This window comes from Cynocephalus volans, chromosome 1 (genome assembly GCF_027409185.1).
Source record: "Cynocephalus volans isolate mCynVol1 chromosome 1, mCynVol1.pri, whole genome shotgun sequence".
Taxonomy (NCBI): domain Eukaryota; kingdom Metazoa; phylum Chordata; class Mammalia; order Dermoptera; family Cynocephalidae; genus Cynocephalus; species Cynocephalus volans.
Genome location: NC_084460.1, coordinates 291,534,190 through 291,777,982, shown reverse-complemented (window position 1 = coordinate 291,777,982; position 243,793 = coordinate 291,534,190). Strand labels below are relative to the sequence as shown.

The window sequence follows — 243,793 nt, the reverse complement described above, 5'->3', positions numbered from 1 at the left end:
GGCCGGGCGGAGCTGCGCAGAGCTCTCGCGGGCGCCAGGACAGCCGGCGCGCGGCCGTGCCCACCAGTTGCCGGCAGCAGAGCGCCGCGCCGCCGCCCGCCTGCAGCCCCGGCGCCCACCGGCTCATCCCGCCGACACCGACCCCAGATGTAAAGCGGGGCCGCAGCCCCTCGCCCCCCTGGCGCGATCGACAGAGTCTCGCCAGCGTCTCCTCTGCCAACCCCCGCGGCTGGAAGATGTGGCAGCCGGCCACGGAGCGCCTGCAGGTAAGCGGAGGCCGGGGGGCCAGCCTGGAGGAGGAGGTGCACGGGCCGGACGAGCGGAGGGGCTGCCTCTGCCCACTTGCGGAGCTTTGCCCAAAACGATGTTGGAAGACGCGTTGATGGGAACGTGACGCTGCGGGTTTAATCCGGAGCCTGGCTCCCGGCGCAGGGCAGGGGGTGATGGAACTGACCCGAGGCTTCGGGCGTTACAACTTTTGGCTCGGGGGTATTCGTGTGCGTGTTGCTATATGTAACGTTGCTCTTTCTGACCAGCAATTTTAAATTGCATTCCACGGACACAATTTACTGGTCTGGGGTTAGGGTTTTTGAATCCAGATTTTTTTTTTTTTTTTCCTTTTTGTCTCCAAGAAAGACAGAGCAAATGATTTGTGAAAGCATCCATTTGCCAATCTAATTTGGAAATATCAAGCTAGGTTTGGCTCGGTCATGGTATGCTACTTATTTTATTTTTCACTATTCATTGGCTCTCTGCCTTCATCTCCCCTGAACCCAAGCCCCTCCAGATATTTGAAAATAAAAAGTTAAGTTTAGCCGGGAATAGCTACATCCTTGGTCATCTCATCAAAAAGTTTTTCACAGCTGTCTCCTGAAATGCCAAACTGCCCTTGATTTGGATTCTGAAGCTAGGGAGTTGGGGAGGGGTCAAAGTGAGAAAGAGGGGCGTTTTTGGAAAGGAGCTCATTCGGTGACACATTGGGCCTTGGGATAGGCCTGGCTTCAAGGTTTGATGACTGCCTTTCGCTTGCAAATATTCTCAAGAGGGATAGCAGCTATTCTACCACATAAAATCTACAGAATCCTGCAGTTAAACTTTTGGCAGGCTCAGAGCCACATTGTTTCATAGTAACTTTGAAGAAGTGTTTAAGTGGTAAAATACAGCACCGTCAGAGACTGAGCATATCTCAAGACTTAGGACAGTGGGGTCAGGATCCCTGGCTGGCTTGGGCGGTTTCTTAATGAACATTCAAAACCCAGGCACTGACAATCCCTTAGATGCTGGGAGAGGCTAACCTTTGCCTAGGAGTCCTCATACTGGGAACCCCTGCAGAGGGCATTGCATTTAGCAGAAACAGATGCCCTGCAGCTCCTTCCCAAGTCTTCCTGGGCTGTGATTTGTGGGGAGTGTGTTCACTTTAACAGAGCTCTGAGATACCGGGCCAATTCCCCAGGGGGATCTCGAACAGAATAAACAAGAAAATCGGCCTTTAGACTTGGAGAAGGGGAGGTAGGTGACCAGCCTCCTAACCCCTGCTTGTCTTATCAACATCGAATATCAACATCAGGCTCAGAATGATTGGCAGAAGGTGATGTAAACGTACGAGTACTTTGGCAGTGGCACCAGAAGCCATTGGTGCACTTGAATTTCTCTTTCAGGCATGAATTCTATTCCAAAGGAGCAGAAAGATTGCCAGGAGGTGGCAGGTTCCCCACCCTAGTGCAGAAAGTAGCTCTTGGAAGTCTTTAGAAAAATGTGGCCAGAGTTCTGTGAGGTGGCTTTTATGGTCTGGTGATTTGTGCCTCTGAAGAGTTTGTAGATTTTTGTCTATTGAAATGATCCCTACCGGCCTGTTTCACTTAGGGAATCCTGTATGCTCCAGAGCACATGATCCTTGGCAGGGAAGCGTTCTGGCTCGCGTTCCCCATGGAGATTGTTCCTTGCTAGAAATGTCTCCTTGCTCCTCTGTGAAATGTGCACGTGTGCATTTTGGCGCTAGTCTGGTTTATTATAATTTGCATTTACAGTGCGTTTATTTTACTTCAAGGTGTCATGTTGAAAGAGCCTGGGTTTAAGGCTTTGGAAATCTCAGGTAAGCAGGGCTTGTTACTGACTAAGATCCAATCACTGTGGGAATTTTCACCTTCATGCTCCCCAAATTTAAATTAGTCAGTGAACCTAGTTCTCTTTTAAAAGTACATCTCAAGCCTTGAGATTATAAAAGTGAACCAAATGGGGAAAAAGCTTCTTCTCAAATAGTGGCTTTTCCTGAAAACACACAATCTGTATGTTTCTTTTTGTTTCTGGGGGAGTGAACTGTGGAGGGTGAGGTGGTGAGTGAACTGTTTGTAATAATATTTTATTTGCGTTCTTTGTGGTTATCTTTGTCATGGTCTCTGTTTTGCTGTCTGGGATTATTTCTTCCCCTTTTTGCCCTCAAGGCACCACTGTATAGAGACGTTGTTTCCTGCTCGTCAGTGAGTGGGATGCTTTACCACTTCCAGATTCCGTGGCCATGAGGATAGCAGTGGAAATTGTGTCGGTGAGCCTGCTCTTCAACAATGACTAAGCCCCGCTCTCCTTTCACATATCTTTTAAATCTTCTCATACAACCTCGTTAATTTTTTCTCATTAATTTTTAATGCAAGCTTGCTAACTTAGATGAACTGGAGTGAGGAAGATGCTTCAAGGCAGTGTCCCCAGAGCTTCCTGATCGGACTAGGAGTCAGTTGTGTAAATACCTAGAAACTAGTGAGGTGAAGGAAGTAAAGAACGACATCCTTTCTTAATTGGTTTTATTAGTACCTATCAGATGACACTGATTCCAGAGGTCTGTGGCCATGGGGGAGTGTGGCAGAACTTTGCTTGGGCCAGGCAGTTACCCTTTCTTGCTCAGGAAATGGCATCTTTGATTGGGTTTGAGCATTGTTGTCCTTCCCACTTCTAGGCCAAAAATAAAATGATGCTGATATTTTCTGATTTGAGGTTTAGCTCTTTGACCCAAATCCAGCGCAGGCGAAGGGACCTGTTGCCCCGAGCCCGCCTGAGCTGGGTAATTTCTCATTCAGTCGCACGAGCCGCGGCAAGTGCATCTGCTCCCTTGAATGTTAAAATGTGTGTTGCATCCCACCCAAGCCCTCGCTGGGAGCTTCTGCCACCAGAAATATAATAGCAGCAAAAGGGATATGAAGATTTAAATTACCACCCCAACTTTTAAAAATGAATACATATGAATTATTCTCTTTTCACCTTCACTTCTGCACAGAGGACTTTTTTCTTGGAAGGACTCGGGAGAGTTATACATTTTTAAAGAAGCAGGTTTGAAACAGGCTCTTTTCAGAAGAGGAAAGGGGACTTTTCAGCAGAAAAAGGTGCTAAGTAGTGTTTTTTTTTTTTTTTCTTTGATAGAGATGAAATTACTTCTGGTCTTGATATTTTAAAATTTGCCTGGGTTTCCTGATGGCTTCATTATAGTGCTGGGTGAATCCCTTAGAAGTGACAGATCCATCTATGCAGGAGTGTGGACTGGCTTAGCCGTAAGGAACGTGTCCCCAGAGCACATGTCTAGAGAGCTACCAGATGTATTTTCTGGAGGTCAGGAAAAGAGGAGGACAGAGGAAATATGAATCAAGACTGAGTTCGAAATAAAGGAGGCCAGCTCATCCTTGTCTGTGGCACAGTTCTTACGAGGATGGAGTGAACTGTGATAGTCGGCACGTAGGGGAAGCAAGCTCTAGCAAACCGTAATTGTAGAGTGTATGTGTAACCGTCTTCTCAGGAGGCGTTCTGTAAAGGTTTCTGTTTAATCATTTGCCTGCCTTCCCTGAGGTTACCATTTCTCTGTGGCAGATCCAGAAAACGCAGAGCTTCCTATCCTTGCATCTGGATTTTGGTTTCCTAGCCTGGATTCTTTTTCTCCCCCAACATTTCCTCTTCACTGTCATTGGGCCCAACAGCTGTGTCAGCACCGCCAAAAGAGGGTGACATGGAGAAGGTAGGGGGAAAACCAGATCCTGAAGAAACTTTCTTTTGGTCTCTTGTTAAACGTTTGGCTGACGAAGAGGTTGAAAATTTTAACTACACAATATTTGGGATTTTAGGAGGGAAGAGTCCTTTTCCCCCAGATGTGGCTTCTCCTTGTCATGTCTGCCAGATCTCGTCTTGACCTGGAGTGTGGATTGTTCTAGACTTATTTCTCTTATTATTCTACTTTTCTCCCGAGCAGTGAGACTGAAGGACCCTCTGAAATGTCAGCTGGAGACATTGGACCTGGCCGTCAAACAAAGAGAAAGCTTTGGCAAATCTGACACTTTTTCAGACAGACCAAATTGACAAAAGGATCACAGAACAAGGGCGGGAAGATGACCAGCAACAGCCTTCTTTTATGGAAGCATGCACTGTGTGTGTGGCCCTGTGCTAAGGAGTTCTATTGGAATTATTTAACTCATATGCATCCCATACCCACTTTTATCCCCATTTTGTAGAGAAAGAAACTGAAGGTCAGAGAGTTAAAATGATTTGGCCACGGGCAGGCAGCTAGAAACAAACCAAGCAGAGTTTGAACCAGGCGGTTTGACTCCAAAACTTATTTCTTAACCAATTGACTGTAGTGCAGAAGAATAAGCAAAGCATGGTGCTGTCTATACACACATTGGTGGGTGCTGCTGTTATAAATGAATAGAATTAGAGTAATGGCTGTCTTGTGGGCTCCAAGGGGCTGCTGTCATACGTCTTGTTAAAGCGGTGTGGTTGCCTGTGTTGACCAAGGGCTCCCCTGTTTTTGGTGGCCCAAATCTCTGGCGGAAATAAGCTGTTTTGTCATACTTAAGTTAAAATTCCCAAGTGCCATCGAAGGACCTCTTCAACTGGAGCACGTGGCATCTATCCAAACTAGAAACCTTGAAAGCTGATAATCAGGCCTGATCATATGCAGTCATTCGAAGTTTAGACAAAAAAATGGGGGGGAAGGAAAGGAGGAGGTTGGAGAGTTCCAGAGCAGTTGCTTAGAAATAAGCAGCAGCTACTTTTACAGAGGCACTTTCCTCATAAATGGATTCTAGATTTTGCTGTTCTTTTCATACCTTGTAATTGAGAAAGTACAAAGCAATGGACCTGATTGTTTATAAAGAAAAATTAATTTGAGACCTTAGTCTCTCCAGAGGTAAAATACTATCTTACGTCATTAGGTCTCTCTCCAAGTTTGTCAGCAAAGTCTCTACCAAGCGATTTGCAAAATGCTAGCCTTCGAAAAATTCCCTGCCCCTTGGTTACCTATTGCCTAAGATCTATTTCATGTTGACTCTGCTGGGTTATCTTCCAGTGTTAGGCAATTTGTGCATTTTGTTTGATGTTGCAGATTAGTTCCATCCACCCTCCCCTCCACACTGACTGCGTTCTACCATGTGAATTAGCCCTGGAAGAGAGAGGCTCCGAGGAGTCAGCTGCACAGCCCCAGTGCTGCTGGGGATCAGGCTGCCTTCTGCAGGGATGTTTTACTCTGTGAATAGCAGCAGTTCAGGGTTTCTTAGTGGTCAGCAAATAAGACTAGTCCAGAAACACTCAATGATGCGGTGTGTTTCTCTCATCCCCCATGGGCACAAATCTAAATGGAGGCTTTATATGAGTAGAGCAAGATGAAATATTTGAGATATTTGTCCAAAGACCTCCTTAAAATCTAGTGGCATTTGTCTACTATCATTCTGTGTTAACTTAAAAAATATGTTTTGATACAAATTTAGCTGCTAAACAGTGATGAAGCATCAGAGTATTCACCAGGTCCAGCTCCTCAGCCCCCAAACTGGAAATGGAAGGTGTCGGGGAAAAGGCAAAGATTTGTTTTGTGACTTTGGCATATGTCAATGCTTTCAGTGTCTCAGTGAGCTCTTCCACTTAGCGCTGATGCCACATGGGTCTCTCATCTTGCTGAGGTCTTTGGTCCCATGCCTGATGGCCCAGGACTCCTCTGCCCTCTTCTGTTTCTACTGAAGTCTTACTTTGATAAGGGAGATTCTGGTAATGACCTTATTAGCCAGGTTGTTTCCTGACTCAAGAATCATTTGGCTAAAAAAATAACTAAAAAAATGGTGAATGTCTCTTTATAAATAATTTTGACTCATTTGCTTACTAGCAATGTTTGAGTTTAGTTTTGTAACTTCTGTGAGCTTTGCTTTCTGTCTGTAAATGGAGAGATCTACTTTGCAGAGATTTTGGTCACTTTAGGAACAGAGTGCTAAGCTCATGTCCAAGCTCCTGTGTTCTCTCCCATCAATCATTACTGTACATCTACTAGGTCCCAAGCACCATGCTGGATGTGGATGGATGGGTGGGGGAAGTTCTTAAGAAGGAAGACATAGTTGTAAACTTAGAGGACTCACAGTCTTGTCCCTTATTGTTCAAAGTGGGGCTAAATAGTTGTACATCTCTTGGTGTACAACTTCCAGTGCTTCTGTTCACAATGAAGATCCCTGGCTAGTTTGTCTTGATAAGCCAGAGCCAGTGTGTTAATGGCTGGCTCAATCTCTGCTCTTTCCTCACTTGAGGAAGCTTCTTTCACTCTTGATTTATAGGAAGGTGTGAGCCACTGAATGCAGTTACCTTTACAACTGGGGGTGCAGGTAATGGTGTTTAGTTTTATGTCAGTCTCATAAGCATAAATGATAGTGGGTGTGGGAGGTGTGGAGTGAGCTGGGCAGGGGCTTAGGGATCACTTGGGTTCCTGTTTTGGAAGGGCCTGGCTATGACCATCCTGGAAATGGGCCTGTGTTGAGAGCACATCTTTAGTTTTTGCCAGGTGATGGTCTGAAGGTCGGGATGAAGTATTAGCCTTTTCATGTTACAAATGTATTGAGGGAAGTCATGCTGAAACTGACTTCAAGGAAGTCCTGTGTATACCCTTGGGTTGAGAGTCCATAGCTTCAGAAGAAATTTTAAGTTAGTTAAGTCATTCTAAAAGCCACTGAATAGACGATTGCTCCCAGTTATCCACAGCTGGAACGCTACATAGTCTGGCAAGTGTGCTCATTGACTTTGGTGCCCAAAGAAGGTGGCTGTATTAGCCCATTTCTATTGCTTATAACAAAATACACAGAACTGGGTGATTTATAAAGAAAATGAAATTTACATTTCATTTGCTTACAGCTTCAGAGGCTAGGAAGTCCAAAGGCCAGGGAACATATCTGGTGAAGGCTTTCTTTGGTGGTGACTTCAGTGATGGCAGGGTGTCACAATGCGAAATGGCAGAGCAGAGAGAACAGAGACTAACCTCCTCATTCACTCTCTTTTTAAAGCCCTCCAAGCAATGCCCATGACCACCATTTATCATCCATTCACTATGACATGGTCCTATAATCTAATTACCTCTTCAAGGCTCCACCTTTCAATGACCATAATAGGATTTCCCACCCTCAACAGTTACAGTGGGGATTAAGTTTTGGGGGGGGGGGGACATTCAACCCAAGGCAGCTGCAGCGGGAAGGGTACGGTGGTCACAATCTCAGGAGCAACATTTCCTTACATTCCAGCAGTGCTGACTAGTGGGCTCTCATTGACCAGAGGTTTTATGAGTGATCTTTACTTTTTTAGCTGGATTTACCTCCAGGTATGGAGAAAATCAGGAAATATTAGCTGCCGTTCATTGCAGCCCTGCATTCCTAGTCCTAGCAGTAGCGTAGTAATGACATTAGCGGGCAACATTTACTTAGCACTTACTGTGTCCCTGGCACTTAGTTGTTCTCCCAACAGCCCTCCAAGGCAGAGCTGGGGTTCACAGAGCTGGGGTTCACATCCAGCAGACTGGCTCTCGGGTCCATACTCCAAAGCATTGTGCCTCTTGTGTCATATAGCAAACATTTTGCTTCGTATGGAAAACATATTTAATCCTTGAGAAGATTCTAAGGGACAGAGATTTTGTTTTTTCATTTTTGTGGATGACGTAATGGATACCCAGAGAATACAGGTAACTTTTGCTTCAGTCCATTAACTACCATTAGCCCTTCTACCTTTTTCTGTGCTGACAAAGCCCTAACTTGATCAGGCAGCCGATGGTTATGCCTTGATCTCAGGGTGAGTGGTCTACCCAGCCGTGATAATCTTGGTCTAAGGATTGGCAGAGACCACTTTCCAGCTACCGGGATATAAGAGGCTATCTACTGTGGGGGGGGGGCAGGGGCGGAGGTTACCTCCATGAATAACAAATGAAGCTTCTTGTGGAAATAGCCTTTTCCGCACTTTCTCCCTTCTTCCTCTCCAGGGCATAGATGTGATGTTTGGCATTGCAGCAGCCATATTGTGGTTCTGAAGCAACACACGCTAAGGCTAAAAACCAGTCTGCTTTGGGGGCTTGAGTTATAAGATGGAAGGACATCCCCTTCTGTTCGTTTAAGCCTATGCATTAGTTGGGAGTTTTATTACTTGTACCTTTGGCATTTATAACTGACACAGCTACTAAGGGACCAAAATTAAGATTCAGTCCCAGCTCTCTATATCTTACTTATTGTTGTGGGTTGAATTGCATCCCCACAAAAGATATGCTGAAGTCTTACCCTCTGGTACCTGTGAATATCACCTTATTTGGAAATAAGGTTTCTGCAGAAGTAATCAAGTTATGATGAGGTCATACTGAATTACAGTGAAACCTAGATCCAGTGACTGGTGTCTGTATAAGGAGAGATTTGAAGACACAGACAGACACAGAGAAGGTCCTGTGAAAACAGAGGCAGAGAGTGGAGTTATGCTGCCACAAGCCAAGGAATGCCAAGGATTGCCGACAACCACCGAGAAGACTCAAGGAGGCGTTCTTCCTGAGAGCCTCTGCACCGAGCCTGGCCCCGACAGCATCTTGATTTTGGACTTCTAGCCTGCAAGACTGTGAACGAATAAATTCCTGTTGTTTTAAGCTACCCAGTTTGTGGTAATTTGTTGCAACAGCCCTAGGAAATGAATGCACTAATGGAACCAAATTGCCTTTTGACTGTTTGGCCACTCTACTTCTAGTGGTCTAAGTATTCCGACTTTCATATGCTGGGACAAAAAGGATGTGTCTGTATGGAGCACTCTTTTTATACTGAGTGTGAATTTATTGACTGCGGATTTGAAAAAAATGAAAACAGAGAAAAATGAAACTGTTGTTCTTTCCTTCTTCCGTTCCTTTTGGTAACATCCTAGAAGGTGGCAGCAAACCCTGAGTGTGACATGTGCTGTGTTGCTAGGGGAGGGCTCTGGAAAGTGTGGGAAATGTGCTTCAAGACTGAAGATCACTGAGGTCCACCTTAAAGTGACTATTTCACATCCCAGCCCATAAGTTTAATTTTAAAAGTGATACTTTTCCAGACATGCTGAGACAAAGGGAAGCCTGGGATTTAGGATTTTGTTTTCAGACAATCCAGATTGTCAGTGACCTGTAGGGTTTCTGGGCAGCAGGCCTCTGTGACTTGCCTCTTCCTGACTAGGAAGCATGTAGGTTGACTCAAGAGTGTACTTCAGATTGACCTTCAGGACACCCTCATGGTACGTCTGGTTGATTGTTTTGTATCTGGTTTGGCACTTTGTTTTGTTTTTGGTTTTCACTTGGTAACTGTATAAATTATTTTAATGAAGAACCTATTCCTATTCTGGAACTCACTTGTAAGACAAAAAATAAATGTCGTTAGGAGTCATAAGCCTTGCTTTCCTGGGCAAGCTCGTCTTTTGGGTACAGCAGCCAAGATACACAGATGCTTCCCAACCTTATGAGACGAGGCGAAGGACTATGTTACTGCAGAGTTGCTCTTTAAATTTCCATTTCTTAGAGGGAAGGCTCATTCCAGGTTTAAAATGCGTTTTTGCTTTTCATTCTCTTCTTCAGAAGGGAATCTTGTCTGTGTGCATGGGAACAAGGGGAGCGGAGAGTTACCAGAAGAAGGGACTCCTTAATTGTCACCCTCCCCCGAGACTAGAGCCCTCATGATCCTTTCATGACAAGCCCTTCCTCACAGTTTCTTTGTAGTTGTGGATCTGAGGATAAACACACAGATTCCATGGCCCCTTCTGCCCACACATGCTTTGATCGGAATGGGCCAGCTTTTCCTCAGGTGTGAGCACCATCCTGGTGCACAAGCCACTTATGATGTGGGACAGAGGCAACTGCTGTTGTTTGGTTTCTAAGTCTTCTGAGGTTGTTTCCTAGGAACGGAGCTGGGGACTGTGGCACCTGGTACTGATGGTAGCGATTTTGCTTTTGGGCTTAAATTCTTGGTAGCTTAGTTTCTGAGGGCTGCTGTATCATAGTACCACAAACTGGGTGGATTAAGTAACAGAAATTTATTATGTCATAGTTATGGAGGCTCGAAGTCTGAAATCAGGGTGTTGGCAAGGTTGGTTCCTTCTGACGGCTGTGAGGGAGAATCCACGCTCCATCCTAGCTCTTGGTGGTTTCCCCGCAAGTTTTGGCATTTCTTGGCTTGTGGCACTGTAACTCCAGTCTTCACAGGACACTCTACCTGTGTGAGTGTCTGTGTCCGAGTTTCCCCTTTTATAAAGACATGAATCATGTTGGACTAGGGGACCAACCTACTCCAGTACAACCTCTACAACCTCATCTTAACTAATTACATGTGCAGTGACCCCTATTGCCAAAGTAGTGGAGAATTTCTTTTTTGGGGGTATCTGTCATGTACCAATATACTTCTCCCATCAAAAAAAAAGAAGCAATGAGAATTTTTATTTTTTCCAAGTGGCAGTACAGATGCAGAATGGATTTTGCATCTGCTCTATGTTGTGGCTACTATGTTATACTTGATTGTAAAAAATTGCAAAATAATATCTGCATAGGGCAACAAATCAGTTTAGAAGTGTGTAAAGAAATAAACAATCTTACCCTCCTCCTGTTCCAAATTCTACCAATGAAGGAAGCCCATATGACCTACCTGGTAGTTATTTTTCCTCAACTTTCCCCAGGCTTTTGCAAACATATACAGAAGCTCCTTAATTTACAGTGGGGTTACATCCCAATAAACCCATCATAAGTCAAAAATATCATGAGTTAAAAATGCATTTAATATCCTGATTAACTCATCATAAAGTCAAAAAATTTTAAGTCAAACCATCATAAGTTGGGGGTGGTCTATACAAATATGAAAACAAATATTTAGGTTATCCTCATGTATTTCAATAATATTAATCATAGTATGTATATATATATATATATATATATATATATATATATGCATGCTGAGGTTTGAATATTTGAATGTGTCCCCTAAAGTTTATGTGCTGGAAACATAATCCCCAATACATCAGTGTCAGGAGTTGGGGCCTAATAAGAAGGGATTACGTCATGAGGTCTCTGCCTTCATGAATGGATTAATGTCATTATCTCAGGAGTGCGTTTGTTGTAAAAGTGAGTCCAGTGCTCTCTCTTGCCCTTTTGTCTTTCTGCTGTGGGATGGTGCAGTAAGAAAGCCCTTGCCAGATGCCAGCACCTTGATATTGGACTTCTCAGCTTCCAGAACTGGGAGACAAATAAACTTTTATTGTTTATAAATTACCCAATCGCAGGTATTCTGTTATAGCAGCTGAAAATGGACTATATAACTCTGCAACTTTTTTTTTTTTTCCACTTTAGAGTGTTTTATGGGCATCTTTTCAGGTCAATACACATAGCACCAACTCATTCCTTTAGTACCTGCATAGAATTTTATGGTGGAGCTAGACTGTAATTTATTTAATCATTCCTCTATGTGGTAGTATTTGGGTTGTGTCCATGTTCTTATATGTTCTCCCCCTGTAAATAATATTGTTACCAATGCTTTTGCGTATCCTAGGATACTTGTGCTTCTATTTCTTTAGACCAAAATGCCAAAATTGGAAGGGCCGAGTCAAAGAGTATGTATGTTTTAAATTTTAGCCTTTATTGAGAGTTCTGCTTTTTGATCAGAAGTTTATGTGATTTTGATAAAGGAGTCAAGAAGATAGTTAACTGGTATCTTAGGCTGCTGGGGCTGCCATAATAAAATACCATAGACTGGCTGGCTTAAACAATAGAAATTAGTTTCTCACAGTTTTGTAGGCTGGAAGTCCAAGATCAAGGCACTGTCAGATCCAGTGTCTGGTAAGGGATAGTTGCCTCGATCATAGAAATTGTGCCTTCTTCCTGTATCCTCACATAATGAAAGGGGTGGACGACTTGTGTTGGGCCTGCTTTATGAGGGCACTAATCCCGTTTATGAGGGCTCCACCCATATGACATAATCACCTCCCCAAAGCCTCCACCGCCTGATAGCATCACTTTAGGGGTTAGGATTTCAACATATGAATTTGGGCGAGGGTGGATGTAAACATTTGGATCATAGCAACTGGAGAAAAGAGAATAGAATTTTCAGTATATGATGCTGGAACAATTGGATATCCTTATGCACAACACCAGCAACAGCATCAACCACATACCCAAATTCTTCAATCTATACCTCATACTGTGTACAAAAAATTAATTCAAAATGGATCATAGACCTAAATGTATAAAACTTAAAGAAAAAAACATCAGAAAATCTTTGTGATGTCATGTACATCTAGGTAAACATTACTACAATCAAGGTAGTGGAAAAAAAGAGAGACAGCAAACACAGCCATTGCATCCAAAAGTTTCTTTGGGTTGGGCAGCAAATTTCTTGGAATAATGAGAAAAACACAATCAACAAAGAAAAAAATTGGATTTCACCAAAATTAAAAATTTCTGCTCTTTAGAAGATATTGATAAGTGAATGAAAAGATAAGACAGACTGGGAGAAGATACTTGCAAATCATATATGTAATAAAGGACTTGGATCCAGGATAAATAAAGAAACTGATGAAACTCAATAATAAAACAATAAACCACCCAATTTAAAAAAAAATGGGCAAATTACTTGAACAAATAAGATATGTGGATGGCAAATAAGCACACGAATAGATGTTCGATATGCAAATTAGGCTACAATGAGATATCATTACACAATTATTAGAATAGGTGAAATTAAAAAACATGTGACCAAAGCAAGTGTAGGTGATGATGTGAAGGAACTGGAACTCTCATACACTGCTGGTGAGAAGGTAAAACTTCCTAATGCAGAGCAGTAGTTGCCTGAGGATGGGATGGGGAAAAGGGATTAGAAAGGGGCTTGAGGAAAGTTTTGGGTTGATGGGTATGATAAACATCTTGATTATGATAATGGCTTTGTGGGTTTATACATAGGTCAAATTGTGCAGTCTGTTATGTGTCAACCATACCTATATAAAGCCATTTAAAAATGCATATGTCAAATACTCATTGACTTTAGTTTTAAAATGTTTTTCCCCTCAAGGAGGAACATTTGAGACATTCAATTCAACTTCCTTTAAAGTCAAGGTCAAGGAATATATGACTTTGATAGCTATGTGAAGAGACCATGCAGCATACTGTCCAATCTAGGGTCCTGTTGAGGTGATGAAGACACTGTTGATAATGAACTGGAACAGCAGCCATAAACCAAGAGGATGTGTGGTCGTCCTAAGAACAACAAGTAAAATGCTAAACTTCCATCCCTAACTCTATTCGCTTTGGGGATGAAAGAAAGAAATGGAATAGGTTGAGGGGAGGGACAGCAGATGGGCAGGCACGCCAGGAGGAGGGGACAGTGGGAAGTCGAGGGCTAAGAGGAAGAAATGGAAGGGGCAGGAAGTCTCACAGCATTTAGCATGGTCCCTGGCACATACGTGTGCTCCACAGAAGTTAGTTGTGTGTTCAATGCAGCTGTTGGCTATTAATATATCATTACTTTGAGTGACATTATCACACCTGCTCAGGTGCTGAATGTGCTGGTGGATTATCTGGCTCTATTGGCAAACCAATGTCCTTCAGATGAAGAATCTGAACATTTTCAGGGATAACAAAAGCAGATCCAAAACCACAGTGCTGGGCAGTTTGGGGGAAATAGGAGATGATGAGACTATTTCTTTAGGTTACAGATCAGGCCACCCGTAGCCCATACAGACTGTTGAGTAGTGGAAAGACCCTGGGGTTTTTCATCAGGCACCCATGGATACAAATCTTGGCTGCTATACTTATTAGGGATTACCTCTGATTTGTATTTTGTATTTGTGTTTTCTTGACTTGAAAACAGGGATAATAACATTTAGCTCCTGGTTATTGTGATTGTTAACTGAGATATAGACCACAAAGAGCTGAGCATGCTATCTGCTACATCATGGGGAGTCAGTAAATACTAAGTTCTTTCCCTACTTCAGATCCAAACATAAACTAGGAATAAAAGCACAGAACTTTAGAGCCAAGTGGATGACACAAGTGTGGTGTTTCCCAAAGTGTGTTCCACGGATCATGGGTTTAACAAGTGGCTCGTACGAGTCTTGCCACAAAAGGTTAAGTCTTTACGTAATTTGGGGAAGTTTTAGGTGAAACAAAGTGAGTCTGGTTACTTAGTGCAGGGCTTCTGGTAGCCTTGAAGATGCCATTGTCCCATGGGTTTCCAAGTGAGGGGAGAAGATGGTCCTAGCCCCTTTGTAATGGAGCATTCCACAGTGCGGGGCACTTCAGTACAGAGCATGAGCTCCTGCAAGTTGACAAACTGTGGGTCTGAGGTTTGGCTCTAGCTTGCAGAAATGTTTCCTTTGGCTCCTTCAGTGTGTTTAAAAACTTTGCAAATTAGTTTCCAGGACTTAAAAGTTAGAGGAATTTATAAGGAAATCTGGACTCCTCCATTCTTTCAAAAAATGGGAGGGTCAGACCATAGAGGGCCTGGATTTGCCTATAGTGACCCCTGAGCAGCTGCTGTTCCATTTTGATGGGATGTGGCCTCCAGCTTGTTCCAGGCCTTACTTGGCATGTTTCACTGACTTACAAAGCCTGCTGGGCCCTGGGGGTACTTGAGTTGGGGACCCTAATCTAGTTCAGCTCTTTCATTTGTCTGACATGAGAACTCAATCCCAAATTTATCTAGGATTGCAAGCAGAACTAGATCCTTGGTCTCCTGACTCTTAAAGACCAACGTGATTACTAATTTTTAAACTAATATCATTGATTTAGCACATTTATTCCTCTCCAAGCCCAACTGTGGTAACTCACCTTCAGCTGCCCAGATGATGATGGCTCCCTGCCGTCTTTTGGGAGCTGTGTGTTGGGGTTTGTGTGATTGCAGTGGATAGATGGGGTGGGCCTTTCTTTTTAGGGAAAACACACAGGAGCTAGAAGCGTTGCTGCTCATCCTATTTTCTAATCTAGAGCACACGTGGGGGCTTCCAGGCAGAAGTGGGAGGCTTCTTCTACTTTTAACTAAGTACAGATCACTGTTTTTTGCATATCCCACAGCAAGCAACTGAAACCTCTTATTGTTATGATATTGGCTCATTTTGGAGATTTTTACTGCCATACATTGGGACAGATTGCTTCCAAAAAGGGGGAAATTTAGAGGGTAGAAAATAGTTTTTAATTGAGTGGATTTCAATGTTTTCCTCACAGATTATCAGCCCATGAAGAACCATTCAAATGCCGTTTCAGAAAGTGCCAACTGAAAGGCCTCCATAATGGCAGCAATGTCTTTCTATTTAGAGAATCCCTGTTTCCACCAGAAAACACTCAAAAGCACTTTGTAGGCATTTTCTGGTCATCCTGGGAGCAGATCTGCTGCCACTCTCACCCATCTTCCCAGGTGTGTCACCGTTTACTTAATGCTACCCATTTCCTCCAGTTATGGGATTCTGATGAGGTTTAGCATTCCAAGTACTTGGAATTAACCCACACAGAGGCTTGAGCTATAGGACAATGAGCTGGACCTCGCCCTCAGGACATGCACTTGGCTCATGAAAGCACAGACGCTGTGTGCTTCCTGGTTTCCGAGGTTTCCATCTTCCATCCCAGTTGGACGAGGCTACTACAGGCTGCAAAGTGTTGCTGACTGCTCCACTTGAAACCCTTGCAGGAAGAGGTATGGATAACTGTTCCAAAAATGAATGCACACTCGAATCAGACCCAGATTTAGGTCTGACTGTGCGTCTCTGTCATACATTCTAATCTTTTTTCCTATAGTATCTTTTAAAACCAGAAATTCATCTGAAATAGTTTCTGCTGCACAAACTTATTGCTACAGTAGCAAAAAAGGGAAGGGATGTGGTCGCTCATGGTATACAAAAGTCCTAAGAACCTACAAACTCAGAAAATACAAATCTACATTAGATCCCTTTATAGCTCTGAAAAGATTGGCTTTTGCTGGTTAGGGGAAAAAATATCACAGGCTTTTAAAGTACTTTTCAATAAAAGATTGAAAAAAATGAAAAGTTAAAATAAGGTCAAAATAACCCCCCTGAAACACCAGGGATTTAGTTGTACTTGAAAGCTCGACTAAGATTATAACCAAGGTTATAACCAAGCCTTAAACTTTTAGCTCCGAGCTTCCTACAGCCCAAGGAAGAAGAGAAACAAGAGTTAGCCCTCTTTACCCAGTGGAACAGTGTACATCAGCTCATTTGGAGCCCCAAACATTCTCCTAACTTGAAGACCCTGGAATTTATTATGTGGTCCTTTATATGGGACATCGTAACCCAGACTATTGGGTAATAGCATTAGTTGTAGTTTTTGCCAAAGTTGTGTCTCCAAGTTAAAAAAATAAACAATTCAATAGGAATGCTAAGACTGTTTATGTAGAAGTACCAGTGTATGGACATCTGTGTATCTGTGTTCTTTTCTGCTCAGCTTCATTCCCCATCTTCTGGTAACAGCACCTGTTTTTGCTTTGGGGAACTATTCACTTCAGTAGGGAGACTCCATCCATTTTGGGGGGGGTGTCTATTAATCAGTGTGCCATCCTTTAGCTATGGAGTCATGTGTTCCCTAAACTAGATTGATTGGACATTTTCTTCCAGGAGTTGGAATCCTGAGCAGGGTGACAAAAAGGCTGAAATAGCCGGAGCTGCTAATTCTGGCGCCCATCTTCTGAACATAGTCTGTAGTTCTGCTGCAGAGACCCTGAGAGCTGCTCTGTTCCTCTCCTTTCTGATCTTGGTCCTTCCACCCTCCCTTCAATCCAGTGTCACTCTAATAACTTTTTTTTATTTAAGTGAGCCAGAGTTGGTTTCTATTGCTTACAACCACAAAACTCCAATATACTGGCAGGATTTTCCTTGAACCGATTGATATTCCATCTTCAATTTCTGTTTCACAAAAGGTGATGTGTGGAGCAGATCATTCGTATAGGAAAGTGAAGGAGCCATGCTTGGAAGCTCTCAATGATACCAGAAACCCGTGGATGTGCATAGCTTGCATGTGGGTACTCTCTCCTTGTAAAAACTGTACATGGCTAACTGGGGGATGAAGAAAGCATGTGATTTCCCCCCGGCCTGGAATTTTTCTTACATGCATACTCTTACTTTTTAAAGTGACTTTGAGCAAAGACAATCCTAATTATTCCATAGTCCTGCCCCACAGCTTCCATGTTGTGGCCCATCTTTGGGGAAAGATTTTTGTCCTCATTGTTTCTAAGGGTGTAGCCCTGCTATTGGCATCTGCTATAAATCTTAAGGTTTTTATAATTTGGATGGCACTCTCACTTTCCTGCCAAATCTCCGCTCTGAAAAAGCAGAGTGTCATTTTAAGTAATGATGCTTTTACTGAATCCAAAGCAAATGAAGTAATTTTGGTACACATTATAAAATGAATCCTTCTTATCTCTGAGTCTGGAGTGGAAATGGTATCAGGGACGCATACAGCTATTTTGGCCAAAATAGCCAAAAAGACCCAGTCTCAGGCTGTCTGAGTTTTGTTTCTTAAGAAACAGTTGTAGTTGTTGGTTAAAAATGTGAATGACTCCATAAGTTCACTCTAGGACAATGTGGATTCTTTAGCCCAGAAATTTAAATACTTCCAACTTTGGCAGTTTTGACCTTCTGGGTATAGAATATAGTTCCCTAGTCTATGAGACCTGCTTTGCTACTTTGATTTAACACGAGGCAGAAATCTTCAAAACAAAGCTCTCTGGATCCATGAAAGTTCATCTGGCACCAGTTAGCTTGGCATCCCCTGCCCCTTCCCCACCCACCCCCTTGTCTTTTCTCTAGGAGCTTGATGCTTTGTAGAAAATGAATGGCTTTGCAAAAGTGCAAATTCAGGGGAAGTGTTGTACAACCAAAGAACATTCAAATTAGTATTCCCCTTGTAGGAATCCTCTTGAGGAAATTATATTTAAATACTCAGGTATAGCGTACAGCCAGTGTCTGTTTTAGGAAGTTGACAGACTCTCTGAATGATATAGCTCGGTGGTTTTCTCGAAGTCAGTCAGTCTAGGGAATGAAGAACATAGAGTTTAAAAACAACCTGCTAATTTATGTTTCCTTTTCCCTGCAGTGTTAATGATAAATAGTACAGGCTCAGTACTAATTCTTCTATTTCTTCACCCAGAGAATTGGGGTGAAGAATTGTAGTTTAATGCTCTTGTCGAACGGGGGCTGACTCACAAGGTGTGTGTTTGCTGTGAACTGCAGGGATGTGTGCTGGAAGGTGGGAGCAGGGTAAGCATTCAGTGAACACTTGGAGGGAGTCTTTTGGAAATACAAAGTAATTTGCATGGAGGGGGATCCCAGCTTTGCAGGTAGGGTGGAATTGCTCTGTGATTTGGGACCAGATCTGTGTTTTCTCCCTTTTTGTTTTTGACTCCCTTTCTTACTTCTCTCCTGCTCTTTCTCTGCAATTAATGATGCTCTTTCCATTTTTGTATTTCTTTGAACTCTCTTGCTAACTATTGAGCCTTTTAGATTTTTTTAAAAAATAGTTTTCCCAAGATGCCATCACCACCTCTTCTTTCTCCCATCTTCCTTTGTCAGCGGCTATAAGCTCTTGGTAGGCTGGAATTCAGAACTGAATTGGACAAAAATAAATTTGGCTGTTATTTCAAAGCCATTGCTTTTTTTTTCATTTCCTTTCTTCTACTTTTCTTTCTTTCTTTCTTTCTTTCTTTCTTTCTTTCTTTCTTTCTTTCTTTCTTTCTTTCTTTCTTTCTTTCTTTCTTTCTTTCTTTCCTTCCTTCCTTCCTTCCTTCCTTCCTTCCTTCCTTCCTTCCTTCCTTCCTTCCTTCTTTCTTTCTTTCTTTCATTCTTTTTTTTTGGCTTTTGGTTAAGAGGGCCTTGTCTTTGTATTAGATGGTCATCTAAACTCATTTCTTGGGTTATAGATGAAGGTAACAAATGGATTCATTTTGATCCAAAGACTGCAATAAATTGATATATTGTTGATTTCTTGTAAAATGCATTGAAAGTCTATCTTAGGACTTAGCAGATGCCTGCTTTTCTTAAGTTAAGGAACTAATGCTATTTATCTTTTTTATTTCAATTATTGGTCCTTAAATAGGAAATTTAACTTTGATTGAAGTGGTTAATGCCTACTGTTAAATAAGAATATGTGTGATAAAGCAAATTATTTGTTATCTCTTGCATTTCTTCTGCATCTCAGACTCAGGAGAATTTTTATGTAGCATAATAGTTTCATAACTGTTAACATTTTTTAAAGTTTTCACATTATAACTATAAGCAGAAGCCTGCTTCAGAAATTTAAAACTAGATTAAGAAGGCAAAGTCATGGCCATGTTAGAGCTCACATCCTTGGGGGTCTGGGTAGAATACCGACAGTGGAATAGACTCAATTAAAATGCTATTATTACTGATTAATAATTTTTGATCAATGGATCTTATAACTTAAGGGGCTCATAGAATTATTTCAAGGCATTTACTTACCTTCTGTGCATAATGTATTTCCTATAGGCCAAAAAAATATACCTTGCAAATATGTCAACTACTTTTCAAATCCTGAGTGCTTTATTAAAATAAAAATTTATTTTAAATAATTATTTATTCATGGTGGCTTTTGGACTTCATGCATGTTTTCAATCAGTGAGCACCAAAGTGCTAAGTGTAGGTGAGCAACTTTCAATTTAAAAAGGATAGTGACACTTGAAAGAGTTGGACGCTATCTATGTAATTGATGCAGATTACAGTGGGGTAAAGATACATTGACTTTGGTTGAGATTTGTTGCAGTGCTTTTCCTTATATGTTCATTTCTTACAGGCTTTTACTTTCAACAAATGTTTACTGACCTTTTGTTTTTGGGTGAGGAGCCAAACTAAGTTCTAAAGATAGGTTTAAAGAAGTGGCCCCCGTGCTCAAGAAGGTTTCAGTCTGTTAAATATGAAGTAGATTGTTGTTATTATGAAGGAAAGTTCCATCCTAAGACACTGTAGAGGGCAAAGATGAGGACTTTTCATAAACATTCCCTTTTCCTTAGGAAAACGAAAGCTTTCTCGCAAGTACTACCCAGGAGGATCCTAACATCTCAGCAGTGAGAACTATGGCTTGTGGCCATATATTTGCTTGGGACAGCAAATATTTTAACTGGACACGTTTTTGCCCCCAATCGAATCAGAGGTCCATTAGTAAGGACAATGGGAAAAATGACGGGTTAATGCACCACCTCTACCACAGGCGTTCAATTTAAAGTAACTGCAGATGTGGAAGGTGCAGTATCCCCAGATTCTGAGAATTTCTTTGTCTTAGGACCTTTGTGCTTTTTTCCTGTGTTTTGGTGCAATAACATTGAAATTAACACAGTCCTTTGATTTGAACCTCAGTTGATACTGGGTCTGATATGATATCAGTTGGTTTTCCAGCCCATCTTTAAATAAAAGCATTTTGTCAAATTGCGTGTGTTGAAAATTTCCAAAGGTACTAAGAAAGGAAGACATTTTCTGTGATTAAAAAAACATTACCTCTGAGTGCTCAGAAGTTTAGAATTTTTATGTTTGTTTGGACAGATGCTGTTTGGCTACTTTTTTGTTTGGGAAAATGCCATTTAGTTTTTATCTCTTGTCCTTTTCTTTTCTCTTTCTGCAGTCTTTTGCACACTGGATGCGAGCAGTTTGTATGGAATAGGGCCAAGTGAATTAAAATGTTACTGACTAGGTGGAACCCTTTTTCTGTTTTTGTTTTTTGTCAGCTGGCCGGTAGAAGGATTGAACCCGGGACCTTGGTGTCATCAGGACCACACTCTAACCAACTGAGCTAACTGGCTAGCCCTAGGTGGAACATTTTTTTCCTCCCATTTCTGTAGTTAGTGTTTGTAAGGAAGTATCTTTATCAGATGCTGAGGAGTTGCTTTGATGCTTTGGTTCAAGCTCATATACCATCGCCTTCTCTCTCTCCAGCCTTCTGTGCACTCCAGGCTGTTTTCCATGCTTGTCTGTTTTGATGCTTGATGCCTTTGCAAATGTTGCTTTCTTAGTTTGAAATATCCTTTTCCATCATCTGCCTGTCTTGCCTTAGGGATTATATTCCTTTCATAGCAGATGAAACTGTCCCTCTTTTGCCAGAGTCTTTCCTGATCTCCAACTGCAATGAGTCAACCCTTTCTGCTGAGTATCCACAGTTTGTTCTTCTGTCTCAGTTATACCACTGAACTTATTCTGGTTTTAATTTTTATTAGAATTATTTGTGGACTTCCATTTCCTAAAAGCCTCTACGCCCTAGAGGATGGGGGTTGGGTCTTCGTTCATCATTGTCTGCTCATTCACCTGGTATAATCCTTGGACTATGAGGCTGGGGACACAATGTGTCCTCAATCAATGTATTTACTTTTATGACGCTTCAGTAAACTAATGATATTTTATAATTTATTATTTGCCATCTCTCTTAATTTCTGCTGAAGGAAAGGTGACATGAAGAATGGCATGCCATTGGAAATCAATGAGGATGCTGAGTGGAGTTTGACTTGTATTGAGAGAAAGAGAGACTTTTCTTTGCATTTATCTTTAGAGCCAGCTGTTAATGGGGGAAGCACACTATTTTAATGGGGAAGCACACTATTCTATGTGTCTATATTAAACTCTTTGGAATGTGTCTTGGATTTTTTTGACATTTAAGTCAAAACATGGTACATTGCATCTATCTCATACCCAAGTTATTGTCTACTAACTATTATGGACATTATCTTTGTTATATTTCATTTCAGAAATGCAAGCGATGTCAACAGTTGAAGCTATTCATAATAAATGACAATTAATTGAAAATATAAAATGTAGACTCTGTCTTGTTTAGAGTTACATCTGTCTCCTGGTTGGCTTTTAGACTGGGGAGAAATCTTTAGGGTGCTTTTCCTTGTGTATGATAAAATGAGCTACAGTTGAGTATCATCAAGAATCCTGGAGGTCTCCAGCATTACTAAAGACGTTATTTGTTGTTCTAGAAAGCAAGGAAGAGCTCAGAAAAAAAAAGTTATTTCAAAAAGACACAGGAGCCAGCTTGGCTTGGATTGGTCAAATATGTTTCACGTTATGCCTCAAAATAAATAACAACTGTTGTGTATTATAGCCCATTGAATAGAATAAGAATGTATGAGTTCATACTAATATAAACTGATTTAAATAAACAAATAAATGGTGAGAAAGGAAAGCTCTTCCCTACAGTGGAATGTTAACTAATAAATAAAGCAGGAGCGATTGTTAACAAATCACCATTTTGCAATCCTCCTAGTGATAACTGATCCAGCAAGAGTCATTAGAGAATACTAAAACTAGTGGGTGAATGTTTGATGTGGAACAGGTTATCTTGATAATCTCAAAGTCTTTACCCACAAATTGTCAGTCAGAAAAGGGAAAGTAGTAACTTTCCAGTGGAGAAGTCAGGCGGGCATCACCTTAGACAAATAATGAAAGTTAGCATTACCCACACCAGGGCACGCTCCTGCCATGATGCCCTGCGAGGGATCACTCCTATGGTATTTCTGTCCCAGGAGCATATCTTCTACAAGATAGCCAGCCTGTACTCCTCAGAAATACCAATGCCACGAATGACAAAGAAAAGCTGAGAAATTGTTCCAGATTCAATAGACATGACAACTAAATCCAGTGCATGATCTTGAATTGGATCCCTGATCAGGAAAACAGTTTCTATAAAGGACTTTGTTGAGATGGTTGGTGACATATAATTTTACTATGGCTATGCAAGAGAATGTTCTTGTTCTTAGGAAATGTATACTGAAGTACTTAGGGGTCTGGGGGGAATGATGTCTGTATCTTACTCTCAAATGCATGTGAGGGAAGAGGGGGGAAGGGAGGAGAAAGGGAAGGAAAGAAAAAAGAGGAAAAGAGAGAGAGAGGAGGAGGAGGAGGAAAGGAGGGAGACAGTGAATGAATGAGGATAAAGTATATTATAAAGCAAATGTGGTGACGTGTTGATGGGTGATAGATCTTACAAAGCTGTGAGTATTCTTGCTATATTTTGGCAAGTATGAAATTATTTCGAAATAAAACGTTAAACAAACGTTAAATAAAATGTTAAATAAAACGTTAAAGAGCACACGTATACATGCTCACAAACATTGCTTTTAATTGTTTTGGGGAGCAGTGGTCACTCAACTGTCTGTGCATCAGGGCAGTTCCTTACTGAGCACCCAGCACTGAGCCCAGTGCTTGGCAAAAGGAGGTGGTTCCTAAATATATGTTTGATGGTTGCATGGACCCTGGAGCCTTGACTTCCCTTGAGCCATGAATATTTATCTTCCCACAATTGCCCATGCTAATTGTAAAGAAATATTTTGCTATTTCCAAGTTCCCTGGCAGCTAGTTATGGTTATAGAACAAGTTAGTTGTAGCCAGTGGGATGTAAGCAAAGGGACTTCAAAGGGAGGGGGGCGGCTTCTCTGCCCGTTTCGTCCTCTATTCTGGCAGGAAGACAAATGTGATGGCTGAAGTTTGAGAGGCCCTCCTAGACCATGTGGGGGTGCCATGTGCTGAGAGTGGGAGAATGGAAAGATGGGCATTAGGGTGCCTGATACCCCGGAGCTGCTTACCCCCGAGTGCATTTATGTGAGCGAGGGGTAAACAGCCATCTTCTTCAGACTATTATTGTGTTTGTTCTTTCATTCGCCGCTGAAGCTAATCCTCAGCGACACACTGTACTTTCTAAAAATCATCACTATTGAATTTTCATTCTTCGGTCGAGCTTTGATCCAGCTGTCCGGTATACACGTTCACTATAGAAATTCTCTGACTTTTTTTTTTGTTGTTGTTGTTTGTTTTCCTCTTTCTGTTTTCCCTGAGAAGAATTTTTCTCATTGTGATGCAGATTCTGTTTCGGTCCTTGAGTTGGTGGGTCAGTATCTGTGCCTTGGGGTGTTTTCAAGGCTGAGGACACCCTCCTATTTCCCCTGTCATAGCAAACCTTCTCCATTTTGCAAATTGCTAATTTGGTCTGAAAAGATTGTGAAAACTGGCTTTCTTAGGAGATTTCTTGTCCTGACCGACCCAGCTGGAGGCCGGATGTGCAGAGGTAAGCACTTGGAATAATCAGAAAATAGGAAATTTTAACTATTTCCAGTTGCCAGAAACATTTTGCTTCAGTTGAAGGATTCTGAGCTGGTTTTTAAAGTGCTCGTTCTGCCTGTTGAGTTTTGTTTAGCAAATCTTTGTACTTTTTGGAATCCACTCATGTTTTTACTTGTTCAGCGGACGGTTCTTCTTTGAAACTATTTACTGCCACTAAGGTTTGCGGCACAGTCAGTTCCACAGATAATAAATGGGTGTGTGTGCCCACAGCACAGCATAAATAGAATAACTGACTTCCAGCTTGTTTATTGTTAGACTAGTACGTAAGCAACGGGCCTTAACTCCTCAATTACATGAATGTGTATTTCTGTGTAATGAAATACAGGAACTCGAAATTGGGTCTTGCAGAGATATCACATGGTATCCTGTTATTTCCTTAAAGTATTTATTTTTCAAATACTACATGAATGAACATTTTCTTTTTGCATAATTTCCATAGTAATGCTATTTCATGGCCTGAATACAGGCAACTCTGTAGTTTGAAGCATGATTTCCTTCTGGTCGACTGGCTGTATTGGTCCCCTAGCTAATATGAATTTGAAATAATTGATAATTACTTAAATATAAAGGACTGTATTTGGAACTGCCATAGGTGAGGTCTTTCAGCACTTTAAACTCCATCTAGTCTAGATAGGCATCAATGATTGCTATGATATGCACATTTTATTTTTATTCCCACATAAAAAGAGAACAAATAACTTTTATTTGTCCAGGGTCAGTAAAGAAGTTCCCATCACAATTTGGTCAGCAAAAATAAAACAACCCAAACACCAAAGACAACCAATAATCAAATAAACAAAAATCAAAATGTAGAGGGATACAGGATAAAACATGACTAAAATATTCCCCTGGCCTAAGAGAGCTTGGGAGAATGGGAGCGGGGTGGGACGAGGAATCAGGAAATTTTCATGGCAGTTTCAGACCCACTAGTCAGTCTTATTATGACTTTGGGCAAGTTACACAAACTTCTGAGCCTCAGTTTCCCCATTCAGTAAAATGAATCTAATAATATCTACTCCACGGAGTTCTTCTGAATGTAAAATGAGATCATGTATATATTAAAGTGTTTTATAAACTGTAAAATATGTTCAAGTATATTTTAGTATATTTTAGCAGTCAGCTAATTAAAGGGTCTGCCTTCCCTTTCATTTAAGACCTCCAGTGCTGATTTTCCTGGTAAGCAGCCCTGTAATTTCCACTCTAGGTAATAGTAATGTGTTAAGAATTTGTCAGAATTTTTCTGTAATTTGCAAAAATCTATTCTGATGAGAAAGAGCAGCATCTTCATGCCTTCAGGATTGTTGCTGCCATTTGTGAAAGCTCATGAGAGGGAAAGTACGCAAAGTAAACAAGCTGCCTTTCCCCCTTGACCTTGGGAATGAGAGGAATGAAGTACTTGAGAGTGTATCGGCAACTGTGTCTTTTACTAGGAGGTGTGGGGTGTTACAAGAAGCATCATTTTCATCTTGGCGCTGTTTGAAATAGAGAGGCATGTGTCCAAGAGACAAGCTTTAAGACGTCGTGTGTTCCAAAGGGAGCACAGAGAAAGTGGATGCAAGAGACTTAGTCATGCAGAAGAGTTTTGCACAACAGGTGGGCTTTTAAGGGTGTTGTCAAGGAGAAGATGCAAATGCCTTAACTGGTTTGGACAGCTCTTTTAAGTGTAAAGGAAAACCTGCCTACTGGTGGAGATGGTCTTTCTTAACAAGACAGACCTACGCGTGGGGTTTTGATCTCAGGCAAATGAAAAGTAACATTTCCTTTATGTGACTTGAGGCTTTTGCTTATGGAGCTTTGAAATTGTCCAGGATGGTGTCCCTATTTCTCTGAGCACCAAAGTGGCTGATGCCATGGCAGATCTCATCCTTAATAGTCACCCTCAACACTGCCAGAAGCAATGCATCCGTTGGGGAGGATTTTGTAGGAAGCATCAGATGGAAATTCAGAGAGCAAAGTCTAGCACGAGGCTTCCGTGAGGAAGTGAGAATGGAAGTGTGCACAGTTTTACTTTTAAAAAAACAGGGAATTGCTTTTGCAGATTAGACAATAAGTGGAGATTGTGGGGATAAATGAGATATTTTGCATTTTTAATAAATGCATTATTTGAGAAATGAAAAGTACAACCCGAAAGGAGAAGAAGATAACTGGTCTTCTTATGAGAGGTTACGTAGTTTTGATTGAGTTAAAATGAAGAAAAATGAAAGGATTTTGAAGGATTGAATCCCTCTTTATCTTTTTTAATGAGGTGATCTGCAGAGCTGAAATTTCAGAGAAGAGGGTCATGAATATTTGTTGATGAAAACAGTCACGCTTGGTAACTTTGAGGGGATGTCCTACAGGCAGACTTGATTCTCAATTCTAGTTTTCACAGCTGGTTGCAGTTGTTTGGATGACAATAAGAGTCAGGGATACTTGGTTATGTATTTCGGAAAAATAATGCTAGACTGCTTAAAAGTTTGACTGGAAAAAGGCTACTGGGGATGGGGTTCTTTTGCACTGTGCTGAATACTTGTTGAAGGGTCCTGGTTCCTCTGTCTTGCATTAAAACCCCAAGTCTCATGGAAATAGCGGTTAAATGAAATTGTACTAATTTTCTGTTAAGAACTAAAAAGTAACATATTTTGTTTATGCAATGCTGGTTTTTGCTTTATTCTTATGTTTGTATTAGAAACGAGTAATTTAGTCCCAGAGAAAGTACATGTGGGGCTTTCTGCCAAGACCCAATCAATGCCAAACATGAATTTTGTGATTAAAGTATCCAATATTAATCTTTGCTTGACAAAAACCAAGTCAGGATGATTTTTTAAAACTTTAGATGATGTGAAGAGAAACCACTATAACCAAAATGTACGAGCTAGGAAAAGCCGAGAGTTACTAAATTGGGCTTTGGCCAGTGTAGACATGACATTGATCTTGTAAAAATACAAGATTTTCATTCCTCTGGGTATTGGAGGAATGCAGATAAAGATGATTGGAAATAATACTGAGCCTTCTTTTTTCTTGTTTTCTTTGATTATTTCCCTTGGGTGGTGGGATTTGCTGTGAGGCAAACATTTTGTTCCATTCTTGTTTTTCATCTCTGGGCTTTAATATTCAAATATCACATATCTATAGAATGTTAGCTACAGAAATAAAAAAAAAAGGTGATATTTATTTATTAATTCAAGAAATGTTTCTCGAGCACCTCCTGTGAGCCAGATATTATCCTGGGCATTGTCCTTGTCTTCTGGGAGCTCACAGTCTCGAGGATGTGATGGACACATACATGTAATTACGGTACAGTGCAATCAGTGCTGTGATAAAAACACAGAGGGGGAGTTATCAACTCTGTCCTGGGTGGGAATCCTTCATAGAGGAGAAGATGTAAGCTATTCAAGGATGAATAGGCATTTGCTAGGTAGAGAAGATTACCCTGGCATAGGGAAGAACTGTGCAGCCTTGTGAACTCGCACTTGTCCAGACAAGAGTGTGCACACCACTCGAGGCTGGAGGGTAGGAGAAGGACTTGCGTGAAAGAATGTGGAGGCTGAAATATAACTGAGCACAATTTGAAAGGGTCTTCTATGGGATATTGCCTAGCATAGACTTCCTCTTTGTGGCATTGGGAAACCTCTGGTGGCTTATAGGATACAAAGGACTCAGACATATTGGTTTTAGGAAGATCATTCTGGTAGTGTGTAGAAAATGTGCTAAAAGCAGGGAAACTACTTAGGAGGCTGTTGGCAATGGAGCAGGCAAAAGGGGAGGAAGAGATCATTTAAAGCATCTGGGGCTTAGGAGGCGAAAGAGGTTTTGAGTGAGAGTTAAGAGGCAGGATGGATTGACAGCAGGTTAGGGAGGAGAGGAAATGTAGAGGAGGATATTGAAGTTCCTAGTGGGCAGAGTGGAACTGGATGCCACATATGGAGTCCGCCAGGTTTTGTAGTAGGAGCAGATTTCAGGTGGGAGTGGGATAGGGTGGGTGCAGAATCATGGGTTTTACTTTCAGACCTGTAACTGACTGTTTCAGCTTGTGGGCATGCAGTTCTCGTAGTTACGATTCTTGTAGATTATGCTGAGTCATAGCAAGTGAAGTGAGTTTTGATTTTAGCTGGCCTCTAATTAGACAGAACAGGAAAACTATGCTTTAGTTATTGGATTAAATATTTTCCCACCTTATGATCTAAAGGTGGAGGTCTTTATAAATAATTATTTACTGAGCTCTGTACCTGGTATTGTGCTTAAGAGGTACCTGTTGTTACAAGTATTTTACAGGGGAGAAAACAAATGCTTATACAGGTTAACAAATTTGCCAAAAGTGGTAAAGATGGGATCAACTCAGGTCTGCATCATATGTAAGCATATTGTTATATTTGATTGTTGGAAAAGGATAACTTTTGTAGGAAAAGAGCTGAAAAATAAAAAAGATTCTATTTTAACTGCAGCATATAAGTTGTAATGTATTTTGGTTCTTATATGGTCATTTAGATTGGACATTAAGACTTTTCTGCCCATATAAGGAAGATAAAGCTTGCTTTGTGCATGATATGATTTTTATATTATTTAAGTACTTACCAGCTTTTCAGAAAAAGATGTAGTTTGAGTATCTTTCAGAATTACAATGGGAAAATTGGATACCTGGAAAACTTATGCTCACATAAAGAATGCTTTTTTATTCTGTTTTATTTGTGCAACACTCAGATTTCCTGTGGCTAGGTAAATAGTATTTTTTAGTCTTTTCTGGGTAAAATAAGTTTTTCTCTTGGACTAAGGGCACAATTGAACAGATGCTTCTTCCCAAAGTGTAAAATCCAAGCCTCCACGAGTTAAAAGTGATCAGTCAGTAACTTAACTGCTTTTTAAAACACAAATCAGCAGTCCCGTTTTCACAGAATGACAACAGAATTCAGAGTCCTAAAATGTTTTATCTACCATAGTCAATGTAAAATAAAAAATTCCGGCAGGAAAATCAATCACAAAGACAAGAGTGAAAGGAGTCAATAAAATAGACCCTAAGAAGACACAGATGTTAGAATAGCAAAGACTTTAAAAGCAGCTGCTACAAATATATCCAAGGAACTAAAACTTTGTCATAAGGAGTGAACAAATGGACAATCTCAATAGAAGAATGGAAACTCTATACAGAAGAACCAAATGGAAACTCTATAATTGAAAAAAAAAATTAAAATGGAAAATTTTGCTCTATGGGCTTACTAGCAGATTGGAGAAGGGAGAAGAAAGGGCCAGTGAACTTGAAAATGGATCAATAGAAATTAATCCAGTTGAAGAATATAGAAGAAAAAAAAATGGAGAAAATTTAACAGAGCCTCAGCAAATTGTGGGACACATTGAGCAGTTTAAAATATATATGATTATGATCCAAGAAAGGGACAGAAAAGACTGGCCCAGGAAACAATATTTCCACAAATAATGGATAAAACATTTAAAAATTTGGATAAAAAATGGATAAACATTTTAAATTTTTTCCAAATTTGGTCAAAATATTAGCTTACAATTTCAAGAATCTCAATAAACCCCAAGAGGAAGAAACTCAAAGAAAACTACACTCAGGCAAATTATAGTCCAAATGCTGAAAATCAGAATAATGAGGAAATCAGGAAAACAGCCAGAGGAAAACAATTCATTATATGTCGGAGAGCAATGAAATGATTGATCACTAACTGGTCAGAAATGATGAGAGCAGGAGACAATGACAGTGACCTCTTTTAAATGCTGAAAGAAAAGAATTTGTCATCTCTGAACTCTCTGTTCAGGGGAGATACACCAGGTACGTGAGAACAGGATTTTCTGCTTGTTTTGGAAGCCTCTGAATTAAAGTTGAGTGGGTTTCTGTACTGTATGACATCTCAGTAATTAAGAAGTTCTAAGAAAATATCACATTCACAAATTTCCAAGGTTTTTTGACCATAAATAATTTATTCACGGAATGTCTCAGGGAATTAGTTTTATTTGTAAAACACTTCTTGAAATACTAACTCAGAAATGGAATTTGATATTATTTATTCTTCATTTTTATTTTTATGATATCTCCAGGATGAAGTGATTTTGGAAAGTAATCAGCAGTATGTATGTTTGTGGGTATAATAACGGAAGTGTGAGTTTTACCTACACTGCCTTTTCTTTCTTCTAATAATACACTTTTGGAGTTGAATAGCTTTGGGTTATTGCCAGATGAAATATTTTCCAGGAGGGTTAAATTGTTCAGTCTTGCTTTGTTAGACTGTTTAGATATAGATGAAAATAGAACTCCCCCCTAGAGTTTTTAATGCATATTTTATGACTATAATAGTGCCAGGAATATAGATTGAGTTGGAGTACAATAAAATCTTTATCTTTTTTGTCTCTGTCTTATGAGTGTTTACGCATGTATTCTTCTGTGTAGTTTAAACATGAAGTGCTGCAAACGATTGCTACAGAAACCGAGTTGTAAACGTCGTTTTTGAACTCCATTGTAAATGACCTCAGCCATCTAATTAAAATACAATTTCAACTTCCTGAAATAATTCAGTGAAAGATTAAGTGATTTAAATTTCACTGCTTCTGAACGACATGACCTTCTCTTTGAGCATATTGGAAAATGAAGCCTAAGAGATCATCATTCAAAAGATTTGCTTGAATCTGTTAGCTATCCTCAGCTCCAATTCCTAAATCCAGCCGTAGCTCCCTAGAAGTCTAACATATTTCCTTTCTAAGGCTTAGTTTGAACTCTCTGCATCGAGGTGCCCATTGCATTGGCTCTCACTGACAGAGGAGGTTTTGCTTTGTCTTCTTGCTTATGGCTATGAAGGACATAGTGACATTGGTCTCTCTCTCTTGCTCATTTTCTCCAGGAATTTTTGAGTCTCAGTCTCTTTTCCCTCTAAACCAAAGACTACACACTTGGACAGCAGTGGTACTCTATTGGTGGTCCCCAGATCTTCAGCATCAGTCACATGGAAACTGTTAGACATGCAAATTATTAGCGCCTCCCATCAACTAAATCTGAAGCTCTGGAGTGGGGCCGGGCAATCTGTGCTTTAACGAGCTTTCCCAGAGATTCTGAGGCTTGACGAAGTTTGAGACCCACTGCCCTATGGTAAGAAAAAGTTTTGAATAGTTTTTCTAGCCTGTTGATTATTCAACAACAAAAGGTAAAGCAGAATCTCAGAGTTCTTGGTGGTGGTGGCACTGGATGAGCCACTTTTCAAGTTAAGTGAAGTATTTTAAGTAATAATAATAACAACAATTAGTAGTAATAATAAAGAAGTAATAGAGCCTGAGAGTTCCTGAACAGTCTTCTGTGGGTCAAGCCCTTTGCATGCCTTATCTCCATTAATTCTTCACAATATTCCTGAGGTCAGTACCCATGTCATTGCTGTTTTACAGTGAGAAAACAGTTTTAGGGAAGAAGTTGGCCGAGGTCAAGTTGTTTAGTAGTGGAGCCAGGATTATGATGCTGGTTTGACTGCTGCTAGCACCAACGCTACAACCTACTTGGTAGTGCTGTCTGAGACTTCAGACAATGCCTATCTCCTTCGGTTCCTGCTCATGTCTCCCCTGTGAGGCCAGAGACATATTTATTTCTTTTTAAAAATGCAAGAAGTGGAGCCAACGTTCATGTTTTTGCAGATAAGCTCCTGTCTTTCTTCCTCATTTGTGGCTTATCCCCCCTTCGAAATTAATATCCAAAGCTACCTTGATTAAGTAGAGTGAATATTATAGTTTATTCTCTGTACAAACAAATAATTATGGCTTCTTTTCTTTCAAAAATTTATCTCATCTGGGAGTAATGGATTCACTGACCTTTTATCTTTGTTTGGGCTCTGGCTTGTGGTTTTTGAAGCTTTCCAAGATCAACTGTGCGATGATGTGGTTTGGCATTTTAAACAGCTAATACAGTATCAAGTTGGATGATTTTGAAAGCAATTAATGCTTGAATGAAGTCCTTATCCTACTAAGTTATGCCCACCGCCCCTTTAAAAATGTTATTGGATGATTAGAGGAAGTCTTTCAAATTCCATTCACGATAATGTAGGGATTTATTTTCCCTCCAAGATATTTTTGTTTTCTTGACCAACAAAGAAATGTAATGTTTTAAAGAAGTAAGGCAAACTATATTAAATGGAGAGAGAGGGGATCTCTAAATTTAAATTTAATGTGATCATATTTTAACATAAAAGTGAAAACTTAAAGTAACCTTCAAAGTTACTAATTAGTTTGATGCCAGCCCCACCTTTCCCACCATGTAGATTCCATTTAGTAGGGGAGACTAAAAGAAGGACATTAATTAAAATCGGAATGATTAATTTCATTATGTGTAAGTCAGTATAAATTAATTCCAGTGTCAGTATAAATTAACTCCAGTGTTAGTAATTCCATAGACTTCCTTTCCATGGTTTGCTTCAATAATGGAAAAATTTGTCAGATATTCCTAAAGATTCAGAAAAGCACTTGTAGTGTGTATGTCAGGGGATGAAGGGCATAAAAATATAAAGTTACTTAAGAAATGTCACTTGTAGTCCAAATTCTTATTTATGTTAGAGTAGCCTTCCATTTTAAGCCAAATATCTCTTTAGAATGATAAAAGTTTATCCTCATCTTTCTCTGTACTTATGTCTTTCTCTTTTCTCTTTCATATCACATACAGTTGGAGACAAATTATCAGCTTCATACTTGACTGAAATTCAGAATTTTCTTTTTTCTATTGCACAAAGTGGGTTATTGAAAGTCATTGCTCTATCTCCCATCAAAACAATATGCTGTCCAGAGAATAATGTTTGTTAGGTTGGTTTGGTATGGCAGTATTTTTAGAAGGCACTCTTAAGTGAATGAAAATGGTGAAAGGAGGTGTTCATATAATATTTGTTTGCTTTCCTTCTTTTCCACCCATGTAATTTAGAACTGTAGTGCTCTTTTTGTGTATGGACTACCTCTTTCTGCAACATGTACAAGTGTGGGTGACAATATTTTTTTCCTAAGTCTTTTAACCAAGTCACAGAATGAGTAAAAGTTTGGTTTGGGTTTCTGTTATTATTCTCTGGATACAAAAAAATTCTCAAATTTCCAAAGTGGATAATATTCTTGGTTACACATGACCCACTATGTAGTTCTATTGATTTTAATTTCTTTATGTTGGGGTGAGATTTTACAATATTTCAAAACCACTTAGGTTATTTTCAGAGGTTAACATTTGTGTGTGTGTGTGTGTTTGTGTGTGTGTGTGTGTGTGTGTGTGTGTATGTGCAAAAGGCCACGCAGTAAGTGTTTAAGGCTTTGTGGGACGTACTACTCTGATGTAATACGAAACAGCCATAGGCAGTACATGAGCAAATCGGTGTGGCTGTATTTGAATAAAACTCTATTTATAAACACAGCGGTTGGCTGATTGGCACGGGCTGTAGTTTGCCAACCCTGTTCTGTATTAATAGCTTTGGGTTTATGTGTCCTCTATAACCAGCCTTCTCTATTTCAGCCTACTGGCCTATTCCTTCCACCTGAAGAGGATCATGTGCTTTCTTCTTCCCTGTCTTTGCTCAAGGTGTGCTTTCCACCTTAGCACACTTTCTTATCTGTTCTCTCTCTCTCTCTGCTGTTCATTGGCGGTTCCTTTGCAGGATGGGAAGGTGACCTGGGCAGCAGCCTTTTTTCCTTACTGATTACCAAGGTTTATCCAGGATGTCTGACTGTTCAGACTGGATGTCTTCTTCCTTTACCATCCCAGGAAGGTCCCTCCTGAGGTTGCACCCCTGGTAAGAAAGGGTGACCTTCTCAGGTAAAGGAGCCTCTTTCTGAATTAAGGGGCGAAGCAGTGGCTTTGTTCCCTGCTACAATATGGTTTATGGGAGAACTGTATCCATGAAGCTCTGATTGGAAATGGCCTCCCTGGCCCCTCTGAACCCCCTAGAAGTTTTTTGACCTGCCGTCATGATGTGCCTCCTGCTTCCCCCTCCTCTTCCTTCTGTTGCTTGCTTTTCTTTGGGGCGAGTTTATGTTAGGGAGACCTCTGTTCTTAGAAGAGGGCCACTTTCTTTTTCTTTTTTCTTTTTGTGGTGGCTGGCTGATATGGAGATCCAAACCCTTGACCTTGGTGTCATCAGCACCGTGCTCTTCCAAGTGAGCTAACTGGCCAGGCCTTTGAAAGTTCATACCTGTATTGACCCCATAGCTCACTGTCTAAGTAAAACATGGTTTTCTCAAAAGCTGATGACCATTGCTAATATGACCAGAGAGTAAGTCATTTGTAGATGCGGATGGTCATCTGGTCTCAACAGGTCATCTTCACGGTGATTTGTTGCTGCCAGTTCTCATGGAGTCTTGCTCCAAGATAGTATTTATACCCTTTTCTCCAAAATACAGGCTTCGGTTTTCCACTCCATTGAAGAATTGCGGAAGAAGAAATGTCTTCATGTATTCTGCCAGCTTTGCCACAAGTGGCTTCTGTGTCCAGCTGGCTATGAGTCCCTTTTCCCTCTTCCCTCAAGATGTATGGAGGCCATGATGGTGACTCTCTTTTCACAGAGGTCATTTTGGCTTTTGCCTCCTTGCTTCAAACTGGATGCCTATTAGCAAGTTTCCTTGAACGATTTCAATCTCTCCTCTCTCCAGCCCATCCCTTTGAAGTAGCTAATAGGACCACAGTGTCACTGCGTGCCTGCACCCCCTGCGCAAGAACATTGATGATACTTGTCAGTTATTTCAATTGGGAAGGAAAAGGACAATGCCAGTATTCCAGTGGCCAATCCAAGGATTAATTTCAGCATTTGTAGAAAGAAGTGTTTAAACGTCAGGAAAAATCAGTGAAAAGAAATCTTAAATTTCAAATAAAAAAAAAAAAGACAAAACATTTGTCTTGCTGCTGTTGGTTTTACTAGTGCAGTCCCTGCACCCGCCCCCCCCCCACGTGTCTCTCTGGAAGCCACCTCCTTCTGACGTCTCGGTCAGCAGACTTCAGGCCCTTCCTGATGTTTTGCTCCCTTGAGTGTAATTTTCAGGACCACGGCCTCTGGGCAGCTCCTCTGAGGCTCCAGTAGAGGAGTGGCAGTTCTGATTGATTTCTCCCTGAACTCGGTCTCGCTTTTGCTTTTCTCTGGTGGAGAGATCCACCGGTTCTGAGAGCTTCTTTTGCCAAGGTGTCAAGCTTTTGGTGGTGAAGGGTCTGGGTAGAGAGATGCATCTGTAGGAACTGAGTGGTAGGAAGAAGTAGAGCTCAGAGTGAGGGTGTTGAGGATGGGACAGAGGAGGAAAGACTGGAGAGGGCCAAGAAGCTGCTGATCAGAGCACGAAACAACAGAATTACAGCTGGCATTTCAATACACAAAATAAAACGTGATAGACTGGATTACCAGGATGCAGAAAACTGGACATGCAGCTGCTAATGATGTCAGAATAACAGTTCATATTTATGGGGGAGTGTTATCTGTCAGGCACCATGCTAGATGCTCTAAATACCCAATCTGTTGCAATAATAGTGGCCTTTTAGATTAGGTCTTTATTTGGTGGTAACACAGCCATAAGAAACTCCAGGCTTGCCTACCTGGCCCTGTTAGCTTTCTAGTCCATTGAAGAGATGAACGCATACCTGCAGTAGGAGAAACGGCCTCCCACAACTGTTTTCACCCTAATACTTGAAACTTGAGAATGTTACATGCACTAGTTCCCTCTTGCTGCTGTGATAAATGATCACAAATATAGTGGCTTAAGACAACACATATTTCTTATCTTACTGATCTGGAAGTCAGGAGTCCAAAATGGGCCTCATTAGGCTCTAATCAGGATGTTGGGAGGGCCGTGTACCTTCCAGAGGCTGTAGGGGAGACATCGTTCTCTTGTGTTCTCCAGCTCTCAGAGGATGCCCACATTCCTTGGCACATGGCCCCTTCCTGTATTCCAAGGTGGTCAAGCCTTTCCCCTATGGCTTCCCTGACACTGCTGACTCTTCTTCCTCCCTCTTCCACATTTAAAGGACCCTTGGATTACATTGGGACCACCTGGATAATCCAGGGTCATCTCTTTATTTAAAGGGATTAACGATCTTAATTGCCCAGTTATGGATCCTATACATGAGGTCTAGCCAGTTTCTTTTTTGTGTTTCTTTTGGGGCCCTCCAAGGTTTTATGTTCTTGCTGTATTCTCTGCCTTCATTACTTTTCTCACCTCCACGTCTCTTTATTTTCCAGGGTTAAAGTCAAGTCATATCTTTTCCATGAAGCTCTGCCATGTCTGGCAGATATGCTGATTTCTCTCCACAGCTTTTATAATCTTCAACATATGGTGTTCAACTTATTTATTAAGCATCATACATTATTTTCTGTGTATTTCCTGAACAAGTCTTAACCTTCCAAGGTATGTGCTTCTTGAAAGTAAGGACATTTTTGTGGATCTTCCAGCACAATGCACTGTAGTTGGTAATCAATAAATGTTTGCTGATTGACTGACTAAAAGTGATTCTAGAAAAATAAATGAGACATATGCGGGGTAGCACGCTGGCTACTTTGAGACCCTCCATTTCTGTACGTCTTTTTTTCATCTTGGTCTCCATCTCTGTCACCCCAAAACTCACCCTGGGCCATATGTCTGGATCTATCAGGTGGCTCAGAATCCCTTCTGATAACATCCAGCTGGCCTTTGCCTTCTGAAAGTTCCCCTGTTACAAAATTTACTCTCATCCTGTCTCTTTCCTGGCACATCTAGAATTTCTCATTCCAGCTTTGAATGAGTAATCTGATTAGAATAATTCATATTGTATTATGAAACACAGACAATTTTAATCGTTCTAGTCTTTTGTAACAAAAATCTTATCTTAAGAAATGAAACTGAGGAATGGTGGTTTATAAAGAAATCCACCAGTTTCTTCTCTTGCCCTTCCTGATAATAAGAGTATCTTAGTCCTTTCCATCTGAGCAGTTACAGCTCAGCTTTATTGAAAAATGGAGCACACATTGGTTTCAGTGGCCCTATTATGATATTGAGAAGCAGACTTGAGAAACCTCTCCTCCGATCGCAAATCAAAGTGATTTTCTGTGGCTTGAGCTTGCACTTTATATTTCACATACTTTTTTTCAGCAGTTTTTTTCCCCTATAAATGTGAGTTATACACACGTATACACATACACGTAAAAATATACATGCTCAAACTTATGTTTTTGGTGGTGTGGAGATGGGTGAAGTTGGATAAGGGAGCGGAACACTGGGAGGCACTGCCTTCCTACCTTCTAAATTCCATCTCTAGGTAACGACTGGGGAGTGCTACAGTCTTAAAGTGTTCACTCCAAATTGTAGGTGTTGAAACTTTATGGCCAATGTGATGGTTTTAAGAGGTGGGTCCTTTAAGAGGTGATTGGGTCATCAAGACTCCTTCCTTGTGAGTGGAATGAAGGTATTTATAAAAGAAGCTTCACGCAGCATCTGGCCTGCTTGCCCTTCCTCCTACCAATGTGAGGACACAACACTCCTCCCCTCCCGAGGATGCAGCCCTCACCAGACAATCAAACCTGCCAGTGCCTTGATCTTTGACTTCCCAGCCTCCAGAAGTGTGAGAAAATAAATTTCTATTCTTTATAAATTACCCAGTCTGTGGTGTTTTGTGATAGCAGCACAAACAGGCTAAGACAAGGAAGTCAAAGAAGAGGTGTGGGGAGATGGCCTGACACATGGAATATTGAGACACATCAGTGGTGACATGCATGATCACAGCCTGATTATGGGAGGGGACTGACCAAAGTTCGGGGACGCCGCCATAATTGAGAGAATGCTGCTCCAAATTAGCGTCCCAGTTGGCCCCAAAGTCACATGCATTTGGGTTTATTTTTGGCCTTGCTACTTTGTCTGTGTAGTGACCATGGGCAGGTCTCTCAGGGCACCTGAGCTTCATTATTTTCTTCTGTAAAATGGGGCTGATTATACTTGCCTTGAAGGATTAGAGGGTGTACAGGGTAAATAACTGATTCCTGGTAGATATTAAGTAAGTGGGAGACATTGTTTCTGTGTGACTTAGTCATGGGATGGTTGATGTGACATAATCCTATGATGATATATTCCCAGGATGACTTCATGCACAGAGAGATCGACTTCAAGGAGGACAGGGACATCTCATTGTGAAAATTACCTGGTTGAATTCCCCTTAGACCAAAGAGATGGCATGGGTTTGGGTTCACTGGGTTAGGGGCCGTGTGCCTTACCTGAGCCGGAGTGAGTCTGATCATGGGTTGGTCTCATTGGGAGCATTGGCTGCTGTGGGCCGTGAGAGTTTGTGGAGGTCTCAGTGACCCTCTACTCCAGTCTCCAGCTGGACAGAGGACGGCTAAGGTGTGGATGTGTGGTATGTTGTTCCTGACCCTCAGTGGTTGGGCTGGAACACCAGTTGGAGTGAGAACTCAGCAGTATTGCTGGGCAGGCCTCCTTGTCAACAAGGTAGGAGGAGTTTACCGATTTCCTTGACTGTCTAATGAGGAAGCAATTGAAGAGACTTTTCTGTTTAATAAACATTGCTAGGTGTTACGTGAAACAAAGAAATCAAGAGAAATGAGTACTATGTTTTATATACTTATAGACTATATTTTATATTGTGTATATGTATACACACTCAACACATACACAAATATATGCACTTTATAAAAATAATATACGTGTGTGTGTGTAAAATATAATCCTTTGGAAATTATGGTGTGCTGTATTTTGAAAACTAGATTGTGATTTGATATGAAAAATGAAAAAACTAACAGTTTTTCATCGCCAGTAACTCAGACAGACCTTCACAAGCAGATATTACAAAAGCCCCAAAGGCAGCAATAAATTCCTCTTGTTGATTTAAATCCCATTAGTATCCAAGCTTGTGAAACAAATGTTGAAATTGTATAGCTGACAAACCAGATGACTGAAGGGAGCTTATACCAAAGGGGCTTGTAGAAGTTGTTCAGAGAAAAACTTCCAATGTAAAAGAGATCAACAAGCTTTGGATCCTTGTGGTGTTTAATCTGCTTGTTCAGTAAGGGCCAAGAAGGGTTTGTATTGCAAAACGCAGGACTTAATGAAAGGATCTCAGTACTTTAAGACCCTAGTGGTCTCTGCTTCACTGACCAAAGTTCATTATTCTAGTCTGTCTGCTTCCCTTCCTGTCTCTCCCTCCTTTTTTCTTTCTTTCTGATGGTGGAGTACAATATGGTACCTGCTTGTGGCACTGAATTACAGTTCTAAACATAAACTTTAATTTATGCATGAATAATCTAAAAAAACTTTTTGGCAATATATTAGAAATGATGACTCTTTTAGATTGGCACCCTTTCCCAGGCCAAGGTTAAACATTGCAATTAGAGAAGAGTATAAGCAATGAATTAAAGTGTCAGAAAAATACCTAACTGGGGCAGTTGTTTTATTTCATAAAGTCTTAGCAGAACTTTCTCCCGGCATGCCTTCTGTCTTTACAAAAGTCTTAATATGTACCATATGTGTGAATAGAAGAGCTAAATAAAACTTCATAGATCACCTGAGTCAAGTTATTGAATAAAACATCTGCTTTAAGCCAAGTTCAAATGTCCTCTTTGTAGAATCTTCATGTCATGATGTAGGGTATATGAAGCAAAGAGGGCTTCTTACTTTTGAAAATTTGAAGGTGAAACCTCACTCTGCCAGGAAAGAAGCACTTTGGGAGAAGGCAGGTGCTAGATAAGGGACACCCATCTGAAAGCCTGTGGATAGCCTACATTTGAGTTGTCTGTGTGGTGGAACATTTTGATATGAGGAAAACACTTAACAATTTATTTATCACCATAAAGTGTGAGTGTAATATTGCTTTTAAACTTTCCCTTTGTTTGGGACAATGCAGGAACATCCAATCACTTTGCAAGTAGGGGTAAAAATAAATATGACCCACAGCTTCTTGACATGCAGTGCTGTGTGAAGTCTAGGAGGCCCTGGTGGTTTCAAAGTCGGCTTGCTGGCAGCGCTATGAGATAAGGTAGTGCTGCTAGAGAGGGCATGTGCTCCAGAGCAACTGGCAGGTTTTACTGCTGGTCAGTCATAACCTTAGTGATGGCCCTAGGCTATCCTAGATGACATTGGGACTAGGTCAAAAAGGGAGCTCAGCAGAGCATGTCTCCATTATTCCATTTTGATGAGACTCCAAGCCACTGCCCTCCAGGGTGCTGGTGTTTCTCTGAGATAAGGTGTATTTCTCACACCAAGCAATGTAAAGGACCAACAAGGTGTATGTTCTCTCCTCAAGGAGAATTGTATTTTTTCACAGGCTTCAAAACTCCTGTTTTACTTAAGTTAAAGGTATTTTTTTAATGGTGAGATTTCAGACTCCAACAAATGATACTTCTTCAGATAAAGTGAACTTTTTATTAACCTCTAAGATCATTTCAGGAAAGCACCTACCAACATGGTTTTAACAGATACCTTTTAGTTTAAGTCTGGAAGAGTGCAAAATTCTCTATCTATATATATGTTTCTGTATGTTTATCAATTGCACATGTGTATACACAAAAGGAGTATGTGACCATTAAAGATTATTTTAAAGCAAAAAATGTACCCACACACTTATACTCAATGATATTTGTTGAAACTCTTCAGCATATTGTGTACGATCTATAATTTCTCATCATGCTTTTAAAAATACAAATTTATATATTTTCAAGATATGTATATATATATGCACACACACATATATATTTACATGCACATATTAAATAGTAAGTGTAAAGTTCAATAAATCAAATTCTTTTGTAATTTTCTTATCTGCTTATATATATATGTTAGCCTTGATATGAAAGAAAATAAATATTAGTAGTTGGCTTGTTCTGGACCTAATGATTGAAAGACCTGGATTATTGTAGATTGTAGAATGTTTAATTTACAGAACCTCCCCATTGTGGATTAACAATTGTAACAGCAATATGACTGCACCTAATAGAAGCCCTTTTAATAGTTGCTTAGACAAATAGGGATATGATTCTTCATGTAACAGGAAGTGTAAAGATGAGTAATTGCTGGTATTAGTTTTGTTAGTTCCTCAAATATGCCATCAAAATTGCAGGTTCTTTCTGTCTTTTTATTCCATCGAATTTGGTGTATTGACGTCCATCCTTGTGCGTTTGCCTTTTGGTTGCAAGGTGGCTGCTGCAGCTCTTGTCAGAATATTTATGCTCAAGAATGAAGAAGGAGCAAGATGAAATATCTTTACAAGGGAAATAAATGTTTTCCCAGATGTCCCCAGAAGAGTGCTATTGGCTAGAGTTGTATTGCGACCTACCTGGCCTATTTAGCATTTCCAGCCTCTGCTACCTTTACCTAAGGTAAAGGGGAATGGATCATTGCTGCCACTGACAAGGTCTGTAACTTTGCTAAATTGTGATTGCTGCTACTGATCTTCCATCAGTGAAAATGTAGATGTGCATACAATGAAGTTCTTTGTCCCACTGCCATCCAATAGAACTGCTGTGGTGATGCAAATGGTTAATAATCTGCACTGTTCAGTATGGTAGCTACTGGCCACATGTGGCAACTGAGCACCTAATATGTGGCTATTGTGACCCAAGAACTGATATTTTAGTTGTGTTTGACTTTAACGAATTTAAATTTAAATAGTCGTATGTGGCAAGGCTAGCAACTATCATACTGGGCAACACAAGCTTGACCATTTATTTAAATTATTTTGGTGACCAAGGTTAATATTTGGGAGGTCAAGTTTTGTTTTTATAAAAAATACAAATTTCAAAATGGTTATATCTTCTTGTATACGTCTTTCTTTTGCATTTGTTTTTGCCTTATGAAGTCAACCCAAAGATCAGTTTCTCTGCCCAAGCACAGATTTCTTTGTATTTTGTTTGTTTATTTTTGGTGGCTGGCCAGTTGGGGATCAGAACCCTTGACCTTGGTGTTACAAGGTGGTGCTATAACCAACTGAGCTAACGGGCCAGCCCTAGCAAAGGTTTCTTTGAAAGAAAATTTCTACTCTGGAGATTGCTCTTTTATGTTAAGAAGATATGACACCACTTCAAATTAAAAAAAAAATTCTAAATATGCCATTTTCTTCTAACGTACTATTTCAGTGTTATTGCAGTGACAGGGGAACAAAATGATCCATAAAGGAAGTCATTCTAAAAGTTTACCTCCTTGCTGTCTGCTGCTGTATAAACCATAAATGCATTTTCCCTAATAAAATGGTCCCAACCTCTGAAATGTATGAGTTTATTTTGGATTTAATTTTGTTCTTGGCAAGTTTCATGAGAAAGAAGTATCAGAGAAGACCAGGGAGCTTTCATTACTGTGAGTCCTCCCAGGCTCTGATTTCCTTGTACACTTGGGTGTTGGTGAACATTCTGGCAGTGCTCTTTGGCCCAAAGCTCTGACGGAATGAACATGGCCAAGCTGGAAGAGTTCAGATCTCAAATATGCTAATAAGAAACATCACTGGAGCTTGGAGGTCTATCTAGCATCTTGGGTGGTGTCACGTGGGTTTGGGAGGCATCATCTCGTGCTAAGTTTTGTCAGGAGATACCACATAAACAAATCAGTTCATCTTCCAAATTAGAATGTGTCCTTTGCATTATGTGATATTCAGAATGAAAGAAATGGTATTCTGTAATGGGAAATACCTTTAAAAGCACCTGTTATACTACTTCTAGAAAGCTGAGAAGTGTCAGAAGTGCTTACTGTTTGACCGGACCACAGACCTAGGATGTGCCATTCCACCTAAGTATTAGACCTATAGGACTTGAAGAACTGTGAGGAGTTGGCTCATCAATTAAAATAAGAACTAAGATTCACATCAGCATCTGGAAACAGATGGCATACTCTAAGGATCGACCAAAGTGATTTTAAGAAGAGGCTATTTACAGAAGTGTGGGCAGGGTTAGGGGAACCAATAGGAGATAATGAAGCTCCATAAACCAGCATCAGTGGGAAGCTCTTATAACCTCTAGTCCTGAAAGGGGCCCAGTAGAGCCTTGGCCTTGGAAGAGAGGCTGTCAAATAGGAACTATGTCTCTGGGTGCAGGAGAATCACCCCTGCAACAGGTCTGACCCTGGACGAAGGGTGGGAGAATAAATGATATCTTTGCATCTTTCTCTAGTTGCTCCTTTTTGCTTCTCTTGTCTTTCATTGCCTGGCACCTCTAAGAAACCTGAAGGCAAATGAAGAACATGACCCACAGAGGGTGGCAAATAGCTCTTGAAGTCCACGAGAACAAGCAACACTGTAATGTATCCAGTGCTGCTTGTGCACACAGGCTGCTAAACACTTCTACACACCTGTAGCTAATTCCATCCTCCCTATGATCTCCATTTTACTAATGAGGAGATTGAAGCTCAGGGAAGTTATGCAAATTTCACCAAATCTTGCAGCTGGCTAATGACCAAGTCTGTAGTCTGAAATGTTGTCAGACTCCTGTGTCCACGCCCTTAACTTCTATGCTGTGAGAAGGATGTGGAGGTATATCCCAAGTTGAAGGAATGTGGAAACCAAACCTTATGGTAAAGAGCATGATCATAATAATGGGAAAAACATCCCTGCCTTGCATTTCACAGACATCATCCACTTGAGTCTTACAATATTCTTGGGAGTTAAAGTAGTTGGGCATTATATATTATACTCACTTTACTGATGAAAAATAGCAAAGGTTGAGGCCGAATGACTTGCCATGAAACAATATCTTAGGGCTGGCATTTGAATATAAGTTTTGTAATTCTGGATTTTTTGGCGAGTCAAGTAGATCACATTGCTAATTAGAAAATGCTGGCCACAGGACAGTTTAATTAAATGAAGCCCAAACCCCAAATTAAATAGAAAACAAAAACCATGTTATATTAATACTCTGCTTAAATATAGGTCTGTATCTTACCTTATGGATCACTAGTTTTCATTTTGCCTGTTTTGAAAAGCCCACAGACGGTGATGGTCTACTATAAAAGAAGTGGATAAATAATGCATGAATCAGAAACAAGAGGAAGGAAAATGTTTGAATAAATGTGTAGCAATTTCTAAAAAAAGTTTATTTAAAATTCATATGATATACCAAATACTGAAATTAATTCCATATAAGCTGCAGAGTTAGATATGAATGATTAAATTATGGAAAGACAACCAGCAGATCATGTGAGGGATGTGGCTGGCATTGTGGGTCTTCTGCTTACTGGGTGCCAGGGACAGCGAAGGGGCTTAAAATGTGTTTTCTTATCTAAGGGAAACCAGAGCCTTCTGCTGGAGGTTACTCCCACCTCACAGATGAGGAAACAGAGCCCCAGAAACCTGCCTATTGCCCCATGGAAGACACAGGGGCAGCCTAGGAGGAGTCTCTACTGTTCTGACTGCAGAATCTGAACAGCTAACTTCTGTGGGGTCTTTGGATCATTTCCATCCTGACTGTTAGAACAAGGTGAAGGAAAAAATGGAAAAAATGAGCAGTTTCTTTTGCAGAAGATTTGTTAGAGCACCATAAAATGAACAATAGCAAAACTGAAAGCAAATAGTAAGCAGACTGGGAAAGATAGTCAAAGGGTTAAATTTTCTAACAAATATTTTATGTTGCATAAAAACCGTCATGTTGATAAATGAACAAGGAATGTGAATAAACATTAGAATATCCTTAGTAAACACATTTGAAAAAAATAAGCTTATAAATAATAAAATAAATGCAAATTTAAAATAATAATGAGGTAGCATTTTACATGTGTCAGATGAATAATAGATTTTCTGTTTGTTTTTTAGGCCAAGGCTAGAGAAATTATAAGGTCCTTGGTGTGGTGTCAGTGGAATTTGTACGGCCTCTTTGGAAAAGCAATTTGGCAGCAATTATAACAAATCATAAAATTTCCACACACTTTGACCCAGCAATCCCTCTCCTGGGAATTTATCCTGAGGCAATTATTAAAAAGACAACAAAAGCCATGTGTAAGAAAATGTTCACTGCAGTAATATTTATAATAGTAAAAAATTGGAAGCCGCCTAAGTGTCCCATAACAGGGAAGTGATTCAGTAAATTGTGGGTCTAAGTATTAAGGTTCTCCAGAGAAACAGAACCAACAGGGTGTGTGTGTGTGTGTGTGTGTGTGTGTGTGTGTGTGTGTGTGTGTGTGTGTGTGTGTGTGTGTGTGTGTGTGTGTGTGTGTGTGTGTGTGTGTGTGTGATTTCTTAAAGGAATTGGCTTATGTGATTATGGAGGCTAAGAAGTTCAGATCTAGGAGATCTGATGATTAGTACAGTGTCCTAGTTCGAGGTCAGGAGAAGACTGATACCCCAGCTCAAAGGCAGTCAGATAGAGAGAATAATTCTTTTTTACTCAACCTTGTATTCTCTTCAGGTCTTCAACAGATTAGATGAGCCCCACCCACACTGAGGAGGGCAATCTGCTTTACTCAGTTTACTTACTCAAATGTTAATCTTATCCAGAAACACTGCCATAGACACACCCAGAAATAATGTTTAACCAGATATCTGGGTACCCTGTGGCCCAGTCAAGTTGACACATAAAATTAACCATCATGGTCTCTATGTCCATCAAATTAATTATGAAAGTCATATAGTGATATAAGAATACTAATGATATTAATTGAAAAAAATATTTATATTGTGCCTTTAATTGCAAAAGGTTCACATATGGATTAACATTAAGAGTATGTGCAGAAAAATAAATTAATGTATATAACAGGATGGGCAGGTTAATTAGTAGCTCATCTTAGACCTGTGAGCACATGGGATGTTTGTGGCAGGTGGTTCAGGGTAAGTGGAATTCTGGGTGTGGGAGGGGAGCGTCCTGAAATTATGCTGAACAGGTAAGTTGGAGCCAAGTGGGGAAAAGTTTCAGATATTGTCCTAAAGAGTTGAACTTTTTTCTAAGAGGTGTTGAAAAGCCATTGAAAATATCGTAACTAAATTTATGTGTGGGGAATTCTGGCAGCACTGAGGGTTTCAGAGCGCGGAGGAGCATTTAGGAGACCTTTCTGATGGTCCGGGCAGGAGGTGGTGAGAGCCTCAATGAGGCATGGCACTGTGGGGTTGTAGGGGAGGGGAGAGATCTGAGAGGAAGGTATGAGGCAGAATCCCAGCATTTGCCAAATGCTCAGATGTGGGAATGTGGGAGAGGGAGGAGAAAAAGAGGACTGCTGCTGCCTTAGCTGAAGGGGGGTGCTGTTAAGAGGAATGAGAGAGAGGCAAGATGCTGGGCTGCATTCTGAACGTGCTGGGACCAGGTCGTTATGCAGCATCCTGTATTTGTTCCATAAGGCATTTGGAATATGAGTCTTGTCCTTGGGATAGAGGGAGTGGTGGTGGAACTTGAGCATGTCGGCTTGTGGGCATAGTTGAAATTAGAAGAGTGAAGGATGTCCAGGAAAAGAGCATCTCAGGAGAAAAGAAGACGGCTGAGGACAGAACCCTAGGAAAGCCCAAGGCTTAGCGATGGAAAGAGGCATTGATGAAGTAGTTGGGGAAGGAGCAGTTGGAGATAGATGCGGAAATAGAATAAGGAGAGGATTTCAAGAAAGAGGGAGAGGACAGAGGAGCTGACCAGGGCTGCAGATCTAGAAGGCTGAAGTCCCATAGGAAGCCTCTGGTCGGGCCACTGTACCTTGGATGGTATAGGTTACAGAGGGGCATGGAGTGGGGACAGAAGGGGGCACAAAAACCACAGACTGTGGAGTGAGATGGTTCACAGAGGTGATGAGGTAGATACATGCGATACATGGCCCTAAAGTGCTCAGCACTTGCTGAGGCTCAAAGATAGGGTGACCAGCTGTGTCACTTTGTCTGAGAGGGAGGGCGTTCCCTCTGTGGAACTTTCATTGCCCAAATCAGGAAATTCCTGGGAAAAACAGGACAAGTTGGTCATCTACTCAAAAATGTGCAAGCTGTACTATGTATATTTAAGAGAGGTTAAACTGGATGAGGACACGAGGTGGACGTACATGATACAGTTAGACAGTGATACCAGGAGCAAGCTATGTCGAGCTGCCAGTTTAGTGGAACAGAGAGTTTGGGAATATTTTTGAAAATATTTTTGGTTGAAGCAATCTGGTGAAGTTTTGGGAAAAATAAGCTGAATTTAAAAAAACGCTAGCTAAAAAAAATCAAGACAAAGTAACACAATAAAACCATAGTAAAGCACTGGTGTAAACATTGACAGTTTTAAGCTAAATAGCTTCCTTACTGAGTTTTCCAATTACTATTTTATTTATTTAGTCTTAATTTGACACCAAGGGGAATGAAAACGTGTAACAACACCTCATTATTTTGCACTGGTGAGGAGGCAGAGTGCTATTTGGTAAGAGAAAACACTGAGTTTAAAGACATGCAATGCTAACAGACTCTTGGTCCTAGAAAAGACCCAAGTCCTGTAGTGTAGCCAGTTGAACTTATGGAGTCACCTCCCTGTTTGCCAGGATAGGCCCTGACTGCTACCATCTCCTGGGTGTTAGAGTTCCCCTGCCCTGGTCTGGCTTCCTGGCCAGGCTCCCAACCGCATTGCCTATGGGTTCGCTGGAGGACATGAGCTGCTGGAGCCTGGCATCCAACCCATGTGGGCCTGGGGCCAATTTCTGGCTTTCTGTGACTCATTTTTCTTATCAGTTGTTCAATCCTTTTGTGAGAATTGAAAACTATGTGCTTGAAGCAAGGATACCCTCTGTCTGGGGCTCTCACCTGGCTTCTTGCCACTTGCTAGTTCTGGACAAATCATCCAACATTTCTGTGGCTCCATTTTCTTTGTTAAAGAGGTTCATCGTGCCATGGGGTTTAAAGTCAATCATGTATATAGAATGCTTAGCACGGTGTCTGTCCCACATTTTTATTATTATTAGTTCTGCTCCAATCACTTATTGTGATGTGACCTTAGATAAGTCTCTTGCCCTCTGTTTTAGTTTGTTTCTGTTGCTTATAATAAATAGAATACCTGAAACTGGGTAATTTATAAAGAAATTAAATTTATTTTTTACAGTTTTGGAGGCTGGGAAGTCCATGGTCCAGCTGGCACATCTGGTGAGGGTGTTCTTCTGGGTGAGAACTCTGCACAGCAACACAGGGTGGCACATGGTGAGAGAAAAGGGCTGAGCAAGAGAACAACTTTCTCACGGGCCCTCCTTGTAAATCCATCAGAACCACACCCATTACTACATGAATGGATCGATCCATTCACCAGGGCACAGTCCTCACAATCTAATCACCTTTTAAAGGCCCCACCTTTCAAATACCATAATCAGATTTTCTACCCTCTTAGCACTGTTATAATGCAGGCCAAATTTCCAGTACATGAACTTTTGGGGGTCGCATTTAACCCATGCATTTAAACACCATTTAACACCCTGCATTTCTTTATCTACAAAAAGAGGGCTTGAACTAGATGATGTCTAGGGTCTTGTTCAGTTTTTGAAGACTGCATTTTCTCTACCATTGACTGAACCTTGGGCTGAAGATTAATAAATGTGTATTAATATGGTGGTTTGAGAGACTGACTTCAGGAGAAGGTTTAGTTGAGAAAGAAAGACTTTAAGAAGGACTACAAGGGAGGGAGTGTGGGTCAAGACGAGTTAGTCCGATTCTATGCAGATCCATTTAGAGAGTTTCTGTTGAACAAATCAATAAACTGAGCACAATTTGAGCTCTTTTGCCTGCATTCTTGCTACCCGTGTTTATGTTTTTTTACTGTAGTTCCTTTTTTGTCACTCCTGGGTATGGCTTGTGCCTTTGAACCTCAGCCATCCGTCCACTCCTTCCTTCTTCTTTGAATTCCAGGGCTCCAAACCTGGCATCTGCGTACGGAATCTGCTGCCAGTCTGGGCTCCTCCACTTTCTCCCTAATCTGGGACATCCTGCCTGTCTGCTTACTTGTCCTCTAACATCTGTCTGCGCCAGCCTGCCTTCGGGTCACATTTCTGCCCTCAGGTAGTTGCCGTTCCTTATTGTGGCCTCTACCCTGCCCCATTCTATCACTGCCTAAGCTTCAGCTTGGTTCCATTGTCGATTTCTGCAGTATGTGCAGCAAGAATGGCCCCCTGTGATTACAGCTTGTACAACTTGACAGTGAATGAACTTGGGAGGAATGGGAACATAAAGAAATAAAACAAGTGAGGATTTTTAGTGATCTTTCTTTTATATATTTCTTTTATTTATTTATTTTTGCCCAAGAAACAAAATTGTGGAGAAGTTTATTTCAAGTGACAAGAATTTAATGAGAGAATCAGTGCGAGTCTGTGTCATGAACTTTAGTATTAATTCGTGTTGAATCATTTGTTTTTCATGCACCGGCTGTATTCCAGGCACTGTCTCAGGCCTCTTGTGGCCACTGAAAAGAACTTAGTATTTTAGTGGAGCAGAAAAATAATAATCACTTCATAAAAATAAAGGGCTATTACAGAGATATGTACACAAATTTTGGGTGCACCAATTTTCTGGAGTGAGGCTTGGAGAATATTCTCAGGGGGAGTGACCTTTAGGCTGAATCTTAAAGGGCACTTTAAGCAGAGAAAACAACATAGTGAAAGACTTGGAGGAACAAAAGGCATGTTTAGAGCATGGACTGGTATGGGGTGGCTGGAGGGCATATAAGGAGAAGTGTGAGAAGAAGCTGGAAAAATAAAGCTGGGACCATGTTTAGTCATATTTTGGAATGTTGTGATAATCAGATTGGTGGTGATAGGGAATTATTGCAATATTTGAATGAATTAAGTCTAAATTAATGAGTTTTTACTATGAGGAGCTTGGCAAATAACTATTGGTAGTTTCAGTATTATTTCAAGCTTTTGGAGATCTTACTTCTAAGACAAGTAATCCTGGTGCCTTTTTACAAGTTACCAGCAATATATTGACCTTCTCCAACCAGGCTGGCACTGGGCTGGGTCTCATGTTTTCTTTTCTTTTTTTTTTTGTCTTTTTGTGACCAGCCGTACCACACTCAGCCAGTGAGTGCACCGGCCGTCCTTATATAGGATCTGAACCCGCGGCGGGAGCACTGCTGTGCTCCCAGCGCTGCACTCTCCCGAGTGCGCCACGGGGTCGGCCCCCTGGGTCTCATGTTTTCTTTGCAGCCTCCCTATCTTCAAGTAAAGTCACCTCCACCCCCACCCCCACCCCCACCCCCTGCATCCTCATTCTCTTAAACCAAGCAAGAATTAACTAATCTTCTTCATTTCAGAGCCAGGGCCAAGGAGAGGCTTTGAATCTATCATTTCTGACTATATTTCTTCTCGATGCTGTTTTCTCTCCAGAAAGGCAATCTCATTAATTAAGGCAAAATAAGCAAAGCAAATACTAAACAGCTGAGCATCATATTTTCAAAGACTTATAAGCCTCATCAGCATAAAGTAAATTAAATTTGGAGCTTACCTAGTGCACACATTCATTTCGATGGAGTGTTTCACATTCTGCTTACTGTCTGGATAGAGTCCTCCAGACTCATCCCAGAGCTCCATGGGTCGTCCTGTAGATCCTGGACAAAAATAGTCTTTTTCCTGCATAGGCTGCTCCAGCAGAGATGCTAATGGAATGTAAAGGACACCTATGGCTGAGCTGGAATATGGATCTCTGAGCCATGGCTAGAAAGTGGTTTTATCTATTTATCTGTTTAAAAGTTGCATGTGTTTGTACTTGAGATCTACACATTTTACTCTATGTAAATTATATTCCAATAAAAATTCTAAGTAAAAAAGAAAAAGTTGTCTATTTACTTAAAAAATCTTCCCTCTCCATTACCTTTTTTTTTAAAAAATGAGAGCTCCAAAATGCCCTTTCAGGAGGGGACTTTGAAAAATGAGAGACAAAGACAATTACAGTATCATTTGTGGCTTTTTGGATCAGTTACTTCTCCTTTCTTTGTATCAGTTTCCTCATTTGAAAAGTGGCATGCCAGCTTCCTGGTTTTATTTCTGGGTTTTGTTTCTGGTTTAGTTCTTCCTCATATGGGAAAAAAAATTTAATAAATACTTGATAAAAAACAGCGTAAGATGCCAACGGCACCAGAGTTAGTTTTTACTTTTAAAGAATGGGACAACTTGAGGATTACCCATACTTTAAAGAAAAAGATTAAAATCTAAGGCCTTAATCTACCAACTCTTTAATTCATAGCACCTCCATCATTTTTCTGATCTTTTCTCTGTGATGTGTGGTCATTGAGATGCTGGTCATTTTGGTGGTAGTAGATCCTTCTTTCTTTGAGTCCCTGTCTCTGTCGCTTTCTCACTGCATCCTTTTGGGAGAGAAAATCAGAACACAAGAGGCATGGCGATGCTCGACGTCAGATGAAGCAAACCAGCAGGCAGCATCATGCTCTGGACTGGGAGGAGAAACCTTCTAAAGAATATGAGGTTGTTATATCTTCTCCCCCCCCCCCCCGGTTTGTGTGTGTGTGTGTGTGTGTGTGTGTGTGTGTGTGTGTGTGTGTGAATTTATATATTAATTTTTAGCTCCCTCCAATAAGTGAGAAGATATAACAACCACAATTATTTGAAGTTGATACGACAAGCAAACAGAAAGGACATTGTTGGGGGGGAGGGGAGGAGGGAGAAGGGAGGGAGGTTTTGGTGATGGGGAGCAATAATCAACTACAATGTATATCGACAAAATAAAATTAAAAATAAATAAATAAATAAATAAAAAAAAAATAAAAAAAATAAAAAAATAAAAATAATAAAAAAAAGAATATGAGGGTTCACTTCTCCAACACAGCTGCCAATGCACATGGCCCCGAGCATGTTAAGGGGGACCACATGGCAGGCATCCTATTTGCTGTCAGGCAATTTTAAAATCCATTTTTGTGTTTTGTTCTTCTGCTGCCTAGGATTCTGTGATTAAGGTCACAAGGCCAAGTTGTAAAGGCTTCCCTTTTAAGAGTCTTTCTTCTTATAGTCAAGTGTCTGGCTGTCAAGACTCAAAAGATATGGGTCACTGAAGGGGACATCCTTTTCCACAGGAAAAATGATCTTGTGCTGGCCTCTTCTGGGTACTCAGTCATTTCCAAACCATGTTCTGCAGGGGTGATTCAGGTGTCTCACAGATGATTTTGATTTGGATTATATTTTTTAAAGCATCTCTTTCATTACTTTGAAACGGTAAGAACAAGGCAGTGCAAGTGGTTGACTGTGTTATGGATTACATTTCGACAGGTTGGTGAACTGCCAGCACATTAGTTAGAGACCATGGGTTTATGTTTAGCTTGTTTATTTATTTTCTGATTTTATAATAAACTTTCTCCTGGTATATCTGTGCCCATATTTGAACTTATGGTAAAATGAGTTCCTGATTAGAAGTTGGCTGTACTCAGTTTGTTTTTGAATTTAAGTCTGTGCCTGTCTACATACATAACCTTTCCATGGGAATACCCCACCAAAGCATGTCTGAGCGCTGAATTGAGTGCTGGGAAGGCACAGGTGCACCTACATGGTGCACGCTCTGCTCCTGGTCAAGTGGCTTTTCAAGAATAAAGAAGCATATTTGATAAAATGAATATTTAAAACTTTAAGGCAGAATTACCCTAAACACCAGCAAAAGATAAATGACACATTGGGAAAAATGTATGGCAAAATCTTTGACTGAGAAAGGGTCTTTTTTGTTAGTATGCAAAGCGCTTTCACAATCAATATGAAAAAGACAAGCAATCCAGGAAAAAAATGGGAAAAAGACTCAGGTAAATAGGATCACAGAAAGAAAGTATACATTTCCAATAAACATGCAAAAAGATGTTCAGCCGCATTCAGTTAATGAATTGTAAAATGTAACAATACTGAGTCTTTTCTTTCACCCACACAACTCAACTATCAGACAGATAGATAGCAATTAAAAAATAAGATAGAGCCCAGAGCTGTTGGACAAGGGATAATGGGCACTTTCCTACATCGTTGTTATTTGTAGGAGTGTAAATTGCTGCAGTCCTTTTGGAGGGTTTGGGTGATGTGTGAAGAAAAAAAGGCACACTCATTTGACACAACAGATTCCTTTCTGTAACTTTATTTCCATAGTTGCTCAAGATATGTGTACTTTTCTACAGTATTTGTAATAGTAATACACCCAAACTGATAGAAAAAAACTAAATATTCACATATGATTAGTGAAATTGTGGTACCCTGATTTAATGTGGCACTATAGAGCCTAAGGAAAAAAGAGAAAAAAAAAAGTTCAATATATATATATATAAAGTTCACAAAAATGTTAAGTATAAGAAAAAAGCTGTAAAATCTTCCTATGCTTATAAATGCATTGAAAATTTCTGGAAAGAGTGGCAAAACAAAAACAAAACAAACCAAGAACAAAAACCGTGCTGATAGTGGTTGACTCTGGGGTTTGACACTGAGATTTAGGGCATCAAGAGGGTCTTTTATATTTTACTATATACTCTTCTATGTTAATTCAATTTCCTTTTTTACAATGAGCAGGTAGATCTTTAGTGATAAAACTAATTAATAAAAAGTCTTCTATTCTTTCTCAATCATTCTTTAATAATGCCCTAATCCTTCCCCATAATTGATTCTAGAATTCTGTTTTTTAAAATCTAAATGCTTGTAGATTTGTTATTAATTGACCAAGGCTTCAATAGCCTTAGGATGTACTTCTTAAGAAGTAAGTACATTTTGACAGACTTGCCCTGACAGCTCACTGGAGTCTGGGCAGTAGGATAGGTCAGGGTGTAAGAATACTGAGCTTATTCCAATTGGAGAATTCTGTGCTCCAAGTTCTTAGTCAAGAACAATGGTTATAAAAATGGGCTTCCAGGTCAAATGACTTGGGTTTGAATCTTTTTTCTACCCCTTGCTAGAATTATTGCCATTGGGCAGGTTACTTAGCCTCTTTCAGCCTCTTTCCACATCTGTATAATGGGGCTATTAATAATACCAACTGCACAGAATTGTATGAATGAAAAGTCATACTACTTATAAAACACTTGGAAGGGAGTCTGGAAATAGTCCTAATTACATCAGATGTTATTACTCTTTCATTTTATGATTATCGACGTGTCTACCTCACCTGTATGTTTCAGTTTCCTTACCTATAATTGAAGAGAGTTGGACAAGAAAAAGTGGAAAATTTCTTTCCAGTTCAAAATGTAATGACTTAATACCTGTATTTTTAGCATACTCTGTATTAAATCCTACATAGTTTAAGATTGTGTATAGTTGTTTGTGGTGTTCACTAGTAAACTTACTGGCTTGGTGTTTTTTCTTTGTTTGTTTTAAAATCAAGCATTCTTGGCTAGCTTAAATGAAGACAACACATTACATGATTTTTGTTTTCTTTTTCATTGACAAAAATTATATATGTCATTACCTAATCAGTGTCATGTACTTGCTGTACTGAGGACCGAGAATAGAAGGAAGATACAATGTTTACCCTTGAGAGGCATAGGGGTATATGACTTGTAGAATTTTGAGGAAGGGGTTGCCCATAAAATATACTGTGTTGGCCAACATGTTGTTGACTTAGAAAGTGGTTGGAAGAATTGTGAGCAATTTGTTATTCTTGCAAGGGACTCTGGATAAGATGTGAAAATTTCTCTTCTCTGAGTCAACACTTTCTCTACATTCCTAAATTCTGAGTTCTGCCTTTGTATTTGGCTCAAATCTTCTGAATTTAATTTTTCTAATTGAAAAAAGCCAACCATGATGCAGATGGATGGTGCAGACAGACATATCCCATGAGAGAAATGGCATTCGAAATGACCAGAGAGCCTGGTGCAGTTAATGAGGGTTATGGTTGGATGGTGTATCAGGTGCAGAGTGGGAAGGAATGCCGTCCTCATGTGCTGGGCCCCAAGCTCCACTTGTTTATCTTACTTAATTCTCATAGATATCCCGAAAGTTGGACATTTTATCCATGAAGAATGGAGGCTTGGCATAGGGGGTGGGGGGTGGAAGGGCAGGTGCACAGAGCCAGGATGGGAGCTCAGGTCTGACTTACTCCTTAACTCATACGATTTTTCTCTCTCCCTGTAGTCTCCTTGGTTAACTTTGTTTTATTTCATCAACCAGAGAGTATATCCTTCATCCCCTCTCCTGGTATCATTAATTTGTGTTGTTAGTTACAAAGGGGATTAGATTTGGGACTGAGTTTGGCACAAGAGCTCAGGGTCATGGGGTGGGAGGAGTGTTGAGAGTGGGCACTTCATGGTGGGTCAGCTGAGATGCACGGGAGAGGAGAAGGGCTGGGGTCTGGGGTTAGATGTCCTTTGTTCTGGTTCTGTCTCTTCTGCTTGCCTTGCTGTGCTTTGGGGTAAGTGACTAATCCTCAGTTTTCTCCTATGTAAAATGGGAATGATATTACCTGTTTGGTAGGGTTTGTGTGAAAAATAAATAAGGAAAGCCTGTACAGCACTTAGCGTCGTTTCTGACTGAGTACCTGTGTCCCCACCCCACTTTATAAACCTTCAGGTGGCAGGGATGACCATGAAGTCCAGCCCTTGAAAAAGAAACTTTTGTGGCCTATTCCTATTAGCATGTTTACAGGGATATCTTAGCATGAAAATAGCAGTCTAAAGTAGGATGTTGGAAATGGCATTCTCCAACGTTAGCCCCCCTTTTCAGCTCTAGGTAGAACATAGAGAGCGACTTCAGACTTGTCTTCATTTCTTAGTGACGTTCCCATAGGAGTTTTCTCTTACCACTGTACAGGAAATCGGCTTTGTTTCTCTTCACAGAAGAGGGGAAAATAAAGAAATGATACATGTGACAGCTATAACATCTCTCTGTATGGATTAGTACTTAATCTCTAGGTGAGCTTCAAAAAGTTATACTTTGAAAGGGAATTATAAATTTCTCCAGAAGAAACTTTTGAACACCTGATTCAAGGGCACTGGGGACAATTCTATTTTATTATAGAAAAAAAGAAATCAAATAGGTAGAACCCTAAACCAGGTGTTTTTTCTTTGCCCCCACCCCCCCAAAAAATTCAAATACCAAGAAAAAGAGACTATAATCACGACCTGACTTTAAAAACAAACCGATTGGGTGTGGAGTTGTTATACATTAAACTAGTCCTATACTTTCTATATTTGTAAATCTGTAAAATTAGAATTATATGTGTGAAACTGTAAAATTAAACCTTAGGGTTAACTTCTTATTTATTGGAGAAACTTGCATTTGTTTTCAGAAATGTGTTCAATCTCAAGTTGTGTAAGAAATTCAGTTAACTAGAACACGTAATTTTGTTAAAATTTGGATTAACCCAAAATGTGCTGATAGTGCCAAACATTTTGCCACATGTTGCTCTTGGACGGTATGTGAGAAGCTGCATTGTGATGCTCTCTTTCTTGGAAAGTAACTTTTCTGGCAACCTCATTCATCCAGAACACAACCAAGGCCTGGCCAGCAGTAGGTAAGAAAGTCCTCAGGGACTCAAACAGCTGCTGCAAAGCCCATGCACAATATTTTCTGGAAGAGATAGAGCTCACAAATGTTTATTGATTTATAAGAGTACTTCAAAAAGTTCATGGAAAAATAGAATTAAAAGATAATATGAATCTTTCCAGGAGCTTTTTGAAGTACACTCATATAATGTGGTACTTTTTGGCTTAGGGACAGAGAGTCATACATTTTTTCTCAGTAGCTTATGAGAGTATTTCTATTTAAGCCCAGTGTCATAATTTATGTTCACATGGGTAATTAACACGGTCAATGCAAGCAAAATTTTTCTCATATACTCTGTTTAAGAAAGCCCCAAGTAGGCATATAAAGAGTTTTCATGCACCACAATCAACTATAGATTTGGCATTTGCAAAGATCACCTTTGTATTTAGACCACTGTGCCCAGAACAGTTTATGTCCATAAATGTTGAATGAACAGATAAGTGAAGAAGAGAGGAAATATAGACATTAGATTATGCAGAACAACCCATTCCTCAGTGACTTTCATAAACAAGGTGTTACTGTAACTTTGAATCTAGCAAATCCTCCTTGCTCAACTCTGATTTATGGATAACTTATTTTCCCCAAATCAGCCTCTCATATGTGTTTGCACATTTTTGGGGGGCATAATCTCTTTTATATAATCATTTCACTGCCCCCTCCCTCCCCCGGTCTGTCTTCTTCTTCTAGTCGCTCTGTCCTTAAGGAAAGAATACAACATTGCCACAATAAATATTTCTTCATTATAAGGCAGCTTTATTTGGAAAGAGGTTTCAGAAAATACTACTTAATGCCATTTTCAGCAATAGCTGTCTTTAGCCACAGAAAGCTTGATTAATTTTTAATTAAAGTATACTTAATTAAATCCTATTGGCTGAAAGTAATGGAAAAAGCGATTAACCCTCCTTAACTGTTTTTGCCAAGATTTCACCAGGCTTTCACTGAGCTCTTAGGTGTCCCCCTGGAGGGGACTGCTGCTGCTGGCAGACATAAGGGCTGTCTGGAGGGATGGACCTTATTTCCTGAACTGCCGAGGTTCGCCACTGGCTTCTAGCACCATATTGGCACATGGCATTCTTTCTCTTTTCTAACAAAATATCTGCACATAAAGAAGCAAAGTTATAAGACAAAAAGTTATATTCTTTATACTTCATCTTTACCTATGTAGCAAAAGATGTTGAGAAAAGTGTCTTGAAATCTTCTGACTTCTCCCCTCTAGGTTAGTTTTTTTTTTTTCTTTCCAATCTAGAATGTACCCACTCCCTTCCCTTTTCCATATTTTAAAAGTTTTTTTTTTTTTTAAGTGGAGTTATTGCCTTAATGATACTAAGGTTTTTCAGAGGTCATGTCAAGTGGAAGAAAGAGCAATAAATAAAAATATAGTGAAGGGAACTGCTATGGGTTAAACATGTCCCCGAAAAGTTCGTGTGTTGGAAACTTGATCTTGTTGTTAAGAGGATGGAAAATCTGATTATGATATTTGAAAGGTGGGGCCTTTGAGAGGTGATTGGATCATGAAGAATGAGTTATCCTGGACTGGTGGCTTTTTAAGGAGCACATGAGACAGCTCTTGCCATTCTTGTCATGCAATACTCTGTATCACTATGGGACCCTGTAGAGAGTTCCCACCCAGAAGGCGGCCTTCACCGGATGCGCTCACTGGACTGTGGACTTCCCAGCCTCCAAAACTGTAAGAAATAAATTTCATTTCTCTATAAATTACTCAGTTTCAGGTATTCTGTCATAAATAACAGAAAGAGACTAATATAGTGACTTTATAAAAAGTGATCATCTTGTTCTTGGTAGATATTTTGTGGTTTAGAAAAAAAAGTGATTATGTGGGAGGATTTTCAGACTGTTTGTTCATTTTCCCCTGTAACATTTCCTTGATAGACCTTTCATGATAATCTGCTAATCAATCCAATCCTAAGTACCTGAATTCTGAATGCTCTGGAAGATAATTTGTGCCCTTGAGCATTTGACAGATAAAAACTAATCTAAAAAAGCATGGAGGACGTATTGTAATCAGAATTGAAGATAAACTTGTATAATAGAGAAAAATGAATAGCATTCCACTCACATTTGAAGGAAGGGCTTTTCATGGATGATGAAGGATCACTATTTTTCAAAGCCAATGATTACAGATCCTAGAAACAGTTATAAGTCAGGTTAGGTAGCAGTAATTAATAAGCTGTAAAATATAAAATGGGGAAAACACTATAGGTGTTTGTTTTTTTAAGTCACAATCCAGAGCTGTGTTCCTGGACAGTTGGGGAGAGTTCCTGGACAGTCTCTTCCATGTGGTGATTCAGGGGCCCAGGCTTCCTCCCCATTGTGGTTTCACTACTTCTGTGGTCTCATGGTTGCTTAGATCTGACAGACACAATTAAAAGACAGCAAGAAGAGTCATAGCTGCTTCCTTAAAGTCTTTTCTCACAAGAGGCACATATTCTTTCTGTTCATCTTCCATTGTCTAGAACTCAGTCATTACTTCTTACCTAATTCTAAGGAAGGTGGAGAGATGTGGTCCAGCTGAGTGCCCAGGAAGGAGGGGAAACAGATTGTGGGGACCAACCAGCATCCCTGACACAGAAACTATCTAGGTGGGTGCATTGGGTTGAAAGTACCCCCAAAACTCAATTCCCACTGTGACTGGTGAGGGTGGGAAATCATATTATGGTAATTGAAAGGTGGGGTCTTGAAGAGGTGATTGGATTGCAGGACCATGCCATAGTGAAAGGATTAAAAATGGTGGTCAAGGGCATGGTTTGGAGGGCTTTCAAAGGAGAGTGAATGAGGCAGTTAGTCTCTCTGCTCTCTCTGTTTCCACCATCTTGTAATGTGAGGGGTCACTGCCACCACCACCACTTGCATTCCTTGGACTGTCGATTTCCAAGCTTTAGAAACTGTAAGCAATAAATTTCGTTTTATTTATAAATCACCCAGTTCCAGGTATTTCATTATACACAGCAGAAATGTATTAATACAGTGGGGTTTGCAAGTGGTTGGCTAGGAAGCCAGTTGCCTTGCAAGTATATTTACTTTGGCCAGCACAGTGCTTATAGAATTTTTATTTAAAAATACAGATTCTGAAGTTACATCTCAGACCTGTTGTATGAGAATTCCTAGGTGGCAGGCAGAGGAATCGATATGTTTATCAATTGATTGTTATAGGTTGGTATACGTCTGATAATCTGCGCCTGAGAACCACTGAACTAAGCAATTTGCCTAAGGATGAAAAGCCAATAAATAGTTGAACAAAGATTCAGACCCAGCTGCGTCTTTCATACCAGACTGAGCTCATTCTACTAGAGCTAGGGTTACACTGGGTAGTAATCAAAGACAGCAAGAGAAGAAACTCATATTTGTTGAGGACCTGTTGTGCTAAAGTACATTTCATATGTTCTTGTTTCATGCTGTGCTAATGACTGTGAAGTGGGTATTTTCTATTTCCATTTTACAGATCAGGATACTGAAGCTGAGAGAAGTTCAGTCTCATGCTTCTGGCCCCGTGGTTTCATTTAATGTAAGGATAGAATACGACTCAAATCCAGGTCATCAGTAGGGTGCTTTCCACCCACACCAATGTTATACCAGTATTATTCTCGATTTCTGTGCTTCCAACTTTCCTCTAAATGAAGCATCATGTACAACTTGGCATTCAACTTTATATTTATTGATTAAATGAATAATTGTATTAGTAGTAGTGAAGGTAAAATTGAACAGAAGAAGAGGCTTCTATTTCATGACTCTAAAGAGCCAAGATATTGGTCCAAGGAGAGCAGTATCCACATCGCTTTGGAGCTTGATAGAAACATCAAATATTAGGTACCACACCAGACCTGGGGAAACTGACCTGGAATCTGCACTTTTAACAAAGTCCCCGGGTGATTCCTGTACAAGTAAAGTTTGAGAATCACTGTTCTACCCAACAGTATAAATGAGGAAATGAATAAATAGGCTCACAGTGTTGTCCCTGCCAATGCAAATGTATGAAGTGCTGGTTGACAGAGTACAAGCCCGGGGTTCAGTCCAGCAGATGGTTTGCAGGTAGAACTAGGGGTACCAGTGTAAAAAAAAAAATGTTTGAGTTGGTCACTTTTGTAGAGTTGTCAGTTTATTTATTTAACATATGATGTCTGTCAGGGTTAAAGAGCTAGAATTGGGTCTATTTAGCTTAGAACATAAAAACATGCAGCAGAGTACTACTTATGTATGGGAGCTTATCCAATGCTTTTTGATTATGAAGAGGTTTGTTCAGAATTTATAAACTGAATTTAAGGGACTTGTTAAGTTACAGAGTCTATTTAACTGAAATAAGTTTCTTATGCCCTGATTATTGCTTCTCTGTCAATCATACACCTTTCCAGATAACTCTTAGGCAGAATATAATGAATATCTAAATGCTGACAAACCATACTAGCCATTGGTCTGAGTTGCTAAGATCTTTGGTATGTTTTTGTACTTCTACAAGAATTTTGTTTGTTTTTTTCCTTAAGTGATAATTATTGATTTGCTTTTAGGAGGAATGTTCCCAGAGTGTGGCCTGAAGGTAGATCTGAGCAATAAAAATCACCTTGGCAAGTAGTTTTGTATATACTTATATTTTTTGGTCTGAGTAAGAAAAATCTACATTTCAGCCAAAGCACACAGGATCTATTTCTGCATCAGCCAGATAATGAGACGGTAATTGGTGTGTAAGCCACTCATTCTCCAAGTTTTCTCACGGGGCATAATTTGTCTCTTATTTGTCAGGGATGGGTTCTGGGAAACAACGCTCCCATTCATGATGGGCAGAGCAAATGTACTAAAACATTATCATAGCTGGGATTAATGGTCCACTATGGATTTATGTCAAGAATGTTAATGATTTGTTTATGAATAAGTGGGCCTGTCGCATGGTGAAACAGTAGCCTGCAGAATTGCTGAATGGACAGTTTGCTTGCAGAGGATTCTTGCAGGAAATAAATACTCTTGCCAGGCCTTTTGCATCTCTTAAGTAGCTACTGTGAATTGACTCTGGGATTTGAAATGGTGGCATTTACCTCACTAAATTCTGTGCTCACTATTGCTGATCTTGTAACTCTAAATTCTGTTGATATAATATGGAGAAAGAATATCTTTTTAGGATTGAATATAATTTGTTTTTATTAAAGATTGTGGGGAAATAATAATTTAATTAAATCTCTCATTGAACAAATTCCCCACTACCTCCACCCACCAGATTATGTGTTCTTTTGTGAAGTGCATATTAATTTGTGGAAGACATGAATTTGCAGTAGATTTTAATTGGCAAATAAAAAAGGTAATTATTGCCAAGTAGAGTCTAGGAAATGGAGAAACAAATCAAGATTATGTAATGATTTGTAAACATGCACACACAGATAGGTGTAAAATATATGTGTGTGTGCATGTATGGTATGTATGTGTGATTGTGTGTGTGTCTGTGCATAGCTTGGAGGTGTAAATGTTCAGAATGCAATTTAATGATGTGTATTTTAGCTACTTTTTAAATATTTGCCTTTTCAGGAATGATGATCTTGGCTTTCTCTTAAGAAGAAATTTAAAGTTAAATGTTATTCTATTCATGTAAAAAAAGATTAATTTTTTTTTCCACTTTGGGGTAGAATTAGTATAAGTCAAGTTTTTCTTGAATTTTATCCAAAGGATCTTAATAACTTAAGTACCAAGGTCACTTTGTGTAAAGTTCTAGTTGTAATCTGAGTAGTTTCACACCATAAAATCTGACCTAGAGGATAGTAACCTCTAGGTTCAAAAATAACCAGAAAAAATGTATATTTGTTTAATAAAAATGACATCTGCATTTACTGGTTGGAGACCATCTATAACGATTCATTCACTTGGTCCTTACAGAAGTCCTGGCTTTTCTGTGGTTACAAAGCCACAGAGTTAAGCTTTTACTCAGGACCATTTGGGTACGGGTCCCAGGTTCATTCTCCTGTACAGTATACCACAGGATCAAAGCCTGCATGGCCTTGCCCCACATGTCCCTCTTCCCCTGTCTTAACTGCCATCATGATCGTCGAGGCAGGTGGACAAATTTATCGAATGCTGTCAAAACAAAATAGTAGGCATGGATGGCTTTCTAAGGATCAGAGAACTCCTTGACAGGATGTGAAAATCTTGTATGAATATTGTGCTTCTTGGGTTTTATCTGATTCTTCAAGGGGTTCGTGATTCCTGTAAAGATCATTTTACCATATACCAAATTGTTAACTCAGTGCATGTCTAATCACACTGGAGTGGATCAACATCTGTTTTGTCATCATCATCATTTTATGTACAGAAAACGTAATTCTGAAGTTCAGACACTGATGTTCCTAAGTACTTATTTAAAAGTTCTCATTTCTCAGTGGTCACACTCTGTATAAACTATTTCCCACACCTAGCTGGTGGCCCTGGCAATAAGCAACTAGTATATAGACTTGACCTCTTCCAGCTGTTCTAAAGGTCATCAGCTTTAGCAGAGACTGAGTGCAGACATAGTATGGATGGATCAGGGCTTTTCCAGAATTGAGAGAAACAAGTATGGTATGTCATACTTTCAACTGGATTAAATTCCATTTTAAGGAGAGAACAGGACTGAGGCCACCAGAGGTGGGAAAGGTGGAGGGGGAGGAGGGTTAGTGAGAAACTGGTAAAGGGCCACAAAAAATGATGACATCGTGTAATGGTGAATATAGTTATTATCCTGATTTGAGCATCACATATCAGACATAGGAATTGATATTCAAAGCTGTACCCCACAGATATGTACAATCAATTATGTTTCAATTAAAAAACTCCATTTTAATACTTTAAGGGACCAATTATATTAGATTTTATTGGTCTAATAAGTCTGATTAGGTCTAATGATCTAAATATTAGACCATTACAATAAGGTCCAGTTATCATTAAGAAAAAAGTTAGATGTGGAATAGAGTTGTCAGCAGAGGCCGATTAAAATTCAATCTGAAGAGTATATGTTGAGCACCTACCATGCACAGGCATTAGTCTCCATGCACAGGGAGAGGAAGATGTACTAAGCCGGAGCCAGATGCTCAAGGAGCTGGGTATGTCCACCTGTGCATAGATTGGGATCATCTTACACCTATGTGCATGACTCCTTCATATTCTACTGCTCACATCTCCCTTCAGTGTTGACAGAATAAATATTTCAATGTAAGAGCACTTTATTAGAAATGCTAGAGTAGTTATACTTTCTATAGTACAGAATGTATGTATAGTTAGGTAATTTATTTTTCTTATATTCATATATTTGGCTTAAGGATTTCTTTGCTATATGCCTCCATAGATGTGATTCTACTAAGTTGGAGTCTGCAAATTAGAGCTGAAAACCCATCTCACTATCTTGCAGCCCCACTTTTCTATATGAGGAATTTCTTTACCTGGGGTCTATCAGCCTCAAGGGCACTAGATCTCAAGTACCGGTGTTCATTAGACTCACCAGGAGCTTTTGTTAAAAATGGAGATGGCTTTTTCCCAGTCAAGAATCTTCTGTAACCAGCACCCCAGAGGATATGACATAGAATAGGCTCTGTATATGGCCTTTATGGAGGGATAACCAGAGACCCCTGAATCTGTTCCCTAAATTTAGATTGTGTTCATTTTCTGGGGACAGGATCCATAGTTTTATTTACATTCCTAAATGGGCTTGAAATCCAAAGAGTTTGTGAACCATTGTTCTTGTGGATGGAATGAAGGACATTAATTGTAACCATATGCCTGTTACTCTTTGAGCTTGGGAGGTACACGGATTGAATTCTCAGACAGTATGATGAAGTCATATTGCTATTGGAACACTATTAGAGTAAACCATTTTTCTCTCAAACTGATAAAAGTACTGCTTTTGAAATACCATGTTCTGTACTTTGACAATACTACTGAAAACTGATAATAATGGGTCATGACCAGGAGACTTATATAGACAGATTAGGCTTATAATATAGATGGAGAGGTACATTACTTATTCCTGACCTGAGCCAGGTGTGGTGGTATCTGCAGACCTCTTATGAACAGAACAGGCAACAGGAAGACCTTTTCAGAAAATTATTCATCCCAGCCTAATACTCATGGAAGTTTTGAGCTCAGGCCAAACCTCTCATCTGCCATCCATGTTCATAGGAATGGAAAGGTTAGAAAGCATGGATAGCCCAGGGCAGACATGGTGCCAGCATAGATGAAATCATCATGTTATCAAAGTACTTTACTTGAATTTCAAGAAAAAAATCTTTGAGTTTCAAAGACAGAAGTAAATAAAAAGCAAACTGATGCCAGCCCTGGCTGTGTAGCTTCATCAGTTCTCTAAAACTTTCTGGTAATGAAGACTTTTTGCAAAGTAGTGATAAAACCTTATGTTCTTCAGACGTGTTCTTATGCTTCCAGACGATCAAATGAGTAGGTAGTTTTCTTCAGGGATTAGGTGTGCTTTTCTCTTTAGGAAATGTTTGACAGTTATTCCCCAGAATTGTCAGGGTTCTCTCTGTGAGTGAAGAAACAAATAATTTAAGTACTAGCTTCATTTCTATTTCTCTTCACGTACTAGCAGGTGGCAGAGAGAGATCTCAGGCCTAAAAATATTGTGGGAGCTGCAGTAATATGGCTTTGGCTGGTTGAGACAGGAAAATTTTTCATCTTCACATCCAGAAAAAGATGCCATTGAAGCGGAAGTGAATATGGTTGATCATAAGGGAAATGCACATAAAAACTACGGTGAGATACCACCTCACACCTATTAGGGTGCTACTATCAGAAAACAGAAAATAAGTGTTGGTGAGGATGTGGAGGATTTGGAACCCTTGTTCACTGTTGGTAGAAATGTAAAATGGTGCAGTCACTGTGGAAAACAGTATGGTGGCTCCTCAAAAAAGTAAAAATGGAATTATCATACGATCCAGCAATTCCACCTCAGTATATACCCAAAAGGACTGAAAGTGGGGTCTCAGATATTTGTACATCCATGTTCATAGCAGTATTATTCACAATAGTTAAAATGTGGGTGCAACCCAGGAGCCCATTGAGGGATGGATAGATAATTGACATGTGACATTTCCATACAATGGAACATGATTCAGCCTTAAAGAGGAAGGAAATTCTGATACCTGCTATAACATGGATAAACCTTGAGGAAATTATGCTGAGTGAAATAACCCAGACACAAAAGAGGAAATACTGTACGATTCCATTCTTACAAGTTCTTACAGAGGTCAAAAGCATAGACACAGAAAGTAGAATGGTGGTTGCCAGGGGCTGGGGAGAGAGAGAAAAGGAGAGTTGTTGTTTAATGAGTTTCAGTTTGAGGAGATGAAGGGTTATGGAGATGGGTGGTAGTGACGGTCACACAAGAATATGAAGGTACTTAGTACCACTGAGCTGTACGCTTAAAAATGGTGAAGGTGGTAGATTTAATGTTATTTGTATTTTGCCATAATAAAACATCTGGAAAAAAAGGCAGGTGATTTAAAGGTGTTTTCACATAGTTTTAAAAACATCTTGCCTGGCTGGTTCTGTATCTCGTGGGCCAAAGACCCCTCTTATGTGAGAAGACTGAATGCAGAGACTCAGGGCAGGCGGGGTCCGCCAGTGGAGATGTCTCAGTGCACATGTAACATAGGGAAATGGTCACTGCATTTATTTAACATTCATTCAGGGCCAGGGTTCTCCCATGCACAGTAGAGGTCAAAACCAGATCCATTTCTCCTTGTTTTTTTTTTTGGGGGGGGGCGTTTAAAAATTAATATTTTATTTATCTATCTATCTATCTATCTATCTATCTATCTATCTATCTATCTATCTATCTATCTATCTATTTATTTATTTAAATTTTATTTTACTTCTCAACATACATTGTAGTTGATTTTCATGCCCCTTTACCTGTTCCTCTCCACCCCATCCCTTTCCCCCCACGTCATATCTGTTCACTTGATTTAAAAAGTTCGAGGAATTACTATGATTGTTGTGTCTTCTTCCCCCCCCAACCCTTTATTTGTTTTTGTGTTTATTTATTTATTAATTTATTTTTAGCTCACACAAGTAAGTGAGAACATGTGGTATTTCTCTTTCTGTGCCTGACTTGTTTCACTTGATTTAATTTTCTCAAAGTCCATCTGTGTTGTTGTGAATGATGGTCTTTTGTTCTTTTTTATAGCAGAGTAGTACTGTATTGTGTAGATTTCACCTTTCAATACCATGAAAATCTCCTACTATGAAAATACCACTATTCTCAAAACAAAAACAAAGGAAAATAACACCAAGCCTACTTCAATTACAAAAGTAGAATATTAGGACAAAAAGAAATCCTTAACCTGGGAGGACTATCAGGTTAAAAAGCAAGGAGATGTGGTATATGTCTTTCATAATTTCATAAAAGAGGCAGACTGATGTGCATACCTGAGAAGGAACTATAAATCTCAGACGGCCATGGCCTCCCTTCTCACTGGACACAGGATGAGTTGGTGAAGCAACATAATTACCACTTTGCTAAATAGTCTCACAAATGAACCAAATTCCCTTCTCTAAGTTCTCCTAGTTCTGGAATCTGTGCCTCCTCTCAGAATAAGGAAAAACTGACATGAGTTTCCAGTTGACCTCCTCACAGTGTGGATGTAAAATATAATTATTAAAAATTAGTAAAATTATTAAAAATATATGTATACACACGCACACATATATATACTATATGCAGGAACATTTTATTATTTGATTTCAAATTTAATTTTTTTATATGATGTGTGTTTCATTACATAGACAAGCTCTGATTTGTAGAATTCTGAAATACTGTTGGAATACTGTTGGAATTAATTGGCTTTTACTAAAAAATATTGTAGTTTTTACACTTTTTTTAAGTTAGAAATTTCTCATTTGTCTTAAAAAAATATATTCCATGGGATATTAAGCAGCTCCCTTTAAACTTAGTCACAAAGATAGTTTATAGATTTCATAAATCCCAAGCTTCCTTGCTTAAGGGAGTATACACTAATTAACCTCAGTTTCACTTTTTCTAATTATCTGTGTCCTTGTTATTTGAAAAAAAAAATGATTTTATTGTTTATTATAGTCAACTGCAACAATGCACATTTATTAAAAGTCTGCCATGAGCCAGGCACTGTTCTAGGTACCAGAACCATGGTACCAGTGCAATTATGGTGGCGAGTGAGAGAGTTTCTTCTCTCCAGGGGCTGATATTCCCACGCTGGGAGACATTCAATAAACATGCCAACAGAAAATGAAAATGTAATATAATATAGTATAATAATAGTACATCATATCAGGTAGCGCTGGTAAAAGATAAAATGAGGTTATGTGACACTTGGAGGGCTGCTTTAGCTCATGGAGAGCAGGAAGACCTCTCTGAGAAGGTGCTCAGAGAGGTATGTTGGGAGGTATGTTGCATGCAGAAGGAAAAGCACCTGCAAGGGCCTTAAATTGGGGACAAGCTTGGTCACAATGTCTAGAATATTGTGAGAGAACAGGACAGAGGAGGAAAGTGAGGTCCGAAAAGTAATCAGGAGTTAGGTCTTAGCCATGGTAGGGAGTTTGGAATTTTATCCCGTGAGTGATGGAAAGCTGGTTGTGGGCCTCACACAGAATTGGTATTATATCACCTGCTCTATCAGAAAGAGCGTGTCTGACTATTGTTTTGGAGGATGGATTGTAGTGAACAAGAGTGGAGGCAGGGAGGCCAGTCCTGAGGCTGTTGCACTAAGCCTGGAGGACAGATTGTGGCTATTGCAAAGGAGATCGTGAGCAGTGGTTGGAGTTGAGGTGTTCTGAATATGGGAAAGATTCCAGGGAACAGATGGGGACATATTTTTTAGAGGAAACGTTGTGCATTCTATATTGCCATATTAATTTTGAGATTATAATTCAGGCACCTAATTAAAGATATGAAGAAGGTTAGTGTATCTACAAATCTAAATCACAGGGGAGAGGTCTCATCTAAGCCTACGTGCATGAGAGTTATTGGAATATATCTGGGATTTAAAGCCCTGGAACAGAATGAGATTACCCAGAAGAGAGTGCTGGCAGAAAAGAGAGCTCCTTTGCTGGGTTCTCCTTTACTAGACCTTGAAACGTTGTATTATCATATCAACTGCTGCTGAGGACAGATGTTGAGAATAGATTATTGCCTGAAACATTGTGAATGTTTGAAAGCTATTTATGTTGCATACCTAAATCCCTATTAAAGTATGAAAACTTTGTGCAAAATTCTTATGTGTTTTATTTTGTATCTTCCTAGTACAATAGGAAAGCTAATAATTTTGGAGAAGATTTTGTGTGTATAGTTTCCAGGAAATATTTGTTTGAAGAGCTGAGATTGCTTTCTGAATGTGCCAATACTTTATAGCCTCTGGTTACTTTAAATCTGAAAGCTATCAGCATTTATATTTGTAATTGGTTGGATTTACACCAAAAACTCAGAAAAATTTCATTTTAGTTCTTCATTGCTGTCACTACTTTATAACCCTGGGTTTTGAGCCAGAATACTAGATGTTAGATTGCTTGAGTTTTTCAGAACATTGTCTTTTGTTTTTTAATAAAAGAATGAAATGCATTTGAAATGGTTGTAACACAGTCATAAAAGGAAAAACATGATGATCCAATAAATATCAACATTTCATTATTTGAAGGATTAAAAAATGTACAGCCTAGGCAAGGCTTTGGTGTCTTCATCCCCCTGTGCTGTGAATCTCAGAAATAAAAATAAGATGGATTATATTAGCTGTCTTCTGTTAGGGTTTAGTAAGAAATTTTTATGTATCATGGTATGAACTTGTAATTGTTTACCACCCAATATATGTTTTATACTAAACATGCATTGTTTCTATAATTTTAATTATGTTACATTTGAAATGTGTGATGGAAAATTTTGTTTTATCTTCACCTTAAAAAGATATGATACAATTACATGAGATAGGTAGAGAATAACTGTGAATTACTACTGTTTAGTGGTGCTATATATCAATACATATATGTGTGTGTGTATGTACATGTGGTATATGTGTATGTGTTTATATATATATGTATTATGCATGTGTTGTGTGTGCATATGTATATACATGTGTATTATATATATATATATATATATATTTGTGTGTGTGTGTATGTATATAAAGCATAAACCAAAGAACCAAAAACAAATGGCTTTACAATGGGGGAAGGAAGGGACAGGGTAGAAGGGTAGAGCAAACAGGGACAGGAGCTAGAATTTTCTAAATATAGGAAAATTTTGTGGAACCATATAAATGTTTTACATTAAAAATAAAATTAAGCAAAATATAATATGTAATCTTTAAAACTGAAAGCAAAATTTAAACAATGAAGGTAACTCTATAGTAAGCTGATGATTTAACCTCATAAAAAATAATTGTTTCAAATAACTGTAAAATATGTATTGTCCATCATTACTAACATAACCTAAAAACAAAGAAAAAATTTTGTTAGTGTGTCTTAAACTGTTTTTAGTAATCATTTGAATCTAGCAAAATTTTTTTAAAGTAATGATATTGTCATTGTTATTCTGAGCTTATTTTGTGTGTGTGTTCGTGTGTGTGTATGGGTATATATGTGCTATATATACGTGTATATGTGTTTACTACACAAGGGTACTTCAAAAGGTTCATGGAAAAACAGAGTTGAAAGATGAGAATCGAAAGATTATATGACTCTTTCCAGGAACTTTAAAAAATATCCTCTATATGTTTATGCACGTATTTATAATACATATGAATAATCATTGTTTTATTCTAATATATCTTATTATGCAATATCCTATCTTCTCTTGCTCATTTGCTTTATCCTGTGTGTACAAACAATTACTCACACACATGTCTATGGTCAAACCACCCCAAACGTGCCCCATCTTGTCCAATCGCTCTCACACACTAACAGATATATGAGGGGCCTTCACACAATTCATGGAAATGTTCGTATTATCTTTTTTTTTTTTTTCAAAGATGACCAGTAATGGGACCTTAGCCCTTGACTTGGTGTTGTCAGCACCACGCTCTCCCAAGTGAGCTAACCAGCCATCCCTATATAGGGATCCGAACCCATGGCCTTGGTGTTATCAGCACCACACTCTCCCAAGTGAGCCACAGGCCAGCCCTCATATTATCTTTTAATTCCATTTTTTCATGAACTTTTAAAAGTGCCCTTGTATAGTAATATATGTATTATATTCCATTACATATATTTCATATATTTATAAAATAAAACATAGTGATTAAGTTAATGTCATTAAGGAACTGAGATTTTAGTAAATATAAAACCCAGGATTAAATGAAAATCCTGTAATCCTGAATTTAAATTGGAAATATCTCTGTGTTTAATGTAATCCTATTGTCATTTTCTTTCAATCCACATTCTCCTTATTTTTTAAATTTTATTTCTTAGAGGTGATATTATCTTATATACTACTGAACTTGCAAAATGGTTTTCTAAAATTTCTTCAGGTTCCTATAGTAAACAATATGTGAAAGCTTGCTTCTTCATTTAAATCTTTAGAATGACATTCTGTTTCTCTTGTTGTAGAATATTTTCTGAAGGCTCTGTGTTGGTTTCTTCTTCCTCTTCTTATTTTCTTTATTTCTTATGTGCCTTTTTTCCCCCCTCTTCTGACATTGAGATTAACCTAGCGATCTTGGAAATATTTTTTGAAAGCTCAGAAGGTTCAATATACTGTTGGAGTAGCTGTGGGTCAGCTCTAAGTCCAGAACAACAAATTAAATTTAATTCCCTCCTAGAATTTTCATTAGGTTTTCTGAACCATAACTTGGTGGCAAGGGACTGGAGATTATTCTTGTTTCACGTGGAAGTAATAAGTCTTCTTTGACAATGTCTTTCCATTATGCGACTTTAATACCTCTTCACAATATTGCTTTCCCTCTTGGGAAGCCATTTTTAAAATAACATATGGCTGCCCTTTCATGTTGTGAAACCAGTGTTTAATTTGGCTAGGAGCAAATTGTACTTGATATCAATTTTACTTGTTTTTCTTTCTAGAAAAAACTACTCTGACAAGTCATTATCCAATAAGAGTGCAGTATAATTTTATTAAGTACATAATATTTATTACATATCAATTTTTTATACACACACATGCATGTGCACACACACTAACACACATGACACAAGAATTAAAGAAAAAAAAATCAGCCCTCTTTTGTAACACCCCAGGGACTTGGCTCGCAATATCATCATCTGTGTTTATGTGTGGTCTGTGTGGCTGAAAATTCATTGCTACTTCTCTCATGGGGAGTTGGAGTCTAATTTTACTCCTATTGAATCTGGGCTGACTTCAGTGGCTTGACTAACAGGATGTGGCAGAAGTGACTTTCTGAGACTTCTCAGGTTGGTCAGAAAAAGTTTTGTAGCAGCTTCCACCCAGGACTTTTGGATCATGTTCTCTGGGAGCTCTGGGTCACCATGACAGAAGTCTGACCACCGTGAGACCACACTGGAGAAGTCGTGGGCAAGTGGTCTGGTCCAGAGTCTCACTTAAACACAGCCCTCTAGCCATTCCTGGGAAGGCACCAGACCTGTGGATGAAGCTGTCTCAACCAGCCTGTCTACAAGCTGAATATCGCTGAGCGATCCTAGTTGAGCAAAAGAATCACCCAGCTGAGCCCTGCCCCAAATCCTGATCCACCAAATCATGAAATATTGTAAGACAGGATGCTGTTTTGAGTCACTAAAATATGGAGTAATTTGTTATGCAGTAAGAGATAATTGGGATAGCATATGTACACTGATATCCTAAGTGCGGTTTGAATGTGATGACTAAAGAGCATATTGAGAAAGCAGCATGGGATTAAGAGCTGGGAGATTTTTCATTAGTTTTGTGTGTAATAACCTGTGTGGCTGTGAGCAAATTACTCTACTACTCTAAACTTATTTTTTCAGTTATAAAATAAAATAGTTGACCTAACTAATAATGATAACAACAATAAGAATAATAAACCTCAATGCAATAAAAGCAAACATTTATTAAATGCAATTGTGCCAGGTGCTGAACTGTGTTTTAATGCATTCTCTAATTCAGTCACTACACAAACCCTGTAAATTATAGGTGTTATTGTGATTATTGCCAGTTTACAGATAGGGAAACAGGCTTAGAGAGATCAGGAACCTACTCAGGTATAAGATACTTTTGTTGTTAACCTCTAGTCTTCTATTATTCTACGTCTACGATTCTTCAAATTATTGCTTGTGAATTAAGATTTCCTATTTGTGACAGCTCAATAATAATTCCTTTTTTACTGTACCAAAAGAAATTTCATAGTTTTAAGGTAAGACAAAACCAGTTACATAAAAAGACCACAAGAGTCTTCAGTATGATTTATCCCAATACTCTTGCCTTATTGAGACAGAAAGAATGAGAAATGGCAAAAGGTTCTTCAGCTGGTTTTCAGTCAGGTGGTGGGGAAGTCACACTAGAAGGTGTAGAGCACCTTGCAAATGAAAACCTGCTCATGATAACATTTGACACATATTCCAAAGAAATGGACCTTGGTAGAGAGGATAAAAAAGTACTCCATGGACAATTGTTGAACTGTCTTGTGTATTAAGAGAATTATGTATTCATTTTAATTATTAATAGGACATAAATTACCCCATATTTTCTGTATTTTATTGTTTTTCTTTTTTATGCCCCCTATTTTTTATAATAATTTTATCCCATTTATACTTGTAGTTACATAATGTGTTTACTTTCATCAAAAGCAAGAAAGAAGGAAGAAAGGAAGGAAGGAAGGAAAAAAGATGAAACGCATCAGGAAATCCACTAATATTCATTGGGTGCCTTTAATTTGTGCTCGCGTATATGCTATGCCAGGTTTAAGTTTTTAAGCACGTAACATTTAAATTTTTTAGACTGATTTGGTTTTTCCAGGTCACATGGCTAGTTGGAGGAGGAACTGGATTTTGAATCCATTTTCTAACCCAGTTTGTGATATACAATATGCCTCACTATCTCATAAGCCTGCTCTTTAGTTGAAGAGATTTATATTGCTTAAATTCGACTCACCAATTCTTTTAAAAATTTTAATCCTATTTAAGAGTGCTGATTCACATATTGCATATCATTCCCTGGTGCTTTGGACTTATTAATTTTGGTTGAAGTATTAAGAGTGTCTAAACATAAGCGCATGAATGAATTTGCTGAGTGGATTGAAAAACACCCCTAAGCCTTTTAGGCCTTAGTGGCAGGGTGTGTATTAGCTATTGAACTCAAATTTATTCATGGTGGAGATCTGTTGGAGGCACCGACGGATGTATCATGTCGTATTATTTATTGGGAATCATGTTGGCTATGGAGCTGGGCTCTGTCCTGTGCCTGACAGAGGAACTGGCTGTATGAGAATTTCATTCCATGCTCTTGAGAGAGGATGTTTGCACCCTGAGAAGCTCCTTCTGCTCAGAGAACTGGGCCGTGCAGCTGAGTTGCTGGCTGTCTTCTGATTTCTGTAAACAGTTTCCTCTAGCCAAGTTGTTCTCTACTAAAGGCAATTTGCCTTTCCCCCAGGAGTCATTTGACAATGTCTGGAGACAACTAGGAAATTTAACTGTCATGTAATGGGTAAAGGTCAGGAATGCTGCTAAATACCCACCAACACCAGGGCAGCCCCCACAACAAAGAATTATGTGACCCAAATATTAGTAGTGCCAAGACTGAGAAACCCAACTCTGGTAATTTCACTGCTTATTTTATTTTATTAATTTTATATTATTGCCTCCCAAGGATCCTTTTTAGATATCTTTTCCCTAGAAACACCCTTCCGAATGAAATTTTAACATACAATTTTATATAATGGTTTATGTGCTGTAGTTCCATCTGTGCTTTACACATAAAAAGATTAAGAATTTTTCCTCACCACCAAGAACTAGTTTTTGCCCCCTTGGGGGTGATGTGGCCCCCGTTGAGATTCTGTGTAGCAGTGAATCACCTTGGGAAGTGAGAGGCTTGTGAATGACCCATTCGGTGATAAATTGTTGAATGAGAAAACAACAACCAGAGAAACCCAAAAAGAGGCGATATACCAGGAAATTAATGCAAATGCTTGGAAGCAAAGTGTCTGCGCCATGCAGTATCAACAGTCAACCATGAGTGGCAGACAGGCAAATAAAACAGACCCTCACTTACTCTTCCTCTGCCTCTCTCAAAAGGCAACCTGCCCCTCGACCCTCACCACCAATTCCCCTCCACAGAGAAAATCTACAGACAGGAACTTGGTGTTCATATCCCTTCTTTACGTGCCCATGTGCACTGTAGTTGGTTAATGAGCGACCGTCTCTGTTTCCTTTCATTCATTCCAGCAGTACTTAGTGACACCTGTTACATGTCTGGCCATGTGCCAAATGCTGGGGAAACCACTTGGACATACAGACATGGTCCTGTTCCTTCTGCCGCCTGCAGTGTAGCCCAGTGCTGGTCCAACTCTATCATTGGCATAATGCAGTTGCCAGTGTTTTCATACCTTATACCATCTCCACAATTCTTATGTAACTGATCACTGAAATATTTACTCTCTGTTGTCATTACACTGACACACCTTATTAAGTAATAGGTTTCATTAAAAGGAAATATTTATGTCATTGCCTTACATAGGGAATCAATGTCACTTGCCATAACTAGAGGAAATGATAAGAAATAAATACAGTGGGAAATAGTCCATCAGCTATTATTGCTTTCCAAGGGCTCTGAGCTTGGAGCCAGTACCCAGTGTGCTAAAAAGGAAGATAAGTGTGTAAGAAAGATGTTCAAAGCATACTGGCATCAAATGGAGACTTTTGATTGTTTTAGTCCATTTTGTGTTGCTATAACAGAAATACCTGAGACTGGGTAATTTATAAAGGAAAGAGGTTTATTTGGCTTATGAATCTGGGACAGCTGTGTCTGGCACGGGCCTCAGGCTGCTTCTACTCATGGCGGAAAAGTGGCAGCAGCCAGTGGGTACAAGCAGATCACATGGCAAGAGGAAGCAAGAGAGAGAAGGTGCCAGGGTTTAAGCAACGAGCTCTCGCGGGAACTAACAGAGCAAGAACTCACCCATTAAACCCCCTTCTCCCAGGGAGAGCTTTAATCCATTCATGAAGGATCCACCCCCATGACTCAATCAGTTTCCAACACTGCCACATTGGGGATCAAATTTCCAGATGAGTTTTGGACGGGACAGCACATCCAAACTCCATCACTGATATTATCAGTTTGAAAGGGAATTCAAGTGGGAATAGCTTTCTCACTACTTAGGGGAGATGAATATATATAATTCTATATCCATGTTACTGCCTGAAGTCATCTCATGTGACCCCCTAGGGCTCTCCCACGTTTTGTAGAACACTGGTCAGGTTGAGGTTAATTAACTTTGTGCCCATCCCTCGTCTGCCCATTGACTGTCCTGCCGCATGCATTACCAACAATCAACTATGAGCCACGTGAGCTTTCTGATTTCCCTTTGTGTTCCTAGTGCCAAGCACCATGCCTGACATAGAGCAGTGGTTCACTGCTTATCTATCACTTGCATGATCGAATGAAGATCTGTCCTCCTTGACTGTGCATGGCCCCAGGTAGTACAGAGGTCGTGTTTGTGTGAATGCAGGTGGGTTGCAGCTCCATGGGTGCATGCTTGGTGAGCAGAGGGTCGAGTGGGATTCAGTCTCCACCTGCCCTTGGCTGAGGGGCACTCCTGCAAGAACAACCTACGCAACCACATCCAGCTGCTCTGTGGGATGGTAAATGAGATACGTCTTAATAGCTAATCTGAAGACTTTCGCAGGTTCTTCTCATTATGTAGAAGCAATCTGAGAAGCTCTGTGTTTTCAGGTATGCATTAGATGTATTCTCTTTATCCTGAGGAGCACTTAAGGAGTAGTTACCAGTAATTCTCATTGAGAAAAATTTAATATAGAAGAAAAATAGACTTTACAGAAATATTTAAAATCATGCTTACCAAAGACAAAGGAAATTTAAGGAGCAATTATTTCATGTAATCATCTCTTGCTGTAGGGTAAGAATATAAAAGTCAATATTTCTTTAACAAAACAGTGTTCTGAGTGATTTTACCTTCCTTCCTTCTGTCTTTCCTTTAATCTTCCCTTCCTCCCTTCCCTTCTCTTCCCAACTCTTCCTATTTCTCCTTTCCCCCTTTCTTTCCTCCCCTCCCTTCCCTTTTCATTCTCTCTCTTCCCATTTCCTTTCTCTTTTTTCAGGGGAGAAGTAACTCCATCCCAGAGTCTCAAACATGCAAGTGTTTTCCTTATGGGTCATGGCACTGTTAGACCATAGCTGACCACCAGGGAATAAATGGAAGCCAGTCGTGCACAGTCAGAGCAGGAAGGGTTCAGAATCATCTCTTCTAATGTCTCTATGTTAACGATGAGGAAACCTAGAGAGAACAAGTGACTTACCTCAGTCACACTGCTTGTGTGGTTGTAATGCATATTTCGTAGTATGTTATTTGTGCCACGTATCAGGATTGATGAGGTAACTATGGCTTAAAAGCCAGTAGGAATAGATAGGAATAGGAATGTGAAGGATAAAACTATTCCTGATGATGGAATGAATGTCGCAGTCGTTCAGCAAATCTTTTTTGAACCATTTCTATGGAGTGATGGGGGAAAGAACTGATTAGAGTGGCTTTAAGAGAAGGGGGATTGAGGGGAACTGGAGAAGAGGGTAAAGAAACTAGAAAACTGAGTTTTGTTCTGGGGGGATGAGAGAAATGGGAAAACAGATTTTGGGGGGGATTGGAGGGGTGGGTTCAAGAGAAGACATTTTTTTAAGCTGGGGGAAATTATAGCATGTGATTTGCTATGGAAATGATCATGTAGAGAGGGGAACAAATGAAGTGAGGGGTGAAGAGTTTCTGGTGAAGTGTCCTTGAGTAGATGGAGTGCAGTGATCAGTGTGCAAGTGGACCAATTGGCCATCCTAGGAGTACAGGTGGGCATATGCAGAAACACGAGGCCAGGCAGAGTCTCAGAGGACAGATGCTGGGGATGTGAGCTTAGAAAGGCTCTCTTCTGTGTGCATCAATTTTCTCAGAGAAATATGAAATGCATTAGTTTCTCAAGGCTGCCATAAAAAGGTATCACAAACTAGGTGGCTGCATTAGTCAGGGTTCTCCAGGGAAACAGAACCAATAGGGTACGTGTGTTTGTGTGTGTTTGTGTGTGTTTGTGTGTGTGTGTGTGAATTGGCTCTGCAATTATGGGGATGAGAAGTTCCAAAACCTACAGTTGGCAAGCTGGTGACCAAGAGAGCCAGTGATATAGTTCCAGTCTGAGTCCAAAGCCCTGAGAAGCAGGAGAGTTGATGGTATAAGTTCCAGTTCAAAAGCCAGCAAGCTCGAAACCAAAAAGAGCCAATGTTTCAGCTTGAGTCTGAAGTCAGCAAAGGACTGATGTACCAGCCCAAGGAGGTCAGGCAGGAGGAATTCCCTTTTACTTGATTGAGGGTCTGCCTTTCTGTTTTATCAGGACTTCAGCTGATTGGATGAGGCCCACCCACATTAGGAAGGCAATCTACTAAATCTACCAACTTAAATATGAATCTCACCCCAAAACACCCTCACAGACACACCCAGAATAATATTTTACCAAATATCTGGGCACCCTTTGGCCCAGTCAAGTCAGCACATAAAATCACCTATCACAATGGCTTAAAACAACAGAATTTTATTTTTTCACAATTCTGGAGGCTAAAAGTCCAAAATCTGGGTGTCAGCAGAGTTGATTTCCTCTGAGGGAGAATCTGTTCCATGCCTGTCCCCTTGCTTCTGGTGGTTGCTGGCAATCTGTGGCATTCCTCGGCTTGTAGACACATGTCTCCAGGCTCTGCCTTTGTTCTCATGTGGTGACTCCTCTGTGTGTCTGTGTCTAAATTTCCCTCTTCTCATAAGGACACCAGTCATTGGATTAGGGCCCACCCTAACCTCACCTTAACTTCATTACATCTGCAAAGACCTGATTTCCAAGGAAGGTCACATTTATAGGTTCCACTATTAGGACTTCAAACACATTGGGAGACACAATTCAACCCATCACAGGAAGCAAAATCCTCAGCTGAGAGTGAGAATGGGGAAGAGGAAAAGGTATGAGATAGTCATGTAGAGAGTGCATTAGGGAAGTGCAGTGAAAATGCTGAGCAGCCTGAACCGTGCACGTGGGGTTTGTGGTTGTGAACTGCACGTAAGAACAGCCAGCTTGGTGATGTGAATTTCCTTAGCCGTGTGCAGCTGTGTGCATGCATCCATGACTTCAGCAGAAAGCTGGTTTTCCCAGGGTTGCTTTTCCAAGGGAATTGATGAAATGGTCATTAAAAGTATATAAAAGGGAATTGTTATGATGCTTGACCTTGGAAATTAAGCCGCATAAGAAAGATTGAGAGGTCATGAGAGGGTGAGTCACAGGGAACAGGTGGTAGGTGAATGAGTTGGGGTCCCTGTCTGGTTGAAGATGGTGGGAGTCCAAGGCATTTATGGCAGTCAGCTGAAAAAATAGGAAATTGTGGTCAGAGAGATGGATGCTTAAACTGGAGCTGTGGACTAGCAGCCTCTAAGTTCCTAAGATTTTAAATAAATTTCCTAAAAAATCATTTGACCATTTTTCCAGGGAGCCTACTTTATTACTTTTTTAAAAAGTAGACTTTTTTTTTAGAGCAATTTTAAGTTCACAGACAAATTGAGTGGAAGGTACAGAGAGTTCCCGTGTACCCCCTACTCCTTTTCCCATCCTCATAGTCTGCCCCCTTATCAAAATCCCCCACCAGAGCAGTACATTTGTTATAACTGATGAACCTACATAGACACATCATTATCACTGAGTCCATAATTTACATTAATGTTCACTCTTGTTGTACATTCTATGGCTTTGGAAAAATTTATAATGTCATGCATTCCTCATTGTTGAATCATACTGACTGGTTTCACTTCTCTAAATGTCCTTTGTGCTCCACCTATTCATCTCTCTCCCTCCCCTAACCCCTGGCAATCACTGATCTTTTACTGACTCCATAGTTTTGCTTTTTTCCAGAATGCTGTAGAGTTGGAATCACACAGCATGCAGCCTTTTCAGATTGGCTTCTTTCACTTAGTAATATGCATTTAAGTTTCCCATTGTTACTTTTAACTATGCCATTCAATCTTCTTGCTGTAGGCACATTCAGAGGTTATTAATTTTCATTACAAACAAGTAATCTCTTCAGGTTGGTGATGCTTGCTGTGTTTCTTAAATCTTCATCACTTATGTGAGAGACATGTCCGGTAATTCTACAAAGAAAAATACTGCAGCATGTCATTTCTGAGCTGTTCTATTGCAGTTCAATGGTTCATTACTTCTAAATGTAAGATTAAGATGCTAACAATATTGTAGTTATAAACTTGAATCTTTTGATTATCAGTGGAGATGTCTTAGAAGAATATTTGGAGAAGAGGCATCCGTGTAACTTACTGGCTTCACTGTCATCTTTATTTATAAGGTGGTAACAAATCTGATTTCAAAAGATATTTACTGATGGATAGATTATGGTTGTCATACCCTTCGCTTAAGTTTTCACTGACTTCTCTTGGCCTACAGAATATAGTATTATCTTTTACTACGTGACCTGTGTTTTTTCCAGAAACAAATTTAGCTATTCACCTTTTCGTACTTCAGCCAAGCTAGACTACCTGCTGGTTCCCAAATACAGGTTTGCTTCCTGCCCCTGTGTTCTTTCTCCTCCTGGGGCCTCATCTGTTAGGATCGAGCTCTCATCTGGCCTTTAAGGATCTCTTCTTAATGAGACTTCCTTGTATTACTGTGATTCTCAAAAACTGCAATATCAGAATCACCTGCAGGGCTTGCTAGAAAGCAGATTGATTATGTGGCCCTATTTCCAGAGTTTCTGATTCCACAGGTCTGAGGTGGGATATGGAAACCTGCATTTCCAATGAGTTCCCAGGTGATGCTGATGCTGAGTCTGGAATCCACACTTTGAGAACCACTGTGCTAAAGGTTTGAAATCTTTTTCTTAGTAGCATTGACATTTTTGAGATTTTTTTTACCCCATAAAGCTTTATTCTGTCACAGTGTAAACATAATGTTGGCACACACTTATTAAGCAATATTTAGCAGATGCCTTCTATATGTACACAGGTTATGCACTTTAGATGGATTATTAAATTCCAACAAACTAGAATGTTTGTAACACTTGAAATTAAATTGAACGCAATTTAATCTTTGGTGAGTTAACAGGCACCTCTGTTCTATATATTGCCTAAGGTGTATCATTATAAATAACAATCATGTTTGGTACTCTAGAAAAAGTTAGGTCATTTGAACTTTTTGCAAAGACTGATAAAACAGATTTAAAAGACGAAGGAAGACTTCAGATTTGAAACATGTATACAAAGTGCATGTGGTTGTAATTATTGGCATTTATTAGAACTGCGAGAGATTTAGCCAGTCCCTTTGACCTGGCTCTTGTGTTTGGTACAGATTTTGGCTTGTGCTGAGTGGGGGAGTGTGTCCCACAAGAGGCCCTGTTGAGGACGAGAGGGGTGAGATGAATCTGGGCAGACTGGGCTGTTTATGAGCAAAGGTCTTTGTGGCCCAGGAGGGTCCAGCCTCTTGTTGCTTTGCGCTGCTCAGTACAGGGATAAATCCAGGACAAACAAATGACCTACACGCAGCTGCCTTTGCTTAAATCAGCTCAGCAGACTGTGTTCTCATACAGCCAGATAAAATCTGGCATTTACTTTGTATCTAGTGACCTTTGCTTTTAGGAAAATTTTTTAAAAAGCTAGAAATCTTGCATGATTGAGTTTTATGATAATATTGTATTAAAGGGAAAATAGAATTTCCAATAGGTTAGTAATGAGAATGGTTCAATTTTTTTTAAAGTGGATGCTATCATCTCTTTATAAATGGTATAAAAATTTAAGGGTGTCTTTTACTTAAAACTTCCTTTTGAGTAGTTTTTGTCCCCCCAACTTCTCTTTCTTTCTTAGTTTTTCCTCCTCATCAGCTCATTTTAACCTTTGTCTTTAGAGTTCTGAATGTGAAGCATTTTCCTAACGAGGCCAGAGGGACCCAGACTGCTGCTGTGTCTTACATAGAAGGGAATAGAAGTGAATAGGCAACATTTGCTCAAGACTCGCTGGGGGCCCATCGAAGCCATTGGGGACCCCATTCTTTGGATGGTTTCCCTCCTTTTGGCCTTGGCTTATGGGGAAACCCAAGACTTGGAAATCTTTTCGGTATAAATAGAGGCAGCACTGAGCTCTGGGGTGGAAGGATTTGCTGATGGTCTTGGGACCAAGTAGGGAGTGAAATGTTTACCCTCTTTTCAAACACATACAAACCGGAGTGATGATCAGTGAATAAGAAAGCAGTTACAGGGATCATATACAATTTCCTTCGACTGGGTTTTCACGTCTGACTTTTTCAGAGAGGATCTCGCTTTGGGTTGGGACTTTATTCTAGATGGTGCCTCAGCCTCAGCCTGAGTTTGACATGGCACTTTGTGTGGTCAATGCATGTGTACATCTGTCCCCCTGTGACTCACACTCAATGGCTCCTTGAGACCACAAGAGATCTTTCCCTTCTCTGAATGTTTGGAGCATGCAGAGCCTTGACTACATAGTCTGGTTCTATATATTTGACACTGAAATAGCAAAGGTTAATTTCAATTTAGGTAATTTAAAATGTCTTTATAAATAATAAAATACATCTAATGGAATATAACTAATAAACAGACACAATAAAAGAATAGACAATCAACAAAATAATTACTGTCTATATTTTTTTCTTTAAAAAAACTGTAAAAAGGTATATACTTGAGGCAATAATGAAATGGAAGTTGTGGTCTTCCCCTCAGGGCTCTCCACTCATTTCTATCTTTTTCCCTTAGCTTTTGATTAAATAAAAATGCGTTAGTGGAGAGATTTGGTCAAAATAATTAGTTGACTCTTTTGATTAAGTGGATATGTAGTTTAAGAAAGAAGGAGGAATAAAAACACAGCCCTGGTCTCTGACTTGGGCCTCTAAGTGGATGCTGGGACTGCGATGGGTGCCCTGGGAGGAGGGGAATGTTCATAGGGAGGGACCCTGGAGACGACAGTTTCAAGCATTTTGACTTTGAGCTGTGTGCATGGGGGCTAAGTTAGCTGACCTCCCTGTTCCTCAGTTTTGGCCTCTGCACAGTGGGTTTAATTGTAGTTTCCACTTCAGAGGGTTTGTCATGAGCATTTCCTGAGCCATTACACCTAAAATAGCACCGGAGACACAGCTCAGTCACTGTCAGCCAAAAGAATGGTGAGGAAGAGGATGTCAGATGTCAGAGGTTTAATTGGGCAGTTGTTCCCCCAGCCTGTCTGATTAGCATTTTTCATGGTATCCTTTCCTTATCAGAAGTCAAAACCAACAATCTGCAGAATTCACATGTCGGCGCAGCCTTATAAATCCAAGGTCATGGGTTCAGATCCCCATACCAACCAACTGCAAAAAAAAAAAAAAAAAAAAAAAAAAGAAAAGAAAAGAATTCACCTGTCAATAAATAGAATACTAGTGAAAATAGGTCACTTGGTGAGATGAGAGAGGTAAAAAGAAGAAATGTTGAAATCAGTGCAATGAGGAGGAGAAGAAAAGAGATGTGATGAAGAACTGAGAGATTGATAACAGAGAATAACAAAGACAAAACCAAAGAAAGAAAAGAAGAAAGTAACAGTAACAGTCCTGTTACTGTTGTATCATTCATGAATGATATTCGTGAATATCATTAATCATGTCGCACTGCAATTGTGACCGACTGCGGAGCTCTCGCCTGGTGCTAATGCCTGTGCAGTGTGGGGGTGTTAATTGCTTCCGTCTGCAGATGAGCAAACTGGGGCTTGGGAGGTTAAGTGAAGGTCATTAATCTAGAAAGAGGTGGAACCAAGATTCAAATTCAGGCTCCCTGGCTGTTGTGGAAGAAGAAAACCTTCTTAAATTCATTCTTGACTGGTGGATTCTTTCTGGCCCACAATAGGTTTTTTTTTGCTTCCTTTTGTTAATTGCATGATTAAGGAGAAAGCACATGAAAATGTCTGTTAAATGAAATATTTGAGTGCTTATACAGTGCCTTTCTCTTTCCCTGGTAGGGTTGAATAAAACATTAATGGCAACAGACGGCACAGGAGATGTAGACCTCCATCAAGAACTGTTGAAATCAGACATGACTAATCTGCAGGTTGCATGGTATAGGAAAAGATTGTGTATTGTTAAGTATCATCAGCACTATCAGCGTCAACTGGAGTTTTCAAAACTTGCCAGAATGTAGGCTTTTGAATTTAGGGGCCTGGTTACCTAACAGGAACAGCATATAGCACAAGTTGTCCCGGGAATACATGCCGAATCCAAGAACTGAAAATCATATGCCCCCAGGGCAAGGTCAGCCCGGTGTGTGACTATGAGCTTCAGCGCTGAGCCAAAGGAAACCAATTAATATATGCTTGGATGCAAACTTAAGGTTTGTTTACGAAGTCCATTCACTGGTGGGGAGTCAAGTTTCTGTATCCTCCTTGTTTGTAATTTAATTTTCTAATTGTGTCTTTTTTAAAAAAAGGTTGTAGGAACCTTTGGACTGAACTGCAGAAATCCAGATTTTATGAGCATGTTGAATGCACTAAGGAAACATAAAATTGTTCTGAATATACATACTAAAAATGCCCTTTTTGAATTTGTAGCTTTGATAGATGTTACTTTTTGGAGTAAGTGCAGGCAGCCAGTTGACCTGGAAGGGACATAGACACCTCCTCTTGAGGTAGGAATATAAAGCAAGTTGCAGTCGTCTTTAATCTCCTAGAGACCAAATCAGACTATTTGCTTTGCCTCTAAGTTGTTCACTCTCATATCCTTTGGCATTTCTCATGGTGACTCTTCATCTGTATGCCCTTTCTACTTTTTAGAAACTTCGTGCATTTTCAATGGAAGCAGATATTGGTTCTTGGGTGAGGGTGAAAAAAAATTTGAACATCACAATGGAAATATCTAAATCATAGGTCATAAACAGATACACAGTGTATCTATGGTATTAAAATTTCATGGGTGGGGAATGCCACTGTAGTGGGGGGTGGTGGTGGAGAAGGTCTGAAAAGGCTCCTTGGTGGGTGATAATGTAAAAAAGTTTGAGAAACACTGCCTTACTGCCGGACCGAGATCTGTTGTCCTCTCTTCCGTAACAGTGATCCCAACCCAATCCCAGCGGTTGAACTTAATTCCCTTTTGATGCACTTATAGCCTTTTCTTTCATCCATCTGCAATGCATTTAAGCTAGTTATATGATGCTTCTCTCTCTTTCTGCCTTACCTGTGAGCCCCTTAGGTGCATATATCACACACCTATGGAATGCCTGTTGTCATATTTAGTGAATTGAGTTAAAATGGACTAAGGGAAAATTAGGTTTTGTCTTAGTTTGGTGTCTTCCACAAATAGACCCTGAGATAAGGAATTAAAAGCAAGTAGCCTTTTGTGCAGTGCAGGAAACACTGGTGGACATCTGGGACGTGGGACAGAGAAGGGGAGGGAGCTGTTGAAGGGGGTGCGCTCAAGCCAGCTGCCAGGAGTGAAGTGGTGGAGCTGAATCCATAGGAAAATTCTCCGGAATGGAAACAACACAGAACAAACGACTCCCATAACTCAAAGTTAAACCACTTGCAGGGCCAGGGAGCTGAGGTATTGATGCTCTAACTCTGTCATTCATTCATTCACCGAGGACTCCAGGGATGGTAGTTCCATGGCACTTCTCTTCTGTGGCTTTGGAAGAAGCTTCCATGCAAAGAGAAGCAGGTACTGATGGTGGAAGCCATTGGGGCACACAGAAGGAAGGCCTGGAGGCTAAGGGCATGGCACCAATAGCATCTGCTCTAGGCTTCCTTAGCACTTTAAGACTAAAATAGCAGAAAGGTCTTCGCTTGAAATGGGGTAGATCTTACTTTCTCGATGTCAGTATCCCTGGTTGAAGTTCAGCTCCATGAAGACAGGAAACATTCCTGTCTCATTCAACACTGCATACCCAGCAGAGTGCCTGACTCAGTGAATAGAGGATTAACGAATAGTTGAAGGAATAAACCTGCACTAGGATTTACAAGGTGTGTCCTGTATTGTGTTCCAGTTCCAGGGAGATTAGAGCAGGTAAGACACAAGATGCTAATGCAATCTGATAAGTGTCAGGTGCTGTTTGCCTTCATGAACTCTTAGAAAACAAACAGCCTGACCACAAGGTAGAGTTCTTCCTGGTGGTAGCCTGAGCTGCTTATTGAACCTTTGGCATTTTTGTGACTGTACAGCTTAGAGTCAAATTCAGGTCCACTGAATTCAGGCAGGCCGAGGCCAGGTCCTGCCCTTTTACAGTGGTATCTAGTCCTGAGGCGCTTCAAATTATGTTGGGTTCAGGTGCAGTGAAAACAAATAATGTTGATTGGCGGTGGCCAGTGAAATGTCCGTGTTCAGGTGAGCTTGCAACCACGGACAGCCCACATGGTAGGTACCTTTCCTTTTTGTTGTGGCCTGAATTGTCCTCCCAGCCCCCCAAAATATGTTGAAGTCATTGTCCCCTCAGAATGTGCTCTTATTGGAAATTGCGTCAGAGTCTTTACAGAGGTAATCAAGTTAAAATGAGATCATTAGTGTGGGTCCTAATCCAATAGGGCTGGTGTCCTTATAAGAGAAGAGGACACGTTGTGTACACAGACGTGCACAAAGAGAAATAAAGTGAAGACACACAGGGAGAAGATGGCCATGTAACTGGAAGGATAGGGCTGCAAGCCAAGGGATGCAGTAGTGGCTGCAGACAACAGAGACTAAAAGTAGGAAGGAAGACATCTCCCCTAGACCCATTAGAGAGAGCACAGCCCTACTGAGAACTTGGTTTTGGACTTCAAGCTTCTAGAACCATGAGACAATAAATCTGTTGTTTCAGACCATCCAGTTTTTGGTATTTTGTTATAGCAGCTCTAGGAATATAACTCACTTTCCTTCCTTCCCTCCCTTCCTTCCTCTCTCTTTCTTTTCTTTCGTTTTTTTTTTTACCAAAGATTTTTCCAAATAGTTGTCCTGTCTTTCCCTCCCTCCTTCTTACTTTTTGCTTTCTGTCTAATACATGCTTCATTGACTAATATTTCTTACTTGCCTGTGGGTTCCCTCCGTTAGGAAAGACATTTCACTCTTAAACCATTTGGAGGAAGGCAGAGAGGCTTTTCTTCAGATATTGGGATCTAATGTCAACAAAATATTCGAGTTGCTGTCTCTAGATGTGAACAATTTTTACTCATTTTAATTTTTTAAATCTCTTCTAAAAATGACATGCTTAGCAAATAAACTCTCTGTCCTCTGTAGCTGACTTTGCAGCAGAGTGTTCTTTACTGAACTCTTATCACAGTGAACTCTGGCTCGCCAAAGCTCTGGTGTGTCACCTTCCTGACCACTTGAAACCCAGGGACAACATTATTTTTAGTTTCCTGTCAACCTGCGAAGATGATGTTTAATCCTGCATCAACCAAAATATAGCCCATAGAGGAATTTTGTCTAGCAAAAGTGAAGTGAAAACAAAACTAAATGTGCATGGATGTAAATATATGTGTGTTTATAACACGTATGTGCTATGTTCTGAAGAGCAGGGTGTTCACTGAAACCATAAAGCCAAGCATGTCAAATTGGAAGATGAAGGTGCCCTGGGGGTTATACTTGAGGACTAAATGAAGTCCCTTGAGGAAATATAAGGAACAGTCCTTGGAATCTTAAACTCATAACATTTGGTCTGGTTTCCAAATCTTACATTGTTTTGTCTGACTTCTTCCATTCTTTTAAAAGTGTGTTTACTTGGTTTTGTTTTTATTCTCAATGCTATGCCCTCAGTTATTACTTTGGAGGAAGATGAGCACTCGGGGCTGTTTTTTGCAGTGCACTTGCTTTGGACAGGTTTTCAAAGGCTGCCTATGTTTCATGGAGCACGTGCGTACATGTGTGTATCAAAGAATGACATGGGTGGGCAGCTGCTTCATCTGTGCCTCATCTGCTGTTTAATTACAGATAAGTTACATTAAACTTTACATAAAATAAAAACACATTAGCTTTTTTAATGGTAGAAAATGCAAATTAGTGAAAAAAACAGAGTACAGGAAGAGAAAAAAATAACATGCAATTCGAGACAACTTGGAAATGGCTACTGCTAAGTCTTTTATATATGCTTCCAGACACTTTTAAACGATTGTCTTTATGTAAATGGCAAAGAATAGGGAGGCAAAAGAATAAAGATTGTGTGTGTACATGTGCCAGTTACTGTCCTAGGTATTTAATGTACGTTATGGGGAGAAATGTTGCAGGATGTTAGAGAATCTGGGCTTTGACATCAGAATGTCTCAGAATGAATCTGCCCTGCTGTTTTCAGAGTATTATTGGAAGGTAAATGAGATCATCCTTATAAAGTGCCTGGCACTGTGTGAGAGGTGTGGATTTCTCTCTCTCTTTCTCTCGCGCTCTCTCTCTCTCTCTCTCTCACACACACACATGCACACTTTTATATCAGTTTTGCGGGAAAGATACTGGCCCTGTTTTATGATGAGGAAACCGAGGCTCAGAAAGTATACACAACTTGCCAAAGTTAAAATATTTAGACACATGATTGAACGGTTGTCAGGTATCTGGTGTCTGGGATTCTGGGCGTGGTTGTCTTTGAAGCCTGTGGCTCTGGATGACCTTGGATTCATTACTTCTCTTTTCTGGGCTTCCGTTTTTTCATCTGTGAAATGAGGAAGTTGGTCTATATCATCTGAAAGGTTTCTCTTATTCTTAATATTCTGTAACTCTGAGCAATTTCTTCTACAGGAGTTGCAGGCATTTATTTGTCAGGGAGGTGTCTGAGAAGAGAGATGGGAAGCTGGCCACAACCAGAGAGGAGTCAGCATCCATGAAGATGTAAATATCTGAGTTGGAAAGAGACAAGGTTTGGTGGAAAGGGCCTTTGGAAGTGGTAGGTAAGGCTAATGAATACTTCAGAACATTTTATTTGTATCTTCCAAACACAAAGCTTTCCTCAATGAATTTAGTCATAAACTGATTAAAAATGTGAATTTTAATACTGGTATCTGTTTAGGATGTAGAAAGTTATGGAGAGCATCACTTTCATCTCACCAATAAGAAAAATCCAAATAACTTACAAACTCATAACTTTGCTTGCACCCATCAAAGATATGGGGTCATAGTATATCCAACTAGCCTAGAATACATAAAAAACAGCCCTCCAAAAAGAGATTACTTATGAATTCTGGCTCACCTGTGGCAGAACATGGAAGTACCATAGCTTGCAATACAAGAGGGTAATAAAAATTCTAAAATTATTATCAAATTTTTAGAGGTCAATTGTGGGCTAGCATGAGAGTGTAGAGCCCCTGGGAGTGAGATACTCAAGGAGAGTTTACATCAACTCATAGGCTCTTCTAGAGACACCACCACTGGGGCTCAGGAGAGAGATTGGGAGCCAGAATAGATACCAGAGCAAACGTCTTTTGATGGTATAGTCTGGAGGATGAGTTTGATTGCCATGAGCAAAGCCCTACCTGGACTCTTCTTCCATAAGGAGCAGACTTCACAGCTGGGGCAAGGTGGCAAATCCTATTGCTCATAGGTGAAGATCCATTGAAACTTGTGGAGGGGAAAAGAAAATAAATCTGGGGTAGAGGCAGGAAATCACCCTGGATCCAGAGTATTGGAAGTCCTCTACAGCTGGGGCACAGTCAGGATCACTGAGAAAGCTCCATTTCCAAGACTAAAGGACACACGGCCTGCCTAAGACTGAGGTAGAACGAGAGAAGGAACTCTTCTCTGCTCCCTCTCCCTACAGCTCCAGGCTAAAAAGTACGTGGTACCAAGCAATTGCAGTCAGCCTTTGGGGACAAAGCAGGAGTGAGAAGAGAGACCCTCACTGAGTCACAGGTGTACAGAGAGTCCTGAAAGCTGATGGTGGAACAGGAATATTAAGATACTAGGAATATTGAGGCAATATTGAAATATTACCTCTCAGCAAACCTGACCCCATCCTAACGATGAGCTAATGCTAGCAGAATTGAAGCCTGTGCCACAACAATAAAATCTAAACAGCCCAATTCTAGACTGATTGACTTGATACCCACACTAACCTGAGCAGCAGAAGAAAAGAGGTCATTTTCATGAACAAACGCCATTTACCTAAGACTCTACTGCACATGATGCCCAGCATTCAATCCAAATATAACACACACACACACACACACACACACACACAAATCCGTTGTGAAGAGACAAAGCCATTAACAAAACCAGTCTCAGAGTTGATTCAGATATGGAATTTAAAATAGTGCTGGTTAATATTATGAACACTATAGTGGAAAAAGTGGAAAGCATGCATGAACATATGGAAATTTCAGCAGAGAGATAAAAACTATAAGAAACAAACAGAGATGAAGAAGGCTTTTAATGAGAAATTACTCAATCTGCAACTCAAAGAGAAAAAAGAGTCTATGAAAATGGGACAGAACATGCAAGATCTGTGGGACAGTTCCAAGTGGTATAACATACATGTAATTGAAATTCCAGAAGAAGAGAGAGAAAATGGGGTAAAAGAAAGTAAGAAAAAGTAAACAAATTAAAAGGAAAAAAATTTTTCAGAGACAGAAGTAGATTAGAGTTTACCAGAAGTGTGGAGGAAGGGGTAATGAGGGCTAATTGCTTAATGGGTACAGAGTTTATGGTTAGGAAGATGAGAGCGTTTTAGAAATAAATAGAGGTAGTGGTTACACAACATTGTGAATGTTATTAAGTCCACACAATTATATGTTTAAAAGTGCTTAAAATGGAAATTATTAGTTCATATGTTTTACCAGAATAAAAAATTTTAAAATAAAGTAAATAAATAAAATAAAACCAAAAACCAAAAGAAGAAGGGCTGAAGATTTTTCAAAAATAATGAAAGATATTAATCCACAGATTTACAGATTCAAGAGGCACAGAGAACACTAAACATGATAAATACTGAAAAAACCACAGAATTAGACTGATTTATTCAAACAGTTAAAAACTAAAAATAAAAAGTAAATCTTGAAGGCAGAGAGAAAACACCTGTTACATATGAACAAAGGTAAAAATTATGGCAGACTTCCTGTCAGAAACTAGAACATAACTTAGACTATAATGGACTAATATCTTTATGGGTGCTAAAATATGAACACAAGTTAAATCGAAACTTTGAAAAGGTATTGATTAAAAATGTACAAATGATACTTAACAGTAATTGAAATAAAACATTCAAAAAGTCAAGGGCTATTTTACACTTTTTAAACTTTTCATTTTGAAAATAGTGTAAAGGATTCCCAAGCTTCTCCAAATGATAACATTTTATATTATCACAGTATGATAACAAAAACCAGGAAAGTAATATTGCTAAAATACTATTATGTAATTTTCAGACCTTACTAGATTTTTTCAGTTGTCTCATTAGTGCCCTTTCTCTGGAGTAGACATCAATTCAAGATCATATACAGGTTGAGTAAACTTTATCCAAAATGCTTGTGACAAAGTATTTCAGATTTTGGAATTTTTCAGATTTTGGAATATTTACATTGTATTTACCAGTTGAGCATTCCAAATTAAAAAATTTGAAATCCAAAGTGCTCCTACAAGCATTTCCTTTGAGTGTTATGTGAGCACTCAATAAATTTTAGATTTTGGAGCATTTCAGGTTTCAGACTTTTGGATATGGGATGCTCAACTTGTGTTGTCATGTCTCTGTTGTCATGTCTCTGTAGTGTCCTTTAATCTGGCCAGTTTTTTTGTCATTCTCTGCCTTTTATGATGTTAACATTTTTGAAAAGTTCTGACCTGTTATTCTTTATAGTATCTATCAATTTGGGTTTGTCTGTATTTTCTAATGATTAAGTTCAGGTTATGCATTTTTGGCAAGAATATTATAGAAGTGGTGCTGTACCGTTCTCAGTGTATGTCTCAGTGCTGGAGATGGCATCTGGTCAAGGTGATATTTGCCTGGTTTTGCCAAAGTCAAGTTTTTATATGACTCTTTGTAAAGTATAGATCTTCTGGAGAGATTCTTTGAGACAATATAAATATCTTGATTCTTGATCATATTTAGCCCACTAATTTTAGTCTTAAACAATAATTCATGCCTGAAACAATATTACTGTTGTGTTTGTAAATGGCGACTTTAGATTTCTATTATTTCTTCTACATTTGTAAAGTGTAATTCTACTGTAAGAATGAACTTGTCTTCCTCCTACCTTCCTTCATTCCTTCCTTTCTTCAATTATATCAGTATTGCTCACTGATATTTTAATCCAGGGTTATATTCCATTTCAATTATTATTTATTATCATTACTCACGTTGTCTCATGTTGGTCATTGAGAGCTACTTAAGTTGCCTCCGCTGTTTGTTTGACATGTTCCCATCATTTTATGAGCACTTTTTTAGTTTCTGACTCAATAGATGTTTTAGGCTCATCTTGCACATTGCTTGCCCCAGCCCTAGAATTAGCCATTTATCCGAGGAGAAGGATACTGACTATTAATTTTACAGTGAGTCATATCAAAGTAAGAATTAGGTTCTACTGTCAGCATGGAGAGGTAAAATCCTGTATTGTCAAATTTTACGTAGGAATCTTTTGAGAAGGCACCATGGTATAGAACAGGGTTTGTTTCTTAGTGTGTTCATCTCAGCAACCTTTTCTTCTAGCATTGAGTAAAGGGCCATGTTCCATGAAACTTATTTTTTTTGTCTGAAAAATAACCTTAATGAGGTAAACTTGACATGAAATCAGCTATATATACTTAAAGTGCACAATTTGATGAGTTTGCATATTTGCATACGTTCATGAAACCATCACCAGAAAGTCTTCATCATGTACCTCACTCTCCCGCCTGCTTTCCCCATCTGTCCCCAGCAACTTCTGATCTGTTTTCAGTCACTATACATTGATGTATGTTTCATAGAATTTTGTATAAATGGAATCATACAGTCTGTTCTCTTTTTTGTTTGTGCTGTCAACATAATTGTTTCAGTCATGCTGTAGTGTGTGCCAATATTTATTTCTTTTTACTTTGTTGAGTAGCATGTCAATGTATGGATATACCACAGTCTGTTTATCTACTTATTTGATGAAGAACATTTGGATGATTTCTCATGTTTTTGCTCTAAAAAATATAGCAGCTATGAACATTTGTGTACAAGTTTCTTATGGACATATGCTTTCATTGCCAAGTTTCCAATGCTAGACTGGACAAAAACAACTGAGTTTTGTATGTTGAGCTTGTGTCCTTCAATGTTGCTAAATTCATTCACTAATTCTAGTAGCTTTTCCTAGATTATGTTGGATTGTATACATAGATAATCACATTGGATGTGAATAAAGACAGTTTTACTTCTTCCTTTCCAATATGGAGCCTTTTTATTTCTTTTGCTTGCCTTATTGCACTGGCTAAAACCTTTAGTACAATATTGAGTATGTGGAATACAGTGGTAATGTCATTGCCTGCCCACTGTAACATCTGTGTCAGTTCTGGGTAGGTTTAGATTAATTGGCTTATCTCTTTAAATGGGTTTCTCTTGCTTTTTTTGCATGCCTGGTGATTTTTGATTGGATGTCAGACATTTTGGGTTTTACCTTGTTGGGTGTTGGATATTTCTTTATTCCTACCAGTGTTCTTCAACTTTTTGTTGTTGTTGAATTTCGTTAAATTACTTGGAAGCAATTTGATCCTTTTGAATCTTCCTTTTAATATTTGCAAGTGGAACCATGGCAGCATTTAGTGTAGTCCTAATTATTCCCCACTACTGAGTCTAGACCTTCTTGAGTACCGTACCTAATGCTCTGTGACTCATGAGTTTTTCCAGTCTGGCTGGTGTGAATGAACAATGTAGCTGGAGCCCTGTGTGAGCACCTGCACTGTCATCTCTAATCCATTCTAGTGGTTCTTATCCAGCCTTGGTTAGTTTCCTTTTATACATATGCTGATCAGTACTCAGCTGAATATTTAAGGAGACATTTTGAGGTTTACAGAATTTTCTGTGTGTCAGTTCTCTGCTCTTCTTTGTTTTCCCAGTCTTTTATCTCTGTTTCCTTAGCTCAGGGAGTTTGCTGGGCCCTGCTTGTATGTCTCCTCCCTGCACTGCAGCCTGCAAACTCTGTCAAGGCAGTAAGCTGAGCAGTTGTACAGCTTACCTTGGTTGTTTTACATCTCTCAGGGATGAACGTCCTTCATTGCCTGATACCCAGTGCCTTATGACTGTTGTTTCATAATTTTTTTCAAGTATATATTCAGTTGTTTTAAGTAGGAAGGTCACTCTGGTGCCTGTTAATTTATCTCGTTTGAAAGTGAAAAATAAAAAAATATCGATCTTTAGCAGTTGAATCATATTCAGTGCAACAAGATACTCACACCACAAGGGGCATGTGGGAATAACTTAGAGAAGATCAGGTTCCTAAGTATTTATTCCTGATCTATACTGAGTGGAATGACAGACAGACATGTTAGCCTATTTATGTTATCGCTTCTCCCTGTCATTCACTTACTCACACTCTCCTAGTTGATTTTTTGTAATTTAAGGATAGGTATGATTGAATTCAGTTGTACTTGATTTTTTTCATGAGTATGTGAAATTTTTTGTTCTGTGCTCCCAGCATTTGTCATTTTACCTCAGGGGTTGCAAATTTTAATGCTTATAAAGGTCAACTGAGTAGTGTATAGGGTTGAATTTGGTAAGGCATGAAGTGACTATAAAAATAGCCATTGGTATTTAGTATAGAGGAATACTTGGCAGTGAGGGCCAGGGGAGACCATGGTCAATTTCAGAAGAAAGCCCCTAGGTCTGCAGGGGCAGGTGCGACAACCAGCTGGAGCTAATTGTTGCTGTGCGGAAATGCGGGTTGCTTTTGAGGCTCTTCTGATTTTTCAAAAGGAGTGGAAATACAGATTTTAATCATATATATCCCAATTTTTTAATACTGCTTCCAATTTTAATCATAAAGCACTCTGAATCAAATGAAACAAACCTTTGGGCTGATAGTTTGCTACCCATGTTTAATAATAAATTGTTTAACTTCTCACAATTAAAAATAGGAAAATAACTGTTTTCATATAGAAAAGTGGTTTAGAAGATGACAGAAACTACTTAAGCTAGGAATACAGCACATTTGTGAAGTACGTGGGTGTGTGTGGGGGCATGTGTGTGAGTGTATGAGTATGTATGTGTATTCCAGACTCCCCCGAGTGAGTGAGCTTTTCACACGCCTTGGGTGCTTTTGCATAGTCCCTGGGCTTGCAGTTAGTTTCGTGCCTCTCCCACATAATCTCTTGAGAAAATTTGTGATGTTAAAAAAAAATCTTCCATAATCAAAATTGCATGAATAAATATGGATGTGTGAACCTGAGTATTTTCAGTTAGTTTAATAATAGCCTTCTCTTTAATAAGTGTAGACAGCCTTTTAAATTTATGGATATAGGCCTTTAAAATTAAGTTGGGACTTCTTTTGAATAAGACAGTTAAGGATGATTTGCAGCAAGAAGGGAAATGCCAAATTGGTGTATGTCTTTCTTTTCTTAAAATACCAGATTGACATAAACTGCATAAAAAAATTAATTCTTGAAATCAAATGGTTCAATTTTGTGTATGACTGCTAGATTTTGGGAGATTACCCAGCCCTGTTTTACTTTAAAAAAGGATAAAAACAAGTGAACCCTTTGTATTCAAAATGTTTAAATAAAAGCTGAATTTCATTAAGTAAAATTTTATTTACTCACGCAATTACTCTTAATTGTATACAAATCATTTGCTGTTCATTTAACAGAAAATTTATTTTGCTTCTATGTTGCTTATTTTTGTGAAAGTGCTAGACTAAATATTTAAAATAAAAAACCTAAAAATTTACCTTAAAATGATAAGCAAAATATCATGTTAAAGGTTGCAGAAGAGTGTTATCATTGATTATTTTCTCATATTTGGTGCCTGAATATACCTTGTATTTGAAATAAATAGCATAACATGTGAGGAAACCACAAGTGAGTTCCATTAATTTTTACTACCCCCAAAGTAATAACATGAGACGTGATTACGAATGAAGTGTCAAAGCCCTACTGATTTTGTGCACTTGTACAAATTAACATTTGTTTGTAGTACTGAAGTTTTCCATTCATCTGATTTACCCACTTGTTCCTTGTAGTTCTCTTACAGTGAACATTTGCAATATTTTTGAAGCTCGATTAGGGCATTACTGAATCAGTAATTTGCAAGTTAAAACTGACCATTATATTCAGCCTTTAAAATGCAAAGGATGGACCAAAGATTAAGACCTTAATGGCTTTCCTTTAAATTGAGTCAGGATAGTGTTCCAGTTATCTTGTAAAAGAAAGAAGCAGGGTTTGCCTTCCAAAGATGCTTTATATTTTGGATATAGAATCAATACAAAGGTGAGATACATCCAACTTGAATTGGTAAAATATATAAATCCTTGCCTGCTAAACTGTTAGAGATTAATGTCTGAATAGGAGTCAGCAGCGCCAACTATAAAATTATACAGGGCACGGCGATTACCCCATCCGCATAATGGGGCTTGATTTAGAGGCTCTATTTTGGGATCACACATAAAGCACCAAATGCAGAAAGCCGAGCTTTGTTTAATTTGTCCAGGGCAGTGCCCTAATTTTCTACAATGCTATTCACTTCCCTTCTTTAAGAGTGAGAAACACATTTTCTTTATGAAACTTTGTGCATCTTGGATTTGGGAACAGTAGCTTTTCCAAGCTTCTCTATCTGATTTCTCATTTCCTGCCTTTTTATAATGCTACTGGATTATGTTAAGTTGCATTATCTTTATTGCTCTTGTTTGTCCATGCAAAATATAAGTGATCTTGTTTATGGCATGGCATACGTAGCATTTTAAAGTTGACAGATGAGAAAACTGAGGCTCAGGAAGTACAAGGCCTTCCTTCCTTCTGGCAGAACTGAGTACAGCATCTGAGTCATTGTTATCTAGTAAGAGCACCTGCCACCTGGATTAAATGTCACTGCATGTACACTATTTGACCATTTCTTCAGACTTGGAATTCCTCTCATTTTGGCAGTAGCTCAGAGAGCTTTATCTTAGACATGAATAACCTGGGGACTATGATACCTACTTTAACTTTTTAGTTGGTAGTTTATCATTAAGGCTCAGCCTGTTCAAGTAAGTACAAGATTCACTTTAAAAAAAAAAAAATATTACTAAGCATTTCTACAGTTAAAATTGATGAAGTTCTTTTAAAAGTTTTGTTATTAGCTCCATTTTATTTTCACGGATGATTTTTCATTACAAAATAATTTGTAATGCTGGACTCTCTCAATTGCAAGGATCAGGTTACCTAACTCAGCCTTGCCTAAGCAGAAAAGGGAATGTATTGGTTTATATTCTAGGTGCGTCCATGGGTAGATCTGAGACACAGCTGGATTTAAGAGCTCAGCAATGTCATGCTTGTGTCTCCCCATTTCTCAGCTTTCCTTGTCTGTGTGACATTACTCTCAGAATGACCTCGATGGGTGAGAAGGTCAGTCGCGGCTGTCTTCCCATCACCCCAGTCTAACAACCATATGTATTGATGTCCTGGAACAGTCTGTTCAACTCAGCCAATCTTGAGTTTCCTGTGAACCAGCGCTTTGGGCGGAGACATGAGGTACTCAGATGGTCATCCAGTGTCACATATTTTTTTTGCGCTACAATGTCAGGGGCAGGGAATTGTGACTGAAAACGTCATTCCACAAGGCAGTTTATAGTAGTGGAGAAGTTTCCCCAGAGAAGGGTGCAAAAGAGTGTTGTTATAAGAATGCTGTTATCACACTTCTACCACCAAAAATTTATAAGAGCAAATCAGTTACGTAAAATGTTAAAATGCCATAAAAAGGTGTATTATTGGAGACAATAATTCATCAAGTCATCCACATGCTTTCTCTCTTTTACCTTCCTCCTTTCACACTGGGCAAAAAAAAAGGGACAAAACCATTAATGGGAAAAAACATTTTTAAAGGCATCATTTTCTCTTTCACTTTCAAATATTGACTCAGCCTCTCTCTAGCTCTCCTAAACACCTTCTCACATGCATTTGCAGTTGTCATTTGACTTAACAGTTACCCCCAGCTGTGAGGAACCCTTTCCAGCAGAGACTAACGTTTTATTTCGGTTCCAGCTGTGCCTACCACAGTATGCGGCTGCACACGGGTGCTCGATAAAGGTGCGTGGATGAGTTGGCAGTGGATGCCCAGCACGTGCCCACCTGGCTGCAGAAGCAGGCTCCGAGGAGCTGGGGAGCTGCGACTGCATGACGCAGTGTGTTGGTGTTGGAATTTACACTCCCCTGTCATCCTATCTCCAATTTAAGCTTTTGTTTTGTTTTTCCTATTTGTTTATTTCTTTTACGTGGCTCCCCAGCCAAGTAATCAAGGGAGCAGTATGTGTGCCAGTTCATAAATTCCAATCTTTCTGTGTACTTAGTGATTGAATCGATAGCTGTGACATTTGGTCCTACAGTAATGACAGTGGGGACGAGAAGACAATCCTGGGCAGTGTGGTTGTCTCACCCTCCTGAGAGGAGGGCCCTTTCTGTTGTCATCTTCAGCAACTTAGTATGTCACAGAAGTCAGAGTGACATGATCAGTGGTTTCATGTACCTTTTGTAGACTCAGCAAGATGGCAGCAGAGGAGAACGTTGTCTCCCAATCTCAGCTTTCACTCTCAGTCATTCACGTTGCTCCTCCCAGATCTGTCTTCTCCCTTTGCAACTCCAAAGCCCACACCCCCATTGGACTGGACTCTATTACGAGCTAAGACAGAAACTTCCAGATTGATATGAAGATGTGCCCCTATTTTTTTTTTTTTTTAAATAAAAATCAATACTCTCTGGGAAATGTAAGGGCAAGTCTCCTTCCCATTTAAAAAAGTGTCACGGCTGACAACTTTGTCTTATAAAAGGTGGCTGTATCAATCAAGTTTCAACCAGAGAGACAGAACTAGTTGGAGATATATATTAGGAAATTTATTCAGGGAATTGGCTTATGCAATTGTGGAGGCTGTTTAGGTACGTCTGAAATCATAAAGCTGACTGTCAGCAAGGGTGGGCTGGAGCGCTTGGATGTGGGCTGACGCTGGTGTCCACAGGAAGAATATCTTCTTCAGGGAAGCCTAAACTCACCTTTTTTTTTTTTAAAAAAAATTTTATTTTGTCGATATACATTGTGGCTGATTATTGCTCCCCATCACCAAAACCTCCCTCCCTTCTCCCCCCCCAACAATGTCCTTTCTGTTTGCTTGTCGTATCAACTTCAAGTAATTGTGGTTGTTATATCTTCTTCCCCCCCCCCCGGTTTTGTGTGTGTGTGTGTGTGTGTGAATTTATATATTAATTTTTAGCTCCCACCAATAAGTGAGAACATGTGGTATTTCTCTTTCTGTGCCTGACCTGTTTCACTTAATATAATTCTCTCAAGGTCCATCCATGTTGTTGCAAATGGCAGTATTTCATTCGTTTTTATAGCTGAGTAGTATTCCATTGTGTAGATGTACCACATTTTCCGTATCCACTCATCTGATGATGGACATTTGGGCTGGTTCCAACTCTTGGCTATTGTAAAGAGTGCTGCGATGAACATTGGGGAACAGGTATACCTTCGACTTGATGATTTCCATTCCTCTGGGTATATTCCCAGCAGTGGGATAGCTGGGTCATATGGTAGATCTATCTGCAATTGTTTGAGGAACCTCCATACCATTTTCCGTAGAGGCTGCACCATTTTGCAGTCCCACCAACAGTGTATGAGAGTTCCTTTTTCTCCGCAGCCTCGCCAGCATTTATCGTTCAGCTAAGCTCACCTTTTTGAGGTCTGTGAGATGATTGAATCAAGACCACCCAGATTATCTAGGATAATCCCTCTTACTTCAAATCAATAGATTATGGACTTCAATCACATCTACAAAATACCTTTAAAGCAACCCCTAGATTAGCGTGAATGAATAACTGGGCATGGTAGCCTAGCCAAGTTGGTACACAAAACTGGCCATCAGAATGGGCTGGTTGGGGTTCCAGTAGACACTCTGTTGACATGTGAAATACAGGCTTTCCTTGCTATAAATTCCAAAACCTCTACTGCCTTTATACTGAATTGTGCAGAATTTTTAGAGGACTATTTTTGGCGATTTAGACTTAGGTGAATGTACTTGTGTATGTATGTTGTTATTTACTTTTTTCAGTCCTATGTTTGTTTCATAAAACATAGCAGGTCCAGAAAGGTCAATGAGATAGTCAGCAGGTGTAGTCTGTGAACCCTGATTTAGAGATCATTATTGTATGTTTGCAGTGCATGTTTTTCTTTCATTACATTCTATTTACTTTCATTACCTTCCACAAGTATTTGTCAGACCTCTGTGATGTGCCAGAAACTGTTCTAGGCACTTGGAATATTTCATTGAATAAGACAGTTTCTGCTCTATGGTGCTTATATTCTAGTGGAAGACAATAAAATAAAAAAAAAATTACTACATGATTTTATAGTGGTAATAAGTAGTGACAAGTGTTAAGAAGAATAAAGCGGGGGAAGGGAATAGACAGAGATGGATATATATGTGTGCAGAGCTAGCTACACGATTTGCAGTGCAAAATAATAATTTAGTGTTCCCTGTTCAAAAACCAGAAAAAAGTGCCATTAAAGGTACTAAAACATAAAACCTTTTCCTTTTTTCATGAATCTCTTTCTGGAAAAGTCTTTTTGTAAAAACAATGATTATTATTATTATTTGCTATTGAATGCTGTTCTGAGTAAAAAACAATTAAAATTTAGATTATTAGCATGAATTATATTGTGCACTGCCCACTTTAAATGCAAATGTAAGAGTAGAATGATTGAGATTGCACAATTAGCATTTCCTAGTTCGTACTGTATTTTGTTTTTATCAGAACAGTGAAATGCTGCACAAAACATGTTTTTATTTCACATCTTGATACATGCACATTCTACCCAGAATTCACGTTTGTCTTACTGATGAGTAAGAAAGGAGTGAAAGCAGAAGGAAGTGTGGTTGCTCTCCCTTTCTCTTTCCTTCTATGTCATCATTATCAGTGTAAGTGGTTGCCTAAAACAGGGAAGTAATACAAGTGGGAAAAGATATGGTAGGATTCCTTGATCATTTATGTTTCTTAGAAAACAACTGACTTCTTTCTGCATTGGAGGCAGTGCTGGTTCCTCAGTGTGGCCTCTTGGGCTGTGTGTGCCCCTGCTCACAGGCTGACCAGGCTCACCTCTAATCACTTTGACTTGCTGAGTTCCTCCGTGTCCTGGGTCCATCAGAATTCTGTGGTCATCACTAATGCTCTGTGCAAATGGGTGGCAAGGATGGGGGATGCTCATGTGTGTATTTCCTCTACTCTCCTATGTGTTCCACTGTCCCATCAGACTTCACTTACAAAACAGAAGTTCAAAGATAACATTATTAAGAGTGTCAAGATGGCAACATTAACCCAAGAGCATTAAACCAAGCATGGAGCCCTCCTGAGCATGGGGCCCTGTGTGATTGCACAGGGTACATGTCCATGAAATCAGGTGTGTGTGTGTGTGTGTGTGTGTGTGTGTGTGTGTGTGTGTGTGTGTATGCTCTTTTAGATAATATTGATAAGGATGTACTGTCTCATGAGGTGACATTTGATCAGTGTCCTCAAGAAAGCAAGGAAGCAAGGCAGGAGCAGCATGTTCAGAGGTCCCAAGGCACATGGGTCTTCGGTTTATACTCAGAAGAGTAAGGAGGCTACTGAGGTTGGATCCATAGCAAGAGCGGGAGGGGTGGGAGATGATATCACGGAGGCAGTAGGTCCCCGAATAATGCAGGCCTTGAAGGCTGAGGTGAGGACTTGGAATTTTTCTAGGAAGAGATGGGAAGCCTTGGGAGAGTTTGAGCAAGGGCATAGCATGCCATGGTTAGATTTTAGAAGGATCCCTCTGGCTGCTGTGTGGGATTCTCTGTATGGGGACAAGGTTGGAAGTGAAGAGCCAGTTTTGGAAACTGTTGTAACAGACCAAGCAAAGATGGAGCCTTGGACTGGGTGGTATGGATAGCAGTGATTAAATATGGCTAGATTCTGGGCATAGTTCATAACTAGTGCCAACAGGAGTTGCACAGAGAATGGTTTCTTGGGTAGCTGAATCAGCATGGATTACATCTCCAGGATTTCAACTGGATATAGCATCTTGGAAGAGCTTCTGAGAACATAAGACTCTGGGGGAAGTGACTCTACCACTAACCCATTTTTTCTTTTTTTTAAGCTCTGTGTAGGGATTGGCTGTCTTCCACAGTTTCATTTTAATAGCATCGTGACAGTTCCCCTCTCCTCCCAGACCTCGTCCATTGTACTAAATATCTCTTGGCCTCCCCTATTAAAACGGAATTAACAAAAGAAAGATTTTGCTACTGGGCTTGAGGTACAAGTGCACCCCATACAAACCCCAATGATTTAACTATATTTGACATATTTTTCTGCTTTTCAGCACTTTCAGACCATGTTGAAGTCTAAACTGAATGTCCTCACACTGAAAAAGGAACCCCTCCCAGCAGTCATCTTCCACGAGCCGGAGGCCATCGAGCTGTGCACAACCACACCCCTGATGAAGACAAGGACTCACAGCGGCTGCAAGGTAGGGGGCGTGTGGCCTGCAGGGCTGCTCTTGCAGGGACAGGCTGCAGGATGTGTGGCCTGGAGAAGCTTGTTTCCCAGTGGTACCATTTTAAGAATGAAATATAAAACAACAAAATAAGCTCATTGAGTGATGGTAGTAAGAATTCATATTCTGTTTTAGTTCTTTTAATGCTAAGCAGTCTTCATCATTTGGAAACACACGTTAAAGATGTAGGTTTTAGGTTGTGTGAATAAAATAGTCTTCTTGCTGTGTTTTCTGTAGCTCTGTGGAACTTCACAAGCAAAGTTTTATCCTTAGTGATAATTTCTCCCTGTGTACTTACAATCTGAATAAAACATATCTTAAAGAATAAGAAAAACAAAAAAGCCAAAAAGAAAAAATCAAGTTTTCCAGCAGTTGTACTCTCTGAGTCTTTTGGGGGTAGTTTTGCATTTTTGCCTGGCTTCAGCTTTCAAAATTTATACTAATATTCATGCCTCAGAATCCATAAAACATTTTAAAAAATTTATGCAAATGGTAATGCTGACATGGAAACAGAACTAGAAATGAAATATATAATTTTGGTAAGCTTTTGGATTCTTTCTCACATGATATTCTTTTTTTGCTTGAGTTGGTGAATATAGTAATTGATTTAGAGGTAACAAAGAAAATATGTTTTATGCATACTTTGTCATCAGAAATTTGTTTCGAGTAGTGAAAATGAGAAGCAAGGAAAACGCACGTTTGCTTGTGTGCTCTGTGCGTGGTCTTGTATAGGAACGCTCCTTTCCTCACTGCTTACTGCTAGGGCAGCGGTTCCTGCATAGCTGTGGTTGGGTTGGAGCCTACGACAGTCCTGGGGAATGGTGCTATGCACAGAACCTCACACATTTATTCAGCCCACACATACTTACTGGGTGCCCACTGTCTGCCAGGCGCTGGGTCACAACGTGAGCAAGACCCACTAGCATCTTTATGGAATTCAACTGCTGGTTGGGGTAAGGGGAGGAGAAAATATGGGTAAACAAGTAGAAGAATCTGTCAGGCAGAAAGAACAGGGTATGCTAATTCTCTGTGGTGGAAATGGTCTTGGCATGTTTTGGAATGGAAAAGAATGGGCCAGTGTGCCTGGGAAGCTGAGAAAGTTGTGGTGGGTGGTGGGGTCGGGCAGGGAAGAGCCTTGTGGTCATGGCAAGGAGGTTAGACTTTGTTTTAATTACGATGGGGAACTATTATCATTGGGATTTAGGCAAGTGAGTTCTAAGACTTCATTTTCAAATGTCTATTTTTTTTAAAGGAATTTATTTTTAATTTTTCATTTAATGTTTAGATAGAAAATGATTTTGTTAATGTAGAAATGAAGGAAAACATCACAAATTTAAATCAATTGATAAGGAGCAAATTTAATGCTCAAAGATTTACATCCTTAATGCAGAAAGAACTCTTAAAAATGAATTCGAGAAATCTAAGCAGAAATTTGGTGAATGACATGAGCAGATAAGTCACACACCCCGAAGAATCACACTAGTAAGAATATTATGGGATATTGTTGTGGGGGTGGGGGCGAGGGGCTGGCCCTTGGCTCTTGTCTCAGGACCCCTGGCAGCTGGCTCCATTGCTTGCCTGGTTCTGGACCATTATTTTTTAATTGAACATATTAATTGTACATATTTATGGGATGCAGAGTCCGATTTCAGTACGTATATGCAATTTGTGATGATCAAGTGAGGGTAATAAGCATATTCATCATTGCAAAACTTTATAATTTCTTTGATTTTCTCTCTTCTGGCCATTTGATAACATACAACAAATTACCGTTAATTATAGATGCCTAGCACTACTGTATACCATTGGAACTTATTTAAAAAGTGCTTTTATTTTTATGTATTTATTTATTTTAAAAAATGTAATTGAAACATAACTGATTATATATATTGGTGGGGTATAGAGTTGAATATCAAAACCTGTATACCATACATGATGATCAAATCAGGATAATTAGTATATTCATCTTTACAAAACATAATCATTCTTTGTGACCTTTAACTGGTAATATTGTTTTTTAAAAAATTTTTATTATTCTTTGAAATTACTTTCTAAATTGTAACATAGTTGATTATACATATTTATGGGGTACAGAGTTGACTGTCCGTATTTGTGTACAATATGTGATGATCAAATCAATATTATTAGCATGTTCATTGTTATAAATCGTAATTACTCTTTGTATCCCTTACCCAGTTTCTCCCTAACCCTCTCTCCCCTTCCATTTCGCAGCTCTGGTAACCACAGGCCTGTTCTCTCCTTCTGAAAGTTCAACATATTATTGTGGTCAGTCCTTCCTCCCTCCCCCCTCTCCTTCTCTCCCTTCCTTCCTTCCTTCCTTTTTCTCTTTCTTTCTTTCATTTATTCATTCATTCAAAAAGCACATTTAAATGGTGACTCTGGTAAGGTGAACTTCCAGCTTCCCAAGAGCAGCTGGAAGTGGCTTGGCCAGTGCCACTGGTTCACAGTCTACAGAATTGGCCTTAGGTCCATTGTGTTTAATACTTTTGATGAATTGATGATCTGAAGGAATTGTAAAAATACTCATTAAGTTTGAAAGTGATGTGAGATCCAATTCGTTTTACACCCTTTAGAAGTTTTACTGAAGTCATTTTGAATTCTGTTCCTATTAGGGAAGAAGGTACCTCAAAGCAAGATGAAGTCAGTAGGCACAGGTATTAAGAAGGGAATTTAGTTTGATAATGTCTACAGAGTACATTTAAAATGGAAAGGAAACAAATATACAGAATAAAAAGACCTGGCAGTCTAATTCAGATTTGAAAGAAATGTGTGTGTGTGTATGAGAGAGAGAGAAATATTTGCTAGGAGAATAAAAACCATCGTTTTTCTGAAAAGGAGTACAGGGTTCAAGATTCATGGACTAGTTCCTTCTGTGTACTGCCTTAGGTTGTGTTCACTTATTTTACTTCTAAAAGGATGTTGAAAAAAATAGTAGGAATGCAGAAGGGCATGCCAAGGAGGGTGAGGGTTGGGCTGGCGTCAGTCAGTGTGGCGAGCTAGACAACGGGAAATCAGCAGTGATTGCAGCTGGACACAGGGAAGAACTTCTGCGTTGAAGGTGGAAAACACATTCCACTGGGCTATAAAAAAATGTATGAACTCTCCATCCCTAGAAATCATGAAGAGGAGATTCCAGGCGTGGATAATCACTACCCTGGAGTCAGGGATCCGGGCCAACACCTCTTGAGGTCCTTTCCAGCTTTATTATTCTACCGAAGGAGGAAAACCTGCAACGTGTAATTCCCCAAATTGTATCCTATCAACTTTATCCGTTTAACTGTAAATGTGCTGGAGTTATATTCCTTAGTTCTCAAGGACAATATCACGTTTGTGTTCAGAGTCATATTCTTTTGTTAAAAAAAAAAGGTTTTCAAACGTTGAAATTTCTGTTTAAAATCCCCAGACCACCCCCATTTTTTTCCGATCATCTTCAAGAACAAAGTCCAGTGTTTCCTCTCTGATTTTTGCAAGGAGCTGAGCTCACAAGCTGCCAGCTGCAGAAGGGACTCTCTCTCGGGCCCAGGCCTACCAGGAATAATGAGCACAATGTAGCCCGGGCCCAGCTGCAGGGCTGGCTACGGGACACTGCATCGTTACACAGTGCTAGTTCTTTCTCCTAACAAAAAGATCTCAAGTTGTGCTTGTATAACTTTTGGTTTGCAGAGGGAAAGAGACAGGAGGAAGCAAAGGAGAGGGGGGTTTGGAAATGGGTTATGGTAAGCACCACTGAGACCCTGGCTCATGTCAGATTTCCCCTTTCCCTCTGATCTGTATTCTCCGTGGGTCCTGACGGGATTGTCCTGCCAGGCTATTCATGTTTCGGGCAGCTGGGTCTTTGTGTGTTCTCCTCTGTGGCTGCCTCTTTTTTTTTTCTGGAGTGGAGTTATTTAACTGCACAACCTACTGCATCCCATTAGGACTCTTGCTGGAGCTGTTTGGAGTATCAGTTGCTGTGTCGATTTTGCAGCAGCAATGATTGCTTGTCACACTTCTCTCCTCCTGCCTAGGAGAATCCTACATGGCTTCAGCTCGTGAGCAAACATTAATTGAGTTAACATTCATTGAAAGCCTACTGTGTGCATGGAATCATGGAGAAAGGAATCAAGATCAGTGTTGTGGGTGATACAACATATAGCCAGGTGGAAAGAAGAAGATAAGTGACCAAATAAATTGCAAGTGCTTCAGAAACGTGTGTGTGTCAGAATCCCTTGGTAGGCAAATCCTGGACCTTTCTCCCAGAGGTTTTGATTCAGGCACTCAGCTTAGTGGTGGGGAACAGGAGCCTGTACTATAAAATATGCCATGTAACCTACATGACAGTGGACCGTACTTGGAGCTTGAAGACCTGGACCACAGAGTGCTGTGTGGTAGGAGCAATGTAAGTGACATAAATGGACACATACCTTGGGATGTGGGGGATGGGGTGGAAATGCTATTTGGGGGCTGACTAGCCCTTGCATGGTAAGAATAACTGCGTCCCAAGTGTGCTGTGTGTGTGACACCTTCTCCTCCAGGGGGCACTGTTCTGTTTACATTGACTCACTTCTGGGCTCACTCACCAGAGTTCTCAAAGCCTTCCCAAGATAGTGATAATAATGATAATGATAATAAAAAATAGCAATATAAATACTAATTGTACAGAAATAGTGGTATTAAAGGGCAGATGCTTATTGATATATTAAGCACCGATCTATGCTCTTTTCATGGTATAGGGCCATTACATCCTCACGACAACTGAACAGTTTAAGTGCCTTGTGCAGCCCCTTTTCACAGATGAGCTAGTTGAGGCGTAGGTAGAAGTTCATCAGCCTGTCCCAGGAAACCCAGTGAGTAATTGGCAGAGCCTGGGTTTGAACACGGGCTGTCTGGGTTTGACTCCACAGTTTGTGCTTGCCCTAGCTAGACGCCACTGCCTCTCAGTAACTGCTGGGTGGTTTTTGTGTCTACCACAGATAGTTCTTGAAACTGGTTGGCCAGCTGTGCCATGTGATGTTGAGCACAGTGATTTCTTTTCTGCAGGCCTCGGTGTCTGCACCCTTCATTGGCTGGAACCAGGGTCAGTGGATCTCGCGTCTCTTTTATCCAAAGTCCAAGGCTCAAGTCCTTGCATAATTAGATTAGAATTTTCTTTTGTTTCTATTAAAAACCAGAAGGCATGTGGGAAGTGTACGAAAAGTATCATAGAATTTTACCCCAGGTATACCACTCAGATTTTCAGATTTGGTTAAAAAAAAGAAAAAGAAAAAGAAAGGAATAGTCTACAGTGAAAAGTTGTATGCCTTGTTTTAAAAAAAAGAAAAAAAATTATATACACTCACTAGTATATACTAGCCTATATCTAAAGTACTTCAATTGTTCACGGGAAGATTCACATTATCTTTTAATTCAATGTTTCGATGAACCTTTTGAAGAACCGTAGTATATAAAACAAACAAATCGTCCAGTGAGTTCCCGTATGGCCATGTGGATTCTGTGCAAACCCTTTCCACAGAGACCGTCTCCAGCTTCATGGTGCTTAGCGTTCTATAGCAATCTAGCATCAACGCTGTCCCAAATAAACTGATCCATAATTGGGGGGTTAGCACATCTTATAATGTATGTCTTTTATTTCAAATGTTTTTTAAAGTTTGTGATGGGTGGTAATTTCTGAGTGTGAGAATTTGCATAAGTTGCAGAAGGGAAGGGAATGAATGAGAAATACTTAGGGAAGATGTGGAGGAAAAGACGCAAGTAGAAGCAGTGTCATTGACACAGGTCTCCTGTTTGGGCTGGCATCTGTCTGCATTGGTTAGAGATTTACTGCTTGTCTCTCTCTACTGCACCTTCTCAGAAGAGCTGGGTGGGGCCAGGGTCCTGAGGTTGGTCTTAAGGAATGGCCTGAGGGGGCAGGGGTGCTTCTCTTGGCCATCAGGGCAACCTTGGGCATTGGTGCTGGACAGGGCTAATTAAGCATGTGATATTTCTTTCCACTTCCCTTTCTTCTCGTTCCCTCACTGCTCATGCTGAGGGTGTCCTTGTCTTCATTCTGCAGCGGTAAGTGTCCAACAGCCTCTGTCCCTTTACGGTGAGCCCCACCAGCACCTCATCTAGGTCTATTCAGGCACCGGAGGCCTGATATTCCCACGTCTTGCCTTCTCCTGAGTGAGGCACTTGGCTTGGCGTGGTGTGAAGTCCTGTGTGAGGGTTCAGCTTTCCTCTTCTCATTTGCGAGGGTGGAGTTTTACACATTCTGGTCTCACAAGGAAAATGGGTCCCAAAGGAGAGGAAAGCCTGAGATGGGCATACACCACACAAACCTACACATACAGACGTGCACCCACCTCTAATATTTCAGCACCAGGGAGAGAGAGGAATTATTGGAAAATGAACGTTATGAAAACCAGAAGAAGTTCCTCTTCCCCACCAACCACTTAGTCTACCCCCAGCTGTGTTCCTTTTTGCTCTAAGGAATTAGATTTAACATTAAAGCTTAACCTCTGGCCTAACGTCAAAGACTGTATACGCCCGTGTTTCTAAATTTGTAATGTTACTGACCACATTAGTCAACTTGTGGCCATTGAAAACTCTTGGGAGATCAGCAAAGACTCATTAGTAAAAAATGGTAAAACTATTTAAATGTGTAAAAAGGATGTTATAAAAGTTTTGCTCAATGGCACTGTGGAATACATGCAGGCCTTAAAAATTCTGTTGTAGAAATTATATTGATATGGAAAATGTTCATAGTGTGTGAAATGATTTATAAAGCTGATTGCAAAATGTTATTAGGATTCTATTTTTTAAAAATAATATAAAAATAATTATATGCAGACATTCGTCATAGAAGGCTGCACCAATATACACTAAAATATGAACAGAAGTAATCCCTGAATAATAAGATTATGGATAAAACTTCTGATTTTTCTTCGTTTTCGCTTATTTTCCTTTAAAAATGTTTCCCTGTTAAACAAACATTACTTTTTAAGTTAGTTTTTAAAAGTAATAATTTAAAAAATTTCTCTAGATATGATAGGTTTATCCAGAAAGATATCTGTGAGAGACTCCAATCTATTTACTTTATTTTTGTTTGTTTGTTTTTTTGGCTGCCCGGGGCAGTAATCAAACCCTGGAACTTGGTGTTATCAGCGTCATGCTCTAATCAACTGAGCTACCCAGAGACTCTATTCTAAATGGAGCATTTTGGAAAACAGCTCCCTTCAAGTCAATGACTTAGACATTTGTTTCTTCTCTGTGCCCAAATCAGGATTTCCATCATTTCAAGAAAAGTGACTTTTTCCATCTAATTTATGACTTGTCTGGTGTCAGATTTGTTGGTGTGCTCAGCCTAATAATTGTAGACCTACTCCAATGCATTTAAAAAAATGATGTACTGGTTTCCTGATGGCAAAATTAGTGGCTTAAAGCAACAGAAATTTATTCTCTCATCTGTCTAGAGGCCAGAAGTCCAAAATCAGCATCAATGGGTAGAAATCCAGGTGTCAGCAGGGCCACATACTGGGGGCTCTAGGCAGAATCTGTTCCTCACCTCTTCCAGCTGATGACAGCTGCAGGCATTCCTTGGCTTGTGGCCATGTCACTCCAAAGTGGCTTTCCTCTTCCCTATAAGGACACCTGTGATTGGATTTAGTGCCCACTGAATAATTCAGGATGATCTCCCCATTTCAACAGCCTTAACTTAATAAAATCTGCAAAAACTCTTTTTCCTTATAAGGTGACATTTAGAGGTTCCAGGGATTAGGACCTGATGTCTTCGGGTTGTCCATTTTTCTACTACAAATGGTGGGAAATTGTAGAAATGCAAGAATCTCCAAGCCAAGAAAAGCCATATAAAATGTTCACCGTTAATCAGTTATTTAGATTGTTTATTTTTTCGTGAGCCTAAGAAAATTCTTTTATTGGCATTCAGAAAGCTCCTAGAAAAAAATTATCAAGTCGAGGAAGATGAGTCTGTAGAAGGAGCATCTTACTCTTATGTTGAGCCAAATTTCTTTTATTTATTTTTTCATCAAGATTTCTGAAAAAGAAGAGATTCCTTAAAATTTCGTATGGAATATAGGTTTCTTACACAATGAGTATTTGTAGTATGTTATGTTCCAGCGTAATGGGCATTTTAAACAGTGTTTATTAAAAAAAAAATCACAACACTAAGACAGGGAATGTGAATAAATGCTTTTCTCCCCATTTCCCTTAAAGGTTTAAGTATAATTTAAAAAGTGATATGGAAGATATTATGAGTATAACGTGCATGTCTGAGAGAAGTTCCACAGTCATTTTCCCCTTACGGCTTCCTGTCTGGACGGTTTGTCTTTGAAACAATTCGTGGGCTTAGTTCTGAAAATTTAGCTTAATTATCTGAATTTAGGATTCATTTATTTAGAAGATATGTTAATTATTTTGCAGGTTTTCCTGGATTAATTCTGTAGGTAAAATATGGTTCCTCTGTGGTAGATGTTACATGTTAGGCAACCCACAGAAACACCCTCCAGAAAACCAATTAAGTTGGTAAAAACTCATTCATAATATGCTTATGGTTTCCAGCGAGATTGTACAATTTCTTAGAGACACTTAGAAGGTTACTATAACTCCAGAACAAAAATCTGGTTCAAATAAATAGCTTAAATATAAGATGTTACCTTTTAAAATACATTTCTAAGTTTATATACATATATATTTTCAGTTAAGCATTCTTTATGTCATTTTTTTGTGGGTTCTATTCACCTTTTACATTAGAGGCATCCATACTGAGGAAATCAAATGTTAGAGCAAGTCTACCTGCTACTGCAAGGGTAGTTTAATTTATTGTTTGTTAAATGGAAAATGGGCATTAAATAAGGAAACATTAGGTAATATCGACTGTGAATGTAATCTCATGTGAACCTGGAAGTAATGTAAGTGATTTTTTTCCCTTGAATTGTAAATTTTATCAAAGCAATACTTGCAGAGATAAAAACATCAAATAATAATGAAAAACTAAATGTAAAGTATATTTAGCTTTCTCTTTCACCCCTTCTGCACACCCCAGTCCTGCTTAAAGGGATAACCAAAATTATTTGAAAGTTTCTTCTCATGTTTACTTTCATATCTCCAAACACTAGCTTTCCCCCATTTCAGATCTCTTTTGACTTTCTATTTTGGTAGATGAGATTTAGGTCTATTATAATCCTACCCATTTTCTTTCCTCCACCTTCCTAGTATAGCTACTTCTGAAAGTTTCCTTAAGTTAATATCTATGTGATAACTAAAGGGCCCATCAGTGATCATGATTTTCATTTCCTTTCTTGTTTAATTTTAAAAATATAATTTTTAGAATCATATAGTTTTATATATACCTACACTTAATTTTCCTCAAATGCTCTGTCAGACTTGGTATATATGTGTCAATATTATCCAACTACTCAATCATATGAATAGTGTATTTTTCTTCGTCTCCGCTTGGGAATCTCTCCCCCAGAGTCCTTTGTTCTCCTGCTCCCGAGCAGACTTTGTCCAGGGCCAGCTGTGCTGCTGTAACTTGAGACTTCTTCCTGCTACTGTTGTGTGTTGTATACTCCTCTGTTCTTTCCTTTCTTTGGTTTACTCCTTAACGATGCTGGAGCACATCTCCAAGAAGCAAAGATTGTGTGCCTTGTATGTCTGAAGATTTCTTTTAAAAAAAATTTTAATTGACACATTGTAATTGTACATGCTTATGCAGTATAGTGTGATGTTTGTTACATATATGTTGTATAATGATGAGGTCAAGGTAGTTAATGTACCATCAACTCATGCATGTATCATTTCTTAGTGGTGAAAACATTCAAAAGCCTCTCTTCTAGCTATTATGTAATATACATAGTAACCGTTAACCATAGTCACCCTACTGTACTACAGAACACCAGAACTTATTCCTCCTATCTAATGGTAAATTTTTACCCCTTGGACAACCTCCCTCTGTTTCCCTCTTCCCCCTCCCCTCCACAGTCTCTGGTAACCACTGTTCTACTCTCTGTCTCTATAATATCAACTTTTTTTTAAAAAAAAGCCTTTTTATTCTACTTTCGCCTTTTTGAGAATTTATCTGTGTATAGACATATAGATTGGTAGTAACTTCTACTTACAATTGTGAAGGCATTGCCCATTGACTTCTGTTATCCCATGATACTTTCGAGGAATTGGATCCAATTTGATTCTGATACTAATGTCCCTTTATATGTGACCTTTCCCCTCACACTTTGGAAGCTTTTAGAATATTCTTTTCATTCTTGTGCTCTGAAATTTCTCTGAAATGGTTATGTTTTTGGTGTGGATTTTTCCTCCAGTTAATACAGTTGGATGGTTGTGGGTCTTTTCAATTTGGAAACTCTTGTTTCTTGATATTTTAGTCAACCTTACATAAAATCCTGACTTCCCCTGCTAATTTGCGAACCATTTGAGATATAAAGACACATGATACAGATAGATTAGGTCAAAATATTAGTTTTATAAAACTTGTTTTGAAAGTTGTGGCTTAGATGTGTAGATTCAGTGAGCTTACTAAAACTTCCAAATTTTTGTTGAAACCTCTGGTATGCTACAGTTCCTCTCCTATTCATTTTGTTCTTTTTGTTATTTCTTTAAGTTTTCCATTATGATCAGTTTATGATCAGTTTAGTGGGATTTGGGAAGGAGAGGAGATAAATATATAAAGTCAATTGGCCATCTTTATCCAGAAATCCTCTCTGAGTTGTTAAATACTCTCTAAATTACTAATTTTAGCCATTTGAACTTTCATTTTGTGCATATCTTTATCTAAAATGGAAGTAGTTATACTTAAGTTACTTTCAAGTTTAAAGAGATGTTTATAAAGTACTTTGGACTTTTTGCAGGAGCAGTGCTGTGCAAATAAAATACTGTCATTCAAATACAGCTCCCCGGTGGTTTGAGTGTTGAGGTCAATGAACTATAGACAAAACGGTGGCAAATAATGTATAGATGTTAAAGTGGCAGTACACAACTCATTCAAGGTCATAAAGTACTCTTACAAATGAACAGCAATTTCTTATTACATCTCGGGGTGTTTCAGCTTCTGACTACCCAGTATATAGAATATAAAAACCACTGTAACAGCAGGTGCAGATGTGTTCCTTGGTGTGCTTGGTGTTCATTTCTTAGTTTTTACTGAAAATTTTATACGTTCATTTCTTGGCAAGAGAAATGATGTCTGGGCTTCTGTGCATACTGAGCTCTGTAAATGAGACATTAGTCAGATTGGCATTTATGAGTCATCAGCCTTCTTCCTAAGCCAAATCCAGAAATTATAAAATAATTTACTCAGGAGGTAATGGGGATAAATGAAATTTATTGTTCTGGGAGCCAGGAAAGTTACCTTGTGAGCTAAAGTTCCTACTGAAATTAGTTTTTGCCTCCACATTGATTGATTAATGCATTCTCTTTAGAAATTGTTTTTGTGACAGTGATGGGTAGTGCTAGATTTCTCATATGTCACCACCTAGTATGCCTATAATATTTGTTAGGAGGAGAGGTGCCGTTCATTATCACAAAGACATTTCCTATTAGTCTATCCATGGGATGGTGCAAAGCACGTGTTTACTTTGCTTATCAGAGAGCCCACCAGTTCATTCACAGCACTGTGGTTGTGTGTAAAAGTCCCTTGTCCTCTGTTCTCTTTTCCTCATTCTCATTCCAAAGGTTTCCTAAAGTCTTTTTACTTTTTGGCCCTTCCTTGCAGTCCCTTCTCCCAAGGATCCTGGCCTATCGGAAGCATCTGGTTTGGGGGAAGGGGAAGCTATAGGGGAAAGGAGCTTCAGGGCCCTTAGTGTAAATCTTCTATAAGACAAACAACCCTTTATCTTAATGATAATAGAAAACTGTTTTCTATAGCAAAAACCTGATGCATTCAGAGTTATTACACCAATGGAATCTTGATCTTATTTCTCCTTCTTAGCAAGGGTCACCTCCCAAAAGAGGAAGAGCAGGGAGGGAGGTAAGTCATCCTGACACATGCATGCCAGAATCATTCTGAGAGAAAGTCAAAGCAGAGGAATATAGAGACCCATTAGGAAATAGAAAAAGTCAGTTTATTCACCCATGGTCACTAAAATCTACTACTAGGGACTCTACACATGTTTTCTTTCAATATGACACCCTTGAGCAAAATAAATTCTTACTACTAATAATTATAAACTTATTATATATAGATTAAATCTATGTACTAGTTATTAATATATTATCTATATTTTAAAACAAATTTCACATGGAAATTTTAGAAGAATGAGTTAAGTTGGAAATAAACAATATTGTACGTATACCTTGGTAACTGTGATGACTGCATCTTATAGTTACTTTAGGCAAGACTGTATAATAATAGTGGATGTAGAAGCAAATTCAAGTGGCTTTGGTAGTTTCAATATTGTTTGGCTGACTTCTTGTCAGATCTAACTGGATCATCAGTTTTTACCCCAGGAGGAGATATATTAGCTCCACTTTTCTTGTTGTCTGCTTGTGTGTGCATTCTTTGCACTATCTTAAGTCTGTCATTTATTTGTAGGAATCTCAGCTGGGTTTTGTTAACACGAGATTGTATAATCCATAAATCTGCTGAAATGGGCAAACGAGAACTGTAAGGCTCTGAGGGACCATGTGAAGGAGGTCCCCTGTCAGCTACTTGTCCATTGTGGAACTCTCAGCCTTTCTTAGGATACTCGTAGGCCTGTGCAGGACACTGATTATATGACAGATGGACTGGCTGAGGATGCCCCTGTCAATCTGTATATTAGGTGTTAAAGATGCTGAATTTATTTTATATTTTTGAAGATAAAAATAACTATAAATAGAAATGATAATATATTCTGTCCTCAATCTATACGATTCTGTGATTTACCTTCCGGGCTGTATGTAGATTACTTTGGAGATGAAGGCCCTGGTGTACTGTGCCGAGGATTCAGAGGCTGCTCCTTGGCTTTGCAGAAGAACATGCCAGGCTCATTCATTGATACCTGCTGTTGTTTTAGGAGGAGAAGGTGATGGGCAGTGCCAGATCTAGACCCAAATAGTCTCCTGGGCCCCCCGTGGTGGGTGAAAAAGCCTAAACCAGTCAGGCCAGGTGACATTCTGAACAGAGGGGTGGGAAGGTAGAGTTAGCATTTAGCTTTCTTCAGTTTGGGCCAATGCCCTGGTAGCACTGCTCCTCTTACTATATCATGGGAGAGAGAAGGAAAGAAATCGGAATCGCTTGTACGGGTGTTAAAGACATTAAAATGAAATGTGTCTCATGGGGCTTTGGCCAGGTCTGAGATTTATTGACAACTTGCAGCCAGTTATTATAGCCAAGATGGCTCATTAGCTAGGGCAGACTCCACATTTGTAGATCAAGGTGTCTTCGCAGGAAGAAGAGACTTTCTCAGTGCTGGGGTATTTAGACATAGCAGGGTTTTTTTGTTTGTTTGTTTTTGTTTTTTTCTTGTTTAGTAGTTCATAGCATGTGTTACTATGATTAGCACTGTCTGAAATATGGAAAATTCTAGATTCTGTGAGAGAAGCAAAATGTAGTTTTTCATCCTGTTTGGAGGATAAATAGATTCTTCACCTAGTTCATTAATTGTAGTGGTTTGTCCTTAGCTCCAGCATTTGACTCATTCATGACTATGCCAGCGCTCTGAAGAAGCTGGTATTTGGGACACTATAGCCAGTTTTCTTTCAGTGTGGCTAAAGATAGGCTAAGTGCCTTGACAGTGATTGTGAAGCAAGGTTAAGAATACAAGTTTCTCAGGGGAGTGTTTGGGGGAGGGAAGCTGTATTTCTTCCTTCCTTCCTTCTTTTCTTGCCCTTCCCTATCTCTTTTCTCTTTACTCCGCCTTTCCTTCAGTGGCTTTTCTCTCCCACCCTTTTCTTCCCCTCTGCTCTTTCTCCCCACTTCCCATTCCCTTTCCTGCTCTGACACTTTGTGTCACATCTGTGCAGCACAAGCATGGCCGGTCCCCGGATTTGATGGGCTTAGATCACTTGCTTTGCCCCAAACAAATCATGTCGGCCCAGGAGGTGGAATATTCTAGCCTGGGATGTTTCTCCTGTGGTCAGGCTGAGCATGGGCTAGCTTGCTCAGACCTCTGTGGACTCTTGAGGGGAAATCAGTTGTGTTGAGAATGTGGAGGGGGATGGAAACTGGGGAACAACAAAACACTGTCCTCAGCAAATAGCACCCTTGCTTAGCTGAGGAGGGAGCCCTGTGCACCTTATACACACTGAGATGCCCATGCAGAACATCAGACCTTAGGCCCCAGGTGTCGTGTTTCTTCTCCAGTCTTGGTTCATTGACCACCCAAGAGTCCAATGGGTATTCTAGTGAGTACCAAGAGGAAATGTGGGGATCTCTGCTAAAGGCTTTGGGACCCACATGGAAGAGTAGGCTTTTCGGTCAGATTTTGGTGACAGAGGAGAAAAACTGCATGAACCAAAGCTTAGTGCCATTTTTATAAGCACTGAGGTTTTTTAGATCACACTTTGTACCCCAGCTGCATGAACTTTTGCACCTGGTGACAAGAACATCATCGCTGCTTCATTCCTCCTTCCAAGGGTGCCGGAAAGAGAGTGGGGACTGCTCCCCTCCCTGATTTGATAATGGAGAAGGTAGGTCACCTGCTGTCAGTTGTCTGTCAGACTTCCAGGAACTTGTGTGTCTTTCTCTAGGAACATGGCTCCTCATTTCTGCTGGCCGAGGGTCCAGTGTCTTCTGCAGAGCAGTGTGAGGAGGATCCACACCGCCTTGTTCTCTTCTGGCTCTCTTTAGACACCTGCAGAAGCTCTGTCTCCGCCATGCAGGGAACAGTCGATGCGCTTACTTGTGCTCTGGCAAAGTCTCTCCCTGGCTTTATTCCAGTTTTTCGAGCAGAACAATGGAGAGTTCATCCAGCGCAGCCTGCAATGGCTTTGATGTGAATATATTCACAAATTAGCCAAGCAAAGTGTTTCATGTATAGAAAGCGTAGCTCTTAGTGCTGGTTTGTGGAGTACAAGCTACCTGCATGATTGAGGCAGATGCATTTGACATAAGTTCACCTATTCTCTCCGCTCCTGTGTAGAAGGGTCTGCTTGTCCTCATTGTTACTTTGTTTATTTCAGTCTTTCAGCAGCTGGAGATGGATTTACTTTACAGTGTATTGGTGCATTCAGGTCTGTTTTCATTTTTCTGCCTTGATTCAGGAAATATTATATTTAAACCATTACGTCTAATTGGAAGCATCACACTGGATTTAGTGTCCTTGATCTGAAATCTAGTTGGTATTAAAAGCTAGTCCTCTGGGAAGAGGTAAATGTCATCTTTACTGTGAGAAATTAACTTGAATATGTGTTATGGCAAAGAATGATAAAAGAATATGTGAGGATGTTTTATTTTCCATACTTAGGACCTCAAGTTCTTTTCATTAAAACACACATCACAATTAAGCTACTTATCCATACCAATATGCGTAGCATATCTGACAGAAATCATTCTATTCTCCCTGGTCTTTCGTTCCTGGGAGCCTCTCAGATGTGTTAAACAAAGTAGCTGTTTCTGAGGAATCAGAAAGGGTATTGCCTTGTACCATTTATTTTATTTGAAACTGATGACATATGTAGAGGTTTTGCGATTAACAAAAAAGGATCATGAACTTGATTTATTAAAGCTCTTAAATATATAAAAAATGTCAAAAAGTCCCTCATCTTCCCTTTGCATTTTTCCTTCACTGTGATGAGTAAAGCTTGGTAGTAGAAAATACCACTTGCCTTAAGGGAGTTGAATTTTTTTGCTGCCTGGACTTTAGTTTATGGCTCATTTCTCCAAGAGAAACATGTTTAGCACAAAGACATGTGGGAGGTGTTGGCACAGGACGTATGAACCTGCTGCTTGATGTTTTCCATCACTGCAGTTCTAATGACTGCTGTGTATCATTTTAGGTTAAAGGAGGGAACATTTGTCTGAATTTTCTCAGGGGTCAAATAGCACTAGTAGTTTCCTTTGTCAGTTTGTGTCCCTGGGGTTCTGGATAACAAGCCAATAGATTTAAGTCAAAGAAAGAGTGTGCCGATCTTTAATTGACTTTTTTAATGGAGGGTACACAGTCCATTATCCTTAATTTACATAAAAAGGCAGAAGAAGCTATTTTCAAATGTAGGTAATTTGTTTGGAGGGCATTAATATATAGCTCGGTCTTAAGAGAGAGGAATATTACATTTCTGAAATGATTCTCTTTATCTAGTACACATGAAATATCAGAAAACCCTATTGTCAAATTATCTATTGTTGCATTGAAAATTACCCCAGAATTGGTGGCTTAATGCGAGCAACATTTATTATCTCACAGTTTCTGTGGTTCAGCAATCTGAGCGCAGCTTGGGGTTTCTCCTGAGGTTGTCATCAAACTGTTGTCTGGAGCTGTGGTCTCACCTGAAAGCTTAACTGTGGGAGGTTCCACTTCTGAGCTCACTTAGGGGGTTGTTGGCAAGATTCAGCTCCTTACAGTTTGTTGAACTGATGGCTTCAGTCCCTTGCTGGCTGTCAGCCAGAGCTTTCCTCAGTCTCTTGCCACAAGAGCTTCCCCACAGGGCAACTCACAACACTACAGCTGGCCTCCATCCAAACAAGCAAGTGAGAGGGCAAGAGAGGGCAAGCAAGACAGAAAACAGAGTCTTTCTGTAACCTAAACTGGGGAGTGACATGTTAGAAGCAAGTCATAACGAGGTCCAGCCCATACTCAAGGGAAGAGTAAAAGGACATGGACTCCAGGAGGTGAGGGTTGCTGGGAGCCGTCTTAGAAACTGCCTCCTGCATTCAATGACCACATGTTTAGACCTCATTCCATTATTTAATCACCAAGCATAAACTGAGCATGTCGCTAGTAATCTGAGTTCTGCATTTCACATGATTGCCTTTTTCCCTTTTTAAAACATAGTCAGTCCTTAGCTCCAGGTCTTCCTTACTGTCCTGAGGTTCCTTCTTGACTTAATGGGATGCTTTTACGCCATGAACCACTCTCTACCCCTCTACCCCCAGTTCAGTGCTGTTTTCAATGACTGGACATGCTGGATTCTGCTCTTTCTGTTGCCCTAGGTTTTCCTGTAATTATATCCCAAGCATTTTGAATAGTGCTTTGTATCAGGTGCCACCCACAGAAGATGCCACCTGCTGTGGATTTGAATGTCCCCCCCAAATTTATTTATTTTTTCCTTTTTATTTTCAGCAGCTGGCTGGTGCAGGGATGGACCTCTGGATCTTGGTGTCCCCCCAGATTTACTGAAGCTTGACCTCCATTGTAACAGTGTTAAGAGGGTGGGAAATCCAATTATGGTATTCGAAAGATGGGGCCTTTAAGAGGTGGTTCGATCGTGAGGACTAGGCCCCCTTGAATGAATTAATCCATTTATGGAGTAAGGGTTAATGATTTGATGGGTTATCAAGGAGTGGTTCTAATGGCTTTATAAGGAGAGCAAGTGAGCACGTTAACTCTCTTGCTCATGACATTCTTGCCATATGACACCCCATATTGCCTCAGGGTTTGGTAGAGAGTACCTACCAGGATGAAGGCCCTCAAAGATGTGGCCCCTGGACTGTGGACTTCCCAGCCTCCAAAATTGAAAGAAATAAATTTTGCTTTCTTATAAATTACCCAGTTTCAGGTATTCTGTTATGAGCAAGAGAAAACGAACTAATACACTACCCTTTTCCTAAGATAGTATATTTGGGTATAAATTTGCAGACTACACAGTTCACATTCCAAAGCTATGAGGTACCATGGTTTTTCTGCAAATCATCCCCATCAGTGTTGGAGGGGAGGGGCCAGTGTATTTTCTGATTGACCAAACCCATTAGGAGCCACATTGATTGAACAGTCCTGTTCAAATCACAAGAAATAGATATCTGTTCTTATAACTAACTAGTCATTGCTGGAGACATTGGCTAGATTACTCTTTCTGTGTAACAAAGACAAAAAGTAGGCAATTGACAGGGGTGCTGACCCTTTGTGAGCCAGTGAAAGTTCTGTATGTGAGGTGTGTTGATTTGTCACTCATTCCAGTCTGCTTGCCATTTTGCTATGAGTATCAAGAGAAAAAAATGCGTTCTAAAGTTAGTCATGTATGAATAGAAGTATTTTATTTTTTCGTGATGTTCTTTCCCAGCCCCAAGGACCTAGCTTGTTAATTTGGTTGGTTACATCTCATCTGGCAGAAATGGGAGATTCAGGTTTTACTGTGTTCATGCAAAAGGTCATGGATGAAGGATTTAGAATTGGGTTTTCTGTGTCTTTACTTTGTTTTTTCTTCTGCTGAGAAAGAGTGCTTCCTTTGAGATGAGAGTCAGTCAGGTGGACAGTGGAGGGACTTTGCTCCTTTCCTTAGTGATTATGTGGGCGATGAGTCTAATTAACTCACTAGGCTAATATGTCTATAAGGCCATAGTCAAGGATTTTATCAAGCTAGTTAACTTAGAATTGTTCCCTGGCTACGGGTTCCTGAAGTTAGAAGGAAATTCTAATTCCACCTTTCAGTAGTTGCCTATGCTTGAGCAACTTAATCTTCTGAGTTTCTCTTACATCATCTGTAAATTGGGAATAATGCTCACCTGGCAAGGTTGTTGTGAAGACTAATATCGACAGGTAATGGGCACTCAATAAAATAGTAGCTGTTACTTTTCTCACTTCTATTGTGATTTATTTTTTAAATCCCCTCAACATCTCAAATGCTTTTTTAAAAGTGTCTTTTATTGTTTGTTTCATTCATGACTTTTCTTTTTACACGTGTCATAAAATTTACCATTTTAACCAATTTAAAGTGTCACTCCGTGGCATTCCCAGTGTTGTGTAAGTATCACCACTGTCTAGTTACAAATCACTCTCATCACCCTAAAAGGAAACCTCATCTCAATAAAGTGGTCACACCTCATTCCCTCCCTCCCCAGCCCATTGCAACCACTAATCTACTTTGTGTCTATGAATTTGCCTGTTCTGGATGTTTCATATAAATGGAATCATACAACACGTGGCCTTTTGTGTCTGGCTTTTTTTCACTTAGCATAATGTTTGCAAGGTTTCTCGCTTGTACTTTACTTAGCCATTTTGCCAATGTGTGGGAGTCACAGGAAGGATTGAGTGAATGGGGAAAGATAACTCAAAGTTTGGGCTGCCCAAATGGTGGGGAAGTGCAGTAGCACCTTTGTGGGAGGGCAAACCACATGGACCATGCAAAGCCTGAGAGAAAGGAAAAGTGGAAACCACTGTCAGCGAAGTTCATTTCTACAGCAGCTTTTAAGGAAACAAAACCCTCCTGCTCCTTCCCTGCCGTCCCCTCCTGCCTCCCCTGTGTCGTCCCCTCTTGCCTCCCCTGTGTCGTCCCCTCCCCCTTTCTTCCCCAGCCCCTCTTATTTTCTGCCTTCTCTCTCTCCTTTCCTTCTATTCTTTACTCCCCAGTTCATTTTTTCCCCTTGTTTCTTCCTTCTTTCTTTTGTTCCCCTTGTGTAAAGGCAGAACTAAAAATAGGTTAGTGCTCAGAATTTCTATTGGTGGGGATTTATCCAAAGGACATAGTAAAAATAATGTACATAAACCTTTGGGATCAAATAAAAAGTCCAATATAAAAGATGGGTTAAAAAATTTATGACGTGTTTTGGAAAGAATACTCTATAGTCATTTAATCACTTCATGAAGTATTTAATGACATAGGATATATTTAGAGATAAAAAGACCTTTTCACTAAATAGTACTACAATGTGGTTCTAAGATTTTGATAAATCAAATAGTATGGCACCTACTCTATATGCATCTTTATGCAGAAAAATTAAGGTGATAGACTTGGAATTATAATAGACAATTACTGGTGGCTTTTATTTTTCTTTGTGGTTTTTTAGCTTCAAAGTTTTCAACAGTGTACATGCATTAACTTTTGGGATCAGATAACGAGGGTAATAAACATTGTTACTGAGGTGTGCTAGCGGAACTGCGCAATCCCTGGCGTTGAAGCCACAGATCTGTGTTTAGTATAAAGGAAGGTCACTCATTGACTGATGGTTCTCAAATGAAATGATTCCCCACCCCCCCTTCCCCACAGACCATCTGGCAATATCTGGAGGAATTTTTGGTTGTCACACTGTGGAGATGTTACTGGTATCTAGGGCGTAGAGTCCAGGGATACTGCTAAACATTCTAAAATTCATAGGATGTATCTTCCTCCAGTAAAGAATTATCCAGCCCAAATGTTAATAATGCCGAGGTTGAGAAACCTGCTCATTGTCTAGTTTAAATGTTTTAAATTAGCTCAAAGGCTAATATCAATGGAAGAAGCCAAATCAATTGGATTGGCTTTAATGGGTACAGAGAATTAATTTACTTTCAGGTAACCTGTAACACTATGCTGACCTAATTATCTAAGGATTTCAGATGAAATCAAAGTAGCCTGTGTACTCTTACACCTGCTACTGCATTTTTTTTTTTTTTTTTTAAATCTGGGCTGTGTATCTCAAAGAGGAGAAGGCAGGCAATATATTTGAGGTTAGTATGTAGATACTAATTTAGGTAACAGAATTTCTTGGGAGGATTTAATAAAGGTAATTGCCATAGAGAGTACTCTAGTTATACAGAATATACAGAACCGAGGTTCTCACTGAGGGAATAGTGCCACCTACTGAATTGTGTTTGTGTTTTCTACAGGTTCTAATTTATGCAGGTTTATGCCTGCAGTGTTACTTTCAATTATTGATCTTGCAAGAACTTTAAACAATATTTAGTTATTATTGGATCAAGGTGTAATTAGAAACAGCTGTGAACAATTTGCATGCCATCTAGCTCCTGAAGTAGCAGACCAAATTGTTCTTGAAAATCTTGGATTGATTAATACAGATTGTGTCTGGCAGTTAACCCAAATTCATCTCCAGCTAGACTGTTATAATCCAGCCCCATTTTACCAAGATAACCAGAAAGATTAAAAATGCATTAAATACACCATTTCCAAATGTAACCAAGTTAAAAAAAAAATTAAAGCACATAGTGTTGGCTACAACAAAATTGTCAACATTTTATCCTTTTTCAGAAACTTCAGCTTTGCTCTGTAGTGTCTGTATATTTTTAAAGCACATTTAAAATTCTCTCATCTTTTGCCTACGTATTTTTAAAAATTTTCTACAGTACAGTGCATACATTAAGATATATCTATTTAATAATAACTACAGTTTTAGATAATTTTAAAAATCATTTTGAATTAAATATTGAATGTGATGGGTCAGACAATTTGTTTCCATGGTGAATCTGTTTATTGGGATTAAAGAGTTTGCCTCATAAAATTATATGCCTGTGTGTAATGTTAATTCATGCCCCTAATCAAACATTTAATTACATAATGAGCCTGGATTAATTTGTAACCTGAGTCTAAAAGCTAATTCATACAGAATTCAAAATGGTATGTATAAGAGAGAAACTAAGCATTTCTAACATATAAACTTTGTTTCAAGGTTTTAGCAATACATGCCAATAATAAACGTGAGGATTTATGACAGTTTTCAAGGCCAGAAAATCATACAGTGATAGTGACAGCAAAAGCTGGATTTTTCATGTTTGTTTATTTATACTGAGTCGTGCAGTTCGAAAGCCAATTTTATAATGTTGATTGTTCACTTGATTTCCCTGGAATTCCTCATCGCGTGAGCACAGAGGAGTTTGAAGTGGACCCCCTCTTTCTGGTGTCACACTTGGAATGTAGACAGTCATGTTCCTCGAAAGATCACTGGGGTCATGACCCTAAAATGCTCTATTTGTTTATTAATCCTTTGTCCTCTGAGATAAGTGCATCCTTCCTTCCCTGTAGCCAGTTTTAAGCCTTTTGTCTACCAGAAGTGAGCAGCATATGTACCTTTGAAAGGAGATGGTCCTACTAATTGCCATTAAGTAAATGAAAACAGGCCGCCATCTGGAGTCCCTGGAAACAAAGAAGTTAACATTCAAGGAGTGGGATCCCAGAACTCTACAGATTGTCAGTGGCTGCATTGCTCTCTTCTAAGATAGCTTAACCCTCCTCTGGAGAGGATTTGCTCCAAGACATGAGGATGATATTACTAGATCACAACGAACCTTCTCCCCACTCTCATGTCAGTGTCATTTGACAATGATTGATTTTGAGATAGATGTATATTTAGTACTTCTTTCAACCTAGACTGAGCCTTGTTGCCTTTTTCAGAAAACGTTGAGCACTTTTAAAAACTAATGTTGATTGGTTGATGTAGGGAAAATGGTCAGGGTTTCCTCAGGTGTTCGGAATCTTGCTGAGCATTTGATGTAAATATGTAACTGTGCACACGTGCCCAGGTGTTCCTTGGGTATTGGCTGTGGATGCGTGTGGGCACCCAGGTGTTCCTGGGTTGTCTGACTTGAGTATAAAGGATGAATGGCTCTAATCCACAAGGTCCCCCGCCCCTGGGATGCCGCGGGGAGGGGGCCACAGGAGGCCGCTACTGCTGTTGGAGGCTGTTGCTGCAAGCTGTTGCTGCCAGGGCCCCTGGGACACTCTGGGAGGCCACCGCCACTGCTGCTACTGCTGCTGCTGAGGAAGCTAAGGACCAAGCTCGTGGTCGTTTGCCAACGGCTCTGGGGATCTTTCCCAATTACCTAGCTTGCGACCTGCATGTGAGGGGTCTGGTGACCCAGCCTGGCATATGAGAGGTCTGTGACCCAGTTTGTATATGAGGGGTCTGTGATCGAATCTGTACAACAGGTTTGAAGGGTCGGTGGGCCCTAACCCTAGCAATACAGTTGACCTTTGTCATTTATTCAGAACTAGGTTGACTTCTGAGATCTTGGCTTTCAATTGCTGAGTGGGACTAACTAGTGAAATTCATGTCTGGTATGAATATTTCATGGTGACTTTTGGGAGAATGGACATTTTTGTCTGAACTATAAAATAAATTACTTCCAAAGTCTAGCTGAAATTATAATTTGTGTGTGCAAAGGGGGATTCTTTACCCTTTTCATGTGATTTTTTTCCCCCGTAGAACAGTACGGTATTTATTTAAAGTTTATTTATGCTCAGATGTTATGGACTGAATTGTGAGCTCTCAAAACTCATGTAGAAGTTCCAACCCCCAGAACTTCAGAATGTGACCTTATTTGGAAATAAGGTCATTACAGATGTAATTAATTGAGTTAAGGTGAGGCCATATTGCTGTAGGGGGAGCCCCTGATCAAATATGATGGGTGTCCTTATAAAAAGGAGAGATTGGGACACAGACATGCACACGGAGAATGACATGTGAAGGTTGGAGATAACACTACCACAAGCCAAGGAACTTCTAGAGGCCTGGAGCAGGTCCTTCTTTAACATGGCCTTGAACTTGCACTTACGGGCTTCAGAACTGTGAGACAATAAGCTTTATTATGGCAGACCCAGGAAACTAATGCAACAGACATGGCAAATGTTGCCATTTCTAGTTGAGTTCAGCTAACTTTTATGAGGGTCTGCTTTTTGCCAGAATCTGAGCTTCGCTGATGACACGTAATGAATGAAGCCCTCCAGGAACACAGTGTAGTGGGAGAGGTGGCCAGACATGGATTGGGACATTTGATATCCGTCCAAGTTCATAATCCCCATCTTCAAGCAGACGCCTGAAATTGCCTGACAAGCCTGCTGGTTTCCTGATCATCTCATTCAACCACCCTCCATGGTTCAGGTTCACATTAGCACTGTCCTCGTCCCTCACTCAACAAATGACTTGCATCTGCCTCTCATGGGAGAGTTCTTAAAAACGATGTTTTAAAAGACATGTTTTTTTCCTTACAAAACTGGGAACTTTCCCAAGTGCAGAATTTCCTTTTCTTGCCGTCAGTATCCTACAGGCACCGTGTGGCTCTGTGATTTTCGTCTCTCAGGGAAAGTTCCACCTGTGGTGGGGACATGAGGCCAAGAGGGAACTTGTGTGTCTGCAGCATTCCAGATGGCCTGAGGGCTGGACAGCTACTGAGATGACTCCTGACCATGCTCTTTGTGACACAGAGAGTTACTCAGAGCTGCAGCTCACTAGTTGCATTATTACCAAGGTTCCCGTGTAGTACGGGCAATGACTTTTAACACTGGTCTGTAAATGTGAACTCACATTTCCTGCATGATAAAGCTGGAGAGATGCAAGATGGCTAATGGCTACTTAAGAGCAACGTGTCCTTGAGCAATGTTTCCCTCTTTGTGTGACTGCTTCAGTTCCCGGGCGGAGCCGGCTTCTTTGCTGTAATTTGTGTGAGTGATGTTGCTGGTGGGTTGCCATGGTGACTCGAGCCCTCTAGGCAGCAGGACAGATTTTCAGGGTAACGAGTGTGAACACCACAACTCAGACGGTGAGCGCTGCTCGTCAGAGGAGCCACCCCCCTCGTGAGCTCGTGCAGTCACCGCTCAGGGTAAAATGAGCAGAGAGACGTCCCCTCTGGTTCCCTCTGCTCTTCTTAGGGACAAGACCATGACTAATTTGGGAGGAGAGAGACTAATAAATTGTTGCTAGAAATGTGCTTTGTAATAACACTTTTGCATAAACTATTCTGAGATAGTAATGAATAAACGCTTTCTAAGTAGCTGGGATTCAATTTAATTTAATTATCCAGAACCTAATATGTTATCCAGTTGTGGAGAACTGACAGGCAATGAAAGGAAAATTAAAACACTTATTACCAGGGTGACATTTAGGTTTTGGTGTGTAAAAAGTACCTGTGGTTGTCAATATGGAATTTTCAATAAATGAATTTCCTACAGAGCCATTACCCTAGTGGAAATAGTACAGTCACGGTGGGCTTTGGAGTCAGAGGATTTGGATTCAAGTCCCAGTTCTGTCTTTACCAAACTGTGCATCTCAGGGCAAATCACTCACCTTCTCTAAACCTCCATTCATTCATCTTTTTAAATTATGATATAAATACCTATTTTACAGGGTATTTGTAAGAATTAGAGATAATGAACATAAATATCCTGAGAAATAATAGACACTCAGTGCATAGTGGTTATTATTACTTAATTTTTAGCTTTTGTTTGTTTAGTTTTCAGCTTAAAAATAAATTGAAATGAAAATCTCACAGTTCTTACTGCAGCATTCGTGTAATATTTGTTAAATAGCTTGGGTTTTTCAAGTATTATCATCCTGGAGTTAGTCCGCCGTATTCACATAAGAAGATCCTTTGGCTTTGAACTTTTGTCTTTCTTTTTTGTTCTTATCAGAGGTTCTCTTTTTAGCAATTAAAATAATAAATAAATTCCTTTGCACATTTCAACTTGAAACAGTTGGAACTTTGTAGAGTGATACCAGCACCACAGAGCCTTTCCCTCATCACTGAAATGCAACAGCTAGTTAAAGGGAGAAAAAACAGTGCTGCCATTTGGACCAAGATTTAAAAATATCTTTTTATTTGAATTGTTAGAGGAAGTTAAAAGGGAATGTGTTTTCCTAAACTGGATTATGCTTGGAACAAGTGCCCTGTGATGAGGTCGCAAATGCCGAGTCACCTTTACTGCTTTCCTGGAAATACTCTTAGCAGTTGAGAGTAATTGAGGTTTGGGGGATTCGGTTACAAAAGTCTCAGTTTGTTTACCCATTTTTGGAGTCCTGAAAACACTTGTAACATTGATGTCCTGGGAGAATGAGAGACACAGACAGAGCCCCCGAATCTCACTCCATGAGGACACAGAGCTTCATCAGCACCAGCACATCTGAAGGAAGCAGGTGTCCTCAGAAAAAGATGAGCAACATGGTGGCTAGACATGGGGGAGCCAAAGGGCAGGTACTTAGCAGTTTTTTTCCCCCCGCCCTGTCTGGAAGATAGAGACAGACAGAAAGACCTACCGACAGACACTGTCTCTGGCATACAGTCATCTTCCAGCCAAACAGTAGGTTGGTTCATTATATTTTTTCATGATCTAGAACATGGGGATCAGTTGGGATCATGTGCTTTAGTCCCCCAGGGGACATTTAGCAATGTCTGGAGACAATTTTGGTCATCACGACTGGAAAAGTCTTAATGGCATCTATTGGGTAGATGCCAGGGATGCTGCTAAACAACTCTGCTGTATGGAACAGCCCTATGGCAAAAAATGATCTGGTTCAAAATGTCAGTAGTGCCAGGGTCGTGAAACTCTGGCCACTTGGTTTAGGAAAACTTACCATGTCCTTTTCTCTCACTCTCCTACTCAAAATATCACCCTCTGATGACTTATTTGGCATTTCAGACAGCTTGATTCAAGAAAGCGATGTCCTAGCTGGTGGCTGATAAGTTAGAGACCCTGTTGGAAATACACTGGCCATCTCACCCATTTACAAGTCTCTTAAAATTCAAGGCAATGCTGAATTTGGTCAGTTTTGGATTCCTGAAAAAAAAAAAAATGGAATAGGAATCATAATAAATGCAATTTCTATGCCCATTTCATAGAACAGAAAATGGACAGAGAGGTTATGTCCTAGCAAGCGAGGGAGCAAAGGAGTCACCAAATCTTTTCCCTTTCCCTTTTACACGCACATCTTCATCACATTTTCTAGTCTCCTTGGCTGGTGGTTGGGGCTGGGAGTAAGGTATTTCTAGTCTAAGCCTCTTTCCTAAATCATGTCTCTTCCCCAAGAAAAGAAGAGCAGAAGGAACCAAAACAGATGGTTCTCTTGCTCATTTTACCCTGTGCAGTGACTGTGTGAACTAGTCCAAGCCTGGCTCCTTAAATGCACAGATGATCTTCCACTCTTTCTCCCCCAGCAGGCATCCGAATAGAGAGGGCTGGCTCCAAGGACCCAGAGGAGGCTGGAGCCACAGACAGGAGGAGTCTGGGTTCTCAACTTGCTGCTTGGAGGAATGCTGCCTGACCAGGAAGCTTAACCTAGGCTGTTGCAGCAACAAAAAACGAACTTGCACTGTGTTAAGCCACTAAGATGCTGAGGTCATAGTTAAAGAAGTTAGTCTGCTCTGACTAATAACACAGTGAAATAGACAAGTGTAGACACGAGGGAACATAGCTTGTGGCTGTCTCTCTGGGATTACCTGGAGAAATTTACCTCAGCCAAATGTGCAAAGGTACAAAGAAATTTACAGAGTTAATGATGCTTTCTGAATACGCTGGCATTTATATTTGCATATACTCTCTTCCAAATCATGTTTAAGAATCAAAGTATACATTAATACCGTTTATCAGTATTTTACATGATGGAGGAAAGCCTATTTATGTCTGTCAATCATTTGGTCATTTCAGGTTCCTAAAATCCACTTGAAGATTCGTAAACGCTCACATTATCTCCTAAATGCTAAGTGTTGCGTATGAGTTTGGGATTTAGCTGAGAAATGTAGAATATACAGTTTTTGGGGAGTTTTTTTGTTTTTGTTTTTTGCCAAACCATTCCCAGTTGGTTGCACATCTCAGGAGCCAAAGCATATTACTTTCCAAGTTGTAATTTAAACTTGTTAAATTGCCTCCAGACCCATCTTTTTCATGTAGCACAATGGGGAAAATTCAGTGCTTTGGCTCCAAGTGCATTTCTCTTTTATTCCTTTCTCTTCAAAATCCTGCCTCCTTTGGGGCTGCATCATTATTATTTCATAGAAACTTTGGGCAGGAGCATCTGTTATGAAAACTTTTTGTTTTTTGTTTATTGAGAGATGTTTGCTGTTGCACCTGGCAGGTGGTATGGCTCCGAGAATCTTTCAAACTCGTGATGAAGTCACATTTTAAGATCTTTGTGGGATGGCTGTGAGGAGAAATTAGAATTTATAACTATGCAGAGAATTGACCTGGTAAAAGCATTAGAGGTGGATTATCCTTTATTGCTCCCTCAATAGCATCCAGAGAATGTGCCGTCCATGGTCATTTCAGAACCTAAGCAGGAACTTTGTTGCTGAGAAACAGAAGGTTTAAATTTTGCTCAGTGTTCTCAATTTTCTTCAATGAAGAAAGCTGTCAGTGGTACACCAGCTGTCCACATGAAGGCCAGGCTCCATAGTCAGACACTGCACATGGAAAAATGTACAGGGAGTATGCGTACCATGTATAGTAAACCCTCAATGTGCCATATTTTAAAAAATTAAGGAATGGGATGATTTTTAGCAAAACTGTGTATTCTCATTTTTTATATTTTCATGGATATGAGGCTCTGATGTATGTTTTAGGGCATGGGAGGGTAAGGAAAGAGGAAGCCTCTCATACACTTCAGTATAATAGAACTGTGTCCCGAGCAGTTTTTTCTTGGTGTTTTTTTTCATGTTCCAATAGGCAAGTTCAGCAATGTGGTGAGGCCAAATTGGATTTGGGTTGTTGGTTGCCTCAATAATTAATAGAGGAGAACTTTTAAGTGTCTTGAGGAAGAACTGGGACAAAAATGAAAGCAGGTTCTTTTTGTTGCCTGTATGAGTCAGGGTGAAATGTTATGGTACAGTAACAAACATCCCCAAATGTCAGTAACCAAAAACAGTGCAGGTTTATTCCTTACTCACACCACATACTCACTGCTGGAGGGCTCTGTTTCATGTCATCTTTAGTCTTGAGACCCGGGTTGCTGGAGGCTCCTTTAAATAGAATTTCACAAAATACAGTAATTTCACAGAATAAGGGGAAAAAGCATGGAGGACCATGCATGGGTTCAATGCTTTAATAAAAAAGAAACATACAGCAGTTTTGCTCAATTTTATTTGGCAGAGCAAGTCTTATACCCAAAGCTAACTTTAAAGAGTGAAGTGCAATCATCCTGAATACCAGAAATAGGACCTGGATGTTGATAAAGTGTGATAATATCTATCTCACTTTTCCATCTCAACAGACACGCACTCACACACATGCAGACATTTCGCCCTAAGCCCAAATATAAAATTGGCTTCCAGATGAAAATTAAGAAGTCTAATTAGGGATAGTTTTAGAACTGTAGCTCGAAATAGGAGCTGCACAATGAATGAGTTTCTTCTCCTGGCTCAGGAATCGTTAGTCAACATGTAGCGGAAAGGCAGTTAGGGGCCACTCGTCCACTCCAGATTCAGTTATCAACAGCACAATATAATCTCTGAACTGATAACATTTAAGTTAATCATCTTATTTTAAAAAATAAAGTGAATACATGTCAGACTAAATTTTGTTTTTCTTTTAATATCTTTTCTTTTTAAACAGCAGGTTGAATATTAGTGACAAATATGACCACAGATGTGGGACATATTCACTGAAGCTCATTTTCAAGGTCTGTTGAACAGACTGAAATAAAATATGAAGCTTGAGAAAAAGACTTTAAAAATTTAATTAGAATTAAAGGTGATGCTATCAGAATTTATTGCCACAGATGTAACCTCAATTCTTTCTTGTTTGTAATTTTACAATATTAAGGTAATGTCTTATCAGTGTTTTTTTTCTTTTTTGTTATAATTCTATTTATTTATTTACCCAAAATAAGTAAAATACCATTTTCCTTGAAGAAGTTAAAAGAAAACAACACAGTAATAAAATGGAGCCATCCCAGGTTGTGGGAAGCCAGGACAGATGGATAGATTTTGAGGAGGAAAATAGATTGGCTAGTATCCATCTAATGAAGTCACCAACAAAAACAATACTCTCGACTTCTCTTTTGAAACTCCTTGTTAAGCCAAAAAGAAAATAATAAAATGAACTCAGCATGATGCCTGAGGAGTAAACATTTCGTTCTGTTTTGTTTTTGCCTCAGGTTTTAATTTATCAAACACATACAGCGAAGATCTCTCATGCTACCTTGCAGTCTTGCTGTGTTTTAACATATAGCAGAGCCTAACAGAAGCTTGACCTGTCAAGGCAGCATTCCCTAAAGGAGATTCATTACCTGGCATTAGCCTGCTTTGTTCACTAGAATATTGAAGAAAATATTTGCAAGTTATAGTGCTGATAAGGGACTTGCAACCCGGATATATAAAGAAATCTTACAACTCAATAATAAAAAAGACAAATGATCTATTTAAAAAATGGGCAAAATATTTGAATAGACATTTCACCCAGGAAAATATACAAATAGTCAATAAGCACATGAAAAGAAGCTAAACATCATTAGTTTTTAGAAAATGCAAACCAAAACTAACATGAGATACCACTTCACATCTACTAGGATGGCTAGAATGAAAAGGACAGATAATAACTGTGTTGATGAGAATGTGGAGAAGGTGAAATTCTCAAACATGCTGGTGCAAATGTAAAATGGTACTGCCCCTTTGGAAAACACTTGGAAGTTCCTAAAAAAGTTAAACTAGAGTTATCATATCACCCAGTAATTCCACTCCTAGGAGTGGACAAATGAAAACATATGCTCACACAAAAACTTGTACACAAATGTTCACAGTTACAATATTCATAATAGCAAAAAAGTGCAAATGCCCCAAATATCCATCAACTGATAAACAAAATATGATATATCCCTAAAATGGAATGTTATTTGGCAATAAAGAAATGAAGCATGGATACATGCTACAGCATGGATGAACTTTGTAAACATCATGCTAAGTGAAAGAAGCCAGTTGCAAAAGATCACATAATGTATGATTCCACGTATATGAAATGTTCTGAATAGGCAAATCTATAGAGACAGATTAGTTTTTGCCTTAGGCAAGCTGTAGAACCAGGAAAGCAGGCAGTGTAGTTTGCAAGCCTGAGAACCAGGAGCTCCAAGGGCAGGATAGGATGGATGTCTGGGCTCAAGCACTTAGGCAGAAGGAGCAGGAAACCAACCTTCCTCTGCCTTTCTGTTGTTTTCAGGCCATAAACAGCTTGGAAGATGCCCACCCACACTGAGGAGGGACATTTGCTTTCCTTGGTCCACCAATTAAAATGCTAATTATTTCTAAAAACTCCCTCACAGACACACCCAGAAATAATGCTTAACCAGCTATCTGGTCTTCCTGTGGCCCAGTCAGGTTAACACAGAACATTAACCTACTTCATCCCATTAATTTAAGGTCATTGGCTTTTTTGGTATATGCTTTTCATTTGCCACCTTGCCTTGTTCCCAAGTGGCCTCTCTAGGTATGTTGCTAAACCGAAGGAGAAATTATAGCATTCTCTTAGGAAGTTAGTATGGCTTCCCTCTGTGATGAGCTTTAAATAACAAATAGATAACATGAGGTTAAACATTTGAATTATTTCCCCCCACTGCTCACTACTATTTTTGGTAACTAATCTTTAAAATATTTAAACTCTTCAGGCAGTGTCCTGATAAAGTAATACATTGTTCCTGTAGAGATGAAGGGTACAGAAGAAAGAACACAGACGTTGCTGGGGATCTCGGCCTTGCCATGTACTAACTATATCATTTTAGACAAATTTATTGATTTCTTTAAGCCATATTTTCCTGATTGTAAAAGAGAGAAGATAACACTTTACAGAGTAGTGAGAACTAAATGAGGTAATACATGTAAAATTACTCTGTTACAGAAGACTACATGCAGATAATGTCACAATGGCCAGAGCACACATTTTTACAGTAGTTTTATTTCTTTAGAAAATGACTGCATGAGTTCCTCAAGCTTCCTGTCCAATGGAATTCTTTAGTAGCTAAAACCCTAAAAATGATATTCCTTCTAGACTACAAAAGGCAGTTCAGGTAAAGAAAACGAATTATGTGCAAGAACTTAGAAGGCAACTTGAGAAATAAGCCTCCCCAATTGGAATTTTTTTGAGTAGGTAAGTGTGGTTTCCTAAAATTGGCTAAAACCCTATGTTCAAGACTCTTTGGCTCCTCAGATATACCAGATTTCTTTTCAGAATTATACTGGTCAAGATCTTGGGGTTTTACTCATTCAGAAAGATAGCACTTCATCGGCAAAGATCCTGCCCTTCCAAGCAGAATTGATGTATTTTGCTCTCTAGATATATTTTACTTAAAATCCTTTAATGTTTAATACTTTTCCCCAAGAACAATATGTTGACATTCTTTAATTAGCCAGCAAACACATCTGTGGTTTTTGACTCTTTTCTCATTTGTAGGAGGTGGATAGTGGTTTCTCTCCCCTGTTAACCTGTTCTTATTCCTCTTACAAAGCACAGTCATCGTAGTATCTCAAAATAGGGGATCAATAAGATCATCTTTTCCTTCATTGAAGAAGGATTGGGACATAGAGAACAATTCAGTGACTCATTCTTAGTCTCAGAGGTGATTTTTTTCTTTTCTCATAATACTAAGGACAACCTCGTGGTACTCTTCTGATGTTAGACATGAAGAGACCTTTGTTAAGCCTGGAGAAACGGAGAGTAATATTCCAGTGTCTCCCTAAAATAATATTGTTTATTACGACCAAACCTGAGTAGAGAAGACTTTCCAGATAAGCTACCACTTTGCTTTTTCTTTCATGAATCTGTGTCTACCTTGGGAAAACAGAAAGAGATGGATGGTTTGGATGCAGAGGGAAGCAGAAAAAGAAAAAGCTTGGAGCAGACAGGAGCCTCATCACCCTGGCTGCAGAGAAAGGAAAGATGGAGCACGGCGGGGCTGCACGGGAGACCTGGTGGGGGACTTTTGCAGTAATTCAGGCAGATGGTCATTGAGTCAAGCAATTGTGTTGTCCTTGACTGAAGGTGGCATTGGGGAAGAGGTATGATACATCTGAAGTAGACCATGGAGGCAGACTTGACTGCAGGTGAGGCCCGAGGGGGAGGAAGATTTAGGTGGTAACTCCCCAGATTAGGGCAGGGGTGACTGGTATTCTGGCATGATTTTATTCTCTGATGATGACTAGAAGAACAAGTGTTTTGTTTATTCCCTTGTGGGGGGTGGTAATACAAGAGTTATCTTTTGGGATTACTGAGTTTCATATTTTGGCCACCAAAGTAGAGACATCAATCTTGGGGTGGGAGCAGCAAGGTAGAAGGCAGCATCTAGAGATCTGGAGGAGAACCTCACAGAAGAAACTGATAAGAAGCAACTCGGGTGGAAGGCAGAATCAGGGCAGTGTGCTGTTGTGGAAGGCAATTCGAGATGTCTTGTGAATGCTGCTGAGGATGTGGGAGGCAGCGGTCCCCTTAGGACAGTGGACAACACACTTCAAACCGGGTGAAACACCAAGTCTCAGGATCTGATTTTGCCCTGATAACTCAATGTCTCATTATTAAGCAATGTGGAATTGCCCCTACTCAATATCTTTAATGATTAAAATGATTTATTTTTTTTTGGAATTTTACTTGGAAGCCGGTTGGAAGGTAGAATGAAACACGTGGAGCAATTAAAAATGAACTCAGTTGACTCACTTCTGGATTTTGGGACAGCAGAAACCCATGTCATAACTTTGAGTAAATGCTCTTTCTGGATTGTTAAGTTCATGGCTTTACAACATAAAGTATTGGAAATCACTTTTCCAGTGTACCTAGGTGATGTGGCGTGTCTTGTGTGTCATTACTGTGAACCACTGTTCCCATGGTTTCCCTGTAGACTTTTGAGTCGTGGCTGCACATAGGGCAGCGTCTAAAGAATGAGGCTCAGGTGAAAGAGGTTAAAAACACAGATTAGGAAACAATACTACGCGAAGGATTCAAACCATGAATTTCTTCTTAAGGTTTGCTTCAAAATATGTAGTTTACAGCAAATTTTTGAAAATGCTCAAATTTCTGTTGGTGTTATTGAACCTCCTGTAATTATTATTTTGGTTCTAAACACCTGAATGAGGAATATAGCTGCTTGTTTTGGTGGATTGGTCGAGTTCTTCATGTAAAAGAGCAGCCTAAAATAAGAAACTTAATTCTCAGTTGGATGTAAATTCTAGGTATTCTATTATTCTTCCAAAAAAAAAAAAAAATCTCTCAATAATAACACATAAAAAATGACCTAGAAGTAACCAAATTTTACCATTCAAGTTAAATTAAGTCTACCATTGACTTAAAGTTAAGATACTTGGTTTTTATAGACCCAACAAAAGTGTATGGAAAATTCATTGTGCAAGTTTCTGGAGATTCATAAGACAAAGGTCTTGGTTTCAGGGAGCGCATAGTTGAGTGAGGGAAGACAAGAGGATATAAATAACTATTAAACAAGGAGGTGATATATATTACAAAGACATGTTTTAGGAACTCAGAGGAGAAGTGTAGCATGTGTGAGAGAGGCTCCACAGAATATATAACAGTGTGAACTGAGTCATGTCGAAGTCAATGTGAAAAGTGAAGACTCAGGGGAAGAGGTCATTTGGAACTTACCATGAAGCTGCACTTAGCGTAATGGAGGGAGACAAATTGTCAAAGTAGAGAGAACCCAGATTGCGAAGGACCAGCATGCCAAGCTAAGAAGCTGCTGAAGAACTTCAAGCAGTTGGTTGTTAGTTGTTAGGTAATTCATGCATCATGGGAGATCTTCTCTGGCAAGGGTTAAGGTGGGGAGCAGGGCTGGAGGAAGGGGGACTGGTTAGGATACTATTACAGTAGTCCAGGTGCAGTGCAAGAGAAAACTAGCACTGAAAAGATAGATGCACCTTTCAGGTGGAACACGAGCTTAAACCATGTTTGAAATGTGCTCGGAGGCTTTCCTGCTTAAAAGAACTCTCACACGGGGTCTGGTGAGAATTCAGATATCAGCATTACGTTATTGAATACATGTAACGTAGGAGGACATAGATCCTCGGTATGTGGCTCACCAGTATAGAGAGAATCTTCCAAGACCAAAGGCAGAGTGAAAATATTGTTCATGTTATGAGGCCAAATTAACTGATTCCAGGGAGGAGGGGGTCTTCAGTAGCTGTGGCAAACATGAGCTGATTTAAGTGTTCCCTTGTTCCCCGTCTGTTGTGAGAAAGGCAGAATGGCTCATTTTTCTTAAAATCATTTTAGAAATGCTTTTCCCCCTCTACTTAAGGGAAGCATTTCTAGATGCAAAGTTCATTGATATAACTGAGTATGTTGTTAGAGAGGGTTAGAAGTTTTGGTCATGTACTTTAATGTTAGGGGAAGTTACCTGGCAAAGTAATCCTTGCAAGCATTTTCTTATTTTCTTGTTAGCAGGGAAACTAGGAAAATGGGAAATAGAATAAAAACTTAAAAAAAAAATTTGCCTGTCTATGGCAAAGTTTTGTTTAGTTTTGTTTTGCATTTAAGGAAATAACAATAGTAATGACAAAGCATATATGTGGACAAATGTGAACTGAGAGCTTTGTATGGATGAAATAGTTTTAGCATTGAAATAATAGATGAGATGTTCTAATATGGCCAGTGGACATTCTTGAATTAGCTATCACATGCTGTACAGTTGTGCCGTGTGCTAATTTACTGTCACATAGCTCTAAACGTTTTATGACATTTACTTATCTTTTCCCTCAATCCCAGCAGTTCAGACGTGATGTACATCTTTGAAACTCTTGGCCATCTTTTGTCTTTTCTTGCTAAACTGACTAGAATTTTATCTTTGACATTCTGAGACAATTTTTTAAAGATTGGTTCCAAATTACTTCCTATTGCCTTCATTCTTACTTTGATGTCATTTAACTTATCTTGCCATCAGGATGTGAGGTTCACTGCTGCCCTTGGACTGGCTGTTTTAAATCTACTTCTTGATCAATACATTATTTATTAAAAGGCTTAAAAGGATTTAAAATAAGTCCATTAAAATTTTTAAGGTCTCATTTTTGAATGTTGTTTTTATTGTTTCAGTGACACTGAAACAATAAAAACAAATGGAGTAGAATGAAAAAGATCCAAATGGAGCAGAATGAAAAAGATAAAGAAAGGAATTCGTTTTCTATTACTTAAATTGGGGTATCGGGATTCAAAAGTGGCCCTGTGTGAATTCCTTTGCCTTAATCCCATATCTTTCCCCCATCTTTCTGTGTTTTTTAAAAGGCAGATTTCAGATAAATATACAACATTTTAATTGTAGCTTTCTGGGTCAGAAAGTGTCACTACATCACCGTATGTTTTTATGATTTAATTTCTGGGACATAAGGATTCCTGTCTACTCTGCTGTCTGTGGTGTAATGGAGATGTCTGGGATATTCCTCCATATTCTTATTTGAAACCTCTTTGCACCTGAACCCCACCTAGGTCAATGTCTGCCCCTGCTCTTGCATCTGCTGCTTCTCCAGCTTTCCTTGAGGTCTTGGGCTCCTTCCTGACTGTCCAGGTGGGTCACAGTCTGGGAGACCCGCGCAGTAAGGGGCACACAGGGGCATGCAGAAGAGGAGACGTATCATGCATGAACTACCCGTCCCCACTGGCCCCTGACCACTTCTCACATCCCAGCCAAGGACCAGACCATTCCTAAAATGTCATGGACTAAAGCATCTTAATTTTTTTTTTCAGTTCCCTGTGAAAGTAAACAAAATATAATACTTATGAAATTTTTTTAGAAAGTTGAAAGTTCAACCCTTATAGAAGCAATCAATCCTATTATACCTCATGTTTAATATTATTATATATTATCACATTATATGTAATTACAGTATTATATAACCATTTTCATCCAGAGATTTAGGGTTTTTTTATTTCTCCCATACAGTTAATAATTTTTTCCTCTATTGTCATCTATGATATTAAAACAGGTCTATGCAACTTTTTGATTTCAGATCTTACAGCTCTTTCTGACGTGCAGTCTCTGCCCCTGTGAGAATGTCTTCCTGCCGCTAACCCCTGAGAACTGCTCTTTGGCTCTGCCTCCCATTTTTCTGGGAAGCCTCTCTTCCTCCTGCACTTAATCCTGCCTCCCCCCCACCCCCGATACAGCGCCTTCCTGCTAGAGAGGACTCTCGTCCTCAAACTGCTGCTTGGGCAGGATGTCCCTTATCCTTACCTCTCCCGTTTTGGTTTCTCTAGCTCATCTCTCCCAGCAGTGTTGGGCTGTAGTCACTTCCACTCCTAACTCTGCCCCAGGATCTCTCTCCCAGAGAAGCCCTGATCCACCTCCATGGCCAGGAAGGTGCTTAGGTGAGGAACAAGGATACAAAGCATATAAAACCAAAAGGTCTTGTTAATGCTGTTGCCAAGCCTTTCAGTCTCCCTGTCTAGGGTGCTGCTGTGTTTCAAAGGTGCCTGGGTCTGAGGCTGTCTGCCAGTTGAGGGTCCAGGCATCTGCCCAGCTGGTGAGGCAAACACTCGCAGGTCCTCTCAGCAGACACGAGCAGGTGGAGTGACTCCTCCAGTTACTGAGCAACTAATTAGAGTCCTCTTTAATATGCTATGTGTGATGAGGTGGAACTTCTTAAAGCAGCCTGGATATTTACAGGAAAAAGTGTGTTTCATAACGTGGGACAGCTGCAGTGACTGAATCTGCTCTTTGCTGGTGCACTGCAGCCCTGGCTGGACACCGTGTGCAGCTGCTGTTTATTCACCAGACACAGATCTGTTGGGTTTGCTTTTCCTGTCCTTTAACTTATCCAGTTCTCCAGGCTTTGCCAGGTGTAGTACATTTCAGGTGTTGCATCTGCTTCCTTTGGATGAGTGTGTTCTAATTAAAGATATAAAATACAGGTATGCCAAATAATCATAACAAAAATTAGACAGTATTTCAGTTTTCTTTTCACGAGGATTGCTCCACTAGCCCACCCTCAGCACTGGTGGCGATTTTGGGGGTGATATTGATAAAGGTCCTAAATCATCCATCTCCTCTCGCCTCGTGCATTTGCAAGGCTGCGGGTGGGAGGTAATGATGCAGTTAGTGTCTGTGGAGAGGCCCACATGGGATTCACCACCACAGCCTTCAATGCATTCACATGCTGACTAGTATGTGGCTGATACACATAAGCTTTTCTACTTCCCTAATTGACTGGAAAATTTCATGTTATTTTTCTGACTCCTTGCCATGAACACACAAATGCACACTGTATTAGAGCTCAGGCGTTTCTGTAGCCTGAAGTGATTGAGTTCACACATACCCCAAAAGGCCCTTAGTGCCTTATCTTGAGGAAGGTTCAAAGAATTTCCTCAAATAGGTGATTTGGCTGCCAAATTACCACCATGGTTTTCATGATGATTTTTCAGAAGAAAATATTTTGAAGGATTTCAATCCACTGTCTGCATTTATTGCTGTGTAATCACCAAGATCTACAAGTCTTGGTGTTAGGGAGCTTCCTGTCATATCATTTCATTGCTAGAGCTATTAGTGCATTGAATTAATCATGTGATACAACCTAAACATTGCCTATATTTTATACCTTGTTGTCATAATATCTAATTGATTGAATGTATTTTGCCTTTTATGAGTGTCCTAACTTTTGTTAATATTATATTGAGAATACTCACAGCTGCATTACCGCATTATTGAGTCTGATTTGTGAGATACTCCGGAGAATTCAGGCATTTTGTTTTTCTTCCCACCACCAGGAGCAGGAAGATGCTCTGCCCATCACCCATACAGCAATGCCCAGGCTCTGTGGTGTGAACAACGATGCTCTCCCTTGGACTGACTTCTCCCTACCCCTCCAGCTTTATTTCCATCACTCTCTCACTTCTACTTTGTACTCCATAGTTGCAGGAACCCCAAATTTGTTCACACCTCTATTCCTTTGCTTATGTTGTTCCTTCTTCCTTTCCCCGTCTTTTTTTTTTTTTTTTCTTTTGCCAAGACTCCAGACTTGTTCTTTCAGACTCTGTCTAGACACCAGTTCCTCCAGGGAGTGTTCCCTAATCCTCCCACGTGGGGCTACATGAGCTCTGTTTGAATGCGAGGATTCTCTCTGTGATAGCCTTTGCCTACTTTGCTGAAATAGACTGTGTCTCTCCTGAGCTTTGTGCAGTGGTGGGTCACTGTTTGCTCACCAGTGCATTGGTGTCGTCTGTGCTCAGGGTGGTGCTTGCAGTGGGTATGGTGATCGCCAGCCAAGTTACAATGGGAGTGTTGGGCTCCCCTAATGAACCTAGTGCTATGGGCTGAATGTGTCCCCTAAGTTAAAAAAGTTAATCCCAACTCTGACAGTGTTAAGAGGGTGAGAAATCCTATTATGGCATTTGAAAGGTGGGGCCTTAAAGAGGTGATTAGATTGTGAAGACTATGTCCTTCTGAATGGATTGATCCATTCATGGAGTAACGGGTGTGGTTCTGATGGCTTTAAAAGGAGAGCAGCTGAGAAGCTTAGCTCTCTCTTGCTCAGCCATTTCACCAAGTGACACCCTGTATTGCTGTGGAGAGTCACTGCCAATCAGAAGGTCCTTACCAGATACATTCCCTGGACTTGGGACTTACCAGCCTCCAAACTGTAAAAAATTCTATTTCTTTATAAATTACCCAGTTTTGGGTATTCTGTGATAAGCAGCAGAAATGGACTAATATATCAAGTTAATAATAGATCAAAGCCGCAGCTGAAAAAGATAATTTAAAAAAGCACTGCTTCTGATCCCTTGGATTTCTGGGACTAACTCTTATGTAGGAGTTTAGCCCAGTTAGAAAATATTGTATTCAATAAATGTAGTGAAACACATCAAATATTCTTTTTCATTTTTTTCTTTCTTTTCTATTTTCTTCTTTTCTTAATTTTAAGACCATGTACAATTCTTTTCAAGGTCAAGACAGCTGAAAAGGGTAAAGCGTGTGTGTGTGTGTTTCATGGGTTTCTAGAGAACTTCTCCAGTTTTAATGTGCAACAAAACACTTAGGACTCTTGTCAATATGCAGATTCTGACTCAGTAGCTCTGGCAAGGGTCCTGCGATTCCGCATTTTCTAGCAAGCTTCCAGGGGATGTCAATGCTACCAGTCCACAGAGCACATTTAGAGTAGTGACACATTAGCATGCAGGTGATGTCTCATTATTTTCATTGGGTGAGACTTTAAAGCAAAATTGTTTCCTTCTGTTTTAAAATGCTCAAATAAAAAAGCACCATTGACAAGCTGATTACATGAAACCTGAGTAAAACTCAGATTGTTTTCTGTCTAGGCTTGTACAGGACATTTTTGGAGTCTGTGAAAGTTCATGTTCCATAACAAGATGTACTGCATCCTAATTAATCTCAGCTCTTTTTCCTGGTGGTCAGATTTAGAGTGAAAGGAGGCACTTCTTACCGTTCTCTTTAGTCAAATTTCACGGAGAGTCGCTGGCTATTTTGTGGCATTCCCGAAACCAATTCATTGCCTCCCATTTCCATTGTGTAAAGCTTAAAATATCATTGCAGGAGAATATCTTTGTAGCCAGAGATTAGGGAGTGTTTCTCACTGCTTTCAAAAAACCCCTTTGCATTAGTTTCCTAGGGCTACTGCAACAAAGTACCACAAACTTGGTGGCTTAAAACAACAGACATTTATTCTTTTACAGTTCTAGGAATGAGAAGTTGAAATCAAGGTGTCGGCAGGGCCATGCAGCCATGTTCCCTCTGAAGGCTCCGGAGGAGAATTTGCCTCTTCTGCCTTTTGGTGGTTTCAGGCATTTCTTGACTTGTGGCTTTATGACTCTGATCAATACCTCTATCCACACATGGCATTCTTCTCTGCGTGTCTCAGTGTCTCAAATCTTTCTCCCTTGTCTTTTAATAAGGATATCAGTCACTGGATTTAGAATCCATCCTAAATCCAGGAAGATCTTATCCCTAGATCCTTAACTCCATTTCATCTGCAAAGACTGTATTTCTAAATAGGGTCACCTTCACAGGTACTGGGGGTTAGGACATAAACATACTTTTTTGGTAGATGCTATTCAGTCTACTGCACCCTAGTTCCCTGAATCCATCATGGATCCAGAATATCAAAATTGGTGTCTTAGTCAGTTTGGGCTGTTATAACAAAAATTCCATAAACTGAGTGGCTTATCAACAACAAAAATGTATTTCTTATAGCTCTAGAGACTGGGAAGTCCAACATCAAGGCACTAGCAGATTCAGTGTCTGGTGAGGGCTAGCTCTCTCTTTCATAGATGGTGCTTTCTATGTCTCCTCACATGGTGGAAGGGGCAAACAAGCTTCCCTGGGCTTCTTTTATAAAGGCATTAATCACCTCCTTAAAGGTTCCACCTATTAATGCTATTGCACTGGGGATTAGGTTTCAACATATGAATTTGGGGGAACACATACATTCAGACCATAACAAATGGTGCAAGAGAATAATTTATGCAAACTATTCCGTGCAGAGCCCAGTAGGAGATGCTTTGTACCTGTGTGTCAGGGGAGGCAAGATCCTGCAGGTGCCTACATCACAGTACCTACCCTCAAAGTGGTAATGATGATAATTAGAGAAACAATAATGAGCAGTTATTGGATTTTTAAATGTGACAGAGTTTGTGAAAAGGACTTTACTGAAGTTTTTGTTTCATCTTTTCAACTATGAAATACCAGTTATTGAATGATATTACAGATTGATTTCTTCATTTACAAGAAGTTTGCATTCGATAATTGGCCTCTTTTTATTTATTCATTTCTTTCTCTTTTTTCTTTTTTATCTATTACTCTAAATCTGTGCCAGCCTCTTTATCATCCCTTTCTGAATACTGATTGATGGTGCTACCTAGCTGTCTAGCCAGCTGTCTACCATTCTATTCAGTTATTTGTACTCCATCTCATTCCAGAAAGCACTAAGGCATTTTTCAAGAATATGGATTATTGGTGCCTTTAAATGCTGGTTTGTTGTTCCTTAATTATTTCTTACATACAGAAAGATTTAGAATCTAATAGTAATTAATATAAAGATAAAGCATTTCTGAGGCAGTTGACAAAGATCAAGCAATTGATGAGAAATTCAGATTAGACACAGCGTATGAGGGTCAGTTGGTTGCAGAAAGCAGGATGCACTGTATTCCCCTTGCATAAAGTGAGTTTCATGCTTACCACCCATCTCCTTAGCTGACTAATTTTATAAGGGGCAAGATGGTGGAGGGGAAAGCCATTTCTACATCGTATCACTGCTCCAGAGTCTCCTGAGGATGTGAAGAATGTCCTCCTTCTGTTTTACTGTTAGACAGATGGAGAATTTGGTCTTATTTTTCAAAGCAATGGCTAGTTGACAAATGAGTTACCAAGGAGCTGCAGGAAACCCATGGAGTGTAGCGGTCAGTGTCTTCTACGAGGTTCACCGTATCTCAATACGCTGAGTAACCCAGCCTGCTCTGAGCCACTGCTCAGGATTCAGCATTTTTATTTTGGGCTTTGTTCTCAGGATATGGAATCAGTTGCAACCCAATTTTCCAGAAATCAACGTCATTGCATTGAAAGGATTCCAAGACTATACTTGTGTCCTCAGAAAGGAGCATTCAACCCATTCTTTGGTGGCCAGTGTGAGCTAAACCAGAATCCTATGATTTCAATGGCTGCCTTTAAAGATGAGAAAATGTATCTTATGCCAGACTTATCACTCACGGAGTATTCTATCACCGAAAAAAATATGCTACTTTGGTTTTTCAAATGATTCGGTCCTAACATATGAACTGAAATTTATGTGTAGGTAGTAGATTCTTTAGCAAAATAATAGAAAGCCTTTTATTTCTTTAGGTATTTCTGTACGTATTTAACCTCCACAGATTCCATTGCACAGAAAAAGGAAACATATGGTACACTGTGATATTTAAGAGTAGACTGGGCTCTGTCTGTCTGGCACAAATCTGTGTCCCACTTCTCACCAGCTCTGTGTTTTTGGGCAAAGTACTTCCCCCTCTGTGCCTCAGTTATCTCAGCTGTGAAATGGGGCTTATTAGAGTCTCCAGGTTACAGTGTTGATAGAATGGTTAAGAGGGAAACGCTTGTGAAGTGTTGAACACAGACTTCACAGACTTCCATTCACTATAGAAATATAGTGTGAGCTGCATGGGTAATTTAAAATGCTAGTACCCACATTGAAAAAGTGAAAAGAAACAGTTGGAATTAATTTTAATAGGGCTTCCAGTGCCCACCAACATCAGAGTCCCCCACTTGAGGTTTTCTCCCTTGTAACTGGGATAATAGTATGTATGTAACTGGACTTTAATGAGGACTGATATAAAATTACGGACACAAAGCCCTTAGCTCAGAATCTGACATCCCTTCCAGGCAGTTTGCTAGGCACTGTACACATGTCTAGTTCCCAGTGACTCATGGAACAACAATACTTATAGCAGGTGAAATCACTAGTGGCACTTGAACAATTAACAAAACCCGGTGAGCTCACACTCTTTGCCTACCCCCTCAACTCCCCCCCACCCCTACATTTACGTAGGAGCAATTTTTTTCCCCATATCTCAGATCCCAGGATCTAAAATCCCTTTTCAGATGGACTGTTTCCTTCTGTCCTGAGGGAAGGGGTTGGGTTGAGCATTGCTGAATTAGTTATTAAGCTTTTAACTACCTGCAGCCGGAAAGAAACCCACTGTTGCTGATTGAATCTCTCCTGGGAGTGGGGGACACTTCCTTTCCACACAGTGCTGGTCTGAGTGAAGTGGGCCCAGATCAGATTGGAGTCTAGCCTGACGGAAGAGCCCGTGATCTCTCCGGCTTACGGAAATTCCTTCCTATTCTAAAACTGAGATAAATTAAGCAATAGCATGTTACAACGCAATGGGCTCTTTTGCACAAAGATGTTTCAAATGTCTGTTAGCCAATTTAAAAAAGAAAAGAAACATCTTTGTTTCACAAAACACACCCACTACATAACCATCCAGTGGGTCATGGCAATTACCTAACTGGCTTACCACAAATTCTGTTTACTGTGTGGGAACTTTGTCAGAGCAGGGCATTTGGCTCTATGATGCTGGAGGGACATTTGTGTCTGTGTCTGTGTCAGTCTTTGTTTTTCTAGGTGAAGAAATTCAGGCCTATAGAGAGCTGGGAACCTGCCTAAAACCACACACCTATGACGTTCACAGTTAGCCGCCTTAGGTGCCAGCTGGGATGGGAAATGCTTCTTGTGGGTTATCTCATTTCATTCCAGACTTATGAGTTAAACACTAATATTATACCTGTTTTACAGGTAAGAAAGTCAACTCAGAAAGGTAAGTCGCTTCTCCCACGTTCCATGTCTAGGAAGCCATAGAGACAGGACAGGAACCTGGGAATGTCAGCCGGGCATTTCTGAGTGAGCACTGCCTAGTGGGGCTTATGCAAGTTGGGAGCTCACTATGGTAAATAACAATTTACTGTGGGTTCAAGGCAAAGGGAGGGATGCCTTAGGATAGTGTATGATTAATTCCTAATGAGTGACACAGTCAGTAATCACTATGTGAGTTCAGATGAATTCGAATCCAACGAATTTGTATTTTAAAAAATCAGATAAAACATAGTTGGTTATTCAAAATCAGCTTAGTACTCCTCTATAACATTTTACCAGAAAGTCAGTTCTCAGTGTATTCTTAGTTATATGGTTGCATGTGCTGCTTACATTAAACATTTCTTGAAAACATTTATATTTCCAGTGCTGCTTTGGCAGGCTAATTAATAGCTCTCCCACAAGGGTATTTGCAGCGGCTGTTCAGAGGTAATTTAGTTGGAAGGTTGTCTACAATACAGGCTGAACCAAACAAGCCAGTGACCTTGGCAGGAGATTTGGGTTTCCCTCTCTTGTCCTTGGTTGAGGCCGACTCATATGGTAACTTTGCTCCAGAGGAGGCAATGGAAGGATCAATTAGATAGCTGCCTCTAGCAGGCTCTTATGGGAAAGATAAATAAACCAGTTAAGGTAGAGGTTAATTTGGGCACCGAGGTAAGAAGCCCAACAAGAAATATCAGCCTATTACAGGAGAGCATCTCACTCTCTTTGATCATCCAAAGATAGCAGCAGAGAGATGGCTTGCTCAATCAGCAGTCTTGGAGGAGTTCCTGGGTTTGTAAAACCCAACATATTAGGCTAATTTCTGTAATCAGTGGCCTTGAAACCCTGATGGCTTAATACAGTGAGCCTTTATTTCTTGTGCACAGCCAAGTCCAATATGGGCTGTCAATAAGGGGGCTCTTCTCTAGGGTCCAAGGCCTTGGCTGTTGCCATCTGGTCACTGTGCTGAACATGCCCTTGGCTCCCACCCCTTGGCTCTTTGCATCTGGAGACAGACAAAAGATGCAAGAAAGTGTGGACCATGTGCCTCTGCTAAAGGTGACCCACATCAGCTCTTCTCTCATCCCATTATCAGGTGCCAGTCACATGATCCCACCTTGCTGCAGGGACTGGGGACTGTCATTTCTCAGAGTGCCCAGCCCAAGTGGGAGACTCTGATGTTGGTGGGTACCAGAAGCCTTTCCCACACCCAGGGACTTTTTAAAATAGAAATCTACCATCTCTAGAGCATATGATAATGCGTGCTCAGCACCTTGCAAATATCATTTTATGATGTGGGTGTTACCACCCCAATTTAAAAAGTTGAGTCTTAGCCCTAGAGAGGTTAAGCTCTGTTAGCATTTGATGTCTGATAGACAAGGCTTTTTCTCCCCCTGTCAAATCTGAAATTTGAATACCCGGATAGCCCTTTACTTCTCAGGGTCCGTGGTGCTGAGAGACTTCTCAGGGTCCGTGGTTCTGCTAAAATTGCAAGGAGGGCTGGCCAGTTATCTCATGGGTTAGAGCGCAGTGCTGAAAACACCAAAGTCAAGGGTTCAGATCCCCATACTGGCCAGCCACCAGAAACAAAACCCAAACAGACAAATTGTGAGGAATCCTGAGAGATGGCATTTTCTCTGAACCCTTATGGGAGTTTGCACTGGAAGCTGTCTTGTATTGCAAGCTGCATGGCAGATGGAAATCAGTTTTGCTGGTCTGGGTCCTTCCAGCATGCTCTGTACCCTGTTTTGACCCTCTGAGGATGTCTTCGCTCACTCTATTGTCAGGTAGAGGCCACCCAGGACAGTCACTGTATATAACAGACCTTAGAGGTTTCTTTTCCTGCAGATGCGATGAAGATGACAGAGGGATTTGATGAGAGCCCTTGCTCTGTGATGAGAATGACAAACGTCCCTCTGCCTAGTCATAGGCAGCTCCAGAAATGATGTAGAGGAGCTTCTCATGTCAGCCTTTGGTTTTCCTTCCCTGAGGACAAGGTGCAGGCTCTGGGCTAGTGTGGGGAGGCAGCGTCTCTGCTTAGACATCACTTTCCTCCTTACCTGTGGACCCACGTGGTTCTTCCTCCCGATCAGCTTCTTACTTCAATTGTTACCAAGTCCTGGACTCTGTTAGTTTCCTATTGCTGCTGTAACAAATTATTGCAAACCGAATAGCTTAAAACAACACGAAGTTATTAATTTGCTTATTTATTTTGGGGGGAAGTCTGTACATTTATTTGTTTTTCAATTTATTATAGAACAGTTCTATATAGTATCATAGAAAACACAAACATTATAGTGCAGTTCTGCACCTCGGAAGTCTCAAGGGGGTCCGACTGAACTAATACCCAGGTGTCAGCATAGCTGTGTTCTTTTCTAGGGGGATCTAGGGGAGAATCTGTGTCCTTGCCTTTTCTAGCTTCTAGATCCACCTGCCTTCCCTGGTGTGTGGCCCCTTCCTTCATCTCCAAAGCCAGCCGTGGCCAGTCATGTCCTTCTCATGCTACGTCACCTTGACGCTCACTGTTCTGCCACCTTCGCCACATTAAAGGACATTTATGATTTCCTTGGGCCCTTGTAGGTAATCCAGGATTATCTTCTTATTTCATGGTCAGATGATTAGCAATTTTAATTCCATCTTCTATCTTAACTCCTCTCTCCCATGTAATGTTATGTATTTGCAGGTTCCGGAGCAGAGGGCGTGGACACCTGTGGGAGGCCGTTATTCTGCCTACCCCTGGCTCTGCAAGCCCCTTTGCTCATGGTCTTAGAGCATGAGTTTGAGGTTAAAAAGAAGCATTAGAAGCTGGCAATTGAGAGCAGTCTCCAGCATCAGATATCCTGGGATTTTTTGCAATAATAGATTATTATCTTTGTGACTTTGGGCAAGCTCTTCAGCTTCTCTCTGCCCCCATCCCTTGCGTTGTAAAACAGACATAACAGGATGCCTTCATAGAATCCTTGTGAATTTAGGTGAGATAATACATGCAAACATTTTGCTTAGCCTGTGGCCCATAGTTACAGCTAATGTACTAGCTGTTAGTTATTATCAAGTTAATGTTGCTGACCACCCCCCAGGGCATGGTGGCGTGCTGTGCGGCTCAGTTTCTGCGCGTGCCTGTATTGGCTTTCACATTCTCTGGGTGGAGACAGAGTTGTTTTTCAAGGGTGCTTACAGGAGAGCATTAGAGCCATTCTGGAAGGGAACACTCTCCCTGTTTGCATTTGCCACCCTGTCCTGACACTGGATATTACTGTTTTCTCACCTCATGGTACCAGGGCGAGCTCCCTTCTCCATCCTCCCCGAGTTTCTGTACCGGGAGGAAGCCCCTTGTTAGTCAATTTCACCAACGCCTTGGATTGTGCAAAGCACAGACTGTCTTTTGGGTAACAGATCATTTGAGGGTTTATTCAGTAGGAACAGAGCAGCTGTTTTTGCTGAGAATAGTTCTGTGGGTTGTTTAAAGGAACAAAGAACTGTCCAGCTGCCAGACCTCACGCTGTGATGTCAAACTTCCCTAAGCATCGGGATTGCTGAGAAGGAGGTAAGCGCAGGGAAGGGTTTCTTACTTGGAGCCTTTTAGCTCCCATGGTGGCTCGCAGAGGGGCCCTGACTCTATTTCAGCTTTAATAGGTCTTCATTACCAAAGCAGGCCTGAGGTGGATTTCATCTGACTAACCCATCTGGGAAGTCAAAGAATTTCAGATCCACATCTTTATGATTGGTCATAGTGAATTCTCTCAATTCTGTAGAAGTAGTAGATGGCCGATGAGAGAATCTGGTCTGTGTATGTTTAAATATTATTAAACTGTTGCCTGTGCCAGAAGCATGAAAACATGAAGGAAGTGATGGTGCAATGATATGTGCTTTTTGTTTTTTGTAATTTTTTTTAATACACGAGTTGACCATGGTTATATGTGAGAAGCCTGGTCTTTCATCCTCTGGGAAAAATGCACTGGATCATTCGGGAGTCATCATTTCCTTTGTAGTTTTTCTAAATCCATTTAATAGAAATGTTCTTTGATGTGATAAAAAGAACCTACTTTGAATTACAAATTAGGACATGGAATTAAACTGTTAACATACACGATCTGACTGTAAACTATTACAGTCCTATTAAAGCCGAGTTTAGGGTATAAAATGAACATAAAGGTGTCCTAGTCTCTTTAGGCTGCTATAACAAATTCCATAGATTGGGTGGCTTAAAGAACAGGCATTTATTTCTCACAGTGCTGGGGGCTGGGACATCCAAGATCAAGGTGCTGGCAGAGCTGATGTCTGCTGAGGGCTCTCTTCCTGCAGGTGTCTGGCTTCTTGTTTCGTCCTCACATGACGGAAAGCACAGACAGAGGAAGCGAGCTCTGTGTCTCTTCTAAAAGGGCACTAATCCCATCATGAGGGCTCCACCCTCATGACATGATTGCCTCCCAAAGGCACCACCTCCTAACACTGACACATTGGAAATTAAGCTTAGACATGTGAATTTGGTGGGGCGTGGACCCAGACATTCAGCATTCCATAGCAAAGGTATGATGTTCCAATTTTACAATGTAAGAGGGAAAACTTCTCTAAAGAGGAGAGGGGATGACCATACACCATCAAATGTGGACAAGATCAATCAAGTTTTCTCCCAATCATTTTCTTTTTCTTGCAGTTTTTTTCTTTTAAGCAGTGAGAGGATTCTTTTGACCAAGAGGCAGGTCTTCTAGTGAGGAATGCAGAATTTCCAGCTCTGACCCAATGATGTGCCTCTCGGTGGGTGTCACTTCCTCTTGGGCTGAGATTCACATTCAGAGTGCTGTTCCTAAATGGGACTTAAAGCCGACATTAGTGTGCTTACTCCACGTTTCTAACCAAATAAACTCCCACTTCTTTGAATTTCTTATGTATCTTTGTACATGTTCAGTTCAAAATACATGGAAAACTCATACCATAAGCTAAACTGTTGGTGACCCGCCTTTCAGTATTGACTTTCCTGCCTCAAAATGGTCTGTTTCAAAGCAGTGGGGGCGAATTTGCCTGTGTAAAGAGGTTAATAAAGACCACATCTGCTGCTTAATATGTGGGAAAATAAGGAATAAAATAACAGTTAGTTCTATTATTTTTACTCCTCTTGCCATCCCTTATTTCTCTTTGAATGAAATTAAAATTTTCTATATTTGTAAACACATATTCTAAAAATTCCTTACCTGGTTTCTAATTTTCTGATTATATAGTGCAAGATTGGAATGGGAGTGGAGGTACGGTTGATCTTTTAAAAATTGTGTCGATGACTGAAAGATGAAAAAATTGTTGAGAAAGAGTTCTGGTTCTTGAAAGTTCCCAGGCATAAGCCAGTGTCCCCAGAGTGGCCACAGTGTGCTGGGTGGGGCCCAGTCTTCTGCTGTTTGCTCTGGCAGGAAGAAGAGAAAGTCCTCAGTATCCCTCTAGCATCAGAGAAACACAGTGGAGCAGAAAGCCAAGAAATGATGATGGAGATTCAGTCGGGAAAAGGAATAAAGAAAACTGGGAAAAAGCATGAACATGGTGAAAGCAAATTGCTCTGGGCTGCCAAAGCAAATAGTCTGTTAACTCCTAACTTGCTTCGAGTCTGCACTCTGGTGCAAACAGTGGCAGGGATGCAGTCTCAGGAAGATGAAGGAACAGAGCTTTGCAAAGGGCGAGTGAATGTGGTCTCAGAAAGGGGGAGAATATGCAGTCACTTCACTCTTGCATATTAAATGTTTCTTGGGATGAAACATTATCCCAATTTATTCTCCTCCAACCCCAGGAGAACAGCTACTATTTGTCTTAACTGCAAGGGATATGTTTCTTCTGAGAGAAATAGAAAATTATGGGCACATAGTAGGCACTGACTTTATAAGTGGAAACTACTTAAGAATGTTTTAATTGCTTTCGGTATGCATAGGTGAGGCAAAGAGGTTTTAGTTCAAGGCTCTGAGAAGTCCTGTCTTAAAGAAACTGTTCCCCTTTACAACATTTTCCAAATTTATTTCACCATGGTGTCCCTTTCCACTCCTTTTATTTTATGGCTTTTACATAGGCACTGGTTGGTGAAACAGAAGGAATCCTTGTCTATCTCCCTCATTTTATAAATGAGGAAATGAGCCAAAAGAAAAGGTAATTTTCCAAGAATCTTCACTCTGGCACAACTGAGCTGAGATTAGAACCCCGGTGGTTTGTGGAGTCCATCTGTTGTTAGCTGTTGACTTCTGTCAGTCCCAGTCTTCAACAGGGTCACTCTTTGAATGTTATACAGTATGGATGCAGGCTTCATGGAGCCCCCAAATGATGGTTTTGCATTGAGCACAACTTTTGTTGGACCCAAATCTCATGCCTGTTTTAAGAAACTCAAGAAATCCTGGCAGCATAACAAGAGTTTGACCTCACAGAAGTCCTAGCCCTTGTTCTAGAATGGTTCATATAAACCTTATGTTCCAGCTAACTTGCAGCAATGTTTGCTTATTGAAATAAAATCTTCTGAGGACTTCTCATTGCTTTTCTTTCCTGTAGAATCAGACTATTGTGATTTCCATGTAAGTCCCATTCATTACTTCCTCAGTAAAAATGTCGAGGAATTCTTTAAGCTTGTTAGTTTGACAAAAGAAAGAAGAATTTATACATGCTACAAGGGAAAATGGTGATTAGAAGTTGCCCCGACAGAATATCCTAAGGAGCATATAAGTCATTAGTTGGAAACTATTCCTAATTATGCTTCACTCTTTAATATACTCTTTCATTTTTTTCAGAAGAACTGTATTTGACATTGTCAACGAAGTGAATTATTTTAGGCAGAAGAGCTGTGGGCTTTATATAATATCAGATTCTCATGCTTTGGGTGGAGGTAATTGAGAAAGAGAAACTTAGCAACAGCTAATTAAAGGCATATCGTTTCCCTCCTAACTGCACACGCAGCCTGAGACAGCTCTATTAGCTCTTTTACCAAGTTAAGGTGCTCAGGTTTTTATTCAAAATGTTCTGGACCCTGATTTATATCTAGTCGGATTTTCTTCAGTGCATTCAAAGCTCAACATTCCCATTTGTGACAAAGAACACAGGACAATATATAAGACAGGGCATTTGTTACTTTTATGGGGCTCTCCCACCAAGGCAGACTTCTTCAATTTGAGATTTTCAGTAAGGCACTTGTACACCAGCTTAAAGTGAGATTTTGCACATAAGATCAACAGATCTTCATTTTCATAAACACTTCATGTATTTCTATCTTGGAAGTTCCTTAAAGGTTTCATTTTATCTTATAGCGGTTGTGGACTTCAAACATGGCTGTTTTTGTAGAAATGTTTTTACTTTTTAATCAAACACAGGGTGACTTTAACAAGCTATTTTCACAGCTGAGTTCCCAGTGCTGGAGATTTATGGTGTGTTTCATATGTTTCTACTCTGCTCTCCATTTTTGACTTGTTTATTTTTCGTGACACATCTGAATGCCTTCTTGTAAGCAGGCCACTCATCTTGAGATCCAACTGTGGGGTTATTAGTACAAGGACACATTGCAGGGATCCTTAGTGAGGGGTTAAGAGACGTGGTTCAGAAATTATTTTCTTTTCTGACCAAACACATGCGTGATGTTTTTTGTCCCACGGAGACGTAAGCCAGACTTGAATTTCTGAAAGCTTTGAGTGCTTGGACTCTGGTGCTTTTGATATTATCTGTCTGAACCTTGTTAGGGAACCTCATATCATTATCTTCCAGTAGAACCACTAGTGGAAAAGAGAAAGAATTCTAAAGCTGAAGTCATGAACTATAATGCAGCCATGAGTCAGAGCTGTAATCAGAAAGCTGCCTTCTTTAAGTCATGTGATCAGCTTGCTGTGAAATTACATGGACGTCAGGTGGGTGAGATCGAGATGTCTTTATTGATGATATATTAAGGGAAATTGCTGAGTAAAGAGTCTTTCTTTTGAGCGAAGACTACAAATTCTCTTTGCTCCATTTAGCAATGATATTGACTCCAAACCAAATTATTTAGACTAATGCTGACACTGTCCAAAAAGTGACATACCCTTTTGCTCAGTAAAATGAGAACATAAAGAAATAAATTAGCAAATGCTGGCATTGTGATTCCCTTCCCTAATTCAAATTAATCACAGTTTTTCCAAAGTAAAAGAGGTAAATGCATGATATTTACTTAGGTCCTACCTCTAAATGAGTGTCTGCTTAAACTTATAAGTGTAATTCTAATTCAAATATAGCTACTGTGCTTTTGTCAATCGGACAATTTTGCTTACAGACAAAATTATAGACTTTGCTTTTAGGGATTTTACTATCTGTTGCTTATATGACTGTTCTTCAGCATCATTTGACATGCTTACAGATTTTCCCATGGGTTAAAAGTCACAGACAAGATGGAACTATTATAATTTACTTTCTCCCACATTGGCCTGATGCAAAGATGTCTTATTCTTCTCAGCCTCAAAACTTGAAAATCAAATTAGGTAGCACCAAATTCAGTAATTAGAAAAATCTGGTAATTATCATACACTTAAGAGTGAGCAGTAACTTTATTGCTACAAATCAAAGACTTCTTATGACTATGCACGTATTCAGAAGAACCATTTTTCAGTCTGTCGTCTTCGGTAGAGGGCTGATGAGTGTATTTGAAATCGGGTGCAGCATGATCCAGGGTATGCCATGTGCAATGTGCTGACAGATTCTAGTGTCTGTAATGAGCATCTTTGTATGAATCGTTTCTGATATGAAAAGAAATTTGCTTATCAATGCAAGGAAAACCATTGGTATGTTAATTTTATGCAAGCTTCTCTTCACTTTCTAATTCATTCCTCCCAATAATGAAATTGTAATTGGATTTCTGAAGGAACATGCATAGAAAGCAATTTAAAAGTAACTTGTAAATCAGAAATTACTCCAAATTTGTGTAATAAAAAAATGAGGCTATGTAGCCTTTGTTCCAAAATGCAAAATGGGCAATTTCCCTAAATATTATAATTCGAAGGAGGCTTACCTACCGCAACATGTAAAACTCAGTGATGCTTTAATTGAAAGTCTCATCCCTTTCTGTCAGGCATTTTTCTTTCACTTTGGCCTTGAGATGCAAAAACCTAAGGCAGAGGTAATATACTAAATCTTTGCTACCTTAATATTTCTAAATGTCTTCCATATTTGTGGTTTCTCTGAGAGGAGAAACCAGGATCTGTCTGTGTTTGTATGGTTTAGGGATTAGGGAAGGTCATAGAAAGTGTAGCTTTGCTGTCCTTTGAAGTGGGAAAGGAAGAGGGAATTACAACTCTGTGATCATGAGCTGTGTGGCTTTGGCATGTTACTTAATTACTCTAACCATTATTGTCTTTATCTGTAGGATGGGGATCATGCCATCTATTATCAGAGTGTTGTGGGGATAATACACGTAGCATCACATGTATAGCACAGCACTTGGCCCATAGTAAATGGTGACTGATTAAAATCTTCTTTAAAAAACAGTAGTTAAAGAAGCTGGAAGCAATGTGTAATTTTATAGGTGTCTTTTTTTCCATAATACCAACAAATCATAATAGCATTAGAAGAAAAAAAATAACAGCAGCTCACGTTTGTTGAGTGTTTACTCCCTGTTGGATGCTTTGCTTAGCATTTACAGGCACCATTTTATTTTATACTCATGAAAATTTTATGGAGTGGGTACTATTAAATAATTCAAAATGATTAGCAGAACAAATGGTTCCTGTAAGCAGGAAGTGAATTCACAGAATGCAGTGAGATGCAAAAATGAGAGGACATCCAGAATGGTAGCTGTTGACTTCCTCAAGCCTGGTAATGAATGGGACCAAAGATAAGCCCATGGTTTCATTTCTGGGAAGGAACCCATACTTACTGAATTTCATACATTTTAATTAAGTTAATGCTTATGTCAGCCTTGAGGAAGGTAACTTTACAGAAGAAGTAGCTGACGCTGAGAGAGGCTGAGTGCTTGGCCTAGGACACACAGCATAACTGACAGATACTGAAACACGTCATGCGTTTTCCTGTGCCATGCCAAGGTGACCGGGACAATGATGGTGCCACTCACAGCAGTGCAGAAGCCATAACTGTGGACTTGGGTATGGAAATCAATTCAGTTAGAGTCAGTTTTGGGGACAGACTCAAGGAACCATTACAGTGCGATTGGCCAGGCGCAGCTGGATCAGCTCTGGTAGATGTGAGTTAGGGACTACCCGCAGGCCAGTGATCATAGCGGCTGAAGGCGTAACAGAGAAGCACGGCAAGGTTTATGGAAAAACCTCTCCCACCCACTCTCCACCACTTGCTGGGTGTGTGCGAGTGCGTTTGTTTCAGGGTGTCTCCATTTTGGTGCTAGGGACATTTCGTTCTTTGTCGTTTGTTGAGAAGGCTGTTCTGTGCATTGTAGGATGTTCAGCGGCATCCCCGGCCTCTAGACACTAGATGCCAGCAGCACCTTCCCTCCCTTAATGTCATGACAATGAGAAATGTCTCCTGCCATTGCCAAAGTTCCTAAGTGGAGGGGGGCTTTAGAAAGGAGAACCAGAGGGAGAGAGAACAATCACAAACCGTGAGGAGGAGGCTGCTAGTGAGAAGACAAGTCTGTTACTTGGGCATCATTTTTAACCTACGTAGGGAATGGAGTTTAGTGGAGTTCAGCACTGGAATTGGAGCAGAGAGAGTGAACAGACTGTGAAGAAGTTTGAACCGGATTTGTAGATTTCTCTTGCCCAGAGTTTGGCAAGGAAGAAAGGGTTAAGAGAGATATACAGACAAAGATCTGTTGCTAGAAAGTGAAATGATGTCACAGGCAGTGTATTCAGGCTTATTTTGTGAGAAGACACATTTAAGCATGAGTCTAAGTGATGTGGTTTTCTGGGCATCTCCGAGAGTGCTATTGGGACCTGTGTTATCTCAGACGCATGACCTGAAGGTGCCTGTGGCTTCAGGAGCTCTCAGTCGGCACTGAGAGAAGAGAGGAAAGGTGGAGTTGTTCCTCGACTGAGGGTACTCTTGGATCTTTCTCATCACACCTGGTGAGGGTGCTGCCTTCCCTCAGGAAGCAGGGAAGGCGGGAGAGACTCTTCAGGCAAGGCCAACCGAACTAGTGGTGTCTTTTTTCTCTTTTATTAGTTTCATCCCATCACTGTTTTCTCTTTTGTCATCTGAAAAGACATGGTCAGATAGTTACTTGAATCACCTAAGCCTCTTTCACCCTTGCTGTTCGCTTGTTTCAGACAAGTACTCACTTGCTGGGCTGTCTGATTCTCAGACTAGAATGTACACTTCTTAAAATCATGCTACTGTGTCTTTCCACAAGAGATCAACATAGGCTGGGACAATTAGCATAACATCAAGAAGAGGTTGGACATGCATGGGGCTTTTGAGGCTAGGCATGACTTAGCTGAATGTGTTGTGGGCATTAAGCATCTTCACCATTTGTTTGTACCAGGGGCAGCATGTTCAGGAAAAACAGAGCAAGTCTGCTGGATAAGGGTATCTCCTGGACAGCAATCACTTGCTACTCACAGGTGCCAATGAAAAATCCAAATGGATTCTTTCTAGCCAAGCGGTTACCATTACCCTTCACTGTGAATATCAAAGCTGATGTTCAAGTTGTCTGATTAATGTAACTGTCTGATAAATTTTGGAAAGGGTCTTAGTCCATTTGGGCTGCTATATCAAAATAACTTAGCCTGGGTAGCTTATAAACAATAGAAATGTATTTCTCACAGTTCTGGAGGCTGGAAAGTCCAAGACGAAGGCGCTGTCGAGGGTCTGCTTCCTGGATGGCTGTCTTCCTGCTGTAACTTCACATGGCAGGAGGGGTGAGGGGCCTCTTTAGGGCCTCTCTTATAAGGGAATTCATTTGGTTCATGAAGATTCCACCCCCATAACCTAGTCACCTCCCAAAGGCCCTACCTCCTAATATCATCACTTTGGGGATTAGGATTTCAACATATGAATTTTGGCAGGACATAAAGATTCAGGCCATAACAGGGAGTTTGATGTTATTTCCTGAAAATGAAACTTTACTACTGAAAGATTTTGTGATTCTTCCTTTATATAGAATCTCTTTTACTTATTTATGTCCGCTTAAACTACCTTGCTGCTTTTAAAGGGAGTTGCCAGCCCTTTTCACTAGTAATGTAATTTAATTCTTTTCTTACAGAATGACAGAATATAGTCTAATTGTGTCTAAACGGCAATATGTTTATTTTTATGTTATAGGATACATATTGAAAGTAATTATTTACAGATATTCAGTTTGGAAGAGAAATACGTCTTTGGACTTAATATCACACAGTAGAAAATGTAGTAGATAGCAGAGAGAATGGGTAAAAGATGCAGACATAAAGGCACACCAAGCATTTATTAGAGATTTCTGATGCAGGACACAATAGAGGAGCCTGACCCAGAAGGATTAACATTAGTGAGTGTGCCCAGTTTTCTATTTTACTCCCATTTCTGCCCTAGGTCCTTAAAAAGTCAAAGATATTTGGCAGTAAGACTGTGCCTGGCACATAGTATATGTTCAGTAATATTTATATGCGTGAATAATTTCCTATCTGGTTTCTATTTCAGCTCTAGTTTACTGAAATCAACGCATCAATTTTGGATTAATTGTGAAAAACAAAAAGCACTAAGTACTTGAAGGAGAGAGGGGTTTAATACAGGGAACTGGGTACTTAACAATTACGAGAAGGGTTAGAGGAGCAGGACTCAGGCCTACTTGTACTATGAAGTTCAAGAACACTCTGACCTGCCACGGACACTACAGTTGCCCCTTGCCTGTACAGCCTCCCATGACATGGCAGGGGGACACAGCCAGCACAGCAGGAAAATGACCACCACCTCCCTTCCACGTGTCACGAGAGGGTAGTGAGTGGTAGGGCCTAAGTCTCATCAGTGCCTGACTCAGTGCCTTGTGTGTGTTCAAGAATCAACAAAAGCTGGTTAAAATGAATTTAGTTAAGTTAGTCTGATATTCCACAGATTCCATGTTTGCCTCACTTGAACTGTTTGTTACAGATTCTCTTTTTTTATTTCTAAGTTGATTAACATATTTGATTAGACATAAAATAACACAGTGGAATACATTACTAGTAGGCTATCATTCAGGTGTTGGGATTGGGAGGTGCATGAGCAAATGTTCGGAATTGTCTTTAGTTTAGGGAGATATGAATGAAGCGTCTGGATTGAGTTTGAGCTGTGCATGGTAATTAGTTAAGATCAGATTTAACTGGGATAGATAAAACAATCACCTTTCACCAGGAAATAGCAGATGTAACTGCTCGTGTGTCTTACATATTTTGGGTGCAAAACTGTTTCAATCAAATGGGACTTTTACTTACTTGGAGAACCACAGGCCACGATCAATCCCAATTTCAGTCTCCTTGTCTCATTCATTTCCCTTCTTTCTACCTTCTGTCTGCATTATCAACCATGGAGTCCTTTACTGCAATCCACGCAGAAATATACGTTTTAGTGACTGATAACTGACATTTTCCAGCTGGCAAAACAGAAATTGCCACTGCAGTCACAAACCTATGTTGCCTTTCTCTAAAAACAAAGACTGCTTTCTTAGACAAATTACTGAAAATTGGCTCTTTACTACTCAAGTATTATGTGTATCATATTTGTTAATTAATAATATATTCTGTATATGTTTAGCTGCTATTAATTAATATGCCTCCTAGCACTTTACAGCTTTCATTAAAAAAAAAAAAAATCTGCAAGAAGAGTTCCCTGCAAAAAGCATCGGAAAAGCCTTTATGTTTTTACTTAATTAGTGTGACAATAAGAATTGCTCACTTGAGCGAAATGTCAGAGTCTAGGGATCAAGGTTATTCCAACGACTTTATTACCTTTTCCTTCTGAAGGAGTCTATTCAATGTTGGTACAACTAAAATCTTAGTAGAGATTAAACCCATAGGGTTTAAATAAGTGAGGATTAATTGTATCTCTGTAAAACAGGACATACCAAAATACATTTTAACCAGTGCCTTTCAAAGTTTCTAAATAAGCCAGTGCTTTTAGACATCTTTAAATATATACAGCTTTGCAGGTATCAGTCAAATAATAGCTGCAGGCTAGCAGCCAGCCAAAGACTAATTGATGACCAGCTATGGCTACTAAGTGGATTTAAAAAACAAGCAACTACAATTTCTCCTCTCTCTCACTCCTTTTTTTAAAAAAAACGTTTGCATATCTTATTGTATGAAAATAAGGCTCTTTTTCCTCTCTTCTGTTTGCCAATTTAAAGTTAGAATTGAGGTATCAAACAGGCTTCCAGCAGCAAAGATTAAAAATGTCCTGAGAAAATTATGGAAATCACCACCACCAATAATACTTTGCAAGCCAAAGAATTTATTCTAGTGGCTCTGATATTATGAGAGACTGTATAGCTCATAAGCATCAACAGAGGAGAACCTGGACAAGGATGAGTTCCTATGAATCTCAAGCAGACTTCACAGGAATTAGTGAAGTGGCTCTTGGTCCTTCATCACCAGGATGGAAGCAGGGCTCCAGTGTCATTTCGCCCCTGATTTTTTTCCTTTTGTAGTTTATGACAGTAGAACACACTAGAAGTGAGGGCTTGGTGTGAATTTAAAAACTATAGTCAAATTCCCACTGACACCATATGTATTTATCTCTATTTTAGCTCCATGGTACCATATTCCTTTCTCTAATGATGGAAACTTGAGAATCAGTGTATCAGGGCACTTCAAACAGTTTGTGGAAAAACAGAATTGGAAGATTATAGGAGTCTTTCCATGAACTTTTCAAAGTACCCTCGTATTTTTTACTGTGCGGGGCCTCTCTTTTCTACTAGGAGGATGTATTCTGTCCACACCTTTGTTTCATCATGGGCACCCCATTACCCGCTAGCTGGCTCTTTCCCTCCCTCCTTCCCTCCTCTCTTTCCTCCCTTGCTTTTTAAAGCCACTTTATTGAGGTAGGAGAAGCCTGTCTCCTTCTACTAGAGAGGATTATTTGTATTCAGGGCATTTGCGTCCTTTATCATTGTATAATTAGGGCCTAGCATATAGTAGCTGCTCAAGAAATGTTTTTAAAATGAAGTCATGTATAAGAGTAAAATCAAAAACAAAACAAAACAGTCATTGCAGACCTTCGCCAATTGCCTGTCCTCTCGCAGGGACCCACCTGTTTGACTAAGAATCTTTATATCCTTCAGAATATATCTTGTTCGAAACTCTCAGAACTATTTGCAAGAAGCTGTTAGTGAGAGGAGCTCAGTCCCCATCTCTTGGGGGTTGGCTCCTGCCTGCTCTTGGCTATTCCTGTAGGACCACATGAAAGGAGAAGATCCTCAGAAGCTTCTAGTCTGGGATTTCCACGTGGGTGAGAGAGTAGACTGGTAGTCTCCAGATTCCACAGCTTTCCCCTTTGGAGCAGGCCTTGGCTTTACCTCTGTGCTTCAAGTGGACTGTCAAGGGAGATGCTCGAAAGCAGACAGCCTCAAGGTCATAAACATCTGAGTTCAAAATCCTTATCATCCTCTTGCCTGTGAGGCCATGGAAGTTTTCTTATTGGGATGATATTCTTAAAATTTAAAGGAGTAAAAACTTGGCTTCTACTGTAAGTCCATTGTAAATGTTTAAGGTCATGACAACTTGAAAATCAAGGTCTAAAGGACAAACGCCTCCTGTGTTCACTTTCTTTAGTCTTTGCTCACTGAGGACATACTGATGGGGTGTGTGTGTGTTGTGTGGGTGTGGTGTGTATTGGGTGTGTGGGTGCATATGTATGTGTGGTACGATGCAGATGTGTGTGGTGTGTGGGGATGCGTATGTGTGTACTGTGTCTGTAAGTGCTGGGGTATATGTTGTGTGTCATGTGTCATGTGGGTGCACGTGGGTGTGGTATATGGGGGGTGAGAGAGCAGGTGTATGTGTGTGTTGTGTGTGTTGTGTGATGTGTGTGTGTTTAAGGAGAAAGGGAGACTTGGGAGATTGTAGACTTGGTTATTCAGTGGTGACTGTTTTTGAGGAAACTGTATTGACATATAACATACATACTGATAAGTATGGGAATCATAAGTGTACAGCCTGATGGATTTTCATGAAGTGAGCACACCCATGCGACCTGCAATGGGATCAGGAAACAGAACATGACACCTTCACAGAAGCCCTTTTGTGCCCCTTCTAGTCGCTCCCAGTCAATACCCACTGAGGGTAGCCACTGTCCCAATTTCTAACAGCATAGATTGGTGTCACCTGTTTTTGAACTACATATAAAAGGAATTCCACAGCAAGTACCCTTTTATGTCTGGCTTCTTTTATTTAACATCATGTCCCTAGCAGTGACTCTTAAAAATATGCTCCGTTCCATGGCAGCTGATTTGAAGAATGCATGCGTGCTCTGCATAAAAGATTTTTTTTTTTTTTGTCGTTGATATCTGTTGTGATAACCATTGTCGTGATTTAAGACTCTTCCCACAGGGGGGGAAAAAAAAACCTAATGTAATTTGATAAGTGGTTATCTAGTGAATTTGATCAATGTTGAGCACATTGCCTATACCACAAACTGTGAAACTTTAAATTCAGCGGCTGTCTTCTTTACTTAATCTGGGGTTATTTCTAGTTATTTGAAAAGCTAAAACAGTATTCATTCTGACAGCAGTTTATGGTTGGAAAATGCAAGGTAGTTATTGACAGCCTTCTTAGTATGCATTTGGGTGTGTGTGTATGTGTATGTGTCTGTGCACACATACATGCATACGTAAGTGTTGTGATAGAAAGAAATCATGTGCATACAGATGCTCTGCAAATCTGAAGCATGCTACACTGAAAGATGGTATTACTTTTTATAAGAGCAAGCTTTACAAACGTTACATATAAGTCGCTGTCTCTGTTTTGCCACTCACACCAGCAGACTTTTAATTGCCGTGTTTAGTTTCTGAATCATTTTCTAATTGTTACTTAGCCTCTTGTCCCACTTCCCAGTAAGCCTTCGGTTAACTTTTTTTATACAGATGAAACGAAAGAGCTGTCTAATTTTCTGTTGCATCAGCAATTATGTCATTTAAATTCTGTTTGTTTTATTAAAAAAAAAAACCCTTTAAAAATAATAGAAATTTAAGCTAATGGAAAATGCAAATAAGTCATCCAAAACGAATTATCTTTTAAAAATAAAGATATATTGCTTTTTCCATGTCTACTATGGTTTTGAATAAGTACTGAATTTAAATATAATTAAGCAATGCACAACAGGATATGTATTACAGGAACTATAAAATATTGGCTCTTAAGGAAACCCATTTGCCTTATTTTTAATGTTGTTGATTTGAATATAATTATAAGTTTTTAAAATAAAACAGTTTTCCCCTAAATTGATTTTTCAGAAGCTATAATCAGTTCTCTTTTGAATGCCTTTTCATGCTCCCAGTAATTTCAAGTTTGTCCTATTTATAATATCATGTGGTTTAATATGATTTGGTATAATGCAGATCAACTAAAATGGAACTGAATTTTGTGGTCTGATGAACCATGTATTTAATTGACTTACTGAAGAACGAAGGGCAGGCTAGATTGGTGAAATTTGCTTTTCCGTTTATGTCATAGGTTACTTGTATATCAGTTATTACAAATATATATATATCATATATATTTAAGCAATGTTTCTTCATGGTTATCTTCTAATTACCATTTGGACTGATGTTTCTATAATAGTCAATCAGATGATCCTAAAGCTAGTAAAATGTTTCAGAACATGAACGCCGTGATTGCTTGGCCAGTCAGCTCTCTTTGTTGAATTCAATCCAACTCACTATTATTGAACACTTCTTCAGTATAAGGCGTGGGATTGATGGGAGAATGCAAAGACAAATGAGATGTTCTCCTGACTTTAAAGACTCATGCACTTACAGTGGTCAGAGGAAACTCGAACCAATCTGTAAGATCTTTCATGAACTTCCTGAAGGACCAAGGAAGTCGTGTCAAATCTTGTAATTAAGTTTCCCTCCTTTGCATGAAGACAATACCTACTCTTTGGTTTGTACAAAGATATGTACTATGAGGATAAGAGAAATGTGTGTGCATCGGTTTATTACGGTTTACTTAGCTATCTGTAGCATTAGAATAGTTGCAATAAAATAGTTGCAATTATCATCGTTTATTTATAGAGAAAATATGGTACATTATCTTATTTCATTTTAAGTTCCTTAAAGAGAGAGATAGTTAGAATCCAGAGATAATGAGAAACAAAAGGAGAAGAAAACATCTTTTTAAAAAGAGGTGGCTGGATTTCCTACTGGCATGGACCATCTCCTCAGAACTACTAAGGAAAATAAAGCAATATTTTTCTTGGGCCAAATCCTAACAGAAATGAACTGCTTGCTCGCTGTGAATTATGTAGCTTTCATGTGCTAGAGAAAATGTGTGCGTTTCTCAGGCGACTCGAGGGTTAATGCTCTGCATTTCGTCTCATATGTGATGTTCAGCTAGAGTTTGCTGTGCGGACCCTGTTTGCCCTTTGTTCTTGAAAGGTTTGCTGTCTTGGCTGTGAGTTTGGTGAACCCTTTTTTTAATGGTTATAAAACAAATGTAGTGGTGGTTGAAAATTGGTTGCCTTAGCATTGCTTCAGGGTCTGTGTCTCCACATTTGTTATTAATCAGGAACATAATTATATCTGGAGCAAGGAAAAGAAATCATTCATCATGGCAGGCTAGGATAAAACAGTCCCGATTCATGCGCCTATAAACCTACCAGCTGAGTCAAATCATTATTGCCAGATCAATTATTGTAGGTTAACCTGGAGGTAAAACAGAGAACTGTCAACACCATTACCAGTTAGAAAGAAAAGATTTTCCCCAGTTATTGGCATTCAGAATGATTAAAACATTCCATACAGTTATGCCAATAGTGTATGCAATGGTAGCCATGTGGGCGTTGGATATTATAATGATAGCAATTAATAATACAGGAGGTGGCCAATAGTGGGAACACCAGTATTCTTTGGCTTCAGTCTGACTTTGGCTCCTCTTTATTCCTGAGATGGCTAGTGGCCTGACCAGGGAAGTCAGGGTGCTCTCCCTGTGTGTAGTTCTACTTTGGAGCTTGCTTAGAGCAACCACAGTAATAAACACTGCATCTGTGTAAGCCAGCAGAGCGTAAATATTTAGAGGGTCTGATTGGCTGCGAGCTGTTTCAAGGGCCTTCTGTTTATAATCATTTTCTGAAGTAAATGTTTCTTATTATATAGGCAGCATGTGGTAGGTTATTGAACGTCACTGCCTGGTTAAAGTAATGCAAAGAATGTAAAAATCTGGCAGCTGTTGAACTCCTTGGCTGCTTCTTCAATACTCTGTCAACCTTCACATCTTTCTGTCTTAAGGGTTGCCCCCGTGGCAGGTCCCTTATGGCACTGGCTTTTTTGAGCTAATGCATGTGACCGAGCGTGTTGTAATCTGAATTGCCTTTGACTGCTTGCCTGGGTTTGTAGGCAGCAATTGTACTTGGAATAAACACATTAGTTCTGTGCAGGTAACCCTGGAGTCCCAAGAGCTTCCCTGGGTCAATTTCACTCTCATTTAACCAAGAGATCATTTTGCAACAAAATCATTTCTGACAATCACCAAAGAATGGTAAGACACCCACATATTTTGACTGCCTAACTGAAGCGATGGTTATGAACCAAATATTTGTTTGCTGGTTCAAGCTTTTCACTTATATTTTGAATGATAGACATTTTGCTCTTTATTTTAATTTTGATTGCCTCATACTAGTGTTTATGGCCAATATCAATGTGGCTTTTGGGCAGAGGCTCCTTTCCCTGTCTAATTTAATATCTTATTTGCTGGGAACATTGGCTCTTATTTATTTTTTTATTTTTCAGCCTGGCACGGGCAGTGATGAACTGTAGCACAGACAAGTATTCTTCCTTGACCTTGCACTCTTGGCATGGGTGCTGGTCAGTTCACTGCTTGATATAAAGTAGCCACTCCAGTGCATATGGATTGAATGGATGGATTCACAATATTTATGTTACCAGACAATAAGGTGGTCAATTGGAATGGGGTCAAAAGGAATGGGGTCTCTGAACAGCAGAGCAGAGATTGTGCCATATTTCTCTCGGGGTGCCTTTCCCAAATTCACCATTCCTCAGTGATCTTTCCTTCCTCATAGTTTTCATTTCCCATATCACTCACCTGCTTTATGAAATCACACTGGGATATAGTATTTATTCAGTTTCAAGACCTTCATATACATCCATTGATATGTATCAATTTAAGAAGTTTTGGAGAGTTTTCTATTGCTGGTGTAACAAATTACTGCAAACTTTGTGCCTTAAAATGACACCCATTTATTATCTGACAGTTCTATAGGTCAGAAGTTCTGGGAGGCTTGGTTGGGTCCTCTGTTAGGGTCTTACAAACCTGAAATCGAGATGTTGTCTGAGCTGTATTCTCATTTGGAAGATGTGAAGAATACACTTGAAGGTCATTCAGGTCATTGGCAGAGTTCAGTTCCTACGGTTGTAGGACTGAGGTCTTTGTCTCTTCACTGGCTGTCAGCCAGGGGCCACTCTCTGCTCCTAGCATGGCCCCCTCCAAACCAGCAGCAGGGCTCGAGTCCTTTTCATGCTTCCAGTCCCTCTGACCTCCCCCTCTGCCACAGCAGGAGAAGACCTGCCTGGATAATTGCCCTGTCTTAAGGTCAATTGATTAGTAACCTTAATGACACAGGCACAATCTCTTTTACCAAGTAACATAATCACTGTTATGGCACCAGGAGGTGAAGGTCAGATGGTCCGTCATAGAACTAGAATTCTGTTTACCACAGGTTGTCAGGCAGGAGAAATACCAGATTAATGGTACGTGCATGTTTGTGCTTTTAGCTTGCTGGCAACAGTGCACACTCCTTCACACGACATCACACCTTCTTTTTGGCATCACAGTCCATATTTGAGCCCCATCCTCTTTGCTTCCAAAGTCTAAAAAATACTCTAAATCATTGACAGACATGAGCAATTACTTAGAGTGTCAGGGCAATGTCCCAAAACCTTGACTTGGTGGCAACTCTAGACTTGGAAATATAATTTTGAGACATTAAAGAGTACAAAGGATTCACACACATTGTCCATTAGGTTTCTGCTCTTTTGACTTAAGTGTCGCTGAGATTAAACAGTTGCTCTGAAAAGCCAGCTAGAAATTCTAGACTGAAAACCGTTCTCGATGTCCTTTGCTCTCACCGGTGTCCCCTGGCTTTGAGGATTCTGTGGCGTTTTCCTGAACTCTTTGGCAAACCCTCCTGCTGTTAGCTGCACTGCACAGTAAGTGCCAACGTGCACCACCCACTGCACACATCACCACTGTTTGCTTGTTCAGCTTTTCACTTTTTGTAGCATGTGCTCCTTGCCTTCCCTTATGATAAAAACATCTTAAATGGCAGGAACTAAGGCAGCTTTATAAAGTAGAAGGTCTCATTTTGCAACTCAAGGCAAGGAAGCACAGGGCATCTCATATTGCACCTTCTCTCCGCTCCAGTGACTTCATGGTGCTGCAGCCAAACGGTTCTTCTAAAATGCCATTTGCATGACCACCGCCTTTCCTTTCCCCAGCCCCTCAGAGGTTCTCTGCTGGCTGCTAAATCTGCTTGAAGCCTCCAGGCCAAATGTATTTATCCTTGTTCCCTAGATTAAAACCTCTGCTATAGCCAGCTTCTATCTCAACATTTTTTCTCAAGTCCTACTTCTGAACCTATTATATACCTTAGCATTTTATGTTGCATTAAAATTATGTCTTTATATATTTGGTCTTCCCTGCAAGACTCTAAGCTTCTGAAACATAGTAACTATGTTTTCACTGCCTTTTTAATTTTGACATCTTATAGAGGTTACCATGTGGTAAGTGCTAAGAAAAATGTTAAACCGATTTGAATGTGCCTATCAACAGTTTCTTTGATAAATATTTACTGAGTTCCTACTATGTTCCCGCACTGTGCTAATGGCTGAAAGATGCAAGGCGAATGCAATGTGACGACTGCCCTTGAAAAGATCCTGGATTGCTGGAGAAAGACATGCACTGAGTTATTCTATGAGGAGAGTTCCTACTGGGGTAGGTATGAAGACTGAGCACAGAACTCCGAGCATCTGGCTTGACCTGCTGGGTTGGGAGAAGGGGAGGGTCAGGATGTAGGAGGAGGTGATACTCGCACTGTGCCTTAGGCTGAGGCAGCATTCACAAAGTGAGTCGGGCAGTTAGGATGTGGGTCAGGAGAGCCACTCCAGGGCCAGAGAGAGAATGCAGGATGTGCACAAGCACAGATGCATGAAGGGTGTGTGCGCTCACAGTATTGCACATAATTTGTTAGGGCCTGAACACGGGGGTGAAAACGAGGCTGCATGCCTTGAATTGTATCTAGTGGACAATGAGTGATCATTGAATGATTTTAAGAAAGAAACGTGATGAGATTAGAATTTTATTTTCGTTTATTTATTCTTTCAAATGAACCAAGAAAGATGAGAATTTTCCACGTCTACTGCTGACCAGGCAGCTGCTGGAGGCATGTGTGCTCCTTGGTACTCTGTGCGTCGTGCCCCATGGAGGGTGGACAGGAGGGGGTGGGAGCAGGAGAGGCCCCGCCATGCCTCTCCCCTCCCTGTCGCTGGGGGCACAGCTGCCTGTTCCCACTGACCCCACCTCGCAGCCTCCGTGCCAACGTGCCTCCTCTTCCTTCACCTCTGACCTCCTTGTGCCTTCAACCTCATTGCCCTGCTCTGGGACATCTAAGACCGTCTCTGTTTAAAAATCCTTTTTCTTCTCCCACAGGGTAGGGGGGACACAGCAAATACTGGATAGATTCAGTCACTTGGTCCAGGGCTCTGCTGTTTCAACTTTGGATTTATTGATTCTTGAAAGAACACAGAGAAAGATTTGTCTCATTTCTTTCCAGCCACTATTTATCTCCTCAAACGATACAACTGGAGATGCTAAAACTCTAGTTCTTGAACTGAAGGGAAGAACGTGGTATTCAGCCTTCCCTGGCATGTCTTGAGCACCCTGGATACTCAATAGCAACCTGTGCCTGAATAGACAACTGGGGAAACAGACTATAAAAACCAAAAGGGAACTAGAGAAGGTAAAAAGACAGATTGTACAGCAACAGAAGGAAGAGGATTCAAAGGAAGTGGTTTTGTGCAACCTTTTTAGAGCTTTCCCATCTTTTGTTCCTCTGAGGATACATTCTTAGAAAATTGAAAACTAGTAGAGTTTTTTTTTTTTTTAATAAAAAAAAAAAAGCCTTCTAATCTTTGGAAAGTCCTGTTGAATAAGGATAAATACAGACAGTGAATAAATATTTGGAATAACAAAAACCTTATAGCAGTCATGTCAAATAAGAAACGTCCAAAAAAGGATTTTCTGGAGGTAAAATAAATGTAATTTCAAGGCTGGTCCTTTGCCCCGTAGGCTCATGCTCATCCTGGGCTTTGATTTATAAATATGCTTTGGTTTTTATTTACAATAGCCTAAAAAAATAGAAGTAGGTCTTTTAAACAAACTCCTTTTTGTTGTTTTCAGTTTACTTTCTCCCTTTATATCTTAAACTGGAGTTCCCACATGCACTTGCTATTGCAAACACTTCTACCTTGGAAGCTTAACATTGCTTGTTTTGTGTAAGCAGTGTTGTAAAACATTTTTATTTAAGCTACACTTACCTCAGCATTTTCCCTAATTTTTCTCATTATTCTCTGAAAAGTAGTTTTTTCTTTGCAAAGGAATTTGAGAACAGAAGTAAAATTTCATTATAACCTGGTAGCAATGCATATTTCATTCAGCAGCCAACAGAATGAATTTTTACTTTTCACTTTCCATGAAAGACATGGGCTCAGCATTACCATATTTCATATTGTCACATGAATGGAGACTATTTGATTGGATCTCTGTCTATTTTGCCTCTGAAAATTATAGTGCTATGTTTGCAATGATCTTAGATTATGTACCACTATCCATGTTGCCTTAATGTTCCTTCTATAGTTTGTCTCCTTCTCTGGCCTTAGGTCCTCAAGAGCAGGATCTAAGGATCTTTGGGTAAGTGGCTCCACTCAGCATGGCACTGTGCATTTAGGAGGCACTCAGGAATACTGCTGTGAGGGATTCATCAATGTATTTTCCTGGAGTTGCATATGTATATTTATCAATTATGATGGAAGAGGATCTAGCCTGAGGAAGAAGCAGTTTGTACCAGTCAGGATTCTCCAGAGAAACAGAACCAGTAGGATGGATGAATAGATAGATAGATAGATACTTACTATGATGGATTGGCTCATGGGATCATGGAGGCTAAGAAGTCCCAAGATCTGCCGTCTGCAAGCTGCAGGCCCAGGAAAGCTACTGGTATAGTTCTAGTACAAACCCAAGGGCCTGAGAACCGGGGGAGCCAATGGTGTAAGTCCATGTCCAAGTCCAAAGGCCTGGGACCAAGGCCAATGTTCATGGACCAGGAGAAGATGAATGCCCTAGCTCAAGCAGGAAGCAAATTCACCCTCCCTTCATCTTTTTGTTCTGTTTAGGCCCCAGTGGATTGGATGGTACCCACCCACATTGGGGAGGGCAATCTACTTTACTGAGTCCACAGATGGAGATGCTAATTTCTTCTAGACCTACTATCACAGACATACCCAGAAATAATGTTTTACCACTATCTGGACATCCCTTAGGCCAGTTAAGTTGACACACAAAATTATCACAGAATTATAATATGTTTTGGACATAGACAGTATGAAGAGGAAGCAAATAAATAAGGGAAAGTTAATGCCAAATAGATCATTTGAGATCCAGGGCTTAAGGGAGAGATATGTATATATTGAAGATATACATTTGTGAATTGACAGTGTGAAAGTCTTGGAAGACATGAGAGGATGAATTCCTTGACAGAAATAAGTTGAGATGACAAAAATGTAAGAGGAGGAAGACAAAGCAGGATTCAGCCACAGAGAACACCCACAGTGGGAGGAGTGGGTATCTGTTGACAGAAATCAAATATCTCAAACATCATTAACTGAACAGATTGTAGCATTTGTTGAAGCTTCTTGTACTGCCTTTATAAACAGGTTTACCATCTGACTTGCCATTTTGCAAGCCCTGTAAAGCTAAATGTAAATCTGACAATCTGTCAGTCAGTAAGCTGTTGATTTCTGCTTTAATGATTTCTGTTTTGAAGGAGCCTTAACAACAATACATTTAATTTGGATGATGCAGGGATATGAGTGTAGCCCCATGATTGGAGAACATGCCGTTTCTTATAATAGTGTGGAAATGGTGTTGTTTATGTGTATTTTTACATACTGATATCCCTGGGCCATTTTACATACTGGTATCCCTGGGCCATTTTAGGGGCTGCCATTTTATGGCAGCCCCTAAAATAAAAAGGTAAGGTTCATTTTGATAGGAATTTATTTTCTTTCAGCTCTATTCCCAATAGCGAAAGTCTTTAAGAACTGAAATGTAATGGTTTACTTCAAAATTGCCTTAAATGATAAAAATGTATTCACCAACTTGGGGCATGTTGTATTAACTTTAATTTTGGTTCAATCCAATAAGGGTTTGTTTGAACCTACAATAATGTTTACTGATTTCTTTAAAAGATAGTCTAGTTCTGTTGTACTCCATGATATCTGGACTTCCCACTGAATGTTTACAAGTTAGGGCAGTGCATGTCCTGTGCCTACTCTAAGGGGATAGTGTTAGCTCTATTAAAGATCTTGTGAGAAGACAGGTTTACTCCAAACTCCTCCAGCAATATAGAGCAGGGTAAAGCATACAACCAGAATCTAATGCCCCCATTTTTTGACAAAGTTTTGTTTTCACAATAAATTGTCTTCCAAGTTGCCACATGAAGCTATCCGGTTAAACCCTAGCTTAAAGATGGCAGTAAATACTCAATTTGTGAAGATAACCCCATTTTAGGCTCTGAAATTTAGTGTAAGCACCTTGCTGAGTAGATTTCTCTGTATTATAGCACTGAGATGATAGAACGATATTTTGTGCTTGGATTCCAATTTTGTAAGTATTCTAACACCTTTTAGAGGCTCCTTATTTTCCCAGAAGATCTTTTTGCACCGTTATGATCTTTCCCACCTGATTAAGCTCCTGTCTAGGTGTTCACACGTTTGTGTGAAGCCTACATCAAGTTTGAGGAGTACTTAGCTTTGAAACGACAGAAGCACAACTGCCAAATCCATCAGAATACGTGTTTTAACATGGCAACTTTAAAGGAAAGCCACAGCTAAAACCATCAGTGAAGCTGAAAATCTATGGCTAGATTTGGCGGAACTATTTATAGTTTTATACAGGCAGTAGACATCTGGATATTAAAATTATAATAGTAAATCTTGTAAGATTTTTTTAAAAACTCCCATTGCCAATTAGTTATATATTATTTTCTCTTAGCCTGTTATTGTTTATGAACTTTTAAAGAGTATAGAAAAAATGTCTGGTTCATTATGAAACAGCGAATTGTTATTTAATTCAGATTGATGGATTCAGTCATATTGTGCCTTTGAAAATGCAAATCCTGCTGACAAGAGGAGAATGTGATTATTATTTTTGTCGATTTATATATGATCCCATGGGCATTCAGAACTAGAAAGAATGACAAAAAACAAACAAACAAACAAACAAAAAAACAACAAAAACTAGAAATAAGAAAATTTCAATATTGTGGATGTTATAGAAATTAAATTACTTTTGTAAGGATGGTATGGAAAATGTTTTTCATTCAATGATAAAAGATATTTAGAAATAAAATAGAGATTTCTATTTTGGAGGAGCCAGAATAGATACAATGGGACATTATTTATTCTTTGCCATAACATCTTTTACCCCATAGATTTCAATAATTTCAAAAAGTGAGTTATGATTATAAACTAGGAAATGCTGAAGGGTTTTCTCTTACTGTAGCTTTAGTTCAATAGACCCTTCTTTTCTTGCTGTACTATTTTGTAGTCGAAGTTATAATCATACATAGTTTCCAAGGAGGAAATTACAACTCAAATAGAACTTAACATGTCTACATATCTGTGTATGGCAGAAAGATGTTGAAACAAAACAAAACATTGTTAGTTTTATATACGTGGGAGATGCTATGGATTGACCAGCCGGACTCCATCTGTTCTGTTCTTCCTATCAGTAAAATGGGATAATAATAGTGTCTATCTCATAGGATTGTTATTCAATGACATAATACATGTAGAGCCTTAATGGAGGGCCTGGTGTTTAGCGAGTGCTCAGAGAATATTCAGCGAAAACAACAGTAGCAACAGCAACTGAGCCTCAACCAGGGGAACCCCCCCCCCCATGAAGCCGTTGGTGACTTAAGTGTTGTGTTGCTCTGAGGACGATGAGGTGACAGAACGGGCTGTGGCAGGTGGGCACGGTAACTTCTCTTGGGGTCCATTTAGAGACAGTCCCTCTGGAAGCCCAGTGATAAAACTTTTAAACTCAGAGATGCCTCTTGCTCTTAGTTAACCTTGTATTCTGCACTTTGTCAGTATTAGTGATATTTATTTGTATTTTTATTATTTATTTATTTTATTTTATCAATATACAATATAGTTGATTTTTGTGTCCCTTTACCAATTCTTCCTTTTCCTCCCCCCCCCCATTTATTTGTTTTAAAAAATGAACCCAAGGAAATTATGGTTAATATGTACTGAATGTAGATGTAGATTTTTGAAAATTAAAACATACGAAACATGTACTAGCAGGGCAGAATTTTTTATCCAGTGAGCTGTTCGTTGATTGTTGTGAAAGGTTTATACATACCTTTGATGAAGAATCTGACTCCATTTCTGGATATTTGATTGTGGAGAGCTTTTAAATCTTCTGCCCACATCTGGGGAGCTGGTAAGAAAGCCGGGTCCTCCGTTCTTTGTGGCAGCAGGAAGCTACATGAGGAATCCTCACCTTCCTTCCACCCTCTGACCATTCTAAAACCCCCCAGCCCATCTCCTTTCCTGGCTCTCTCAAGCCACTTGTGAACCTGCTTTTGGAGCCTGCCCTGCTCTCCCCAGACGGTCTCATTATGTCATTATATGAATAATAAACATTCTCATGCCGTCTGGTGGGGGGAGGGGACAGGCATCATCAGTCTCCACACTGGAACCTGATTTGGGGTGGAGGTCCATCTTCTTCCTTCAGAGGGGCCATGACAATAATGGATATATGTTTATCATCGGAGCTTATGTGCATCTTATGTGTTGCTTGTGTGTTCTAAATATTGTCAGGAGGAAAATAATAGTAATAATCAACAGGTCCTTACTTCCTGCTGAATATCATTTTGAGCCCTTTATGTGGATTAATTGATCTTATTTAATCCCCATGACAGCCATTGATATAGGGGTTCTTAAAGCCCACATTTTAAGGATAAAACTAAGGCAAAGAAAGATTGTTAGTCTCAGTGTCACACAACTGATAAGTGCCTCTTAGGATCTGAGCCCAGGCTGCATGGGTTCAATGCCTCTCCCTTTATATTAAGCCTATTATACAATTTTTATGAACCACTTTTTGGGACAGTCATCCTTCCACTTCCTGTTTTCAGTCCTTACGTATTCTAAAAATATGACAGCACGCATTCCAAGCTCCGTGCATATGGCGGTCTCCAGCAAATCCTCACACACCGAGGGCAGCGCTGCCTTCCCTGGCTACGAATACATTTTTCTTCAAGTGGAATAACATGCAAAAGTTTAGACCTGAGTGCTTGCTGTCTTCTGTCTTTTTTTCCTCTTGACTTTTCTTGTCAAACTATTGATTTATATGTGTGGGTGAAATGTTGGTCTCAAAAAAAAATCAGTTTAAGTAATAGAGCAGACTTTAAAAGAATTACATACTTTGGAAAATGTCTTTTCCCTGATAAAGCAGTAATGCTATTTTAGTGCTTGGTGTGTCCATGGTAGCTTGTATTACAGGCTGCATGGATTACAGGTCTTTGTATATATGTCTGCTTTTTCCATCCACTTGGTGATCCCCAGGAATATGGGGCCAACTTCTTACTGAAATCTGTATCCCCCTCACACACACTGCCCTAACAGAGGCCTTCACACATGGGAATTTCTCAGCAAATGGTAGTTAAGTACTGTAGCTATCAAGCAATGTCTAAAATGCACAGATTATGTCTATCTCATAGGATTGTCATTAAATGACATAATGCATGTAGAGTCCTTAACAGAGGGATTGGTGCTTAGCGAGTGCTTGGAGAAATGGCCACCAGGTACCTCTTGTTGAAAAAGCTTTCTTAAGCTGGAGGTGGGTATGGTTATCATAAGAAAGATACTTCTTCTTAAAGAGGGGAAGGACAGAAGACAACGTGCCAGAATTCCCAGGCACTCTGCGAGGGAGAGGTATTGGGTAAAGGACTACTAACAACATGGAAAGTCCTTAAACTTTAGGGCCCAATGATCAGTCTGGAGTTGGATTGCCCGCCTTTACTTTACTGAAAACAGCAGACCCTCTGTGGGTAAGTTACTCTCTGACCATCTTTCTCTTCTTTTGCAAAATGGAGGCACTGATTCTTATCTGTAGGATTATTGTGAACAGAAAATTGGATAGTTCCTATAAAGCCTCTGATTTCCAGGGTCTGTCCTATTCCAACCATCCCTTCATTAGAGCAGGTTCCTGTGCCCATGAAACATGATTGTGCACCCCTTCCATGCTTTTGATCTCAGGAAAGTCAGAAAGCTCTGTCACCAACTTTTACTCAGAAATGGGTGGGAGAAAAACAAAAGTACTCATTCTGTCTAGATACCTATAACTGAAAAAATAACTTAGTGGAAAGGAACCTTGACACCCGGATTTAATTACTTGTCAATGTTTAGAAAGGGTGCTTGTCTGCCAGAGGAAACCATTTTGAATTCAAGACAAGTTGCAGTATTCATGATGGCCAGACAACGTAATTTTGTAAAACATTTTGGTTTTTGCCATGTGCCACCAGAACTGATAAAGGTGGGAGGTGGAGACAAACCTCACAAGCCAAGCACTAAAGACAAACCCTAAAGCCACCTAGTTCCTGACACACTGTGCCTCCCCAAGTCACACTCAGGAAGTGCTCTCTAGCACGGCTCCCTTCTTAACGCCATGCCAGCGGTTGGCTTGGTTCTACAAGCACATGTGACACAGCAGTCATCGCAGTGGGTGGCTTCACTGTTGACAAATGCTGGACTCTCACATCCAAATGCTTCCAGCAAAACGTGGGAGAACTAGGCAGAGACTTTCCGTAGAACGTGCTAAGTGCAGTGTGAGAGTGCAGCTCTGGAAGTTACATGGGCACAGGGAACTGAGTCCCAGTGGAGATTGCAGGGAAGGCTTTGGAACTGACTTTTGCTTCCAAAGGATGAATAGAGGTACCCCCTTGCACGAAATGGGGAAGGCGACTTCAGCAGAGGCTGAGAAGGTGGGAGGCACCACTGGGCTTCTGATGTGAGGCCACAGCTTGGAGAGGGAATGGAAGCAGGTTGTAGGTCGGTTAAGGAAGAACTCATCTGTCATGCCAGGGAACTCAGACTTTGTCCTTTAGGTGGGGAGGCATTTTAAGTCTCCGTCACCAGTGACTTGAGGTGGGATTGGTGGTGGGGAGGGCAGGAGGTGCAGAAGGAGTCAGGGAGACCCATGATCCGTTGGGGTACCGTTGCTCTCTCTCAGCTGAGGGGCAGGAGCACTGGGGGTCTGTACTGGGGACATGGGAGTGGAGGGGGATGTGGCAGTGGAGAGGATCATGAAAGATGAAATGGAGGGAAGTCATTCGTGTCAATTTCAGAGGAAGAAGGACCCATGTGAAGTTCACGTCCCCATCCTCACCCCCTCACCTGCTCCCTCACACATCAGATTAAAATCCTTGCAGGTGTTTTGTAAGCCCACTATTCCTGTAATGACTTTAAACCAAGAAAAGGAGTTATTTTAAGGTAAGCATGATATATATTTGAAAATTCAGTAATAATCACTTCCTATGGAGTTAAAAGAAAACCTAAACCTATAGAGGCGTTTTGGATGTTAATGAGCCTACTATGGGCAGGACATCAAACCACACTTAGTATTAATGCTGTGATTTTCCTGCTGGCTTGCTGGGATGAAATGTTAGCCATTTGATGACTTAATAGAAAGAGATTACAGTTTAATATTCAGAAAGGAGTCTTCAGCGTGCATATGCTACATCCCAAAATAGAAACTTGCTCTTTTACAGATATCTGTCTCTGAGGGGTCAGAGAATCAGGAAAATACTGAATCTGTTCAAATCCAGCCTGAGTCTCATCACACTTTGTAAAAAGGATTTAGCATAAGGAAGCAGTCATGGTGCTTCTGACTTCAGCCATGGTACCAAGGCCACTGGTATTTTGCCAGTATTTTAGGGTGTCCTTGTATATATTTAAAAACAAGAGTGGTTTTCAAAATGTGGTCATTCTGAGTTTTTGGATAGCTGCTGTGCGTCCTTCAAATTTCAACTCAGGATTTAGCGCCTCTGAACGGCTGCTTTTGACTGCTTTTGATTCCTGCAATCCCACCGAAACGCTTGGCAAAGTAGGAATAGCCCATCACTTTTCTTTCTGACTAGACTGTGAAGTCTTGATGGCAGGGACTGTTTAATTTTTGTGCGTTCATCACCTCGAACAATGCCTGATATAGAGTAGGCATTGGATAGATGAATGCATGGATAGACTTTTGGGTTCTACCATATGCCAGCTCCTATCGCATTCATTTTGACAATTTAGTTCTGTTCTGTTTATTTGTTTTTTCCTTTTTGTGTGTGTATGGCTTAAAATATAGTTCTGTATGCTTGTTTCCTTTCAACTGCTGTGGTGTCAGAGGTAGTAAGGTTGTTTGTGAATTATGTGGATTTGTTTGGGCTGCAAGAAAAAGGTATAAATTACATTATTTCTGTACTCATGAAATGTTTTAGTTGGGGCCTTTGTTTACATCAATAGTTTACTGTCAAACATACAAATTTCTTTCATTCACCATTGGTGAATGCATTAGACCACTGGAGCAGAACACATTGAAATGTTTTGGAAGAGACTAGGAGGGGATCAAGATGGTAGCTGCAGATAGCTGACCTGATCATCCAGGTTCGTGTCTTACACAATTCTCTAATTTTTCTAACTTGCTGTGTTTTTAAAAATTATTTTATTTTATTTTTTAAATCACAAAAGACCCATTTGCACTTTTTAAAAATAAATACAATGAGAAAACTTTTCTCAAGAGGAAATTACAACCCCAATAAACCTTGGAAAAGCCTCCCTCTGGTTTTAAATCTTTTCATTTAAAAACTGCCTTGCATGTATGCATCTCTGTGTGTGCTTGCATACGTGTGTGTCTGTGTGTATTTGCCCTTTGGTTGGATGAGAGGGGTAAATTGGGATGCATTTAAGAAATTGCAATACAAATGAAATCAATATTCCATATGACAGCAGATACCTCCAGCACATAAAAAAGCCAGCAGTTTCTACTTTTTACAGAATCTTTGTGCAGGATCTAATTGGCCACAACAGTGGGAAACAGAGTCACTGGCATTGCTTATTATGTATGTTATATCTACTTTGCTTTGGAAAAAGGTTTTTTTTTTTTTTTTTCCTACCCCATCTGAAAACTGAAACAGAACTTAGCACTGTGTGCCAAAGGAAGGTTGCTAACTACAATCCTGGATTTTTGCTGGCGGTCAAAAGAAGAGTTTCCCTTAGGTAAATGAGTAGTTTAAATCGAAAGTTAAGTAAAGTTTCTGGAAGTCGTGGGTACTTCCCACTTGGCCAAGGTCTTTCTTTCCAAGCACCATAAGAATGTGCTGTTCAGCAGTGCAGGCTGTTAAAGTAAGAAGCAAACTATCAATATGAGACCAGTGATTGGCATCTGGTTATCACCCTCTTGAGCCTGGCTCACTTAAAAGGCTACTCTAGGCTCATTAAATTTCACAGTTTTCATAGCCACCATCTGTTCGCTACAAGGAATTGCCATACCATCCCATGACTCCAGCACATTTTCCATTATGCTGGCTTTATAAAATCTATATTTTATGGGCTCTCTTTGGAATCAGTATCCAAGTAAAGTAGGTTTTATTTTTCTTTAATTATGTTTTTACTCCGAAACTTTAGTTTAGAAGATTCCGTATGATCATGTTCCATGACTTTCCTAAATTCTCTTCATGAGAGAACGGCCACCATTGAAAATAACTTGCAGCAGTTAATGGTAGTGGGCAGTAGCAGTGTGGCTCTTCCAAGACAGACAAATAAGCTTTTCTCTCCCCTTTAATGGGCAGATTTTCTCTGTCAAAAATTGAAGAATTGATGGATTTAAAGAATGAATCCTGAGACAATTATTTACGTGTTAGGGAAGTTAAAAGAAAGTTCAGTACTTAGTGCAGTTCAAAACTGTTTTTTGGAAAGCGTAACAATTTAAATGCATCATAGACCATTCCCTTTTGCTCTGAACTGCCTGGAAAATACCCAAACTCAATTATTCAAAGCTTAATTTATCATTTTCTTTCTTAAATTGTTTGTTCTTCCGTGAGTGGCAGTGCCCCCAACTCATTTAAGTGTCCTAGAAGACAGCCCACCTGATGTCATTGCACGCCTTCTACACAATCATGCACATCCAGTCAATCACAATAAGCCTGATTTTATTTCTCATCAACTTATTTTTATCTCTGCCTCCCTAATTCGTACAATTATTCTCTTTCACTCTAATTCTTTCAGTAACCTCTTGTCTTACCTGCCTGTGCCATCAATCCCCACAATCCACTCACCCCAATACAATCAGAGGGATATTTCTCAAATAAGATCTGTGCATGTTATTTTCTTGCTTAGATTCTTGAATGGCTGTACCATTGGGTTCAGAATAAAGAGCAAGCTTGTACATGAGACTTACACACTCATTTCTTCTCCAGCTTCAACATTTCTTCTCACCCCTTTCAGTTCTTCAGGCCTCAGCTTTGAATCTTTTCTTGCAGGATACCTTCTTGAGCCTCCAAGTGTGGGTTTGGAGTTCTCCTCTGAGCCACATGACACCCATTGCTTCCCCTGGATGCCATAGTTTTGACCTAACTCAAAAACTGTGAAAAAAAACAAAGTCATTGTATTATGATAAAGGGGTCAACAAGTCAGGAGTATGTAACTGTTCTAAATATATATGCATTCAACACTGGACCACCTAAATTGCAATTACTAATAGATCTGAAGGATGAGATAGACTGCAATACAATAATAGTAGGGAACTTCAAAATTCCACTTTTAGCAATGGACAGATCATTCTGACAGGAAATCAATAGGGAAACAGTGAACCTGAATAACACTTTAGACAAAATGGACCTAACAAACATATTATAGAACATTCCATCAAATAGCAGCAGAATACACATTCTTCTCAAGTGCACACAGAACATTCTCCAGGATAGATCATATGTTAGGCCACAAAACAAGTCTTAACAAATTTAAGAAGACTGAAATCATATCAAGTATCTTTTCTGACAATAATGGAACAAAACTATACATCAATAACAGGAAGAAATTTGGAAAATTCACAACTACATAGAAATTAAAAAACATGCTCCTGAACAACCAGTGGGTCAAAGAAGAAATTAAAAGGAAAATTAAAAAAAAAAAATCTGGAGACAAATGAAAATGGAAACATAGCATACCAAAATATGTGGGATGCAGCAAAAACAGTTCTAAGTTATAGCAATAAATGCCTATGCTGTAAAAGAAGAAAGAGCTCAACTAAACAAGTTAAAGTTACACCTCAAGGAACTAGAAAATAGAAGAACAAACTAAACCCAAAGTCAGTACAATGAAGGGAATAATAAAGATCAGAGCAAAAATAAATGAAATTGAGACTAGAAAGAGAATAGAAAAGATGAATGAAACTAGGAGTTGGTTCCCTGAAAAGATAAATAAAATTGACAAACCATTAGCCAGACTAACTAAGAAAAAACGAGAAGACTCAAATAAATGAAATCAGAAATGAAAAAGTAAATATTACAACTGATATCACAGAAATACAAAGTATCATAAGAGACTACTATGAATAATTATCACCAACAAATTGGATAACCTGGAAGAAATGAATTCCTAGAAACATACAACTTACCAAGACTGAATTAAGAAGAAATAGAAAATCTGAGCATACCAATAACAAGTAAAGAAATTTAATCAGTAATAAAAGATCTCACATCAAAGAAAAGCCTAGGGCCAGGTGGCTTTACAGTGGAATTCTACCAAACTTCAAAGAAGAACTAATACCAATTCTTCTCAAACTCTTCCAAAAAATTGAAGGACTATTTCCAAACATATTTTATGAGGCCATAATTATCCTAATCCAAAGCCAGACAAGGACACAACAAGAAAAGAGAATGATAGGCCAATATCCTGATGAACATAGATGCAAAAGTCCTCAACAAGATATTAACAAACTGAATTCAGCAGCACATTAAAGGATGACTTACCATGGTCAAGTGGGATTTATCCCTGGGATGCCAGAATGGTTCAGTATACCCAAATCAATAAATGTAATATACCATATTAGCAGAATGAAGGACAAAAACTATATGATCATGTCAATAGCTGCATAAAACATATTTGACAAAATTCAACATTCTTTCATGATAAAAACTCTCAGCAAATTAGGCTTTAGAAAGGACAATACCTCAACATAATAGAGGCCATATATAAGAGGCCCACAGCTAACTTCATACTCAAAACTGAAAAGTGGAAAGCTTTTCTCTCAGGTAAGGAAAAAGAGAAGGATGCCCACTCTCATCTCTTCTATTTCATATGGTATCAGAAGTTTTAGCCAGAGCAATTAGACAAGAAAAAAATAAAAGGCATTCAAATAGAAAGGAAGAAGTGAAATTGTATCTATTTGCTGATGACATGACCTTATATAATGAAAACTCTAAGGAATCCACCAAAAAACTATTAGAACTGATAAGCAAATTCAGTAAAGTAGCAGGTTAAAAAAATCAGCACACAAAAATCAGTAGCATTTCTTTACACTAACAATGAGCTATCTGAAAAAATTTAAGAAATCAATCCCATTCATAGTAGCATAAAAACAAAATTTAGGAGTAAATTTAACCAAGGAGGTGAAAAATCTATATACCGAAAACTATAAAACATTGATGAAGGAAATTGTAGACAATACAAATAAATAGAAAGCTATCCTGTGTTCATGAACTAGAAAAAATAAATATTATTAAAATGTCCATACTACCCAGAACAATGTATAGATTCAATGCAATCTCTATCAAAATGTCAGTGTTATTTTTCTGAAGTTAGAAAAGATAATCCTAGAATTCATATGGAACCACTAAAAACTACAAACAGCCAAAGCAATCTTGAATAAAAAGAGCAAAGCTGGAGACATCCCACTACCTGACTTCAAAATCTATTACAAAGCTATAATAATCAAAACAGCATGATACTGGTATGAAAACAGACCTGTTGGCCAATGGAAAAGGATAATCCAAACAGCACAGTACTGGTATAAAAACAGACACTTTGGCCAATGGAACAGGAAAGAGAGCCCAGAAATAAGCCTATCATATATGGTCAATTGATTTTTGACAAAAGTGCTGAGAACACATAACAGAGAAAGGATAGTCTCTTCAATAAATGCTGTTGGGAAAACTGGATCTCCACATGCAGAAGAATAAAATTGTGTCCTTATATCACACCATATACAAAAATCAACTCAAAATGGATTAAAGACTTAAAAGTAAGACTTGAAACTGTAAAACTACTAGAAGAAAACATAGGTGGAAGTTCCATGGTATTGGTCTGGGCAAGGAGTTCTTGGATATGTCTCCAAAAGTACAGGTAACAAAAGCAAAAATAAACAAATGTGATTGCATCAAACTAAAAAGCTTCTGCACAGACTGATAAGGAGCTACTGTTAAAATATATAAGGAAGTCAAACAACTCAATACCATGAAAACACAATCAAAAAAAGGGCAGAGGACCTAAATAGACATTCTCAAAAGAAGACATACAAAAGCCAGCAGACATATGAAAAAATGCTCATCATCACTAATCATCAGGGAAACACAAATTAAAACCACAATGAGATATTACTTCATACCTGTTAGAATGATTGTTATCAAAAAGACAAGAGATAACTGTTGGTGAGGGTGTGTAGAAAAGGGAACCCTTGTGCACAATTGGTGGGAATGCAAATTAATACAGCTATTATGGAAAATGGTATGGAGGTTCCTCAGAAAACTAAAAATAGAGTTACCATATGATGAATCAATTTCACTTTTTGGTATATATCCAGAGAAATTGAAATCAGTATGTTGAAGAGATATCTGTAATCCCATGTTCATTGCAAAATTATTCACAATAGCCAAGGTATGGAACCAACCTAGGTGTCCATCATGAGATGAATGGATACAGAACATGTGGTATATATACACAATGCAATACTATTCAGCCCTAAGGAATGAAATTCTGTCATTTGCAACAACAGCATGGATGAACCTAGAGGACATTGTGCTAAGTGAAATAAGCCAGACACAGAAAGACAAATCTTACATCATCTCACTTAAACATGGAATCTAAAAAAGGTCAAACCAATAGAAGTAGAGAGTAGAATGGGAGTTACCAGAAGCTGGGGGAGGGGAGTGGATGGGGAAAGGGGAGATGTCGCTCAAATGGTACAAAATTTCAGTTAGACAGGAGGAATAAGCTTTAGTGATTAATTGTACAGAATGGTGACTATAATAATAACAATGCATTGTGTATTTCAAAATTGCTGAAAGAGTAGATTTTTAATGTTTTCACCACAAAGAAATGATAAGTCTGCCAGGTGATGCATTTAATTGGCTTGATTTAATTATATTCACAATGTAAATATATATCAAAACATTTGTACCTCATAAATATATACAATTATTATTTGTCAATTAAAAATAAAATAAAAATACATATGCCTACTAGGAAGTAGGAAATAAACACAGGACCTAACACTGATTATCAGCTCTGCTGTTATCGCTGTGTCATCCATTCCATTAAACTTCATAATACTGGCGACTGTGTTCCCTGCTACGTCCCCAGCACCTAGGATAATGCCTGTGTAAATGTTTATTGAATGAAGGGAAGCTCGCTTTTGCAGGATATTACAAGGTGAGTTAAAAATGGCATTTAGTAGATTTTGCAGTTGGTTTATCAAATTATATTTGCTAGAATCCCCACATGAAATGAAGTCATCATGGCACTTACATAATAAACTTGCTAGCTGGAACCATTTGAATTGATTTGGTGCTCAATTTTTAACTCCTTTAGCATGGTTGGATGGAAAGCACACTGAAATCAAATTCAGAAAAACTTGGGTATAAGCCCAAGACTGTGGAACCGGACAAGTCAGTTTACTTTTCTGAGACAGTTTCCTCTCCTGTTAAATGGAGGTGGTAATGATTCTGATATATACGTGTCAGATTATACCTGAAAACACTTACCCTGGTGCCTAGCACATAGTAGGAATTCAATAAATTTTTTTTTATGTATTGCCATGAGTGACAGATAAGAGATAAATTTCATGTTGAAGATGCTTCAAGATTTTTACATGAATGCAAGTGATTGTATGTGACATAATATCCCAGTCCTAACTTTGTGTCCTTATTTTACTTTAAAAACTAATAATATAACTTTAACCAGCTTAGCCTAGTACATGCGTGCAGGTGCGTGCACACACACATACGCACATACACCCCATTTCCATTATTTCTATCCTGTTTCTCATCCATCCCCTCATTTCTCATTTATTTCTCCCTTTGTGTGTTACTCTATAGAAAACACTCAAGGATAGGGATAACTCTGCCCCTAAGTTACTTTTGTGTTTTGTTTGTTTTATTTGAGCTAAGGAATCTTGAAATAACTTCAAATTTGTATTTGCAGAATATATATTAACACTGAAGAAAAAAAGACATTAGTGTTATCCCTAACAGGTCATTTCAAATTTATCCCCTATTTGAAGTATTAAAAACTTTTTTTTTTTGGTATGTCACTTTTCATGGATTTTTGAAGTCTTTAAGCTTTAAAGACTTTCTAAATCTCTAAGCTGTGGTTATAAACCTTTTTTCTCTGTAGGTATATTTCATGGTTAACAAATATATCTCAAGGATATAATAAATCAGTGGTAGGAAAAACATTTAGTCTCTGCCTTCATGGAGCTCACTTTTTAAAACTTATTACTCTCAACTTAATTAACTTAATGAATGTGATCAAAGACAGAGTTATTGATGTAGCAATCTTATCAAGTTTCTTTGAAAGTGCGTTGACACTAAGGTTGAATGAAATGAGTTGCTGGCAAAGAGCCATAGTTCTAAAATATGTACTCAAGAGAACCACGGAGACAGTTCGGGAATGAACGCTGGCAGCATCTGTCCTGTGGGCATCTTCGCAGTGTAACCAGTTCCTCTATTTGAATATTCATTTAGCCAGAAGAGAATCCTGTTTCTCCACATTGCTTATCTGAGTAGTAATCAGTGATGTTACTACAAGGTGTCTTCTCTTCTGGAAAACAAACAGCAGCTGCAGGACACCAGCACAACAAAGGAAGACCGTTGGAGTGTCCCTGCTGTGAACTCATCCCTTCCCTCCTTTTCAGAATGTGGTGCTACCCATTAAAGAAATAGGACATACTGAAAGTGGTCGCAAAGATACTCGATGTGTTTTTATTGATTTTCTAGTGCATATTCATCCTGGGACGATGTAGTTAGCGTAGGGTTGGGAAATAGTTCTCTAGTATCAGGTGTCCATGCAGAGAAGCAGCCTTTTGCAAGCCCATGGGAACCACATTTATTCTGGCTACTCTTTTACCAAGGAGACTCACAGTCAGCCACTCACCTCAGGGCTATTGACATTACTAATTATATCCCAGCCTCAGAGGAAGAAAGGTTTTGCATTTGTAATTGCTTATAATTGCCTTTTAATTATTTTGTAAATATTTAGGTCAGCAAAATATTACTGTCCATTTCCGACACATATTGAATACTGGTTTTAAGTATCTTCTGCTCCTGCCCAGCTTTTAACGAATGTGGGTGGAGTCAATTACAATCATAATTTTGAGAAGAGCATTATTCTTTTATTTTTGGTATCTGGACAGTACAGGGAACCAAACCCTTGACCTTGGTGTTATAACACTACACTCTAACCAACTAAGCTAACTGGCCAGCCCCAAAGCCATTATTCTTACTAAAGAAACCTCAAATGCTTTCTCAACATTTCTCTGGAGAATTGAAAGAGAAACCCACAGATATTTCTTAAGACTGACCAGTTCTATACACTAACAGAATCTGCAATATCATTTTAACTAGCCTCTCACTCATTGGTGATATTTTAAATATAATATTTAGGTATTTTACTTGCTAAATTCTGACTTTTTAATAGATATCTTTAGTTATCATGGTGTGGAACATTTTCTCACTCAGTTTCAATTCTGTTTTCAATGTATACTTTTATTTCCATGAAGCAAAAAGCAAAGGCTCTTTTGCAGGAAGAAGGAACACTAGACAGAACAAAAGATGAAAAATGAGTGTTTTGATTAACTTTTACAGTTTTTTGGATTGTTGTGTGGTTTTTTTGTTTGTTTCTGGTGTTGCCACAGTGGCATTCAGCATATCTTGAGCTCGGCAAAATAATAATTTCTGTCTTTTATGATAAAGATGTGTATATTACTTTCTATTTGGGAAAAAAAATCCTAGATCAGTACTATCAAGTAAAACTAGCAATCCTTTGTCAGAATAGATAAATTTGCCTTGTCTTCTAGCTGCATAAGGGCCAGGTGATTCTCTCAGGGCATGAAAATACAAAACGTGGATCTCTAATATTAGAGAATATTAGAGGACGGACCACTAGGGACATTGAGGTAAAATTACTTTAATCATACTGGCAATGCAATTTATTACCCCGGAAATTGATTTTAGCAAGAAACGTGTGAATACCGTTTGATTATCAGATTGCTTGATGGTTGTATGGGGAAGGATGAAAAAAAGAAAGAAAGAAAGAAAGAAAAAAGCCAGGTGAAGTGAAAGAATTAATTTTATTCTGGGCTCTGGTCAGAGAGGAATAGATTTTTAGTTTTTGAAATAGATTTCTTTATCCTAGATTATGCTGAGTCCTTACTGATGTACTATATTTAGTATTTCAGAGTTTAGTTTTGTAAAGACACACCAATTAATCATCCAAATTATTCCTTCTTGCAAGAGGGATATGTTCAGAGATCAAAGACAAGTGGGTAAGTACCTAAAAGAAGGTGGTGTATATCAGTTATCTACAGCCATGATGTTATGGCATAACAATTCACCCCAAAATTCAGAGGATTTGGCCATAGTTGGGCATGAATCACTGTTTCCCAAAAGTCGTTGGGCCTTTACTCTGTGATGTTCTGACTCCCACAGCTTTCTTATTCTTTAACTAATCTGAATTTAGGATCTTTGTTTTTTTTTTATTTTTTTTTTATTTTACTTCTCAAAATACATTGTAGTTAATTTTCATGCCCCTTTACCCATTCCTCTCCACCCCACCCCTCCCCCCTACATCGTATTTGTTCACTTGACTTAAATAGTTCAAGGAATTTTTGTGGTTATTCTGTTTTCTTCCCCCCGCCCCACATACCCTTTATTTGTTTGTGTGTTTATTTATTTTTAGCTCCCACAAATAAGTGAGAACATGTGGTATTTCTCTTTCTGTGCCTGACGTGTTTCACTTAATATAATCTTCTCTAACTCCATGTTGTTGCGAATGGTAGTATTTCGTTCTTTTTTGTAGCAGAGTAGAATTCCATTGTGTAGATATACCACAGTTTCCTTATCCACTCATCAGATGATGGACATTTGGGCTGGTTCCAACTCTTGGCTTCTGTAAATAGTGCTGCAATAAACATGGGCGTACAGGTATCCCTTCAGCATGATGATTTCCATTCCTCTGGGGATATTTGCAGCAGTGGAATCACTGGGTCATATGGTAGATCTGTCTGTAATAGTTTGAGGAACCTCCATATCACTTTCCATAAAGGCTACACCATTTTGCAGCCCCACCAACAGTGGATGAGAGTTCCTTTTTCTCTGCAACCTCTCTAGCACTATCATTCTCAGTCTTTTGGATTTTAGCCATCCTAACTGGAATGAGATGGTATCTCAGTGTGGTTTTGATTTGCATTTCCCAGACGCTGAGTGATGTTGAGCATTTTTTCATGTGTCTGTTGGCCATTCATATATCTCCCTTTGAGAAACCCCTACTTAGCTCCTTTGCCCATTTTTGAATTGGGTTATTTGTTTTTTGCTGTAAAGTGGTTTGATTTCCTTGTGTATTCTGGATATTAATCCTTTGTCAGATGTATATTTTGCAAATATTTTCTCCCACTCTGTTGGTTGTTTTTTTACTCTGTTGGTTGTTTCCTTTGCTGTGCAGAAGCTTTTTAGTTTGCTATAATCCCATTTGTCTATTTTACCTTTAGTTGCCTGTGCTTTTTGTGTCCTATTCATGAATTCTGTACCCACTCCTATGTCCTGGAGTGTTTCCCCTATGTTTTCTTTAAGGAGTTTCATTGTTTCAGGATGTATATTTAGTTCTTTAATCCATTTTGAGTTGATTTTGTTATATGTTGAAAGGTATGGATCTAGTTGCATTCTCCTACATATGAGTATCCAGTTTTCCCAGCACCACTTGTTGAAAAGGCAGTCTCTTCCCCAGTGTGTAGATTTGCTGCCTTTGTCAAAGATCAGATGCCTATAGCCATATCAATTGATTTCTGGGTTCTCTATTCCATTGATCTGTGTGTCTATTTTTATGCCAGTACCATGCTGTTTTGGTTACTATAGCTTTGTAATATAGTTTAAAGTCAGGTAGTGTTATGGCTCCAGCTTCATTCTTTTTGCTCAGGATTACTTTGGCTATGCATGGTCTTTTGTTGTTCCATATAAATTTCTGGATAGCTTTTTCCCTTTCATAGAAAAATGTCTTTGGAATTTTGATGAGGATTGCATTGAATCTGTAGATCACTTTGGGTAATATGGACATTTTCACAATGTTAATTCTTCCAATCTAAGAGCATGGGATATCTTTCCATCTTCTTGTGACCTCTTTAATTTCTCTCGACAGTGGTTTGGAGTTCTCTTTGAAGAGATTTTTCACGTCCTTGGTCAGCTTTATTCCTAAGTATTTTATTTTTTTGGTGGCTATTGTAAATGAGCTAGCTTTCTTGATTTCTTTTTCTGCAAGTTCACTGTTGGAGAATAGAAATGCTACTGATTTTTGTGTGTTGATTTTGTATCCTGCCACTTTGCTGAAATCATTTATCAACTCTAGGAGTTTTTTTTTTTATCGAAGCTCTAGGCTGTTCAATATATAGGATTATATCATCCACAAAAAGTGACAGCTTGAATTCATCCTTTCCAATCTGGATGCCCTTTATTTCCTTCTCTTCTTTGATTGCTCTGGCTAGTACTTCCAACATTATGTTGAATAGGAGTGGTGAGAGTGGGCATCCTTGCCTAGTTACTGTTTTTAAGGGAAAAGCTTTCAGCTTTTCCCTGTTCAGGATGATATTGGCATTGGGCTTATCATATATGGCTTTAATTATGTTGGATTCTTTCCTTATATATCTAACTTGTAGAGCGTCTTTATCATGAAAGGATGTTGAATTTTGTTAAATGATTTTTTAGTGTCAATAGAGATGATCATGTGGTTTTTGTCTTTGCTTTTATTAATGTTGTGTATCACATTTATTGATTTGTGTATGTTGAACCAACTTTGCATCCCTTGGATAAATCCCACTTGATCATGGTGTATAATTTTCTTTATGTGTTGATGTACTCTGTTAGCTAGTATTTTATTGAGGATTTTTGAATCTATACTCATCAAGGATATTGGCCTGTAGTTTTCTATTTTTGATGCATCTTTGTTTGGTTTTGGTATCAGGGTGATGTTTGTCTCATAGAATGAGTTTGGGAGAATGGGCTGTGTTTCAATCTTTTGGAACACTTTGTAGAGAATTGGTATCAGTTCCTCTTTGAAGAATTGCTACTCTGCAGTGAACCCATCTGGTCCTGGGCTTTTCTTTGTTGGGAGCCTTCTGATAAAAGCCTCAATCTCTGTTATTCTTATTGGTCTGTTCAGATATTCTATATCTTCTTGGCTCAGTTTTGGCAATTTGTATGCATTCAGAAATTTATCCATTTTCTCCAGATTTTCAAATGTGTTGGCATATAGATGTTTATACTAGTCTCTAATGATTCCTTGTATTTCTGAGGTGTCAGTTGTATTATCACCTTTTTCGTTTCTAATTTTTGTTTTTGGGTCTTCTCTCTTCTTTTCTTAGTTAATCTTGCTAAAGGTTTGTCAATTTTCTTTATCTTTCCAAAAAACCAACTTTTTGTTTCATTGATCTTATGTATTGTTTTTTGTGTTTCTATTTCATTTAGTTCTGCTCTGATCTTAATTATTTATTTCCATCTACTAACTTTAGGTTTGGATTGTTTTTGTTTTTCTAGGTCTTTAAAGTGAAGTGTTTGGTTATTTATTTGCCATCTTTCCATTTTTTGGATGTAAGCATTTAATGTGATAAATTTCCGTCTTAATACTGCTTTGCAGTATCCCACAGGTTTTGGTATGATGTGTCATTATTTTCATTAGTTTCAATAATTTTTTTGTTTTCCTCTAAAATTCTTCTTGGACCCACACATCATTAAGTAGAATGTTGTTTAATTTCCATGTGTTTGTATAGTTTTCAGTTTCATTTATTATTGCTTTCTAATTTTAATCCATTGTGATCGGAAAAAAATACATGAAATAAATCCAATTTTTTTGAATTTGTTAAGACTTGCTTTGTGACCTAACATGTGGTCTATCCTGGAGAATGTTCCATGTGCTGATGAGACAAATGAAGGTTGTTAGATGGAATGTTCTGTAGATATCTGCCAAATCCAATTGGTCTAAGGTATTGTTTAGATCTTTAGTTTCTCTGTTGATTTTTTGCCTAGATGATCTGTCCAATGATGAGAGTGGGGTGTTCAGGTCCCCCACTATTATAATGTTAGTGTCTATATCTTTCTTTAGATCTAATTGTGTTTGCTTTGTAAATCTGGCTGCTCCAACATTAGGTTAGATCTTTGAAGAAGATGCCTGGAGCAGCCACTGAGCTTTCATTTGGAAATGAGGAACAGTATCCATGAATAGATGTGTTCTACCACCATATTGTATGTAGTGCACAGATGACTTGCCTTTTCTGGGTAACAAAGGGTTAACTGGAATTTGAGATTTTTCTGAATTTGAATGCCCACTCTTAACAACCAGCTGTGTCCAGTTGGGCAGGCAGTTCAACCTCTTAGCTTCAATGGATAGGGTATGATGTCGTAAATGGAAATGTTTTGCAAACTTTTAAAGTACTGCAAGAGAGTTATATTGAAATCAGTCTGTGTGCCTAAGAAAATTCAAATCCAGCATCTGAGGCTATATTCTTAGGCTTTATCCTGCATTATAGAACAAAATTGGTAGATATATTTGTAAGTTTGTTTAAATATGTTTACAATGTTTTCTTCAATCAATTGCTTGCTGCATTTTGTGTGTCAAACCAAAAATGTATGAGAGTATTTTAAAAAGTTCGTGGAAAGATAGAACTAAGAGATAATACAAATCTTTCCATAACTTTTTGAAGTAACCTTGTATGACATGTACAGATAACTTAAAAGATACCGATATCTGGTTTCTTTTATTTGGCTTTTATGATTAGGAAAAGTCATAGTTATGGTCAAAGTCAATTTCCAATTATCTCTACCTAGATTAATCAAACAGGCACACACCTGAGACAACTCTACATTTTATCTTTTCCTGACAGTGGTTTCTCCTCTGCTTATATTTTAATTTTCCCCTTTATATTGTGGCTTAGTGGGACAAAAGGCAAAGCCTTTTATTAATGGTAAATTACCCTTATTTTTCTTACTCCATTCCTCCTCAGGGAAAGTTCAAGCAGAGATAGAAAGGCTGGTATTTGAAATAAATTTCAGGAGGTCCACTACTCATGAGGGGCAGGAAGGTTGCAGGAGGAGCACATGGTAAGGGAATTTAAATTGCCTGAGTTGGTTTGCGCTCTCCTTGCATCAGGCACCCATGCATGGTTTCAGCATTTAGTGAAGGTTTGTAAATTTGGGGAGCATGAGCACCAAAGAGAGCACAGTGAACGCGTTGGGAATTGTTCATAGTACTTACTTAGTCACCACACCTTGCCCGTCATTTTCCTTGAAGAATCTTTTTTCCTCCCATCTCTCCGTTTGCACTGACACTGACCTCTGTCATGGTATTGATGCCTGCACCATGCACTCTGACTTTATCCTCCAATATGTGTTAAAAAGATGATTTTCAGAAAAAGACAAAATCCTGACTTGCATATGGATATGAAATGAGCATGTGTTAGGAATCTATTCTACCCATTCATCAAGGAGGGAACCAGGCAGATGTTATACCCAGTTCTCAAAAGATAATCCGAGAACAGGCTCATTGATAGATCAGAAATATTGAATGACTGTACAAACTGAGGTAAAATTGCCCCCCGCCCCCCCCCCCCGGGGAGGGATGGTCATGAGGAGTTGCTGTAACTACTCTGAACAGGACAGAATTTGCACGCATGTACAAGAAGCACTTTGCCTTGCTTTTGTTTATCTATGTCCTTCAGAATCATAGAAATTGTAAAATCCTCTCATAGTACCACAATCAGATAACCCAGAGGGGTTCTCTAGCGTCTAGACAATGCATAGTCTTCCACTGAGGCACAACAAAACATTTTTCTCTGTGACTGGTTGGTCACATGTGGTTGACTTTGACCATTGCCACCAGAGTAAACTTCCATAAACACTGCTTCCACCAGTTTATTTGCTCCCACCCGAGTTTTCTTGGCTTCCCATTATTGGTCCTACCTCATCTGAACTCTTACCAGTCACCTCGTCCTTTCATAATGTCTTACATCTCCAGCATGGCATGCCTCTTCTCTCCAAACACAAACCCTACTTCAGTCAGATAAACTTCTTCATTCCACATTTGTACATGATTATTTCCTCACCCAAGCCTTATGCAGAATGTCTCCTTTTTACTTTGTCCTCCTTAAGGCTTGTCTTCTCTGACCTCCTGGTGGGTATATGGGTTGCAGTAAACACACCATCACTGAAATACTTGCTGTCTTGCATTATTGGGGATCACTTCATGTCTGTCGATTCCAATTTGATTACAAACGCTTTTCTTTTGTTGTTATATCTCACCCTGCTGAATACCATTATGAGTACATAAAAGTCACCTGTTATAAATTTATTGATATGTCATTATCCAGTCCTTGGCTTCCATCCATTTGTATGATTAAAATAAGAGTTGAATAAATGCAGAGTGATGAGAAAATTTTCATTTCTTAAAGTTATTCTAAGATTCAAAGGACTTTTTCTGAACCTTAATACTAAAACCTTCCCCCAGGTGATCCTGAAAGCTTGGCCATGGGTCTGCTTTGACTGATTGCTGGCTTGTCACTACTGGTTTAACTTTAGAAAGAATGTATTTCCTGGAAGCAGTCACTTGATATTTTATTACAAATCCCCTTCAGAGCAACTCTTCAAGGTAACTATAACCCACAAAATTACATTTTATGTTATGTCCAAGATCAGTAGTCCAGTTTGGAAAGTAAAAAGCTAACTTCTGTTGATATAACTTGAAGTGAATTGGAACCTCCGTGCAGAACAAGCAAGCGTAGCTGAGGTTGTTCATTGGAGCTGGCTGTGGGACACCCGCCTTGAAGGCTGATGTAGCCCCTGGGGGTGGCAGGAGCCACCAATTCTTGTCTGGGTGACAGCAGGTGAGGAGGTATGATTTTTCTCTTCTTCATGAAGGCATTTGTCTGGTATGTTCACTTCTGCCTCCACATGCCTATAACAGTGTCTGGCATATTTTATGTGCTCAATCAGTGTTTGCTTTTGAATGAACAAATGCTTGTTTTTCATCCTCTAATCAGTATAACATATTTATAGTTTCTGAACTGACAGTTTTTGAAAATCCCATTTTGGTGGTATTGAAATTAAACTGTTTTCCCTAATAGACAGAAAACCTCAGACAAGAAACCCAGTTATATGAGAAATGTACAGTCGAGAAAAAGAGAAGTTGACATAATTTGAGTCAAAATATGGCATTTGTGTATTACATGGTATTTATTTACATTTGTATGCCTCACATGTTTTAATTGATAGGAATCTGTCTTCTACCTATAAGTGGTTATATTATGTTTATATTTATGAGTGTTCTGTTAGATTTTCGTGACACAGGATATTATAGCAAAAAAATCACAGTTGACTAAAATGTCACTTAAAATCATTTACTTATTGTAGTATAGTTTTCACAATAAATTATATTTCATTTAAAAGGATAAAAGTCATTTGAGACAAGGCCATGTTTTAGTATTGGAGCCTTTTATTAAATACGACTCTTCCTTATAAAGAAAACTTTCAAATGGCTCAAAGTAAAATTCTGCTTACTTTAATTATTCTTAGTCCACCATCAAATTTCTCATGGAGCTAGCTCCTGAAATTACCATTGAATGCCTTTCCCCTCATGTTAACTGGATGCCTGGTAGCCTTCAGGTAGTTTTCAGGCCAATATTTTTCTTTCTGTTTGAAATGTTTTTCCCACAGGTCAAATTAGACATGGATTACCAAATAAATTTATTTCATGTGTGAGGGCTTCTGGAGGAGAAAATGGACCAACACATAAATCTGCCTTAAAAGCAGCAAGTGCTTTATCGATCTCCATTTGTTGAAAAAGAGACTCTCGAAGCTAAGTCCTATCTAAAATAGCAATTAAGTAGGAAGGTCCTTGGTAGCAGTAGAAAGGGTCAATCTGCTCTTTAGAGGAGTAAAAACTTATTATGGAATTTTATTGCTAAACATGTTAAAACAGAACTGTCTTTAAAATGAAATATTTAATTGGAGAGCTTTTCTTTTTTACATCCAGCATTATAAAGAAGTCTGAAATTTCTTTGGCAGAAGCAGTCATAGGCTATTTCTATGTGATTTTTCCAGTAGCCTCAAGAAGATGATTTCCATTCTGTGCTTTCTTCTGGGCAGTTATAACCTTTGGATCCACATATATAAGCTGCATGTATAAACTATGTTTATTCCTATTACTGAATATTTTCATGTTATGATGTTGTTAAAACACTCAAGCAAAATTTGGATGTAGGGAAGTGGCAGGCAGGAGCTACCCACTGCCCTCCAGATAAGATCCACAAAAAAAGCCTAAGCCAGGAAGATGCTGGGCACCTGTGGGACTCTGAGCCCCACTCTCCTGTCATTCAGTTGAACCCCCACACTCCTGACCGGAACTCTAGGCAGCTAGAACTTTTCTGAAGGGGAGACTAAATAGTCTAGGTCTGACTTTAGACAGGATGTGAAGAACGTAGGTTAATGTTACAGGAAGAACATGTTACCTACATAATGGCCTATAAGACAGGGAGAAAGAGAATTGGAAACTGGAGAAGAATCCAAGCTGGACTGTCAATCTGAGCCACATGAGTTTGTAACAGTCAAAAAGCAATTACTGAAACTTCACAATGAGGCAGACATTGTGCTGAACATTTATGCACACGTCGCCTCAGTTAGTGTCCTTTCTGCAACCGAGCTAGGCCATAGACAGTGCTATTTTTATTATGCAATGGGCTGTTAGCTTTAACTGCCTATTTTTTTCACCACTGTGTTCTAGAGTCTGACGGAGTGAGTCCTCAACTTGTGTTGAATGAACCCTCATTGTAGTGTTCATTACCTGAATCATGGACTTTAACCCAACAACCTACTATTAAAAAAATAAAGTTCATGATTCAGGTAATGGTAAGGAATCAGATATCTTAGGATCTAAAAGCTGTTGGTTTTTGCATATTTACATGTTTGAATGGATTAGAATTTTCTTTTTGCTTACTTTTTTGTTCCTTTTCTTTTTATAAAATTCTATGGAGAATTTGAGTTTATTTCCCCCATGCTGTAGGAAAAAGGAAAGGAACAGGGATTTGCACCTGAAATACTCAGTAAGTGGGACTGGGGTTCCTGTGGAGCCCAAGAATTTCGGTGGAGTTGAGAGTCCATGGAGAGAACCCTAAACGTTTAGAAACTCTCCGACACTAGAGTTAATTGGTCCTTCTGCCTAATTTCTGTTCACATTTTTCTGTTACATTGTATGCAATGCTGGCCTGATATGTTTCTAATCTACTATGGATTGCAAACGGTTATTTTCTTCACAGAAGATGTTAGGAGATGTGCCAAAGACATATTATTTGAAGAGCAATGACTGGCTTTTAAGCATATGATTTTTTTTTTAATGTCTTAAATTATGATCCTTAGTATACTGCCAAGATAATAGGGAGGTGTCATGGCTTATTCACTAAAAGGCCTGCAGTGACTTCTGTGCAATCTTCACTGACAGCTTGAGACGGGGCACTCAATGACAAGATGACTAAGGGTAGGGCAGGCATGTCTCTGTAGGAGTCCCATGCAAGAATACCACATGTGCATACTAGTATACACACAGCACTTAGGTAGAGTGGCCACAGCTTTACGGGGCTTTTCCAAATCCACCATGATTTGGCAGCTCCCATGCTGTGAACTGTCAGTATACTTATCATGTAAATATTTGGAAAGAAGGCCTGTGTAAGGAACCATGACTCCATTCAGCATAGCCTAAAAAGCCCTCCAGATGTGTACAGTCTGTCTTACCTTGGAATAATGGATTTGGTGCGGCAGCAGCTCTGAGTCCTTGATTTCCCCGTAATAGAACTCTGCTGGAGAGGCTATATATTTTGACAGCCAGAGAAATCTCCAAGGTTCTCATCAGTCATGGCCCTCATTTTGCACTGTGATCTGTGAGGGAGATGTGAAACTAATGACTGCATACTCTGACGGGGGGGTTTACAGATAGGGCCGCAGTGCCATTTCTACAGTTGCTACCGTTTTACGGTCTCCCCTTGCTTCAGGGATCACAGTTCTGTTGAGATTCACAAAAATATAACCTAAAGAATTGGGAGCTATCATTCTGAAGATGTTTTATAGACAGATGACTTGCTATTAGGGTATTTTAAAATATTTTTTTCTCTTCTATGATCAATATTTATAGAATTTTGTCTGCATAAGGTTAATTATACATAGGTCTGTGCATGTAGATATAAATGTGTATCTGTAAATACTTACATGCATTAGTATATACATCGTGGTGTGTAAACTTTTCCTAAGATAGTGATAAACTAAATTGGTTATTACAGAACTAGGTGCTTCTAGGAAAAGGCAGTTCAATGTCGTGCCACTGTAGGGCAACAGACTGTTTCCAGAGTTACGTGTGTTCTTTGTAGATGACTTGTTTTTATTACCCCCCTCTGACGGAATTAAAAAACAGCGTGGATACAGTGAAAAAGTTTCTTATGGTCTTCTGAGTGCAAGGGAATTAACCTCAGGACTTCTGAGCTGTTAAACTTGGAAAAGAAATTAGAGCGTGTCTCTTATAGCAACTATGCTGTCGTAAACTCTTGTTTATCAGTTATCTGAGCAATGCATCTGGGTGCTCATGTTTGCTCATGGTGTATTTCTGATGTTCTGGAATTGCCTCGTGTTTCAAATAAATTTGGGCTACAGACCAGGATTGCTATTATCACCAGTATTATTTATCATTGTTTTGGACATTCTGGCCAGTGGAATGAGATGTGATACAAAATGAAGTATAAATATTGGAGAGAAGATAAACAATCCTCTGTGGAAACAAAAAGGGTCAGAGAAATTGAACAGGTCATTTAGCAAGGAAGAAATACAGATTGCCAAGAAAAAATGACAGGATAATATTTTTCATCTCTCAAATTGGCAAATGTGGTAGAAATGATGATTGCCGTTGCTGAAAAACATCTGGTGTGTGGAAAGATTCTCATGCATAGCTTTTGGGAATAAAAATGGGCAAAATGTTTCTGAAAGGCCTTTTAATATATACATCAAAATCTTTAAAAATGCTCATATTCCTTACGACCACAGTTCTACTTCTAGGAATTTACTAGAGGCAATATCTCCTTTCTTCTTTTGCACTGCTAATCCCATTGAGAATCTGATGAAAGTGAGGCATCGTCTCTTGGAAAAATGCAAATGTAAAATCAAGTTTGCATATAATTTCTCTGGTTGTGTGGTGATTGCCAAACCCCAGCAAAATGACAGTCCCTTATACTGCAATGTTAATATATATGCAATATTAACTTTGCATAACATCCAAAGTACATTGCTTTTAAAACTGGAAAGCATTCATAAAATAAAATATGTGAAACCCCATGCTTAATATATGTCATATATAAAATTATAAAAATAAAACATAAAGTAAAATTTTAAATTGGAGAAAATTTAAAAAAATTAAACATACAGTATCATGTCACTATATGCTATCAGCCACTGCTGGCTGCCCTTCCATTTGACTTTTGCCCACCACAGCTGCAGCTTCTATGGAGCTGGTAGCCCCTTCCTGCTGTGGTTAATGTCCCAAGTGCAGGGGCTTCAAGGGCCAATTTTTGGACCACTCCTTCGTGGTCTCTAGCCAGTGCCTTAAGTTGCAAATTTTGCTTTGTTTCCTCTCCTTTACCAAGGAATGGTATTTGTGAGAAAATAAATAAATGTCAGCCCAAAAGGAAATCCAACTCACCTTTGCAATTAGAGGGACCTGCCCCTTTCAGAGAGTTCCTCCCAGCAGGGCCAGGTACAGCCTTTTATTAATTTTTTTAGAGAGTGGGGACTTCCGTGAGGTTTGACAATCTTGGTAGTAAAGATGACCAAGACATGTCAGTGCTGCTCCAAAAGGGCTCTTAGGTTAGGATCCAAGACTTAGGTTAATTAGGAGGGTTTTTTGAATGAGCGGGAAATCACTAGATATTATGCCATGCTGCTTCAACTCATTTATTTGCATCCAAGAAGAGACTATGTCAGAGTTTTATGAGGGGTCTTCAAAAAATTCATGGATGGATTCATATTACCTTATAATTCCATTTTTCCATGAACTTTTTCAAGTACCCTTATAAGATAGTTCCTGGTATAAGGAGCAGAATGTGTCAGGTAATCTGCCACTATAGGGTTCTCCCTGAATAACAATATTTTGATCCTAAGAGGTGATATGAGAAGTGGTTAAGAGCTGATTCCAGACTGCCTGTGTGTCCTCAGACAAGTGACTTAACCGCTCTGTGCTTCAGTTCCTTTCTCTAAATTTGCTGTGATGACAGTACTTATCTCACAAGGCTGCTGTGAGGATGTAATGAATTCATACCTTAGGGACAAAAAAATAGTGCCTTATGATTAGGACTCAATAAATGTCACATGCTATTATTATTTTTGTATTTTGCATAAAATAATTAGATATCTTAACAAGTTTGCTATAATTTAATTTCCTAGTGACATAAATCTTTCTTTCAATTTCTTTTTTTATTCCTTTTTTTTTTCTGATTAGGTTATTACTTAGTGTGGTATTGGCTTCCAATGAAAAGAATCATGTTTTGTTTTTATCTTACTGTGGGGTCAGTCTATATCTGGCTGAACTGGGTTCCCTGTTCAGACCTGTGGTCTGGGTTTGAATTCCTTGTTAGAAGACTGAGGGCCAGCTGGAAGGATCAACTCAAGAGAAACTGGACTGCTTACGAACACGAAATGTACCTGTGTAGGTCCAAGTAACCAAGAGTAGCCCAGAGTTGGGAAGGAGCCCATTCCCAGCTAGATTCTAGCCCTACTTGGTTCTGGAAGCCCAAGGATTGAAAGCAGGGGCTGTGCCCTTGGCATGAAGGTTGGTGTTACCCTCATGGACATGAGGCTACTCCAAAATGTATGAGCAGCAGCAAGTATGACCAAAGAGCAACCAGAAGTGGGGAGGAAGAACACAGTGGTGCCACACGGTGATTACAGACTTTGTGGGGCTGTACGGGACATTTCCTTGGCTGCACCCCAATATACCTGGCTGTTCCTTTATTGGGAGCTATTTTGCAGCAATCACGATGATAGGAACTCTTGCCACATTATTTGGGTGTATATAAGCTAAGAGTGCTGTTATTTTTATATCTACCGGCTGAAGGGGCTGGTAGATTTCAGTATCATGTGCACTGTGGATGAGAGGGTTTAAATGGTGGGATTTCCTATGCATTTTAAAAGCAAAGTGGTGTCATCAAATGTAATTTTTTGTTTGATCAAAATCTAACAGAGGGATGAAATATTTTTTTGTAGTGACTGTTTGGGTCTCACTTTGAATCTAGACTTCTAGTTTGAAGAATAAAAATTTCACCTATCTGCTTATGGGGGCTGATTGAGAGTATGGGTGAATTTAATTATTTTAGGGCTAGTTTTTCATTATCTAGGGCTTAAATTGTGTTTTTATTTCATACTTTTTCTGAGGGAAAATTAAGGTATATGAAGAGGAAATCAAGGTTTGTTCCCCATAAGATTTGGCCAAGAGAATGTTATTAATTTTCCCACTCTGTAACTCTACAAAGAGAAAAACTGAAATATGTTTTCCTGTGCGACAGAGTGCACTTTCTTGGTCTCTCTCTCTCTCTCTCTCTCTATCTCTCTCTCTCTCTCTCTCACATGCACACACATACACTATACACACACTGTCACCCACACACCCCTAATTTAGATTAGAAATGGTAACATTTCAGCATTCACTAAAACAGTAACAAAACTTTGGAGAGAGAGAGAGAGTTCTAGGAAGTTACTGGTGTGTGTATATCTATGCATGAGAACTGATTTGACTTGACTGGTGAGAAAATGTAGCATTCCTTCAGCTTGTTTATTTTTTAACTGAATCTAGTTTTTAAAGATGAGGAAATATTTCCTATTGCAGCATGTTTCCTGGTAGAGTTGTTGGAATATGCGAGACACTCCATGAGCCGTTTTTTCCTTTAGCCCCTGGATTGAATTGCTACCAATTCAACCAGCAGAATAAATGGTCAGAGATGGACAACATCAAATTGGATTCGGGCTGTCGGCGCTTGAGGAAGGCAGCAGAGGCCCGCCTGTCACAGAATGAGCCCCATTTGTCCCAGCTAATTCTGTGATTGCAGACTCAAGGCATGTAAAGTGACAATGCAGGGGTTTGCTGCTCCTGACATGAGACAGAGACTGTGACTGCCTGAGATGGCCGGGAAGAGCTCAGCCATGAGAGACAGTGCCCAGAAAGCAAGGCAGCACCTTGGCTTGAGACATTTGCTGTTTAATTAAAGTCTCCTGCAGGGTGCCTGAAACTCGTCACAATACTTCTGTTCACAAGAGGAAGTTTCCCTTGTCAACTCACTTCCACCCCCAAACTCCTGTCTCCCCCTTTCCATTTTGTTGTACAGCCCATCCTAGGTGCCTCTCACTTGCTCCCTTCTGAGCACATTCACAATTTTTTTGCAAGGCACCACCCAAGCAAAATAAAACATCGCTGTTGCCTGTGACAATAGAGATTGACAGTAGAGAAACCTGGAGCAAATCAACAGAACCACCGAAACAAAGAGAACCACCACCAGCTGCTAACCTTTCCTGTGCGTTCCTGTTCCTTTTAACCAATCAGTAAGGGAAATGAATTTTAAGAGACCCTTAAATATCAGCTTGGCTACATTTCAGGTTTCATTAGCCTCTTTATTTTATCAGGATACCAGTCATTCATTTTCTTAATTGAAATTATTATTATTAATCAATTATTATCATTCACTCACGATTGCAAGTAGACCAACATCAAAACGGAAATAAACTCTTCACATGACACTAGCCTGTATTACACAAGATTTGAAAATTATAATATCGTGTTATTATGCCATAGGAATGTGGAAGGTTAAGGAGAATTAATTCATTTTTTATCCATTTAATATTTATTGAGTTCAAGCAGTGTGTGGTTTGTTGTTAATATGACTCATGTCTCTACATTCTAGGAGTTTTTACACTGTTAATAAAGGCTGTTATTATGGATTTCTAGATATTTTTATACAAGGCAAATAAAGGAGCCTTCAGGAAGCACAAAGAGAGAGTCCTGCGGGCTTGGGCAGAGTGAGACCACTTCCAGTGTGAGGCTACGATGGCCTGTGCCTTTGGGAAACCATGAGCCCAGAGCCTTATTTTCATTATTTCCCACATGTAAGTTGGTGTTGAAGGGAAAACAAGTCTGACTTTCTAGTCCACATCTCTTCAAAGACTTCCCAATTTAGATCCAATATAGAATCCCTGTGATGGAGTTTGAGAGCTGGCAATAATTGAGGGACATTTGGAGCTATCTCTAAAATAGGATAGTAATGGAGAAAGTTTGGTGGCGGGGAGGAGACAGGTGGCGATGGAGTGGCGGAGCCCACTTTCCTCCTGGTAGGACTGGCAGGGACAAGCTGCACCAGCATCAGTTCTGTTGGTGACACAACTTTGTCCTCTCCTAGGACCATGTATTGCCCATTAAGATCTTATCACATTAAGCATCTCAGCATCCTTGTGAGTCAGGCGATGGGGAGAAAGTGAGGACGCAGAAGCACAAGGAAGCCCATTGGAAGAATATGGGAAAGTTCAGCCAAAGATGTCAGTATGCAAAGAGCTATATTTTACAGAAACCCAGTGAATTCACAGGGATGTTATTCAGCTTCATGGACATTTCCTAAAACAATGAAAATAGAAAATAGATTCTCTTTAAAAAGGGATCTGCTCTCCTGGCTTAAATCTGTGAGTCATGGGTTCTGTATCTTTGCTTTATGTGTATGAGGCTCTGAATTATGGAAGGGGCCCAGAGAATCAGATAACCACCTTTTAAAGGCCTTCAAAGGATGTGAACTGGATTTTCTGTGTTCTTCCTTTGCTGGCCACAGAGCTGTTCCTTCTGATGTCCTTGTGTAGACAGGCTGCGTTTTCTGCTTACCTGGACTGCCGGCCTCATGGCTGGCCAGTCATAGCTGTGCTTCTGCTGAGTGGATCAGAAGGAAGCGCCTCTGAATCTGTCTACTGGACAGTGACTGCATGCTTTGCCCTGCCAGCCATGTGCTACGGTGTCCTGAAATAAGAAATGAAGACCACTCAGTCTCTGAGCAGGTGCTTTTCGAAAAATAACGAAGAGCATCTTGCTTTTCCTTAGTCCATCATGATCTGAAACCTTTCCCCAGTGCAGGTGCACTCTCCCTGGAAATAAATGTACTTGCTGAAGTGGTCGTTCATCTCAAAATATTCTATGAGTGCTTCGTTTCTTACTCTTTTTTCCAAACATTCAAAGAGAAAAAATCTTTTTTCTTCTCTTAAGAATACTCTCCTCAGCAGTGACTTTAACCAGACACCCTTCAAAGCTACAATACGTTAAGTCTCCCTATTATAAGTACTTGCTTCTGCATTTCTAAATATGTGATATCACTCCCTTTTCTTAAAAAGAAATCTAGTAGAAAACTTTTGTAGGATTTTCTTTCAATGTGATAATTATAATAAGGAGCTGAATAATAACAATGTTATCAAATTGTCACAATATTTCCTTGGGAAAACTCAGTAGTTAATAGCAGAAAAGTTGTGATTCCAAGATGATTTTAAGAATATAAAGACATAATGAGCTAGTTGTTAAAGGTTACTTTCACGTCATGCATTGGGTTCTACTTTGTAAACAGAAGGTAAAATATGGCATTGAAAACTCTTGACTGATTACAGATTTTATTGCCAAAGGTGTCATTTCATAAGAGCTGCTTCTGTGGCATATGGGACATATTTAACTTGTCATATTTCCACTTAAATCTATGCAGATAGATACACACACACACACACACACACACACACAATTGTTACTTTTTGAATTGTTTGACATTAAATTGTAGTCATTATGCCCCTAGACTTCAAGATAGTTCCTAGAAACTAGGATATTCTCTTAACCACAGTACACTTATTAAAAGCAGAAAATAAACATTTATACAATTCTGTTATTTAATCTACATACCTTATTCATACTTTGACAATTGTGGACTAACGTACTTTGTAGCAAAAGAAAAATAAATGATGCTACAGGATTCAATGCAGACTCATGTGACTGGTCTCTTTAGTGTCCTTTAGTCTGGAGCAAATCCTCATTCTTTCTCTGTCTTTCTGACTTTTATGCTTTCGAAGCTTAAACAATACCCCTCCATTTGGGTTTTTCGGCCTGTCCATGTGATTAGGTGATTGACAGGGAGGTAACAAGTGATGTTGTATCCTTCACAGTGCATATTCCTGAGTCACTTGATTGTGATGGGGTCTGTTAAGTTTCTCCACTGAAAACGTATTACTCTCCACTTAGAACTAATAAATATCTTATGAGTAGGTACTTTGAGGCTATGTAAATATTCAGTTGCTCATGAAACATTTTGTCTCTAGTTTTAGCATGTATTGATGCTTTTTGCCTGAAACATTTATTACTATGGTGGTTGGCGAATAGTGATTTTTCTAATATCATCATTTCTTCTAAAATTTTTAGTTTGCTTCTGTTATAAGGATTTTTCTCTTTTTTCCATTAATTTATTCATTTATCTATATATATATTGGCACTGACTCATGGATTTTTACTTATTCTGTGGGTTGCTATGTTAGTTTATTTTGATGGTCAAATTGTCCCCCGTTTGTCCAGCAGGAGCCCCTTCAAGCTGGCTCTGTGTCCTTTGGACATGTTTCTGTCATTCTTTGAGCACTTTCCTACTTTGTGGGATAGCATAATGTTCCAGGACCAGCTCATACTTTTTATGTAACAGTTCTGGAATCAACTATCTCCAGGAGGGCTAGTTTCTTTAGGTGGAGAATGATATTTAGAAACCAAGACCTAGGGTTTGGGAGTGCTCATGGCTTCTTGCATGTTACTGCTCACAGGGTGCTGGGCACAGCTAATGTATATGTATGCATATGTATGCATGTGTACACAAACCCACCTGTATATTGAGTCAGTGCCTACCTGCCTATGTGTATTGAAGTCATAAATTTATTTTAATTATTCCAATTCCACTCTAGTGGTACCGGGTTCTTTCTCACCTTTCTCCTTTTCGTATTTGAAACTTCCTTCTCCAACAGTGAGAAACCCTTTTCTCATCATTTACAGTACAGCTACTTTTTAATGGAATCCTTTAATATACATAAAGTAGATTCAGAATTGCAAATCCACACCATTTTGAAAAAGAAACATACTCACTAAAGTTTAATATTGGTTTATAGTTCTTCTGTCTTTAGCCTTGGGGCATATTGTCAAAATACCATGTTAAAATGTTATTTGAGTTTGTTTTTTCCTTTCTACACTGTGCTTATATTTTTTATTGGCAATTCAGTTAGACGTATCCATTTCTGGTTTTGTTTCATTTTGAATTTTTCCCCCTTTCCCTCTTGATTGTATTAATTTTGTTTCCACAATCCTAAAAGTCACAATTATACAAAAAGATATACTTAAAGAAATGTCACTTCTCCATACCCCGTGCCCCATTCCCAAATCTCCATTGTTTCAACTTCATTCCCAACCACTACATGTTGGCTTCCAATCTCTGTCTTTTCTTTTTCTACAAATAAGCAGATACATAGAAATATATGTTTTACTTCTCCTCCATACTTACACAAAATAGTTGCTTTTTACTTTGCTTTTTTTCACATAACGATATACCCTGTAAGTCGCTTCATATAAGAGCATAAGCTCTTTCTCATTTTTTTCACACATGTGTAATAATGCGTTTGATGGATGTTCTGTAATTTATTCAACTGCTCTCTTTTATATGAGCATTTAGGTTGTTTTATGTATAATTACAAAAAAAAATGCTGCAATGGATTTACTCGTGATTACGTATTTTCTTATTGATGGGGAGTATCTTCAAGGTTCTTTCCAAGGTATGGCATTGCTGAGTACAAAGGTGTGTGTAGTTTTGTTATGTATTGACAATTTCCTACCAAAAAAGTTGATCCAGTTTGTGATCCAACCAGCAATATATGAGAGTGTGTTTCTCTACAGCCTTTTCAACAGAATGTGGGTCATACTTTTTAATTTTCATGGGTGAGAATGGTATCTCAGTGTAGTTTTAATTTACATTTCTCTAATTATGAGTAGATATTTTAAGTGAGAATTAGTCAGGTAAGACATAAACTAGGGGTTTCATTGAGTTTTCTACAAAATATGTTAGTACTGCAGCTGACCACACATTTTAAAATATATATTAAATATTTTCATTATGTCTAAATAATTGCAAAAGATATATTTCTAGCATATTTTAAATACTCTAATTTTAAGTAATTTGTTACATGACTTTTTAAAATGTAACCTATATAATCTAAATATCAATACCAAGCTGGCATCTTTCTCCTTTTTTTTTTTTTTTTTAAGGAACACTTTAGCTTTATTAACAAATCTTAACATCACTTTTTATACAAAGAAATAATATCTAAAGGCTCTGTACATGACCCATGTACAGAGAGAATCATCATATCTCCTAAAATCTTTGGAGGGTGACCAGAGATATACTGTTGACAAGCTGGCATCTCTTTAAAAAATATCACGAACAAGCTCTTTTTTAACAATCATAAATTTTATAATGTTTCTTTTCCTTCTTGAACTGTAATAGTTCTTCTGTTTCCTCCACAGAATGCCATCTCAATATAAGTTTATGCTTGAAAGTCTTATTTATTACTCTATGAAATTACACAAAGAATTGTATATTCAAGTCATAAATCTTCTCCAGTACCAAGCTTTAATAATTTCAAGGAAACAAATGATCAGAAAGCACAAGCAAAACAAGGTGAGATCTAGGCCTGTCAGTGTGGCTCTCTCAGTCCTTTCTTGCTGTGTCGTACACAGTCTAACCCAAATCAACACAAGAGATACCTAACACTGTATATAGCTGTATTACTTATGCAGAAGACAGCCTTTTAATCTTGAAACATCTTCGTTTTAGGCTTAGTCACACAGCTTGTGAGAATTTTTTTGGTTGTCGTATGACAGATTTCAAGTTTGTTTACCATGAACAATTTGAGGCAAACAGGTATATCCTGCAAAAAGCATTCCACAGGTAAGGATTTGCCTGCTAGCATATAGCAGAAGGTCTGGTATTAACAAGTTCACAAGGATGTTAGACCAGGTCATTTCTTTCCTTTCTAGGGTCTCCCCTTCTCCCTAACAAAGGGAAGGAAAGGATTTCAGAATTGTTGTTTCATCATTTATTTTCCACCCTCTCATATTTCTTCTGCAAGAAAAATATATAAATAATTGAAATTTTCAAAAATTGTTTTCTGTAACCATATGACTTTATAAGTTTAAGTAATTATCTAGTTTGAGTTATCTTTAAATTAGTATGAATATCCCTTGATCAGAAAAACATAAACATAAATTTTGATAAATATTTTTAAATTAAAGGTAGTTTTTATTAGAAAAATAATTCTTAGTGAGATGGGTGAGATGACTTTTTATTCTTTAAAATTTTTATTGAGATAATTTTAGATTCACATGCAATTGTAAGAAAAAAATGCAGAAAGATCACAGATACACATTACCCAGTTTTCTCCAATGATAACATTTAGTAAAATTATAGTATGATGTCACATTTATACAATCCACCAATTTTATTCAGCTTTCTCCAGTTATGCTAGTACTCATTTATGTGCATATGCTTAGTTCTATACAAGTTTAGCACATGTGTAGATTCATGTATCTACCACCATAGTCAAGATTCTAAACACAACCATCACAACAGGGAATCCTTATGCTGCCTTTTTATAACCAAGCCGACCTGTCTTCCATCCCCCATCTCCATCCCTAGCCCCTGGCAACCACCAACCAGTTCTCCATTTCTAAAATTTTGTTATACCAAAAATGATACATAAATGAAATCATGCAGTATGTAACCTTTTGAGACTGGCTTTTTATACTCAACATAATTCCCTGTAGATTCATTCATGTTGTTCCATGTATCAAAAGTTTGTTTCTTTTTATTGCTGAGTACTATTCTATGGTATAGATGTACCACAGTTTACTTAACCATTTACCTGTTGAAACACATCTGGACTGTTTCCGGTTTGGGGCTATTACAAATAAAGCTGCTGTGAACATGCAGGTAAAGATTTTTGTTTGACATGTCTTCATTTCTCTAGAATGCATGGTAGTTCCATGTTTAGTTAGCCTCCATGTACCTGTACTTCTCTTGTTTCCAGCCTCCACTGGTCTCCTGTTAAGAGCTCTAAACTTGTAGCCAATAGATTTGTGTGTTTATTTTGTGATGTACAACCAAATGTTGTCCCAACACTATTCCACCCAAATGTTTATTGCCTTCTGTGGTCTATTCTAATGAGTTGTGCACTAAGGAAAATGAATTGATACAGTGCAAGGAGTAAAATTGGTAACATTTTTCACCTGCCACAGTGTTTGTCCCTTGAATCCACTTGTCAGGATAACTCTCAAGCAGTGTGCTTGATATTGATTTATCATTTAGAGAATTTTATCACTGGGAAAATGTTAGGGCCTAGAGAGCTCTGCTGAATTTCTGTCCCTTTTCAGTATATTCTACTGATTAGAAAGCAGATGGGGAGAAAGCAGATTTGTCATGAAACAAATTGATCTTGTGCCATTGGTTGGAACAGCTCCAGTTTTCACCGTCCTAAGGCCAGCTCATCAGAAGGAGCCAGCTGAAGGAATGTGTGTTTCAATGTGATGTCATTTTTATTAAGTGGCTTTGTCTTCAGGGGTACACTTCAGTGCCTTCTCAATAAATTGCTTTTGTCTTTGACAGTGACAGTGACAATATTTTCAGGCTTCACACATCCAAGAGCCAGTTGACAGGACAAATTGCACATTGGGACTGCTTGATAAGTGCAGGATGGGACACAGACTCTTAAATCACTCTGCGTCATTGGAACTCAGTTATAATATGTATAACAGAAATAAATCTGTCACTTAAATACCTAATGGTGAGACACATGCTGTATTTAACAGCTGAGACAATGTTCATCTCTTTGTTAACATTCAACTTAATTATTCCTCAATATTGCATCTTATTAAGTTTTTCCCCCTATGATATACATTTAGATAACAAAAAGAGAATATATCACCCCATGAAATTTCTATTAATATTTTAATAGATTCTATTAACATAAGCTGTGCAAATATTTGAGGGAACAGTGCTAAACAGTGACAAAAAAAGTATTCTCAATATTTGTGACCTTAGAAAAGTTATCAAAATAAATAAATATCACTCAACAAAGGCACGGGCATAAATGTGCCCCAAAGGATATGCACTTTAGAAAATCTACATTCTACTGCCAGCATTGTTGATACTATTAAAAAAAAATTAATGGTAAGACTGTAAGCCTTTTTGTGTCATAATTGTCCCCTCTGGGGATAAAAAAAAAAAAAAAGCATGCTGTTAAAATTATAGGAAGGTCTAATCTGAGTAGCCAGGCTCACCGCCTACCTCCTGGTCAGACAATCAAGACTGACCAAGCACATACTGGGCACAAGACTTTGAGGCATAGCCTTTCAGGCAATGGTAACAATTGGTCCCCTTCCCAGTCTAGCTATTGGACAGCTGGGTCCACTCTTACCCTGATGAGGGTAAACTAGATTTGCCAAAAAACTGACCCCAGAATGGTAACCAAGGCTCACTCTGGAGGAAAAAAAACCCCTCGTTTTCACCCCAAATCATCCGAGCTTCCTAGAGGTGACTCATAGAAGCCTGCAGGGCTAAGGAGTAGGGCCCTGGAGCTAATGGAACTGGAAAGGATGACCAGGTCTACTCGAAGCTGAGGCCAGGACTCTCAGTCTGGCTTTGTGAGACTTTCAGCTGCCTTTGTTGAGAGATTTGCAAAGTCCTACCCACCATAATGCTGGGCTCCAAGAGCAATTCCTCATCATGTGTTGTCTGCTATGTTAGCACACAACTCACAAGGGGCAGGATAGGGGCCAACCTAGCATACGTTTAATATTCGCTCCTTGGAATCAGTCTTCAAAGTAGGTATTGTTTGCTCGGTTAAACACCATTTCAGAGTTCTTTAGGAAGATGGTATCTGAATATTAACTATGCATACTGTCTCTGTCTTTCAATTATTGATACTGGCATCATAATTTAACTCCATGGGCTATGCATACACATCTCAGGTTAAGGACTGTTTAACTGTCTCTGACTCCAAACCTCTTTCAGAATGTTTAACAAGCCCTGGAAGAGTGTCTGTCATCTTTTAATGTCCCTGAATGGGCCTTGGTCTTAGTGTGGACACTTGAAGAAATGGCCAGAGAAAAGGTAGATGATGTAGTATGAACAGCAAGGTGCCCAAATCCTCTTCAAGTGAAGAGATTGGAGCAGTTGAAAGAGCCTTGGCCTGGGGGAGCACCTGTGTTCTGCATTTTGCCCTTTCATAGACAAACAGTGTGATTTGGGGCAAGTGTCCTCAAATCTTTGGGTATCCGAATCCTCATCTCTACAACAAAGGAGTGTGTATTAGTCCATCCATTTTTATTGCTTATTACAAAGTACTTGAAACTGGGTGATTTATAAAGAAAAGAAAATTTATTGCTTACAGTTTCTGAGCCTGGGAAGTCCAAAGTCCATCTGGTGGTGGTGACAGTGACCCAGGAGTCTCACATTGCAAGATGGTGGAAGCAGAGAGAGCAACAGAGAGACAGACAGACTCTCCTCTTCTTTTAAAGCTCTCAGAACCACGCCTCTGATCACCATTTTTAATGCATTCCCTACTGCATGGTCCTACAATCCAATCATCTCTTCAAGGCTCCACATTTCCATTAATAGGATTTCCCACCCTCTTAACAGTCACAATGGGAGCTAAGTTTCTAAGATATAAAACTTGGAGAACACAATTCAAGCTTCGGCGAGTTTTGGGGGAACATTATTCAATCCACTACAGAGTGCTATTAGGTTGGTATGAATGGCCCCTTTTAGCTCTACAAAGCCCATAACTCTTGATTCTTCAGGTATTTATTACAGTATAATGATTGGTACTTTAAATTTAAACACTGGAAAAACTTGCTGTTTAGGTCTCCAAAATAGAAGAAAAGACCAAAGAGAAGTAGAATAAATGCTGGACAGTCTAAAACAATTCTTAATTATACTACAAGATTTCAGCAAAGACAAGTGGGTTTCATGTGCCAGGGTCATCCTCAGAGTGGAACCACATGTGTATCCAGTGGGTGCAGGTGATCACCCCAACTGTCCAGTAAACGTAAAGTCATTCTAGCTGCCAGTCTGTTTTGTGTGTGTGGCAAAGTCTGCCTTGGGTCTTCTGTTTTCATGTCTTCCTGGCTTCCACCCTCCCTCCCATCTCCCAGGACACACTTCCAAAGCCCTTAGGCCACCTGGTCTCCTAGCACAGCTGCGTCTCAGGAAGCTAAACTACAGTGAGTATAATATAATGAGCCGTCATGGGACGCAGGTTGATCCAAGAAACAAACTCTTAATGGGGATCTTTCATGCCAGTTGTGCCATGTGAGAGGAAAGACCTCTATTTTCTAGGTTTGTGATTTGTTGGGCAAATGAAATTTTTCCAAACATAGGGCCCAGAAAGAAAAATGTGTACCTAGCAGTGATCACATTGGAAACCAATGATCAAAACCAGGTCACTCATTTTCCACTGAGAGGTCAGTGGCTGCCTCTGGAGAGCCAAGGGGAATTCTCTAGGTTTGTTGAAAGGTTTGCATATACATGTATGTGTTCTTCTCCTTAAGGCCAGCCTTAACTATGTCAGGTTGAGTTCTGTGACCTTGGTGGTAGGAATTGCCTGTGTGCTTGAAATGGGCAAAGAGTCTTATCAGTCTTGTCCACTATTTATCCTACTGCCTAGAAAAATGCCTGGTTCCTTATAAGTGTTCAATAAACATTTATCAAACAACTGCATGCTAAAAAATTGATTTTCAAGCCCAAAGCTTATCACTTCCATTTGCCTTTTTCAGCATGATTCTTTAAGGTTGTTGTACTTAGATTTGGGATATAACCACTTTCCTTGTGAATCAATTTTCAAGGCCTCACCAGCACTTTATTTTCTTTTCTGAAGGCATGGTTTGAATATATATCCATCTGGCAACTGTATTAGGCGCGGGATGTGACCTTCCAAGCATATTATGGAAGGAGTGTAGCCAGCTCCTCCACTGAGAAGCTGCTGGTAGACATGCTGCTTGTGGCTTGTGCAGTATGAACCCAACAAGGGGAGCCATACTTCATGCAGTAGAAATACACCTGAAAAAATTGTTAGCCAGGGTTCTCCAGAGAAACAGAACCAATTGGATGTATCTGTATCTATCTGCAGGGAGAGGGAGAGAGACAGAGAGACAGAGCAGAGACAGACAGACAGACACACAGGGGCAGAGGTAGATACAGGCAGACAGAGAACTATTTTAAGGAATTGTTAAGGAATTGGCTTTCACAATTGTGGGAACTGGAAAGTACAAAACTCGTCAGGGCAGGTGGGCAAACTAAAGACCTGGGAAGAGTCAGTGTTATGGTCTTGAGGCTGAAGGCTGTGTGGAGCCAATTTCCTTCCTTCTTGGGGGATCTGTCTTTTCCTGTCAAGGCCTTCAGCTGATTGAATGAAACCCACATACATTATGAAGGGTGATCTGCTTTATTCATGGTCTACTGATTTAGTTGGTAATCACATCTAAAAAATACCTTCACAGCAACACCTAAACTTGTATTTGACCAAACAACTAGGCACCATAGACTATCTAAGTAGGCACATAAAATCGACATCATAGTACCTAATGGTATGATGACTTATAAAAGTTAGATCAGGGAGCCACATGCTTAGTTAGAAGGAACAAACATTTTTTTGATAGTTGGGAGGCATGGGCCCCAGAGCTGATTCTGTCACAGGTAGGTCCTGGGGCAGCCATTGACCTCTCAGTAGAAAATGAGGGACCTGGTTTTGATTTTGGTTTCCAGCGTGCTCATCACTGATAGGCACACATCTTTCATCATGGGCCCTACGTTTTGAACAATTTCATTTGCCCAACATATCACATTATGTACATGTGAATTTATTATTTGCTAAAAGAAGGCATATGTAATAAGGTAGACACTGCCAGAAAACAACTTTTTAAAAAGCCCTTTTGAAATATTAAAAATAGTTCAAAGGCCACCACTCTGCTTTCTTATTTTTATGGATTATTCCAGGGTCCAGGAGGACTGGCTGGGGTCCCCTCATCTCCTTGGTGGGTAATGCTGAGACTGGGTGGAGATGTCCAGAGGAGCCAGTCCTGAGCTTGCTGGCAGGCTGTCCACAGGTCTAAAGGGACCAGCCTTGGGATGGGCAGTTGGGAAATAGCAAACGTGAGCAGGGGTGCTGGGTACTCCTGCCAGGTTCAAGTGCTGGCTGCTCTGTGGCTTTTAGCAAATTACTTGTCACCAGTTCCTTAATCTGTAGAACCAGGATGATAATGGTCCCTGCTTTGTAGCATTATTATGAGGATGAATACTCAGCGTAAAGGAAGCCCTGGGTAAGTGCTCACAGCTGGCCTTGCTGTTGCTGCTGCTGTTGATTTGTCTCCCCTCTTTCTAGACCTCCCAAATTCATTATTTTGCTGACAATATTCATAGATTTTTTTTTCTTTTTCTTTTTTTTTTTTTTGACCAGTAAGGGAATCATAACCCTTGGCTTGGTGTCGCCCACGCCACGCTCAGCCAGTGAGCGTACCAGCCATCCCTATATAGGATTCAAACCCGCGGCCTCGGCGCTCCTGGCGCCGCTGTGCTCCCAGTGCTGCACTCTCCCGAGTGAGCCACAGGGTCGGCCCAATAATCATAGATTTCACTGCAAACAGTGTTTATCCTTTAATACCTTCTTCATGTCTTAAAGTATGTAGCACAGATTCATGGTCATAATTAGCAAATCAGTATTTGCATTTTGAACTGTCAGGTAACAGGCACATGGATCTGTTCCCATTCCTCAAAGTGCCCAGCAGATTTTTGCTCCTCTGTGGCCACCAAGGAAGGAGCGGATTCAAGCAGGACCACAAATCTTTGTATTTGTTCTTCCCCTTTTCTCCAAAATGTGCAGGTGGGAATCAACATGAGGGAAGAAGAGCTTGACTCTGGTATGAGTATTTGGCCCAGGGTTAAGAGTGGCTTTTCTTTTTCTCATATTTTGCCTGTGATCCAAAAGCCCTTAGGATTCCCAGTTAAGTTTTCTCCATCCTTTGTTCCTATCATGCTGTTTGATGTCAGCTGGGGAAAGGAAGTCTCCTACAGACAATGAAAGAACAGCAAGATCCTTTATATCCCAAGAAAGGCCACTAGACAGTCCTTGTCCTTCATATGTCATTCTTGAGAAACCCAGCAGTAAATTGGAACCAAAGCCAGGCTTGTGAAGCTTGAAACTTTGAAGATCCCCAAGAAACCAGGTACGGGTTCCTCCATGATCACCCATCCCACATGACCTCCTTGTTTAGGGGCTTTCCGTTCCACGTTCAGTCTAGTGTGAGGTTCTCAGCAGGGGCTTTTGGGGCCAGAATGATATATGGACTGGCTACCAAGGGAAAGGGACAGTGCCAGCTCTGCCAGAAAGATGAATGTCAGGCAACCAAGGTTTGTTTTCCACAGATGAGCAGGGAATGGTGATTCATGAATGAAGAGCTGGGTGGGGTATTGGAAAACTCGTGGGTCGGAAGAAGAGATTCTGAGGACACTGGTCTCCCCTGATTCAATGCTGTTAACACTGCAGACACTCTGGCAGGCCTTTGGCTCCATGGCCTCTGTGTATTTTCACATGCCATGAATATTCTCAAATAGTTCCTTCAGATGAGGCTGGGCAAAGCCCATTTACACACATTGCAAACGTCTGTTTGGGACATCTGTTGCCATTGAATGACACATGGGGAAAAACTTTCATTTTTTGCTGTTTATTTCGCTCCAAATGATTCATTCATAATAAGTTTCTTGCCCGATGCCTGTTTCTGCAGCCATATAAATGGCTGGTATTTACTGCATATTTCCAAGTAGCTGTTACTCCTCCTGAAGACTCTTCTTGTCATCTTCCAAGTCCCTTTGTTCCAAAATCCTGGGTGGTGACAGCTTAAAAGAAAATCTGTGTGCCATTTTGGACAGATTTAGTGACCAATTTTGCACCTTGGTGTTTCCTGCTTACTTTGTGGCTCTGGAAGATTGCAGCTCTTAAGGATGGGGCTTAGAAGGGACTTATTCATCTAGAAAACATTCGTCCCTTTCATAGATGGGCAGGATCACAGGATGTTCATTAACCAGACCTGACATTGGTGCACAGCTATGTTGGTGGCGGAACCTCCTAAGGCAGCCTTGCACATTGGGTTCTGTGTTCTTATGCGTAGGGAGGACATGCCCACAGAGGAGTGTGAAACGGAAGTTTCCCACATGAGGAGGACTGTGGCAAGAAGGGACCTCTCTCTACACATTTAGAGTAAATCCCTGCAACAGTGATGATATAGAAATATACACACACAATGTCCCATATTGTAGAGTTTCTGCTTATTGAGACGTCTGTACTCCATGGCCTGATATACACAGGGGAAATGGTTGCATGCACAGCATAACCGAATCTTTGGTATTTTGGGACAATCTATTTTCTGTAAAAAGTTTTTACCCTATTTCTCTTGAGAATCAGTCATAAGGTGCATTTTTTAAACTACGTACAAAAAGTGAAGAGGGAAATTCACTTTTTTTTTTTTTAGCTTAAATAGGGTTTTTCAGTGACTTATAGTCAACATTATGGATTAATGTCAAACTCTGGGGAACTTAATGGGACAATGAGGAAATATATGTGCACACAGTAAATTGACTTGCTAGGGGAAAGTGCATAGACATAGGTCAGGATTCCAGAACACAGACCATTATGGACAATAGCAGGGCTGATTTTAAAAGGGTCATTCTGAGGAGACACTGTCTTGGCATATCATTTTATCATTTTGCTTTCCACTTTTAGGGAAACTCTATTTCAATAATTTATTTCATTTCTAGGAAAACTCTATTCAGATAATTCTTTTCCTATATTTCTTTAAGAAGTGCCAACTAGTTAACAATATTTCTTTGTGATTATGTAATCTCATTGGATTTCAGACAACTTTAGCAACTACACAAAGGTAACAAAATAAGAGCTTCATTGACTTCCTAAAGTTCACCCGGTATCATAAAGTAGATCCTCTGACTCATGTTTTGTATTGACCAACCCCTATAGGAACCAGAGAGCAGTTCATTAGTGGGACTATTTAAGAAGGTTTGAGCAGGGCCAGCTTATTTTAGTCAAAGAGAACATTCAGCCAACAGCCTTGCTAAAGTCTGAGATAGACCCCTGTGCTGTCACGCAGTAGGGATGGAGCTGCTGTAACTAGAGAACTGGTCATTCTCTGGCATTGGAGGGGCATATTTGCTGATTATGTGCATGTAGGAAGGTTTGTCTGCCTGTCCTAGCCTCTGTGTCTCCTGGTGCAAATTCCAGTTAAGAGCAGATGTAAATTGTGGTGCCCCCAGAAAATATTTGGTGTGATCATTGGCCCTTGTCAATATCATAGTCGACACAGTCGACTTCCAGCTCTCCTTCCCTTGTAGGCTTAGTAATACTTTGCAAGATGAAGCTAATGGAATAGTGAGCAGTATTACTGGTAGAACACATTCATGCATCTCTGTTCCCAGAAAACTTTTGGAAGATGTCAGAACTCTTCATTTCTTTAGATTAAATGTATTTTTTTTTTATTCCAATGCCCCACTGTGGTCTTTCTTTCCTTTCTTCTTTATCTCTTAACTCCCACTTATGAGAGAGTGCCTACGGTATTTATCACTCTGTGCTTTGCTTATTTCATTCAACTTAAGTTTCTCCAAGCTCATCCATGTTGTTGCAAATGGGAGGACTTCATTCTTTTTTATGGCAGAGTAGTATTCCATGGTGTTTATATGGAAATACACAGTTTCCTTATCCAGTCATCCATTGACGGACATTTAGGTTGCTACCATATTCTTGGCTATTGTGAACAGAGCTGCGATGAACATGGGAGTGCAGGTATCCCTTTGACATGTGCTTATTGGCCATTAGTATATGTTCTTTGGAGAAATGTTTATTAAAGTCCTTTGCCCATTTTTGAATCAGGTTGTTTGGTTTTTGTTGTTGACTTTTAGGAGTTTTCTATGTATTCTGGATATTAACCCCTTATAAGATAAATGATTTGCAAATATTTTCAACCATTCTCTGGGTTGCCTTATTAATCTGTTCTTTATTGCACATTATTTTTAAAAAATTTGCATGAAGTCTAATTTGTTTATTTTTTTCTTTGTTATCTGTTTCTTTGGTGTCATATTCAGGAGATCATTGACAAATCTAATGTCATGAAGCTTTCGTCCTGTGTTTTCTTCTAAGAGTTTTATAGTTTTAGGTCTTACATTTAGGTCTTTGCTCTATTTTGAGTTAATTTTTGTATATGGCATTAGGTTGGAGTCTAACTTCATATTTTGCATGTGGATATCCAGTTTTTCCAGTACTATTTGTTGTAAAGATTGTCCTTTCACTACTGAATGATCTTTTCACACTTGTTGAAAATCATTTAACTATATATGTGAGTGTTTATTTCTGGGCTCTCTAGTATCTTCCACTGGTCTTTCTTCTGCCTGCTCAAATCTATCTTTGAATCTCACTAGTAAATTCTTTATTTTGGTTATTGTACATTTCAGCTCCAGAATATTTTTTTAAGGCTTTCTATCTCTTTATTGATATTTTTATTTTGTTCATGCACCATTTTCTTGACTTTCTCCACGTCTTTCCTTAGTGATTTGCACATCATTAAGACAATTGTTTTGAAGTCTTTGTCTAGTAGATCTATTTTTCAGAAACAGTTTCTGTTTATTTATTTATTTATTTATTTATTTATTTATTTATTTATTTATTTATTTATTTATTTGTTGAATGACCATACTTTCCTGTTTCTTTGTTTGCCCTCTGATTTTGTTTGTGTGTGTTGAAAACTGGATATTTGAGACTAATAATGTAGGAGGAGTAACATGGAGTAACATAGAAGGAATCAGATTCTCCTTCATCCCTAGGGTTTGCTGTTTGGAGTATTGAATTTATTTATTTACTTATTTATTGTTGTAAGCTCTTTGCCAAGGATTAGCCTGGGCTGTAAACTTAAGGTCTTTTGTGGTCTTTTCTGAGCCTGCACCTTTCCCTGGACATGTGCGTTCACTTCTAAATTTCCCCACATACTGTTTTTTAAACATTCTAGTCTTTAATTTATGAATCCCCAAAGGAGAATAATTAAAAAATAAAAAGGAGGGAGGGTATTGGTCCTTTTAATTCTCTGGAAGTTACCTCAGCTGGACTGCAACAACAATGGCAGCTGCCCTCTGTGTTTGCACTTCTGAGATAGAAGCAGCAATCAGTAATCAGAGCACAGATCCCTGATATTTGGAAGACAAGGTCCTTTTTGCACATTACTCCAAAAACATGTGCACAGCTGCCTGCCACAGGCTGGGGGAGGGGAATGGGTAGCTACTATTGTGCTAAGAGCTGAAATTGACCAAAATTAACTTCAGTTTATTTTCCCAGCCTTCTCCTGGAAGTTGCAAGCCTTCAGTAGACTCCAGAGTTCCAAGATAGTTACATCAGACACTGTCTTTCAGTGCAATTGTTGTCTAGGTGGGAGACAGACTCCTGATGCTTTCTGCTCCACTATCTTCCCAGAATGATCTTCCCTACTTCATGTGCCTTTAAACTATCAAAAGTAAAGTTTTCACAGGAAAGAATGAAATACTGATACATGTGAAAACTTGGATGAACCTTGGAAACAAGGAGATGCCTCTACTCTCCTTGGGGATAGAGGCATTGGCAATGCCTGTCTGAGTCATTTTCTCCCTTCAGTCTATTGCCAAGTGTTGTCACTTTTACCCCTGCAGTATCATTCTCATCTGTCTCCTCCTGTCCTTTCCCACTGCCTATAATCCAGGCCACCCTTACCTCCTGGCTCTATTTCTGCTATATCAGTCCTCCCCATCTGCCTTTCCTCCTGGCATTAGGTAAGTCTTCTGAGCTTACAGCCTCTATCACATGCAGACTCTCCTTGGACCCTAGACTTTCAATGGCATTTCTTCAGAAGAAATGAAGTCCTGACCCCTCAAACTGCATGCAGGGCCAGCCTCAACATTCAGCCTATTTTATCCAGCAGTCAGGGATTTCTTTTCCAGCCTCTTCTCCAGGGCTCTCTTGTGCTACAGCCTTATGTGTGGTCAAGGCCAGAGTGGCCTGTTCGCCCAAACTGGTTGGGACTGTCCCCACTGCAGTCTTGCCTTTACTACTCCCTCATCCTCTTTACCACTTTGAGGCTTAATGCCTTGAAATCCAAATACTTCTTTCTGAGTGCATCCATCCTCAGGGCACTGTTGTTCCCTCTGCTGAACGCTCAGGGAGCTTGGCTGTACCCTTTGCCTGCTCTTTTCTCAGTCTGCTTCACATCATAGTCATATCTGTGCATGTGCAGAGGGTTAGAGGTTTGTCCAGAACCACCCACCTGGTGAACTGTGGAGCTAGGACATAAACCTCAACTTTGTCTACCTGAAACGTACAACATTCGAACACATTTACTAAGAAGTTATCTTTTTAAAGGGACTATCCAATTAACTCTTGTTTGAGAGATAACCAAAGCACAAAAAGATGCAACAGTACTTAACTTCTGTGTTCTAAATTTTTTGTATGTGCCTGTTAGAGTCCCACTAAACATAAACACTGATTTGGAATCATTGTGGCCAAATGTCTTTCTTCGGTGCTTGCTATTTTCATGGATCTTTTTCTGGTTCTTCCCTTTGCAGATTCATAGTATTTATATCCATGCCATTCATTTTAAACCTAATTATATACTATTTTGTTATTTCCAAGGTGACCCCCTAAGTTTTTTGCATTTCCACAATGCCTACGCCCCAATGATTGCAGTTTTGTCCCTTTTGATGAATTTAAAAAATGAAAGAGTGACAATCTGTTCTTGGTATATCATAAGCAAGTTTTTAAAAATACATTATTTGAGTCATTTAGAATTATTATTCTTAGTTTTAGCATCACCTGTCTTGCTATATGATAAGCCACCTTTTAGTCTTAATTCATTTGTAGATCTTTCATTTATTATCATGTAACCGGCGATAATAATAATAATAGTTCAAAAACTGCTTAGGTTTAAAAATAACTGGGCGTCGCTGCATTTAAAAAAATTATCTTTGGAGGGGAAACAATCATTCTTCACGGTATGATTTAAATCGAAGAGTTTTTTGCATCCTTGGCATTTTCTAGAAGCAAGCAGCCTAAGTGAAATCAAATCTTGAGAGATTTTGAAAGACAACCAAGCTGGGAGATAAGTTTAACAAAGATATTGTTTCAAAGATGCAGCATCCTTTTGATTCCTTTCTATCATTAAACACTGTGTGTGTTTGGTTGAAAATAAACTTTGAGTGACTTTATGATTTTAAAGAAATGCCAAATATGTAAAAGATTATAATCAGTCATTCTAATTTGAGTTTAAAAGGGGGTAGGAAGAGGGAGAGTAGTTCCCTAGAAGTTAGATTTTAAAAATCTAACTCCCTTTAAATATTTTAGTACATTTTCCAAGTGGGCAACTTGTTAGGGAGAAAAGGTCTAAATTCTAATGACAGGTATTCCTTCAGGGAGCAAGAAGCCTCTTCACCTTCCCAGTGTGACACTGTGGCTGCTTAAGAGCATCTATGCATTTGGTCTATTAAAAGGAAGAGCCAACTGCTTACCTCTCCCTCTTTCTTCCTCTCTTGCATCTGCAGGTGACCTATTTGGGGAAAGTCTCCACCACAGGCATGCAGTTTTTGTCAGGCTGCACAGAAAAGCCAGTCATCGAGCTCTGGAAGAAGCACACACTAGCCCGAGAAGACGTCTTCCCAGCCAATGCCCTCCTGGAAATCCGACCATTCCAAGTGTGGCTCCATCACCTTGACCACAAAGGTGAGGCCACAGTGCACATGGATACCTTTCAGGTGGCCCGCATCGCCTACTGCACTGCTGACCACAACGTGAACCCCAACATCTTCGCCTGGGTTTACAGGGAGATCAATGACGACCTGTCCTACCAGATGGACTGCCACGCCGTGGAGTGTGAGAGCAAGCTGGAGGCCAAGAAACTGGCCCATGCCATGATGGAGGCCTTCAGGAAGACTTTCCACAGCATGAAGAGCGATGGGCGGATCCATAGGAACAGCTCCTCCGAAGAGGTTTCCCAGGAGCTGGAATCTGATGACGGCTGAATGAACTTAAGATGCTTCAACAAAGGCAGCATTGGTCAAGGGAATTCAAGATGACAATGATTCAAATTTGGGATGAAAAGACTGCCAAACTATTGGCTGACCAAGCTTTTTAAATTTGGAAGAGCAATTCTAAATCTAAAGAAATGTATCGTTAAAGTAATCACGCGACATGGAGATCTGCTGCTGCTGTGACTGGGAGCAGGGCGAGAGTGTGGGTGGGGAGGCAGGCTGTAGACTCTTTTCTTGTCCTCTTTTTCTCATTTCCCAGTGCCTCCCTGTGGGAGACCTCCATGCTGATTTGCACCACTCTCGGGCAGACACTCTGTGGATGTTACCTGATGGAACATTCCAATCTGCCTTATGGAAACCAACCAGAATGTTAGAGGCAGCTGTAGGACCCCTGGCAGGGGTGGGCAGTGGGGGGCACTGATGCTGATGCGTAGGCCCCAGGTTGAAGGAACACCTCGGGATGACCCTGAGAGCTCCACCCCCATGGCACGTTTCAGATTCTCTCCTCAGTCTGCGAATCAGCACAGCCTTTATTGAGCTTTACCACTAACAACCTGATAGTTGGCAGTTAATTCACAGTTAAAGATAATGCTTTTATTTACATAAATATATCAAGTAGTACCCTCTTATTGTATCCACTTCATCTATTTTCTTAGAGTACTTGCAACTACTACTAACCCCTTCTCTCCTCCTGCCCCATCCATCTTCTTTCCTCTTCCGACATCCCCAGAGAGTTGGATTCTCAGCATACACGGCAGGACATCAAAAGTGAAGAAAACAACCAAGTAAATGACATAAACAATCAAACAAACAAACCAGAAGTTTAAAACAACAGAAACCCTGGAAGAGGGGAACGAGTGATCAGCAAGTGAACAAACTCTTTGTAAGCTGTTCCTTTTTTTTCAACTCTGATTTATGGTAACTTATTTAGTTCATGGTCCTGCCCAATAAATCCTGAATGGCAAGCTTCAAATCTGATTTGGCAACATCAAGGAAGCCTTGCCTCCATCACTCAACATTGCACATAAATAGGGAATGAGTTAGATAAACTTGGCTTGTCTATAGAACCTACGTCCATCTTAACCTAAAGGGAAATCTTATCTTGTTATCTTAAAATTAATGATATCTATATCTTAAGGTCAGAGTTGCCTGTTTGTTCATTATTTCTAATGAGAAGTTCTCATTAAGAAAGCCAGAGATTTCTTAGTTTCATGGATCCTTAAATATCATCAAAGTAAAGAGTCAACATTGAATGAGATTAAAAGTATTTGCTAAAATACATTTAAGGCTGAGAGCAGATGACTAATTTTTACAGGTAATGCTGCTCCTTTATGAAAGTCTGTTTTTAGTTCTGGTAATGTTAGGGGCACTGGGGCACCTTAGAAGCCTTAAATGAGAGCTAATAAATCCAGAGAGCGACGCCGTTGGCATTTTGGTCTGTGTATCTGTGTGTCCGTGTATGCATTTGTGTGTGTACATGTGCCCCCCATGTGTGGGTCTGGCTTTCAGGCATGTAGAGTAATCTTGGAATCACATTGAGGAGGACTTGCCTCTTGAAGATATGCTTGTTGCTTTACAACATATGTAAACTATTCTTTAGCATAAGTGCATCCATTCTTTAATAAAAATATGTTTGTGTTAATAAAGCTGAGGAGTTTCATATTTTGTGTCTTTCCTTTTTTAAGCAATGAAAAGCTGAAGAACAAAATAGATCAAATCGAGTCATAGGACAATTCTATCTAAAAATATTTTTAAACTTGGTCATAAATAAGCCACTCCATGACTGTTTAAAAAGTCTTTTTAATTTTCTAAAAGTTCAATTTGTTTTTTATTCCTGTCTGTCCCTTCACTGAGATGGTGACATGTCAGCAGTTGAAATAGTTATTTAGTGGTGCACTTATTTCAGAGGAGAGTCTTCTAGAACATTTTGCAAATGATTGCTATTTTCAAAATCTCATGTACGTCTTTGGAGAAACTGTACTGAAATCCTAGAAGGTAAATACTAAGTGATTCCTTCTGATGGGACTGGTTAAAAAAATGTCTCCTCCAGGCCGTGATTTCTAGTAATGGTCCTATTAATCAAGCCAGACAGGTGGCCTTGGAGCCTCTGTGTTTTGAGTAATGCCCCTCATGGAATCAGTAACAAACATAAAGGCCTCTAAAGTAAAAATATAGATGCCTATGAAAGAGAATTACAACCTGACTCCTCTGATTGAAATGGCACTTCTCCCAAGTCGAACTTTTCTCAATTTCAGTTCCACTCCATTGTCCTTGAATATACATCTGAGAAAAATAGGGGGAAAAAAGCAAAGAAATCGGCCAGCATGTATTTCAAAACAATGCTATTTTCCTCTCTGAGTAAAAGTTAAGTTGAGTCTTAAGTGCACACATCGCTATTTATTGCAGAAAGCACTTGCTGTTTTTTTTTTTTTTTTTTTTTTTTAGGGTACCAAGTATGGTGCGTTACGTAATTGGCTCTGATAATATTGGCATGAGTTTTTGCTTGGGATAATTGGTAAGCAATTTAAAGATAAATACACAATGTATCTTTCAATTAGCTAATGAAGTCTTTTGGGAAAGCCACTCCTGATTCCACTTAGAGGGGTGATTGTTATTAAATATTGTTTCTTACCCTCCTTTTCTATACTATAATTTTTATGCTCGTGGTCACAAAGTGCTTTCCTAGACGTGAACGCATGTGCTCGTCAGGAGAATCCTGTAGGCATGCATGACAGTGACTTTACAGGTGGGGAAACTGAGGCTTAGAAAAGTTATATCATGTGGCCACCAACAACAGCTCTGACTCAGGGTAGTGGCTGTATGGAGGATCCATATCTGCTTTGGATGTTTCATTTCCATTCCTCTTAAAACCTTCTAGCTTATTTTATATTACACTAAACCATTATAAATAAACATTCTTTGCTATTTATTTTTGAAGTATTTTTAATAGCAATGGAGTTTTAAAAGCAAAGGCCCAAGAAGTTTTATGTGAACACAAATAACATAACATGAAGTTTTACTTAAGTATTTTCCTGGCTGTAGGCAATGGACAAACTTCTCTACCTCTACAAAATCAAGATGCCTGTCTTGTTTGTTTTGTTTTTCTTAGGACATTTTAAAACTCTAAATCAAGTCCCTCCATTACAGGATTCTATAGAATCCTCTAATTTTCCTTCATGTCATTCATTCATGACAGTTTTCAATTACATACTTATTTGAAAATCATGTAAATGTTGGCCTAAAGTCCTTGGTGTGTCTGTAAGATGGGGATTTTGTCTCTTGTGTTTATGTTTTAACCCCAGCTCCCATGGCAGAATCAGGCACCTAGGGGGAACTCATTAAGTTTCTGTGGGCTGGCTGGCAGGATGGATGGAGGGACAGACAGACTGAAGGAAAAATCACTTGGGTCTTTGATTTGCAAGTTCTAGAACAGAATTCTGGAGCCCTGGAAGGTATCCCAGCAACCCCCTTGCCCAGTTTCTTCAAAGGTGAGAAAATGGCTGTTTACTGAAGAAAAACACTGCCCCTTACATAATTATAAAAACAAAAAATGGTGTCTGCTTATAGATAGAAGAACAGTGTGGGATGTTCAATGCCATGCAATTGAAACAGAATAAACGTTATCCCGAGCAAGCAGACAGGTGATGTATTTTAAGACAACTGAATTTAGCAGAGTACAGCATTCTTCTCATGCACTTGTTTCTGTTTATTTCTGTTGCTGAAAAAGAAGAGAGAGAGAGTGCTGGATGGGAGGGCATTTTTGCTTTCTGACAGTATGAAGCATAAGAATTCAGCTGAGTTTTCCCCACATTTATATTTCATAACCACTTCTTCCCATTTGTCTTCTCTTCTGCATTTTTCACTTCTGCTTTCCTCCTTCCATGCTTTCTTTCTCTGTTCCTTCTCATGCTTTCCCTCCTTTCCTACCTTAACTTTACTGTTCACATGACACATTGCAGATTTTCTCAGATTTTAGGAGGGAAAAACACATGGGCTCTGAATCTGGGATCATGATTCATTGGCCCAAATTTGACACGACTGTGGAACACTGCAGATTATCCAAAATTCCTCTTATTTATTTTATTTGTTCAGCCAGATGGGACATGGTAGTAACTTAATTCTTCATAGCTTACTATTTCTTAAGTATTCCAACAATGTGCTATTGTTTGGAATGCTTAAGAAATCTACCAGATATCCTCTAATTTAGAGTGAAGGTAAAGATTTCCATAACTGTCAGAGGTAACTCCCAAATTCTTATTGATTTTCAAGAAACTTTCCTGTGATATGCCAAGATTTAGCTCTTGGCATAATTTTATGGGATACATTGTTTAGCTTAAGAACTTTGGCTGCTCCTTCTGAGGAGGTGCCAACTGATAATATTCACTAGAAGAAAACTATGTGTGGTGCATAAGCCCAAGCTTAGAAAGAAAAGCAGCTAGACAGTAAGAGCAGATTGCTAAGAGGAAGCAAAATCTAAACCATCTTATTTTGGATATTTGCATACATACCATATCTGTTGAAAATGAATCTGAGACATGGTCTTGTACACTTGAGCAAAGCTGACACTCACAAACAGATTTGGGGAAAGTGATTCTTTTGAACTATTCTAGTAAGATTATCTTGGGCGCTTACGCACCCAAAATGGTTTATTTAAAAAGAATCTAAACAGATTTTGCTTTAGACACTTACGGCTTGCACTTAAACACATTTTTAAGTTCCTACTAAGCTTTTAAAAGTTTTGCTTAGAGGCTGTTTTAAAAAGGTATGAGCCAGAAATGGGATTACTGAAGTATTACACTTGTGTTCAAACTCTTCATAATAAAAACCAAAAGTTATTAATACTTTCAAGTCTTTAGCTTCATTTAACAACTCTTTTCTTAATAAAAATGTTTTCATTCCTTTATCTGAACATACATATTAGACTGAGGGTGGGTCATTTGAAAACATTGTGAGATTTGTGAAATAAAACATGATGCTTTAGGGGACCAGCTTGATGTCAGACCTGTCATTGTGTGGCCCTAATTGCCATTTCAGAACACTCTTTGTTCTGTAGGGGCAAAACTTAAGAGAACACTTTAAGGAAATACCCACTTGCAAGAAAGAGCCAAGAGTTGGCTGCATTCCGTGGTCACTTTCTTAAAAAGTTAACTAATTTAGTCAACAAATAAAAATTAGATGTATTATGTACAATATAAGGTTTTAAAATATGTATACACTGTGGAATGGCTAAATCAAGCTAATTAACATATGCATTGCCTCATGTTCTTATTATTTTTGTGGTGAGTACACTTAAAATCTACTCTCAGCAATTTTCAGGAAATTAAAACCGTGATGAGATATCACCTCGTACCTGTTTAAATGGTTATTATCAAAAAGACAAAATGTAAGTGTTGGCGAGGATGTGAAGAAAAGCAAACCCTGTACACTGCTGGTGGGAGTGTAAATTAGTACAGCCATTATGGAACACAGTATGAAGGTTCCTCAAAACATTAAAAATAGAAATACCATATAATCCAGCAATCCCACTACTAGGTCTATATACAAAGGAAATGAAATGAATATGTCAAAGAGATACTTACACTCCCATGTTCACTGCAGTATTATTCACAATAACCAAGATATGGAATCTACTTAAGTGTCCATCAATAGATGAAAAAAGAGGTATATCCTGTCATTTGTGATGACAGAGATGAACTGGGAAGGTGTTATGTTAAGTGAAATAAACCAGGCACAGAAAGACAAATGTTGCATTATCTCACTTACAAGTGGAATCTAAAACCATAAAAGCATAAAGCAGAATGATGGCTACCAGGCGCTGGGTATCGGGAGCAGGTGGTTGGTCAAAGGATACCAGATTTCAGATGCATAGGAGGGATAAGTTCAAGAGATTTATTGTACAACATGATGACCTTAGTTAATAACAACGTATGGTATCCATGGTCACTTTTTAATGTAAATTTGGGATTAACCAAAGCTAAGCCTTATTATGCATCTGAACATAATGGTTCTGGTTCCAATTTTGTACAGAAAACAAAATCTAACAAAATTCATTATGTTCATAATTGGATTATGTTCATGTAGATGCCATTATGGGGATACAAACTTCACTGGGGGGCTTGGATTGGAATTGGACCTTTAATTGAGATTTCTACCAAATTATCCTACTGCTATTCCCATTTTAATTGTAATGACATTTTCTAGAATTTAGTACTGAATTTTTAGAAATTAGTAGAGTAAAACCTCATTAATTGAGATAAAACTAATTAGGAGTTTGTGATTTTAGCCTTGAAAATTCAAGTTTTTTGCTTATTTTTAATAAGCAAATAAATAGAATGAATAACATTGCTATTGGAAGTGTTGCCTACTTTGGAAACACTGCTTTCACATATTAAAATAACAATTTACTTGATATGGTGTAACTCCAGCATAAGTAGAAGCTGACATTCCTGAAATTGCAGCTTTGATGTGCTAGTTTCAAGCCATTCGCCTTTATTTATTAAAGTGGGTTCTCCACTATGCAACAGATGGTTAATGCAATTGTGGGATTCTGAGCCTTGAAAGTAATAAAGTTACTCTTATTTTTAAATATCTATCATTTATGTACATCTTCCACTTCAGTTAGTATGTTTAGTTCTATTAACCAGAAAACAAAACAAAAACTCTAAAAATGACTTAACTCCTCCTCTATTTCTCATAGAAACAGAGTTTTTGAATTGACTGACATTATTTTTCTGATTATCAAGCTTTAATAGTTTTCTCTTTGCTACTAGTTTTGTTTCTCCTAAACTATCAAGAAACTAAATTATTATATATCACCTTAAGAAGCTCAGTAACTTATCAAGGACATATAGAACATCAGTTATGACAATTATTTTTAGTAGTCTGGCTTGTATTTAAGGTTCAATGCATTGTAATTTTTCAAGTCTGTGAATGTGCTTGCATTCACTGCTTGCATTCACCCACTGCCAGTCTGAAACTCTTTGAGCTCTATCCGAATGAAGTAGGAAATTCTGAGGGCAACTCCACGCTGCTGGTGCCCACCCAGGGGCCCACAGTGAACAGGGCCAACTGGGCGCATGGTGTTTTCCTGTGTGTGTGTGTCTGTCTGTCTCCAAGTGTTTCCATTTTAAAAGGACACCAGTTGTATTGGACTAGGACCTCATCTTAACTATTTACATCTACAAGAAGGCTGTTCCCTAAGAAGATAACATTCTGAGATGCTGAGGGCTTCAGTATATGAACTTGGGTGGGTGGGAACCCAATTCAACCCATAAGAGTAAAGGCAGATATTAACGTTGAGTCTTGCTTCAGGGCTCCTGGCTTAGAGGGGCAGAGTGGGGCTCCCCTTCAGATTGTCCGATTCAGAATTCAATGCATTTTCTACTTCTGCCCCGTGGGGAGCCCTTACTGTCTGGACTTGATTTCTCTTGTCCTGCTAGGGTTGTGGTTAGGTTATCAAGGACAGAGCAGTTTCTCTGAAGCACATTTCCGTTTACTTTTTAGAAATTCTTTATGCAATAAAATTAATGTGGTTCTTGACCACACGTGCAATTGCAAGGGGATGAGCACCTCTCATCTCTATTACAGCTGTCTCCTTTCATTGCATCGATGCCTGGCAATCACTGATTTGGGTTGTCTGCTGACAGAAATGAGATTGTGAAGGAAAAACAGTTGAAGAGCACAAGAAATAAGGAAGCTTGAAGCAGGTAGGATGGCCCTTTTCAGTGCGTGACAGCTTTAGCCAACTCTTTTGAGGCCATTTCCCAGGCTGGGCCAACACTAGTCTAAGCCAATACCCACAATTCCCCTCATGGTGCCCCTTTTTTGTTTTCTTTTGTAATTTGAGTTTTCCAGGCCATCACAGTGTTATCCAAGTGAAATCTCCACCTCACAAAGAGAAGGAGTCTTTGATGGCCAGGATTTGAGGTTTTCCAGTAATACAGGGATTGGGGCATGTTGCTGCATCTGCAGATCCAGGTCATGTGGCTGTGTCTCCCTCTGCACTGAGGAATCACTTTCCTCTGCTCACTGTGGAAGAGCATCTTTGGTGGAAGAGCATCTTTTGCCAACTCTTAAAAAGCAACTTTAATGCCACTCTGTTAAGATAAGTCCATACCAGCACTCAAGCGGCCAGCAACTAAAAACTTCCATGCGGCTGGGAAGATTTATTACTAAAAATTATTTTCCAGACTGGTTATTCAATTCCTCTAAAAGGTCAGACTTTGTCAGATTGTGATTAAAGATTCCTTTTTATAAATTGCCTTCTTCTCCAGAGTGGGCTCCTGTCAGAGGACTTGGACAACTCTTTTCTTTCTCCTTTTGTCTGAAAAATTAATGAGCTTTCCAAATCCTTTCAACTTAATTTTGGTAGTGCTAAAGTTCGTCTCTTTGTTTTTAGGCAAATCCAAATGACACTATAATATATCTAGCCTCTAATGGCAGCTGTCTCAGGAAGTATTTAAGCATTTAGGGCATAGAATTTGGAATAATATGTTCTAGGTTTTTTTTTTATGGGCTGAGAATATAGCAGAAAAGGAACGCAGAAAAACACTTTCACAGGCCCTCCCTAGATATGTTCGTGGAGACTCAGGTGCAAGATGGTGATTAACAAATTATTTTATTCATGCTCAACACTATGCGTTAACTGGTGCGCTAGACTCCACTATGTGCAGGGGCTCAGGGTTAGGGTTAAAGAGAGAAAAGAGTTTCAAGGGAACCAAAATAATAAGAGCTTATACTTTTGAGCATATACTAAGTGCATGATACTCTAAACACATCGTCCCGTTTAATCCTGACAGAACCCTATGTAGGGGGAATTATCATATAGAAGAGTTGATGTTGAAAAGCTTAAGGAAGTTGGCTAAAGTCAACAATGAATAGGAAACAGGGCTAGCTCTGAACTCAGGACATTCTGCTCTCAAAGCCTATGATTTACCTCCGTGGTCCCCAGACTCTCCAGAGTTACTCCCGCCCTGCACCAGTCGTCCCACATGGCCTTTTGGTCTCCTATCTGGCCAGCTGCTGATGCGCCAGCAGTGAGTAACTTTTCACTCCTCTCCCCCAACCTTTCCACTACCAGTGAGCCCCAGAAAGGCTCATTCCATTGGAGCCACTTCTCAGGAAATCAAAATGCTCAACTTTCCCTGGACCATTTTCATGTTTCCTTTTGGTCCCTTCCCTGGCACTCACTGTCTAATCAGAAAACACATTTCAGTCCTTCTCTTCCTCTGTGCACATCAGGAATCTGAATGCTGAGCTCAAATCACGTAAGATTTACATGACATAAAAATGCAAGTGAACGTTTATTGAGTGCTTACCATGTATCAGACTTTAAGCTTTTTACTGTCATTTTCTAATTTTTGCCTCACAAAACCCATATTCAGAGAGTACTGTTACTATTCTTATTTTAAGGTTAGGAGAAATTAAGCGTAGGGAAGTTCAGACTTTCCTAAATGCCCCCATCCTAGGCAGTCCATCTGACCCGAGTCTGACGTCTTATTCATCCTCTCAGGTGAGTCAGGGCCTTTGGTCGGAGCCTGGCACAGGGCTTGCTCAGGCCAGGTAAGTCACATTGTGTTTCTGCAGTCAGTCCAAGAGCTTCCTTCTTGGTAAAGTAAGTCACAACTTGGAGTCCACTTTAAACTGCTTATTCTCAAAAATGGAAGAAAGGGAAGAAAGAACTAACAAGTTGGGTAATGTCTTGGGCATCTTTACATATTACCTATTTTAATATCAGGTGGTATGAAAAATTTTTTCAGCTAAGAATACTGAGACCCAGAGAAATTGATTTCTCCCACTTCACACAAAGCTAGACTGAGACTCAAAACGTTCTTTACAATTTTTTGTAGAGACACCTTGCATGACACACCAGAGATCATCTCTAAATTATTGGGAGTGTGAGTCTGAAACACACCATTCTTTTTTATTTTTCCTTAAAATGTTAATTTCTCATATAGTGACTTCAAGAATGGAAATGCAGAATCCATCATAAATCAAGAACTCTAAAGATAGAGAGCTACCATATATACTGTCCCACTATCCAAATAATTAGAACATACCAAAAGGGAAAAGTACTGAAACTATACTGAGCATAGTTAGATCTGAACAACTGGATTTTTAACTGTTTGCCAGACCTTTACATTATCATAAATGTGTTATTTCATGCGCTGCCATTTAACCAAACATGCCTTTACGCCAAAGAAACTTGAATGAATGGTGTAATGATATTTTTCATAACTTAACAAAAAATGTAAGCCATTGTATCATAATTACTGCTCAGTTATTTAAAAACCCAACAATTTTCAGGACCTATTATATCTGCCATTAGTATTTTTGTGCAAATCACCCTGAGAATGCACTCTGTTCCTTTGTATTATTTCCTCTTTATTTTTGGTTTCCCAACTTTAAAAGAGAATGTTGCAATTTACAAACAAATTGTTATTCAGGGGGAGATATTACAGCTCTGGCTTTATTTTGTGGCATTTCCCTCTGTAATTGCATTTCATAATCTAAGAAAACGTGTTTATAGTGGAGAGGAAGGAAGTAATAGTCCTAATATATCGCCACATCAAGAGCAGCCTTCACGTGTTGGCATGATTAGGGAATGATAGTTTGTTTCAAAGTTTTCCTCACTTGCTAATGAACATGTAGTGCTTTTTCATCTATATTATATATGAAAATTATTTATATATGAAAATTGTATAGATATACATGCTTCATTTAATAATTGCTGCTGTTGCTCTTTAATTTTTGGAAAAAAAGTAAAAAGAAACACAATGTTGGTTTCCCTGGTGAAAATTCGTCCCTGAAGACACAATATGGTGTGAGATATTCACTAACAGCAGGTAATATACAAAGCCATTTCTACTGGAAAATGTGCCATCTGGAACCAAACAATTTGTGGAAATGCATGTCAGTATGATTGTGTTATCCTACGTTAATGATGATGGTAACTGCATAATCAAAGTAGTTTTTCAGTAGAAAATGGAAGAGCATTTGGAATAAGTCATTATGGAGAGTCTTTGGTTAAATTTTCTGGCAACAGCTTCGTGCTTTTCAAAGTAAGAGACACTGAACCAAGACCATGCAGCTATTTTCATGTGCTGGGTAAAATGCAGGAAGAGGGACAGAGGGAGATTTGAGTCTTAATATGACTGAGAAAGCTATTTCTTATGGTAATTAAGTCTTAAATAAATTCACAATGAGCTTAACCCAAAGTCCGCATTATTCTCTGAGCCCCAGTGTCCTGGTCATCTTCTAGTTTCTCCCATGCTCACACCAGTGGCCTTTGCACAAGTGGTTGCCAACTCCCTGGCCCCAGTCTTCCAGTCTCAAACCCAACCCGTATGACATAGGTAATACTTCTTCACCCTTTAGAGGAATGACCAAAGGTCCCACACTGTACCCTACTTGCATAGTACGATGAGTGTTTTCTTCCACGCACTTATGATAGTTGTAATTGTGCTTTTAATGGCATGACTCTGTGAATACTGGCTGTTTATTCCCTGCTAGATTCTAAATTCCCTAAGTGCCTACTAAAATGCCTGCACTTAGAAGTGACCCATCAATATCTTCTGAATGAATGCATGCCTTGATTTTAGAGTAGTGATGACTGTGGCCTTGTACCACCATTCTGAATTTCACTGCTAGTTTTGCTCAGCAGTGGTGGCTCAGTTGGTGGGCTGTGCACTTTACTCACTGCATTCAAGCATGGCCAGTAACTGTGGAACAGAGATTTCATCTGCTTGAAACTATCTGGGTTAGGTAGGGATCAAAGTCTGGGGTGATCAGAACAACATAATCAACAGAGTCAGAATGACTTCAAAGAAATTTCTATATTGAAAAGACTGGGCAAGAGTTCCGAGGAGGGTCAAAGTATGGATGTAGGAAATGTTAAATCTTCTGTCCTGACTTTTTGAAGCTCTGTTTCTACCACATTGCAAATGTTTCCAGTTCAGTTCCAGGCATGTGCCCAAAGAGAACAGTCATGACTAGAATTACAAATTGTGAGAACTAAGAAAGGCCTCAGAAAATGATTTAATGCTTTTTTCTCAGATGGAGACCTAGAGAAGGGCAGTGACTTGCCCAAGGTCCCTGGACTTGGTGACAGGGTCAGGTCTAGAATTCAGCACTCTTTCCATCAGGATAGATCCCTTCCACTCACTCATATGCTTTGACACCTAGGATCAAGTGACCCAGGCAAACCACTTAAGCTTTCAGGACCTCAGGCTTTTACTCCTATGTGTAAAATAACAAAGCTGTGCTAGATAATGCCTAAAGCCCCTCTCAATCACAGATTATTTATTATTCTCAACCAACCTCTGCTCTTCTCAAACTGTATGATTCCTTGGACATCATTTCTGAACCTAAGCCCTGTACAGCACAGTGTGATGTGAAATTTCAACATTAATAATAGGTAATACTTATATATATGCTAGCACTTACTATATCTTAGACACAGTTCTAGGTCACATATAATAAACTAATTTATTCCTCATGATGATCTTACAGGAAACACTAATATTTTTTCCCATTTCACAGTTGGAGAAACTGACACTCAGAAAACTTAAATTCCACACCCATGGTCTTTATAGATCTTAAGTGGCAGGACTGGGATTTACACCCAGGTAGTCTGGCTCTGAGTCCATGATGACTTGGTTTAGAGACAACTGTCTGTGCAAAGTGGACTTTGTCTTATGTATTTATTGTTCATGTAATACTTGTTTTCCAAAAGGACTTGAAATACCTTATTAATGTACACATCATACCACATACAAAGTCTGTGAATACATAAGGGGAAAGGAAAATCAATGGATAAGGTCAACACCAAAAATATTTTGAACACTTTACTAAACATGGGCTTAATTCTTGGCTCTGGGTGTCCTAATAGTGAATGTGGGGAAAAAATAAAATAAAAAAGAGAGAGAGAGAGGGAAAAAATAAAGAAAAATCACATGGAAACCTCCATGTATCTGCAACAAGACTTGGAAAAAAATATTTAAGAATCTCAGAAATTATTCTGATAGTGGAATGGGGTCTGTTTTATTAAAGCTGAAGCAAAACAAAAGAAAAACCAATTGATTGGGAGAGACATTACACAAAGCTATAAAAGATAAAACTAAATTTTATTTTCATCCTTAAAATATTGTTTCAGGAATTTCAGAAAAGAAAGTGTTGTCTTCCCCTTTCATTTTATGTTTTTTTCTTTCCCTTTTTTCCATATTTTTTTCTTTAATAACAGGAATTCAGCCAAACTGGGGGAAGCTAGCCAATCATGACCTCAGTCTTCTTTTATTCTCCTCTTCAAGACAGTTGACTTTCTGAAGCTCCAGAGTCCATTGTCACTCCCTAGACAAGGCTGGTGTCCATGAAGCAAGAGTCCAACCCATGAGTTTCAGATGGACCCAGGTTCTCTCATGCCCTCCCCCCAATCTTGAGATCACTTCTGGTTCTCACATAACCCCCATGCCCGTTCCTCTTTGTCCCCAAGGAGAGTATATCACAAGCTCTTCTTTGAACCTGCAGCCTGACAATCATCATGGTCATGAAGATCATTTTCACTGTGGAGTCATCTGCTGAGAGCTCTTCATCACACAGGCTTTTCCAGTCTATGACTGCAGGATCCCCCCCCTCCCCCAAAACTCTGTAGCTATCCACATGTTCACTGATGCATTTGTCCACTCCTTCATTTATTCATCAAGTATCTGAAGACTCATTTGTTTATCCAATTCTGTGACAGGCAGTCTGTCGTGAATAAGAAATCACTCTTCATTTCCTTATGGGGTGTAATGGAGGGACAGACTAATCAAATGGTCTCACTAATAAATGTGTAATCAATTTTGGTGAGTGTTAGGAGAGAAAAGGATAAAGTTTCAGAACCGTGCTAGACTCTCCAATCTACTTCATACCATTCCTTTTAATAGATTCTCTTCATCTCTGTCCTACCCTACTAGCTTCATTTATTTTTAAATTTTCACTCTCTCATAAGCCCTTTCACAATGATTTAGAATGTCCAGACATCTTTAAATCAATTGGTTACCTTTCCATTTTCTCAGATCCCTGTGGTCTACTCTTTGGGTGTGTATGTAATGTCTTGTCTCCAATCCAACTGCAACCATGGTAGCCTGAACCTAACAAAATGCCTATAACAGTGGTTCTCATGGTGTGGTTCCTGGACCGCAGTCCTAGCACCACCTGGCAATTTGTTAGAAACACGAAGTTTCTGGCCAACCAGACCTACTGATTCAGAAACTGTGGGGACGAGGCCCAGAAATCTGTCATGTAAGAAGCCCTCCAGGTGATTCTGATGAGTGCCAAAGTTTGCGTGCATTGTTTATGACAGGCACTCTACCCTATAGAACACTCAAAACAGATTTTTCTTGGAAGTCTGTGTTATATTGATTTCAGGAGTTTAATTCTGAATGAACTACTGTGTAAACGACAATCCCAAGTGGTATAGCATGACTAGAGTTTTTTAAAAAGATGCCCAATTGATTATTTTATTCTACATAATAGATTTTTATATTTCAACATTAAAGATTTGTTTTAAATAATACTGTTTCCTTCCTCCTCCTTTCAACCCCATTGCTTTGCACCACCTTAATAACATTTAGCTGATTTAGAAAGCAAATCAGTGTCACACAGACTCGAGACATTGAAATAAGAAGAAAATTCCATGTCTTAAAAACACAGACTTGCAAAATGAATAAAAAAGATACAAGCTATGAAAAAGAACTGGGAAATTGTAATGGAAAACAAACACTTGTCCTGTGGCTGGGGTCAGTTTCTGAGCTCTGTGAGGCGGAGCAGATGTCAAACTATCTGATCTTGACAGAGTCCCAGCTCCTCCTGAGGGTGGGCAGACAACAGGCCCTTAGATATGAGCCTTCTTCTGTAGCTGGTAACCCCAGTTGCTGCTGACATTTTCTTAGAAGGAGAAGGCTTGGTTTGAATTAGTAGGACCAAACCTCAACTGTATTAGGACAGTTGAAGGCTGAGCCAATCTTTTAACCTTTCCTTGTTCTCATATGCAAATTAATAAAACACAGCTTTAAAAATGAGAAAATGATGACCACTCACTTCAGGTAACTGAAAAATGGCAAGTTTTATTTATCTCCGTAGGGATGGTTTGCATGGGTAAAGCGTGGGAAGGAAGATGAGGATATGACGAAGCTAGCTAAGTCAGTTGTTTGAGTTGGCAGGCATTTTATTTTGCCATATTTTACTTATTTACTTATTGCTTGTTTTATTATTTTATTACCTAATATGACAGTCTATTTTTATATGTAAGCTTGGCCCATTTAAGTTCATTTATATTAGACAACTGTTTGGTCTTAGTTCTGTCACTAAGTTTATGTTATCTTGTTATTCATTTATTATTTATTATTTATAGGAACTTTGTGCAGGAACTAATGAGGCTTAAGATTCAGGTCCCCTCCCTTGCACTAGGGCCTCCGCCTCAGCCATGGGACAGGCCTTAGCAATGCGTTCACAAGGTCACGAGCCTTTGTTAAATTTGCAAAACTTTGGTGTTTCTGTGTTGTTTTAAATTAAAACAAGCACCCAAAACTGTATAGGCTTTTGCCTCAGTGACTCCAGCTTTCTTCTTCCCCACCTGCATACATAAGATATAGATCTCAGAAGGTAGTTAAGGACATAGAGCTGACACATTGTTTATAATATCTTATCAGAAAAAATGCTGTGATAATTATGTACATTAGTTTGGTAGGGATGCTGTAACAAAGTACCACAAACTGGGTAGTTTAAACAATAGGAATTCATCATCTCACAGTTCTGAAGGGTAGAAATCTTAAATCTAGGTGTTGGCAGGGTTGGCATCTTCTGTGAGGAGAATCCATGGCTGTGAGGAGAATCTATGCCCTTCCTAACTTCTGGTGGTTTGCTGGTAATCTTTGTCATACTTTAGCTTGTGGTAGCATCCCTCCAATTTTTCCATGGCATTCTCCTAGTATGAGTGTCTATGTTCAAGTTTTTCTTTTTTATAAAGACACCAGCCATATTAGATTAGAATAGATTATTGTATTCCAGTATGACTGCATCTTAACTAATTACATCTACGGCCTATAATCATATAAGGCCACATTCTGGGCCTTATATGGAAGTCCTAACTGGGAATTAGGACTTTGACATATGAATGTGGGGGGTGAGGAAATCAATTCTCCAGCTCATAACACTAAGTGGACCGGATATTTTCCATTTCCTCTCCTGATTTACTCTCTAGGCTTTTCTGTAATGATGAATTGCATTAATATGCTCACATGCCCTCTGACATCACCTGGTTTCAGTTATTGGGGAGCACTGGCTAGAGACTGAAGGATGGGAGAAGAGTATGTCTTTTCCCTCAATTTTTCTCTGCAGGGTCATTCGAACCCAAAATTTAAGAAAAAATTCCCTAAACTCTTTGTTTTTTAATACTAGTATTTTCTATACATAAACCTCCCTAATATTTGATTTCATAATGAGTAAGTGCATAAGTTTTGAGGTACGAATTCTTTTTTTTTCTTCTATATGTCTGCTAATTTACCTACCACTCTTTGTTCAGTTCTTTTCTACTGTCTTGAAATGCTACCAGATATACAATACACTAGTTTGCTTAATTTCTTTTGTTTTTATATTTTTTGTTATAGGTGCTATGAACTGAATTGTGTCCCCCAATTCCTTCAAAATTCATATGTTGAAGCCCTAACCCACCCCCATAGATAGGACCTTTGGGAAATAATTAGGTTTGCATGAGATTATGAGGATGGACCTTCCTAATGGGATTAATGGTTTTCATAAGAAGAGACATGAGAGAGCTTGCATGCGTGCGCGTTCTCTCTCTCTCTCTCTGTCATGTGAGGACACAGCAAGAAGGCAGCCATCTGCAGGCCAGGAAGAGATCTTTCATAGGAACCAAACTGGCCAGCACCTTGATCTTGAACTTCCCAGACTCCAAACTGGAGAAATAAATTCCTGTTTTTTAAGCCACTCAGTTGATGGTGTTTTGTTATGATGCTTGAGGTATTTAAGACAGATTTTAGTATCAGAAGTGGGGTGCTGCTTTAACAAATACCTAAAAAAGTAAAAGTGCCTTCAAAGTAGAGTCTAGAAGAGAGTTTTGAGGTGCATGTTAGAATGTGAATGTTAAGGATGATACTGGTGAGGGCTCAGAAAGGAAAGAGGAGAGCTGGAGAGACATCTACTATTTTCTTACAGAAAATAAATAATCATGAACAGAATGGGGGTAGAAATATGGGTGTTAAAAGACATTATCATCTGGTGGAAATTAGGAACATGTTATTAGACAATGTAGAGAAGGCAATTTTTGTGGCAAAGAACTTGGCTAACTAGTGTTCATATTCTGATGTGCTGTGGAAGGTAGAACTTGCAAGCTATAAAACAGAATATTTTGTTGAAGAGATTTCTGAGAAGAGTCTGAAGGAGTGGCTTGGTTCCCTCTGATTGCTGATAGTAAAATGAAAGAAGAAGAAACTGTTAAGTAAAAACAAACAAACAAAACCAAAAACCCAGAACTTGAAGATTTGGAAAACTTCTTAGCCTATCAACACCACACAAAATTAGAAAGATTTTTCTCAGCAGAGTATTAAGGGCATGGCTGAACAACCATTTGATAAAATGATTAGTGTGGGTGTGAACCATGGATCTAATCAGCAATCTCAGCAGAAGCCAGGAATAGAGATAGATTTTACAAGAAGAAACACTGCCAGGTGGGACTAAAGGTAACATAGAAAATGGAGAAAAATGTCAAGAGTTTTTTGAATTGACAAGAGAGACTGATAAAACTATTTGGCTATGAACATGTACTGTTCTTCAAGAAGACAGAAAAATGACCCCAAAGGTAATTCAGAGATCATCAAGGCTGCCACCTTGATTTCAATAGGCTAGACAGCCTCTGATAAAAACTGTGGGGGAAAGGTTGTCTGGTAGAGCCTTGGAGAATAACTCCTGCCCAGAAGAGGACTGCACAGCATGACTCTTGCATGGGGAGGAGCAAGACCCAGAGCAGAGCCTTGGGGATGTGACTTTCCAGCTTGGCAAAGCTTCGGATGTGGGATTGTCACCTCAGCATGTTCAGAAGGCATGGCATCAAGTTAAAGAGGATTGTTCTTAAGCCTTAAGATCTAATGGCATTTGCCTTGATAGGTTTCAGACATGCTTGGGATTCATTACCCCTTTCTTTCTTTGGAACTCTCCCTTTTGGAATAGAAATGTGTACCCTATGTCTTCCACCACTGTATTTTAGAAGCACATAACTTGTGTGGTGTCACAGGTTCACAGCTTAAGAGGAATTTTGCCTCAGGATGAATTGTATCTCCAGTACCATAGACTGGGTGGCTTAAATGACAGAAATTTATTTTCTCAGAGTTTAAGAGGTGGGAAGTCTGAGATCAGGGTGCAGTATGGTCAGTTTCTGGTGATGGCTTTCTTGCTGACTTGCAGACAACTGCACTCTCACTGTGTCCTGGCATGGCAGAGAGAGACAGACAGAGATAGATAGAGAGAGATAGACAGAGAGAGGAAGAGGGAGAGGGAGAGGAAGAGGGAGAGGGAGAGAGAGAGAGGGAGAGGGAGTGAGGGAGGGAGGGGAGAGAGAGAGAGAGAGAGAGAGAGATGCTAACTCTTTGAGGTCTGTTCTTATAAGGGCACTAATCCCATCATGAGGTCCCCACCCTCATGATCTCATCTAAATCTAAATACCTCCCAAAGACTCCATCTCCAATTGCCATCACATTGGGAGTTAGTGCTTCCCAAAATATAGAAATTTTGGGAGGACACATTCAGTCCATAAGGCTTTCCTTCTTCTCTTTTGTCGTTTATTTGTGTATATATGGTTCTTGCTGATTTTTAGCTTTATCGGGGTATAATGTGTCTCGTCGTTTCTCAAAACGTGGTATGCAGAATCCTCGTGTTTTCTGAGAACATTTTTTACGGGGTCTGCAAGGTCAAAACTATTTTGATAATAATGCTAAAACCTTATTTGCCTTTCGCTGTTTTGACATTTGTATTAATGGTGCAAAAGCAATGACGAATAAAACATGCTAAGCAGCTCTTAGAAAGAATTAAGGAAGTCAGCAGCACCAAAGTGTGCTAGTCATCATGTCTGTCTTCACAGCAACAAACTCCCAGTTTTAAAAAATTCCCAGTTTTCTTTTTCTGTAAGAATGTACCTAATAAAAGAGAAATTGTGTTAATTTCATTAAATTCTGTCCTTTGAGTACATATATTTATAATATTCTGCACAATAAAATGGGAACTACATATAAAGCACTTTTGCTGAATATGACAGTATGAAGGTTGTCTCAAAGAAATGTAACTACCTGTTCATGGAATGTCATCTTTATGTGAAAGAATAGTTGACTGAAAAACTAGGGCTATTCAGATTTGGGTGTTTGGCAGATGTTTTCTGAAAAATGAATCAAGTGAGCCTGTCACATTAGGAAAGGTTATTGGCAATATTTGTTGCCAATGATAAAATTCAAACTTCCAAGTGAAAATTACAATTTTGGAAAAACTTTATCTACCATTCTAAGCTTAACATCTTCCCAACACTTACTGACTTTTCCAATGGGTTAAATGGGATATTAACAATATGATTTCTCAATATTGCACAATAAAAAGTGTCTATTTAAAAGACCTGTATAACTTGGTGAACCAAATTACCAATGCATGATGTTATAAAACCATGCATGGGTGAAAGACTCACTCAAGCTGTGAGTTAGACCAAAGGATTTTAATGTACTAGAGTAAGAAAAGTTCATTGCTGTGGTTTCATATTCTACACTGCAACAATCCTTTAGGAAACTACAACATTTCAAGTTTTGTAATATTAAAGAAGAATACCCACAGTTACTTGAAAAAGCATATATTAAAATAGTGTTCCTTTTCCAGCTACGTATCCATGTGAGGCCAAATTTTCTTCATATACATTACGCAGAACAACATATCTCAACAGATTAAAAGCAGAAATTAGGATCCAACTTTTTCTATTAAGGCAGACATTAAAAGATTTTGAAAATGTAAGTAGTGCTACTCTTCTCACTATTTTTTTTTTTGGCAGGGGGTGGTTGGAAAATGTAGTCATATTTCGTTAAAAATTTTCTATTCATGTTAACATTTAATCAGTTTATTATTGTTAGTTTCAAATGAATTACATACTTTTAAATCCATTGGTTTTGATTTTAATATGGTGAATATCAATAGATATAGCCCACAGAAACAGAAGACCTTTGGGATCCTTAATAATTTTTAAAGTGTGAAAAGTTTCTGAGACCAAAAAGTTTGACATCTGCTGGTGCAGTCATTAAGAGATTGGACTATGGGGACAGATGGCCTGAGTCCGAATTCTGACTACCTCTGTGTAGTTAAGTGACCCTGAGCAATTTGATAAACTTCACTAGGTTATTTAACCTCTCTGTGCTTCAATTTCCTTATCTTCCAAATGAGGATAATAGGAAAACCTGACTTATAGGGTTATTGGGAGGTTTAAATATAATAAATGTAACATGCTGAAAAGGCAACGACCATAGGAGAAGAGTGATTTAAAGATCTTCTCTTATTATTACATTACGTTTGTGGCTTGATACTATTCTGTCACTGAACTAAGAAATGTTCAACCTAGTTTATAATAATGTTCAAGCTGGTTCTAGTTTATGTCTCTGTGCTCTAGTCCAGCCACATGTATTCTATGGAAACAGAAAAGCAAAGCAAACATTTTCCTCCAAAGAATTTTTTCTGTGGAACTTCTGATCCTTACTCCAAGGTTACCAAGTGTGAGTTCACAATGAATGTCTTCTTTTCTTTCCCAGAAATCAGATCACTCGTCTGACATCAACCATGTCTCTCCCAGCAAGATATGTACGAAGGATGGAAAAGAAATGACTTAGAAACATTTAAAAAGAAATAGAAAAATTGCATGATTTAAAAAGGGTATTTAATCAGAATAGCTTCATTTGGTTATCCACCTTTGCTTTTCTGGTGTTTCAGCTTTAGAAAACATGGTTTCAATTTTGAATACTACCTGTCATTAAATTATTTTCCACCAAACCAAAAACAAAACAAAAAAATGTAATGGATTCCAGATTCAGTGCAGCTTCAAGAAACACGAGATATTTCTGAGCCCTGGAGGATAATGAAATGCTAGAAAAACTTCAAAGCAAACCCCCAAGAAGAAATACTCAAATTCACATCTTGAGCCCTCTTGACTATTTTTCTAACCATGAGAGAGGTTAGCCTTACTCAACCATAGAAACAGGTGAAAAATGGGTAGTTAACATAGCAGAACACTTTCTACTGCTCTACTTAGGTCATTTTTTCCCTCCCTTCCAACAAATCTAGAGCTACAGAATGATTCATTTCTATTGCTCCATAGTGAATGCAGAGTGAGTACCAAGTCAAGTTTCAACCCTGGTTGGTTAATCACTGTTTTTTTTAACGTAGCACTGACACATAGTCTGGGACTGGAGGTCTGAGGAGGACAGGCCAGGTAGGGCTTGTGGGCTTCTGTGGACACCCTTATTTGTGCTTCTTATTCCTAGTAATTGGTGGAAGGTCAGGAGAGGCTGTAAACTGTGATGAGTCTGGATTTAGTTTTTTAATTGGAATAGATGTCACTAAGCACAAATATAAGACTGATGAGCAACTCTGTTGCTGTAGATAATAAATACCAGTGCCAACATTTAGGAGAGCTGGGAAAGGGGAATGTCTTGCCAGAGAAAACTAGTTTGATTGGGAGAGTAAGACATTGGGAGGAACCTGTTAGACCACTATAAGGATTCACTCAGAGGTAGGAACCTCTGTGACCTGCCACATTCCTTCTTTGGAGGGATGCTGGAGACTTTGAAATTTTTAAAAAGTAGGATTAGGATATTCAACCCTCACCTTTAAATCCAAGGTCTGCTAATTGCATTTTTAGGGACCTACAGCCATTGCGTATAATGGACTCTGTGCTGCTGTGAAGGTGACTATGGGGAGGGGGGGGAAGTTTCCAAAGTAAGGAATGAAAGGAAGAGGAGTGGCATTAGGTGATGTTAGTTAGAGGAGGAAGCTGTTACGAGAACCTCAGTGGAAACTACATGGCCTACAATGTATTCTCCTGCTCCTAGCCAGGGAAAAAATGATGGCTCTATCAAAATATGTGACTGTGTCTTGGGACCCCATACACGTGAGCTCAAATCCCAACTCCACCACTAATTAACTAGGCGTTGGTTATACGAGACTCCTCTGTAACATCTTCATAATTTTTTGCAAACTCTTTTCTAAAATAAAAGGTTTATTTTTTAAAGAAATGCAGTTCCCTTTGTCCATAAGCAGGGAGAAAAAAGCACTTTTCCTTTTTTTCTACAGTCTACAGTCTTTCTCTT

General features: G+C 39.4%; 1 protein-coding gene across 1 annotated transcript; it reads left to right on the top strand.

Moving 5' to 3' along the window:
* Positions 1–215: 215 nt before the first annotated feature.
* On the top strand, positions 216–221,449 carry PID1 (phosphotyrosine interaction domain containing 1). The gene is made up of 3 exons (XM_063077531.1): positions 216–266; positions 102,230–102,376; positions 220,929–221,449. Exons 1-3 carry the CDS (start codon positions 237–239, stop codon positions 221,403–221,405), a joined length of 654 nt encoding a protein of 217 aa, XP_062933601.1. The 5' UTR covers positions 216–236; the 3' UTR covers positions 221,406–221,449.
* The last annotated feature ends 22,344 nt before the right edge of the window (positions 221,450–243,793 follow it).

Coding starts and splice junctions, on each gene's coding strand:
- PID1 (XM_063077531.1), top strand. CDS start 237: ATGTGGCAGCCGGCCACGGAGCGCCTGCAG. Junction 267..102,229: donor CGGCCACGGAGCGCCTGCAG/GTAAGCGGAGGC, acceptor TCTGCTTTTCAG/CACTTTCAGACCATGTTGAA. Junction 102,377..220,928: donor GGACTCACAGCGGCTGCAAG/GTAGGGGGCGTG, acceptor TTGCATCTGCAG/GTGACCTATTTGGGGAAAGT.